The sequence below is a fragment of the Lacerta agilis genome, chromosome 3 (assembly GCF_009819535.1).
Source record: "Lacerta agilis isolate rLacAgi1 chromosome 3, rLacAgi1.pri, whole genome shotgun sequence".
NCBI lineage: Eukaryota > Metazoa > Chordata > Lepidosauria > Squamata > Lacertidae > Lacerta > Lacerta agilis.
This window is the reverse complement of record NC_046314.1, coordinates 7941224-8169622: the sequence shown is the minus strand read 5'-3', so window position 1 is coordinate 8169622 and position 228399 is coordinate 7941224. Positions and strand designations below refer to the sequence as shown.

General features: G+C 43.8%; 11 protein-coding genes across 19 annotated transcripts; 7 read left to right on the top strand and 4 right to left on the bottom strand.

Moving 5' to 3' along the window:
- Positions 1–11911: 11911 nt before the first annotated feature.
- On the bottom strand, positions 11912–15990 carry LOC117044539 (RISC-loading complex subunit tarbp2-like). The gene is made up of 5 exons (XM_033145358.1): positions 15932–15990; positions 15395–15467; positions 14525–14640; positions 13133–13275; positions 11912–12126 (listed from the first exon to the last, which is right to left on the bottom strand). Exons 1-5 carry the CDS (start codon positions 15988–15990, stop codon positions 11948–11950), a joined length of 570 nt encoding a protein of 189 aa, XP_033001249.1. The 3' UTR covers positions 11912–11947.
- Positions 15991–22875: 6885 nt separating this feature from the next.
- LOC117044538 (RISC-loading complex subunit tarbp2-like) lies at positions 22876–27759 on the top strand. Its single transcript, XM_033145357.1, has 5 exons — positions 22876–23047; positions 23803–23920; positions 24521–24661; positions 25206–25376; positions 27560–27759. Exons 1-5 carry the CDS (start codon positions 22985–22987, stop codon positions 27757–27759), a joined length of 693 nt encoding a protein of 230 aa, XP_033001248.1. The 5' UTR covers positions 22876–22984.
- A 2476-nt stretch (positions 27760–30235) lies between these two features.
- Positions 30236–42659, top strand: LOC117043262 (fibrinogen-like protein 1). Of its 3 annotated transcripts, XM_033142764.1 has the most exons (10): positions 30236–30355; positions 30691–30818; positions 33667–33886; positions 34339–34425; positions 35646–35856; positions 36564–36723; positions 38616–38713; positions 39779–39867; positions 41043–41233; positions 42344–42659. In XM_033142764.1, the coding sequence occupies exons 4-10, from the start codon at positions 34348–34350 to the stop codon at positions 42522–42524; spliced, it is 1008 nt and encodes a 335-aa protein (XP_032998655.1). In that variant the 5' UTR covers positions 30236–30355; positions 30691–30818; positions 33667–33886; positions 34339–34347; the 3' UTR covers positions 42525–42659. The 3 variants fall into 3 exon arrangements, with proteins under 3 accessions (XP_032998655.1, XP_032998654.1, XP_032998652.1); XM_033142763.1 differs by lacking the exon at positions 33667–33886; XM_033142761.1 differs by lacking the exons at positions 30691–30818; positions 33667–33886 and having other exon boundaries at positions 30280–30355.
- A 2632-nt stretch (positions 42660–45291) lies between these two features.
- Positions 45292–69202, bottom strand: THSD1 (thrombospondin type 1 domain containing 1). The gene is made up of 5 exons (XM_033142760.1): positions 69128–69202; positions 60915–61048; positions 56074–57012; positions 48425–48592; positions 45292–46929 (listed from the first exon to the last, which is right to left on the bottom strand). Exons 2-5 carry the CDS (start codon positions 60970–60972, stop codon positions 45536–45538), a joined length of 2559 nt encoding a protein of 852 aa, XP_032998651.1. The 5' UTR covers positions 60973–61048; positions 69128–69202; the 3' UTR covers positions 45292–45535.
- Positions 69203–73516: 4314 nt separating this feature from the next.
- Positions 73517–99090, bottom strand: VPS36 (vacuolar protein sorting 36 homolog). Of its 2 annotated transcripts, XM_033142758.1 has the most exons (14): positions 98965–99090; positions 97142–97210; positions 95900–95970; positions 92348–92462; positions 91696–91785; positions 90459–90545; positions 87274–87306; positions 86511–86588; positions 83061–83195; positions 80176–80241; positions 78609–78673; positions 76563–76647; positions 74402–74478; positions 73517–74310 (listed from the first exon to the last, which is right to left on the bottom strand). In XM_033142758.1, the coding sequence occupies exons 1-14, from the start codon at positions 99058–99060 to the stop codon at positions 74217–74219; spliced, it is 1161 nt and encodes a 386-aa protein (XP_032998649.1). In that variant the 5' UTR covers positions 99061–99090; the 3' UTR covers positions 73517–74216. The 2 variants fall into 2 exon arrangements, with proteins under 2 accessions (XP_032998649.1, XP_032998650.1); XM_033142759.1 differs by lacking the exon at positions 80176–80241.
- A 2864-nt stretch (positions 99091–101954) lies between these two features.
- Positions 101955–109667, top strand: CKAP2 (cytoskeleton associated protein 2). Its single transcript, XM_033142757.1, is given in 9 exon segments — positions 101955–102029; positions 102751–102808; positions 104370–105008; positions 105010–105197; positions 105931–106144; positions 107104–107271; positions 107601–107667; positions 108227–108575; positions 109339–109667. Coding segments are annotated over 8 exon segments (1884 nt in total). The 5' UTR covers positions 101955–102029; positions 102751–102796; the 3' UTR covers positions 109586–109667.
- Positions 109668–116113: 6446 nt separating this feature from the next.
- On the top strand, positions 116114–129826 carry NEK3 (NIMA related kinase 3). Of its 3 annotated transcripts, XM_033142754.1 has the most exons (14): positions 116114–116190; positions 118496–118697; positions 119710–119803; positions 119951–120048; positions 120575–120658; positions 121474–121541; positions 122013–122099; positions 122237–122291; positions 123269–123469; positions 123907–123997; positions 124464–124604; positions 126359–126493; positions 127639–127759; positions 129523–129826. In XM_033142754.1, the coding sequence occupies exons 2-14, from the start codon at positions 118581–118583 to the stop codon at positions 129593–129595; spliced, it is 1365 nt and encodes a 454-aa protein (XP_032998645.1). In that variant the 5' UTR covers positions 116114–116190; positions 118496–118580; the 3' UTR covers positions 129596–129826. The 3 variants fall into 3 exon arrangements, with proteins under 3 accessions (XP_032998645.1, XP_032998646.1, XP_032998647.1); XM_033142755.1 differs by lacking the exon at positions 116114–116190 and having other exon boundaries at positions 118582–118697; positions 119696–119803; XM_033142756.1 differs by lacking the exons at positions 116114–116190; positions 119710–119803 and having other exon boundaries at positions 118592–118697.
- A 4263-nt stretch (positions 129827–134089) lies between these two features.
- NEK5 (NIMA related kinase 5) lies at positions 134090–152343 on the top strand. Its single transcript, XM_033142752.1, is given in 25 exon segments — positions 134090–134227; positions 134879–134975; positions 135977–136074; positions 136776–136859; positions 138011–138081; positions 138750–138836; positions 139575–139629; positions 139920–140120; positions 140844–140919; positions 142109–142173; positions 142175–142246; positions 144224–144255; positions 144257–144418; positions 145225–145291; positions 145480–145509; positions 145511–145588; positions 146898–146981; positions 147299–147406; positions 147596–147676; positions 148039–148101; positions 148386–148511; positions 148891–149014; positions 149654–149791; positions 150904–151033; positions 151733–152343. Coding segments are annotated over 25 exon segments (2469 nt in total). The 5' UTR covers positions 134090–134110; the 3' UTR covers positions 151956–152343.
- Positions 152344–154059: 1716 nt separating this feature from the next.
- On the bottom strand, positions 154060–159723 carry ALG11 (ALG11 alpha-1,2-mannosyltransferase). Its single transcript, XM_033142751.1, has 4 exons — positions 159622–159723; positions 157856–158089; positions 155550–156478; positions 154060–154336 (listed from the first exon to the last, which is right to left on the bottom strand). The coding sequence occupies exons 1-4, from the start codon at positions 159651–159653 to the stop codon at positions 154065–154067; spliced, it is 1467 nt and encodes a 488-aa protein (XP_032998642.1). The 5' UTR covers positions 159654–159723; the 3' UTR covers positions 154060–154064.
- Positions 159724–160419: 696 nt separating this feature from the next.
- Positions 160420–200504, top strand: ATP7B (ATPase copper transporting beta). Of its 3 annotated transcripts, none has more exons than XM_033142750.1 (21): positions 160420–160438; positions 173144–174356; positions 175645–175893; positions 176422–176585; positions 176921–177082; positions 178578–178654; positions 178919–179093; positions 179220–179453; positions 182013–182104; positions 182746–182873; positions 184308–184462; positions 187774–187908; positions 189125–189319; positions 189613–189798; positions 190715–190913; positions 193723–193869; positions 194083–194225; positions 195429–195632; positions 195757–195874; positions 196681–196783; positions 199593–200504. In XM_033142750.1, exons 2-21 carry the CDS (start codon positions 173189–173191, stop codon positions 199858–199860), a joined length of 4302 nt encoding a protein of 1433 aa, XP_032998641.1. In that variant the 5' UTR covers positions 160420–160438; positions 173144–173188; the 3' UTR covers positions 199861–200504. The 3 variants fall into 3 exon arrangements, with proteins under 3 accessions (XP_032998641.1, XP_032998640.1, XP_032998639.1); XM_033142749.1 differs by lacking the exon at positions 160420–160438 and adding an exon at positions 164840–165066; XM_033142748.1 differs by lacking the exon at positions 160420–160438 and adding an exon at positions 168224–169050.
- Positions 200505–216250: 15746 nt separating this feature from the next.
- TMEM272 (transmembrane protein 272) lies at positions 216251–223961 on the top strand. Of its 2 annotated transcripts, none has more exons than XM_033142746.1 (5): positions 216251–216298; positions 220535–220616; positions 221270–221329; positions 222169–222251; positions 222829–223961. In XM_033142746.1, exons 2-5 carry the CDS (start codon positions 220559–220561, stop codon positions 223189–223191), a joined length of 564 nt encoding a protein of 187 aa, XP_032998637.1. In that variant the 5' UTR covers positions 216251–216298; positions 220535–220558; the 3' UTR covers positions 223192–223961. The 2 variants fall into 2 exon arrangements, with proteins under 2 accessions (XP_032998637.1, XP_032998638.1); XM_033142747.1 differs by lacking the exon at positions 216251–216298 and adding an exon at positions 219964–220156.
- The last annotated feature ends 4438 nt before the right edge of the window (positions 223962–228399 follow it).

The following is a 228399-nucleotide window of genomic DNA, read 5'->3' as shown; positions in this document are numbered from 1 at the left end:
GGGCGCTCATCTCGCTTTACTGGCCGAGGGAGCCGACGTACAGCTTCCGGGTCATGTGGCCAGCATGACTAAGCCGCTTCTGGCGAACCAGAGCAGCACACGGAAATGCTGTTTACCTTCCCGCCAGAGCGGTACCTATTTATCTACTTGAACTTTGACGTGCTTTCGAACTGCTAGGTGGGCAGGAGCTGGGACCGAGCAATGGGAGCTCACCCCGTCACGGGGATTCAAACCGCCGACCTTCCGATCCGCAAGCCCAAGTGGCACAGTGGTTTAACCCACAGTGCCTGGGGGTCAAGTCCCAGTGAATTCAGTAAAGCTTCTGAGAAGACATGCTGAGGACTGCACTACCATCAAACTAGCCTCCACATACAGTACTCCCAAGCCTGTATCCAGTCCAAGGCATTCCAAATCGCATTTCCACACCACTGCAGACATGAACACAGTTGGGTGCATTTCCAAACCTGTTCACTCCAGTGGGTGAAGAGGGGGCAGAGATGTCTCCATATACCTTTTATTTTCAAATCAGATCAAAGCTGGTTTGGGGGGGGGGAGTGGAATTCATAAAAATGCACTATTTCTCAAGAAACTACAGAACAGATGTGGATTGCAGCTAATGTTGTCCAGTGTACAAGGTTTCACAAACCAGCGGTGGGAGCATAGTGGGTGCAGAGTAAACGTATATATTTGCTCACCAACATGCACATCATCCCTGCAAAGCAGGTCAAACTCATGACCACCACAATGCAAGCAGCGAGGCTGAGACCCAGGAAGTATAGAAAAATAGAACGTCAGAGTTCCAGCCTAGATTCCTCCTCGATATGTATGTAAGGGAGAAGGGTTCAAATTTAGATTATGCATTAGAAGGGTTCAAGCACTAGATTTCTGGGAGGAGTGGGGTTCATGCAGAAAGGTACTGTATTCATGTTTCAATTCGAGTGATTCTCATCCTATGGCATAAAGAGTACACGAACACTTCTGTCAACAAATGTTGGAAAGAGTAAGAGAGTTCCTTGCAGCTAAATCCTGCTCAGGTTTACCCAGAATTAGGGTTGGGACTGGGAGAGAAACACAGCAGCCCTTTGAAATTCACACTTCTCCCTATTTTGTGTTGCAGTTCTCCAACCAACAAACCAGTACAAAAATGTGTGCCTAGAAGGCATTTGCACATTTCACTCCATAACTTTCTTTCTAGGAGGGCTAGAGACTTGCTCCCTGCCCCCTTGGTTTAAATGAAAGGTTTGGGGCACCTGTGAAAGCCTTTGTGGGCACTATGACACCAGGTTGGGAACCCTGGCCTAAACCACTGGGTAGCTCTGAAGCACGAGTAACATTGTGCAATTGTATTCAAAAGCCAGCAGTGGGAGCACACTGGAAGCAGAGTAAATGGTAAATGTGTACTCAGCTGAGGTATGCGCAGGACCTGCAACCTTAAGTTTTGTCCAAACCAATAAAAGGAGACTGTACTGTTACAGCAAGACACCTGATCTGCATTAAGTAGTCTTGAGAACATCTCCCAGTGTGTAAAGATTGCCGTGCAACAATTTCTGTCTTCTTGTGCTTGCAGAACCAGAGCCACAGCCACAGGAGGAGATGTATGGAGCCATGCATAAAAGAGTGAACTTCAAAGTTCGCAGATGCACAAAATATATTTCGGGGGAAAGAAAACCCCAAACGTAACAACTCAACGGCACAGAATGTGATCTGGCTGAGTTGGGAGGAGTAACAGACAACTGGCTGAGAGAGGCATATAGAGTGGAATGGCTGAAACAGGAAGGCAGAAACACATGCAAATATGTATATATGGTTTTTTTAAATTTAAAATAATAATAACCACCTCATTCCGGGCAGGTCACTTCCTGGATCTCACCCAGAGATGGAAGACAGGAGAAAGCCAAATGAAAGTAACAAGTTGTAGTTGGGAGCAAGTGAGTCCATATACCCCACCCCCAAAAAATATAAGGGCAAATTTGGGGTTGTTGAGGAGGGGGAGAGAAACTCGGTAGTCTGAATTGGAAGAGGACCCGCTGATGCAACAGAAAATCCCAATACACCATTTTTAAAAAACCAACCTGCTAAAGCAAATTACAATGCAAAAGCAGCAACCTACTATCCCCTAATTGCTGGATGGGGCTGTTGCTGGAAGACAGCAACTTACAGCAGCCCTGCAATGTAGTGGACACTGAATACTGCAGGTCAGGCTCCAAGTGTTTTACAGCAACCTTTGGAAAGTATTGCAGCCTGAAAGCTGAAAGAGTAGCTTACAACAACCACTGCTTCTATCCCCACACTGCAGGTGGCTGATATTTTCAAGAATCCCTGCAGTATGGAGAACTGTCTTATCCCTATAGCAGGCAGGCAGGCATGATGTGCTGAGAGAACTGGGTCTTCAACTTGAACTGGTGGTTGTGGGACCACTACCAGGTCACAGCCTGATCCAAGGTGGGTTGCAACAGCATACAAATATTTGATTTGTTGTTGTTGATTTAAAAAAAAAAAGAGTCCTCAACTGCACACTTGTGTTAAATGTTTGTCCCATGTCTAATTGAAGACTGCTGGCTTTTACAACAATCTTAGTGTCTTTTACCCTTAATATTCCAGACCAGAGGCTATGCTCACCTCTTCCAACCTCCTCTCTTGCTAAATAAAGCACAGAATTGCACCAGAGAAGCCTGTGATGTTTGCGCTGACTTGCATTCGGTGTCTGTAGTAGTTCATAGTGTTCAAACCTTTTTAGGGGAGTTCCCTGCCCCCCTTAATGACAATGGCGATAGATTTTGGACATGAACACAGATCCAAGTTAGGACTCCTCTCTTCCACGCCAACGGCTGCTTTGTCAAGGCTCCCCTAACACACACACACAGGACAGAGGAAAAACTGAAACCTTTTGGGGCGTCATTCTCCTACCCATGTCTCTGTGAGAATCAGCCCTTTATTCTGCCTCCCGCAGTACATCCTCCCCCTTCAAGAAATCATTTCATTTGGACTTTCAGCCCATCTCCACCCCTATTACTCCTTGCCCTCGCGAAGGGATCATTTTCACAAGTTTTCTTTTTGGTAGGCTGTCCGTGCTTTCAAACGCCTGAAAGTCACGAGAGGGGCTTCTCCCCCACCTAGTAAATTCTGCCTCTGCATAAGTTACGCAGGTTTGGTTTCCTTTACCAGCCCACCCACCCCCCACCCCCCGGGTCGAAGCAGAGAAATAAGTCATTTACCTCAGCAGGGGACAAGCTCGGCTCCAATAATGAAACCCTTCCAAGGAGTGGGGGGGGGGGTTGAAACTCGTGACAAGCAGGTAGGTGGTTGGAGAGCAGCATCGGAGAGGGAGGGAGAAGGAAATGGGACGGGAGGGGGGAAGGAAGCGAGAGAAAGCTTTCCCAGTTTTTACGCAAGCCGGAGCCTGAAAAGTTGCCAGAGCGCGTGCGGCAAGGAGACTAAAGAAGTGTTTTTGTGGGTTGAGTGACCTAGAACTGGGGGAAAAGAAAGCGCGGGAGAACAAGCCCCTCTTTCAGCCGCCGAGGAGGAATCCCCCGGATCTCCTCCAGCCACAGGCTGCCCAACCAAACCGGCGCAAAGCCAAGGCGCCACTCTTTGCGCCGCGCGTTTGGAGAGGCCACTTTGGCACGTCGCCGCCTTCGCCAGCCTCACCTCTGGCCTCCCGCGAGTTTCTCCGGCGCGGCGCTAAAGGCTCCCTGTCCGTCGCCTCAGGGCAAAATGAAACTCGCCGAGTGACCGGCGCCGGGGAGAGCCGGGCGTTGCCAAGCACAGCTTCATGCCGGCGTTGCGGAGACTCCACCTGATCCAGATTCGCGCCTGATTTATTGGGCCGGGGTGGCGGCGGCGGCGCGGCCGTGACCAGCGGGGGGCGCAGTCAACCACGCCTGGTTCCAGCCTTCCTGGCCCTGGAACGCCGTTGCCAGGGCCACCGAGCGAGGCTAGGTCATAGAATCATAGAATCATAGAATCCTAGAGTTGGAAGAGACCACAAGGGCCATCCAGTCCAACCCCCTGCCAAGCAGGAAACACCATCAAAGCATTCCTGACAGATGGCTGTCAAGCCTCCGCTTAAAGACCTCCAAAGAAGGAGACTCCACCACACTCCTTGGTAGCAAATACCACTGCCGAACAGCTCTCACTGTCAGGAAGTTCTTCCTAATGTTTAGGTGGAATCTTCTTTCTTGTAGTTTGAATCCATTGCCCCGTGTCCGCTTCTCTGGAGCAGCAGAAAACAACCTTTCACCCTCCTCTATATGACATCCTTTTATATATTTGAACATGGCTATCATATCACCCCTTAACCTTCTCTTCTCCAGGCTAAACATACCCAGCTCCCTAAGCCGTTCCTCATAAGGCATCGTTTCCAGGCCTTTGACCATTTTGGTTGCCCTCTTCTGGACACGTTCCAGCTTGTCAGTATCCTTCTTGAACTTTGGTGCCCAGAACTGGACACAGTATTCCAGGTGAGGTCTGACCAGAGCAGAATATAGTGGTACTATTACCTCCCTTGATCTAGACGCTATACTCCTATTGATGCATCCCAAAATTGCATTGGCTTTTTTAGCTGCTGCATCACACTGTTGACTCATGTTAAGTTTGTTGTCTACCAAGACTCCTAGATCCTTTTCACATGTACTGCTCTCAAGCCAGGTGTCACCCATCCTGTATTTGTGCCTTTCTTTTTTTTTGCCCAAGTGTAGTACTTTGCATTTCTCCCTGTTAAAATTCATCTTGTTTGCTCTGGCCCAGTTCTCTAATCTGTTAAGGTCATTTTGAAGTGTGATCCTGTCCCCTGGGTATTAGCCACCCCTCCTAATTTGGTGTCATCTGCAAACTTGATCAGGATGCCCTCAAGCCCATCATCCAAGTCATTGATGAAGATGTTGAATAAGACTGGGCCCAAGACAGAACCCTGTGGCACCCCACTAGTCACATCTCTCCAGGATGAAGAGGAGCCATTGATGAGCACCCTTTGGGTTCGGTCAGTCAGCCAGTTACAAATCCACTGAATGGTAGCATTGTCTAGCCCACATTTTACCAGCTTCTTTACAAGAATATCATGGGGCACCTTGTCAAAGGCATTGCTGAAATCAAGATAGGCTATATCCACAGCATTCCCTTCATCTACCAGGCTTGTAATTCTGTCAAAAAATGAGATCAGGTTAGTCTGACATGACTTATTTTTCAGAAACCCATGCTGACTTTTAGTTATCACAGCGTTCCTTTCTAGGTGCTCACAGACCGTTTGCTTAATGATCTGCTCTAGAATCTTTCCTGGTATTGATGTCAGGCTGACTGGGCGGTAATTGTTTGGGTCCTCTCTTTCCCCCTTTTTGAAAATAGGGACAACATTTGCCCTCCTCCAGTTTGCTGGCACTTCGCCTGTTCTCCAGGAATTCTCAAAGATTAGTGCCAGTGGTTCTGAAATCACCTCTGCCAGAAATCACCTCTGTCCAATCCAAGGAAGCAAAAGTCATTAAAATACTAAGAGGACACAATCCAGGTCAAGGTTAGGGTTAGGGTCACAGGCCAAGGCGGCACCCGGCAGTGCCAGCCCATTCCGGTAGCCTGGAAGGAGAAGGAACCAGGCGCCCTGAGCAAGCTACAGTTCCAAGCATTCAGGGCACCAAGTGCTGTTAGGAGATCCCTGTTCCCCCCAGGAGCTACATTTCCCAGAGTTCCCTAGGAAGAAAAATGGGCTTGGGAACTGTAGTTCTGTCAAGGGAATCGCAACCCTCAACGCCCAGAGCAATCAATAGTTTCCAGGGTGCTTTGGGGGGCATTGTGGGAACTGTAGCTTGTTCAGTTTCCCAAGGAGACCCTCTCAGAGCTATAACTCCAAGAGTTCCCTTGGAAAGGCTGTGCGGAATATTCTCTTCCTGTAGGAAACTACAGTTCCCAGGTTGTTTTGAGGGATGTCAAGATGGGTTAAATCGCTCTCTGGGAGGGGAATCAAGGCACATCTCCCCATTCCTTTGGCGACGCCCCAACTTAACATAATGGCTCTCGTCAGAGCAATCCCAGCAGTCGCAGGTGAAGTTGCAGGTGCTGGCGCTTGAGTTCCCATAGGCGACCCAGCTAGGAAATGGAGCTAGGGGGGAAAGGGGGGGTTGCCATTAAAAGGAGAGGAAGAGTGAGAGGCAGGGAGCAGATGGGAGAGATGGAAGGGGCTCAAGGGTAATCTAGTCCAACCCATGGGAGGGAAGATGGCGACGGAACAAGCCGCAAGATTCGGAGCTCACAGATAACAGAGCTGGAAACAGTGCTGGCTACACTCAGGGAAGTAAATTCTCTTTCGTTCAAATATCTGTATTTTGAACACATGGACTTACTGAGATTCTATCGGCATTGATAGGCTGCGAGGAGTGTTCTGGGCAGAACGCCAGCTGCTGATTACCGACACCTCCCTCTGTGTCCTGCTCCTGGAAGCTGCTTTCAGCAGTATCCACAGAGAAATTTAAATTTAAAGCAAACCTCTAATTGCAGACTGAATAAAGTCAAGTACTCAAGTACTCTCTACCTCCCCTCTGGTTAAGAAACCAATATTGATGAGTCATCTACTTCCACTTGCACTATTATGCCAGTTAGAAAACGTAACAGGGACCCAGAGGACCCAGAGGAAGCAGCTCCAACACCAGCTTCCAAGCAATCTAAGCTGGAGGAATTTTTTAATAATAAATCTGTTTTTACAGTTTTAACAAAAAAATCGGTTCTCTCCTCTCGAGGAGAATGAGGATGATGAAGAGGAGAATAACAGAGATGGGAGTGCAAAAACAGATCCAATAAAGGGGCAAGTTGACCTTGGACATTTAAGAGAGTAAGGAATAACAAGTGGAGGCGGTTGGAGGATGGATGGTGGCTAACAGATTGAGGTTGAATCCTGACAAGACAGAAGTACTGTTTTTGGGGGATAGGGGGCGGGTGGGTGTGGGGGACTCCCTGGTCCTGAATGGGGTAACTGTGCCCCTGAAGGACCAGGTGCGCAGCCTGGGAGTCATTTTGGAGGCGCAGGTTAATTCTGTGTCCAGGGCGGCTGTCTACCAGCTCTATCTGGTACGCAGGCTGAGACCTTACCTGCCCGCAGACTGTCTCGCCAGAGTGGTACATGCTCTGGTTATCTCCCGCTTGGACTACTGCAATGCGTTCTACGTGGGGCTACCTTTGAAGGTGACCCGGAAGCTGCAATTAATCCAGAATGCGGCAGCTAGACTGGTGACTGGGAGTGGCCGCTGGGACCACATAACACCAGTCCTGAGAGATCTACATTGGCTCCCAGTACGTTTCCGAGCACAATTCAAAGTGTTGGTGCTGACCTTTAAAGCCCTAGTTACAGGTGGGTAGCCGTGTTGGTCTGCCATAGTCAAAACAAAATCGAAAATTCTTTCTAGTAGCACCTTAGAGACCAACTGAGTTTGTTCCTGGTATGAGCTTTCGTGTGCATGCACACTTCTTCAGATAACGGCCTCGGTCCTGTATACCTGAAGGAGCGTCTCCACCCCCATCAATCAGCCCGGACACTGAGATCCAGTGCCGAGGGCCTTCTGTCGGTTCCCTCACTGCGAGAAGCAAAACTACAGGGAACCAGGCAGAGGGCCTTCTCGGTAGTGGCGCCCGCCCTGTGGAACGCCCTCCCATCAGAAGTCAAGGGAATAAACAACTACCTGACATTCAGAAAATACCTGAAGGCAGCCCTGTTTAGGGAAGTTTTTAAACTGTGATATTTTAAATGTATTTTAATGTTTGGTGGAAGCCGCCCAGAGTGGCTGGGGAGACCCAGCCAGATGGGCGGGGTACAAATAATAAATTATTATTATTATTATTATAAGTGGGGAGAATACCCAGCTAACTTTAATTGCTAGAACAATGGAGTCCAACCCACTGCAAGGAAGCTCAGAGCTATAATTCCCAGGACTTTGGGAACTGAGAGAGGGAAGAGAGAAAGAGAAAAAGCATAGAGAGAGGGACGGGATTCGCAGCCCCGTCTCCCTTTGCTCACCCAAGCCCAGTACGGCACCCCACAGCACCCACAGGCATGCCATCCTCACAGCGGCGCCCAGCAGGACTTTGCCCCCACCTTATCTGCGTGCCGCATGGGCGTACCGGGGGCAAAAAAAAAAAAATTGTCACACACCCCCCCCCCCCAGGAATGGGAAGGTCAGGTGGTACCTGGTGCGGAAAATTTCTTGTCAACCCCCCAATTGATCCCCCCCCGCAAAAAATGGTTTTACATTATTTCATATTTTCTTACAAAGGAATAATAACAAGTAATAATAATAAAAAACTTTTATTTATATCCCACCCTCCCCGGCCAAAGTCGGGCTCAGGGTGGCTAACGTCAGATACATAACATTGGTATAAAATCAAACAATAATTAAATTACCTCCTAAAAACATCCCAAAATCAAATTAAAGTCTAATTAGATGGCTTTCCACAGGGTTAGGGTTGGGAACAGTAAAGTGTTCTCTGAACTGAAATTTCAGCCTTTATGACATAGGAAAACAGCCAAGTGAACAGCTATTTTGGTGGAGGAGGGTCAAGACATTAACCGATATGCATGAAATTTCATATATAGCTATATAATCCCTAGTATAGTAAGATAAGACCTTCGGAGCAGGCATTTTCAAAAAAAAAAAATAATTCAAAAAAAAATTCCTTCATAATTTGTCACCCCCTCCATTATGGAACTTGGGGCAGCCCGCCCCCCCTCGCCCCCCTTGCTACGCCCCTGATCGGCAGCCTAAATGGAAAAAAAAGCTCAAGACTGGTCTTTCTCCCCCTCCCAAAATCTCAATAACAATTGAACTCTTCCACTCTTGCTGAGGCAGTTGGCCACTCTGTGTGTGTGTGTGTTGCGCCGGCTGTTTCCCCTTCCCTCATGCCGACAAAGAGCTGGCGTGCCTATCAGAGACCGGATCCTAGCCTGCACCCTGCTTGGTCAAATGGGGATGCAGGCTGAGACTTGGGCAGTATCAGAGGGCGAATTCATCGTTGCCGGGATTCATCGTTGCAAGGGAGCTTGGCAAACTGAGTTCCCTTGCATGGTGAGTAGTTCCTTTGCGAGGACTGAGGATCCTGGGAAACTGAGTTTTTCAGCCATTTGGGGCTTTCTGTTTCTTTTTGGGGGGGTTCTGTTTTTTGAAGCTGTTTTTGTTTTTTGAAGCTGAACGACCATGGCTTGCCCCCCCCCCTGGCGTGCTGGCAGGTGAGGCGGGCCAAAGCCCGGCTGGGCGGAGGCAGAAACTGGGACTTTGGCCCCTGCACCCAAAAAGAAGCCTGGGGGGCTACCCTGGCCTCCCAGGCACCTCTTATGCTCTGGCGGAGCCTCCTGTGCCAGAGGCAGTCTACCTGGGCTGCTCCTGAAGGAGCTTGGAAGCAGCGCTCAGTGAAACGCTGCAAGGAGGAGAATGCTAATACTGTAATGCTAATGCTAATGCTAATAATAATTTATTATTTATACCCCGCCCATCTGGCTGGGTTTCTCCAGCCACGCTGGGCGGTTTCCAACAGAATATTAAAATACAGTAGCCTATTAAACGTTAAAAGCTTCCCTAAATGAGGATAATCATTAATAATAATAATAATGAGAATGAGAAACCAGAGGAAGGCAAGCCCCTCAGCCATTGTTGCGACTCCTCCCTGAGGGGATTTTTTTTGGGGGGGGCCCCTCCGGCCTTCCTTCTCCGCAGGGACCCCCTACTTCTTCTGGGACCCCGCGAGAGAGACGAGGGAGACCAGCGCCACCCAACGGCCACGTTAGTCCCGACTGCCCTCAACCAACATGGCGGCGGTGGCACGTCTTCTGCCCTTGGCACTCTTTCCAGTCACGCTGCCCTCGTCCAAAATGGCCCCCTAGGAACCCAACACCCTCGCTCAAAGCACGCGTACAGCAGCAACGTCAACAATAAAAACAACAGGAGGGAAGGTGTTGCCTCGGGCGCCATTTTTGGAGAGGGAAATATTTGCGAAGTGCCTCCATGTTAAAAGTGGGGGGGGGGGTTTCTCGGCAGCAATAGGTCGGCCTTTTCGTTGCTTTTGGCCAATCACAGGTCGGGTTGTGGGCGGGGCCAGTCGTTTGGCGCTTTTTCTCCTCAGAGTTTCCCGCACCTTTTAGAAGACACCTGAGGGAAGCTTGTAAGTTTTGTCGTGTTTTTAATATACCACCCAACAGTGGGTGGGAAATGATAAAAAATATTAATATCATTAATTTTTAAATTATCATTATCATACTTATTATTAATATTATAATGAAAGGTTTAGTTAAGTTTGCAATATATTATGTTTTATTATGTTTAACATTCTGTTGGTAGCTGCCCACAGTGGCTTGGAAATAACATATTATTATTATTATTATTATTATTATTATTATTATTATTATTATTATTTTATTAATTTTTAAATTATTATTGTAAAAGGCTTAGGGTAGTTTGTAGTATATTATGTTTTATCGTTTTTTAATACAGTGGTACCTCGGGTTAAGTACGCTTCAGAACAGAAATCGTGCTCTTAGCTAAAGTGGTGCTTCAGGTTAAGAACGGACCTCTGGAACGAATTAAGTACTTAACTCGAGGTACCACTGTATTCTGTTGGTGACTGGGAAACAATAAATTATTATTATCATTAAATTTTAAATTGTTATTATTAATCATCCCCCCCCCCCCAGTGGGACATGGCCTCTTCCCCCCTAGTATTTTTATTTATTCGAATTGGTGTGGGGAAGCTCCCCTTGGCCACAGCAACTCCAGAGTAACTGGCTGCGAGTTCAGATCTCCATTGCTTTCTCCCTCAGACCGCCTTTGTGCGTCGGGTTACAGACGCTTCAGGTTACAGGCTCCGCTAACCCAGAAATAGTACCTCGGGTTAAGAACATTGCTTCAGGATGAGAACAGATAGAGGCCCCATTAGCTAAAGTGGTACCTCAGGTTAAGAACAGTTTCAGGTTAAGAACGGACCTCCAGAACGAATTAAGTTCCTATCCAGAGGTACCACTGTACTTTGCCTACAGCGTAGTTATACACATTGTATTTTGAATCATTACTAGCCATTTTTACGCGTGAGTATCTTCCATCCGTTTCTTACAGATAAATTTGGTGTGGCGGAAAATAGCCCCACTACACTGTCTGGTGACACATGTAGCTTGACAGGCAGATAAACCCCTCTGACCTTTATAAAAAAAGAGTGTTTCAGCAATCTAACTTTATTTAAAAGACAAAGGACATAAATCCCTCAGGCTCCCTCACCAAATCCAACCTCCCTCCCCTCATACACCTCTGCCAGCAACTGCCATCCGTTGCAACATTCTTTCTGGCCAGTAGGTGGAGCTGCATCAATAAACGTACAATAGCAATAATACACAACTTAATATGTGCCGAAGGCACAACAGAAATATCCAGCAAAGAAGTAAGAACAATTTAGTAGCTTAGTTCATAATAATGAAAAACAGTTGTGGAAAGTGATGATTGATTTTTATAGGAGCTCAGATTGCTTAGGCTACTTTCTCCATGGTGTGTGAGAGGTATTTTGTATAGAGCATCTATTTAGAAATGATTTTGATTAAATTTTTGGAATTCCCAGGATGTGTAGTGCAGCTTTAATAAGCCAGATAACTCACAACAATGAACCAGATAATAAATAACCATAATAACAATAATAACTTGGTTTTATATTCTGGTATTTCGAAAACATGAGGAATTATCTTATATTCAGCATATAAATTCTGTATTTTTTCAGTTCTTTCATTTTTATGAGATCCAGCTATCGGTTTCTGTTTTTTATGTTTCAGAGGCAATTTTCTTCTTACAATTTTTTATTAAAATTGTTTGTGTCCATTAAGCATCTCAACTGTGACTTTTAATTTTGTGGAGGATGATAATTTCCGTGTGCCATTTATGTGCTGCTTACTGTATACTGCTTCTCTCAAGGAAAGCAATTCCTCCCCCTCCCCTGTGCCTCATTATTTACCAATGTCAAGGTATCTAATATCAAAGCTCTGTTCTTCAGACAGCTCTTGCAAGAGGCTACAGAACCCAGGATTCGGCACTCCCAGGGGATGGCTTTTGAGGTGCAGAATCTTCTCCCCCACTGAGTTGCGCAGAGAGTCCCAGGTGCAGCCCGACACCCGACCCTTGGTTCCTGAAACCTGAAGAGTGGAAGAGAGAGATCGAACATGGGATGGATGTCTCTTCTGGCTGCCCACCTTCCATTGTTCTCAGCAAGGCGCTGCTCCCTCCCTGCCTTCCCAGGTGGTGCTGACCAAGAAGCGAGAGTCCACAGCCACAGCCTCTGCAAGTTTCCTCAAGCAACTCTCGTGACCACGGCTTCGTCCTAACCCAGGGATGGGGGAACTGTGGCTCTCAAGAAGCTTTGGGGGTTCCCAAGGTGGGACTCCCAAGGGATTCGGTGGAGATCATCACATCGACCAGCCATTGGTGGAGCCTTATCCTCCATGAATTTATCTAATTTTCTTACAAAGCCATCCAAGTTGGTGGCCATTGCTACTTCTTGCCATAAGATGTCTTTAACAGGACGCTTTGGAAGGTACGTTTTCTTAATTTGCCAAAGAGGCTGCTCCCCTCTTTGGAGCAAGTTCCCAGTTTCTGCAAAGCCTGTCACGCCCCATCAGCAAGCTGCATAGAATCATCGAATCATAGAGTTGGAAGAGACCACAAAGGCCATCCAGTCCAACCCCCTGCCAAGCAGGAAACACCACCAAAGCATTCCTGACAGATGGCTGTCAAGCCTCCGCTTAAAGACCTCCAAAGAAGGAGACTCCACCACACTCCTTGGCAGCAAATTCCACTGTCGAACAGCTCTTACTGTCAGGAAGTTCTTCCTAATGTTTAGGTAGAATCTTCTTTCTTGTAGTTTGAATCCATTGCCCCGTGTCCGCTTCTCTGGAGCAGCAGAAAACAACCTTTCTCCCTCCTCTATATTACATCCTTTTATATATTTGAACATGGCTATCATATCACCCCTTAACCTTCTCTTCTCCAGGCTAATCATACTCAGCTCCCTAAGCCGTTCCTCATAAGGCATCGTTTCCATGCCTTTGACCATTTTGGTTGCCCTCCTCTGGAAACGTTAATAATAAGCATAATAAGCTCATCTATGGTTGCCCTACTCTGGCTTCTCTCCCCACCGCTCAGACTCAAGATAGAGAGCTGGTCTTCCTCTGTTTTGGCCTCACTGCCCTCTCGCAGGTCCAGAGGCACGTTACGAATCCGCACCAGCATCTTGGCTGCAGCGTTGCGCTTGGCCAGTTTTTTGGAGGTGCCGCTTCCTGGAGAGAGAAGAAATAGCGAAATGGTGATCTGGAAAGGGACTGCAATATATGGAAAGAGGAGAGGGCAGAGAAGGGTGGGGCAGCCTGGGGTGCAAGGGGACTGCAAGAGCCTACACCTCTTCCCGATTCCCTCAGGCTTCTCCCAACAAGCCTGGCTGCTGTTTTTTTAGCTCCTGTGCATTGATCCTGCCTTGCAGCCCATCCAGCCTGCCTGACGCAGAAAGCACAACAGCAGGTGTTAAAGAGCATGTTTTTACATAACTGGCACAGCTTGTCCACTTGCAAATGGTGTGGGGTTTTGTTTTTCCTTGGCCCAGAAGCTTTGCAGCCAACCGGGGAGCCTAACTTGAGTGCCTGCAGAGCTGCCACACTTGGCCTATGGGATGGCAGTTGTGCACTCCTGGTCCTTACAGCCTAGGTCAGAGTCTCCCGAGCAGGAGCGGAGGAAGCCTCCTCGGTACCCGGGGCGGCGACCGGAGGCATCCCTGGGGGCGGGAAGTCGTGACTTCGGGGAGAAAAGCCGTTTTTAAAAAAAGAAAAGCAAAGGCAAACAGGCTGCCTTGGCTTTTCTTTTCTTTTTAAGGGCTTTTCTCCCCGCGGCTGGGCAGAGCCGCCCGCAGGGGCGAGGAGGGCCAGCGAGGATGGGGGGATGTCACCCTTGTGACATCCCTCCTCCTTGCTGGCCGCCCCGGCCATGGGGAGAAAAGCCGTTTAAAAAAAAAAAGAAAAGCCAAGGCAAGCAGCCTGCTTGTCTTGACTTTTTTTTTTTAAGGGCTTCTCTCCCCAGGGCCAGGCGGAGCCGCCCACAGGGGCGAGGAGGGCCAATGAGGATGGGGGGTGTCACCCTTGTGACACCCCTCCTCCTCGCTGGCCACCCCAGCAGCGGGGAGAAAAGCCCTTTATTTTTATTTTTTTAAAGGAAAGGCGCCGGCGGCTGGCTAAGCCAGCAAGCAAGCCAGCCACCGCGTACCCCCGCCGATCGCGGGGGGTGGTGCCCCCCACCCCAAGTGTCACCCCACCCTGGGCGCTGTTCGGGGCAGCCCGCCCCCCCCCCCCACTACGCCCCTGCTCCCGAGTCCTCTCTGTCTGCAGCTCAATGCTTTACCTCTGATTTCCTGTGTTCCTCTTGTCAGATGCACTGGCTCTATGAGAAAACTTCCAATCACGCCCAGGGCACTGCAAATCACAAACAGTTTAAAAGCATGAGCAAACTGGGGCTCTTGCCTCAAGTTCGCTGATGTCGTATCTATTTCAATGAACCTTTCAACCCGGCAGGCCATGGTGAATTCCTTGCTGTGCGCTGGCCCTGACTCCTGAGTGACAGTATATGCAGGGAGCCGCCAACCCTTCTGCACCATCAGCTCCTGGAGAGGGAGAGAGGCAGCTTTAGAAAGGCACTCACCTCTTCCTTTCTGTGCCTGGATTCCTAGAGGGAACGGCAGCTCAGGACACTACCATTGCAGCAGAGGCATCTAAAGCTGCAGTTTGTTGTAAGACCAATTCCATAAGTAGGCAGTACTTATTTCTGGAGAAAGCACATATGTAGGTTTGGGATGTAAAGTGTATCTGGGAGGAAAATCAAGACAGGGTACTGAAGCCTTGCTATACAGTCATGTTGGGATCCGAGAGTGGTTTGCCAAAAGGTGGATGGATACAAACCTGCAGACTATTAGTAGTTCTGGATGATGCAGCAAATGGGAGCAGCATTCTGCTTACAGCGTCAAAGCTTCTGCTCAAAATCCTGTTTGTCACTTCTGTTTGGAATCCACTTGGAGGTGGGTGTGCCCAATTTCATTCCAGAGCTACAGCAAATACATGTTGTTCCTATCCGAAATTCCACGAGCAAAAAAGACTCGTGCACACATCCAAGCTTGCTTAACTAATATGGCTTCAAAAGCTGCTCCCATACCAAAGAGACTTTTGAAAAAGTGCTGGATGGTGACACCAAATTTTCCCTTTGGGATGCCAGCTTGCATTCCAAAACCAGGACTTTAGGTACTCCTTCTCCTGTAGGGCAAAGTGTGGCTCCACCAACTTCTGACTAAGCTCAATCCCTGATACCTGTCCTCCTGTAAGCGCTTGGGGCTGAAGGAAGCCACAGCCGAGAGAGCGACCTACCTGCAGGGCACCAACCGGGTTGGACTCCAACTGGTGTGGTGATACTGGCGACTTCATGTCCATTGTGGAACTTCTAGGTAAAAAGAGGACACAAGGTGGAGGGTTCTCCCTGGCGGTTCTGCTGACCCAAATCCAAACACCCTGCCCATGCTACGAAGTAGCCAGAGGTAGGGGAACAGAGGAGCCCTTCTGGGGAGCCAGCTGAGATGGGGCCTCGTCAAAGAGAGCCTGGCCTACAGCTAGGCGATATCAGCTTTTCGACATCGCGATGTATCGCCACCTAAACCTCATGATATAGCGATACGTCGCGATGTCGAAAAGCTGACATTGCCTAGCTGTAGGCCAGGCTCTCTTTGACGAGGCCCCTTCTCAGCTGGCTCCCCGGAAGGGGAGCATGTTGCTCACCTGATGCCAGTCACCTGGGTTTTTTCCTTGTTGTGGAGGGACAAACACTGACCATTTCTGCCATAACTGGGAGTTGCAATAAACCAGATTTTTTGAAATAAGAAAGTGTCTTCTTTTACCCACTGAGCCCACCCTAAGATGAGGGAGCCTGCGGCCCCCCAGATCTTGCAACTCCCATGATCCTTGGTCATTGGCCATGCTAGCTGGGGCTGATGAGAGTTGGAGACCACCAACAACAGGGGAAGGGGGGGTGCTACAGGTTCCTCACAGTTGCTGTCCACAGACACATCTAGAATTGTACACCTGCTGACCACGGCTGCATCAGGCCGAGGTCCTGAGGCAGAATTTTTTATTTTTTAAAATATTTTTATTAAAGATTTTCAAAGGTAGTACAATGTCTCTCTCGTATTTTTCCATATAACATTTTTACAATCAGTGTTGTCGAGACATTAGAAAAAAAGGGGGGAGAGAGGTGGGGTGGGGTGACGATGTCTCTTTTTTACTTTATATGAGTAGGGTTTGGTGTCAGCGTTGTTTATGTAGGTTTTCTGTTGTTTGCTTGTGCTCCTTAGGCGGTGAGAGAGGTCGGGGTTGGCGTGGGATGTGATTGTTCGTTTGTGGTTGGCTGTGGTGATCTTTGGTTTCCTGTGTGAGTGGGGTTGGTGGGTGTTTTGGGTCAGGTTAGCCATATTGATTAGTATGCTGTCGGTAGATTTTTTGTCATTGTGTTGTTGGGCTGTGTGTGTGATGAAGGGAAACCATACCGGGGTGAAGGTGTCTTCTTCTGTTTGTCCCCGTGTCAGTTTCAGCTTACTGGTTAGTTTTTCTAGTAGGGCGGTTTCCCATATTACTTGGTACCATTGGTCCATGTCCTGAGGCAGAATTGAATGGTCCTATTATCCATTCCACTCCTCCCTCCTTGAGTTGAAGTGGTTAAACATATAGAATTGTGGAGTTGCTAGGGACCCTGATGATCATCTCATCCAACTGCCTGCAGTGCAGGGAATTGAACCTGCAAACTTGGCGTTATCTGCACCACGCTCTAACCAATGGAGCTATCCTGGCCAGAAGGCAGTTACTTCTGAATACAGGGGATGTTCCCACCGCTGGCATCACCATATGGTTTCCAGAGGCATTTGGGTGGCCGCTCTTATAAACAAGATACTGGGTGAGATGGAGGCAAGTAATTTGCTGGAGACCAAGGCAAAGGAGAGATGACAGCCCCAATAATTTTCCCTCCCCCAAAGCATCATTAATTTAACCTGACATTTGCTGAGACACGCTTCAAATCGCTTCTTCCTCTCCAATGGTAGCCAAGCGGCCCTGGAGCTCTTGGGGAAGCCAAAGGTGGGGGTCACTATTGTTGTCGTTCAGTCGTGTCAGACTCTTCGGGACCCCATTGACCAGAGCACGCCTATCTTCCACTGCCTCCCGCAGTTTGGCCAAACTCATGCTAGTCGCTTCGAGAACACTGCCCAACCATCTCGTCCTCTGTCGTCCCCTTCTCCTTGTGCCCTCTTTCCCAACATCAGGGTCTTTTCTCTTCTCATGAGGTGGCCAAAGTACTGGAGCCTCAACTTCAGGATTTGTACTTCCAGTGAGCACTCAGGGCTGATTTCTTTAAGGATGGATAGGTTTGATCTTTTTGCAGTCCACGGGACTCTCCAGAGTCTCCTCCAGCACCATAATTCAAAAGCATCAATTCTTCGGCGATCAGTCTTCTTTATAGTCCAGCTCTCACTTCCATACATTACTACTGGGAAAACCATAGCTTTAACTATACGGACCTTTGTCGGCAAGGTGATGTCTCTGCTTTTTAAGATGCTGTCTAGGTTTGTCATTGCTTTCCTCCCAAGAAGCAGGTGTCTTTTAATTTTGTGACTGCGGTCACCATCTGCAGTGATCACGGAGCCCAAGAAAGTAAAATCTCTCACTGCCTGCATTTCTTCCCCTTCTATTTGCCAGGAGGTGATGGGACCAGTGGCCATGATCTTAGTTTTTTTTTATGTTGAGCTTCAGACCAAATCGGAATGATCTTCACATTTGCCCAGGAGCTGCAGGTTGGGTCAGAGCAGATTATGCCAGTTCATATGGGAAATTGCAAAAGGACAACTTCTTCATCCGTCCTGAACTGAAAAGAGGAAGAACTGGGGGGGTGTTATGCAGATGAAGGGTCACATTCCCTTCTGAGGGCCAAACGCCAGTGGTGGTTGAGGCCAGCAGCAAAAGTAGGAGAACAATGACTACACATTTTATACAGAAAATTAGTTTCTACACAAACTCACAAAAACCTTTCTATGTCCAATCCAAGGAAGCAAAAGTCAATAAAATACTAAGAGGACACAATCCAGGTCAAGGTTAGGGTTAGGGTCACAGGCCAAGGCGGCACCCGGCAGCGCCAGCCCATTCCGGTAGCCAGGTTAGTCCTGACTGCCCTCAACCAACATGGCGGCGTTCAGGGGCGTTCTTAGCCCCTTGGCTGCCGGGGGCGGGAAGCCAAGAGGCACCCCTGGGGGCGGGGCATTGAGGTGCGTGCGTGCGTCATGACGTCATGACGCACGCGACGCCCCGCCCCCGGGGGTGCCAGGTGGCGGATTCGGGAGACTCCCGAAGCCTCCGCCTGGCAGCGGCACCCCCTCGTGCCGCGGCTGCTCGTGCCTGCGTGAGCAGCCGCTGCACAAAGGGGTGCTGGGAGGCGGATTCGGGAGTCTTTGCGGGCTGCAAAGACTCCCGAATCCGCCGCCCGGGCTCCCTTGGCGGAGCGCAAGTCGGGGCAGGGAGAGGGACGGCCCCTCTCCATGCCCCGGCTCCGCAAGCCAGCCAGCAGCGGAGCTCGGCAAAGAGGCAAGGGGCGGGCCAGCCAGGAGGGGGTGGCACCCCACCTTGCTGGCCCGCCCCTTGCCTCCATGCCGAGCTGCGCCGCTGGAAGGGGGGGCTATTTACGGCGCTGCTGGGGTGGAGCCACAGGGGCGGCCAGCGAGGGGGGGTGACACCCCCCCTCGCTGGCCGACCCTGCGGCTCCACCCCGGCAGTGCTGAAAATAGCCTAAAAAGAATTTTTTAAAAAGTAATTTTTTAAAAAAAGAAGCCCAGTGGGCGGGGCCGCCCCCGGTGTGTCACCCCTAGCAGGGGCGTTGCCCGGGGGCCCCCGACCCCACCGCCCTTCCCCTGCGACGCCCCTGGAGGCGGTAGCACGTCTTCTGCCCTTGGCCTCTTTGCAGTCACGCTGCCACGTCCAATATGGCCCCCCTAGGACGCCAACCACCCCTCACCATTTTTGGAGAGGGAAATATTTGCGAAGTGCCTCCATGTTAAAAGTGGGGGGGGGATCTCAGCAGCAATAGGTCGGCCTTTTCGTTGCTTTTGGCCAATCACAGGTCGGGTTGTGGGCGGGGCTGGCCGTTTGGCGCCTTTTCTCCTCCGAGTTTCCCGCTCCTTTTAGAAGACACCTGAGGGAAGCTTGTAAGTTTTGTCATGTTTTTAATATACCACCCACAGTGGGTGGGAAATAATAAAAAATTAATATCATTAATTTAAATTGTTATCATTATCATACTTATTATTAATATTATAATGAAAGGTTTAGTGAAGTTTGCAATATATTATGTTTTATTGTGTTTTAAATATTCTGTTGGTAGCTGCCCACAGTGGCTTGGAAATAACAACATATTATTATTATTATTATTATTATTATTATTATTATTAATTTTTAAATTATTATTGTAAAAAGCTTAGGGTAGTTTGTAGTATATTATGTTTTATCGTTTTTTAATACAGTGGTATCTCGGGTTAAGTACGCTTCAGGTTAGAACAGAAATCGCGGCAGCAGCAGGAGGTCCCATTAGCTAAAGTGGTGCTTCAGGTTAAGAACAGTTTCAGGTTAAGAACGGACCTCCAGAACGAATTAAGTTCCTATCCAGAGGTACCACTGTACTTTGCCTACAGCGTAGTTATACACGTTGTATTCTGAATCTTTACTAGCCATTTTTACGCGTGAGTATCTTCCATCCGTTTCTTACAGATAAATTTGGTGTGGTGGAAAATAGTCCCACTACACTGTCTGGTGACACATGTAGCTTGACAGGCAGATAAACCCCTCTAACCTTTATAAAAAAGAGTGTTTCAGCAATCTAACTTTATTTAAAAGACAAAGGACAGAAATCCCTCAGGCTCCCTCACCAAATGGAACCTCCCTCCCCTCATGCACCTCTGCCAGCAACTGCCATCCGTTGCAACATTCTTTCTGGCCAGTAGGTGGAGCTGCATCAATAAACCTACAATAGCAATAATACACAACTTAATATGTGCCGAAGGCACAACAGAAATATCCAGCAAAGAAGTAAGAACAATTTAGTAGCTTAGTTCATAATAATGAAAAACAGTTGTGGAAAGTGGTGATTGATTTTATAGGAGCTCAGATTGCTTAGGCTACTTTCTCCGTGGTGTGTGAGAGCGAATTTGTATAGAGCAGGCATGTCCAACAGGTAGATCGTGATCTACCGGTAGATCACTGGACGTCTGTGGTAGATCACCGGAAGATCAGTGGCACCCCCCAAAGAAGGTTTTTCGGCTCCCCTAAAAAAAGCTCAACAGCCTTGTCTTGCACCCCTAAAATGACCTGAACCACCAAAAATAGGGCTTTCTTTCCTTAAAAAAAAAAGTTCAATATCGCTTTCCTCTTCCCTAAAGAAGCTCAACAACTTTGACCTGAACCCCCCCCAAAGGGGTACTGCCAGTTTTTAACTCTGTGAGTACGTAGATCACAGTCTCTTGGAAGTTGGCTACCCCTTGTATAGAACATATATTTAGAAATGATTTTGATTAAATTTTTGGAATTACCACGATGTGTAGTGCAGCTTTAATAAGCCAGATAACTCACAACAATGAACCAGATAATAAATAACCATAATAACAATAACTTGGTTTTGTATTCTGGTATTTTGAAAACATGAGGAATTATCTTATATTCAGCATATAAATTCTGTATTTTTTTCAGTTCTTTCATTTTTATGAGATCCAGCTATCGGTTTCTGTTTTTTATGTTTCAGAGGCAATTTTCTTCTTACAAACTTTTTATTAAAATTGTTTGTGCCCATTAAGCATCTCAACTGTGACTTTTAATTTTGTGGAGGATGATAATTTTACTGATTTTAGGATTACTTAACCTAGAAAGATTGTATGTTCTGGCCTGTGGTTCATAATATTCATGCAAACTATATTGTTCATATAGACAGTGCTTTCCTGTATGAGATTTAATTGTATATGGCTGGCGGTTTTGTGTTTCCTCTCCCTTTCATATTCAGGGTAGCAGCTCTTCTGAAAGCAGCTCTTCGTTAGGTTCACCACGTGCCAAAAGGTTAGTTTGATATTCTGTTTACCAGTTTGCATTGCTTACTACAGTGAGTCTGAAGGTGCAACTCACTGTCTGTTAGAATCCATGGTGGTCATTTTAAGAAATAGTACATGTTACTATGTTACGTATTTTTCTTGTTTTTATACTTTAACCTGCCCTGCGATCCTTGGAAGAAGGGTGGTATATAACCCCTCCTTAAATTCTTACTTATTTTTTAAAACTTAAATACAAAACATAAAAAGTGAGTTTAATATAAAAAATGAAGAAAGAGAAAGAAGTGTTGTATATTACTAAAACAAATGTTAACAGTTAACAAACACAATTTTAAACCTTTTGTATAAATGAGTTCCAAATTTCATTATACAGTGGATGCTTGGGTTGCAAAGGCGATCTGTGTGGGAGGCACGTTCTCAACTCGTGATGCTGCGTCTGCGCACAGCGCAATTCGGCACTTAGGCGCTTGGGCGATTGCTGAAACCCGGAAGTAACCCGTTCCGTTACTTCTGGGTTCGGCGCGGTGCGCAACCCAAAACCACGCAACCTGAAGCGGCCGTAACCCGAGGTATGACTGTACATATCCATGCAAAGCCTACATCTGTAAGCCATCTGCTCATAGGTGGCAACAGTAAAGGTAAAGAGACCAACTAAGTATGTTCTGGGTATAAGCTCTCATCTGCATGCACACTTCTTCAGACAGGTATCTGAAGAAGTATGCAGGCACACAAAAGCTTATACTGTACCCAGAACATACTTAGCTGGTCTCTAAGGTGCTACTGGACAATTTTATTTATTTATTTCAACTGCGTCAGACCAACACAGCTACCTAGCTGATTCTGAAAAGCTGGTATCACTGGTTCATGTTTATCAATTTTGTTATCAATAATTGGATTTTGAATAAATGTGCAATTGTTAATGTTTGGAATTGTGTTATTTTCATTAGTGGGTTGTGCAAACCGCTATTTCAAATACACTGGTACCTTGGTTCTCAAACTTAATCCGTTCCAGAAGTCCGTTTCAAAACCACAGTGTTCCAAAACCAAGGCACACTTTCCCATTGAAAGTTATGCAAAATGGATTAATCCGCTCCAGATTTTAAAACAACAACCACTAAATCATCATTTTAATGAATTTTACTATCTAACAAGACCACTGATCCATAAAATGAAAGCAATAATCGATGTACTGTACTATAAAATATATAAGACAGTATTGTAGATGATAGTCATTGTTTGGATGGGGGGCTTTTATATATTTCCGCAGTCACACAATTAATCAGTAGCTGAACTGAGTTCCACACAGTCACAAAAACAAATTAACTGAAAAAGCTTCTGATATAGAGACTTTTTATTTTTATTATTAGATTTGCAAGCAGGATAAGTACTAAGGGACATCGTCCAGGACTGGTTTGAGGGCCAGAGTACAATGGCACCTTCACCCTACAGTATATCATGGGTGGGGCTTACCTGTGCCTTACCTTCTCAGGCTGCTGCCTCCTTCCTCCCTGTGCCAGGCGTTGGTGGTGGAGGGAGCTGTGGTGGTTTCACCTCGGCACCTCGTGGGGCCGATCTTCCTTTCTTTTCAACACTCGCAATGTATCGCTATATCATGAGGTTTAGGTGGCGATACATCGCAATGTTGAAAAGCTGATATTGCCTAGCTGTAGGCCAGGCTCTCTTTGACGAGGCCCCTTCTCAGCTGGCTCCCTAGAAGGGCTCCTCTGTTCCCCTACCTCTGGCTACTTCATAGCATGGGCAGGGTGTTTGGATTTGGGTCAGCAGAACCACCAGGGAGAACCCTCCACCTTGTGTCCTCTTTTTACCTAGAAGTTCCACAATGGACATGAAGTCGCCAGTATCACCACAGCAGTCGGAGTCCAACCCGGTTGGTGCCCTGCAGGTAGGTCGGTCTCTCGGCTGTGGCTTCCTTCAGCCCCAAGAGCTTACAGGAGGACAGGTATCAGGGATTGAGCTTAGTCAGAAGTTGGTGGATCCACACTTTGCCCTACAGGAGAAGGAGTACCTAAAGTCCTGGTTTTGGAATGCAAGCTGGCATCCCAAAGGGAAAATTTGGTGTCACCATCCAGCACTTTTTCAAAAGTCTCTTTGGTATGGGAGCAGCTTTTGAAGCCATATTAGTTAAGCAAGCTTGGATGTGTGCACGAGTCTTTTTTGCTCATGGAATTTCGGATAGGAACAACATGTATTTGCTGTAGCTCTGGAATGAAATTGGGCACACCCACCTCCAAGTGGATTCCAAACAGAGGTGACAAACAGGATTTTGAGCAGAAGCTTTGACGCTGTAAGCAGAATGCTGCTCCCATTAGCTGCATCATCCAGAACTACTAATATTCTGCAGGTTTGTATCCATCCACCTTTTGGCAAACCACTCTCGGATCCCAACATGACTATATAGCAAGGCTTCAGTACCCTGTCTTGATTTTCCTCCCAGTTACACTTTACAGCCCAAACCTACATATGTGCTTTCTCCAGAAATAAGTACTGCCTACTTATGGAATTGGGCTTACACCCAAACTGCAGTTTTAGATGCCTCTGCTGCAATGGTGGTGTCCTGAACTGCCGTTCCCTCTAGGAATCCAGGCACAGAAAGGAAGAGGTGAGTGCCTTTCTAAAGCTGTCTCTCTCCCTCTCCAGGAGCTGGTGGTGCAGAAGGGTTGGCAGCTCCCTGCATATACTGTCACTCAGGAGTCAGGGCCAGTGCACAGCAAGGAATTCACCATGGCCTGCTGGGTTGAAAGGTTCATTGAAATAGGTATGGCATCAGCGAACTTGAGGCGAGAGTCCCAGTCTGCTCATGCTTTTAAACTGTTTGTGATTTGCAGTGCCCTAGGCGTGATTGGAAGTTTTCTCATAAAGCCAGTGCATCTGACAAGAGGAACACAGGAAATCAGAGGGAAAGCATTGAGCTGCAGACAGAGAGGACTCGGGAGACTCTGATCTTGGCTGTAAGGACCAGGAGTGCACAGCTGAGGTCCCATAGGCCAAGTGTGGCACTCAAGTTAGGCTCCCCGGTTGGCTGCAAAGCTTCTGGGCCAAGGAAAAACAGAACCCCACACCATTTGCAAGTGGACAAGCTGTGCCAGTTATGTAAAAACATGCTCTTTAACAGCTGCTGTTGTGCTTTCTGCGTCAGGCAGGCTGGATGGGCAGCTGCAAGGCAGGATCAATGCACAGGAGCTAAAAAAAACAGCAGCCAGGCTTGATGGGAGAAGCCTGAGGGAATTGGGAAGAGGTGTAGGCTCTTGCAGTCCCCTTGCACCCCAGGCTGCCCCCACCCTTCTCTGCCCTCTCCTCTTTCCATATATTGCAGTCCCCTTCCAGATCACCATTTCACTATTTCTTCTCTCTCCAGGAAGCGGCACCTCCAAAAAAGTGGCCAAGCGCAACGCTGCAGCCAAGATGCTGGTGCGGATTCGTAACGTGCCTCTGGACCTGCGAGAGGGCAGTGAGGCCAAAACGGAGGAAGACCAGCTCTCTATTGTGAGTCTGAGCGGTGGGGAGAGAAGCCAGAGTCGGGCAGCCATAGATGAGCTTATTATGCAGCTTGCTGATGGGGCGTGACAGGCTTTGCAGAAACTGGGAACTTGCTCCAAAGAGGGGAGCAGCCTCTTTGGCAAATTAAGAAAACGGACCTTCTAAAGCGTCCTGTTAAAGACGTCTTAAGGCACGAAGTAGCGATGGCCACCAACTTGGATGGCTTTGTAAGAAAATTAGATAAATTCATGGAGGATAAGGCTCCACCAATGGTTGGTCAATGTGATGATCTCCACCAAATCCCTTGGGAGTCCCACCTTGGGAACCCCAAAAGCTTCTTGAGAGCCACAGTTCCCCCATCCCTGGGTTAGGACGAAGCCGTGGTCACGAGAGTTGCTTGAGGAAACTTGCAGAGGCTGTGGCTGTGGACTCTCGCTTCTTGGTCAGCACCACCTGGGAAGGCAGGGAGGGAGCAGCGTCTTGCTGAGAACAATGGAAGGTGGGCAGCCAGAAGAGACATCCATCCCATGTTCGATCTCTCTCTTCCACTCTTCAGGTTTCAGGAACCAAGGGTCGGGTGTCTGGCTGCACCTGGGACTCTCTGCGCAACTCAGTGGGGGAGAAAATTCTGCACCTCAAAAGCCATCCCCTGGGAGTGCCGAATCCTGGGTTCTGTCGCCTCTTGCAAGAGCTGTCTGAAGAACAGAGCTTTGATATTAGATACCTTGACATTGGTAAATAATGAGGCACAGGGGAGGGGGAGGAAATGCTTTCCTTGAGTGAACCAGTATACAGTAAGCAGCACATAAACGGCACACAGAAATCTACCAAACCATTCCACGTTCCCAATCCTATATTAGTAATCCAAGAATAGAGAGGACAGTGTGAAAAATCTATTAAAGAAGCCACAAACAGAAAACTCATTCAATTTCAGTCTTTAATGTTCCTTTAGGCAGGCTCCTGTAGATATAGACGAAGGTAAGTCCAGTCAGATGAAATATTGAAGATGTTACACACAAATGTTAGACAGGGTGCCGGCGTTTGTCCCCTGTTTCGCCCATGGACAGTTTCTTTCTTGGCTTAAGATGACAGCCCCAATAATTTTCCCTCCCCCAAAGCATCATTCATTTAACCTGACATTTGCTGAGACAATTTTAAATAATCATTGTGCATTTTATGTTATCAAAGAGGGTAATTGAGCCATTGGTGCTTCAGCTTGTCCCAGGTTCCTTTTGTGGGGCAGGTTCCAGCCTCCATTGGGGGTGGCATTGTTTTGCAGGAAGGTTTGATTTCTAGGTGGTTTTACCTGTGCAGTTGCAGGCGATTACAGCTTTTGTTTTAAGTTCAGTTCTGAGGTTTGCTACTGCATTTGCTTTTAGCTTTTTGGTTTACTTTGGAGGTAGTGTGGTGTGGGTACAGTTGTTTGGGCGCCATATGTGAAATCGAAGGCCTAGCAACTGGCTCCTCAGATCTGTGTAAACTAGTTAGCTGAGCCTGAGTTGGTTTTCCTTGTCTGGGTGTTTTGTACCTCAAAGGTTGTCACACTTTACAAAGCAGGCAGAACGACCATGGCTTGCCCCCTAGTTTTGATCCTGGGTACGCCCCTGGTTTGATGTTGTTAACCATGTTGTGCTTCTGTGGCAGGGTGGCAAAGCCCACAGCCCATGGGCCACATAAGCCCACATTGCAAGGTATTTTGTGGCTCCCAGGGACCCCCACCCCCATTTCTTATTTTCTAAAATAACTAAAAATAAGCTGTTATTGTGCCTCTGCCCTTTTGTCTTCCTCGTGGTTATGTGCTGAGAATCCTGCCAAGTCCCTCTCCCCACATTAAAGGGAACCGACAGGTGACTTACATTAATATCTGCTGTAGCATCCTTGCTTGCCCAGCACTGGGTCATTGGGGCCTGACTCCAGCCATATAAGGCCAGTTGCCCTGTGGGAATGAAAAGGGAAATGGGCTGCCACATCCCAATTTATGCCAGCCTGTGAATCAATAGGTCCTTATGTCTCCGTATACCTGCTGTCCCCAGACTTGAGTGTTAGGAAATGTGCACATTTTGCTTTCCTCTTGCTCTGCTGTGCTTCAATCCGAAGATGCCGAATTTGAATTAAATTGAATTCTTCCATTTGAAGAACCAACCTGTTTTAATTTCCATAGAATTGCAGAGTTGGTTGGACCCTAGTCCAACCCTCTGCAGTGCAGAAAACACAGCTAAAGCATCCCTAACAGTTGGCCATCCAACCTCTGATTAGAAACCTTTATGGAAGGAGAGTCCACAACCTCCCGAGCGAGACCGTTCCACCGTCAAATAGCTCTTACTGTCAGAATCCCCCCCCGCCATGTTTAGTTGGAATCTCCTTTCTTGTGCCTTGAATCCATCGGTTTGAGCCCTACCTCAAGAGCAGGAGAAGACAAGCTTGCTCCATCTTCCATGTAACAGCCCTTAAGATATTTGAAGATGGCTATCATATTTCTTCTCAGTCTTTCAGGCTAAACATATCCAGCTCCTTCAACTGTTCTTCATAAGGCTTGGTTTCCAGGCCCTTGACCATATTGGCTGCCCTCCTCTGCTCATGTTCCAGCTTGTCAATATTCTTCTTAAATCATGGCACCCAGAATTGGATACAGTATTCCAGCTGTGGTTAGTCTGACCAAGGCAGAATAGAGTGGGACTATTACTTCCCTTGATCTGGATGCTATACTTCTGTGGATGCAGCCAGGAATAGCACTAGCTTTTTTTGCTGCTGCATCACACTGTTGACTCATGTTAAGCTTGTGGTCCACCAAAACCCCTAGATCCTTTTCACATGTATAAAGTTAGTACCCACCCTGAGCTTTCCAGACAGAGCAGGCTGTACGCAGAGATGTTGTTTTGCTGGCCTGGATGATGGGGTACCTTTTCCCTTCCTGCAGATGAGATGAGTTCAAGCGGCCTGTACCAGTGCCTGGTGGAGCTCTCGACACAGCCAATCGTGGTGTGCCATGGCTCGGCCATGTCCCGCTATGCCACGTATGCAGATGCTGCCTGCAATGCCCTTCAGTGCCTGAAGATCCTGGTAGGGGGCAAGCGTGGCCACACGGAAGACTTGGGCACCTGGGAAGCCCCAAAATAGCTTTCAAGACTCGGAGAGGGGTTTGCTGTACTTTCAGCAGAGACTAGTAGCTCTGAGCACTAAGTGCTGGGGGAGGGAGCTGCTGGGAGGTCCGGGTAGCCACACTTCTGTGGCTCACCTGATGCCAGTCACCTTGTTTTTTTCCTTGTTGTGGAGGGACAAACACTGACCATTTCTGCCATAACTGGGAGTTGCAATAAACCAGATTTTTTGAAATAAGAAAGTGTCTTCTTTTACCCACTGAGCCCACCCTGAGATGAGGGAGCCTGCGGCCCTCCAAATCTTGCAACTCCCATGATCCTTGGTCATTGGCCATGCTAGCTGGGGCTGATGGGAGTTGGAGACCACCAACAACAGGGGAAGGGGGGGTGCTACAGGTTCCCCACAGTTGCTGTCCACAGACACATCTAGAATTGTACACCTGCTGACCACTGCTGCATCAGGCCGAGGTCCTGAGGCAGAATTGAATGGTCCCATTATCCATTCCACTCCTCCCTCCTTGAGTTGAAGTGGTTAAAGATATAGAATTGAGGAGTTGCTAGGGACCCTGATGATCTTCTCATCCAACCGCCTGCAGTGCAGGGAATTGAACCTGCAAACTTGGCGTTATCAGCACCACCCTCTAACCAATGGAGCTATCCTGGCCAGAAGGCAGTTATTTCTGAATACAGGGGATGCTCCCACCGCTGGCATCACCATATGGTTTCCAGAGGCATTTGGGTGGCCGCTCTTAGAAACAAGATACTGGGTGAGATGGAGGCAAGTAATTTGCTAGAGACCAAGGCAAAGGAGAGATGACAGCCCCAATAATGTTCCCTCCCCAAAGCATCATTCATTTAACCTGACATTTGCTGAGACACGCTTCAAATTGCTGCAGGACCATAAGGCGCACCTCATTTTTAGAGGAGGAAACAAGAAAAAAATATTTTTCTGGTTTTCCTCCTCTAAAAGCCCTTTTTTTGTTTTTTGAGGATCAGCTAAAAGTTTTGCAGCATTTTTGCAAAGGGGAAAGCCCTGGCTTTTTTTGAGGATTAGCTAAAAGTTTTGCAGCTGTTTTTGCAAAGGCAAAAGGCCTTTTTTTGAGTATCAGCTAAAGGTTTTGCAGCTTTTTTTGCAAAGGGAAAAGCCCTGGGTTTTTTTTGGTTTTTGAGGGTCAGCTAAAGGTTTTGCAGCTTTTTTACAAAGGGAAAAGCCCTGGTTGTTTTTTTTGGGGGGGGGGAGGATCAGCTAAAGGTTTTGCAGCTTTTTTTGCAAAGGGGGAAAAGCAAAGAGGAAAAGTCCCATTTTTATGGGGTTTAACTCACATTTCTGAAAAAATCTTAAGGAAGGGGAGCCATTTCTACTGTTTCCAGACAGATAATCTAATCAGCCAGTCACATGTCGCTGGGGAAACAAACAACCTCCCTCTGCAGCACATTCAACAAAGGAGGGCGGGGCTGAAAGGGAGCGGGGACTCTTATCTCTCTTCCTATCTCTTGCTGATCAGCTGCTGAGTGGGGTCCTTTCAACACTCCCTTTTCTCTTTGTAAAATAAAAAGCACAATCTGCTTTTGGCCCCTGGGCAATTCAGCTCCAGGGACCACCATTCGCTCCATAAGACGCACAGGTATTTCCCCTTACTTTTTAGGAGGAAAAAAGTGCCTCTTATGGAGCGAAAAATACTATGTACTTACTGCCTGACAGCTTCCTCCTATTTAGCCTCAGTGTTGCCCCTTTTTTAAAACTCAGCAGGCATGACAAAACCAGAATTGGTGGAACCAGGGGCGAAATTAGGCTTTATTTTACCTGGGCCAAAGACCCAGTTTGGCACACACACCCCATGCATATTTGCATAAACACACACACAGGCTGGGAGCCTCAATGGCGCCCCCTTGGAGGCTTCACCTGGGGCAAAAAACCTGGCTAACCCCCCCCCCCCAGCTCCCATAGCTATGGCTCTGCTTGGATCTGTCTGTCATTCTCTCTGAATCCATTTTCCAGGGACAGTCTTGGATTTACAGAAGCTGTCCTGGTTTCTGATTTGATCCCGGAATGTCCCACTTTTCCTTGGGATGTCCCTACTTTCATCGGAGAAAGGCTGGAGGGTATGGAAATATGCTCTTAAGTACTCAATCATTTGTGTTTGTTCCTCCCGCCACACACACAATTTCTCCGATCAGATTTTGGGTGTGCATTATCAGCAATTTTGTGTATTAGCCACGATAAGTCAAATGATATTAGCATTTCCCTATTTGCTTTGAAGCAGTTCTCTCTGTCATTTTCACAGTGAGGGTTCTCTCAAGAAATCTGTTCCTCTGTGCCATATCAGTATTTTAAATTACTTTCCTGTTGACATCATCAAAGAAATAACCTTCCTAATATTTTAACTCAAGGACTCAGAAAATAAGAGTAGTTTGGATTTTTTAAAATACTTTACAGTCAGCAGAGGGAGCTCCAAGTGTTGCTTTGTAGGTCTTTCAAGACATTGGGGGGGGGTAGATTTTTGTGCAGTTACATTTTTAAAGTTGGCTTCTCTACTAAGGCTTAGAAAGCAAAATTGTTGTCATGCAGATCCAGACTCTCGGGTGCTTTGATGCATCCGACTATAACAAATGAGGTAAGTTTATATTTTTCACTTAAAGCCTTCTGCTGCATTTTATATACACAGACACCCCTGCAACAATTCAGTGTTTTAGCTCTTTAATGATTGCATTCTTTTTTTTCCTTGCCAGCTTAAATGTCGTTGTCACTATTAGGAAATCGGGGTGCGAGTTGTCCTAAAACTGCTAGCTCGTTTGCAAAGCTAAGCAGGGTCTGGTCCGGTTTCAGGTTGGATGGGGGACGGTGTGTTGAAGTTCCAGCATTGTAAGGGGTTTGGCTAGATGACCCTCGGGGTCCCTTCCAACTCTACAATTCTCTGATTCCATGATTCAACATGTATCCCTCTTGTAGCTATCCCTGAGGGCTAAACTATACAGTCGACAACAGACCCAGTTCTGGCAGCCTTGATTTCTACTGACCAGAACTAAAGCACTGACAGGTGAGAAGGACGTAATCTGTAGCAGAGAAGCAGAAGACAGGTATTTTACCTTTCCATCATCTGTTAATTCTCCCATTGCGACCCCCTCCCTCCCACAACTTTCTTCCCAGCCAAGGTTTATTGCCTTAAATCTTGTTAAGCTTGTTAAATGTGGCTCCCTCTATTTATTTATTTTAGATGCAAAAACTTTATTGATTAAAACACAATACAACCAATACATTCTCACATTAACATACAATATCATTTTTATCATACATTTCCCATTTTTCCATCCTCACACCCACCACCAAACACCCCTCTGACTTCCCTCCGTCACTCTTTCGACTTCCATTATAAGCTATTTGTTCACTATTTGTACAATCTTAATTTCTATATATTTCTATAATCATCTTTAATTCTTTATATTAATTATTATTTAGAAATTCCTTCATACCTCTTACTCCAAGCATATTAGCACTTCTCTCTTTGAGCAATGTTTCTCCATATACTCCTCATAACATTTCCATTGTTCCTTCAAATTTTGATTTGTTTGGTTTCTTATTGCTGCTGTCAGTTTTGCCATTAACAAATACTCGTTTAACGTGATGTGGCTCCCTCTATTATGGTGCTGCTATTATGAGCCCCTTCAGATGAGTGGGTTCCCCCCCCCCCCGACATATTTTTGGAACATGTCATTGACACTATATTAGTGCTTTAGTGGTTGATTTATACAGAACCAACCATGCACCGTTCTGCTTTATTTGTTGTTCTGTGATGCTTCCCCTGTGTTATCACATTCTTGCTATATAGTGCAACAAAAGCATGTGGGGGGGGGAATATCTATGGTACGAAAAGTTACAGGATTTCTGCAGGAAGCTATGGGAAATGTACCAATGAGGAATGGAGCTGTGTGGCCACCCCAATGGTTTGCAAGCACAAGCAGTATTAAAAGCAGACCATCACAACAAGTCCTCATGAATGCACAACAAAAAGGACATCTGGAGGGGCCAGTGCTTTATTTATTTAGGGCAGGCATAGGCAAACTCAGCCCTCCAGATGTTTTTGGACTACAACTCCCATCATCCCTAGCTAACAGGACCCGTGGTCAGGGATGATGGGAGTTGTAGATAGATAGGTGTACAGGTGAAACTCGAAAAATTAGAATATCGTGGAAAGGTTAATTTATTTCAGTAATTCAACTTAGAAGGTGAAACTAATATATGAGATAGACTCAATATATGAGATAGAACCCCAAATTAACAATTTCAACTTTGGGGTTTTCATCAGCTGTACGCCATAACCATCACAATTATTACAAACAAAGGCTTGACATACCTCGCTTTGCATGTCTTGAGTCTATCTCATATATTAAACTCCAGTAGCTAATGAAAACAATCGCTTACATAAATGGACTTTTCCACAATATTCTAATTTTTCGAGTTCCACCTGTACATGCTTTTTGCCATTGATGTATCTAATTGTGGCCGAAAAACAGCCACGTTGAATACCAAACCTGCTTCGTGTCAAGAGGAGTATTTTTTCCACACTGAACTCGACCTTGATCCTGTAATATTTATTAAAAAAACATTTGTCAGGTGATAAAAGGGGGAAAAACCAGGAATTACTGTCAGGCCTCACCAAAGTCAGGTGCCTGGCAGTCAGATTCCAGGACCTGGAGGAACTGGCTATCAGTCTAAGAGGACCAGAAATGAGTGTGTGGTCCAAAATACCCAAGGCTCAAGATCCAAGGCATAGGAGGTTAACAGTCTCCCCTTTCCAGAGATATGTGGTTCAGAAAGAAGAGCAAGCTCTGAGCCTAAGGCTTTTTAGGCTTTGGTTCCCAGGCATTGACCCTTGAAGTCAGTTGACTGTTGAGATAGGCTGGTACTGCAATATTCTGGTGGTACCCTGGGAACATAAGACCAAGCCTGTGAGACTTCCCAGTGGAACCAGAGTTCAGGTGCCGTTGGCATTAAGGTGTTGGAGTAAGAATACTGGGATCTCTGGTTTGAGATCCTCTGCATGCATCCATCAGAATTACTTAGTCTAGGACTCTGGTTTAAGTCAATCAGGATGCTCCATATCTAAAACATGTGTGATAATTGTCTACAAAGGAAGATTACATGGACACCTTGCGTTATTGCCAAACTCCTCTAATCTCTAAATTACCGGTAAGATATTTTGCCTCAATCCAAATTGGTATGATTTATATCTTGCTTGATTTCCTTTTTATTTTATTTTAATTCGTTGAAAACTACCATCTGACATTTTGTTCTTAAACTCATACCAGATAGCAGGCTGCTCCTTCCATAATTTACTATTCCCAACCTTTTAGACCATTTTTTTTTAGCAGAATGCAGAGAGGAGTGCCCTTTTAACTTCACACTCAGTTCTGAGGTCAGTGAAATTGCTGTTTTTCTGAAGCCTTCCCAATTTTTAACCCCCCAAGCTGATGAGGCATGGGTGTAGCTAGGATTTTTGTTATTTTGCCATAGTTGTTGAGCTGGGGGGGCAGACTTCTGGGTGGGGTGGGGAGAATCTCAGTTAATGTAGTACTTCCAATGCTTTTCACTAATTTTTGTGGATCTTGGGGCAACTGCCAGCCCCCCCCCATGTGACTAGGACTTTTGATTAAAACTTTTTAATGGGGGGGGGGGCGTATTTATTAACCCACGTTCCAGCCAGAAGAATGAGTGTGAATGCTAGAAGTTTTGTCCTAAACTAATAAAAATTAGCCTTTATTATAAAATAGTTGGGAAGGAACTAACAATAGACTGAGGCCTATTCCTAGGAGAGGGAGTGTATTTGGCAGATGCTCAGTCTGGGGCTTCCAGAATCTCAGAGGCCATTTCAAAAAGAACAAAATGTTCTTAGTTTGTTGTGACAACTGTGTTTTTTCTTTACAACAGAAAGAACTTCCTTCACTCTCTCCTTGTTGCCTTCGCTTTCACCTCCGTCCTTGTAGGACCACTTCCCGCTCTACTTTTGCTGTACACCTAAAAATGTAGTGTGCAAAGGACACACACATTTGCAGTCAAGTGTTGAACGGATACTTAGAATTTGCAGCCTAAGTGAAGCAAGTCTAAACAGAAGCAAGTCGTATTGAATTCTATTGGGCTTACGTCCCAGGTAGGGATGCAATGATTTGTCAATTTTGGTTTCTCGGATTTTTTGTTTGTTTGTTTTTTAAATTCTTTTGGCAGTCTTAAATTCAACTCTCCACATTTTGCAGCAGTTTACTTTTTTAAACAAAGAAAAACCCTAATGAAAACCATCTGAATATGTGTCAGTTTTGAACAATATACACTTTTGGCTTAACATACTCATTTTTGCAAGCAATTCCCCATAATATCATGTATTTCTTAAATGTCATTTCCACCAATACTGTACCTCTAATATACCTCTTTTTGTAAACATTGCTTTGAGAATTCCAACACAAAATTTGGGTAAGTGTGCATTTTGAAGGATAGCTGTTTTTCAGTTCGCATGTTGCTTCAGAAAAAAAGTATAATGGCAACAGGGATGGGAGAGACGACACATGATCGTCATAGCATAAAACAAGGTACCATTTATCCCTCCAGCTCTATAAAATGAATGTGATGATGATTCGGTGGCTGCTGCTACTACTACTCCTGAAACCCTTTTGTTCTCCTGCACCTCGGCTTCTGGTATGTATCAGCTGGTTTTTTTTTTTTTTTACTTATTAGAATATTGATATTGCGCCTTCCAGAACAAAACCCCATCGCAAGGCGGCATCCAGAAAAGGACGTACAAAACTTGTCGGATCAACACTTTTTAAAAATCTACAAAGGAGCGGTAAAACATCGTTAAAACACAGCAGCAAACGAAGATAAGATCAAAAGCAAAGCAAATCCTAAATAAACTCTGTGAACTTGCCAATCTTCATGGCAACATTTTACAGCTGCTGGGTTCATATCTTTTTTTCTGGCTAGTTCACCAGCTACAGCCACTCCTGGAGGTGAATAGCCTGGCCACAGTTATCCACACCTCTGTTAACCTCATGACTGCAGTACTGCGATGCTATCTATGCAGGGATACCCTTGAAAACAGTGCAGAAGCTGCAGGTGTGCAAAATACAGCTGCCAGGCTTTTAATTTTGGCAGTAAGGCAGGATTGTATATGGCAGATCCTTAGAGAGCTGCGCTGGCTGCCTGTTTGTCACCAGGCCCAATTCAAGGTGTTGCTACTGGTATAAACCCAGCACCCTGGACCCTATGTTGTGCAGTGAAATTTGGACTGCAAACTTTCTCCCTTTAAGGAGGACAATCCTGAGAAATTCCCCCCACACAGACACACACCCCTGAGAAATATACAGGGAAAACTATAGAACACAACAACCAGGGGCGGATTTAGGTTTGATGAGGCCCTAAGCTACTGAAGGTAATGGGGCCCTTTATATGTCCAGCTGTCCTTTGTCAACAACAAATTGTCGCTGTTTTTTGTGTTGAATATATGCTATATGGTAATTTTTGGACCTAATAGGTATCTAAAGCCGTTTGCGCATGTTGCCGTGCAACCAGTCCATGCAGAATGTAGGCACCCCATATACAGAAATGAGCAAACCAGTGATATTTTAGGGAGCAGGCTAGCAGGCGGGGCCCATTACTTACATCACAGGAGCCTACACAACACAAAACACTGTTGCTCTATGTTGGTTTTATTTGTTTTGTTTTTTATCTTATATTTTGGAAATATACATCGCTTTTTTCCCTTTAATTTTTTTTGGGGGGGGCCCAAGAGAGTGGGACCCTAAGCTATAACTTGTTTAGCTTATACGTAAATCTGGCACTGACAACAACCAGTACCTTCCAACTCACTCTGACTGCAGTTGCGTAAAAGGGAATGGCAATTTCCTTCTCACTTTCAGGAAAGGGATGACTGCCTGGTAGAAAACAGCAAACTACAGCAGAAGCTAAAAACACTCCAAGATTTATCCCAGCTATATGCACTGCAGCTGAAAGACCTTCAGGGGAACAACTACCACAGACAAAAGAGCAAGGTTTTCTCTGCCATGAGGACCACACAGCTGGACATGCTTTTGCCCTCAAGGAGTGGAAGTCTCTTAGTCTATAACCAAGGTAGATTAAATTTGTGGCGAGGTCTTGAAAGGTTTGAGTGTTGTTTTTTTAATCTTTGAGATAAGCATGCTCTTTACGGCCAGTCCCCAGGGCCGTCTCACCCATTTACTCTGGTGGCGCGGTGCACCAGGGCGCAATGGCCTGGAGGGCACCTCTGCCCTCCAGCCCCACTGGCAGTGCCCGCCAGCAGCGCCCGCCGGATGCCCGGCGGAGCGCGAGCTGGCCAGCTACGCCGTACCCTCCGACTGCCTGGCGGAGCGCGAGCTGCCCAGCTGCGCCGCACCCTCCGGTTACCCGGTGGAGCGCGGGAGCACGAGCCGCCCGTGCCGCGCCCTTTGGCTGCCCGGCGGATCGCGGGAGTGCGAGCTGCCTCGCTGCGCCGCGCCATCCGGCTGCCCGGCTGAGCGCGGGAGCGCAAGCCGCCTGTCCTCGCCTCCCATCCCGGAAGCACTGGAAGGGCGCGCAGAGCCCCGCTCCGCTCCAGCGCCACGCCCCTCATCCCCCGCTCGCCCACCCCCCTCCTGAGGGGCGGCAAGCGCGGGAGGGAGGCAGCGGAGAGGCGGCACGTCGGGGGCGCCGGAGGGATCACTGCACCACGGCGGCCGATCTCCTTAAGACGGCCCTGCCAGTCCCCTTCTTGTGTTTGCGTGTTTTCAATCCTAAATTTGTTGTCATCCTACCTCTCCATCTTGCATTGTTTTGCTTAGATTGCGCAATGGTATTTAACAGCGGAAAGACGGAGAGTGGATACTACCGAATTAGGCCTAGAGCAGACAGAGAACCTTTCCTTGCCTTCTGTGACATGTCAGACGGAGGAGGGTGGACTGTGATCCAACGGCGCAGAAACGGAAAAGAGAATTTCTACAGGTACATTGCTGAGTGCAGTTATCAGCACTCATAATGGTTTCCTTTTTTAATAATTTTTATTAAATTTTCTGTTTTACAATTTAAAATACTCATTTAAACATCCTTAAAATAGCAATGGCTTCCCTTCTTCTCTTTCCATGGTACATTTTGCATATCATAAATCCCTGCATATTTTACAAAAACTAAACCATTCAGTATTCCGTTATTGCATCCATCAAAACTTATTTACACGGTTGAATTTATCTTAAAGCTGCCAATGTTTTCAGGTGCACACAGTTTCCCCCCATATATTCCAATCTATGTTCTTCTTGTTCTCTTATTTTATGTTAAGTCTGCAAGCTGGGCGTATTCTGTCAACTTAAGTTGCCATTATTCTTCGGTTGGGACCTCGCTCCTTTTCCATTTTGGGGCTAACAAAACATGGGCATAAACAAATAACATTTTTTTACACCTGGGAATTTCAGTCTGAATTATCCCCAACAAAAAGGACCCCCCTTTTTAAAGTACTTTTAAACATTTTTTTCAATTCATTATGGATTACAGTATATTCTGGCGTATAAGACTACTTTTTAATCCAGGAAAATCTTCTCAAAAGTCGGGGATCGTCTTATACGCCGGGTGGAAAAATCTGTGGTCGAGTATATCTCAAACTCTATACAGTGGTGCCCCGCTAGACGAATGCCTCGCTAGACGAAGGCATTCGTCTAGCGGAAGGCTGCCCCGCTAGACGAAAAAGTCTATGGGGCTGCCTCGCAAGACAAAAAATTTTCGTCTTTTTTTTCGTTTTGCGGAGCGTGGCTGTCATTGCCGCTCTGCAAGACAAAAAACCTGCTAGACGAAAATTTTCGCAGAACGAATCATTTCCGTCTAGCGCGGCACCACTGTATTTTAACTGGAAAAGTTGGGGGTCGTCTTATACGCCCAGTCGTCTTATACGCCGGAATATACAGTATTTCCCAGTACTCTTTTACCCTTTTACAAGTCCACCACATGTGAAAGAATGTTCCCTCCACCTCTTTGCATCTCCAGGACTTATCTGTCACGTAACGGTTTCCTTATTGCTGAGAACAGGGGAGACCATGACCTACCAATTAGGATGGTGCGCCTTGTTATGTCATACAGGCAGTGCTTTTTTTCAGGTGGTACTCAAGGGGATATACAATATCGGCACCTGTCAGGGAACTGTCCCCGGCACAGCGCAAGGTGGTGGAAGGGCTCTCGGGATGTTACAGAGAGCCCCGACCCCACCTGACCAGCAGCACCTCTTCTGGCAGCGAAGGGAGCAGCAAGGCTTCCAGCTGGGAGGGGTATGCGTCTCAGGGAATGGAGGGTAGAGGCTCTGAGGATGCTGGAGAGACCCTGCACTCCCCTAGCCCAAGGGGCGAGGAAGGAGACACGCAGCTTCCGTCGCCCCAAAGGCGTAGAGGGGTGAAACGAAAGGATGGGAGGCGTGGTTTTCGTATACCGAAGCTCTTTTGTTGGGGTCAGAACCGGAAGGGGCCATTCCTGGATTCTGCCGACGTTTGATACAGACATGGACTTGTTAGCTCTGCACTGTACATAGTATGCACAATAAAACTACTAAAGGAAAGGTCGGAGTTTTGCCTGGTTACTCATGAGCAACTAACTGAGGACCTTACAGCACCTCTCTTTTTGTTGTTAAAAAGTGTGGCACTCACTGTAACAACTTCATGCTGAGTACCAGCACCTATTTTTCTAGAAAAAAAGCACTGCGTACAGGTATGTGCAAATGTTTTGAGTTCAACCATAGTCCATTTGTTGCCTCTTAATGCCTTGTAACGCTTTGGAAAAGCACATTAGATAGCCAACCTGGCACCCTCCAGATACAGTCGAATGGCCAACCTTGACATGTGTGTTTCTCCTCCTTGCAGAAATTGGGATGATTACAAAGAAGGGTTTGGACAGTTCCAGAGCAAGGGTGATGAGTATTGGCTGGGTAATGATAAAATACATGATCTACTACTTGAAGGTAAGGATCCTCGCTCTGTCTAGATGCATCTTTATGAAGTAATTTTAACCCTAATAAGCTAACTTCCTCTGTCAGCCAATGAAGAGAGGAAGGTCTTCCAATCTCTTCACTGCTTTCTTCCATCTCGATAGAGCCCAAAAGATTGCATTTGAGCTAAATTACATGTGATGCTAGAGGTACATTTAGTGTCTCTTGTTGGCTTTAAACAAAGCAAACAAAAGTTTTAGTGCAGCCATGTGGGCTCCAATTGTATTTTGAACCATGGGATGGGGCAAGAGGGGTTCTTAATGCCTTCTTTATTGCTAGACAAGAGGACACAGCCCTTGTGAAACCAGGGATGTTCCTGGAGGAGCAGATCTATCAGGTTACACCAGCTCCTTATCTCGTGGAAATTCACTATGTGGAATACCGTAGTCTCCTCACAGCGGCTAGATTAAATGTCCTCGAATCTGCGGTATTGTGGGGAAGGTATAGGGGAGTCCCATACACCCAGAGAACTTGTCATTGTGCCCTGGGAGATGTAGAGCCCACTGAACACATTCTCTTGAGCTGCCCTTTCTATACAGATTCCAGGCAAAATCTTATAGCCCCACTCTTATCTCAACTGAGCTCTCTATCCAGAGAAAGACAGGTTTTATATTTGTTGAATAATGTTACGGGAAAAACAGCTTCCTTGGTGGCCAAATTTCTTTTTCTAGCTCTTAAGCGTCGTAAGACTAAAATTGATTGCATTGACATGGGTTTATCTGTATAGCTTCATGTTAGTGTTGGCTATGTTTTATTCTAAAGTTCCTCTAGATGTTTTGGATGTTTTAATTTTGTATTTTTTTCTGATTGCCAGTCGAATAAAGGATGATGATGATGATGATGAATGCCTTCTCCTTGGACTGTTTTCCTGATTACGGTGCACCCAACACACATACACTGTTTTTCTCTCTGCATATAATTTGGTTACAGTGATGTGACATGCACATAGTCTGAAGGCACCAATAAATCCTTGCATTTCATTCGCAATACTGTGTTTTGGACCCAAGGGAGTTCATCATGACACTGTTTATGTTGCAGGAGAAAACTCATTGAAAATTGACCTGATGGACTGGAATGGGGAGAGACGATATGCAATTTATGATAATTTCCAGATCAAGAATGAGAGTGTGAGTCATAAAATACGTTTATCATGTGGACAGTAAGCCCGCAACTTATGTGGGGTTTACAATCTAGGGATCAAACCTAAAGCCAAAATTGCATATAGTCAAAACACATTGGGTTCAATGGCTGGTGGGATTGCCAGTCTTTTTCCCCAGTATGCCTGGCCCCTTTCCGCCCCATTTTAAAATTTATTTTATTTGTGAAGTGTGTAGAGCTAAATGCTCACAAGTTAAATGCACGTAAGTTGCAGGCGAGCAGGATAGAAGCTGGGGGAGAATATTCATATTTAAGTTAAAGATCTCATGTATTTAAGTACCAGGAGATTTTAAGACAGCATCACTAAATTTTGGCTGCAAATTAGGGAGCTTGTACATATATGAAAACTAAAAACAAGTGTCTTATTTATTAAGTCAACATCTATCATGTTCCCCCACCCCCCGCCATCCATCTATTGCATGTATTTACAAGTCTCCTGTTACCAGTCAACAAACATGATATCCAGCAACCACAGATCAACACAATCTGTGCACAACTGGGAAAAAGGAAATGCTGTGTGTGCAGACCACGTAACACAAGAAAATTAATCCAGCCACATGTGATATGCATTATATCATGAAGGCATTAACTGTGTAAAAGCTGTGCAGAACACATTTGCCCATTTTAGAGATGGGAACATTAAAAGTTTTATCGTTCCTGGCTGCTACTTGGATCTCTTCCCCACCCACCCCCAAAATCCCACAACAAACCATGTAACCTTTTGATCTTTCATTTTGCACCCTTACCAAATTGCCTTTTCTAGCCAGAAATTCTTTTTTTCCCCATTTGCCTCCCGTTTTTATTATATATATTTTATTTTAATCTTGTTCTGCAGAATGGAAAGCATACAGTAAAAAATTGAAAATATAAGACTGCAGTTAATTTGACCTATATGTAACTGGTACAACACTTAAGAAATTAGAGGTGTAAAAAGGATTGTTATTTTTTTAAGAAAAGTTGGAGAGATTATAACGCAGCCTCCTGTTTTTCTCTGACTCCCAGATGGAGGGGCCAAACAACAGATAGGTTCTTTGAGACTTTCATGATGAAAAAAAGATGAACAATTCTGCTGACTCGCAATTTGGGTTAACTGGCTACCTATACCTGACACCTAGTAACATTTGTTTCTGCGGCTTTCCTACAGAACAATTACCAGATGGGCTTCGGCACCTTTTCTGGGACTGCTGGGGATGCTTTGTCTGGAGGGAGCAACTTTGAGACCCAGTGGTCTGCGTCGCTCAATGGGATGCCATTCTCTGCTCCTGACAGGGACAATGACCGGTTCTTAACAGGGAGCTGTGCAGAAGAGAACAAATGTGGCTGGTGGTTTAACAGGTGAGCTGAGGGATGACTTAACCAGCCCTCTGAAAACCAAACAAAGACCTGCCACATCTAAGGAGTTCTTCCTCCCTTTGGAAGGACTTGTGAATCTGCTCTGGATCTCCTCGGTCTGTCAGAGTCAGAGATAAATATGTGTATTACTAATTCTGGCAAGCCAGTACCGAGTTATACCAGGGGAGACATCTCAGGTTCAAATCCCTAACTCAGCTATGAAATCAGCTAACCTACCTCACAGGGTTGTTTGTGAGGGTGTAATAGGTGGGGAACAGGGACCCAGGTGGCGCTGTGGGTTAAACCACAGAGTCTAGGGCTTGCTGATCAGAAGGTTGGCGGTTGGAATCCCTGCCACGGGGTGAGCTCCCGTTGCTCGGTCCCAGCTCCTGCCCACCTAGCAGTTTGAAAGCACGTCAAAGTGCAAGTGGATAAATAGGGACTGCTCCAGCGGGAAGGTAAATGGTGTTTCCGTGCGCTGCTCTGGTTTCGGTGTTCTGTTGCACCAGAAGCGGCTTTGTCATGCTGGCCACATGACCCAGAAGCTGTCTGCGTACAAACGCCGGCTCCCTCGGCCTATAGAGCGAGATGAGCGCCGCAACCCCAGAGTCAGACACGACTGGACCTGATGGTCAGGGGTACCTTTACCTTTAATAGGTGGGGAAGACCCATGTATGCCAACTTGAGCTTCTAGGATAAAAGGCAGGAGGCCAAAATAATGAATAAATCCACACAAACCTTTATGGATGTCAACATCTTAAGAAAAAAACGACTGCTACACGTAATGATCAAAATAAATGGGAAGAGCATTTGGTCAAGAAAATGCAAGCAGAGCCAGCACAAATATAAGACCAAAGCACATTTTATATAGTTCTTACAACGGGAGGAAATGGTGGGTTTTACATAAGAGGACAAGTTGAGTGGGGACTTCTAACATGTCAACAAACTATTTAAAGTACATCATAAATTTAATTGGGTCTTAGCTTAGAAAAGCAGAAGGTATTGTCTCAATTGCAGATTTCCATAATAAAGTTATTAGCTTTATGCATTAGGGCTGTTTTCTTGCACTTGATTAACAACCTCTCCTCCCCCCCCCCCTTCCACTTCCACAAGATGCCATGCAGCAAATCTCAACGGGCAATATCACAAAAATGGGAAATACTCTGGCCCCTTGGACAACGGAGTGGTTTGGTCAACATGGCGTGGGCTGTGGTATTCCCTGAAACACACAGCCATGAAAATCAGGCCTACGTCCTTTGTGGATGGAGAGAGTGGAGATGGAGAAGCCAACTAACACGCCCCAACTATGCATCTGAGGAAAAGAAAAATATGACGGATTTGAGGGGTTTATATATACTGTCTTCAGCCTAAGTCATCTTATTCACAACAATGGGGCAGGGGGCCTTCTTGGTAGTGACACCTTCCCTGTCGAACACCTTCCCTTCAGATGTCAATGAAATAAACAACTATCTGACTTTTAGAAGACATCTGAAGGCAGCCCTGTTTAGGGAAGCTTTTAATGTTTGATGTTTTATCATGTTTTTACTATTTTGCTGGGAGCTTGCCCAGAGTGGCTGGGGAAACCCGGCTAGATGGGTGGGATATAAATAATAAAATTATTGTTGCTCTTGTTGTTGTTATAACAAGTGACAAGAGCTGGAACTGGGCCACTTCTGCTGTTCTTCCAGCAAATAAGCCATGCTCAAAAGATGTGGTTTTCATGTTACAGTTCCCCACATTTAGAACTAAATACAGACTGAGGTGGATTGCCGAGAGATGGGAGGTATGGGTCAATCTGGCCTAGGAAGGAAGGAAGGCTTCACTCCAGGAAAAAGGAGCCTCCTCACCTTGTTTTGAAAAGACTGGCAAGCAGGTGAGATGTCTAGGTATGGAGCCTGTTAGGGAAAACAACTGGATTCTGCAAGCTCTTTCTTTTACTTTCCGTATTCATGTTTTTTTTACTCTGTAACCCAAAACTTTTGCAATATTCTGATTTACTGCAAAGAATGAATCATTTTGTGATACAAAACAGAAAAGGGGGTGGGGGAGGGGTAAAAGTTCAAGCAGTTAAGGGAGAGTGTCTCTGTAAATCAAACTTGCAAGAATGTGATTAAGTCGATTTTTTGTTCGCTGTATGAAGCCCACCAGAACATTTCCAGTGAATGGGAGAAGCTGCAGTTTTGTTATAATGGTAGAACCTTGTTCTTGTGTTGGCAGTAACGAGGCATAGCCTAGCCTGCTATCCTTCTCTGATTATAGGATGCACATCCTGTTCATCTATATTGTATCTGAGCCCACCTCTTAATTTGCCTTTTGTCTCAGATTTATTTCTCAAGGCGAAAGGGGGGGGGAGTGGTGTGCCTTGACTGACGCCTAATAAAGCAGAAGACTTCCTATACTATACATTTTCACATATCCTTTTTTCTTAATTGAGTAAATGAAAACGTGCTTTTACAATTCTAATAAAAGCCTATGAGGCCACTGAGGGCTGAGTAGTCTTGGGGCTAGCTGTCTCGGGCTTCTGCTAAAATGCAGTGAGAACAATTCCCAGTAAATGTGGAAGTGATTAACTGCTTTGCAGAATTTTTTGGGATGAAATGAAGGTGGAAAGATGTCACTACAACAAAAGACAGCCTATCGCATACGATGCAACAAAAATAAAACGCTGCTTTATTTTCATCCTTCTCTAAAATTTGCATTAAAACCTTTTTGTTTCCATGTGTATTGTTAGGGCTCTCAGAAGGGAGAAACTTATAAGACAGTCTTACAACACAATGTGCAAAAGAAAGCCCAAATTGTAAACCAGGTAGAACTGATTGAGCGGTAGCTTCTTTGGGTATGGAAACAATTCACCTCCTTCTGAGTTCCATGTTTTTAAAGGCCATTATTCCCTGAAGCAAAATATCACTTTGTTATACAACGTGCACCTGCAAGATCTGAAAGGCCATCAGACAGGTATAGCTGCCATGACACCGTGGTTTGTGTGGACCAGCTCTCGCTGACCTTGTGCTCTCCAGAAGTTTTGTAGTAACAGGAACTTAGGTAGGATGAGGGATGATATTTGTTGTTGTTTAGTCATGTCCAACTCTTCATGTCCCCATGGACCAGAGCACACCAGGCACTCCTGTCTTCCACTGCCTCCCGCAGTTTGGTCAGACTCATGTTGGTAGCTTTGAGAACACTCCAACCATCACGTCCTCTGTCGTCTCCTTCTCCTTGTGCCCTCAATCTTTCCCAACATCAGGGTATTTTCCAGGGAGTCTTCTCTTCTCATGAGATGGCCAAGGTATTGGAGCCTCAGCTTCAGGATCTGTCCTTCCAGTGAGCACTCAGGGCTGATTTGCTTCAGAATGGATAGGTTTGATCTTCTTGCAGTCCATGGGACTCTCAAGAGTCTCCTCAAGCACCATAATTCAAAAGCATGAATTCTTCGGTGATCAGCCTTCTTTATGGTCCAGCTCTCACTTCCATACATCACTACGGGGAAAACCACAGCTTTAACTATACGGACCTTTGTCGGCAAGGTGATGTCTCTGCTTTTTAAGATGGGATGATATAGGCAATGCTAAACTAGATGAATCTATGGTCTGACTGGCAGCTTCCTGAAGAGATTCAAGTCTCATCTGATGGGCTTCAGAATACTATGATACAGGCATGTCACCTTGCCAATGTCATGCATAGACCTTTCCCAGTCAATTTACAAGAAGGTTTGTGGACAAATGAGAGGATGGATTCACAAGGCGGTAGCTGCTACAATCATGAAGGAGGGGCTGGGTCAACTACTATTGGCAGCACAATTTTTCTAGAAAAAGAGGTGCCGGAACTCGTCATGAACACTTCCCTCGTTCACCTGGAATAGCAACGGCACCCACCAGAACTGAGTTCCGGCAAGTTCCGGCTGAAAAAAAGCCCTGACCATTGGTATTCTCACAACTCAGTCATGTGAACAGCTGTGTCAGGGAAAAGCAGCATGGAGAATCAGGTCCCAAGTTTTGTTTTCGAGAAAGCTCTGAGGTTCTTTGAACGTTGAAGTCGAACTATGACTGAGGGACAGAGGTTTTCAGTGCAGAATAATTTAGTGGAAGCTTATTTATACATGTGAAGGCATCATTTCCCGCTTGCTGCTCTGAAGTGGCTGAGGAAGCGGGGAGAAGTGCGGAGCGAAACAACAGCTGGGCCTCATTCCCCCACCATGAGATGGAATTTGACTGGTGGTGCTTTTAGAAAGCCCATTTATTATATTTTTGGCCACCATTCATATCAGCCCACGGGTTCTGTCTCGCTACAAGATTGGTGGCAAGGCAGTCAGAGCACCAAATGGTCAATACTTAAGGTATTTATTTCACCTGCTTCATCGGACGCAAAATACCCAGGCAGGTCCGTCATTTGCTGTTCCAATTCAGCCAGGCCAAAAGAAGTGTTGTCATAGAAGCAGTATTCGGGGTCAGATGGGAAGCTCTGGCACTTGTTCTTTCTGTACTGTGTAGGGCTCAGAGTACCTTCTCTTTGGTGCACATCTTTGAGAGCCACCACAGCAGATTCGTTCTTCCAAGCATCCACGCGGCCCAGGGGAGGCCCTCTTACGTTTCTCTTCTGCTCTGATCTATCAACGCACAGTGCCTGGGCCACTGGTTGGCGTCTGGTGACCGAGTCTAGTTTCTTCCCCGGGGGTTCCCATTTATGGGGATTGTGTGCTCCATAGGCCATTGATTCAGTGGTACTATAATACAGCTCAAACTCTTCAATGCTCTCATTGGTGCTTTTAGATTTAGGCCGGTGCTCTCCTTCCGGGGCACGACTCCACGTTCTGGCTCTGCCACGGTAGAGGTTGGTCTGGCACGGTGTCATGGTGGACATGCTTCTTTTCCGGAACGGCTTGGCTTTTCTGGTTTCGTGAAAGCTGGCTGTTCTTCTGAACTGCGAACTTCTTGGGCAGACCCTCTCCAATGGCTCTCCTTTGTTCTCGAGGTATCTAGGGTGAGCTCTTCTAATAAGGGACTGACAAGGGCTCAAGGCAGGATTGGCCTGAGGCAGCGTAAAATCCGCCCTAGAACAGGGCCTGTCTCCTAAGGATTTGGGGTGGCCAGGGGGCTGCTCCAGAAAAGGAGACTTGATTCTAAACTTGCTTCCAGCTGCTGCCTCCTGGTTCTCTGTGCTCACAGAGCTGTTGAGCACCGTGTCTGTCAAAGGGTTCTGAGAAACGCGATACACCTTGGTTGTTTCGGTGAGGCCTCTCTTCTTCATTTCCTTCAGCTGCTGTTGTGCAAGGCGGTAGCTGAAAATGGGGGGGATTATTTTCTGAGCTGCGGACTCAAAGCTTTCGCTAGCAGAAGCCCCTTCCCCTCCTCCTTCCGGAGCAAAATAAAGACTTCTCCTGGAGCTCAAGGGCATATCTGGAGGTTCTCCAGAAAGCGAGCAAGCGGCTTCTCCCTCAGAAAAGCTCTCTCGCTGCTGCCTCTCATCTTGGCAGATGTTCTCCTCGTCTGAGTTCTTCCGGAAGCTGGGCGAGTGGGTGGAGTCGCAGCGCACAGGGGTGCTGCACTTCTGGGTCCTCCAAAGCTTCCTCCATAGGGCGATCAGGACAGTGGCAAAGATGATGGATAAACACAAAGATATGCCAGTGACGGTTACTAGATTATTACTGGCTTTCTGGCCGTCTTCAGAAGGGTAGTGAGGTGTGATGGGTACAGGTTTAGCGGCTGAAATGAAAAAGGTAACTTGCTGAACAGATGTCAATTTACAAGGTATTTTCCCAAATACAAAACCCATGAAACAAAGGGCAAGAAATTGTTCTCCATCACTGCCAAGAGTCAGTCGGGGCCTCTAATTGAAAAGACTGCCACTTCTAGAGCAGCAAATTGTAGGAGGGCAAGACAGGGCTCCTGTAAATGCTACATATAGATCCAATATTCTTATCACAAATACTTTGATATTGCATCTATATGATCCAATACTCATACTTTCATTGGCTGAGATGTTGCCTATCATCTTGGTTGCTGCAGCTTGAGTTCACACATCACGTCTAGCCTTCATACCTTCCTTCCTTCCTTCTGCTTGGATTCAGCTCTGCCCAAACCCAACATCTCCCAACCTACTTTATTCATTTATTTGTTCACTCAGTTTGTTAACTGCCCTTGTTAACTGGTTAGCATCCAGGGCAGTGTACAAAAACGAATTTCAATGCAGAAGTTCAACAAAAGCATTTCAGACCTTAATCAATACCTGGCCATCACCTTAATGCAACTCTAAAAACAGAACTACACACATGAAGCAGTCCCAGAAGATATAGATTTACTAGTACATTGCTGAATAGATAGCAATGCTCATCACATTCCTAGGAAAAAAGTTCCTTGCACCTTCATTTTCGGTCTTTTGAAGCTGCTGGACACAGTCCTTAGCAGTTTGTGGCAGAGGTGGTTTTAGGGTGGTGTAACCAGGGCAGTCATGCTGGGCGCCCCACTAAAGAAGTCACCAAAACAATGCTTCAGAATAGCATGCAAGAGGTGTGGGGAGTGGATTTTAGTGTCACACAAGGCGCCTCTGAAATTTGAGAGCCAGGAGTCTGCCAGGGTTTGGGGGCAAGGCACAATCAGGATACTGATGGCACTCAGCTCTATTTCTCCATAACATCTGAATCAAGGGTATTTGTGCAGTCCTTAGCCCGATTCCTGGATACAGTGGTGGGGTGGAGCCTGAATCCTGGCATGACAGAAGTGCTGTGGGTGAGTGGTTCCTGTCTTCAGGAAATGGGTCAACTGTCTGCTCTGGATGGGGTTACCTTTTGCCCGAATCATTGGAGGCCCAGCTAGCCTCAATGGGTACAGACACCTTTTACTAACTGCACCCAATATGACAGGTACAGCCCTTTCTGGACAGGGAAAACTTAACCACAGTAGTTCAGGCACCGGCATTCTGCAGGTGTGTATGTCATTCTTAAATGACACCTTCACGTTGCGTGTCTGCCTATGGAACATTTTAGCTCTACCCCTGGGGTCTTCTGCCTATCCTGAAGTTTCACAAAGACAATCGTCCCCACACAAAACACACTGGGATGGACAAAGCTTGTATGCACTGAAACGAAGAGGTGAGGAGAATAATAATATTATTATTATTGCCTTTTTATTTATTTCTATCCTGCCCTTTCCCCAGACTCACTGTGAGTGAGAATGCAATCTCAAGATAAAGACTACGTACTGGAGCATTCCTCCAAGGAGCAGAGAGACGTTTCTTGCTGTCTCCCAGCAGCACAGCCTTGCTTTACAGGGAACGGGAAAGACGCGAGACATTCTCGATAGCGCTCTCGGGTGCCGTCCCCACAAGTCACACTACATGGGCTCCAGGCCTGCCAAAGTCCCCAGGATCCTGTGAATACACAAACTCTGCATTACTGAAGGGATACCTTCCATTAAAGAGACAGAAAATTTCTAGTCTTGAAAACAGGTGCATTCAAATCTGACCCTCAGCCTTCTATTAGCAGACTGATCCAGTTACGAGATATTAGTAGGCAGATCCAGTCTTTCAATCTCTTACAGGGAGGAAGTTCTCCCACATGCAAACAGGGCTGTAAAATGGGTGCTGGGTACAGCAGGAAGTGGAGAATGCAAAGGACCTGGGTGATTCGCCAACATGCGATGGAGGGGATGGAGAACCTGCGGCTTTTCAGATGTTGTTGGACTACAACACCCATCATGCCTGGCCAGTTTGACATGCTGGCAGGTGCTGGTGTAAGTTGTAGTTTTAACAACATCTGAAAGGCCCACAGGTCCTCCATTGGTACTGGACCCAAACTAACTACGGGTGGTCACCTGAAGGGCAACACTCTCCAGGCTGAGAGGTCTTTCCAGAAAGTGTGCCTTTGCGGTGAGCTGACCATTCCACCTATCAGATAACCCAGAGCTGGTTGCCAGGGGTAACAGCCAGGGCCGTCTTAAGCATATCAGGCGCCCTGGTGCGGCCAGCGAACTCGCGCTTCTCCAGGCAGCCGGAGGACGCGGCGTGGCTGGGCAGCTCGCACTCCGCCGGGCAGCCAGAGGGCGCGGTGCAGCCGGCCAGCTCGCGTTCCCATGCTCTGCCAGGCAGCCAGAGGGCGCAGCACAGCGCGGCCGGCCAGCTCCCGCTCCCGCGCTCCGCCGGGCAGCCGGAGGGCGCTGCCAGCGGGGCTGGAGGGCAGAGGTGCCCTCCAGGCCATTGCGCCAGTAGGCTCAATGGTTAAGACGGCCCTCGTAACAGCAATGCCTCTTCCGTCATCTACCCTACACACTGCATGGAAGACAGATGCGGTCAGAGCCATGTTATTGGCAATTTCCTAACTTTCGTAAGCAAATGAGACCAAAACACCACAGGCAGAACTATTATTGAACACAATACCTCACCAGGCACTCTGAGCAACAAACATATTGTGGCCCAACCCTCTGGAGAAGTAAGTTTTTGCCTTTGACCCCAGCTGCAGACAATTTTCAGTATCCAGTGTGTGTCGCAATAGTCCTGGCTTGAAGATGTGAGGGTGTGACTAACACTGGGAACGTCTAAATTGGATACAAGTCTCCACCTTGTGGGAAAATGAAGCATTCAGATTGCAATTTGCCTTTCCGTCCAAGGACGAGTTCAGTTGTTCACTTACTAATTACAGCATCAAGTGACAACATTTAAGTAGCAACAGAGCAGTGACCTGGAATCTGGCCACTGTTCTGTCTGTATTATGGGATGCCCTTTCCTCTGCCATACATAAAGCTGCAAACATCACTTGCATCAGTTGGGCATCTTGTAAAAACACATCTCACTTTTTGCTTTCAGCCACTTATTGTTGACTTTTTATGCCCATAGGCCTATGCAGTTGTCTAAAATGTCCCTGAATTAGCCAGTCATTTTAATTATTGATATGCATTGCTTTTAAATGTTTTTTATGCTGTTGTACACTGCCCTGATGTTTTGCAAGAGGATAAGACTATAAACACTTGTAATTTTTTTTTGTAAATAAATTCCATTAATCCATTCACATTGTCATTTATGCTCTTCCAGAGGTTTTTGTAAAATTATTGGGCAGTTTCTCTGCCTACAAGGTATTATCACAGGTGCTTGGTTTACTTTTGCAGTTCTCAAAACTGAATTTGACTCAGCAGAGATCACATGCCTCTTCTTCACAGCAAAAATGTTATATAACATGAACAGAGTTGAGAAAAAGACCTGAATCCTATTGTTCTACAAACCTATGAATACAGAATCAACCCCTTCAGTGTTAAGTTTCAAGAAGTTCAGTGAATAGAATAGAAACAATATTTTTCTGATTGTTTGGAGTGGAATGGATCTAATCAATCTATTTCAATTGTTATTATTAAGGTAATGATTATTTTTCTCCTTCCTAAGTACAACAGAAAAGTTGTCCAAATATGAATGATTAACCTATTAAACTGGGGATAAAAAAACTAATATGAAAAGTTGTTATTCTAAAAAATCTTCATCTACTTGCATATTAAAGTTATACCAGCAAAAATTAGTCTTTATGTAGAAAACTATGATTTAAATCAAGCCTTACGGACTAGTGATCAGTTTGATTTAAATCAAATCCACCCTGGCAGGGTACAAATAATTTATTTATTTATTTATTTATTTATTTATTGGTTCCTAAATCACATAAGCAAATGAGACCACAACACCCCAGGTAGAAACTATTATCACTCAATGTCAACTCAAAAACAATACTTCTCAGGTAGGGTAATTCACTCATTAAGCTTGCACACATCAAGTGTTAAGAAATTTCGAGTATGTACGTGTGGGAACCAGCCCCAAAGTCAGATGCTATCTCAACATTAGGTCAAAAGAGCTGCAGGCCAACACTGCTTCAGCCTCATCTGGACTGGGTTTCATTTGGCCCATGTGCCATGTTAGCACCATGCGGAGATGCTACATAATAAAGATGCAGAGGAGAAAAAGCTGGAGGTCACAGCTGCGTTGAGGTCACCTGCACATCTGCAAATGACTCCACCCAGACAAGATGGAACCTCTGAATCAGGGATGGGGAAGCTGTGGTGCTCCAGTTGTTGTTGTCCTCCAACATCCCAGGCAGCATGGTCAATTGTCAGGTATGGTGGGCATTGTGGTCCAACAACATCTGGAGGGCCACTGGTAACCCCCCTCAGCCCAAATAAAAGAACCACAGCCACCAGGCTCCATTTTCTGGGACTGATGGGTGCAAGCAGAACACGTTAGTGTAGACTCATCAACACACCTGTTGTGTTCCTCAGTAACACAGAGTCCTTCTTAGTTATCCAACTCAAAGGTCCGAGATGCTGGCCAGTGAAAAGCCATCTCTACCCCCACCCCACCCCCCGCTCAAGAAAGCTGTACCTATAGCTTCTTCTTCTTCCTGCTCATCTCATGGCCCTATCGTCCACCAGAACATTCATTTTGCTAAGCCGCAAATGAGAGCAGAAGGCAGGTGGCTGATGGGACCAGAGAGAAAACAGGTATGGAAAAGGTGACCTTACTTTAACAGGAGAAAATAAACAGGTGGGTCTTTTTCTGACATGGAGATTAAAAATGGGGGGGGGGAGTTGTCAATTGAGGAACCCGTGAACCCGTGAAGCTCCGGATGTTTTTGGATTCCAACTCTCACCAGCCTCAGACAGCATGGCCGGGGGGCGGTGGTGAATGGGAACTGTATTCCAACATCTGGGAGGACCACACATTCCTCATCCCTGTTTTAACATGGAATCATAGAATTGGAAGGGACCACGAGGGTCATCTGGTCCAACTCCCTGCAGTGCAAGGAATCTGCATGCCACGCTGCTAAGAAGCACAGGGAAAAGGTGAATATGAAAAGATGACACTCCTAGGCTGCACCCACTGCTAATGAATTAGGTGGATTCTCCCAGTGGTGACGTGTCCTGTCTTCCTAACTGTGCCTGAAGCTTCAAGGTATCTTGCCATGCCCTTTTCAAAAGAAAGAGAAGCTAGAGATTAGGTAACAGGCAAGCTACATAATCAGCGTCAGTAATGGTTTCTGGAGCAATTGCCAGCTAATGGCAGGGGTGAGACTGCCCTGCCCTTCTGAAAGGAGGCTTTAACGAGATCAGCCGGCAGCAATCCACACCTTTCCCAGCTAACACTCATTCAGCTGATTGGAACTGACATTTTCCCCAAAGTTCCAGTTACAGGTGGGTAGCCGTGCTGGTCTGCCATAGTCGAAACAAAATAGAAAATTCTTTCCAGTAGCACCTTAGAGACCAACTGAGTTTGTTCTTGGTATGAGCTTTCGTGTGCATGCACACTTCTTCAGATACACTGAAACCCTATGCCAAAGGATAAATGGACATCAATCTGATATCAGGAATCACAAGACAGAGAAACCAGTAGGAGAACACTTCAATCTCCCAGGACATTCTATAAAAGATCTCAAAGTAGCTGTCTTAATACAAAGAAATTTCAGAAATAGACTGGAAAGAGAAGTGGCTGAATTGCAACTAATCACCAAACTTAGAACCATGGAGAAACCTGGTCTGAACAAAGACATTGGATTCTTATCTCATTATACTTAACAAAGCTATCTTTAGCCATCTCACCCCTTGCCTTTCCCTGCAAGACTAATTGCAGCCGTTAAGAGTCGTCAACAGGTTTTCCACACCTATCAGCTGATCACCCATTCCCACCACCCTCTGAGTAATACCCCTCCCCACTCCCTCACTATATTTAAGGATCTGGTGACTTCTGTCTCAGTGTATCTGAAGAAGTGTGCATGCACACGAAAGCTCATACCAAGAACAAACTCAGTTGGTCTCTAAGGTGCTACTGGAAAGAATTTTCTATTTTATTTCCCCCAAAGTGCAGACTCTGCATTGATAGCAACTGAAGCATAGAAACATGGTAAAACAGTGCTCCTCACAGCCTGCGTTTGGGCTCTGCAGTCAATCTTATAGTGCCCAGTACATGTGGAAGGGACGTGGGTGATGTTGTGGTCTAAACCACAGAGCCTAGGGCTTGCCAATCAGAAGGCTGGCGGTTCAAATCCCCGTGATGGGGTGAGCTCCCGTTGCTCAGTCCCTGCTCCTGCCAACATAGCAGTTCAAAAGCACGTCAAGGTGCAGGTAGATAAATAGGTACTGCTCCGGCGGGAAGGTAAATGGCGTTTCTGTGTGCTGCTCTGGTTTCGCCAGAAGCGGCTTAGTCATGCTGGCCACATGACCCGGAAGCTGTACGCCGGCTCTCTCAGCCAGTAAAGTGAGATGAGAGCTGCAACCCTAGAGTCGTCCGCGACTGGACCTAACTTCCTTTTACATGTGGAATAAGAGCACAGGCGATGTGGTTCCCCATTCCCTTAGGCCAGGGGTGGCCAACTTCCAAGAGACTGTGATCTACTCACAGAGTTAAAAACTGGCAGTGATCTACCCCCTTTTTGGGGGGTTCATGTAAAAGTTGTTGAGCTTCTTTGGGGAAGAGGAAAGCGACATTGAGCTTTTCTTTTTAGGAGGGAAAGCCCTATTTTTGGTGATTCAGGTCATTTTAGGGGTGCAGGGCAAAGATGTTGAGCATTTTTAGGGGAGCCAAAGTTTTTTAGGGGAGCCAAAGTGAGAGATTTCACTTTCTTGGGTTCCATGATCACTGCAGATGGTGACAGCAGTCACGAAATTAGAAGACGCCTGCTTCTTGGGAGAAAAGCAATGACAAACCTAGACAGCATCTTAAAAAGCAGAGACATCACCTTGCCGACAATGGTCTGTATAGTTAAAGCTATGGTTTTCCCAGTAGTAATGTATGGAAGTGAGAGCTGGACCATCAAGAAGGCTGATCGCCGAAGAATTGATGCTTTTGAATTATGGTGCTGGAGGAGACTCTTGAGAGTCCCATGGACTGCAAGAAGATCAAACCTATCCATTCTCAAGGAAATTGGCCCTGAGTGCTCACTAGAAGGACAGATCCTGAAGTTGAGGCTCCAGTACTTTGGCCACCTCATGAGAAGAGAAGACTCCCGAGAAAAGACCATGATGTTGGGAAAGATGGAGGGCACAAGGAGAAGGGGACGACAGAGGATGAGATGGTTGGACAGTGTTCTCGAAGCTACTAACATGAGTTTGGCCAAACTGCGGGAGGCAGTGAAGGATAGGCGTGCCTGGCGTGCTCTGGTCCATGGGGTCACGAAGAGTCGGACACGACTGAACGACTGAACAACAACAAAAGTTTTTTTAGCTTCTTTGGGGGCAGCCACTGATCTACCGGTGATCTACCACAGACGTCCAGTGATCTACTGGTAGATCACCATCTACCTGTTAGACATGCCTGCCTTAGGCAAATGTGATCAAACATCTTCACAGCTGCCTCCTTATTAGCTATCACCTGGGTTACACGTGAGTAGATGCAAAGAGCCTTGTAGTTCATTTCCTCCCAAGAACTCTGCAGGGCGAGCTAAGCTGAGAAACAGACGTGCTTTAGACTTCACACTGCAAGTGCCCTACTTGCGGTTTGCTGCTGTAAATTGTAAAGGGGGGGTTGCATGTCTCCACACCATGAGCACGCACCAGGGAGTTTTCTGACATAGGAACAGAGGAAGCTGCTGTACATAGAGTCAGACCACTGGTCCGTAGAACTTAGAATTGTTCACACCATCCGGCAGCAGCTCTAAGAAGGTAATCATAGAAATGGAAGGGACCCTGTGGATCATCTAGTCCAACCCCCTGCAGTGCAAGAATATCCAGCTGTCTCTTAACGGGAATCGAACCTGCAACCTTGGTGTTATCAGTGCCTGAGCTATGGAGTCTTTCGCAGCCCTACCCTGGAGATGCCAGATATTGAACCTGGGACTTTCTGCATGTGACCAGCGTTGCTCTACCACAAAGTTACACCTTTCCCCCAAGTCCTTTTCTCTAAAGCAGGGGTCAGCAAACTTTTTCAGCAGGGGGCCAGTCCACTGTCCCTCAGACCTTGTGGGGGGCCAGATTATATTTGGGGGGGGGAGAGAACGAATTTCTATGCCCCACAAATAACCCAGAGATGCATTTTAAATAAAAGGACACATTCTACTCATGTAAAAACACGCTGATTCCCAAACCGTCCGCGGGCCGGATTTAGAAGGCGATGGGGCCGCATCTGGCCCCCGGGCCTTAGTTTGCCTACCCATGCTCTAAGGGTTTGGGGACTCCCTTTCTGAGTTGATGCTTACAGTGGCTTGCCCAAGGCTATCTAGAATCCCTTTTGGTTGGCAAAGCAGGGAGATGGATCAGAGGGCCTTCTTGGTAGTGGCGCCCTCCCTGTGGAACACCCCACCCCCTTCAGATGTCAAGGAAATAAACAACTGTCTGGCTTTTAGAAGACATCTGAAGGCAGCCCTGTTTAGGGAAGTTTTAAAGGATTTATGTTTTTATTATGTTTTTAGATATGTTGTAAGCCGCTCAGAGTGGCTGGGGAAACCCAGCCAGATGGGCAGGGTATAAATAATAATAATAATAATAATAATAATAATAATAATAATAATAATATCATCATCATCAGAATGAGACAAGGCATTTTAGAAAATGAGCAAAAATCTGAGAGTAAACCAATCGCCCAACCTCTCTCTGTTACAAGAAGGGTTTCCCATAAGGTATTACAGAGCTCTTCCCATCCTTGTCACCTGCCAGCCTTTGTCTGGTCTCCCTGCTGCTTGCCTAGTTAAGGGCCAGTGAAAGGGTTTATCATCATATTTTATGGGGGTGTCCTATCCTGTGCTCACAGCTCTGCACTGGGAGTGGGTCATACTGCAAATGCAATCATATTCCAGGCTCTACGATGCACAGATGCACGGCATGCAATCACAAAGACATCTCATAATCCTTTTGTGTTTTCAAATGAAGCCTTTCTCAAAAGGTAATACAGACCAACATTCCTCTGGATTAGTGCACATTCTTTCGCTCTTGGTGGGGCATTGTCTCTGTGCAAAAGGCTAAATTCAAAGCAGTATTTGCTTGTGCCCTCGTCGAACAATGTGCAGTTGAATTCTATCTGGCCGTCCTTTGGATTCATGACACTTTCCTGCAGCCTTAACGCCCTCTGACCAGTAGGCCCAAGGTCTTTGAACACAGCAATGTTCCCACCAGGAGAAGTGCAGGGAGGAGGAATGACAGAAACCACAACCGAAGACTCACATGTCACTTCTGCTGCCACGACCAGCTTGTACCCAAATCTGTGCGCGAGATCAATAGGCCCTTCCGAAGCAATGACTGATTTGGTCTCTGCTGATTTCAGGAATACAGTCATGTAGGCTTCTTGGCCAACCGAGCGACAGTCAAGCGTCACCCACTGGGACCTGGCGAGAGAAAGCTCTTTCCTAGTTCTCAGTCCCACAGTCTCGTTCGAGATCTGTTCCCCTAGTTCATAGAAGCGGCTGGTCAGTACAACATCCAGAGAAACCACCGTATAATTCACCGGACACAAATACTCATCGGTAAACAGCCTGAGCTGAAGGGAAGACTCAACTGCTTCAGAAGACCTCCTCAAATCGAAGTGGAATACAGGCCAGACCACACTCAGTGGGGTCTTCTCTCCGTTCCACTGGTTCTCAGGAGCCATTTTGAACCAGTAGTTCCCGGCACTCTTAAAATGGAAGCACTCAAAGACAACAGTATCTTGGAACTGGTTTTGCAGAAGCTGTTTTCTGGTGACAGTTTGATTGGTGCTGGCATCTATGAGCAGGATGGAACCATTTTTCAATGTCACGTTGCTGTCATAATAATTCTGGAAGCTAACTGACACAGTGCCGTTGCTCAAGGCTACGTGAGTTGCTTGCTCCAAGAGGAGATATTCCACTGCTCCCAGAACTGAAAAGAAGATATTTGACAAGGTCAATAGTTGAACAGAAAGAATCAAGGCAAGGGGAAGGGGAGAATATAGGGAGATTTAAGAGGTGGGTTGTTTTTTCCAGGGAATCCAATGTAACCTTCACACTCTGCACTAACAAGCAGCTCTCAAAAACATTCTTTCAACCTGCTGGTGGTCAGTTACTCAGCAACAGGCAGATGCAGCTGGTTATAAGAGGCTCTAGAAGCCTAAATTTGCCCAATTCATTACATGCATGGCTCCAGGTTACTACCGAATCCACAGCAGAAATGACTCTGCACCCCATAATGTTTTTTGGTCACAATGCCTATTTCAGAAGACTTCCACGTAAGATATGCAAACTTTTAAAACAATATCAAACTTCAAGACAACGCATCAAAATTTGCTTACATGCAATTTTGTGAAGTATTACTAAAGGGAAATGTGTGAGAGAGCAGGGAGAAAAGGAGATTTTATTCAATCATTTGTTTAGAAATGCAGTAACACTTTCTGAACTCCTTAGTATCTTATGGTCAACTGTAAAGTTCAGCCTATCATGTTGGCCATGAATGGGAGGGTGTTCATTTATCCCTATCAGCACAATTTAACCCTTTCCAGCATTTCCCCTATCAACTCACCCCAGTATTTTTTAGTGGAGAAAATATACTCAGTTAACAATTTTTAAGTATTTTGCTCCTCCCACAAACCTTTTGAATTATCCCACATCTCCACCCCCACAATATTTCCCTTTAATATTCCCTAACACTGATTGTTAGGGAAGAAATGGAGGCAGTGAGAGATTTCACTTTCTTCGGTTCCATGATCACTGCAGATGGTGACAGCAGTCACGAAATTAGAAGACGCCTGCTTCTTGGGAGAAAAGCAATGACAAACCTAGACAGCATCTTAAAAAGCAAAGACATCACCTTGCCGACAAAGGTCCGTATAGTTAAAGCTATGGTTTTCCCAGTAGTAATGTACGGAAGTGAGAGCTGGACCATAAAGAAGGCTGATCGCCGAAGAATTGATGCTTTTGAATTATGGTGCTGGAGGAGACTCTTGAGAGTCCCATGGTCTGCAAGAAGATCAAACCTATCCATTCTTAAAGAAATCAGCCCTGAGTGCTCACTAGAAGGACAGATCCTGAAGTTGAGGCTCCAGTACTTTGGCCACCTCATGAGAAGAGAAGACTCCCTGGAAAAGACCCTAATGTTGGGAAAGATGGAGGGCACAAGGAGAAGGGGACGACAGAGGATGAGATGGTTGGACAGTGTTCTCGAAGCTACTAACATGAGTTTGGCCAAACTGCGAGAGGCAGAGAAGGATAGGCGTGCCTGGTGTGCTCTGGTCCATGGGGTCACAAAGAGTCGGACACGACTGAACGACTGAAGAACAACAGTGATTTGAAAGAAAGTTACAAGAGAACAGAGTTGACCTCCGACACAAAAATAGTCCTTAGTATTCAAAAGTCTTAAGACATAATACTGTACCATTCGGAAAGCTGGAAAGCCCTGAGGAACCTGGAGCATCTTCACTGTACTAAAGGACTCTGAAGTCTGTGGGTGATGAGCTCACCTGTCTATTTCCTTCCGAACTATTTAACCAACGGGGGCAGGAAGAGAAGAATGCTTGGTGAGCTATTTCCCCGCCCGCCAGCCTTTGAGCTCTGCAAGCCATTGCCATTCCCGCCTTCACCGTGACCCACTAATGCTTCATTTACATTGCATAGTAGTTAAGATAAAAATGAAAAGAGAGGTGGCATCTGAAGCAGAATTCTAGAAAATACCACCCAAGTTGAAAAAACGGAATAATATGCTGCAGCGCTCTTTTTGAAGGCTTCTTTTGTGACAGAGCTTATGAATATTTCATTTAGCCTCTGCATCACAGAGAGAAAGAGAAGGAATTTAGACGCGAAAATTAAAACTGACAAAAGCCAGAAGAGAAGGATTCGGCCTCCCACAAGGCAGGACCCTCTATTATCTATTCCCTGTGGTGTCTCACAGAGATCTATCCTGTCCTCTAGTCTGTTCAGCATGTATAGGAGTCCAATAGGTGAAATCTGAGCTTTTGCAGCTGGCTTGATTCCGGCGGGGTGTGTGTGTCCAAATACATATATTCCTTTGCTGGGGGAGCAGAGCAGGGAATTGATGCTGATTTACACATTATCTGGCTATTTGCCTGCTCTCACATGCTCATATAGCAAATGTGAAATCAGGAACTGGGATCTGCAACAAACTTTTGATTGATTGTTGAGGGTTGAGTTGCTTCGAATACCTGTTTCGTTAATTTGCAGCATGGACTAAAGCTGCTTCTGGGGACCTTCCAGGCTTAGGGGCCCTGAAACTTAAGCTGCATTAGTTTCATAGTAGTTCCACCCCTGCTGGTGGATGTCACCAGGGTCACCTCCGAGACTTTCCTGCTGTGGCAGATGTGAGGAGATGCCAGCGAAATCCAATAAGCTTCCTGAATGAAGCCTGGGGACCTCACCTGTCCATCACGGCAAATTCTAGGAAGACTGGGGCAGAGGGCTAATTCTTGAACGATAACCCTCCTTCTGCAGCAGATCCATCAACTCTAGGGACTGTGGTGTTACCTGAACACCCAATAGCTTCTTTTCTTGCAGGCCCTGATGAGATAATGGCTGGGCCCCAGAAGGACAAAGCCCCACCCCAAAAAGCCAGCATCCAGCTGCACGGCAGCCATTTCTGAGAAGGTATTTCAATTGCTGGGAGCTAAACAAATGTGCGGGACCCAGGTGGTGCTGTGGGTTAAACCAAAGAGTCTAAGGCTTGCTGATCAGAAGGTCAGCGGTTCGAATCCCTGCCACAGGGTGAGCTCCCGTTGCTCGGTCCCAGCTCCTGCCCACCTAGCAGTTCAAAAGCACGTCAAAGTGCAAGTAGATAAATAGGGACCGCTCCAGCAGGAAGGTAAACGGCGTTTCCGTGCGCTGCTCTGGTTCGCCAGAAGCGGCTTTGTCATGCTGGCCACATGACCCGGAAGCTGTCTGTGGACAAACGCCGGCTCCCTCGGCCTATAGAGCGAGATGAGCGCCGCAACCCCAGAGTCGGACACAACTGGACCTGATGGTCAGGGGTCCCTTTACCGTTGCCTTTTTAAACAAATGTGCAACTAATAACGAGTACCAGAGTTCGGGTCCCGCCCCCCAATCCTTTCTTCCCTTTGGTGTCATGCCTTTCAGAATGTAATCCTGAGGAGTGGGGCAGTTATTAGTGATATCCACAAGCTGCTCTGGGAGCCTCTTCCAGCTGAAGAGTGCAGCAGAAATGCTATAAATAAGTATCGGTACATTATTTCCAGCCACGTAACATGTATTTCTCAGCAATACCTCTTAATGCTGTCTCTGGTGTACTCTATTTCGGGTACATTTTTTTAAAAACTGCGCAAAACAAAATTAGAGGGGGAAAGGTTGAAGGAGCTATGGTCTGGAAACACTTAGCTTGGAGAAAAGGAGGTCGGGCGAGAATCTTCAGTGACTGAAAAGAAAAGGAACAGCTTCTACTATGAAGGTGGGGGAAAGAAGGGAAGGTGTGTTAAAACTTGGAAGAAAAGAAGGTGACTGATGTCAGCTGTTGGACGAGGTTTGGGGGAAATGGTCCTTAGACTAGAAGTTTTCTACCCGTGAAATAAAGGGTTGGTTGGAGCAAGATTTGACTTTTCAGCAATACTGCTAGAGGAAAACACAGATATAGTCCTTTCCATCTTTTTCTAAGAAACTTTAGAAGGCTGTGCATAGTATTATTTAAAGGTGCAAACAGATACGTAATTATAACACTTTATTTCCATTTCTTTCTTTCTTCTTCTGTTCACATCAAGCCACCCATTTACAAGAGATTCCAAAATAACCATAGTGAATTGTCTCCAACGGCTTACACCAAGTACTCACCATAATCACAGAGCACAACTAGCAGTAGATTTGAAAAATCTTTCAGCATCTGTTTCATTCTGATCAGAAGGGTTCCCTGTTCCTTTTATTCTTCATGTCCTGTTCCAGGTCCAATGTCTGTTCTGTCTTTGCAACTACAGTAAAAAAAAAGGAAAACAACCAGAGGATTTTGCCTCTGAAATTTATTTTGACAAATGTTTTTTCTTCTGCTTGTTGGATACACGCAGCAGCCATTTCACCATGCTATTGACTCCACCAAGTTACAATAATAGATGGTATCTCAAGTTTAAGCACTTGGATTATAAATGTGCACTAACATGCACATTGCCGCTTTCAGCAGCCTAGAATGACTTCACACAAACAGGCAATCAGGAAGAGAGACTCTTGTCACACAGAAGCTGGACTTCTTCAAAGGAACTAATATTGGGGAAAGGCTGTAGCTCAGTAATAGGCAAGCAGAAGGCCTCAGATTCAATTCTCAGCACGGATGGGTAGGGAGAGACCCCTGCCTGAGACCTTGCAGAGCTGCTGCAAGTCAGTGTAGACAATACTGAGCAAGATGGACCAATGACTTGAATTGGCACTTTTCTATGCTCCTGTCTGTGGAAACACAAAGAATAAAGCACTTTTCTATGCTCCTGTCTGTGGAAACACAAAGAAGTAACTCTAATGTTTTAGCAGCTGGGAAACCAATTTAAATTGGTTGTGTGAGGCAACTGACACATCGTAAAGACACACCATCCTACGCATGAACACTGCACCGATAACCTGCTACTTCCATTGGTGCAAGAGCAAATAGGCAGACTTGAACTGATTGTTTTTAAAGAGGGCGCAAGATTGCATGGATGTCCAGGTGGTTGAAACAGCTCTGTATTTCTGGACCTCAGGCTGCAATCCTACACATGGAAACCAGTCTCACGGAACACGGCAGGGCTTCCTTTCAAGTCAACATGCATAGGCTTGCCACATGCAACTCATGGGTGTCTCACAATAAGACTGCCAACATAGTCTTAACGCTTTTATTGGTGACAGGAGTGTAAAGCGTTAGAAACTCAGATATGTAAGCTGATTGCCAAATGGATGGCACCTAGGTTATGGTCGTAACAACAGAATGCCTATGTGCTCCCCCACCCCATGAGATTTATTATTGTCTCCACCCCCATCAATCAGCCCGGACACTGAGATCCAGCGCCGAGGGCCTTCTGTCGGTTCCCTCACTGCGAGAAGCAAAACTACAGGGAACCAGGCAGAGGGCCTTCTCGGTAGTGGCGCCCGCCCTGTGGAACGCCCTCCCATCAGAAGTCAAGGGAATAAACAACTACCTGACATTCAGAAAATATCTGAAGGCAGCCCTGTTTAGGGAAGTTTTTAAACTGTGATATTTTAAATGTATTTTAATGTTTGGTGGAAGCCGCCCAGAGTGGCTGGGGAGACCCAGCCAGATCGGCGGGGTACAAATAATAAATTATTATTATTATTATTCATTTTATTTCTACACTGCTTTATATTTTAAAGGGGGGGGGATCTCAAAGCAGCTTAGAACACATCAAAACATCAAATATAACAATCCAGAACAAAACAAATCCAAGCTTCAAAGAAAATATTTCAGATCTTTCTCTAAGTGACATTTTGCTTTCCGCATATTTATTTACCTACTTCTTTGCTGCCCCGTAGCAGAAGAACTCTAGGGAGCCAAGGTGGTATAGTGGTTGGAGTGCTGGACCAGGACCTGGGAGATCAGGGTTCAAATCCCCACTCAGTCATGAAGCTCACTGGGTGAAAAGTTGGGATATATGCAATAAATGAGCTGTTCTGCTAAAGAAAGCTGGAAGGGGCCATCTAGAGATGAAGACATCAGCCGCCAGCCTGGCGCCCAGAGATCTCCACTTGGGTCACAACTGAACCCGTGCCAGTCCTAAAACATACCTGGTGCCTAGCTACTTTTGAACACTGGGAGTGTAATGTTGCTGCAGCTTCAATCGAACACCACATTGACCAGGCTTCCATATTAATTCTAAGCCAAGTGATGGCTAAATTTGTGTCCAAATGCATAGTGTCATGGGTCCCTTGTTTCTGTGAGGTCCTGCCATAGTTTGGCAGACCCAGATGTTAGAGGAAGGAGGAGGAGAAGTGGGCTAAGGGGGCGGGGCTTGAAGGCTGGTATCCTGGGAGAGAAGTCTCCCCCTTGTGACTCAAGGTGTTGGAGATAGGGAAGCAGATCTGATGTTGCTCTCCAACGCCCCTCCTTCAGAGCACAAGGTGTCACTGGGGAAGGGGGAGGACTTCAATAATCCAGCAGGAGGGGCAAAGTGGGAAAAGAGGAGGCAGAGACGCTGGAATCAGTAAAGCAGGACACAGTCTTGTTGCCAAGAACCAAGCACCACCTGCGTAGGAGGGAGCAGATGCATCTGCCCAGGTGGAACACACATTTGAACCTGCGGCAGTCTCGTGAGTGAGCTCGCTCCTGCCTCATCTTCGAAAACTTGACAGGAGGGGTGTGACAACCATTGGGACATCTTGGTTGCTTCAGTTTGGTCCTGCATCTCTTGCCTTGCTTGTGTGCCTTGGAATCCTGACTCCTGGGCCTTGTGCTTGGTGCTGAGCCTGTTACTGTTATGACCTGAATAAAGTTCTCTTCCTTACTCTCGAGTAAGAGCCACTGTCATTGTGTTTTGGAATGGGACCACGACACATAGAATGAAGATCGCGACAACCTCATTCCTCCCCAGGTCCTGCTGCTGCCTCGCTACCCAGAGCTAAGCCAAGGTTTGGTTTGGTTTCTTTCTTTTTTTTTTTTTTAAATATAACTTTATTGATTAAAAGAGAACACACATTACATCTTATACATTTCCATAGTACCATACAATATCGTTGATCTCATCCCATTCCCGTTATTCCCACCCTCCCCACCCCCCCATATCCCTCTGACTTCCCTCCAGCACTCTATCGACTTCCTTAAAGCTATATACATCTTATTTGTACGTTCCTAATTACTTATTTATACCTTATTTGTACCTTCATAATTACTAAATTGTTCTATCCTCCTTTTATTAAATCTTTCGATTAATTTGTTAATCCTAGAATTCCTTCATACCTATTTATTCCAAGCATATTAGCACTTCTTTCTTTGAGCAGTACTTTTCCATATACTCTTCATAGCATTTCCATTGTTCTTTCAACTTTTGGTGTGTTTGGTTTCTTATTGCTGCTGTTAACTTTGCCATTAGTAAATACTCATTTAGTTTACTTAACCACTCATTCTTTGTTGGTACCTGTTCTGTCTTCCATTTTGCTGCTATCACCATCCTGGCGGCGGTGCTAGCATACAGGAAAACACTTTCCTTTCCTTTTGGTATTTGGTCGTCTAATAAACCTAGCAGATAAACCTCTGGTTTCTTTACCATTGTTTTTTGCATCATTTTTGACATTTCCATATGTACCATCACCCAAAAGGTTTTTATATTCTCACATTGCCACCACATATGTAGTAGCGTCCCCACCTCTTTCCCACATCTCCAGCACAGGTTGGACTTCAATTTGTAAATACTTGCGAGTTTCACGGGGGTCAAATACCATCTGTAGTGCATCTTAAAAAAATTTTCTTTAATATTGTATGAAGCCGTAAATCTAATATCCTTTCCCCACAGTTTCTCCCATTGTTCCAAATTTATTGCATATCCCAGATCTTTGGACCATCTTAGCATTGCCTCTTTAACCTCTTCTCCCATTAAATCCCACTCCAGTAACAAATTATATGCGCCCGAAAGTACTTTTTTGTTATTTTTGATCACCACACTTTCAAATTTGGAAGTTTCCTTTGAAAAACCTTTCTTTATGTCTACCGTAAGCATACTGTTCAATTGTATATACTGCCATCTGTCAATTCCGTACTCTCTTAGTTCCTCATATGATTTTAATTTGTATTTACCTTCCTGATTTTCTATTAACTGTCTATATGTCGGCCAAATTTTATTTATATTTAATCTTTTCCTAGCGATGGCTTCTATCGGGGATACCCACCATGGTGTTTGCATTTCCGCATATCTTTCATATTTTTTCCACACTTTATACAGTGCTCCTCTCAGAATATGATTAGTAAATTCCTTATTTATCTTGGCTTTATCATAATTGAGATACGCGTGCCAGCCAAAGCTGCAATTAAATCCTTCCAGATCCAATAGTCTGTTCCTTTCCAATCTAATCCAGTCGCTGACCCATATTAGACATTCAGCTTCATAATATAGTTGTAAATTCGGGAGCGCCATACCTCCTTTTTCTTTCCGTTCTGTTAGCAGCTTGTATTTTACCCGGGGTTTCTTCCCCTGCCAAACAAATTTTGTGATGTCCTTCCTCCATTCGTCAAAACAGTTTTCTTTGATGATAATTGGGATAGTTTGGAATAAGTAAAGCATCTTCGGCAGTACATTCATTTTTATAATTGATACTCTTCCCCATAAAGATAGGTTTAGTCTGTTCCATCTTTCAAATTCCTTCTTTATCTCTTTCCATATTTTATCATAGTTATTTTTGAACAAATTTATATTTTTCATGGTTATGTCTATTCCTAGGTATTTAGCTTTTTTAACAATTTGTAAACCCAATTGCTTTTCTAACGCATTTTGCTCATTCAATTGCATATTTTTTGTCAGGAGTTTTGTTTTACCTCTATTTAATTTAAATCCAGATACTCCTCCGAAATCCTCAATTAATTCAATCACTTTAGCAATGCTTATCTCCGGGTCTTCCGTTGTAACTAGGATATCGTCTGCGAATGCCTTGACTTTAAATTTTTCTTTGCCTAATGTTATTCCTGTTACTTCTTCTTCCTCTTTAATATTTGTTAACAATATTTCCAATGGCAAAATAAACAGCAGTGGTGAGAGGGGACACCCTTGTCTGGTGCCCCTCTCTACCAAAAAGCTTCCCGTTCTGTCACCATTTATTACCAGACTAGCCGATTGTTTCTCATAAATCGATTTTATTCCTCTATAAAAGTCTTCTCCTACTGATGACATTTCCATCACTTTCAATAAAAAACTTCTTGACAGATTATCGAATGCTTTCTCAGCATCAATCATTATAAAGCCCGCTCTCTTACTTGGTCTTAATTCTAAATATTCTATTAAATCTATCACAACCCTCAAATTTGATTTTATATGTCTGTTTGGCAGGAACCCCGCTTGGTCTTCGTGTATCACCTCCTTTAATACCCTCTTCAACCTGTTGGCCAGAATACCCGCAAATAGTTTGTAGTCGTTATTTAAAAGAGAAATGGGCCTATAATTGTCCACAGACTCTCCATCTGTTCCCTGTTTGTGTATTAACACAATATTTGCTTCCTGCCAAGAAGTTGGTATTTGCCCTTCCTTCATGCTCTTATTCATTATTTGTTTTAATGGTGCTATTATAGAGTCCTCTAATTTTTTGTAATGTACTGCAGCTAGTCCATCAGGACCTGGTGACTTTCCTAATTTAAGTTTAGTAATTGCTTGGTGTATTTCAGTCTCTGTTATCGGCTCGTTCAAAATTTTCATATTTTCTTCACTTATTTTTGGTATCTTCTTTTTTTTTAAGTAATCCTGTATCTCTTCCACTGATTCCTGACCTCTGCTATATAGTTTTGAATAAAAATCCAAAAAACCTTTTTTTATTTTTTCCTCTGTATCCAATATACTCCCCTTGGTTTGGTTTCATGTGTGAACCTGTTTTGCTTGGCTACACTTCATGGTTTGTCGGAAACATGACAAACCATGCTTGCAGTGGTTTGCACCTAACGCTAAAGGCAAACTATGGCTTTGTTCCGAGTAGTACAGCAGCAATAGGACTGCAGGAGGAGTGAAGGGACTACTATTTTCATTTCTTGCACTCTCACTCACTTGTGATTAGCATTGCATGCAAACTGTGCCAGAGTGTGACACAGCACTGTTGTCAGCTTTTGGCACACCCTGGCCTAGAATAGGAAGTGTTAGGGTCAAGAAATGAAAAACCCATAGTAAGACATTTCCCTGTGAGCCATTATCTTTCCTCTTGCACAGAAGCATGGGTAGCAGGATACTTCTTCATAGATTATTCTCTGTGAGGATTAGAGAAAAGTGCTAGAGAAGTGTAAAGCTACTGTTGTATTTTTAGCACGCCACAAAACCACACCAAGATCATGTTAACCCTCTTAAGGGAACATGCTCCTTTTAGGATTACAGAGTCGAATTATTTCAATATGGAAAATTAATGCACATAAACGCACAAACAGCTGTCAATCCCAACAACAAGGCTAAAGCTGGGATTCTGCTAGCCGTGGTAACAGCATAAACTCCCAAAGACCAACAAGATTTGCACTGGTGGTACTCAGGAAAAGTGAGGCCCACCCATTGTTTAAAAAGGGAAGTATGAGCGACACAGAAGGAAGGAAAACAATTCACAAACGGCTCATGCCTCTCTGACTGCACTGGGGAAAAATCGGATACTGCTGCTATTGTAGTGAGTATCTGTCCACAGGATGAAATTCTACTGAAAACCGCAAGCCATCCGTAAATGAAATTTACAGGCGCACAGCCAAGATCTTACTGCATGATCCACACAAACAATTAAAAACGATACTGGCACATTAAGAAATACAATAAATAGGTGCCTCCACCTTTGTGGTAATGTGTGCAAGGATATTTGCCCACAAGACTGGCCACAAATACTTGTAAGTGACTGTGCATTGGTCAAGGCAGTGAGCCCAATTCACCTTTGGAAAGACCAAAGTTGTTCCTCATATACAAATTCAAACACACGCAGGTGTGGACAGCTGTGTTCACATTCCAGCCTTACAGTGCAGCACAGGGGTCAACTCCTAGGGGCAGTGGGGGCTCCAGCCCCCCCAATAAAAATATGAGGGGCATTCCCATTCAAATGGTGTGTGTTCACTGCGTCATTTGATCGATTATGTGGGGCAGGACTTACCTGGGCCCCCACAATATTTTATTCAAGTTGGCAACCCTGGAGTGCAGTGAAGATTTTTCCCTCAGTGCATTTCACAGCACATACATCAGGCGAATGGGATGCCTTTACCTTATGCAAAAGGTGTGCACACCTTGGCCAGAGATGAATTAGGAATTGCTTAAAGACTCCTATCGGTTTGAGGAACAACACTTTTGAAAAAGCAGTATCTTCTAACAGGATGCATATGCTTTTTGGATAACTTTGTGTGAATGCGGACTGAAAATTCGACACCGGAAGCACAGTGAGTGTGTAGTAAACAGAAGTGTGAATTGGAATGGAGAAAACAAGGGCTAACAGCTAAAAATAATGGTGAAATGTGAACAAGCCCAAAGTGTGGGCACACAGCTCTGCAAATAAGGAGCTAATCTCTGCACTCCACAAAGTGGTTTGGACGATCCCAGATCACACCTATGTGACTGGAAGATACAACCATTTGCTCTCAGGTACACAGATGAGAGCTAATATCACAACTCGTTCCAGATCAGATCATTTAAAATAGAGTTATGATGGAATAGAGGTGGCAGCTAACTGCAGTGCAAGGAGGTGCATTATTTTTTAAAAAACGAGTAGACAAGGAAAAAAAACACCAGTCATGTTAAATGGCAAATTAAAATACTTCGAAACAAACTTAAGCGCAGGCTAGCTGCTCCATACTGCAAAAGCAGGTACAATAAAAAAACAGGTGCATTTCAACTGAACCTATAAAACACAGTCACAAAGCCACAAAGCAGTCAACAGCAATAAAAATAACATTAACAGTGCAATCCTGCACATGTTTCTTCAGCCCCACTGTTTTACTGGGAACAAGCTCTCTGTATTTGGCACTGCAGAAGTTGATTACTTCTCATAGCCCTTTTAAGGAGCAACAGCTAAGAGCACATTTTAAGATAAAATCGAGGGTATTTTGAAAATGCTTGTTTCTCCCAGTTCCTAGAGCAGGAGACTCTTAATCTCAGGGTTGTGGGTTCAAGCCCCAGGTTGGGCAAACAGATTCCCTCATTGTAGGGGGTTGGACTAGATGACCCTAAGGACCCTTCCAACTCTACAATTCTATGATTCTACTTTAACCAACCATTCTTTGTCCTTTTTGTGGTTTGTTTTGTTCTTGTTTTCATTATGCATTCTGTGTTTTTATTTTGTCTTTTTTATGCTGTGAACCGACCTGAGATCTTCGGATGCAAATCTGATATATATACAAATAATTTAATTTTAAAAAAAATGTAAATACTTACCCAGTTCCAAATATTTCTTCCTCTACATTACGGCTGAGAGAATCGTGCCAAAGAAGAGGGCGCTGGAGAGGGCATGAGGGAGATAGCACGGCAACGCCAAAGGGACCCTCTTCCTTCTTCAGCCAAACTTGGCCGGCGACTCGACTCTCCTCGCGGCGCAAAGCGTCCCGACTCCAAACTTTCCTCTCCGGGGCCGTTCCCACGTGCAAGAGGCGCGAACAAACTTCGGCGTCAGGTGAAGGGCTTTGGCGGCGGCGGCGGAGCTGGCCGACCAACTCTGGCCGGGCTCTCCTCACGGTGGGCGCGCATTTGTCCGGAGCCAGAGCCGCCAGGCAGGGACTCTCCACGTCTCCGTCCCCCCGCCAGTGTCTCTCCCTTCAAACGGGCGGAGATGCGCCTCCCGGGCCGGGCGTGGCGCAAACGAACCGACGGGAAGCTCAGCCGCCTGGCCCGCCCTAGCGGAGAGCACTGGCGCAGCCCAAGCTCTGCGTCGGGGAGGGAAGGAGGGCGCGCAGCCAGGCCGCCCCCAGGAAAGAGGCTGCCTTCGACGGGCTTAGGACGGACGGGTGGCCGCCGCCGGCCAGAGAAGCGCAGCAGTCTCTACCTCTCCACCTCAAGGGCGCTCAGTGCCAAGTACCCAGCGGGGGGGAACTGGGTGTGCCACCTCTCTGGAGAGCCAATGTCTTGCTCCGTCAGTGAGGGGAAAGGGAGACGACAGGGAAATGCTCACCGTTGCCTCATCTGCAGAATTAATGGACGCATTAGGGCTGTGGTGGTTGAGGTCATAGGAGCCAATTCCTAGGGGCAAGAAGTCCCTTCGCCCCTACCCCCCCCCCCAAATTAGGGGTCCGTCCGTCCCCTCCAAAGTTAATGGGCACTGCCATTCAAATGATGTGTGTGCCATCTTCATCTTCTTTGGCGATAACCTCGTTCATTGTCTTCCATGAACATGGTCTTAACAAAAAATTTTAAAAAATTCCTTCCAGTAGCACCTTTGTTGCTGTTGTTCAGTCGTTCAGTCTTGTCTGACTCTCCGTGACCCCATGGACCAGAGCACGCCAGGCACGCCTATCCTTCACTGCCTCCCGCAGTTTGGCCAAACTCATGTTAGTAGCTTCGAGAACACTGTCCAACCATCTCATCCTCTGTCATCCCCTTCTCCTTGTGCCCTCCATCTTTCCCAACATCAGGGTCTTTTCCAGGGAGTCTTCTCTTCTCATGAGGTGGCCAAAGTACTGGAGCCTCAGCTTCAGGATCTGTCCTTCTAGTGAGCACTCAGGGCCGATTTCCTTGAGAATGGATAGGTTTGATCTTCTTGCAGTCCATGGGACTCTCAAGAGTCTCCTCCAGCACCATAATTCAAAAGCATCAATTCTTCGGCGATCAGCCTTCTTGATGGTCCAGCTCTCACTTTAGAGACCAACTAAGTTTGTTCTTGGTATGAGCTTTTGTGTGCATGCACACTTCTTCAGATACACATGCACACAAAAGTTCATACCAAGAACAAACTTAGTTGGTCTCTAAGGTGCTACTGGAAGTAATTTTTATTATTATTGTTTTGTTTTGACTACGGCAGACCAACACGGCTACCTACCTGTAAATGGTCTTAACAGTGAGTCCGTAAATGACTGTGGAGGCCAATTCTGGACCCACATGTCCTTCCACAGTGAGGACATAGGTTTCCGAGCATGCCTTCTTCTTAGCATGTTTTGTCCTGAGTTCAAGCATCTTCAAAGTCAACGACAACTTTGGTAAAGGCTGTTCTCCAATTGGGAGTTCTTGCAGGCCAGTGTTTCCCACTTGCTGGTGTTTATACTGCATATTTTTAGATTTACCTTGAGAGTCTTTGACCCTCTTTTGTTGACCACCAGCATTACGCCTTCCATTTTGAAGTTCGGAATACAGGTAGAGTAGTTGCTGTAGAAATGATAATCAGACATCCAAACATGACTAGTCCAACAGTTGATGTTGAAGAATCATTGCTTCAACACTGGTGATATTTGCTTTTTCCAGTACACTGGCATTAGTCTGTCTGTCTTCCCAAGTGATATGTACTGTAATTTTTTTCGGAGACACCGTTGCTGGAATCTTTTGAAGAGTTGGAGATGACGTTTATAAAGTGGCCCATGTTTCACAAGCATACAGTAAGGTTCGTAGTAAAATAGCTTTGTAAACAAGCATTTTGGTTTCTCTGCACTTAAAACACTCTGCACTTCAGTCAGGAGAAAGCTGCACTCTCAGAGCTCAGGTGATGCTGGATTTCGGCATCAATGTTGGTCCTTGTGGAAAGATAACTGCTCAGGTAGGAAAAGTGATCAACTTTTTTCCAATGTTACACCATTGAGTTGGATTTGGGGCGCTGCAGAGGGGTTTTGCGCTTCTTGGTGCAGCACTTTGATTTTTGGATGTTGAGCGATAGGCCAAGCTTTTCGTAAGCTTCTGCGAAGATATTTAAGATGGTTTGGAGGTCATCCTCTGTGTGTGTACACACTATGTTGTCATCAGCATACTGAAGCTCTATGATGGAAAGTTTTGGTAACCTTACTCTTATGTGATCAGTTATGCAGGGCAGGGCTTACCTGGGCCACCCAATATTGTATTCAAGTTGGCACTTCTGGTTGGAGTTGGTTGGTTGGAGTCCAACACATATGGAGGGCACCAATTTGTGCAATAATGCACATGTCAAATTTGTGTGAAGTACTGTTCCACTCACAGCTTGGTCATGTGAAGTGCGCTCCATGTCTTGCCTCGCATAACAAAGACTTCCATTTTCCTACTACTGAACTGGAGAGAGATTATCTGTCATAACACACACACACAAACATGTATGCTAAAAGCTGTTGATTTATGTAGTTTTTTTCATAACCCCACAAAACCCCAATCAGCAGTTTCTTGAAGGAAACTGACAAAACACCCTATTTAAAAAGATCAGTAAGATCAGTGGTCTGTCTGTGGATTTATGGCTGAAGACAGGAGACGGCACATCCATCACATTAAAATATTAATATTGTTTGAACTGCATTTTTATGAGGTATAACCTTATTATATGAGGTTATTATATGCATGCTGATCTAATAATGAGGTTCACTGTATTCAACGAACCTTGCTCAGAGGCAATTGTGTGTACATTAACAGCCGAAGACTGTTATCCAATTAATTTTTTTAAATTAGTTGAACAAGTATGCCTGGTAAGTGTGCATGTGATTAAAATAGTTTTGAAGAGGAAGAAGCATGGAACCTGTGTTTGTAAGTTGGTGCATGTCCTGATTCCTATTCTCGGGACACGGTACTCTAACTCTTAGTTCCAGGAAAACCAAGTGTTTTATTGAAGATGTCAGCACACGGTCTAGGCATTAGCTCAAGGTATAGGGGACATGGAAAGCTGTCTGTGGACAAATGCTGGCTCCCTTGGCCTGAAAAGTTAGATGAGCACTGCACCCCCGTTGCCTTTGGCTGGACTTAACTGCCCAGGGGTCCTTTACATTTTACCTTTACAGGGGACATGGTTCATAAGCCTACAACAGAGCTCTAAGGTACATGGCGAAAGAGTAACTAAGATGTTGTCCCAACACTTGACACACCCCTCCTGCTTAACTTTTAAAGAGGGGTGGGATCAATCATTTGCATGGTTCTTGTCCCGGATGAGAAGATGAAAGTGTGCAGCATGTCCTTAGTGATTGGGGCCAGAGTTCAACCCCCTGACTATTATTCCGCCTCTGGTTCAGTTCAGCTGGCTCCTTGTCTACTACGGGAATTTCCCTTTCAGAGATTCTTGTCTACTACGGGAATTTCCCTCTCAGAGATTCTGCCACAAATCCTGCCATCCCTGCCCCATCCCAGTTGGTGCCACAGGCCAATGACAGCACATGTTATAAGTCTCCTGCTAGGAGAGTGGAGGAAGAAATTCCCCGCGACTTGAAACCACAGTTTTTTCTGGAGACTCTTTCTTACGTTGATAAATTAATATGAGACAACTTTTTAGTTGATCAGAAGGGTTTTAATCAGCTAATCTAGCCAATTAATAAACTAAATATTGCAGCTGTACTTAAAATATCTATTCATATCAGACATTATAATGACACATCTTCCATAACACAAAGCAAGCACACAACTCCAATAGGATTACTGTTATTTGGTAAAACATAATAATGGTGTAAGAACACATCACATATGATGCTAAGGAATTCTCCCTATTAAAATGGGTTTGTCTTTCACAGAAACTGACACAGTGATAACTTCCACCCAGGTAAGAGAATTGGTGCTCAAATGAATGACTGTTTTTTTAAAGAAAGTGTATTTAGCTGGCAGAATTCCTCATAGCTAGGCAAAAGAAGACAAAAATAGCAACACCATGGAGCTGAGAATCAAAGAATGAAAGGAAGGAAATCGGAGTTCACAATGCTTATTGTCTTAACGTTCAGCACAAAGCAACACGCTGGTGTCTACATTTTTTATAATACAGATTAATCCTTCCTCTGAAGAAAGTTTATAGGCAAACATACCCAGGAAGATTTCCCCGAAATGTAGGCACTTTCAAATTGAATTATTCAGTAGTAACTGGAAAAAAGGGCAAACACGCTCTGTATCGTGTTACGTTCACACCAGTGATCTTCTTCTAACACTACTGAAAACATGATTGCTTTGGAGTTGCAGATACAAAGTCCATAGTAAAAATGGAATAGGGGAAAATGTACTAAGCAAACAGCACGCTTTGTGCTGTCTACTCTTGCAAGTAGGTCACAATAACATCCCCACCTTTCCTGAATCACTTAACTGCCTTCCTCTGTAATTTAACAGCACAAGGTTTCTAGTGTATCAAATCTGTCCTCTTAAGAAAGAAGTTTCAAATTAGTCCTCTGCATTAATTATCCCACACGACCTGCACACAGTTGCAACATAACATAATTTATGCACTCTTTTATGTTCCTCTTTCTTCATCTTTCCACATAGGGCCCACCGCCACCTCAGGAAATGTTTGTGCACCATCACAAGGTCAACTGGGCAAAAGGTAGATCATTTGGCTTCTTTTCGTCCAGCCTACATGTGGCAAGCATATTTGAACGGAGGGGAAGACAGAGCTAACGTATCATTAACTCTGCGTGAGAAATAAATTTGGGTAGAATCTCAAGCCTTCTACAGAATCATCTCTGCAAAGTTGGCCCATCTTTTCAGCTAGAAGCAGCCTAGAAAAAGAAAAAGAAGTACTTGTGTTATTTTTAATAGAAGTCTTGAGCTATTAAAAATGGAAGGAAAATTTGTTGTTTATTTGTTTACCTTTCTTTAGCTAAAAGTACAGACATTCCCACAAGCTTTGCAAACTCTTCTGCTGTAAGAGATCCCTTTTCAGAGACCTAATGGACAAAAATTATAAAATAAAAGCTTTGCATGGGTAATTCCAGTGACCAACATACATTTGTAAACTTATTTACATAACATTTTGTGTTAATTTAATGTTCATTGAAGTTCAAATAATATTAGCTATTTATGTGTTAACTGGATTGATCTTCCCTACAAAAATAACCAAGAAGTAGATATAGCTTAAATGCTTTCTTTTCATCGTGTTTCAAAAGATGTGACTGACACAACAGTTTTGCAACATCACAAATTTATCCTTAAGACAATTATACATACACGTGCACACACACTTCAACAGGTAGTGAGGTCTGTACATAACATGTAATCTGTAATATGTAAGAGTCATGATGGTCCCTCTCTCTCTCTCTCTCTCTCTCTCTCTCTCTCTCTCTCTCGCTCCCTTTTAAACTAAGTGTAAACTGTGCATCCATGGTATGGTGATCCAGTACAACTGTGGTTCCAATTATACACTGTCCCAAAGACAGATACGGATCTCACACGTTATAAGGAACACTGCTTGTGCCTGGTTTCGCACATTTAGTATCTGCTAAATGACAAAGTGTTGAAGTGCTGGATTTTGATTATGGAGCCCTGGATTCAAATCCTTGTTTGGCTACGATGATCTCTTTGTGGCCCTGAGAAAGTCACCATCTCTCACCTTAACCCACTTCTCGGGTTTGTAGCAAGACAAAAGGTAGGATAACCTCATATACAACGAGCCATAGCTCCTTACAGAAAATGCGATGGAACAATTCCGTCTTCACAACATGTGAAGCAGCGGTCATTTTTTTTCAGTCCCGCCCCTCCACTCCAGTAACAGGAAGTCCTTTGAAGTAGGCAATGTGTCCCTAACCTGCAGGTCAAATACCAGGCCTTTCCTGCTTAGCAAACGTTTAGTTAGGATTTAAGAAACTTCGGGTTAAAAACCTGTACTGGAAATCTGCTGCTGAAAGTTCGTAGAATTCAGCAGAAGCCCTACGACACTGGAGGAAGGCAAGATAGCCTGCTCCTGCGAGATATCCCAGCAGAACTTTCTCAGTATGCTTGCAAAGCCATGCAGGGCGAGAACACATGTACCGTATCCTATACTCTTTATATGCACAGGAACACTCATTTTGACACCAGAATCACAGAACTGGCAAGGGTATCGGGAGGCCACCCTGTCCAACCCTTGCTCAACGTAAAGAGTTGATCTGAAAGGGAGGTGCTGGGGCTTTTCAGCCTCTTGCCCCTTTTGGCAGCTGTCTGGCTGGGAAAGGGAGCAGAGATGGAGGTTGGAGGGGCAGGATCAACACAGTTTAGTAGGGTAGGAGGGCTAGAAAAAAAATTCACATCTGGCAAACAGTGTGCCTCTTTGGTTTCATATAGTACATGGGGAGATGTGTCTAAAAGCCCAGGACAGAAATTTTCACAGCCCTCTAGCAGCTATGGTGGCTCATTAACCAGCAGTAATGTATCTAGCATTCACTCTGGAAGTGTTGACCAAACAAAGTGTTGACACTTGATTCTGACCAAACAAAGCCTCCTGCAAAATATACATCAGGGACAAGGGACTAATACTGCAGAAAATTACACCATCTTTTGCATAAAGGCAGGCAATGGGAATACAGAGACAAGAGATCTGTCTTAACCAGGAGTCAGCAAACTTTTTCAGCAGGGGGCCGGTCCACTCCCTCAGACCTTGTGGGGGGCCGGACTATATTTTGAAAAAAATAATAATGAATGAATTCCTATGCCCCACAAATAACCCTGAGATGCATTTTAAATAAAAGCACACATTCTACTCAGGTAAAAACACGCTGATTCCCACCCAGACCATCCACAGGCCGCATTTAGAAGGCGATTGGGCCGCATCCAGCCTCTGGGCCTTAGTTTGGGGACCCCTGGTCTTGACTGTATCCAGCTATGCTGAGGTTGAAGCAGGTGTGTGTCTATTCTTCTGGCATGTAAAAATGTGTGGGTCTCGGTGCATGTGTATTTACAAAAGGAAACAGTACATAGATTTGAAGCTTGGTGACAATAACAGAAAGCACCAATCTTTCTTTAACAGATTGCTTAAGAAAATAAAACGTTTACATACTGTCTCTAAGGCAGAAGCCACCATCTCCTCTTCATTGTGGGACTGCAGCTCAATCACCATAACACCACTGTCAAATATACGCAGCCTAAACTCGAGACGAGGAAAAATACAAACCTTAACTAGAAGCCTGTAGCCAAAGAATTGGTTGATTAGCTCAAATTGATAAGTAAAATTTATTCCCATTTACGACTCTCCCCAGTGCTTTATGGGCCCTTGTTGTCCCTTAGCACTTCCAGGTCACAAGGAGGTAAAGAAAGAAGAATTCTCAACTGGCAGGTTTCTCCACAATCTGGCCAACTTCCTTTCTTTCAAAAGGCGCACAGCCTCAATTCTGATTTTTTTCCCTTTTCTTCTTCATACCTCCATCCTGCTTTTCATTGTCCTACTTCCTTTCACCATCCTGTGGCTTAAGGAGCCCTCCTAAGACTCCTTGCCCCATCTGTCCCCATAGCACAAACAGCCGTGGGGTAATTTCATTCCAGATCCCCCACACCTGAAACTAGCTCCTCCAGTCACATCAACACAATACATTTAAAGCATTTGGGTTGTTTTGGAATTGTATTTTTATGTGTTGGGCCAATGGCCGTAAATAAAACTTACTTACTTACATTTAAAGCACACTGCTCCCCCCAAAGAATGCTGGGAGCTGTAAACTGTGATCTTCAGATGAAGGGCAGTAAAGAAATTTAATAAACAACAACAACAACAACAACAGTTTACCGCTCACATTCCTCCAATTCCCATTACCCTTAAAAATTACAGATTCTGTGGGGGAAGTAATGTGCTTTAAATGTACAATGTGGATGAGACCCACTCCCTTCCTCAGGATATTGTTTAAAAGATATAAGAGCAAGGTAGTAAAGAACTGATTCTGGAGCCTGGTGTGGTTTCTGCAACCCTGAATACGCAAGGAAGCAGCACTATCAACTATTTCCTTTGAATAAGGTCCCCATTCACTGCTGAATAGAGCCTTCTCGGTAGCGGCACCTGCCCTGTGGAACGCCCTCCCATCAGATGTCAAGGAAATAAACAACTATGTGACCTTTAGAAGACACCTGAAGGCAGCCCTGTTTAGGTAAGCGTTTAATGTTTGATGTTTCATTGTGTTTCTACTACAGTGGTACCTTGGTTTACAACCATAATCCGTTCCGGAGGTCCGTTTGTAAACCAAAACAGGTTGTAGCCCAAGGTGCCATTTCGCCAATGGGGCCTCAAATTTTTTTTTTTCCACAATCCAAAAAAAATGGGTTGTAATTCAAAAAAAGGTTGCAAACCGGGACACACACTTCCGGGTTTGACCTGTTTGTAATCCAAAATGTATGCAAGCCAAGACGTACGCAAACCAAGGTACCACTGCATTTTGTTGGGAGCCGCCCAGAGTGGTTGGGGAAACCCAGCCAGATGGGCGGGGCATAAATAATAAATTACTATTATTACTGTATCATCATCATCATCACCACCACCATCATCATCATCATCATCATCATAAAGTGGCAAGAAGAAAGACTTAACACCATGACCTTCAGAAACATAGATATGCACCCATACTACCTGACAACTACAGCTCACATATACCTGCTGGGTTTTTCAAAAAATCAGTTGGTAAGGATGAGGCAAACACCAAACCTTAAGTGGGCATTTGACAAAAAATAGCATAACTGCAGCCATGTGCCTGGTTGCTTCGTGCTACTTTTTGGTTCCAAAGTCAGCATATTGGAGTTTTGGAAGTTATGAAAAAGGTATTCACAAGGGACGCAGAAGGAGGAGACAGGAGGAAGTCCCATTAAGATGTGAAGAAAAATTGAATTAATTTTAAGAGAAGTAATAAGTTGTTATTTTTGTTGTGTTTTGTTTGTTAATGTTTGTTGTTAATGTAGTTGTTAAGTTATTGTTTGTTTTTTGTTATGTTAAAAAACCTAATAAATATAATTTTAAAAAAAGTCAGCATATTGGAAGGAGGATGGGGGACCAAGCCCCATCATACCATTTCTGGGGGACAGGGGAAGGGAAAATATGAGTTAGAATTAAATTCTAAAGGATTCTCACCTGAGAGGTAATTTTAGTGCTTCCAACATCTTACACGCATTTACTAGATCTTCAGGCGAGAGCAGCTAATGGGGTGAGAACAGTTACATTAATCACATTGCAAGCATGTATTATTCTCTAAGTTGCCTCCTAGATTTTTTATTTTTATTTTTTTGCATTGTGGTGTGAATACAGAAGCAGTAAAATACATCAGTGTCAATTCAAATATGAATAGTGCTTACATGTATTAACAATCCCTACTCCTCCTCCAAACAAGAATATGTAAATCCTAAGAAATAATGGAGGTAACCACACATGAAGGAGTGGTTCATACATGTTAATCATGTGGATATTTACACCTGAAAATACATGTGTAGTATCAGTCATAGGAATTGTCTCCGAGTCAAACTACACATTAGGAAGGGAGCATAGCAGTCCAAAGGCCCCTAATAATCTGAAACACACATTTATTTGGTTTCAATGTTTTGCTGGCATTCTGTAACATGACAAATACCAGTGACCTCATAGCACACACCAAGCAAGGGAAACCCGTGACCCTCCAAATGCTGCTAAACTACAACTCCCATTGCTCCTAGTAAACAGATGGGGATGATGGGAATTGTAGTCCAACAGCACCTGAAGGGCCACATGTTCCTCACTACCGGCGTAAACAGTGACCACCAGTCTGTTGAGCTGGAATCAAAGAAACCCACACACATATTTTGCTAATGAAAGTAAAGTTTTACTGCAGCGATGGCAGAACACACCGAATGCTATTTAGCTTATGTTTCAAGCCAAGTTGCGTATTACGTGCTAGTCTTGTAGGTCTCGTAATCTGAAATGCGTAGTAGCTCGAATAGACTGCTCTCGCTCTCTGTGGACTTGATCTGGCTGGTCTGCAATGCAAGACATCTGTGCAATTCAGAAAGTATTCCTTTTGGCACTTGCTTGCTAGTCAGTCTGCAAGAAATGCAGATGACAGTACTTCTGGCTCTCATGCAACAGGCTTCAGCTATTCGAATAGCAAAATTTTTAAATCTTCTCTTCCCAATCTGTTTTGCTCACTCACTCCACATATTTTTTTTCTAATTTACTGACATCCATCTCCATGCCCACAGAACGTAACTGTGCTTAAGGTATTCTACAAGCCTTCATTTTATTTCAAAAAAATCTAAAACCTGTCCAATGCTTTACCATGGAATCTTGCGAACTCAATGCAAGGTCCAGTCGACCTCCAGATGTTGCTGGAACTCCCATAATCCCTGATCATTAGCCATCCTGGCCAGAGCTGATGGGAGCTGGAGTCCAAGAACATCTGGAAGGTCAAAGGTACGCCCGCCCCCGTCTTAATGCCTTCAAGACATTCTGTAGCACATTATTGGATGGAATTTACTCTGGAAAATTATCCTATCTTGTTAGCACTATTTTTATAATGTTCTTTTAAAGAAAATAGGAACAGCTAGACACCAAAGGGAAGAAACATTTCCCCATCCCTACAGAAACATTATTTCAGTTTTGGCTACTTGGAGAAGCATTAAGTTGGTCAAGACAGCTTTTGAGGAAATGGAACCAGGTAACTGTTCCTCACCTCCAAGCCCCGAGCACGATTCACCAAGCAATAAACCTCTGTGAGTGACATTATTCCTCCCCGCTCCTGTGGGACACAATGTCAGTTGGTAAGAGAGAACCAATTTAGAACATCCAGCCTGCTATCTCTAAGAAAATATGATTAGCTGGTTGACAACATCAACATGCCCAAGCAGAAGACATATCTGGAAATGCAAATGGCACAGAAGCTGCAGTAAACACAGTCCTAGAAATTTGGCAGTAGTTTCTAAAAGGTCGTATTCTTTTTCTATTTGACACTGCTCCAATGATTCAAGGGCCTGCTTCACATCTTACTTTCAAACAATAGTTAAGCCAATGTGCATGGAGTGAAAAATCACAGGTGTTTTGCTCCTTCTTGCTGCTGCTGCTGCGCTGCTAAGCCACCACATCACATCCAAACCCAGATTTGTGGTTGTTGTTGTTGTTCAGTCGTTCAGTCGTGTCCGACTCTTCATGACCCCATGGACCAGAGCACACCAGGCACGCCTATCCTTCACTGCCTCTCGCAGTTTGGCCAAACTCATGTTAGTAGCTTCGAGAACACTGTCCAACCATCTCATCCTCTGTCGTCCCCTTCTCCTTGTGCCCTCCATCTTTCCCAACATCAGGGTCTTTTCTAGGGAGTCTTCTGTTCTCATGGTGGCCAAAGTACTGGAGCCTCAACTTCAGGATCTGTAGATTTGTGGTTAGCTTTCCCCAAACAAATGATAGATGTTAAGTCAAGAATCTTGGTTACAACTTGTGGTTTGTTTGGAGAAAGCCAAGCTAGGAGCCTGGGTTTGGACAAAAGCAAATCATGCCTTAGTTCCCAGCAGCATGGTAGAAGCAGGGGAGGAGAGAAGTTCCTGTGATTTTTGACCTTGTGCAACAGCACGCTGCATGTTCCCCTTTCAACCATAGTTAAGCTTACCATGATTTAAGGTGATATACAAACACTGCCAGTGTGGATCTCCTGTGTACTCGGCAGTGGTAACAGAAGCAAATAATGTAGCTTCTGAGCAATTTCCCAGTTCTCCTTCAATATCCATTATACATCTTTATCATTGGATTGAAAAATTATACTGCGGCACCTATTCTTTAAATCTGCTCACAAAGGAGTATCACCACTGAAGAAAGTCCACATTTTAAAGAAGCATATTAGCAATAGTCTTAAAGAAATGGGAGTGCCGGATCACCTCATTTGTCTCCTGAGAAATCTCTATGTGGGACAAGAAGCTACAGTTAGAACTGGATATGGAACAACTGATTGGTTCAAAATTGGGAAAGGAGTACGACAAGGCTGTATATTGTCTCCCTGCTTATTTAACTTATATGCAGAATTCATCATGCGAAAGGCTGGACTGGATGAATCCCAAACCGGAATTAAGATTGCCGGAAAAAATATCAACAACCTCAGATATGCTGATGACACTACCTTGATGGCAGAAAGTGAGGAGGAATTAAAGAACCTTTTAATGAGGGTGAAAGAGGAGAGCGCAAAATATGGTCTGAAGCTCAACATCAAAAAAACTAAGATCATGGCCACTGGTCCCATCACCTCCTGGCAAATAGAAGGGGAAGAAATGGAGGCAGTGAGAGATTTCACTTTTTTGGGTTCCACGATCACTGCAGATGGTGACAGCAGTCACGAAATTAGAAGACGCCTGCTTCTTGGGAGAAAAGCAATGACAAACCTAGACAGCATCTTAAAAAGCAAAGACATCACCTTGCTGACAAAGGTCCGTATAGTTAAAGCTATGGTTTTCCCAGTAGTAATGTACGGAAGTGAGAGCTGGACCATAAAGAAGGCTGGTCGCCGAAGAATTGATGCTTTTGAATTATGGTGCTGGAGGAGACTCTTGAGAGTCCCATGGACTGCAAGAAGATCAAACCTATCCATTCTCAAAGAAATCAGCCCTGAGTGCTCACTAGAAGGACAGATCCTGAAGTTGAGGCTCCAGTACTTTGGCCACCTCATGAGAAGAGAAGACTCCCTGGAAAAGACCCTGATGTTGGGAAAGATGGAGGGCACAAGGAGAAGGGGACGACAGAGGATGAGATGGTTGGACAGTGTTCTCGAAGCTACTAACATGAGTTTGGCCAAACTGCGAGAGGCAGTGAAGGATAGGCGTGCCTGGCGTGCTCTGGTCCATGGGGTCACGAAGAGTCGGACACGACTGAACGACTGAACAACAACATTAGCAATAGTTCTGATCCAACAGAGCATGTACAGAAACGTCAGGGCTACATGTGCTCAGCCCCTACTTTTAAAAACCTAAACTCCTGTTGATCACCTTATGGTGAGGAAATGGGACTGTTTCCATCCCTCATTCCTCCTCTCAAAACAGCTGATAAGGTGGATTTTTATTTTTAAAAATAAGGCTGTGCATGCACAATCATGTTAGATGAGGCTGAGAAATTGCACGCACAGCACTGATTTATGCCTGCTTCTATGCATGCATAGCTTCGAGTTTGGCTGGGCAAATAATTTCAACTGAACACTGTCAGCCTCTGTTACCTGAGGCTGTTACTGCTAAAAAAAAGTTGTGGAAATTTCATTGTGAAATGCAAGATCTGCTAGTTTGGAATGCTAACTAAAAGAAATGCCAAGTTTGTTTTGTGTCGTTTTTAAAACTGGATGTGCATGCGAATTGCCTGCTAGAGTGCCCTTCTAACTCAGTTCTATTATTTAATTCTCCAAAGATTTAAAATGTGCCCCTGATTAATCTACTAACTGGACAGAATAAGGCCTTCGGTCATAATTTTGATCAAGTTGTATTATGGCTACAATCCTATGCATACATACTTAGTCCAAAGTAAATATGCACAAGAATATGAAATATGCATAGTAAATATGAAAGAAATTAAGATTCTTGAGTGCCTTACCTCTAAAGGTGCCTGTAAAATGCCAGCTAGTTGCTTTGCCAGTTGCATATGGAAATGTGTTCCAGATCCATGGGTTTCCCTGGTGACTGGATTAGCTATGCCCATGCTCAACAGGTATGATTTAAACCTGATTGTCTGTGGAAATAGGAGAGGGTGGGTGGAATAACAATACGTGTTAAGATGCCATATTCTTAACAAACAAATGCATCCAAGACAGATGAACGAACGTACAAAAAGCCTGCTGGATCAGGCCAGTGCCCCATCTAGCCCAGTGTACTGTTCTTGTAGGGTCAAATTCAACATAGCGTTAAGGCAAACATTCCAACAAAGCAAGGTGCGACGAACCTCCACTTCAGACTCTCCCCTCGTTACTAAGTGAATTTTTAATCAGGTGTTCTGGGTCAAATTACAATGCACCCCATCTGTCCCTCTGAGGTCCGTCTGTTATTGCCCTTCCCTTTGATTAATAATCTGGGAATTTCTTAGTAACGGGAGTTTTCCTGTCCAGTGGCTGTGGCCGGTTATATCCTCTGCTCTGGGCTTCAGGGGTTAACCTCTCCTTTGCCTACAGTTTGGGGTCTCTCCTTATTAGATCCCCTCACTATATCAGTTAGCTAAGCCCTCTTAGCAACTCTGTGGCAATACCAGGGTTTCCGCCCGCTAGCCCCTCCTGAGTGAAACTCCAAGACACAAACTATCACCCTTCAGTTTAGTTTTGTCCTTTCCCTGAGTTCACCTCCTCAAGAGCCTATATAACTCGCTGGACCAAATGAACGACGATATTTTCTTAGCTCAACAATAAGAGGTCTTTATTTTTTACAGAACATAACGGTTTCAGTGATGGTTCATAAGCTTAGTTTCATAACAGTGTAAACTCTTTCTTTCAGCAACATATACATATCTTCAACGATCCTAACCTAACCTAAACCTAACCCTAACCTGGCCCCACACCCTCCTTCTTCCAGTCACCACTCTCTCCACACTAACGACTCCTCCCTCCTTTTAAAGAGTGGAATGTCCCGCCTCCCAAGGGGTATCTGCCACTCAAACTGGGGTGCCCATTAACTCCTAAAGCACCGTGGGTTTCTGAACATCCCCTAACTTAGATCTGATTCATTACACAAGGGTTTCTCCTTCCACAGTGGAAGTTTAACTGCCTCTCTCCTGTCCCGCATGCTTCCTAAACCTGTTCTATGGGTTCTCTCAAACCTTTGGAGCCGATTTGGGGTGTGCAGGACGCACACAAGGGGAAGGAAGGAGTCCTGTTGCTCAAGCAGAGATGCCTATGGGAAGCATGCAAGCAGGACCCGAGTTCAGCAGCAACCCTCCTCTCCTGTGGTTTCCAGCAACTGGTATTCAGAAGCACACTGCTTCTGGCAGTGGACACGGAACACAGCCAACACCCTCATCCTCCACACTAGTCTAATCCTCTTTTAAATCCATCCAAGTTGGTGGCCAGCACTTCCTCCTGTGGGCACAGTTGGCCCATCCTGAATCTTCCAACGTTCAACTTCACCAGATGTTCGTAAGTTCTTGTGTTATGAGGGGGGCAGGGGAACTTATCTTTATCCCCTTTCTCTGTATCATGCATCATGTTATGCAGTTCAGCCCTGTTGCTTCTTACCTGCCTTTTCTCTAAACTAAAACAACAACACCACCACCACCAAATGTTGTAACCTTTCCTCGTAGGGGGGGGGGGAAGAAGAAGAAGAAGAAGAAGAAGAAGAAGTAGAAGAAGAAGAAGAAGAGGAGGAGTTTGGATTTGATATCCCGCTTTATCACTACCCTAGGGAGTCTCAAAATGGCTCACATTCTCCTTCCCCTTCCTCTGTGAGGTGAGTGGGGCTGAGAGACTTCAAAGAAGTGTGACTAGCCCAAGGTCACCCAGCAGCTGCATGTGGAGGAGCGGGGAATCAAACCAGGTTCCCCAGATTACGAGTCTACCGCTCTTAACCACTACACCACACTGGTTGTTTCATTCCTTGGACGGAAGTTCTAGAAGTACTAAGAAGTTCCTAACAGGGGCGTAGCAACGTGGGGGCGGAGCGCCCCTGGTGCCACAGCTCCAGGGGTGACAAGGCATGCGGTTTGCCGGCGCTCCAGCGCTATATGGACGGTGCCGGGATCCTCTGCTCACAGCTGCAGACGCATGTAGAGGATCCTCTGTTTGTGGCTACAGCCATGAGCAGAGGATCCCGGCACCGTCCGTACGGTGCTGGAGCGGTAGCACCGGCAACCCGCTACATAGCGCACATGCACAGTCACTATGTACGGTGCATGCGCCGTACGTAGCGACGCTGCGCATGTGCGCTACGTAGCAACGCCCTGCCCCCAGGTGCACGTCATGTTTGCTGCTCTGGGTGCCCGAGCGGCTTCCTACACCTCTGGTTCCTAATATTCTAAAACAGGGAGATAACTGAGGAGTCAATGAGGTCTGCCAAAATTATGACCTGTGCTACATTCCCCATCTCCACTCAAGTTCACTCTTAAAATTCCCCAAAGAAAGAATTTGATGAAATTCTTTCTTTTTTCTTTCTCATTGATATTATGGATATTAATAGGTTAATTGAGATAAGATAGGATATGAATGGATCTGAATTACGAATATTGGTGAATGTAGATAAATTAGTTACAAAGTTACTAAAGTAAATTACTAAAGTAAATTAGAACTGAACGCAGATGAGAGAACGGGGGAAGTCCCCAATTAAGATTGGAAATAAGATTTAAATAATAATTAGCTGGTGTGTTCCTGTGTGTGTCGGGTTAGGTACGTATAAGTTTTTTGTTTTTGTTATTTGTAATTGTAGTGTTTCTGTATGTGTATGTTTTTATTTGTTGTTTAATGTGGAAATACCAATAAATTCTTTTTTTAAAAAAATTCCCCAAAGAAAACGAAATGCACCTGTCATACCCCTTGCCCAGCAAAGAACAGGTGCTATTCTTAGGAGGCCAAGCAAAGAAAGGCTTGGGAGTAGGAAATGGCCAGGACTCAGCATGTAGAGGAAGTGGATGCTGACAGCATTCTCCAAGTAGGAAAGACGCTGCCGTGGATTGCCAAGTCACCTTTTCCTCACCTACAAAAGACTGCTCTCCTGGAAATCAATCTGCTTGCAAGGAAGACCCTCAGCCAGCTTATCCCCATGGCAGCTGGGACAGATTTCTCATGAGACTATTCCATGTTCGGGAAACAGCCAATAAATTAAGCACCAATACCAGCATTATTGTGAATGAGCAAGAGAAGACTGTAGGTGCAAGTGCATGCTTATTTTCAACTATAGGCGAGGTTGTGGGTTGAGGCAAAGCACTGCAGTGAAGTTTCATAGATCACCAGCATTTGTTATGCCATATTACCAATTCAGAGTTTGGCAGCATTATATGTATTATCATGGCAGCTTAAGTCCATGTTTCTCAGAGTGTGTTGGCATCTAGTGCATTAAAATATTAACTGACCTCATCTTCTGTGATGTCACCTTGCTTTTCTTTGATCTTGTTAGCAATCGATTTGGACAATTCCACCATTTCCTTAGCCTATTAAAACACAGCATAGAGACAAGACGCAGCTGTTGAAGACAGAACACTTCACCATGAGCCTCTGATGCAGAATCATGCTTTGAGGGGCTTCCAAGCAGGACATCTTGCAGATTTAATCAAGGCCACTTCCAGACTGTGGCTAATTTCAGGTAGGATTCAGTCACAACCTAACCAATTCAGGCTGCACAATTAGATTTGACTGGGTAGTCTTCCACAACAAACCCACTTCTCCAAAATGTTGGATATTTTTGCCATAAGGAAATGCACTGGAACACGTGAAGTAACACTTACTTTGACATAACATCCAATCTCTCTGCAAACAAATCAGGATGAATGCTCAATAAACAGACTGCCTAGAAGTACCCCAACTGTTAGCACAAGGAGATAGCTAGGGAAAGGGAGCTTCTGGACACAATCTGAGCGTTCCTTCTCTCACAAATGTAATGCTAATCATTAGTGTAGGAAGATTCAATCATGACCTCAATGATGATTTGCTATGGGATTGGGGTGCAGTCTGAGCCACATCCCCCTGCTTCTTGCCCACTTAGAAGCGGATCCTTCAGACACCATCACATGTTATCTGCAACATTCAGCAGGGCATGCCCAACATTCTGCTTAACAATGGTTCTCTGGATGGGGCCTAGCCAATTTAAATTCAGAGAGGTAAAAAGTGATACTTTACCTTTTCCATCAGCTTGCTGAGGTCTTCAAAAGCCTGCAATAATCAGACACAGGTAACGTTTTCCTCACTTACAGAAAGACAGACTAATTGCATCATTACAATACTGTATTTCTTCCACCGCTGCCAAAACCAAAGCCCTTAAAATAATTATGGTTTCTAACATTTTAAGACCATGTGCTTTAAAACTGTAATTAGGAAGATTCTAGCCCTGTGCTTTGTAATCTGAGCAGACTGTTTCTGTATGGCTAGCATGCTGTGTGTTAAGAGGTCCTCATCTTCCAGATAAGAGAGTGGGGTCATTTTAAGTCAATGGTTGGCAGTAAATGACCTTTAATACTCAGATTTCAAGGTGGACTTCCGGCGGCGACGCCATCGCCGGGTGGTCGAAGGCTGCTTCGGGTCCGAAGCGCCTTGTCCATCCCGGGGGTTAGGAGCCGCGATTTCAAAAGCTTGTACTTATATTTAAATATTCATAGGCAAGGCTAATTAATAAAGGAAAGTACCATGTATGCCATATATGAGTTCCCTGAAGAAAAGCAGGGTAGAAATGTAATAAATAATTATAGTTGTATACCACCCATATAACTTGAGTTCTCTGGGCAGTTTGCAGACCATTAAAATACAATATGAAACAACATGATATATGAACAACACTAAAACTAATTTGGGGGAAATCAAAATAGCTAAAACCAACACAAATATTGCAAACAATTAAAAACCATGAACTGCAAACATAAACCTGACATCTCATCAAAATCTGGAAGCACTTAACAAGACATTATTGCATACAACATTGCCTCCCCAATTATTTACCAAATTCACTATTCTAACCTAACTGAAATGATCAAACCTTTAGCATCTTATACATGTTGTCAGTAACTTGCAGAAAAACAAGCCAGCAGAAAGAGAAAAACAGATCTAGATAAATAAAGGGCATGCTGTAAATAATTCTTCCCCTGTCTAATTTATTCACGCCCAAGTACAAAGGAGAATGTGCACACACCTAACAGGAATTTCCTCAGAAAAACAAAGAACTAAGGGAATGAATTTTTATCAGCAGCAAACAGCAGGTGCAGGAAACCCATTCTGTAATGCAGGGCACAAGTTCTGAAATAAACTGATTGATAACTGCAAAGCAGATTTCCCTATGTTTTCAACACAGTTTGATTTCTTTTATCCTCTGATAAACAAGAGTGGAAGAGAACAACACAGGGGCACAGAAAATTGCCTCATACCAAGTCAGAACATTGGTCTATCTAGCTTAGTATTGTCTACCTTGGCAGGCAAACTCTTCTGGATTTCAAACAGGGCTGTCTCCCAGCCCTACCGAGAATCTTCAGCATACAAGGCAGATTCTCTACTGGTGGCACAAGAAAACTGGCTGCTTCGGCTGCAAACAGTAGCCTCATAGCTCTTCCCCCACCAGGCCTCCCTGATACCACAAAGTTAAAGAGAACATGCCACATGTCTGCTTGGAGACCTTTGAAAAATTAAGCAATATAGAAATGCTTGGAAATGAATGAATGAATGAAATAGTCATTGTGCTGTAAGATGACCCTTTCCCAATCTATTTCATGGGATGAAGTGTAGTGGGAAGGAGGTGGAAAATGAATAGCAACACACCATGGGGTGGGGGGAAGACCAGCAGGAAACAAGGGGCTACTATATTGTTCAGCTCCACCCTAATTTTTTATGTGCCTGTTGTAAAAAGAGGAGAGTAAAGTAAATCCTTATAAAAACGATAGAGATCAATTTGTTGCAGTAAACAATAAGGAGTGACAATGATGTGGGTATAATATTCTTGTTCTGAAAACAAGGAAATTCTACCACAAATTCTACAAAAATCACAATAGCCAGAATAAACAAAAACAAGCTGTTACAAATACTAGGAAGCAAATCATTAGGAAAAAGAAACCCTCATGTTTATAGAATTCCCAACCCCCTTCTTCCTTCTGCCCCTTGCCACTAGCTAGGCTGCATTCATATGGCCTTAAACGGCTCTTTGTTTTTCTAACCCTTAGAAAATGCTTTTGGGTTTCTTCGGACTATTGGAAAAACCTGCATTTTTTCTCTGTGTACAACGTTTTGAGTCAGCCAGGCCTGATCCAGTGATACCATGGCAATACCTTTGTCCAAAGCAACGGAGGAGGAAAGGATTGCTATACAGCAGGCGTAGGCAAACTTGGCCCTCCAGGTGTATTGGGACTACAACTCCCATCATCCCTAGCTAACAGGACCAGTGGTCAGGGATGATGGGAATTATAGTCCCAAAACATCTGGACGGCTGAGTTTGCCTATGCCTGCTATATAGGTTTGACTCTTTATAAAAATTATCACTGGAAATGTGCCCTGCGATGCTGAGCCTCGAATGCGCAAAACTCAAGGAACAATGCAGCAAGACAGTGCAGCTTCTAAAACAGAGCTTTGCACACTGTGATTTGTGACACGTTAGTGTGCCGGCTGCAGTGTACAGCTGTGTTGCACGAACGCTGCCTGCATTCTTTCTGGGGCTGGAAAGGGATTAGTAAAACTAAATTACTGTGTTGTGAAATGATTGTTTAAAAAGTGTGTCAACCAACATGAAAAGTTTGGAAAGCTATGCTCTAAAACATAGAACATTTTAAAGTGGTGTGGAAAAACACAGTTACACCACGGGCATTTATATGTGATGCTTATACGGGCATGTTGCACACAGCTCTCACTATTGCAACTGATGCACCGGCTAAAGGAAGAATGGCATTTTTGATTACTTGACTATATAATTTCTATATCGCTTAATTTATTAAAACTATCTCTAAGCAGCACACAGAAAACTGAAGCAATATCAGACAACTTAAACTAACGTTAACTTAACTTTCTCAAATAACAAATTATGCTATGCAAGCACTGGAAGAAAATAATTTTTCCACAAATGAAGCATTCACTTCATAAGACACCTATATCTTGTGCAACAGCTGCGTAAAAAGTGCAATAACTGCATATGTAGAGAGAGATACATCCTTTGCAAAAGCCCGTAAGCACCGGTCCTATTTAAAAATTATATATTCTTAAATATATTACACATCTAGCTCCCAAACACAACAACTGTGATCCAAATATATTGACAGACTTTGCCTATCAGCAGCTTCCAACGACTCAAGAGAGTTACCAAAAAATTCTGCACATGAAATTCCAATATTATTCACCTCGGAAATGTTTTTATCCATCTCTTTTCTTCTTTCTTCTAATTTTCTCTCAATACCTACAATTCCTGCAGCTCTTATTCTCCCTGTCTGGAAAAAAAATACATCAAAAAAGGGGTTACGAAGGAAGTGCTTAGAGTTCCTTCCTTTTGGACACAAGTAAAGTCTGTGCCTGCCTTGTAACATCTGCGAGATCAGGGACATGGGGTGTATTTAGAAACAACCAGGGGCACCACCCAGGGGGCTGCAAGCCCCCCCCCCAAAAAAATTCAAGGAGGGATCGGGCCCCCTAAATATTCCGTGGCCTGAGACGGGCCCCGTTAGGTCTTCTCACGACTGCGAAGGTGTCGGGAGAGGCTGTGCAGGTCAGTGCACATTTAGTGCACCTCATTTAGTGTTACAGTGGAACCCCGGGTTACGCACACCCCCGGGTTGCGGACGTTTTGAGTTAAGAACGGCCGTAACCTGGAAGCGTTTCCGGAGCGCGTGCGACCCCTGGATGCACACAAATCGCCCTACTTCCGGTTTTTTGGTGCTTTTTTGTGCGTTCGGGATACGCCCACCCGCGTTATGCACCCAGAACGGATCACGTGCATAACCCGGGGTTCCACTGTTGTTGGTTTTTTTTTGCAAAGTGAGATATGTCAAGCCTTTATTTTTTTTGTTTTTTTTGTTTTTTTAATATGAACTTTATTTAGATTTAACAATTTCACAACAAATTTAAAAACCTTTCGTAGGTACAAATACAAAGGAATAACAACAACCACAAAAGATAAAAAACAAAAACAACAAAAATAGAAACCACAAAAAGTTGAAAAGGAGAAAGGAAAAAGAAATAAAGGAAAAAGAGAAGGAAAAAAAAGGGTAAGACTAAGTGTATAGTCACGTAAGTAGCTTCTACCAATGCAAGAGAGACACAAGCAGAGGAAACAAAAAACAATAGTTAATTCTAATTACACATTATTCAACTTTTTTCCTTTCCTATATTCCTCCCTGCATTGCTACAATTCTACACAAATAATCTATTACCCGGGGTTCCACTGTATTTCTAAATGCAACTATATAATCAGCTTCATGTTTTCAAATTACATTACCTGTCAAAAACAGCCAATTTTAATTAACATTGTGGGGTGTGGGGGGGGAGTGTTACATAATAAAACAGTTGCATAAAGTAAAAAGAATACTTATTGAAATGCTTATTTGAAAGCAAAGGTCCAATAATCAGAAACTGCATAAACACCTGCGAGCCTCTGGTAACATCTATGGTCTGAGAAGCAGGCATGTTCTCCCACCTCCGCTGAGTCATTTCTTCCGATAGCCTTCTGTAGAACTGTGAAGAGGTTTAAAAAAAGAAAGGAGGAAAGGAGGGACGGTAATTCCAAGGATACTATGAAATTGATTTAAATATACAGTGATGCCTCGCAAGACGAAATTAATTCGTTCTGCGAGTAATGTCGTCTAGCGAAAATTTCGTCTTGCAAAGCACGGACGGGGGAAGCGCAGTTTGACGAAGGAAAAAAAACGCGAAAATTTTTCGTCTTGCGAGTCGCGCCCATAGGGAAATTCGTCTTGCGAGTCACCCATTCGTTAGCAAATGCCTTTCGTCTAGCGAGTTTTTCGTCTAGCGAGGCATTCGTCTTGCGAGGTACCACTGTATTTAGTATTTTCTAAACAAAAGCAATTTCATAAAAGTAATTTCTCAAAGCTACAAATACGTATCGGACTGAGTTTTACTGCATCACTTATCTTTACAGATCTCAAACGTTTAGCAGTCCATACCAGCATGTTACAAGCAAGACACAATAGTAATAAACAGTATCTATACACAAATGCAATTTATAAAACCCAGACCAATATCACCTCACCCATCAGACTAAAAATACATACAATACCTCAATCTGTCCATGTTCTTTGAAAGAAAGTTTGATGTATGAGTATTTACTACTCTGGAAAGGGCCAGGCTCCTTGTTGGAAGGTACTGGATGAAGATGAACCACTATTTTCGCACTGAAGAGATGGGAAGAGGAAGAGAGAGAAAATATCTATGTGCCCTGTACTTATAAAAAAGCAAGGTCGGTTCCTAAATATTAACAAATGTAGATTTTTAAAGTTTTATGTAGTCTTTTATCACAGGCTAAAAATATAGCTGCTGGAATGTAATATAACATGTTTCTTATAAATTTTCAAGAATTCATTCAGTTGTTAAGAATTTTAAACATCAAATAGTTTTCAGAATATTTCATCTCTCTCTTTATATGTAACAGGAGATTCAAGGCAGACAAAAAGGAACTTAGTTAGAAAGGACCCTGAGGGTCACCTAATCCAACCTCTACAATGCAGGAATCCCAAATTTAAGGATACACCCTTGTGCAAATTAATTGAAACAATGTAGTTCGTTGTACAAAACTCACATATACTACACTATTTTTAAGCAGAATTTGAACACGGTTTGGCATGGAGTGTACTAGTTTTGAACAGTTACAGGTGCGTAGCTGTGTTGGTCTGCCATAGTCAAAACTTAGTTGGTCTCTAAGGTGCTACTGGAAAGAATTTTTTATTTTATTTTGTTTTAGTTTTGAACAGTCACTGTTGATTTTCGGATCCCTGTACCACACCTGAATCAGTGTCTGAATGAGCTTCTCCATAGTCGTACAGTCTACAGCACGGAGGCAACTTTTGCATATAGCCCACAAATTCTCAATGGGATTTACATCTGGGGAATTCCCTGGCCAATCAAGTACCTGTATTTGCTGCTCTGTCATGAATTTCTTCACCACTTTCAATGTGTGACAGGGGGCTAGGTCCTGCTGCAATATCCCAGTACCTTCAGGATACCTCTCTTCCAGCTCTGGAATAACTATTTTTCGTAGAACCTCAATATATATAAGAGAGCCTCAATATATATAAGAGAGCCAGTTTGGTGTAGTGGTTAAGAGTGGCAGACTCGTAATCTGGGGAACCGGGTTCGTGTCTGCACTCCTCCACATGCAGCTGCTGGGTGACCTTGGGCTAGTCACACTTCTCTGAAGTCTCTCAGCCCCACTCACCTCACAGAGTGTTTGTTGTGGGGGAGGAAGGGAAAGGAGAATGTTAGCCGCTTTGAGACTCCTTCGGGTAGTGAAAAGCGGGATATCAAATCCAAACTCTTCTTCTTCTTCTTATATTGTGGCGAGCGCATCATTCATTCTATTGGCTGCAGGCTTCCAACACCATAATGATCAACTGACTTTTCGTGTTTGTTTTGAGTACAGGATTACGGGCAAGACAGAAAACATGCTTTGTTTCAATTAATTTGCACAAGGGTGTACATGACAGATAGCCAACGAAGTCCATCGTCTCTCATGGGAGTCCATTCCACTATCAAACGGCTCTGATGTTTAGTCAGAATCTCCTTTCTTATAACTTGAATCCATTGGTTTGGGACCTAGCCTCTGAAGCAGGAGAAAACAAGACAGAAGTACTGTTTTGGGGGGACAGGAGGCGGGCAGGTGTGGAGGACTCCCTGGTCCTGAATGGGGTAACTGTGCCCCTGAAGGATCAGGTGCGCAGCCTGGGAGTCATTTTGGACTCACAGCTGTCCATGGAGGCACAGGTCAATTCTGTGTCCAGGGCAGCTGTTTATCAGCTCCATCTGGTACGCAGGCTGAGACCCTACCTGCCCGCGGACTGTCTCGCCAGAGTGGTGCATTCTCTAGTTATCTCCCGCTTGGACTACTGCAATGCACGCTATGTGGGGCTACCTTTGAAGGTGACCCAGAAACTACAACTAATCCAGAATGCGGCAGCTAGACTGGTGACTGGGAGCGGCCGCCAAGACCACATAACACCGGTCTTGAAAGACCTACATTGGGCTCCCAGTATGTTTCCGAGCACAATTCAAAGTGTTGGTGCTGACCTTTAAAGCCCTAAATGGCCTCGGTTCAGTATACCTGAAGGAGCGTCTCCACTCCCATTGTTCTGCCCGGACACTGAGGTCCAGCGCCGAGGGCCTTCTGGAAGTTCCCTCGTTGCAAGAAGCCAAGTTACAGGGAACCTGGCAGAGGGGGGGCCTTCTCGGTAGTGGCACCCGCCCTGTGGAACACCCTCCCAGTAGATGTCAAAGAGAAAAACAACTACCAGACTTTTAGAATACATCTGAAGGCAGCCCTGTTTAGGGAAGCTTTTAATGTTTAATTGACTATTGTATTGTATTTTAATATTTTGTTGGAAGCTTGCTCCCATCCTCCATGTGGCAGCCCTTTAGGTATTTGAACATTGCTATCATATCGTCTCTCAGTCTCCTCTTTATCAGGCTAAACATACCCATGAGGTTAGGCGCAGCGGCTTCTGCTAGTGGCAGCACTCCTATCTTCTGGGACAGGAATGGAGTGGGGTACGGCGCTGATGACAGAAGTGCTGGGATGGCAGCGGGGCAAAGGTGTACATGTAGCTGTACCCGCTGCTGCCACCGAGCGAGTGCTTCCTCTGCCCTGCCCTACCTGGTTCCAGCAAGCAGCAGTACCTTCTCAACTTGGAGGCAGTGCAGCAGTTGCAGAGGGCCTTCTCGGTAGTGGCGCCCGCCCTGTGGAACGCCCTCCCATCAGAAGTCAAGGGAATAAACAACTACCTGACATTCAGAAAATACCTGAAGGCAGCCCTGTTTAGGGAAGTTTTAAAACTGTGATATTTTAAATGTATTTTAATGTTTGGTGGAAGCCGCCCAGAGTGGCTGGGGAGACCCAGTCAGATGGGCGGGGTACAAATAAATTATTATTATTATTATTATATTATTATTATTATTATTATTATTATTATTATTATTATTATTATTACTGTCGCTGCTTTTCACACTGTGCATAGGTAAATGATAATATTTTTTACAAGATGCTTTGATAGCCACTAATAGAAAAGCTGCAATGCTCATGGAAGACAAACATGCCAAGCTCCCTGGACTAAGTAGCCAGCACTACCAGAGGCTACTGCAACAGGCTGATCAATTCAACTTTTATGTCCGCCCTTCACAAGCAGACCCAAGGTGGGTTACATGTATCGTAGAACAAATTAGGACAGGAGCGTCTCCACCCGCATCGTTTGGCCCAGACACTGAGGTCCAGCTCCGAGGTCCTTCTGGTGGTTCCCTAATTGAGAGAAGTGAAGTTAAAGGGAACCAGGCCGAGGGCCTTCTCGGTAGTAGCGCCTGCCATGTGGAATGCTCTCCCGTCGGATGTAAAGGAGATAAACAATTATATGACTTTCCATAGACAACTGAAGGCAGCCCTGTATTCCACAGGGAGGGCACCACTGCCAAGAACCCCACTCATCCTTGAATAAGGTTCTAAGAAAGGAAAATAAGGATGCATTGTGGATTGCATGATTGTGAAATAATGAATATTCCAAAAAATCCAGGGAAGCAACTGTCCCCAACGTAACAGATTTTGCTACAAACACACAGTACTGTATACTACCTTTTTCCTATCCCGGCTGCTTGTTCTTCAATGAAGATAATTTGGGAAAGTGGAATAGCCATACAACATTCCTAAAAGTAGCAATAGAGAGAACAAAAACAAAGACATTTTGATTGAATCCTGCTCTTATTTTAAGACTGTAGAATCACAGCATTGTTTTTGCACCGAGTTCTGCACCGAAACATTTCATGTGTAGAATTCTTGCCATTCTAGACCATTTTTGTTACTCTTGTACACAGGTGTGTGGAGAAAAAACCTCCCATGAATATGAAATAACAGCAACACATTGCTCAAAATAACATACATATTTTTTGCCTAAGTTATCCTGCAAGTATAAACTGTTTTTCACTGTTTTGGGTGCTGAAACTGCAAACATTTTGGGCTTATTAACATCTCCAGTTTAAATCTCTGTAGCTCAGATTACATAGATCCAATTTATTTCATTTCCACAGTTGTAATCCTTGCTGATTTTTATTCTTGAAACTAATTGTTTAATTATCCAAGAATAAAATCAATTAATCTACAGCCTTTTAAACTGGGGGGGAGGGTTTTTAGTTTTTGTTTGTTATTATGGTGTGTATTTTTGTGTTTTTATATTATAAACCGCCCTGTGATCTTCATATAGAAATTGAATTAATAATAGTTGTAGTGGTAGTAGTAGTAGATTAGCCAAAGACAGTAAAACCCTGTGAAGAGGCAAGGCTGTTGACTCACAATTCTCTAAATAACGTCCCCTCACAGCTAACCAGCCAGCTGAAAACAGTAATAAGCCTCCCCTTGCGCTTGCACAAATGCCAAACCCTCCCTTCTCCTTTAGAGAGGATGCAGGAAGATCAGAAATTTTCACTTTCATTTTTGAATCAGAATGCAGCATGTTGTCTAAACCCTAAATTGGGCTGCTTTACAGGTAATGCTAAGTCAAATTATGGTTTAGCATGGATACGCATGTGTCTTGGTTCACACTTAGTAATGCTCATCACTTTGCTCATCCCCAGGTTCTGCTGTAGGGACAGTAAAAGGAGTAAAGCCAATGTTTGGGCTTAGCGCTATGTCTGAGCCCAGATTTGTGGTATGTCTTGCTCCAAAACATACCACAGGCCATAACCAAGGTGTGTTCCAAGGCGTGTTCTTACGGCACATGGTGTGTTTGGGGGAGACAGTTTGCTCACACAACCATCACAGGCAAATTAACTTTTGCATATTGTATGGAAATTGTAGACGTACAAGAGTACTGAAACTTACATGGTTTTTCTGATCTCTCCAGATCAATCTGTGCGTACTCAGAAGCAATATGCCCGTATCAAACTTTACCTGGGTAAGGAAGATATATTTCAGTTCATCTAAGCCTTATCCAGTTTTTGCCCAATACGTAATTTAAAAATCATGCAGAGTACCTTACTAGATACTACTAAACACCCTGAGTGAGCAGGGCATCTGTTCTTACAGCGGGGCTTCTCCCTCTATTCCCCCCCCCCTTAAATCTGGAAGGCTGGATGAACTTCTAAAGCAGTTTTGGTGGGCACATAGGGAGAGATAAACTTTCCAAGTGTTCTTATGCTAAACCAAAGCTTAGGAATACTGTACAAGAAAATGTCATGTCAGCACTGACCGGCAGCTCTTCAGGGGCTACCAGCAGATATCAGGGATCAGGCTTAGAGCCTTCTGTATGCAATGCAGATTGCTCTACCGCTAAACCATGGCCCTTCTCCATTTGAAATTTCAATTATCAACTTTTGCTTCAGCTCCTTCTAGATTGTGCAGGTAGGCAGAACTGGTTGAAGCAAGCATGAGCAACAGGTTCATGGGTGCTTCCGCCTTTGAAATCTTTAAATCCAGGTCAGTCATCCTCCCCACCTATACAGTAATCTGTCACTTCCTGTAGCAAAATGGGAGGTGCTTCTTTTGACGCTCAAGTGGGAATTCAAGTACTATTTCCCAGGAATACCAGACAGTAAAGACTAGTATGAATTAGAATGAAGAAGCTTCAATACACATGAACCACAGATACTGTGAAAGCCGTAATAAAATGAGGCAAACTTTTGTAGAATAGAGCAGGCTTCTTGGTGCAGTTGTTACACTTGCAGTGTGTGGTGATGAGATCTTGTGCACTTGCATTGCTCCTTCATTGCCTGACTATGGATTTAAGTCAATTGACTAAGTGTTCTCTAAACCAGAGGTGCAAACTGCCCTGTGGAAAGGAACAGGAGTGTGAGGCAGGCAGGGACCACCTCACAGCCTGCTCCAAACAGGGCTATCTACCACCAACTGCACTATACAAAAAGACCTCAATGACTTGCTCTGCTCTGACACTGTTTCAGTGTGATTTTGTTCATTCATTCTGATTTCAAAGGTGAGATGCTATTACAGCGTAATAATAAAGAAAACAAAAAAAAAAAGCCACATGTGATCTGTGTATGAACGCTCCAGAAAAAATCCAGATAATTTAGCAATCCTAACCTACTTAAGATGCAGGCAAGAAAACTTTTAAAAAGATGTTGTATTGATAACCTCTGATTCAAAAACAAAGCTGGAATGTAGAGGAAGACACTGAAATGAGTACTGTAATGGGAGAGAGAACCACAATCCGCACCCTTCTGCAACAAATTCACTACCTTGCTTGATGCTTCCCGATACTACAAAGCTCCATTAAATCCAAAATTATACTTCTGGACACCTTGCCTAGGGATGATCTACCGTTCCAATACCTGCGACAGGTAAGAGAAATCAGCAAAGCCCCACCCATGGGAGGTGGCGGGGTTCGAACGACCGAGCAAAATTCTCCCTGCAAGTAGAAAACGGAGCGGAGAGGGGCAGCAGCAGCAGCCTATCTCCCCCTTGACACCCTAACTTTCTAGATGCAGAGCGCCTTCCCTCAATTTTCTGCGGGATATTTTTTTCTTTTTAAAAATCCTCCTTAGGGCGATAAGGACCTCTTAAAAGAGGAAACCTCTGCATGCAGCTCGCTGGCAGCTTCCTCCAGCCTACGCCACTGCCTTGCCTGCCTAGCCCAGGCCGGTGTCGGCTCCCAGGCCTGCCTGCCCCGCGCCACGGCCATCTCCTCCGACCTTCTCCTCGCCGTCGTAGAGGCGGACGCCGCGCTGCTGCGTGACCAGGTTCTCGTGGATATCCAGGAGGCCGTTGGTCCAGCCGAAGCGGTCCATGGCGCTTAGGCCAAGCCCTGCCTCCCTCCCTCCCTCCCTCCCTCGGCAGGCAGAGGGGATGGCGGACCCGCCCCTCCAGCACCGCCCCGTTTCGGAAGGGAAGCGGGAGACGGGGAAATGGGCCAGCCAGCGACGAGAAGGACGCCTTGGGGCGGGCTGAGGAGGAGAGGGAACGGCGTCGGCGTGCGTGCGCGCGCACCCCGCCTCCACATCCATTCCTATTTATTGTCTTTACTTATCAACTAATTTATTGGTTTATTTATTAATTGATATACCGGCGCCCTTCACCCGCAGATCTCAAAATGTGCCCGTTCGCAAATCGCAAAACGCGCCCAAGCACGAAGTGAATTGGTTCAGCTTTCGCCTCAATGTTGTTGCGCCACTTCCTCCCAACCCAACGCCCGTTTCCCCTGTTTAGAAATACCGGTAGATACAGTATATGGAATATAACGAAGAAATTCCCACGAGAGGTGGCAGACTCTGCTTCCTTCGAGGTTTTTAAGCAGAGGCTGGATGGCCATCTGCCACAGGTGATCTAGTTGAGTTTCCAGCATGATGGCAGCAAGGGGTTGGACTAGAGGACCTTCAGGGTCCCTTCCTACTCTGTTCTGTACCTATTGTGTGAAGGCTCCTTAAACTCTGTGGGCCTTGGACTGAGTTTTGTGAGGCACTTGATTGCACCTCCTGGACTCTGTTACAGGAATTCAAAGGTTTCAAATACTGTAGAGAATAAATGTTCGCAAATGCACAAGGTTGTTGTTCAGTCGTTCAGTCGTGTCTTCGTGACCCCATGGACCAGAGCAGGCCAGGCACGCCTATCCTTCACTGCCTCTCGCAGTTTGGCCAAACTCATGCTAGTCGCATTGAGAACACTGCCCAACCATCTCATCCTCTGTTGTCCCCTTCTCCTTGTGCCCTCCATCCTTCCCAACATCAGGGTCTTTTCTAGGGAGTCTTCCACTGGCCTTGTTGTTAGCAAGGCTTTCTAAGGCCCATTTGACTTCACTCTCCAGGATGTCTGGCTCAAGGTCAGCGACCACATTAGCTGGGGTGTATGAGACCTCCATATCTTTCTGGTATAATTCCTCTGTGTAATGCACAAGGTACACACTGTTGGCGTATTTAAACTGAGTAACTGCGCAACAAAAGGCATACTGAGGAGACTGAAAAGTATAATTAGGAGTTGAATTAAGAAATAAAAATAACAGAAGTTACATTAACTACAAGAACACTACAGTAACATAACCCATTCAGTAAACCACCACCCAGGGTACTGAGAGAGGTACGCAGACCTCCTTATATACTGTATCCTATTGCTGATACGCCTTAAATCAATACAAACTTAACATCACCTGCTGTACTGCCCCACAGCTGCAAAACTAGGTCAGTTCATTTCCTTCTTTCTTTTAAAGAGATACACATTTCTGTGGAACAGTAATGAACCTTAAACTGTAACCACTCAACACACACACCCAAGTACAGAAATCCTGTGGATGCTACCGGCCTCTCTGTGTGTCTGAGTGGTTCTGAGTGGGTCTCCAGGAATCCTGTGGATGCTACCGGCCTCTCTGTGTGTTTGTGTGGTTCTGAGTGGGTCTCCAGGAATCCTGTGGATGCTACCGGCCTCTCTGCGTGTTTGTGTGGTTCTGAGTGAGTTCTAGGAATCCTGTGGATGCTACCGGCCTCTCTGTGTGTCTGAGTGTTTCTGAGTGGGTCTCCAGTGTTATGGGAAAAATCCAGGTATGAGGCTACTCAGCTACCTGGCCATCAGGCAAAAAGCCTGCGGGTTCCTGAGGAGAAATAAAAAGGAGTCCAGCTACCAACAGGAGCAAAAGCAAAGATCAAAGTTTATTGCGCAACAGGTTCAAGTCAGGACTGAACACCTGGGAATAGGTTGCAAGAACTTTTCAAAACTTTTCTGGTTCCCACAATGCATCTTGTTACATGTCATAATTATGTCCCTACTACATAGGTGAAACGTCAGAAAGGGGCAGAAAGGGGAGGGTTATACATGATTAACATACTGGTAAACAAGATAAACAAGGAGGAAATGAAATGCAAATCAGTAATAAGCCCTGATGTATTCATCTTGAGTGCTCCTGGGAATAGAACAATGGGATTGCCTGGCCAGGTCTATCACCCTTCAATGGGTCCAGAGGAAGGAGATATGGCCTGTGTTTAACTGTCAGTTGCCCTCTGGAATGTCTGCTGTTTTCCTGTGTCCCTGCATTCCCACTCAAGGGATCATGGCAGAGGCTGAGCAGTCTTGAAGCCCTTGACCAAAGTGGCAAGATGGCGGTGGAACCAAGACTCTGGGAGTTTGTGTACTGCCCATGTAACAATGTGTCAGGGGCAAGGGGACATTGTCTAGAGGGGCTCCCTTGAGGGCATACATTCGTTCCTTACTGCTCAGCTTGGGAGACTTCGCTTAGGTGATTCCCCCCCCCCCGAATTCCATAACACCACCAACATTTAAATTACACACAAATGCATATGTCCGCTCTTAGACAAAACAATAAAAATAAATATTTCCCTCCATGCATCCAACCCTCCTTTCTTAGGAAGTATTTGCATGCATGCTCCTCTTCCCATGCTAGGCTACTGGAAGGAATTTTCTGTTTTTTATTTTGTTTGGACCGTTGAAAATTATTTGCCCTTCCCGCTCATGCGCACTTGCCTCGTTTGAAGCAAAAACGGGCCTGGAGCAACATCTCTCGCCACCACGCCAACTTTCCATATATGGAAATGAGGGGCGGTGCTGTGGGCGGACTCGGCCGTCCCCCAGCAGCCAATAAGCACCGCCTCTCCCCGCGCGTTCCTTCTAATTGGACGATTTCAAGCTCTCAGGCCAATCTCGTTCCGGCAGACCGTTTCTCCTCGTGATTTAAACCTGATTTGCGAGCCGCCGTGAAGGAGAGTGGCGGTTGCGGCGAGGGCGGCGGCGAAGTCCGGTCGAGCTCCTCACGCAGGTGAGCGCGATAACGCAAGCTTATTGAATGATGGTGATAATGATGATTATTAATTAATAATGATAATTTCCCCCAGCTACTCAGGGGAAGAGTGGTGATGATGAGTCGTCTGTGGTTCCTCCACAAGCTAGTAAAACAGAATTTTACCCCTTGGCCCGGGGTGCTTCGTTGAGGCAGACCGTTGTCGCTTGGGCGGGTGTTCCCCGTATTATCATCCTCATCATCACCATTACTTATTAAATCTATTTACCGCCCTTAATCCGTAGATCTCAGGGCTGTTCACAACATAAGGCTCCTCTTAATTCTTTCTTCGAAAATGCGTCGGTCTCCGGTGCTGTAAAAGCCAGGATGTGGGGCTCAGACTTGCAAGCTTAAGAATCTCCTTCGCTTGCCGTGTCCCCATAGCCTCGACCAGCCTCTAACGGCTGCCCTCCTCTGTGCGAAGGATCCTGCTTTCCCTCTTAATATCAGTTGGCAGAGGCTCAGCTCCCCTTCTCCTCCTGCGGGTTGCGCCCAGTGCTACTACTCAGAAGTAGGTTCATAGAAATGGAGGAACGCGGTGCTTATGACAGGATAGTGCCCATAGTTCACAGCTATGTCTAAAGTGTGGGTGTGCACGATAAGGCCTTTTTTTTCAGTTGTGGTGTCAAAGCTTTGGGAATGCCCTCTTGTCAAGCTATTCTGGTGCTCAGCTGTTGTTGTTTTTTTGTTTTCCCAGCAGCTTCTCAAGCAAAAGCCGCCTGGCAATTTTATTGGTGAAGCAAAAAATGGAAAGTCCTGTAAGTATATGTCTCTTGTATTCATTCACTTGAATTTGGGGCTCAATTGAATTATACTAGTTTGCCGTTAAAGGGCAGAATGAGGACTCTGTTTCCAAAAGACAGACAGCTAAATTTATTTATAAGGCCAGGAATTTCCAGATCTTAACTCTAATAATGCGCTAGTAGCTGTTTTAAAAATGTTAACTATAAATTAACTAATAAAAAGTCTTAACTGGCTTTTCTTGCCCATTACATTTATATTACACACAAATCTACATACCCATACACACTGTTTCACGGTTCTTGATTTATTGCTTTACATACAATGACTATGGGGTGGGGAGCAGTGTTCGAAACTCTCATTGTTCTAGGCACATTTTGTGACAGGGAATTTCATTAGTGCGAGCAATTTCCGAGCTCTGGGCGCAGTACTGTGCCTAAGATTTCAGATTAAAACAGCAGAATGGAAGGAAAGGTGGACCTTTTTCTACCTCCCCACTTCCAGCTACTCTCAAGACTAGAGAAGACTTAAGACTATTAGGGGAGTGGGCAGGGGAAGGACAGGACCAGAGATTACTGTGATTGACAGGTTGACCACAATTGACAGGTAGATCCCTTGCTAATCGTGGTCGATCACGGGACCCTTATCTGGAATGAATGTCTCCGCCCTCTCGCTCTGTCACTTTGGTTCATCCTCCCTCCAATGACAATGGAAGATCTCTGCCAGTATTTTTATACTGGGAGTAGATCGCAGTCTCTTGGGAGTTGGACGTGCCTGGACTAGACCATGTGAAAAATGAACATAATATTTTAGTTGCAGTTCATTCGTTTTCAGCTTTGTATTCTTGTTGTAAAAAAAACAACACATGCCTAGACATTCCATTGTTGTGCCCATAACCTAGGTTTAAGGCAGGGGTCAGCAAACCTTTTCAGCAGGGGGCCGGTCCACTGTCCCTCAGACCTTGTGGGGGGCCGGACTGTATTTTTTTTTGGGGGGGGGGAGAAATCCTATGCCCCACAAATAACCCAGAGATGCATTTTAAATAAAAGCATACATTCTACTCATGTAAAAACACGCTGATTCCTGGACCGTCTGCAGGACAGATTTAGAAGGCGATTGGGCCGGATCAAGCCCCCGGGCCTTAGTTTGCCTACCCATGGTTTAAAGCAGGCACCCCCAAACTTCGGCCTTCCAGATGTTTTGGACTACAATTCCCATCATCCCTGACCACTGGTCCTGTTAGCTAGGGATCATGGGAGTTGTAGGCCAAAACATCTGGAGGGCTGCAGTTTGGGGATGCCTGGTTTAAGGTGTCATTCAGCTCCTAGCTTTCATATCTGTTTCTAACGCTGGTGGGGACAATAGACAGAATTAGATCTAGAGATTGTTGTCTGGCATTTCTAATTACCTGCTAGTATTATTCTCTGGAGTATATTACACTATGATAATATAGGGAATAATGGTGTTGAAATAAAGGATATACGCTTATAACCATTTTGTTTTTCAAGTGGCTATGTGCCATCTTTATGTTGGAAAACAAGTGGAGAAAAAGGTCTATAATGTAATTTAATATTTCAGGAAAACAAAGAAAATGCAGTTGGATCTCCATGGACCCAAGTGGATGACATGTTGAAGGAAAACTTGGCTTCTCCAAAAGCTTTAAAGTCTCCTATCATACTGAAGCAGATTTCTATGGCTGAAAACTGTAGCCCTCTGGCTAGTACAAAAACAAACTGTAGCCCCCTGGCAGTTGTTTTTGAACCAGCTAAAACGAAAAGCCAGCACATGTCCTTTAACCAGACCTCTTTACTCAAAAGAAATGGAAAAGAGAAAATGCTGAAAACAGCTGCATTTTCCATTCCACCCCTTTCAGAAAAGCGTGCGCTTGGCTCATATTGTGGTAGGATAGTAGAATCTAAAATAAACTCCTTCAGAAGGAAACCAGAACATGAGAATAGGAGGAACACTATCGCTGCTCCTCCTAAATCAGCGGTGAGGACTCAATCCACAAGCAGCATTACAGGCAAAAAGGATGATAGAGTCACCAGCACAGTTAATACTTCTAAGTCTGTTGCTATTGCCAAACCTGCAGCTATTCTCTCACTTCAAGCCAGGCCTCCTGTGAAGGTGCCTGTTGGCCAGCCGAAGCCCATTCTGAACCATGAGACAAAAACTATCAGTAGAACACCAGTGAATAATGGTGCATCCCAAAAAAAATCCGGATAGGAATGGGAAGCTCGTCGGTGCTAACAGATCTGTGCACAGAACAAAGAAAAATGCTCCAACGAAAACTGGACTTGGACCACATTTAACAGGACCTGTTTCTGAAGCTCGTACTGTCTCAGCTTTGAAATCAGCTGATGGCGTCAGAAAACATAATCTAGCGAAACCTGGAAAAGGAATAAGGTAATATAAAGGTGTGGGGATAACATTGGCTTACATCTCTGTAAATTTAAGGTGTGCACAAGTTATTTCGCTCAAAAATAAAACAGGCAAAATTATTTTGAGGTTATCTTTTTAGGTGTAGGATACTGATACTATACACAGGTGGGGAACCTCTGGCCTGCAGGCCCAACTTGGCCCCCAGTGGTGTCCAATTTGGCATACCAGTCCATTTTCCTCAAATCAAACCTACCTGTTATTTACTACCAGTTATTTACCCATGGTTAGGCATTTGGGCATCATTAGGTTACGCGGGTGGTGCTGTGGGTTAAACCACAGAGCCTAGGGCTTGCCGATCAGAAGTTGGCGGTTTGAATCCCCCCGACGGGGTGAGCTCCTGTTGCTCGGTCCCAGCTCCTGCCCAATTAGCAGTTCGAAAGCACGTCAAAGTGCAAGTAGATAAATAGGTACCGCTCCGGCGGGAAGGTGAACGGCGTTTCCGTGCACTGCTCTGGTTCGCCAGGAGCAGCTTTGTCATGCTGGCCACATGACCCGGAAGCTGTACGCCGGCTCCCTCGACCAGTAACGCGAGGTGAGTGCCGCAACCCCAGAGTCTGACACGACTGGACCTAATGGTCAGGGGTCCCTTTACCTTTAGGTTACATCTGTATTGAGTCTGTTGCATGGCCTATTCCTAATTACATTACGGGGCAGTGCAGAATGTTGATAACTTACTGATATACTGACTCGTTTGTAGAACTCGACTAGCTGAACGGCCGCCATTGACCGGGCTAAAGAAGCTGCCACCTCCCGTATCTGTAGATACTCTGCCTGAAAGAGAATCCTTTCATCAAGCTATGAAAGAACCAGTTGAATGCTTCTGGTCTGCCCTTGCAGAAGAAGATGAGCAAGGACTACTGAGTGACAGCGTCAATAAGACCCTTGTGGAATGTCTGCACTTAATTGAGGAGGTGAGTCCTCTGTTAAGCCAGTCATGAGGAAATAAGCTTTTGTATATGTAAACGTTCAATACTTTCAGCTCTATAAGACCATAAAAGGTAAGACCATGTTGGAATTTTGTGGAAGACATTTTTAACGGATGATTTGTTATAGCTTGGTGGTAGAGTATCTGCTTTGCATACGGAAGGTCCTCCTAGGTTCTGTCATTCTCATATCCAGGTAGTGCCGAGAGAGACTGCCACTCTGAAATCCTAGAGTGCTGCTGTCACTCACTGTGGAGACAATACTGAGCTACATGGGCCAAAGGTTTGATTTAGTACAAGGCAAGCTTCCTGTTTTCCTAGGTTCCTTAATGATAAAATCCTGCTGTTTGCAAGAACCTCTCCATTATACATGGGACCAGATGAATTCATGCTGTGCAAAATAATTGCATTTTTTCCCATGAGCTGCTTTTGTTTTGAGGTGATCACAAGTAGGAGGCAGAATATAACCCAAACAGATGGCTCCCGAGGGAAAAATTCTGCTGTTAGATATTTGCTTTGGAGATAAACCCTTCGCAGAACATGGGGAACATTTCATTAGCAGGTGTCCTAGGGGATAAAGATGCTATTGACTCCCCCTTGCAGGCCTAACTCACTTTCAATTTAAGATGAACAATAAGAGGAGTAACTGGTGGTCCACAGATTTGTTAGTCACAGAAAGATCCAGAGTGCTTATTTAGGGTGGGTTGCAACAGAAGAGATCTTCCCCAAGTTCTGTGCTGAATACAGAGAGGCATTGGGTCTCTGCTGTACCTTAGGCTTTGAAGACATGGTCCGTAGTCCCTGAAAACTTACACCACATTAAATCTGCTAGTCTAAAAAGTGCTGCAAGAGTTCAGTGTTCACTGCAACAGATTAACCAGCAACCTCGGGAATTCATATTACGTAACAACTTTTAAAAAGTAATCCTACATAAAATCTATCTATAGGGCTATCCAGGTGATGCAATACAATCCACTTTGGAAAAGCTGTCCTTGTCTGCGCCAGATGCAAAGAAATTTGCCAAATACTGGGTATGCCAGATGCGTCTCGAACAGTTTCGCTCCATTGAAAAGGTCCTTGCCATCTATGAAAAGGCAATTCTGGCAGGAGCACAGGTAAGAATTCTTAAATGTCATTACTGTGTTAGCATTTATATTTAATTAGAGTAATTTTTATGCATTCTGCAGATGAGGGAAAGCCTATTTTTATTACCGGTAACTTGTCATCCAAGGAACTCAAGGTGGTGTACATACTGTAGTAGTTTATCCTCACTACAACTCTGTGAAGTAGATAGCTCCAAAGTCACCTAGTGAGCTTCATGGCCAAGTGGGAATTTAGTCTTGAGTCTTCCCAGTCTTAGTCCAACGCTAACCGCTACAGCACACTGGCTAATTACAATTGACTTGGGCATGATCTGGTACTAACAAAATCACATTTCTTTTAGCCCAAGGATGAGTTACGCCGTACATTAGCAGATGTTATGAAGAAAACAAAAATCATACCTAAATCTGGTAAGATTTGCTATTTTTAATTTAAGATGGTCACACTCCCCAACTCCCAACCTGTTGCCCTTAAATTAATAGTTTAACAATAAAGCAGAAACTTTAACTGGAGATTATCGGCACCCACTAATTTGAGTGCAATTATTGAACATATTAACTTCTTTTTCTCTTTTGCCTTTGTTTCTTCAAGCATCTGTCTCCTAACTTGCTTAGCCGTAACTCTGTTGCTATTGTTCCACATTCTAAAAGCTGAAATATGTAGTTGGTGAAGATATTTCTGTCCTTGGTTTACTATACTGTGACTCTGCTTGTTGCCTACATTTTAAAATTACCTTTCTGGAAAGATGGACCCTTCTTCATGAGGTTTTATCAAGATACTTATTTTGAACATGTAGTCTCAAACTTGTTTGGAAATACAACCATTCATCCTATTTTTGCAACAAAAATGTGCTACAAATTCTACTTCATCGTGAATGTGATTTAACTATCAAAAGATATGGTACTAGTCTACATTGAGTAAGTTAACTCTGGGTCACCTTGACTTACGACGGTGTATTTCTGTTTTCAGAGGAATGTGTGGAAAAAGAAATCACTCTAAATCATGAGGCAGAAGTTAATTTAGATGAAGAGAAGATAGAAAATGCTTTCAAGGAATTAAACGTCAATAACAAGATGGAGTCTGGTAATGAAGTGACTTCTCAAAAAGCAGGGGCTTGTTTGAACTCTGAACCAGAGAGCATTGCAGTTGAAGAAAGGCCCCAAAATAAAGAAGAGAAGCCTGCAGTTCTCAAAAAGGAAGAGCAGGATAATGGCAATGCAAAGGAAGAGAGAATACTAGAGTTCTCAACTCCTGAAATTGACAAAGAGGGCTCTTACTTAATTAAGTATAACTTGTCAACTACTCCCTCCTTGATAAGGTAAGCTGCCTCTTCAGGTTTACATTCTCTATGTGGTGTCTCATACGGGTGGGTCACTATATTTGAAGTGATTCTGTCCAGGAATGGCTTATTTATTCATTTATTTTGCAAGCCTTTCAAAGGATATCAAAGTCAAATTTAGTTACAGGTAGGTAGCCGTGATGGTCTGCCATAGTCGAAACAAAATAAAATAAAAAATTCCTTCCTGTAGCACCTTAGAGACCAACTAAGTTTGTTCTTGGTATGAGCTTTCGTGTGCATGCACACTTCAGATACACTGAAACAGAAGTCACCAGACCCTTATATATAGTGAGAGTGGGGAGGGGTATTACTCAGAAGGGTGGTGGGAATGGGTGATTGGCTGATAGGTGTGGAAAACCTGCTGACGACTGTTTGGTCTTACAGGAAAAGGCAAGGGGTGTGATGTCTAAAGATAGCTTTGTCATGTATAATGAGATAAGAATCCATTGTCTTTGTTCAGACCAGTAAAATTTGCATCTGAGAAGAAAGTTCATTCCAATGAACCACAAGTCCTAATCTTCTCACCCAGCTCTCCAGTTCAGTTTGTATGTTGCCACTCTGTCACAGCAGACCTAGAGCATCTAACATTGTTAGGCTGCCGATTTGAGATCAGTGCTATAGAGAGAATAACTTAAGTAATATTCAGTGTCAAACTTAACGTCTGCTTGCATTAGAACAAGTTGTAATCTTGCAAATATTTTGTATTTATGGCCTACCTCTTTTTCCCTCCCTCATCTCCAAGCACAAATAAAAAAATGCAGGGTGACAGTAACCATCCTGCAATCAAGGATCTGAAATTTTTAACTCCTGTGAGACGTTCTTGCCGCATACAAAAGAAGATGTGTAAGTTGCCAGATATGTTGAAAGACCACAACCCTTGTGTTTCTTCACTTGAACAACTTGAAGAATTCGGAGCTGAAGGCATTGGTTTCATCTACAGACACAACAGCGCACTGCACAAAGTCTGTACCCAACAAGGGCAAGAGTGATATGGCATAATTTTAAGGTTTCTCTGAAATGATCAGAAACAACACAAGCGACATTGCTTTTGATGCAACTAATAATTGAATAGAAAAGGGTCTGCCTAGTCAGCAGTTATGGGTGTATGAGGTGTGATGTATTTTAACAATGAGTAATGCTTGGTCATCTATTTGGTTTATGGATGTGACCATCAAAGTGGTTTTCTTTGGTTATGTTTATTAATATGCCTTTAATCTGCTAGTGTAAGTTCTAAGAATAAGGTGGTCTTTTATTGTGTGCATATTTTGCATTTTCAAATAAAATAAACATTTCTGAATCGTGCTACAGTAGAGACATCATGCTCCTGTTCTTAACCATGGTTAAGAAATGTGAAGCCGGCCAATTAACCCAACATTTAAGTGTTATTCTACTCTGGCCTTAACACTAATTCAATTCTAACAGTAACTGCTAACCCTACTATTCAATATATACAATTTTTGACATTATATACTATAATTCTTAAATGTTACCTAGGTTCTCTGTTTCAATCTCTTGTAAAAATTGTCTCTAAAATTAGGGCTATCCCTTTAAAAACCTGTTTGTATAACTTTTCCACTGGAAGTTTAAAAACACTTTAAATGAATGTTTAAATCTTGGTTTATAGTAACACATGTTTAATAAAATAATTTATATCCACTTTTTGTGATGTGTTTCTTCCAGGAAAAATTAAGTTGAGCACTTTATAAGAGAGGAAAACAGCAGATTCAAATATCTTGTCCTAAAGCCAACTTAGACTGCAAATATATTTTATACTTGAATATCTACCGCTACCTAAACAATCAGATTCCTCTCCTAATCCAAAGACAGTATGGAGACCTTCTGCCTAAAAAGCCTCTTAACTGTGCTGGGCTTGATTTAATGGGCCTTGGGATTTCCCCAGAAAATAGTGTACCGGTATTTTAAATCTTCACATATGCAACATGTAAAAAGGCACCAGGAGATCTTGACAAATTCAAACAATTTTTACTTTTTTAAAGTTACAGGTGGGTAGCCGTGCTGGTCTGCCATAGTCGAAACAAAATAGAAAATTCTTTCCAGTAGCACCTTAGAGACCAACTGAGTTTGTTCTTGGTATGAGCTTTCGTGTGCATGCACACGAAAGCTCATACCAAGAACAAACTCAGTTGGTCTCTAAGGTGCTACTGGAAAGAATTTTCTACTTTTTTAAAGTTTCCTTATATCCTTTTGTAGTTCTTACAATTGTGTTTTCAAAACTTAATTCTTAAACTTTCAAAGCTTATTTACACACTGCCATCCATATTTCGGCTGCTTACAGCCAATAAGATGGTAATTCCTTGCCCCAAGGGGCTTAATCTAGAAAAAGGATGGAAACAAGGAAAGAAAACTGCTGAGGATGATGTGGATGAATTGTGAATTTAACAGAAACAAAATTGGTTCCTTTTTAGAGAGGGTGGACTGGAATTGAAATTCCTTTTTAAATGAACTTTCCAAGCATGTCACGTTTTATCTGTATCAGGTTAGCGGTGCAGAGTGGAATTTAACAATAACATTGCCTCCTGCACAAAAAATAATAGGTGACATCTTACCTCCTAAACTTAAGTTTATCATGTCATTCCCTAAAGGACTCTTCTAAATACAATTGTGCTCTATTTCTGCCTATGCTAGACAACCCTTACACTGAAGCACACCCATATCTTCAATCACTCCTATACAATGAAGATCGCTCTTCAACCTGGGGTCAACCTAACACTACCTCAGGGTTGTGAGGATGAGGATAAAGGCAGGCAGCGAGCCACAAATGCCACTTTGACCTTGCAGAAGAGGCAGGATAAAAACGTAAATGATAAGAGAGCTCCAGTTGACCAGCAAAGGCATAAAAAGTGAAACCCTGTCTCGCCCTTTGAGCAAATGGGCACCTATCACCAACCTTGTGGCTTCCAGATGTTTTAAGCTACAACTCCCATCAGCCCCAGTCAACTTTTTGCAAGACCACTTCTGGTCCGTTTAACATTCTTGGGTTTGTTAAACCTCCAGTGGTGCGATAGGTCAGCGCATCTGACCAGAAGGTTGGTGGTTTGAACTCACCCAGGGAGGGATAGCTTTGGGCAGGATTCCTGCATTGCAACGGGTTAAACTAGATGACTCTTGGAGTTCCTTTACAACTGATTTTTAAATATTTCGTTGGTTTTTTGAACTGTGTTTGATACGAGGACTGGAACTCGGTGGGAGAGCAACCGCTTGGCATGCAGGTTCAATCCCTGGGCATCTGCAGGTAGGACAGGGAGAAAACCCTGCACAGCCACTGCCAGTCATGCAGCAAACATTGAGCTAGACAGAGCAATGGTCTGACTTGGTCTAAGGCAGCTTCCTATGTTCCGTCCTGGGAGCTGGGGGAGAAAGGCCAGGTAAGAAATCCCTTCTGCAATGAAAGTGGTGTCAGTTTGCATTTCTTAGTGCAGAAAGTATTGATCCCATTCTAATTCAGGAGGGTTCTGGATGCTTCTCTGTGAAAAAAACAAGCAGAAGGTTCATGATGTCTGGGTTATTCCTTCAGAGAAACAGAGCAGCTGGTTTAAACTGCTTCTGTTATCTATTTCTGTCAAGGTCATGCTGACTATAAAGTAGGGCCAGAAGGAGCCTGGGTTTCACCCCTTCCCTTTCTATCTCCTCCTTCTGCTGTGCTGGTTTGTACTGTTATGGAAATTAGGGTGGGGGGGCACATCTTTAAAGTTGTTAAATGTTACAAATATGCATAAATGTATCCTTTTGACTTGACAGCTCAAGGAAGTTGCCCATCTTTAAAAATCATATAAAATCAACTCCTTTGCCAGTTTCCTCCATTCCAACACTATTTTGCCCTTTTTGTCCAGGAAGTGCCCATAGGTGACAATTGCTGAGCTGATTGTTGGCCAAGGAAAACCTAATCCCATCACCAGACTTGCCTAGGGGTCCAGACATGCAAAGGAAGTTCTGTGGTACCAGGCATCCCCAAACTCGGTCCGCCAGCTGTTTTGGGACTACAATTCCCATCATCTCTGACCATTTGTCCTGTTAGCTAAGGATGATGGGAGTTGTAGTCCCAAAACAGCTGGAGGACCGAATTTGGGGATGCCTGTTGGGTAGGTCTGACTTCAGAGGTGTTTGCCTATGCTAATCTTATGCTGTACCTGGGTCTTGCCCTGACATGTCTGCTTAATGCTAATCTTGAACCCAAGGACTTGTCTGGACATGTTTGCCAAGGTTAAACTAGTGTAACCCCTGTCTACCCCTCCCCTTTTGTGACATATCAGTGATGTAAAGATGATGTATCAATGATGCTGTGCAAACTGTATCCTGGGATGCTCTGGGTTCTCTCGCTGCTGTTGAACCTGTTGCACAACAATAAAGGATCTAAGTCAGGGGTCTGCAACCTTTAAGACACAAAGAGCCACTTGGACCCGTTTCCAAAGGGGAAAAAAACAATTGGGAGCCGCAAAACCATTGCAACATTTAAAACAAATATAACGCTGCATATATTGTTTCTTACCTTAATGCAATAATAATAAATAACGTATAGGAGCCAATGCAAAGTATAATTAGTAAAAACAACAAGAATAAGTTCTTACTTTTTTGCATTGACTCAGGGGCGTACCCAGGATCAAAACTGGGGGGGGGGGGCAAGCCATGGTCGTTCAGGTTGTGACATTTCAACAAGGAAAGGCGAATGAAACCAAAATTTTAGGGAAATTATATATAATTATAGCAGTGCTTTATTACAGTAGTTATTACAATTATTTGCTTGGTTTTTAAATTTTTTTATTCTAGTTACATGTCTTATGCCAGGGGTGGCCAACTCCTAAGAAACTGTGATCTACTTTCAGCAGTGATCTACCCCCGTTTTTGGGGGTTCAGCTCAAAGTTGTTTGGGGGGGTGGTGGGTGGGAGAGAGGGCTTCCCCCTCTAAGATAGGTTGGCAAGCGAACTAATAAAGAAAGAAAAAGGGGGGTGGGAATGGAAAAGTGGGGTGGAAAAATATAAATTGGGGGTGGGGTGGGGTGAGGAGGATATCTATTAAAAATATGTAGTAGTTTAAAAAATAAAAATAAAGGGGGGAAATCTTTTTCTTCTTTTTCCTTTTTTTGAAAACAAAAACAAAAGGGGAAGAGAAAAGAAAAAGGGGGGATAGAGGCAGAAAAGGGTAATAATAAAAATTCAAATAGAGTGGCTGCAGCAGCTGTGGGGGGTGTTTGTTTGTTTTTCGTTTGTTTGTTTGTTTTAAAAATGGGATTTCTCCCCTTGGATTAAAAAAGGAGGGGAGGAAGAAAAAGAGAGGGGGGTGGGAGAGCAAGGCAAAAAGCAAAAAACAGGTTTGGGGGGGGAATAGCGCCAGGCACTGCAGCGCGCCGGCCTTGCGGCTCCGGGCCCCCGAGCCGCCCTTGGGGCCGTCGTTGAGCATGTACACCGCCCGCAGCGAGCGCTGGCAAAGCACTGGTTGGCGGAGGTTTCAGAAGCAGCCTGGACGTTTTTGCCGCCGCCGCCCCAAAGCAGCTCTACTTCATCCTGTCGGCGACCATCACCGCCCTCCCGTCACGGCGACGCCTGGCCCGCCTGCTCCGCCCTCCGCGCGGCCGCTTTGAAAAGGATTCCGCCCGACAGGGGCCGCTCCAATCGCCGCCGCCACCTCCCGCCGCCTTTATTATCCCGACTCTTCTCTCTCTCTCTCTCTCTCTCTCTCGATAACTCGCAAAGCGCAGCTCCTTCTTCTCCCCGCCCTAACGCCACCCTCATTGGCACGTTCCCCTCAAACAGGAACAGGCATCCCGGCGGCTCATTGGCCGGACGAAGCGTCGCTCTCCCGTGCCCGCCTCCCGCCTTCATCCTCAGTGGCTACCTCGGCGGTAAGGCCCCGGCTCCGAGCCTATGCGCCAAGGCGGGCAATCTGTCCTGCCAATCGGCACGCCGAGGTGGTAAAAGCTCAGCCCTCCCCACACGCTTATTGGTGTGAAGAAGTCGCTTCCTCTCTCTGGAAGTGGTCAAGGTGGACATCAATCTTGGGTCTGTCCTCAGGAACCCCGAGAGGGCTGAGAAAGACCGCCCAGCTGTTCAACGTTGATGCGGATTATTCATGGTTTTTTGGCCCTTTTTTGCCGATAACCATTTAATTATTATTGAAAGGGCATTGAAAGGGGGCATGCCGGAGCCGCGGGAGACCTGTCAGAGAGCCGCATGCGGCTCCGGAGCCGCAGGTTGCTGACCCCCGATCTAAGTCTACTGACTGCTGTTTTGCTCAAAATTGCTTGGCTGGAATTTCCTTCTTTTACTGACCGCATGGACTCGCAGGGGACTGGTACCCCGACAAACTGGGCTGTTGAGTAGTCTCTCAACCCAGAATTTTCCTTGACAGTACATAATATGCTTACTGTTAAGGTTTAGACTTATTGTAAGTTTAAGTTAAGTCTGCTGCAACTGGATTTCTTATGGACAGTGCCAAATCCTGAATGTATTGGATTTGTGACCATTATGCTCATTCGCCGTCAGTAGCAGTAACGCACTGCTGGATGAAATACAATTGCCTCTGGGCTATTTTGGGGGGAATTTCAACGTGCTTTTAAGTTTTTACTCCGCTTACTGTACATTGGAATCTGCTTCGGATCAATATTGAGTAGGATTTCAATGACATGGCGGGGCAAAAGGCAGGAGGAAGGCAAGGACTAGGTACAGGGCCGGATTTAGGTTTGATGAGGCCCTAAGCTACTGAAGGTAATGGGGCCCTTTATATGTCCATCTGTCCTTTGTCAACAACCAATTGTCGATGTTTTTTGTGTTGAATATATGCTATATGGTAATTTATGGACCTAATAGGTATCTAAAGCCATTTGCACATAACATATGTATCAAAGCAATTGTTGAAAAGTCCAGGCAGAATGTAGGCACTCTATACTGTATATAAAAGGTAAAGGGACCCCTGACCGTTAGGTCCAGTCGCAGACGATTCTGGGGTTGCGGCGCTCATCTCTCTTTACTGGCCCAGGGACCCAGCGTACAGCTTCCGGGTCATATGGCCAGTGTTGTAAGAAATTAAGGTTATATATATATATATATATATATATATATATAATATAAATGTTCATAAGTGTTCCAAGCAAACAAGGCCACATGTCTGAAGCACAGCATGACTAAGCCACTTCTGGCGAACCAGAGCAGCGCACGGAAACGCCGTTTACCTTCCCGCCGGAGCAGTACCTATTTATCTACTTGCACTTTGACGTGCTTTCAAACTGCTAGGTTGGCAGGAGCAGGGACGGAGCAACCACACTGTTGCTGTTATGTAGGTTTTATTTTATTTGTTTTTTATCTTTTATTTTGGAAATGTACATTCAGGTTTTGTTTTTTCCTTTAAATGTTTTTTGGGGGCCCCCAAGAGAGTGGGGCCCTAAACTATAGCTTGTTTAGCTTATATGTAAAACCTGCACTTCCTAGTGATGCTGCGCTTGGGGAAAAAGGGGGGAAAGCTCCGCCCTCCCTGCCCTTTGGCCAAGCGGAGCCGCGCCCTGCAGGAGGAGGGTTGGTGCGAGGGGGACCTTCCTCCTTTTCGCAGCCCAAGCCGGGCGGGCAAAGGGCTTGCAGAGTCCCGGTAGGTGAAGGCGCTCGCGGGATCGTAGGCTTGAGGAGCCTTGTTGCAACGCCGCCGCTTGCAAAAACCCACATTTGCCCCGGGGAACGAGCGCGGGGAGCGCGGCGTTGTTTTCCCCCGCCCCTCTCCCTTTTGCAAAGGGGATGTTGAAGAGGCGCGCTCTGCGTTTCTCCTCCTTTGTCCGCGCTACTTCTTGCCTTTCTCCCTCCCCAAACCCAGCACAGCACAGCAACAAAGCCGTTGCGTGAGATCCGGAGGCCTGTGAGAGTATTTTTTTAAAAAAGGAATCGTGTCTTGTGCGCAACGTCCGAACAGACAGACACGCGGAACATTGTTTCTACACGGGAGGCGCCAAAGGGCGGCGACAAGTCCTTCCACCCAAATAGTCCCCTTTCCCCAATCCCCACATATACATTCTTTTCTTTCGGAAATCTAATATATGGAACAAGACTTGTGATCTTTTAGATTTTTTTTTTTTAGTTTAAAACATTCGTACATATTTGCAGGGCCGAAACTAGGCTTTCTGTCACCCGGGTCAAAGACCCAGTTTGGCACACACACACACACAATGCATGTGTGTTAGCATACGTGCACATACATACAAGCACAAATACACACACAGCTCAACACATTTATTCGTAAAAGGCATAAAAAGTAGGCGATATATTATTTGAACACAAAGGAATCCTAAGAAGTATGATGCCTGTATGACCAAAGGGGAAATGAGCATCCCTTACAGTAAAAGCAAATTGTCAAAAGTAGAGCTTCCATGTGCAGCAGTTGTCTATCTGAGGTCAGGTTTTGAATTGGATTTATTTGTTCACAGGGTCATTAAAAGACTGCATTTCCATAAGATCGGTCAAGACCCTCCGGTTTCCTTAAAAAAAATATTAATTATTTTTGTCTCTGAGGCTTTTTGCCACCCACCCCTCTTCTTGGTTCTGTGAAAACCCTTTCAAATACTCAGGTAATGCAAAACCTTTCATTAGGCAGAGTGAAAAAGTAGCTAAATCTCAGCTTCCTATAGCCAAGATCGGTTAGAAGTACAGCCAACTCCCCATTTACACGGTGGTTACGTTCTGAGGCATTGCACGTTTAAGTGAAATCATGGATATTTGGGACACCATTGAAAAAGCCTGCAAGCACCACAATCGCTGCCTGCAGACTTCCTTGCTCAAACTCCCGCTCTCCACTGGCCTCAAAGGTTTGTGCAAGGGCTCCTGGGATTGCACTTGCAAAGCCTCCTGGGATTGCTAGACACTATTTTCACTCCATTTTTGCTGTTTCCTTACTCTTTTATTGCCCTTTTTGCCCCTTTTCATGCCACTTTTGGGTTCAAGGCAATGCAGGTGTGCATGAATGCACGGAAATGGGGAGTTGCTTGTATACATATTTTAATGTATTTAATATTCACAAAGGTATTATTAATAATATTAATATTAAACATGGTATCAATATTCAACATGGAAGTTGGCGAGAGAATGAGCAGGGTTTCAACATCAGGAGCGATTGACTAGTTTCATAACGGAATCAAGTCTTAATTGTTGTTCAGTCATTCAGTCGTGTCCGACTCTTCGTGACCCAATGGACCAGTGCACGCCAGGCACCCAGATCCTCCACTGCTTCCCGCAGTTCGGTCAGACTCGAGAACACCGTCCAACCATCTCGTCTTCTGTCATCCCCTTCTCCTTGTGCCCTCCATCTTTCCCAGCGTCAGGGTCTTTTCCAGGGAGTCTTCTCTTCTCATGAGGTGGCCAAAGTATTGGAGCCTCAGCTTCAGGATCTGTCCTTCCAGTGAGCACTCAGGGCTGATTTCCTTCAGAATGGATAGGTTTGATCTTCTTGCAGTCCATGGGACTCTCCAGAGTCTCCTTCAGCACCATAATCCAAAAGCATCAATTCTTCGGCGATCAGCCTTCTTGATGGTCCAGCTCTCACTTCCATACATCACTACTGGGAAAACCATGGCTTTAACTATACAGACCTTTGACGGCAAGGTGATGTCTCTGATTTTTAAGATGCTGTCTAGGTTTGTCATTGCTTTCCTCCCAAGAAGCAGGCGTCTTTTAATTTCGTGACTGCGGTCACCATCTGCAGTGATCATGGAGCCCAAGAAAGTGAAATCTCTCACTGCCTCCATTTCTTCCCCTTCTATTTGCCAGGAGGTGATGGGACCAGTGGCCATGATTTTAGTTTTTTTGATGTTGAGTTTCAGATCATATTCTGCGCTCTCCTCTTTCACCCGCATTAAAAGGTTATTTAATTCCTCAAGTCTTAATATGTTTACTATTTTACTGCTTTCAAGGAGACCGTTCTGAAGAGGAAGGGGAAAGTGCAACCTGTCAAAGATCTGTAGAGACGCCTGCAAACAGTAAAGCAATTTGGTAACCATGGAGAAATACAGTGTCCTGGCGATACTTGGAGAAGGATCATTTGGGAGAGTTCTTTTGGTCTGTCATAAAAACAAAAATCAGAAATATGCAATGAAGGAAATAAGACTTCCTAAGGTAACTTTTATCCAAATATTATCAGAACCTGTTTGTTTGTTTGTTTGTTTGTTTTTTAACTATTCTTAGCTTGTGCTAAAGAGGTCAAAACAAGGGAAATCTAACTGGATTTCCCACATGCAAGATAGGTAACATTCTGTCTCTGGAAGTGAGGAAAACCCCAATATCATATCACTACAGGCCTAGAAAGATCTTAGAAAATACAAAATTGTATTTAACTTAAACCGTCTGCACTATATTTAACATATACTGATCCAGCTATAACAAAATAAAAAATAATAATTTCCCCCCTTCCAGTAGCACCTTAAAGACCAACTAAGTTTGTTGTTTTGACTGCAATTCGGTAAATGCTAACAGCACAATCTCAGCCATATCTATTCAGAAGTCAGTCCTGTTGAATTCAGTGGGGCTAACTCACAGGTGTCAAGGTTAGGATTGCAGCCTTCTTAGTCTTATCTCATTAATGTGCCATTTGTTTCAGGTTACTGTAGTTGTGCTGTTGTTTCAGTTATGGCTAACTTTAGCTGGATTGGGGGCCACAATTCAAAGATCAGCAAGACCTTTATTTTGTGAAAGGTTTTTGGGTTATTGGACTATATTGTAGAAATTACAGATTTTGCCTTTAAGTTGCTTGCCCATTTAATTAGTGTGTATTGTAACTACATTTCTACACTTTTAAAACCATTTTAATATAAATTATTAAATTATTTCAATTGTACCCATTTCCACCGAGCAGGAATATATATGGTACACAATTGTTCTTAGGTCTCTTACCCCAGTCATAAAACAGCAGACTGCTACATCTTCTACAATAACCACTTGGGTTGAGGCTGTCACAGATCTCTAATTGGAAATATTTCCATGGTCAGAGAGCTATACTAGCAGTGCTGGCCTATGATTAAAGATTAAAACAAATTGAAGCCTGATAAATGTTTTCTAGATATCTTAATTTGTTCCTTCATTACTGCAATAACTATATATTTTTATTTACTAACTGGCAATATATTTGTAGTCTGTCCTTGGTACAGAGAAGTCCTGGAATGAATCCATTTTATTAGCTAAAATGAAGCATCCAAATATTGTCGCCTATTTGGAATCGTTTGAAGGTAAATATGGATGTTTAAAAACAGTTTTTAGTATTATTAATTTTGCAGAACCTGTCCTATTGGCGCTGCCTTAAAAAATAGCATAATAGTAATATATTTTGCATAATAGTATCTCTACTAATAAATCTTAAAATCTCTGTACATTAGCTGATGGACATCTTTACATAGTGATGGAATATTGTGACGACGGAGATCTAATGCAAAAGATTAAGCTTCGGAAAGGAAAGTTGTTTCCTGAAGATACGGTAAGAATACAATACATCAGGTTATAACTGAGCACCTTTTGGATATATTCATTTTCTGGGCCTGGTTTAGGCTTCTAATGAGCTTCTGCCCCCTGGCTTAGAATTGGAATTAGATCTACAGTTCCGCCTGGATCAAAAAAACACATAAAGAGAATGCATATTAACTGTTAAATGCATTGGAGAGGCATTCTCTCATACTTGCAGCAGGCTTGCCAAACAGGTTCTCCATCACTGATCTACCGGTAGTTAGTTGGTTAGTTAAACTTAATATGTTGCTTTTCCATGGTAGACGTTATTCCATATGCCAAAAGAGAAGTGAATGTTTTTAAAAGTATAAATGGAGATAATAATCGTAGAATGAGATGCATAGTTTTAGAACAGAGAAATAAAATTAGCAAGAATTTTTCTTGCCCAGCTTCTATAGTCCTTGTTACAATATTTGTCCTCTAGTTTCCTTTGTCTTCTTCACGATTGTATAAGTAGAATACAAGCCCATGTGCCATATCTTTTTCTCCTCTCCCCACAGATACTTAATTGGTTTGCACAGATGTGCCTGGGTGTGAAATACATTCATGACAAACGTGTCTTGCACAGAGACATCAAATCAAAGGTAAGTGGACCCCACTTAATGACGGTTTTTATACATATTTTTATTATTAATAACATGAAACAACACAAACAACAAATAATGGGTATTGGTCACCAGATACCAAGCAAAATACAGTCATGACGTATATAAGGCAGAAAATAATAGCATGTTAAATGAAATAGCCAAGCCAAACAGATGCACGAGTTACTGGGGGAATAACTGTTACTATAAAATTACCACCAGTCCTTTCATACTTAGCAATACAAAAATCCTAAGGCTAGGTCTTTCGTAAAATTCGGTGGTTTTGTATTTCTTTACTTGTCGGCTTATAAATACTTATACTGTATCTTGCCTTTCTTCTTTAAGAAGGGATTATCCCATGACATTTGATGCCAAGAGAGTCCACAGCCAAATAGGTGCCATGTTGTGGATTCCATTTTATTGGGAATATAATTCTGTGAAGTAGGGTGCTCCTGCAGATGTGTACCTGATTTAATTACAGAGATAGCTTAACCCCACGTTCATCCTCCTCCAAGCTCTTGTTAGCCCTGGGAGAGAAGCTTCCATTGCAATCCTACATGGGGTCTACAAAATGGATGAAAACATTTAATATGCGTGGTATTTATTCCATAACAGCTAATTCTGTGTCAGCTTTTTTCTAATGCTGTTGGTGTTTGTTTGGCTTTTGCTCCTCAGGGAGCATAGAATCCCAAGTAATCTTACAGCAAAGTCTTCTGGTTTAATACATAGAGAGTGATAAGTTTCTCTCTCTCTCTCTCTCTCTCTGTGTGTGTGTGTGTGTGTAAATGAACTCTTTTTCCTATTTCGTAATGCAGAACATATTCCTCACACAAAATGGGAAAGTAAAACTGGGAGATTTTGGGTCTGCACTTCTTCTTTCCAGGCAAGTCCATATCATACTGAAGCTGGGAATTTTTAAAAATTATTTTCTATCTGTTGTAGAAATGTTAGTAAAGGTGAAGGTACCCCTGACCATTAGGTCCAGTCGTGGACGACTCTGGGGTTGCGGTGCTCATCACGCTTTACTGGCCGAGGGAGCCGGCATACAGCTTCCGGGTCATGTGGCCAGCATAACTAAGCCGCTTCTGGCGAACCAGAGCAGCACACAGAAACGCCGTTTACCTTCCCGCAGGAGCGGTACCTATTTATCTACTTGCACTTTGTGCTTTCGAACTGCTAGGTTGGCAGGAGCAGGGACCGAGCAACCGTCGGGGGGGGGGGGGATTCAAACCGCCAACCTTCTGATCAGCAAGCCCTAGTCTCTGTGGTTTAACCCACAGCGCCACCTGCATCCCTTCGTAGAAATGTTAGTCTCTTCCTAATATTACTTGTGTTTGTATCTTTTTTGGAGCAGCCCAGAGGCATATGCTTGTTCCTATGTGGGAACCCCTTATTATGTGCCTCCAGAAATTTGGGAAAACACACCCTACAACAATAAAAGGTAAGAATTAATCAGAATCTCTATGAGCACTTACTTTAATATTGGGTGGGGGAACCTCAAGATCCAGCCTGACAGGCTGAAGAGGTTCCCCCACTCCTGCCTTAAGCTAATAACACTCTTCAAACCTGTCTTTCCAGTGATATATGGTCGCTGGGATGCATTCTATATGAGCTGTGCACTCTTAAACATCCAGTAAGTACCCTTCCTTATGTTTATTACTTCCAGGAACTGATCCAAGGTCAGTTTCTAAAAATGCAATGTGAGAATTGACCCTTCCCTTAAATCTTCACAAATACTTTTGTTGCTTGCACGCCATTAATATTGTAGGGACTATTTATGATATGCTGCAAATAGAGTTTTCCGGGGGGGAATAGAGTTTTCATTTGGAAAGTGCAATCCTATCCGTATGTACTCAGACTGTGATCAATAGAGCATACCCACAATATGTGCTTTTAGGATTGCTGTCATGGTGTAAGTCATAGCCTTGTACTCAGGTCTGCTGAGTGCTTTCACCACTGTGGTGGTTTCTCTGTCACTGGCTGCTCTCCTAAAAAAGGTTGGGGGTGCGGGAATGCCAATCTTAGGGCTGGTATTAATGCCAAAAAATCAAAAAGAAATATTTATTGCTGTTCCAAAATACAATGCACAGCTCCCCTAACAGCAAAGAATGCTATTTCTGAAGATTTGTAGACCGGTCAGTTTATGTAGAATGTAGCGCTAGGTCTTTTGCATGCATTTGTATGAAGATAATGATTAATTTGTATAAAGTCAGCAACCTTTTTCAGCCGTGGGCCGGTCCAACGTCCCTCAGACCTTGTGGTGGGCCGGACTATCTTTTTTTTTTGGGGGGGGGAATGAAGGAATTCCTATGCCCCACAAATAACCCAGAGATGCATTTTAAATAAAAGCACACGTTCTACTCATGTAAATATGCAAGGCAGGCCCCACAAATAACCCAGAGATGCATTTTAAATAAAAGGACACATTCTACTCATGTAAAAACACGCTGAATCACGGACCGTCCGCAGGCCGAATTGAGAAGGTGATTGGGCCGCATCCAGCCCACGGGCCTTAGGTTGCCTACCCCTGAGCTAGATCTATGAGGCATTTTAGTAAATATTTAACGCGAGTAAAATCATCTGCTTTTTTTCCATATCTGTTCAATTTAGTTTCAGGCCAATAGTTGGAAACATCTTATCCTTAAGATATGTAAAGGATACTACAATCCACTTCCACCTTATTATACTTATGAACTTCAGTATTTGATAAAACAAATGTTTAAAAAGAATCCCAAGAACCGTCCATCAGCTACCACGATTCTTGCAAGAAGCTGTCTGGAAAAGTGTATTAGAAATCTTGCTTCAGCAGAGGTACTATTTTGACTTTAGAAAACTGAGCATGCATTTTTATAGACAGAAAATTATCTTTTCATATTATGGTTTCAATGTGATTATTATTTAATTGTGTGTGTGTGTGTGTGTGTAAATATGGAAATTTTTTTTATTTTAATGCATTCACCAGATATGTGGAGGATTGACCTTGTTCCCATGTGATTATCTTTGGGCTCTGCTTTTCGAATGATCACTGTGACATACGGCATATTTTCCATTATTTTTAAGTTAATTACACCAAGGAGTTTGGATTTCTTGTCAGAAACTAGGATTCTCTTTCATAGCATGAAATATAATTGTGGAGCAGTTGTTCACAAGTATGCTAAGATATTTGTTCACTTAAGATAGCAAAATAAAGATACGTACCTAGTGTGCATTTTGTTCAATTGTGAATACTTTTCTTCAACCCTTTAAAGGAGCAAGTGAAACATGCAAGGAGCAAGAGTTACGATTCAGAATCAGAGGCCGTTGCCAAGGGTTTCTGTGAAATGGGATTGGAGAAAGCAGGTGAGGATAAATAAACAACCATGAAATTCAAAAGCCATCTATTAACTGACATTTGAGCCAAGTTCTGACATGGTTATCATGGGGCTTACTTACATTAGTGGTCATGAATTACTTCTCTGAGACTACAATCCTATACATACTTCCCTAGGAGTAAGTTCCATTGAACTGATTGGGTCTTACTTTTGAGTAGACATGCAAAGAATTGTGCCGAGATTTTTGTAAATGGCATTGCAAACAGTGCCAAATACAAGAAATATGCTGGAGGGAAGACTGAATTTAAAGTATTTTGATGTGTTTTATTTATTTTAAAAAATCCAAATTAAAAAAATATACACTATAATGTGGGTCAGATGATACAATATCTATAATCTTGTGTTAAGGAAATACAGGTATATTGGTGGTGGGAGTTGAAACATGGGAACAACTGTAAACCCTCCTAATGGATTTTAATAAAACATTTCATTAGGGAAGGATGTAGCCTCCCTGGAAGCTGTTTTACCAAACCCTCACAGACAACAGTGGGAAAAGGGAAGATCCAGTACTGTCATCAAAATTCTGGGAAATGCATCTTTGCTTACTTCCAGTATTACAACAAAGGAGGATACAAGTAAGATAAGATTCAGTATAATTGTTTGCATTATTTGTTGTTAGAAATAACGGCTGCTATGAAATATGGTATTCCTATCAAATTATTTCAGATTCTACCCCAAATAATCCCAGTCCAAATTAAGAGTCTAGCATGGAAACCTATCTGGGAAGAGAATCTACTGGAAGGGCCATCAGGATTACAAGTAAAGAACTAACAGGCTGGAAAAGTTCACCAGACACTGACAGCACAGTAATGGGCATCTTCAGACCAGCACTTCTGTGGTTACAAGAAGTTGCCTCTGGCCTCACTGAGCATGAGCTGGCTTGCACGGGTCTCTGTAAAATCATTATTTATTATTATATTTTAATTTTGTATGCAGCCTTTGTATCCCGGGGCGGTTTATAACAGAAAATGCTTAGCAGCATTGGGAAAAGAGGTTGGAGACCTTCAAGACAGTAGGATGAGGACATTTGAGCCCTGCCCCTCTGTATCATGGGTCTGGTTACAAACGGAGAATATGTAAGACTTGGGTGAAGCCAGCTGAAATGTACGAAGGGAAAAGAAGGGTCTGTGTTTGACCAATTAGGCAATCCTGTTGAAACAACCTGGAATGTGTTTTTTTTTAAAAAAAAATAATAATCTGGAAATGTTTTTGCTATAATTCCACATGTGTCTGTGTTTTATCTGTGTCTGTTTTAATTTTTGTGAGCCTCCTTGAGTCCCACTTCAGGAGGGTGGGACTGGAGTCAGGATATAAATAAATAAATAAAATTAACAACAACAACAACTACTACTATGACTAATTATTATTATTTCTGGGGATGAGACCAAATTTTTAAAGTGGGTCTTCGGAGGGAGCTACTTCCCTTAGGAGGCAGCCATGCCTATTATAAACTGAGGCAAACCCCTCCTCCACGATGAAGCTCAGTTTATCATTAGCTTGCTTTCGTACCACGTATCTCCAATCTTCCCTACTACTGGTTCCTTCCTCTCTCCCTCCCTCCAAGGTAAGTTGGGGAAAGGTGTGCAGAGGAGGGAAATGGGACTGGTACTTGAATGACTGGTCCCCCCCCCCCAAGCTTTCATAGAAGAGGAAAAAGTGTTGATAGGCTGTGCCCATTCTGAACTGAGATGGGTTAGTAATGCCCATTTCTAGTAAGTTCACATTATACATGAAGAAGGATGAAATGGCATACTTATGTGGAAACTGAGGGCCATATTCAACTAAATAGTTGCTCTGGCAGGAGCCAGCACAATGGGACTTTCCTCTCCTGACTTTCCTCAGTTGGCTTGGTGGTGGTGACAACTCACAGAGCGGCGCATGGCAGGAGGAGAGGGAAGATTGTTCCAGCAATGCAAGCATTTCTGATTGCCCCATGGAACCATCTAATTAGTGCAGTGTTTAATTCCTCCTTGAGATTCTGTACAGCTCAGTAGCAGCAGTTTTAATTTTTCAATCGCTAGGAGTTGACGAGTGGATCCAGGCACATCCAGCCTTCGCAGGCTAGCACTCCATTTGCATGACACCACTTGTGAGATACTGTTTGCTGCAAGTCAACCAACCTGAATCGCCATTAAGGCCTGATGAAACTCTGACAACCAGTCAGTGAATTCCAGTTCAGTAATCTCACACTCTTCCTGCCCTTTAAACAAGGGGTGGGGAGCCTGTGAGCTGCTTGTTGGTCTTTTCTCTAAATGGTTATTTTTATTTTTGGCGACTTGGTGTCGTTTACTCTCCCAACATTGTAATGTCTTATTATCTGTTTGAAAAGGTGGTGATGTAAGAAGATACGATGAAAATGTCACACGAAAGCAGTGGACCAAGGAGCCTCCTGAAACCTTGATGAATATTCTTCGCAATGCTGATGTTAGCTTGGCTTTTAAAACGTACACAATCTGCAAAGGAGGTAAATCATAATGGTAGCAGTGGTGTGACACCCAGTATGGGTTAAATTGCTGGTCAGGGCCCCAATCCATATATCAAGGATGAGGAACCTTTTCGGCCTGGTGGACCGGATTGCTGTCTGTTCTCCCACTCCCACAGTTCTACTTCGACAGGTGGGCTGGACAAGCCACTTGTCAATTCACCTGGCATTATATGTCCTGCCTACCTGTCATATTCACTTGTGCAGCCTCTTCCCAAGTACCTGACAGCCAGTTGATGGTTAGGCCCTTCAGAACCGCCTTAAGCTTAAAAATAAATACAAGGCAAAATTAGACAAGATCAGCCTAGTGCCGGTGGTGAATAGGTCTATGGATGTAATGGTGAATATTTAAAAATAAAGGGTTGTATCCAACAAAGTTATCCATTTCACACAAAGACTTATTGTGTAAGGAACTTTCCCTCCCTCTACCCCCCTGGTAAAGGTGAAGGTAAAGGGACCCCTGACCGTTAAGTCCAGTCGCGGACGACTCTGGGGTTGTGGCGCTCATCTCGCTTTACTGGCCAAGGCAGCCGACGTTTGTCCACAGACAATTTTTCTGGGTCATGTGGTTAGCATGACTAAGCCGTTTCTGGCGAAACCAGAGCAGCACACGGAAGCGCTGTTTACCTTCCCGCCGGAGCAGTACTTATTTATCTACTTGCACTTTGACGTGCTTTCGAACTGCTAGGTCGGCAGGAGCTGGAACCGAGCAATGGGAGCTCACCCCATCGTGGGGATTCGAACTGCCGACCTTCTGATCGGCAAGCCCTAGGCTCTGAGCATGTATGCAAGGGGTGTGCAAGAAGAGATGAGGGAGGGAAAGTTTCATTGCAAAAAACCTTGCACATATGGGACGACCTTTTGGATACAACCCAAAAGAAGAAATCTCGGATAATGGTTATAAAGAGGGGGAAAGCGACAGAGGTTTCTTTGTCATTGACACAAAAGCTTTCACCTCTTAATGAGATAGACTTTTACATGAACAAAACATGAAATGAAATGAAACAGGAAGTAATGATGGAGTAAAATACATTGTTCTTATATTGAACTTAATACTGAAGCTGTTTAATTATTGGGGGGGGGGGACAGGTCTGATAATTCCTGTTTTCATTTTGCTAATGTTAAAGGCTCGGATGACCTTCTGAGAGGACCACTTACTGAAGATATCAAAACCTCCGATGAACCAGATGGTGAAACTATTATGGAGGATGCAGAGAGACTTGAACCTAGATCAGATGACGAGGACACGTATGTTCAAATACAATTTGAAAGCTTTATTCTTGGAGTTTTTTTATATCCTGAAACAACAACTCCAAAAAAAAACATTCCTTATCTAAAACAGCTATCTATAGTTTTGTATCATTTTCTAACATCACTCGCTTTTGAAGTTGCAGCAGTGTTAAGAAGCAACATCTTGAGGAGTTTCTGCATGTGAAACTTTAGATCCTGCCTTCTAATTGCAGTCTCCCTCTCCCATTTGTTAAGCTACTTCTGGAACTTGGGGGACATTTTAGAATGAATTGTCAGTATTGGAAGCCTAAGGGTCATGTAAATCTATGTTTGTTACATGGCCACCGGTTCATGTGGCCTCTAGAATCCAAATATGCCAATGGTGGAGAGAAGTGTCAGCCATTTGCAAGTTATGTTCTGTGTCTATAAACATATTGAAGAATATTCAGAACATAATAATAAGGCTGATGTGAGATACATGAGTGTTTTGTGAAGGAGGAACTAGGAATATTTAAGTGGAGGACATCACAGTAATTTCAAAAATCTAAAACACTGCATTGAGGAAGAAAAAAACCCCACCCAAGCCTCACAAGTCCTTATTAAAGAAGTGCTGTGTACACCAAGTATACATACTTCCTCTTAATGTTAATACAACTTCCATCATGGCCGATCCTTGTCCATGTTGGCTGGGACTGGCAGGATTTGGGAGTCGTATCTACATCAAGAGGGTCCTGGTATTTATACTGAATTGCAACAGCTTAAGTTTGGGTATCTAGAAAAATAACTCGGATTGGACAGCAGAACAAATTGTTCTGGAAAAATGGTAGAATCTACAGGACTGTTTTTATGGGTTGAATATCTTACATGGACACTTTAAGCCTTTGGAGTTCATTGCAAGAAAGTAGAGGCCCTTCCATTTCTTTAGTCCAATTATTTTTTTAAATGTAGCAGCAGCAAGACACGTACACATTAACTCGGTGAAGTTGAGTTTATTTAAAGAAAACAGAAAACAACCAAGCCTTTAGACTGGAGCTCCCTGCTCTCATGACCTCTGGCTACTCTGTTGATGACTTATCTGAAACTTCAGGGTGGTTCCTCTTCCCTTTAAAACCTCGCGAGAACACCTTCCTCTTCCGCCTCCTCTGCGATGACAATTTCCCTTTCTCTTGCACCCCACCCCTCCTGCGTTCCTCTGAGGTAAGAGGAGCCGGTAAAGGCTCTGACAAACTGCTTTCAGAGAGATTTGGACTAGCCCTGGACTGAGCGCTTCCCTCAGTCTTATCTCCTGCTGTTTCCCTGACAACCTGCCCTCCCAGCTCTTGGCTGCCATCCCAGTCAGACAGCTGCAGCTGCTGGCTACTCAGCTGTAAGGTAAAGGTAAAGGGACCCCTCACCATTAGGTCCAGTCGTGTCCGACTCTGGGGTTGCAGCGCTCATCTTGTTTTACTGGCCGAGGGAGCCTGCGTACAGCTTCCAGGTCATGTGGCCAGCATGACTAAGCCGCTTCTGGCGAACCAGAGCAGCGCACGGAAACACCGTTTACCTTCCCGCTGGAGCGGTACCTATTTATCTACTTGCACTTTGACATGCTTTCAAACTGCTAGGTTGGCAGGAGCTGGGACCGAGCAATGGGAGCTAACCCCGTCGCGGGGATTCGAACCGCCAACCTTCTGATTGACAAGCCCTAAGCTTTAACCCACAGCGCCACCCACGTCCCGTACTTGGCTGTAACTTGACATTAAACCAAGTTAAAATTTGGCTCTTTTGCTTTCATTTTGTAGGGATTTCGAAGCAGATGATGATCCCGACTGGCTTTTTGAATTAAAAAGGATGACCAAAATGGAGAGTGAATAAATAATTGAATAATGGAGGAAGTGAAGAAATTGGTGCCATCAGATAACCAAATGTCTTGATGCAAAAAATGTTGCTCAACAGTTCGAAAGTTTTGCATAAGCATACTACTGTTAGTTACAGTGATTCTGGATTAAACTCTTTGGACACCAGTGTACTGGCTAAGCTTTTGTATTTTGGGGTGGTAGAGAAGTATAGCATTTTCAGAATAAATGTGAACATTCATCTTCCTAACGTGTTGTTTTGTGTACTTCCTATATAAGGTGGGGTTTTTTGTTGTTGTTGTTACTGTGTTATATATTTTGTGTTTTTATACTGTAAACCGCCCTGTGATTTTTGGATGAAGGGCCCTGTATAAATGTAATAAATAATCCAAATAGTATTCCAAATGCACAAGCTGGTAATTTTTAGCTGAGTTAACCCTGTACATTTATATTTTATTTCTCAAGGTGCCAAAAACACTGGGTGGTATTCAACCAAGTTTTACTCAGAGCGGACCCAGTAAAATTAAGGAACATGACCTAAGTTAGGTCCATTACTTTCAATGAAACAACTCTGCATAAAATTTAGTTGAACACCATCCACTCTACAACCTTTTTTTTACTAAGTTCTTGGGAAAGGCCCCATTGGAACTGAAATTTATTTGAGAACTAGACTGATGGAAGGATAAACACTACTTTCAAACTCCCGTTCTGTTCACATGTACCTGTGCCTAAACTAACCTCAGTGAGGCTTCCTTCATAGCACACATGCATCTGCTTGCCCTGTTCGTTGGTTCAAGAAAGTTATTCTGCCTATTCATCTGAAAAGCCATGTTCCTGTATGTCCAAAACTTTGCTGGAATGCTAAGCAAGGACAGAATTTGCACAGCACCCTAAATATTTCGTATTTTCACAATAATTCCTTTTGGTACAGTTGCTTTTTTAATGGATCTTAGTTGATTCGTATAGATGCTGTTGGTGTTTTTGTTGTTATTCACCCCCCTGGCTTGGCGCCCTGCGCGGGGAAGCTGCTCTTATCACCCTAAATCCGATGCTGAGGAGACTGAGCCCTCAAAAATTGGGGAATGTCAAGCATGCTAGGTTCTCAGGAGCTGGGCCCTGTGTGCTTTTTTACTTGCCCTGGTGTGCCTTGAATTGTCTCAAAGGGCTAGTTAACATGTCAGAAGTGTCACAGTTTAAAGGGACGTCAATTCCCCCCCCCCCATGAAGTTGATAGAAGCGGCCAATATTGTCTCAACAGGTGTATTAGGGGTGTGCGTCAATATTTATACTTGCCATGAGAGATTTTATTTTCTTGGGCTCCATGATCAATGCAGATGGTGACAGCAGTCACAAAATTAAAATACGCCTGCTTCTTGGGAGAAAAGCAATGGCAAACCTAGACAGCATCTTAAAAAGCAGAGACGTCACCTTGCCGACAAAGGTCCGTATACTTAAAGCTATGGTTTTCCCAGTAGTGATGTATGGAAGTGAGAGCTGGACCATCAAGAAGGCTGATCGCCGAAGAATTGATGCTTTTGGGTTACGGTGCTGGAGGAGACTCTTGAGAGTCCCATGGACTGCAAGAAGATCAAACCTATCCATTCTTAAGGAAATCGGCCCTGAGTGCTCACTGGAAGGACAGATCCTGAAGCTGAGGCTCCAATACTTTGGCCAACTCATGAGAAGAGAAGACTCCCTGGAAAAGACCCTGATGTTGGGAAAGATGGAGGGCACAAGGAGAAGGGGACGACAGAGGATGAGATGGTTGGACAGTGTTCTCGAAGTGACTAGCATGAGTTTGGCCAAACTGCGGGAGGCAGTGAAGGATAGGCGTGCCTGGGGTGCTCTGGTCCATGGGGTCACGAAGAGTCGGACACGACTGAACGACTGAACAACAACAACCTAAGCTACTAGCATGAGTCTGACCAAACTGCGGGAGGCAGTGGAAGATAGGCATGTTCCATGGGGTCATGAAGAGTCGGACATTACTAAACAACAACAACAACAACGGGGGGGGGGTAGGTGGCAGCGACCCGTTCCCCGCCCTCCCTGCTGCGCGGGGGAACTTCCCTCGCGGGACGTCATAGAGCGGCAGAGTGCGGAACCAGCTCGCGCGTCTTTATTCTCTCCGTCGCCTTGGCGACGCGGAGGGCGGGGCGGAGGAGAGGGCCTGCTCCCTTCACGAGTGAGGAGGAGGAGGAGGAGGAGGAACAACACGGAGGGACGCGCTTACCCCCACCGCCCACCCCATGGCGTCTGGGTTCACCGCTTTGGAGACGACCCCCTACGTGCGGACTCGGGAACCGGCTCCTCGGGTAACCCGCGCGTAAAAACCGGAGGGTCGCCTTCCCGAGGCTGCCGCCGCCGCCGCCTCAACCGCCACCCTCTTTCCCCGCTTGTGGGTTCGCCTCCGTTGAAGCAGCAACTTTTGGGGGGTGGGGGGTGCACTGCCTACTTGGTTACATGAAGCCCATCCGTCCCCAGTGCCCGCTACCCTATCCTATATGCTTGGTTTCAAGGAAGAGAAAGGAGCGCAGTAAAAATTTTTGAAGCGGTCACAAAACTGATTGCACAGTTATTCAGAATCCTGTTGCAACTACAGTAGTTTCATTATTTCAACTATCCAGCGAGATCAGCTTTACAAAGTCTGATAACCAGTGCTTTTCTCCCCCTAATAAAAATGTTTAGGGGTACTCTCATTTTCCTACTCGTATTGAAATACTTAGATTCATAAAATGTTTAGGGGTAATGTGTCCCCCAAGAAAAAAAGCACTGCTGATAACCATTAACACACCCAGAGGTGCAAATTCCTACTTTGAGAACTGCTGCATGGAAAAGTGTGCTCATGCTACCAAGTGGCCTATTATTTGAGAAGAATGCTTTAATTTTGAGGGGTGGAGGGGCTGCATTTCTACTAACAAGAAGTGGGATCTTGAATGACTCGGGTGGCAAATGGATCTTTGTTCTCCCTGGGGTGGTCCTCAAACTATTTTTTTTTTACTCAGGAGTAGTTCTGTTGAAATGAATGAACACGACTAACTTAGGCCTATTCATATCAGCAGGTCTACTCTGAATAAAACTTAATGGTTTCCGCACATTTTTATTATATGTGTTATTTAGTACATTTTTATATCCAGCCTTTTCCACTTTGTGGCATTGAAGGCAGCGCCTTCCATCCAAGCAAGTACCAGACAGACCTGCTTAGATTTCAGCAAGGTGACTGCAAACCTGTGCTGTGGATTATAGAGTGTCCACTTACACAGTGACCCAAAGAAAAATGAATGCGTCATCAAAGAAAGAGGATGCCGGTTTGCATATCATTTGTCGGCATACCATAATTTGTATGGTGGAAATAATTGCTGTAATTGAAACAGAAATAAAATACATCTCATCATTGTTTGGAAGTATCCGACCAATCTGCTGTTCAGGTGCAACTTCAGGACTCTAGCTGTCTGTTCTTAAAGATGTTTATCTCTAAACAAGACTGTCCTTCGAATTAGACGCAGTGTTTCTCAAACTTGGGTCTTCAGCTGGTTTTGGACTACAGTTCCCATCATCCCTGCCCACTTAGCTAGGGATGATGGGGCTTGTAGTGCAAAAACAGCTGATGTCCCAAGTTTGGGAAACACTGAATTAGAGGAAGCCTTTAAATAGAAGAGTGTTCTATCTAAAAACAGAACATCTCAGTACTCTACCCCGGGACCACAAGCAGCATCATGCTCTTTTCATTTTACTCCCGTTTAATTAAGCATTGTATGGAATAGAGCAACATTTTGCCAACTTGGTGCCCTCCAGATGTTTTGGACTACCCTCAGTCCCCAGCTAGAGTTTTAGTCTCAAACACTAGTTTGGCAAAGGCTAGAATACAGGATTTGTGTGTTTCACAACAGACAGGATGAGGAGGGTTCTTCTGCATCCCATTTGTGAATCAGAAGTATATTTCTTTCACATGTGCAATGGGTGTGGCTCCCACAGTCAATGTGATGATAATCAATCTTTAATAAAGGCAATTCTCCCCCAATCTGTAAGTTTCATCGTTTCACTTCCAATGGAGTAGGTGTGTGAATATCCTCTTAATGTCTCGGATTGTACCTAATCAACATTTTTTCATCTTTGTGGAACAAACTTCTGAAACAATTGGTAGAGTCCGGTTTCCTAAATGTTTTTGTATGTATGATGAAATAATGTTTACAGATTAATAAAACGATATCTTATGAGTTTGTAGATACAGTGGTACCTCGGTTTAAGAACGGCCCTGCTTAAGAACTATTCGGGTTACGAGCGTTGCAAAACCGGAAGTAGTGTCCCGGTTTGCGAGCTTTACCTTGGTCTAAGAATGGAATCCGAATGGTGGAAGGGCACTGGCAGCGGGAGGCCTCATTCGGGAAAGTGTGCCTCAGTTTAAGAACTGTTTTGGTTTAAGAATGGACTTCTGGAATGGATTAAGTTTGTAAACCGAGGTACCACTGTATTACCGGTAAGTATCTATCACTTAAATATTTTTGTTTTACAGACATTTCTCTAAATCCACAACATGGATGAGTATGAAGTGATTAAAATGATTGGAGAAGGATCCTTTGGCAAAGTATTCTTGGCTAAAGGAAAGGATAACAATCAACCATGTGTTATCAAGGAGATCAATTTAACAAAGGTAAATAATCTCTCCTCCCACCTGTCCCAAATGCGCTTACCTTTTAGAGTGATGTTATGTATATCATCTACACTCATGATTCAAGACATAGGGAACTGGATATAGTTAGTTTTGGAATGGTTTTATATTTATCCATCTTTATGTACAGGTGAAACTCGAAAAATTAGAATATTGTGGAAAGGTTTATTTCTTTCAGTAATTCAACATAAAATGTGAAACTAATAAATGAGATAGACTCATGACATGCAAAGCGAGATATGTCAAGCCTTTATTTGTTATAATTGTGATGATTATGGCATACAGCTGATGAGAACCCCAAATTAACCATTTCAACTTGGGGGTTTTCATCAGCTGTACACCATAATCATCACCATTATAACAAATAAAGGCTTGACATATCTCACTTTGCATATCATGAATCTATCTCATATATTAAACTCCAGTAGCTAATGAAAACATTTGCTTACATAAATGAACTTTCCCACGATATTCTAATTTTTCGAGTTTCACCTGCATATGTGTGATCAAAACAAAATAAAAAAGTAGATATTTAAATATTCAATACTGTATAAATAAAGTCTATAAACTTCATCTGGGAAAGGGACAGTAATAATCACATGCTTCTCCTTTCTTGTTTCTCAACCAATTTAGATGCCAAGAAAAGAAAAAGAATGCTCTCTGAAAGAAGTCGCTGTTCTGTCCAAAATGAAGCACCCTAATATAGTAGCTTTCTACACTGCCTTTCAAGGTCTCATTTTCTATGGCTTTGTTTGTTTGTTAAAAAAACAACTCTCAGGGTGAGCCGATGCAAAAGAGGACAGGGATTGTGTACCTTTAATAGTTGTGTAGAAGAGGGGTTTTCAGAAGGTATTTAAATAAATTATTTCCATCCCAGTGGTGGAAAATTTACAATCTCACCAGTGGACCATTTGTGCCTTTAATTTTGGGTGGTTTAGCTTCTCATGCAGAACCATGAGAAGTTGCTCCTTGCACATGTTTGAAAGACACAGGATCACTACATATTTCCTTTGCTTCTAGTTACCCTAATGCTGTGTATACCTAGTGTAGGGTGGGGGTCAAGAGGTGGGAAATCTGTAATAGTATTTTGGAGATGGCCAGATCTTAATCTGTTTGGCATGGAATATGTGTCTTGGTGTTGTGAGCCTGAGAATTTGGGTCTTTAGTTGAAATCAGAGAGAATTGTAGCAGATCCTTTACATCCCGGTCATCATCTGCTTGATTTACTTCCATCTGGACGTCGCTACAGGACTTCATATACAAAATTGGCCAGGCACAAGAATAGTTTTTTCCCTTGTGCCATTAAATTGTTAAATTCGTAGTTGTATAGCTGAAGGGGAGGTAAAATATGGGTGGGGTTTCTTTGCTTCTTTGTATTGTGAGAGGAACAGTGTCTGTATGTTTATATTGCAATGTAGCCGAAGCAAATTCCAAGTACGGTATGTTGGAAAATGTACTTGGCCAATGATAAATTATTCCTATTCCTATTCCTATTCCTATCACTATTCCAAGACAGATTACACTGACTGCACTGCTCATAGAAGGAACCATGTACAAACATTAAACTTTAAATGACTTTAAGCATTTTTTGAAATAGTGATGGTGGCAAGAATTAAAAAAATAAACAACCCACTGATTTATTGCTTTGGTTAAGTTTGCTATATCAGTTGCTGTGAAAGCAGTTAATTGCTGTATTTGTAAATACAAAGTTTGTTCATACTTTTATTATAGAGAAAAATAAGTTATATATTATTATGGAATATTGTGATGGAGGTGACCTTATGAAGAGGATAATTTTGCAGTGTGGAGTTTTATTTGATGAAGACAAGGTAAGTTTGCATTTTGAAGAACTGCCTTTCTTTACATTCTCCCATTCAATTATTTATCACAGAAAAAAGGACAAGGAGGAGATTAGCATCCTGCCTTTCATTTTCTTTTATTTACCAAGTCATTAGTGCCATAATAATTTGTGTCTCAGGATGTTGTTGGGGTACCTTTGTATGGCCAATGATCAGGGATGATAGAGAGATCCAACAACATCCAGAGAACCACAGGTTCCCTGCTCTGCTTTAAAAAGCTGCCCTCAAACTGAGGTCCTGGGTGCAAATTTTGGATTGAAGTTGAGGGTGCTGGAACAGGTGGACCTATCCTGGACTGGGCTTACTGAGAACTACAGAAAACGTGAAGTGTGTCTGCTACTCAGGGTGAGTGGTTAGGAAGTTGTTTGACTCTAATCCCAGAGAATGGCTTCTTCTATTAGCTAGATGTCTAAATGTATGTTCTGACCTTGTAGAATAGATATTTGTGTCCAGGTTATATGTCAAGAGTGAGGTTGGAATCCCTATTTCCTGCTTTTTTATGAAGAGATGTATATCTTATTTTTTTCTGATCTCTACTGTATACAATATTAAATTCATCATTTTTTCCCCTGGCATTTGTACCTTTTAAAGGAAGTCCCCCCACCACCACCCTGGTAGAAATTACAGTGGTGGTGGTTTATGGGGTATTGACATTTTATCTTTGCCTATAGATCTTGAGTTGGTTTGTGCAAATCTCCTTAGGACTGAAGCATATACATGACAGGAAGATTCTGCACAGAGATGTAAAAGCACAGGTAAGTCAAAGGGGGAGTGCCTTTTCCCAGTTGTGGTTGGTATGTCAGCTACAACTGTTCTTGGGCAGGGATCCATTGCTGTCGCTTGCACACCTTCCATCAGCTTCAACTGGTGGCCTAGCTGTGCCCCTATCTGGATAGGGATAGCCTAACGCCTGTTGTCTATGCTCGAGTAAACTCTAGGCAGTGCTGTCAAGTATCCCGTTTTCCCCGGGATTCTCCCTTATTTCAAGCAGTTTCCCGCTGCTCTCCCTTATTTTTTATTTCCCTTAAATTTCCCATTTTTAATGGAAGCAGCTCCTCCCCTGCTGGCCAGGGACTGGGTGGGAAAACCTCGCCTACTTGGAGAGAAAAGCCTCAGCCCTCAAAGCAAGTGGGAGCCGTTTCCCGTGCTTACAGGGGGGTGTATTCCTCCCCCTGCATCAGCCCCTATCCATGGCCGCCGAGCTCCTCAGCCGGCCAATAGGGTTAGCTGGCGGGCGGAGCCTGGCTGCCTTTGAGCAGCTGCTGCTTCCTGCCCTGTTTTGATGGGATCAGACAAGAAGGCGATGGGGCTCCATCGCACGGAGCACATGGCTGCCCTCCTCTTTGCTGGCTGCCCTCCTCTTTGCTCCGCTCCGAGCCCGAGCCCGCTTGGAGTTTACATTGCTGCTCCGCCCACTTTTGCTTCTGGCTCCGCCCACCACTGACATGTGACTGTCCCCGGGATAGGTGAGACTGCTGATCCCTTATTTTCAAATCCGAAACTTGACAGCTATGACTCTAGGTTAGATTACTGCAGCACATTACACATGAGGTGCCTCTGAAGATAGTTCAGAAACTTCAGCTGGTGCAGAATTCAGCAGCCAGATTGCTCACCGGTGCAAAACAGTTTGAGCATATAACACCACTCCAGGCTGACTGCACTGGCTGCAGAGTTTTGACTTATAAAGTATTGTGGATTCCATTTTTATGGAACTCCCTTCCAGCTGAGGTCTGACAGACACCCTCCTTATTGAACTTCCAGCGCCTACTGAAGCCTTTATTTCAGCAGCATTTTAACCGAATTCTGATCTTACAGTTTTAAACAATCTACTATACATTCCTTGTACGCTGCTTAGAGACAATTGTGATGAAGCGGTATATAAATCATCACTTTTATGGATTTGCAGAACATTTTCCTCAGCAATAACGGAGTGATAGCAAAACTTGGAGACTTTGGGATTGCGAGAATGCTGAGCAAGTAAGCATTATTTTACGGACTCTCAATATTGTTCTTTCCGTGCTATGTCTGTAAAGGATTACTTTGTTTTAGATAGTGAAATGTTTAGAGAGGGGGATGTAGACTGGCCTTATTCTGACGCTAACTCTAAACAATGATTTATCCTTACTGTATTTTATTCATAAAATGAATACACTGCTTGATTGTAAAAAACCTCAAAGTGGTTTACAATAAATGAAGAGAAGAGGTTGCATCAAGCACCATTTATTTGAGGACGATAACGTGTTCACCATGCTTCCTTGGAAGACAAAGGTGGTATATAAATGTAAAAAATAAATAAATGAGGGAAGCAAAGTAAAAGGTTCCAAATTCACGTTTCGAATAAACTGCAGTTTTCTCTTATATCTGAACTAGGGATACAATGGTTTAGTCTAACAGATTATTAAGCAAACTGATCTTAAATCACATTTTTTTGATCCTGGTTTATTTGAGGGTTCCTGTGTCACTGTTGGTTGGAATACAGATTTTCTGTTACATATTGAAATATATAAGTAGTGTTCTAATTGTTCCTGGAGTCTCCAAATGATGAATTGATGTAGGTATGTATAGTTGCTTCCCCCACCCCAATTTCCCTCTATATAACAAACTTACTGGTCAAACCCATTATTTTTCATCGTTGTTTTCCTTAGTACTATGGAATTTGCTCGGACCTGTGTAGGAACACCATATTACTTGTCACCTGAAATCTGTGAGAACAAGCCATATAACAACAAAACGTGAGTCTGAATATTTCTGATGCACATATTTCAACCACATCATGGGAGGAATTCAGTGTTGTCATGGGTCTGAGCCTCATGTTGGGCAAAAGGATTCCTGCCTTGCATGGGTTGGACTAGGTGACACTTGTGGTCCCTTCCAGCTCTGTGATAGCACCATACCTTTTCCATCCTCCTGCTAGACAACTGGAATTGCCCCATAAGGAGGCCTTTTTTTCAGGAGTGGATAGTAAATCTCTTAATTGTAGGTTTTGCCTCTGCCTTCCAATGGCCTGTCTCCCCAGGCACTCCTTGCTTACATGTTGTGGGTAATTTTTTTACATGTTGACATGTGAGAAACCTTTGCTCTTAGAGGTTTGCCAAGCTCATATGACTGAGGATGCTCTCACCACCCAGGCATTAATCTTCATGAAAACATGACATCTGCTGAACATCGTGGGTGATTCTTACTTATTGCAATACTGAGACTTCTCTCTCTCTCTCTCAGGTTGACTATGTATTTAGAAGCTTAACTGTTCTATTTCTCTTTTATGCAACTTCTCTGTTGTCTTTTATATCTCCATCCTTATTATTAAGAAAGCTTCTTAATTTGGAACCTAGGATGTGTCTATATATTTTGTGAATTGTATTTGTTTTTCAACGAACAGGATGAATTAGTTTGTTGACTGCAGAGCTGAGATGTATATTCTTGTTTTACAATGTTTCCCCACCCCATACTATGATTTATTTCTTTTACAGAGATATATGGTCCCTTGGCTGTGTATTATATGAACTCTGTACTTTAAAGCACCCTGTAAGTACATTAGCAGACTATTTGTAAATCGTTTAATATAATATTTACTAAGAATGAAAAATTTTCAAGTGGACCTTTTGAAAAGCAGCAGTTAGAATTGTAACTTTCAATGCTTCTAAATCTTGGACAGCCTAGGAAGGAGATGCCAGTTTGTATAGATCTGAGGGTGTTTTTTTCCCCTGGGCCACATGGTGATATTTCCTCCAGAAAAGATGCTGAGTCAACATTTTTATTTAAACGTCACATTTCACTTGGCAGTCACTATTTATGGCTGTATTTTAATATTTCAGTTTGAAGGCAAGAGTTTGCCTCAACTTGTGCTGAAGATCTGCAGAGGCTATTTCACACCAGTATCTATGAAGTATTCATGTGAATTAAGAACTTTAGTATCGCAGCTGTTTAAAACATCTCCAAGAGATCGCCCTTCTATCAACTCCATTTTGAAAAAGCCCTTTTTGGAGAAGCAAATAAAGAATTTTCTGCCCCCTGAGGTGAGTGTCTGCTAGACAATCCAAAGAAATGAGAAAACCCCTTCCCTGGTAACCTTCACACTCCTTTCCCCCTTCTGCCTCTTTTCACTTTGCACATGGTAGTCACATTGAAGGTGAATGTGTAGAATTTACACTCGAGGAGTGGAATTGTCTGACGTCAATTGCTGCTAATGCTTGCTTTCCGCAGGGAAATGTATTTATTAATTGAATTTATTAAAGGAGCCCAGCGTGGCAAACACCAAAGTGGTAAAACAGGGTGATTAAAAATAAATATATATTTCCAAACAATGAAGAACGTTTTTAATAGTTGCTGGGAACGGTATCTCTGAGCCATCAAATGACCGGGTGAACAGAAATGTTTCTGAATGCTTTCTGAAAGTTAGTAACGAGGGAGGAAAAAACACCTCACCAAGGAGGAAATTAAACAAGTGGGGAACCACCACTGGGAACTGGGCAGCACCCAGCAGCTCCAACAACAACAACAACAACAACAACAACAACAGGTCATTCCCTACTGATTGTAGGGCCCCAAAATAGTTGATATTGAGGAAGACACTCTTTAGATAAAGGCAAGATGTTTGTTCCCTCTTGTCTTGAATTATCAGAATGAGCAAGCAGCTTTGGGTGCATTGGGACACTAGTGACTCACCAACTGAGCGAAGATGTAGCATAGATAGATAGATAGATATGCATGTGTGTGTAATCTGTTATATTTGCTTCCAGATCATGGAGGAAGAATTCAGCCACACCGTCATTCACAGAAAAAAGGTCTCTAGATTCACTGCCATCAGGCAAGCTGGTTGCTCACTAAGGTTTATGTATACATATATATAAATGAAAGCATAATGCTTAAGAGAGAGAGAAGTTTGTTTTAAATTGGTACTGAGATAATTAGTCAAATTTCAATGAAGATGCTGTATAATAAATTTGCATGCTCCTTCCCCTTTGGCGCCACCGGTGGCATCAAAAACTATTGAGCAGATGCATGTACTGAATACGGCTCGAGTTTAAGAGTTGTGCTTTAAGGTAGTAGCCCCATTCTGCTGGTATTGTAAGTAAGAAGTAGGATCAACAGATATTTTAATTAATAAACAACATATCAAAGTGGTTCACAACAACTACATAAAACCATTAAATAAAAACCATATAAAAAAGATAAAATCAGATATCAGTTAACTACTGTGGTAGGATGTATTCTTAATTGCCTGCATAAGCCTGAAGGAATCGGAAAGTTTTCAGCAGGCATTTAAAAACTGAAACAGAAGAGGCCTGCTGAATCTCTGTTGGCAGAGTATTCCACAGAACTGGGCTGGTGACATTAAAAGCTTGGTTTCTTGTCGTTGTCAAATTAGCCTTGCCAGCTTGGGGGAATGACCAGCAATGCTCCTGCAATGATTGAGCTGGGATATAACGGTGTAGCTCTTAAGATCACAGAACTGCTTTAGTCAGGTGTAGTTTTCTCTCCAAGAAAGTGAAATCTTAGTTTATATATTGTTTACAAGTGTTGCACTCGAATAAATTCAGGCCTCCGATTCTGTCATCTAAAGTGTAAACATGGGTAGAATTATTACTTTGCCGTTACAAGGTAGCATTAATTTTATGCAACTTCTAGTGAAAGGTGGGCCTATATATTGCCAGTGCATTGTGTGCAGACCACAGAGGCAAACACTGCGCCCTTTCCTTGATGAGGTAGACTGAGTCAGGTAATGGCAGTTCCCTTCCCACTGGAACTAGAAGAATGTTTTAGATCAATAGAAATAGATGGTGGTAGGTACTTCAGTAAGCATTGCTCAGGAGTAATTCTCATTACCTGAGTGCTCACATTTTGGAGCATATTTAATTGGAGCAGAACTGCACATTTGGTGCCAAACAGGATTCCCAACTCAGTGTATGCTGCTGGTCATTCTGGGGTTTTGAAGGGGAGGGGCATAGGAGTATGATATTGGAAATAATTATCAAAACCTTATTTAATTGAATTATCAAAGGAGCTCCTGAAGTTCAGAAATCAAGAATCCATGATCATCATTCACCCAAAATCAAGCTGGAGATGCTGTCCAGAAAAACAAGACATAATGTATGAAAATGAATGGAAAGCTCCTTCAAGGCCCCAGGATCCTATTAATCAGGTAATAATAATAATAATAATAGTAATAGTAATTAAAGTTATTTTGGCCTTTACCATATTTTTCTGTGTATAAGACTAGGTTTTCCCCCTAAAAAATAATGTCAAAATTAGGGGACATCTTATACACGGATACACCCCCCCCATTTGAGTCCCCCAAAATACGGGAGGGGTACGTATACATGGGGCGTCTTTAGACGGAAAAACATGGTAACTGTTTAATGGAGTTCTTTATTTGTCATGTACTTTCACTTTGCAGCAGTAAAGGGCACTTATTCAGGGATGGGTGACCCTCCAGGTGTCGCTGAACTCCAGTACCCATTATCCCTAAATATTGGTCATGCTGGGCTGGGGCTGATGGGAGCTGGAGTCCGACACCATCTAGAGGGCCACAGGTTTATTATTCCTGTACCGACTAATTTAACAGTGTTTGACAAATAAGCAAATTTAGGGTCAAACAAGATGTGAGGTATAATGTGTCTTTGAACCTGATTCTGGAATTCTTTTCCTCAATCTGCTCTTGTATTTTTTAAAAATCGAAAAAGCAATTCCGAGGCCCCTAATCTGTATAATGGTCCCTCTTAGCAGCTGTTAGGATTCTCACCTTTTTATTTTTTTTAAAAAAAGCTAAGTAGCAGATTCAAAGCTATGTTCTGTATCTAGTTTGACCTTAAGTTTGTACCTCTTTAAAGGGATGCGCAAGCCACACTTTGCTGTTACGCATCACTCTTGATCCAGATCACACAACCACATAAAAAGTCCGTAGGTAAAGGTACCCTGACCGTAAGGTCCCGTCGCGGATGACTCTGGGGTTGTGGCGCTCATCTCGCTTTACTGGCCAAGGGAGCCGGCGTAACAGCTTCCGGGTCATGTGGTGAGCATGACTAAGCCGCTTCTGGCGAACCAGAGCAGCGCACGGAAACACCGTTTACCTTCCCACAGGAGCGGTACCTATTTATCTACTTGCACTTTGTGCTTTCGAACTGCTAGGTTGGCAGGAGCTGGGACCGAGCAACGGGAGCTCACCCCATTGCGGGGATTCAAACCGCCAACCTCCGATCGGCAAGCCCTAGTCTCAGTGGTTTAGACCACAGCGCCACCCATGTCCCATAAGCATAAGTCCATAAGCACTTCCAATTTCTCACTTTTTCTTCTTAAAGTTAGGTCAAGGGGAAGGCGTGGGTGCCTAATGAGATTGCCCCACAGGGGTAGGGAGAATGCCTAGGCACTTGTGGTGTTAAGTTGTTTAGGCCATCGGCAGGCCAAAGGAGTTAATGGGTTCACATGAGATGATTGATAGGAGTCATAAATATTGTTTAGCGGAATGCTTTGTCCACAGAGAAAGCATAAGCTGCAGCACAAGCAGAAGAATGGAAAATGGAATATGCTTGCTATTTTATGTTTATACCCCGATTCTCATCAGAAAGGTTGGATCTTGAATGAAGTTCTCAGTGGTCTTGTGTCCAGACACTGTTCAGGACCAAACTTCTTCAATTCAAGAATGGCTGACCCTCCACGTGCCCTTATGTTCCAGGGACAGTCCTGGATTTATAGAAGTTGTCCTAGTTCTGATTTGATCCTGGAATGCCCCATTTTTCCTTAGGACATACCCTATTTTTGTCAGAGAAACGTTGAAGGGTATGGAGTTATCTGACCCCTGAGCCATCTGAAGACAGCCCTGTATGCGGAAGTTTTTAAAATGTTCAATGTTTATTATGTTTTTATATATGTTGGAAGCCGCCCAGAGTGACTGGGGCAACCCAGTCAGATGGGTGGGGTATAAATAGTGAAATTATGTTATGGAATAGGACGTCCTATTTTCTTCAGAGAAATGTTGGAGAGTATGGGAAAGTATACCATTGGGTGCTAATCACTAGGCCCAGGAAGTGATGTGCTTTAACAATATGATTTAGCAAATGGATAACTTCAGAGACAGTGGCTTTCTTGCCTTCATAATTTTAATATGTATGATGTTTCCCAGCCCTGGGGTCCTCGGTTGAAGATGTGTGGAAATCAGAAGCTGCCAGAATGAGGGGCACTATGCCCATTATTATATGAAACTTGAAAACTTACAGAAAAGGCCCTTTGAGCAGGGTGATGATCCTCGTATCAGTGAAAGATTGGAAGAGTATTATAAGCAAAAAGGACAAAAACCACCACCTCCACCACCTCACTGGTAGGATTCCCCCCCCCATTGAATATTGATACATCTCATGATTTTGACATGGGTATTCTTGACTGTGCAAGAATTAGCAAGGTTTTGTTTGCTTGCTTGCTTTCAGTTTGATACCACACCGAATTAGTTAAGCTAAAGCCCATTGATTTCAAGTTCGTGTTCAAATTTGAAATTCTGAAGTGATACTGAATATGAGCAGGTTTGTCTGCAACGTATGTTGTGGCAGCAACATTTGTTTATTTATTGCATAACATTATATACCATTCAGTCATAATAATACCTCAAAGAAGTTGGCAAAAAGAATAAGAACAACATGATCAGTTTTAAAAAGTTGCAAAAATATTTAAAACATTAAAAAAAAAAAATCAGCAACAAGCCAAAACCAGATTAAAACTCATAACAGCATCCACTAGTCTAGATAGACTTGCCTAAACAAAAATGTTTTTAGCAGGTGCCGGAAAAGTACAGTGCCTATCTGGTATCAGTAGACATGGAGTTTCAAAATGTGGGTGCTAAGATGGTAAAAGATAAATTTGTGCAGAACAAAATGTGTTACCTGTAACAGTGCCCGTACCTCAGATGGAGTTGATCCTGTGGGCATATATGGGTTGATGATGATTCAGCTTCAGGTGGGGAGAGTATGGGGATTGCTAGACCATTTATGACTGAAAAACAGAGAAGCAGTGTGAAAAGGTAGACATCCAACTTAACCTTTTAATCTATAGTTTTTTATATTCAGTACAGTTTACTAATGAAACTTGGAATCCAGCTTCAAATTTTCACTGATGTTCCTGTTTTCTTCACAGGCCTGCAGAATATCTTCAGAGACGACACAATGCGCAGCAGTACAAGATAAAAGTAGAGAAGCAACTTGTAAGCATTTTTTCTAATAAGTTAGAATAACAGACTGAAAACCGATAAGCAATGGAAGGGCAAATAGAGTGGTATTTAAAAATGCACTAGCATGAAAAAAAACACCTCCAACTACATTTTACTTTTCCATTCAGTGGGGTGGTTCGGAAATGTTTACATTTTGTACGTTTCCATTATTTTGCATTTAGGGATTGCGCCCATCTTCTGCTGACCGGCAGTAATTTTCAAATGCAGAATCAGGAGATGAAGGAAGAGCAGTTGAGAGCTCTTGCTCAAAAAAATAAAATGAAAGAACAGGTAAGAAAGAGCAATGTTAGTGCTCCCTTGGGCTATGGGTCAAGGGAACTATAACATGAATCATAGAGTCTTATTATGCAAATGCCGGGGGGCAGGATCCCCACACAGATCCATGTAAATCTGCTACTGCAAAACCATAGTACAGGCATTCTTTTTTAGTATGTGAAAACAGGTGCACTATTTGTTAGGGCAGAAGTACTGGGCAATTAATGGTGGATTACTTAGAATTAGTGCTATATCTTCTAGTCTTCGCTTTTGGGGTCTTGGGTGGGGTAGAGCAATCCATATCTGTGATCCACCATGCTGGGGGAGGGGGGTTAGATGAGGTGCCCCCTCTACTCAGCTTGCCCAGGTGTTGCCAAGCTGCCATCACAGAGCTCCTAACCACACCTGCTTAAACTACTGGTGGTCTGAAGCTACTAATGACAGCATTCTCACTGGCAGAAGCTGGCCTAAAGCCCCCAATATGGGACATTTTGGGAACAGGGAGAGGGTGGGGAAGGGAAGGGGCAGAGGCTGGGCTGGCCAAGGATCTGCTCCATCCTAAACCAGCCAGCTACCAGTAAGTTGTTGCAGTAGGCCTGATCTAGGCCTCTCCACTGAAGCTTTCTCCCCCCACACCTCCCTGCAAACTGGCATGAGTTGCTCCAGCAGTGTGACTCATAGAATCATAGAGTTGGAAGAGACCACAAGGGCCATCCAGTCCAACCCCCTGCCAAGCAGGAAACACCATCAAAGCATTCCTGACAGATGGCTGTCAAGCCTCTGCTTAAAGACCTCCAAAGAAGGAGACTCCACCACACTCCTTGGCAGCAAATTCCACTGTCGAACAGCTGTTACTGTCAGGAAGTTCTTCCTAATGACTCCACTATTCTATTAAGCCCCTTTGCTGCCAGGAGTTTGGATTGCTCTTTTACTTATTTTAGGTGTTCTCAAAGGCTTTGGCATTTGTTTATTTAATATGCCACCTATCAGTTTGACCGCTACTTAGATAAAATTATTATTATTATTATTATTGAGCAGACCACTTCAAGAAGTGTGCTGTCATGCTTGGGAAGCTGCTGTTTAAGAAAGGCTTAAAATCTTCATAGCAGAGACTGTGTGTGTGTGTGTGTGTGTACATACTTAAATACTGTACTGATATTTGCTACAGTCCTTTACAAATCATATTAGCTCTCCTGAACACAATAGAATTCCTGAATGAACATGCATAGAATTTTGATGTTAATGTACATATTGCTGATAAAACGTGTCGCTTCTCAAGTTTCCTGTGGGTACACATTTTTAAAAATCTGATCATGTTTAACAGGAATACCTGAAACAGCTGCAGAAGATTCGCCAGCAGTACCACAGTGAAGTAAATGAAATTAGACGTAAAGCAGAATCTCTAGAGGTAAATTTCACTGCACCAAACTTTTACTAGAGCTTTCCCATACCTCCCTTTCCAAGATGTGGCAGACTGATAGTAATTATGCTGATGTTGCTTATCCTTCTGTTTAGATTATTGTAATGGGAGGATTTTAGCAGTTGAAATCCATTCTGCCCCTTTAGTGGTCAGTACTAGGACTGACAAGAGTTTTGGGTGTGAGAGCAAATAGTGGCTAGGATTCAGAGTTCTCACTTTGTGTGTATGCACAAGCAATTCTACACATGTATCACCGTTTCTTTCAAATCAGCAACATTTTTAATTTAATATATTCTGTTTTAAAGGAGAATAAAAATATAAAGGACAAAACATATATTGTGAAACAGAGAAAGACTGAGAACCAACCTACTTATAATTATATTATTCCTGGAAGACAAGATGAACCAGTTCAGGTATTAGCGCCTCTGTATGGTACAATGTGATAGTTGAAATGTTTACATTAATGGGGAAAGGTCACAGTTTTTAACATGGTTGACTATGCTTTATCAAAATATAATAAGAGCATACTTCATTTTTTACTGGAAGTACCGGTAACTGTGCCTGTTAATTTTTAAAAAAATTTTTTTTTTTTGTCTTACAAGGATCTTGAGCAAAACCTGAAACAAATTGGAGTACATAACTGGCAGGAGGAAAATTTCCTTGAAAGACAACACAAAGCAAAGGTTAAAGATAAACTTCTCTTCATTTTGTTTGGCCTTTGTATACTGATAGTTCTGAAAATGGGGTTTCAGGTGACTATGTCAGCCAGTGATGATCATGCATGTGATGGCCATTTCAGGTACGTGGGAGATATATGCTGTCTTTTCCTATCTTGTTTCCTAATCTACTCTGCCACAAAATCCCATACTGGGGAACGGAGAGGAAAAAATTTGAAGCACATGAGTGGATTGCTGCCTTCCCTTGGACCGGAGGAATGATAATCAGCGTCATCATGCTCTCCTCTGCCTGTATTTCAGATGATGGCATGAGGATTCTTTAAAATGTGTATCTGTGATAGTTGGTAACTCTTTTTTATTTTCTTCAGGGAGGTGTAAAGTTTCAGATTGATCTGAAAGATGGTGTTTCAGATTTCCAGAAAGAGAAAGAGGTATGGGCTATTGTTATATGTTACACCAGTTATATGTTATATGTTATATATTATATGTTACACCAGGTTAGCCTAGAAAACGGTTTGGCTGGAGAAAAACAAGCTAAGCCTCATAGTTTGTTATGCTCAAAGAGAGGCAGAGATGAGTGATTGAATACTGTGCACAAGCACACTCCTCATTCATAAAGCCGTAATTTATTTTTGACCGTGCCTTCCTGCTGCATGTGGGCCTATGTACACGAATTGAGTAAGTTCTCAATGTGCATTGTTTCTTTTGATTTTAGGAATGTGATAAACTGAATGAAGCCTTAACTTTTGAAGATGGAGAAAACCTTAAGAAAAAACTGACAAACTTCTGTGATGATTATATAGACAAAGCACTGCTAGAACTACAGTGTTGGGAAACAGGTGTGCTTCTCTAAACTGCTAGACTTTTTGGTGTGCTGTTCCTTTATTCACTTGCAGTTATAGTCCTTTATGTTCTTTCTGTTGCTCATATCATGTAGGCCTGTATTTCTTAGAGCTTATTTGTATAACTTTTGCTTTTTGTTTTGGGCATACAATGATACTGTCTTGTCACCATGTACCTGATCAGCTCAGTTTTTTGTTTTAGCTTGTTAGGCCAGTGATAATATGTAATCAATATATACAAGAATGGGTTCCATGCATAACTTCATTACAATATATGTGCTGAAAAATAAACCAGTGGACCTTTGTGTCTCATAATTAACACCAGATTTTTATCCATTCAGATTTAAAAGCAATTGAAGGTAATCTCCTTTCCCTTAGGTGGTGACAATGAGATGATGCCACAGTAAACAGAAACACTGGCAAACATCAGTCCCACAGACTCTTCTGAATCTTCTAGAAAATGCAGATATTTCCTCTACATCGACTACCATGGATGAAGCAGGTAATCTCTTGGGAAGCATTTTCTGAGTGTTACACTTGGTTCTTTTAAATGTGAAATACAGTGGGCATTTCAGAAGGGTGCTCTACTGTGACCTGAAATATCACTTCCATACTTCCCAAAGTGCAAGAGAGGCATCCCTAAAAAATTACTTGTGGGTGCTAAGCTAGACTGTGAGCAGGCTGTTTCCTGACCATTCCTAGCCTAGTGTGCTTGCTCAGAGCTATTTTAATTCTACCTTTTGTCCAAAAAGGTCGGCAACCCCTGCTCTATTCCCCCCACATCTCTATAGTCATCATCCATTCAGCTGTATTCAGCTGTTTTCTGAAATGGTTCGTGAACCTCCTAGCCCACTAGAGGCCCCTAAGACTTGTTTTGTCTTAGTTTAGAAATACTTTAAACTGTCACCTTCCTGTCCTTCAAATATTTTGTCATTGGAAAAAATGTTCCATAGTGCTGTTGCCTGAGCAAAAGTGTCGGCAAATGAATGCACCTTCGTAGAAGGATGAATTATGATTGCATGAGCAAGAGAGGAGGCAGAAGGCAGAAATTTTTTTACATTTGAAGGTGAAATGCAGCGGGGCTAGTTTTACGTGAAAGCCTTGCTAATGCAGAGTGAGTGAACTAATTATTATTTCTCAGTGGGCCAGGTTACCTTGATGCCTCCAGAATTCCATGAAAACAGGAGAAAATGGAGCCAAGAACCACCCGGGACACTAATGAACATGCTAGCTGAAGCAGAATGCTCCAGTGACACTTTGTGCCAAGCCGAAGAACACAGTAAGTTGCTTCTTACATATTTTGCTACTTGATAGTCACATCTGAGATTTATTTGACATTGCCTGCAGCTACTGAATATATCAGTGCACTTAACCTACACACAACAAGCACATAGATTGAGGGGGAAAGCTTGAATTGCCCTAAAACAGACAGTATCTGTGTAATGTTCATACCTCAGTACACAATAGTGAGGATAAATAAAACAACAGGAGGATGGTTTTAAAACAATCAGTCATTATATTTTAACATACCATGATATAAAGACAACACGTATGCTTGAAGTAAATGGGGAAAGTTGCATACAGTAAAATTGTGCCCAAACATCTTATACAACCAATTATTGATTGCAGGATAAATTGGAAAGTTAAGAAGCTTCACGGTAATGAAACGATGTGAAAGATCGTCTAGTAATTCCAAACTTAATAATGCCTATCCAGGACCTTATGAGAAAGCTGTAGAGTCTTACATACTGTATATTCTGGCATATAAGACTACTTTTTAATCCAGGAAAATCTTCTCAAAAGTCGGGGGTTGTCTTATACGCTGGGTGGAGAATCAATGGTCGAGTATATCTCAAACTCTATATTTTAACAGGAAAAGTTAGGGGTCGTGTTATACGCCCAGTCGTCTTATATGCCGAAAAATACGGTATTTTTCAATTCCAGCAGAAGGCTCAGCTCACAGTGTTTCAAGCAGAATTATTCCTCACTGAGCTTGTATGAGGTTTGGTGTCCTGCATATTAAAACGGTGGTCTCATCAAATCCTTGGCCTGAGCAAGTAGCTACCTCTATCAGGCTAGCAATAGTGATCACGTGTCCACTCACCCACCTGGAGGTACCACTTCACACAAACAGATTGGCCTAGTCCCATTGTGAATTTGGAAGCAGCCCCACATTTGGAAGGCAGTCCTCTGTGGGCTACCTCATGTGAACTGGCCAAATATATTTAATTAGATTAGCATCAGGTATAAACCAAATGGCGACACATTGGCCAACCCTGCTCTATAAGTTTACACACACACACACACACACACACACTCCTTGCTGTAAATTCAAAGTGGCTTACAATCTTTAAAACACAATAAAACCAAATAAAACATTTTCCACTTCAGAGGAGACAGTAACCCCATGCACTCCAAAAAACGATAAAGCTGATTCAGAAGCGAGTTCTGATTCAGAAGTGGATGCTGCTGTTGAAGTGGATGAAGAAAGGCTTGATCCAAGATCTGATGACGACGATACGTAAGTTGGCCTTTGCTTTTTTGACAGTATCAGCGTAGCATAAAAGACTCTTGTTAAGCAACAGTATTTTTGAGCTGTTCAGACCTTAAGATTTGTGACAAATGTATAGAATGGGGAGAATCGGCAACCTCACCAATTTAATAGCATAGTTCTCTCTAGATAAATTAGTATAATTGCTTAAAACTAGGGTGCTGTTTGCTTTGAAAGGTGTCTAACTTTCACTTTAGCTCATGTTTAATATAAAGTACTGACAGTGGGCAAACTGATAATTTCGTAAAAATAGGTTGACCAGCAAGCCTGGTGAAGCTAAAACTCCAGAACTGAGTACTTGGCTCTCAATCTCAACATTGTGTGAACCGGCATTGAAGGAAGAAAAACAGGAAGAGCAGCAAATACTTTCATACTGCTCTTTGCTGACTCATACTATGAGGTCTCCCTTGAGCCAAAGTTTTAGGCACCCCTGGCTTTAACAAATAGCACTTTCAGACAGTCCTGCTTATGCCTTAAAGTTGGTGAGATGGGAACTCTGTACCCTCACAAGGCAACTGTGTAGGGCCCCATTAACACGTAAACCAGCTCTCACACTTTCAATTTTTTTTAAATAAATATTGCCGTTTAGAAATTCAACATTATGATAACTTGATCAAGAATCGTAAGTTAATAGCTGTTTTATCCTATTAATTTAATCTGTTAACACAGTAACTTTGAAGAATCTGAGGATGAATTGAGGGATGAACTGGTAGAATCCCTGGAAAAAGTAGTAACATCTCTTCAAGAGGAGATTATAAAAGCCCCAGCTAAAACAGAAGACACAGATCAACTGAAAAAAGAAGCAGCATCCAATGGTAACCTTAAATCCATTGAAAGTTTGGAAGAGGATAGTAACCTGACTGAAGACAAACAGGAAGGAACTATCAGTTAACACTCTCTTGGGGAATAGTTCCTTAAGAATGACTGGTAGCTAGTGGAATGTGTTTTAAGAAATGGTTATCTCTTTGTAGGCTTATCAACAACTATTTGGGACCATAATTACAGAGGTGGGAGGTACGGTCCAGGTAGTGCAAGGCAGTTCAGTTTAACAAACTTTACATGACTGGTCCCCTGCCTTCCTGCATTTTGACATTATCCCCACAGCCTTTACAACATTTAGTTCCTCATTCTCCAGTTGCACATTATAATGTTACTTAGATATAAAAACATCATTAGGGATTTGCAGCCTAGAACAAGTCGACATCTTGATATGGAAGCACTTTATTAATCTTTTCCCCACAAGTCTTACTCAGCTAGAGACCTTGCAGCATAGCCTATAGCAGCGGTGGGGAACCTATGGCACGCGTGCCAGACTTGTCACGCAGAGCCCTCACTGCTGGCACGTGCGCCATCGGCCCATCGGTTGTTGTTGTTTTTTCCCCAGACTACAGCTTGTGTCCGCTCTTGAAACCCGGAATTGTTTTTTTGGTAGTTGTTGTTGTTTTGCTGGTGATTGTATTCAGCGATTGGTCTGTTTTTCAATTTGTTGCGTCAGTAGCTGTTTCTGATTGGGCATAACAGAGTTCGTTTTTTAACCCTCATTGTGCTGTTGTTGTTGTTTTGGCGCTTTGGCAGACGATGTCGTCGGTGCTGCATGTTAGTTCCTGCGAAGGTGTTATTCGTCATTTATTTCTGTTCTCTCCCCCCCCCCCCCAAAAAAGCAAAACAACTTTTGTGCGACCCCCCCCCCAAAAATCTCCAAAACCTTGGTCAGCAGCTCCCCCAAAAAAGCTCAACAACTTTGGGGAGCCCTCTCCCCCTCAAAAAAAAAAAAACCCCTCAACGAAAAGCTCAGCAACTCTGGGCACTTTGTGATAACCACTGTAAGTGGATTTTGGTTTGCAGTTTGGGCACTAGGTCTCTAAAAGGTTCGCCACCACTGGCCTATAGAAAGAGTGTTTTTTTTTAAGGGAATGTCACCATGGCTATTTCCTTTGCATGCCTCTAAGGGTTGTCTGATAGTGGAGCAGTCAGTGTGGAGGAACTTTTTTCCTCTTTTGAGGAACTACTGCCACTCCCAGGTACCATGGCTTGCAGTTCAGGATTATAGGATGTGTGGTCTAGCAACATATGGAGGACCCAGTTAAGGAAGACTGGTTTATAGCTGTTTGTTTAGGGCTGCTATACGTCAGTCATCATGACACACACCTTGTGTGATTTCTTATGCTGATAGCCTTACCAGATTTAACCCAGCAGGATAAGAAATCTATATTGAGGCTGTTCTACTGTAGACTGCCTTGGGGGTTAGGCGATCATTCGTGATTAAATGCCCCTCCCCAAAAAAGTAATTGACACTAAACTCCATGTTAAGGCAGCTGTGGGGAACTCTAGCCCTTACAATTCCTATCATCCCTGGCCATGGCCAAAGGTTACCCATCTAGCTTCTATCTAATGTGAGGGTTTTCTGTATAGAGAATTCAGTTTCGTGAGCTTCTGTCCCTATACTGAAGTAGAGCCTAGACTATATATATATAATTTGACTTTCCAGGATCATTTTCATTGTACGCTACTTCACAACTTCAGATAGCATACAATTCTGGTTGACTTTCAGAAACCATCAAGACCTCCAAGGATAGCCTTTTCATGACTCCGTATTCATTATGCCAAGTAAATCACTGAAACGGGAAGAAACTTTTTAAGAAATTCACTCTTCAATTTCATATGTAGTTTTATGTTGATAAGTTATGGGGGAAATAATCTGGGACAAACGTAGATTCAACACTTGATGCCACAAATTCATTTTAAGATTAAACAGCTTGCTCTTTTAAGAAGCTAGGACTGAGTTGTCACCACTGGAAGCTGCTGTGTATATTTTGTAATATGATTATTCAGCCCAACTACTAAATCCTTAAGCATATTATGTATCATTTCATATCTATTTGTCTATATATAAGTTTGGGAGCATACTCTGTCAGACTCTCATACAGGAATAAGATACCCTTTATTGTACAATAGAAGTACAGCAACTGTATATACATAATGACTTCTGTCCAGGTAAATTTTATTTAAATAATTGTTCCACAGATAATAGGAATGTTTCCTCAAATTCTTGTTCTGCAAATCTCTTCACTGACTGACGAGCAGTTTGTCTGATTTCTAGCCTTTTCGTAGGAGGCAATGAAAATATATAGGCCATGGTATCTGCATAGTCGTCTTCATTTTCTGCTAGAAATCCAGTAATATTTCCTTCATAGGGCACCACAATATCCAGCTTGGGGCCTCCAGAATTGTGAGCAAGGATAATTGTGCCAGCTGCCATACATTCAACAATTCCTATATGAGACAAAACAAGCTATTGTTAACTACAGTTCTCACCTTAACTAAGGATTTCAGTGTCATTTTAAAAGCATGAGGGAAAACAAAATAGGCTGGATCCTGAGATCCCACTCACAGAAAAAGGTACTCCTCACACTGTTATAGAACAGAGGGGGAGCAGATTTTGGGAACTACAAAGGGAGGGTCCCTGAAAATCTTTTCCAGGAGTATGAGATAGTATAGGAAGTGGAATCACCAACCCCTTCTGTTAAGAGCACAATTTCTTGGTAGAAAAAGTGCTATGACATTGGTTCAAAACCATAAATAATGTGTACAAAATGGAAATGGTGACCTTTTTGCATTCTACAGCAAAATAGATCCCAAAGAATGATTCAGCAAAAGTGGCTGTCAGAATGATTGTCACAGGGATATGCAAAACCGTATCATGATGTGCACACACAGTTTTGTGGAAAAGAGGCTACTTGTGACCTTTCCCTCTGCTGGCTCATTGAGGAGATTAGACATGTAAGTAGGATTTCTCTCAGCATCTGCATTCAGTGATGATAGTGAATTCCTCTTGAGCTTAGATGCGTGAATGCCAAAACCAGTTTACTGATACGCTCACAAACACTGTTCTTAGGAAAAGGGAGAGTTATCTTTTTAGAGATCTAAAGGCAGTCCACTCCAAAGCCTACAGTCTCAGTGGTAAGTCTTATCACTGTCAAAGTTCCAATAGATTAAAGTGAAATATGCTGACAGTTTTCAATTTTTGAAAGGGATACAGGGAGGGGGAAGAGAGCAATTGTTTCCCCTTTCAATGAAGGACAAAAATAGGTGAAAAAGCAATGTTTGTAACCTGGGAAAAGATAAAAGTCGTTCCCAAGTAATCTAAACTGTGAGAGCTCAGCACTGGAACAAACAGCCAAATGAGTTTGTAGAATCTTTCTCCATTAAGATTAGCATTCAATATGCTGGTCAGGCATTATGTTGGGATATTTTTTAGGGTGTGATGTGCAATAAGGAAAAGATAATACTGGATTGCATCCCTTCCCAAGAATGCACAATATGGAAGTAGCTGAACATAGTATCATTTTGATGGAAGAGTAGATGAAAACAGCAATAAAGCACGTTATAAACTTGTAATGAGCCACGTGTTTCAACACCAGGAGCTAAAGAAATGATTCGGCTGACTATATATAGCTCCGCAAGGGACCACGTGCCAAAAACTTACCAATCCCAAAGTGTTCATTCCACATGGTGTGAAGTCCAATGGTCGCATCTGCCAGATGTTGCTTTAGCTCTTCAAATGGAATGTTAACTTTGAATTCTACCCTTTCTTCAATGCCCAACTCTTGGCAGAGCTTTTTAAGTCCATTTACACGCTGCTCATCTTCTTGGTTACGACAGCCACCAATCAGAATGAGTTTGGGCAGCAGCTCCTGCCCTGCAGTCTTTTCCAGCAATTTAGCAAAGGCTCTGATCTGCAGACGATGGTCTTTTTCTGGCCTAAACTGGCTTACAGAAACAATAGTTTGCTCTACAGTACTCTTTTCCTCACATAGAGGAATATCCAAGAATGTCTGAACGTCACAAGGTGGATACACAACACTGGTGCGGTCACTGCACCTCCAAAGGGAAAGGATGTGATTGAAAGTCCATGAAGAATTAACCATGACTATGTCACTGCAAGAACCAACTAAGCCATATATAGAAGCAAAAATATAATAATATGCGAGTTTCAATTTACTCAATAGGGGATTTCTTGTGATGATTGCTGCATTATTAAATCGAGCATTCTGATTCCTAACCACAGAAAGCATGTCAGTGCTGATTGTAGGATAATGGACATAACAGCCTATCCGACAACCTCCTAAATATTTAAAAAGAGGAAGTGTGAAAGCATAACCCATGGAGTCAATGTAGACATCGGGAACACAGTTCATAAGAGCTTCCCAGCCAAGAAATACAGATCCTAAGCTCTGACCCAGCAGTGTAAAATGTGGGTAAAGGGAAGCTTCTACTAGATAGCGCCTACTCAAAAACACAAACTTCACAGGTTGATTTAATCTGATGTTGAATCGTCTGTAAGCACCTTCAAGGATATTTTCAGCTGTGACGCCAGCATCACCAGTGTAGACAACATAGGACACATCTTTGTACCTGAAAAATGAAATGTAATTTATAATCTGCAAATCATCTTAATTTTACATTCAGTAAAAGAGCCCATTTATGGGAAGACACTTCAATTTGATTGCCTTTCTTGGAATGTGTAAAACCACAACCATCAGCCACTATTTATCTTTCTTTTCTGTACAACTACCAAGCTCTGTTTTCCTTGGATGCATATGTTTTGTTACCTGAAATTAAAAATCAATTAAAAAAAAGAGACTGTGTCAAAAATAAAATGACGCACTCAAGTTTAAAAGATTTGTATAAATATGCTGTAGAAGAATTGAGGCTTTTGAATTATGGTGCTGGAGGAGACTCTTGAGAGTCCCATGGACTGCAAGAAGATCAAACCTATCCACTCTGAAGGAAATCAGCCCTGAGTGCTCACTGGAAGGACAGATCCTGAAGCTGAGGCTCCAGTACTTTGGCCACCTCATGAGAAGAGAAGACTCCCTGGAAAAGACCCTGATGTTGGGAAAGATTGAGGGCACAAGGAGAAGGGGACGACAGAGGATGAGGTGGTTGGACAGTGTTCTCGAAGCTACTAACATGAGTCGGACCAAACTGCGGGAACAAAACAAAATAAAAAAATAACAAAAATCCTTCCAGTAGCACCTTAGAGACCAACTAAGCTTGTTCTTGGGAGAGTTTCACTTGCGGGAGGCAGTGAAAGACAGGCGTGCCTGGCATGCTCTGGTCCATGGGGTCACGAAGAGTGGGACACGACTAAACAACTGAACAACAACAACAGCAGCATATATATATACACACACACACACACACACACATATTTAAGGACAACAGACCAAAGATGCAATACAGGTATAAGAAAATAAAAAATGAAAAGCAAACAGTAACCGCAAGGGAAAACAGATTTTAACTGAGGAGTTTCATCTTATCAACCCCCAGCTTGTCATTTTCATTGACCACAAGCACATTTAACACTAAACCATGGTTTATCAGTATGGATGAACTTGAATAAGCCCCAATTATGTGAGGCTCGTGCACTCTGTTTTTCCCTGGACTTCTGATGACTTCACTTTTAAAGAATCCTAACTTAGTATTGTGTTCAAATCTGGGATATTTGTTTTAAACAAACAATTGTAGTTTAACATGCCAGCTTCATAAGCTATGATTTGAAGTTTGCTTGTTATAACTTGTTCACATAGTGTTAAACCAGCCCTTGCCAACCTGGTGTCCTCCAAATGTTTTGGGCTACAACTCTCATCAGCCCTAATCAGCGAACTGGTAAAGGCAGTGCTAACTATGGTTTTAGCATAATGTGTGAATGCAACCATTGCTTTAAGTAAATGAGGAATTAATGCAATAAACAAACATCACTGTACGAAAAGTGAAATGCATACTTACTTTTTCTGTAGTGCTTTTATAGCACACCACAATACTCTTTCGCCTCCTCCCCCTGCATTGCAGTATGGATGAAAAAATGCAACCACAAGTGGCCTTTTCCCATCTCGCCCTGATGGAATTTGTTGTTTTTTCCTTTGCTGGAGCCATAGTCGTAAACCAAACAGGAGCAGGAGCAGACAGACACATAAAAATCCACTTAGTAACATGGCAGGGAAAGCCAATGAGTACAGCAATCTGAAATGAGAGGGGGAGGGAAGTGGAATTATAGTGACAATTCTGAAAACTATAAAGAAGTTCAGCAAAGAGAGCCAATGTTTGTTTCCATATGAAAACAGGTAATTGTTTTTGTTATGGCAACCCTATCTACATGGATGAAGCCCAAACTGAAGGGGAAACGGAAGAGCCTGTCAACTGTACGAAGTATTTTGCTTCCCATTCATGCTTTGGATACATTCGGCTCAGAAGTCTCTCGCACCTGCCATCAACTTTTTATGGACCGGCCAGAACAGGCAAATAAGGGCTGCACTAGACATAAATGAAGAGAGGATGAGTCTACAGCAGTGATGGCCAAGGCTGAGAGTCATAATACTGCAGAGTTGGAAGGAACCCCAAGGACTTTTTAGTCCAACCTCCTGCAGGAATAACATTCTATGGCTTTTTAAATGTGTGTGGGGGTGGTGGTTATTGGTTTGTTTCTGTTTCTGCTTTATTATGTATTTTGTATTCTCATTTTGCATTTTTTCTGCTGTGAACCACAGGTGAAGGGCACTACATAACTTTAATAATTATTATGTAAACTTTTTGGCAGAACAACTCTGCGTTGTAAAAACACGAAAGCTGGCAAATTTAACCCTGCTGTGTGGGAAATCCCTTGCAGACGACCACAGTGCCAAGTGACAGGTCGTGTATCTACAGAAGTGACCGGAGAAGGAATGACTGCTTGGAGGAGCGCAGAGAGAAGAAACGCCATGGTGCATCTGCATCAGCTCCATTGGCCGCCTTCCTCTGCCCCAGCTGCAACAAAACATGTACCTCCCGTATCAGTTTCTACAGCCACAGCAGGCACTGTAACTCTCCAAAGGTTAAACTTCACCCCCCCAAAAAAGTGTGTTCCTCCACAGATTGTCAGTCAGACAGATGCCAACAACAACAACAAAAACTAAAGAACTCCTTCCTTGGTACCATTTCCATTAACCCTTTTTGTTTTCTCCTGGTACGTCATAGACCAAGATGGATCAAGGGGTCTGGAAACCAAGCCTTATGAGGAACGGTTGAGGGAGCTGGGTTATGTTTCGCCTGGGAAAGAGGAGACTGACAGGAGATAGGATAGACATCTTCAAACATCTCAAGGGCTGTCACATGTAAAAACACGAACAAGCTTGTTTTCTCCTGCTCTGCCGGAGGACCAATGGCTTCCGGTTAGAAGAAAGGAGATGTTCCGACTCAACATCAGGAATAATTTTCTGGCAGCAAGAGCCGCTGGGCGGTGGGACAGACCCCCTTCGCAAATTGTTTCATCTCCTCCCTTGGAAGGGTTTTAAGCAGAAGTTAGATGACTGCCTGCCTGCCATGGATGCTTTAGCTGACCTTCCTGCATTGCAGGGGGCTGGACTAGATGACCCTCAGGGTCCCTTCCAACTCGATACGTCAGGCGTTGCAATGGCGTCTTTCCCGCAGGGTAAATGTCTCAGACATTCGTCCCTCGGGAAGCGGCAGCAGAGACGCGCCGAGGCTGAGGGAAGAGAAAAAGAGAGAGCAGCTCGCACCTGAGAAGCGGCCCAACCGGGTAAGGCGCCATCGCGGAAGCCGGCGGCAGGTTCCGGAACCGGAAGTCGTGTTCCTTCTCCCCGCGACTCCCAATCCCGTCGTCCTTTGCCTTCTCCACTTTCCCGTTTTACCTCAGGGAGCAACGGCCGTTTAAAACTGAGCGCCTCTCGCTAATGCCCGACGGCAAATGGGGTTCCCGCCGCAGAGAGGCGGAGTTAGGGATGGTGAAGTGTCTTGTCTCCGCTCGTCAGTGCTCACATTCAGATGAAATGGGGGTTCGGTTTTATTTTATGGCTCTATTGGACACTATATATCTCTGCTGGTTGCGCACGCTCTGCGCGCACCTGCAATTTTCATAGCTCTACGGGCTCCGCCCCCCCCCCCAGCGTGAGGCGGAAGCACGCGGGGTTTGATTGCCCCCATTAGACTACAATTCCCATCAGCCCCGGCGAAAGCGGCCGGCGGGCAGGTGTGACGGCATAAGGCTGGAGAGGAGGCCAATCGGAGCTCCCTACTAGAATGCCAATGAGCCAATGAGAGCTCGGAAGGAAATGCAGCCAATGGATGGCCAGAGGGGAGCCCCCGCGTGGCCAATCTGCGATGGATGCTAAAATTTAAAGGGAAATGTTAGGAGGGCGGGGAGCTGAGTCTCTGCCATTGGAGGCGATGGAACGAGCTCTGTATAATATGCATGTTTACATCGGATTAATTTTTTTACGTCTAAATTTTTCCCCCCATACCAGGTGCATTTGAAACGAAGTCTAGATTGAAATGCGAACCTGTTAAAGCTTCCACTTAATCTTAAAACTCAACTGGGTAGGTTGAAAGCCGGGAAAGTAATCAGCGGCGAAATATGTTGTCTTTATATTTGGAAACAGACTTTTATCAATGTGACACAAAGAAATTGGGTATTATGGGGTTCCTACAGGAGCCAGGGATTGCTATACTGACTCAGGGGCTAGGGCCAAGGAGATGCTGCGTTACTTCTCTATAGGCTTTGCCACTGAACCCACATGAGGAATCTTGTTACCTTACTGTTCTCTATTGTTTGTTTCCCCAGGGCTTTGTGATTTGTTGGGTCATAGTTTTCCTTTTGGGGATGGGGAGCGGAAGTGGAGCTTAGAAGAGTAAGGGGGGAAATTATTAATGACACTGCTAAGATTTTAAAATTTTGTTTTGTAAAGCAATCTTAGTGAGAACGTCTTTTTCTGGGGGTACTCAAGGCTATGCAGTATCAGCACATATTTTTTTTTGTAGAAGAAAAGCATGGCTGCTGACTTTTTGCAGTACTGTACAGTTTAAGGATTACTTTTGAAGTTCACATTGTAGCTTAGCTTAACATTAATGTTTTTATGCAATCTGTCAAAGTTTAGGCAGTGTAGTAGAGTGGTTCTCAAAGGGTGTGTGGCACACTACACTGGTGTAGCAGGAAAGGGTGGCAAGTGTGGCTGGAAGATTCAAGGACAAGTAAAGAAACATTTAACCAGGCAGAGGTCTTTCTGTGTAGTGGCACCCGCCCTGTGGAACTCCCTCCCATCAGATGTCGAGGAAATAAACAAACTATCTGACTTTTAGAAGACATCTGAAGGCAACCCTGTTTAGGGGAGTTTTTAATGTTTGATGTTTTATTGTGTTTTTAATATTCCGTTGGGAGCCACCCAGAGTAGCTGGGAAAACCCAGCCGGATGCGCAGGATATAAATAATAAATTATTATTATTATATATTTAAAGATTTCAGTGTAGCATCGTATAGTATCAAAACTACCTTTTGGATACAGGCAGTGACCATTTTGCATACGTGCAATTGACCTGCAGATCTTTTGGGACCCGGAAGAGGGTAGAATGGGGGTGGGGCGGATAAGTAAAGGTAGCAATGTGAAAAAATTCCTTTTCAGGATATACACAAAAGATGCCTGTGGTTGGCTACCGTTCTTTGAACTTTGGAGAAGAAGAGATAACACAGGAATCCTTAAATTTATCCCTTGTACATGAATTAAAGGGGAAATGGCACAAATGATTTTAAGCTTCGTTGGACCTAATTTCCATATTTTGACTAATATTTAGAATTTTGGGAAAGAGGACAAGTCCCCCCCATTTTATTTTTTGAATTACAGTATATACCATTTTAACTATTTAAATAGCACTGTTGAAGTACATAGTCCCCTCTCCCAAGTGGCTCACAGTAGATTTGGGAAACGAAGGAAAGGTGGTTGTTGGGAATGAAATGAGGAATGAACAGGGGAGAAATATGCAATTGTGTCGATAACACATTTTGACTTAATTACAATAATGTGTTGCTTTTCCCAAAGGTTACGTGGAAACTTGAAACTTTTCAGGAGGAACTTAGTCATATGGGGATGTTTTGGGGGTAGTTTTAGACAGAAGGAGCAATGAGAGGGAAGGGTGGAACCTTTTGTGGCAGTTGGAGACCTACAGACAGTTTTGAGTGGTGCAGCTTGACAATAAAAGCTTACAGGAAGGGATGTATTTCAATATAAGAGAGATAAGAATAGGGCAAGGTTGAGAAGGATTTTGAAGGTAAGAACATCTCTTGCAGATTTCCTTTGGGCTTTTGATAATGGTAAAATTCTCTTTTCAAAAATTCTTTGATTTATTATTGCTAAATTGAAAATGATGTATTTGAATCAGATTGACATGAGAAAAGGGGCCAACTTTCATTTAGGATAACTTTTGTAGCCCAGCTGGATTGCAAAAATCAGCACTCTACTCGGGGTCCATTAGGAAGGAAGTTCAGGGGATGGTTTCTGAGGTGTTGAGGGACTCCTGTGGTCCTAAGTGGAGAGGGAAGATAAGCGGCAGAGAGGTTTAGCTGGAGGTTCCTCATCTGACCTCTTGTGGTGTCACTTGGAAAGTGCAAGAAGGAATAACAACAATGCTGTTTTTTGTAACTTGAGATGTATACAGTAGCCTTCTGTAGAACTGGGTGTGTACATACTGTGCCACCACAACAGAATATAGTATAGTAATAAAAATAGAGCTTGCTCTCAGAAATTGTACTTTTTCTTAGTATAAAGGTAAAGGTAAAGGGACCTCTGACCATTAGGACCAGTCGTGTCCGACTCTGGAGTTGCGGCGCTCTTCTCGCTTTACAGGCCGAGGGAGCCGGCGTTTGTCCGCAAACAGTTTTTCTGGTTCATGTGGCCAGTATGACTAAGCTGCTTCTGGTGAACCAGAGCAGTGCATGGAAACGCCGTTTACCTTCCTGCCGGAGCGGTACCTATTTATCTACTTGCACTTTGATGTGCTTTCGAACTGCTAGGTGGGCAGGAGCTGGGATCGAGCAACAGGAGCTCACCCCGTCGCGGGGATTCAAACCACCGACCTTCTGAATGGCAAGCCCTAGGCTCTGTGGTTTCTATATAAATGTGTCATTTTTTTAGTTTTGCATTGTTGTGAGATGTAAATGAACTGCCTGTTCATGGTACAGTATAGTGTTTTTTTACAACAACTGTATTTACAACTTACATTTGCTGAGTGTTATTTTTACTTATTATTTTTTAAAGAACAGTTCAGTTGAACAACAAAAGAATAGAAAAGGGAGGGAGAAAGAAAATATATACTTATATACATATGCATATGTACAATTGTACTTAACTAATACATAGGTATTGTTATGTACATATATACTTAAATACTTATCTAATACATAGGCATTGTTATTATCCAAATGCAGTTTATTTTAAACTTATATTTTGTATTAATGCATTCCAAATATCATTATACTTCTCCATGCAAATTCTACGTTTGTAAGGCATCCATTCATAAGTTGCAAGTATAGTCATATATTCAAGCCATTGATTCAATGGAGCTGTACACTTAATCATTCCAGCGCATTAATATCAGTCTTTTGGACATAATAAGGGCACAAGGAATGCATTTACGTTGTCCGGTTGTCAAATTCCGTATTGCTTTAGGTATGTAGTTGAAAAGAGTATTTTCCTCTGAAATTTTTAACTTTTTCTGCACAGTCATAGTTATATAACCCACTAATTTCTCCCAGAACTTAATAAAGAAATAAGGATAATAAAAAGTCAGAAGAAAGAGAAATGAGAAAGCAATAAAGAAGACTTCTGATTCTCCACCTGTTAATTATGTATAAAAAGATTATTCAAACTATTTAAAGTGTTCACTCCAGAATCGTATCGGAATCCTGACTTAGTGTTGTGCTCAAATTAGGGGTCCTGTTTTTTGTTTTGTTTGTAAAGGTCTGATTCACATGTAACACTAAGCCATGGTTTTGTGCTATGTGGGTGAGTCTCAGTGAGTCTGAATGAAGAATCTTGCTCACAGCCTTCTCTTTTCCCACTTGTAGCTGCGCAGGCTCACATCTTTGCTTGGGTTTGCTGAGGCTCTTCTACATATCATATCACTAAAGCACATCCTTCACCACCCAACTGTTGCTATCAGTCCCAGCTAGTTCCCACTCCCCCTCTGCCTTACAGATAATATAAGGCAGCTGCTGTCTTTCTGTTTATATAAGAAGGCTTTACTTTCAGAAAAAAACATCTAGTCTGATCCTTGCAATGTAGGAATCCTGCCCACAGCCATCCGCGCGTGGACTTGAACCACCAACCTTCAAAGGGGCAGCTGTAGGCACAAAGGAAACCTAGGAAAAGCTGTCTCTGTGGAACTAAGTGCTGGCACGTGAAATCTTTTATTCAGTCATGAGAAATGTATGCAGTCAATTTCATGCACTAAACCTATTGGTAAGTAATAGATTAACTGGGCACAAGTACATTCATATGACCATCATGTGGTTTTTAATTACTGGTTGTAGAGTTGTGGGTTTTTGTTTCCCCCTCTTTCATATGCATGATGAAGTAGTGGAACTATAGAAGGGTGAGTGGCCCACTTCTGGAATGCATAGAAATATGTCAGACAAAAGAAGCTTTAGATTGCTGACATTCACGGTAAGTTTTCATATTTATAGACTACATTTGTAAGATGTTCTGCGTAGCACATTGATTGTATATTGTATCGTGAATAAGCTGTGGCATCTAAGAGGCTATTTACTTTGCAATTCTGAGTAGTTATTTGGCAGTAAGTCTTCTTACGCTCAGTGGGACTTCTTTATGAGTAAACATGCATAGGATTGGGCTCAAAAGTAGTTACTTAGAGTATTTCCTCTACAGTGATTGTGCTGGTCAAGAACAGACTGGCACAAGGGAATATATGTTAATGACTTAATATTACAAAAATGTCAATCAATATATGATTGGGCCAAGACAATACTGCGAGGAAGTGACTTTAATAACAAAATGTATATAAATATATTATGTCATCCTGTTTAGATTGGACCCGAAAGAATATAGTGAGGAAAGAATTGTAATTTATTCTGTTGAATCACAGTGTTCTGCTTTTCCTTCAAGAATCTCGGGCAACATTAGTGGGATTATTGCACTTTTCTCCTCATTTGAGGGAAGGTAAGTTGTGTGTGGCAGTGATTGACCCAAAGTTGCTTAGTGGGAATTAAAAACTCAGGGCTCCCTCATGCAATACTCTTGCATATTGTCTCTCTAGCGGGTTGCATGGTGTTGAGTTTGTAATACTGGGTGAGTTATGAGGAAAGGGGTCAAGTGAGCAATGTATTATGCCTCATCTACAAATGCATATACAAACATTATTGAGTGCTAGAATTGTAAGAGCCAGAATTGTGACACACGTATTAATTAGAGATGGATACTAAATTATTTGTTTTTCTCTCTACGGTCCTTGGTGAGCAAGGAATAAATATATTTCCAGTCTCTGTCACTTTTGCATATGTGTGCATCAGAACACCCAGGAAGTGTGAGAACTGTTCCAATCTTCACACGAGTCTGGGAAGTTTGGCTCAAATCAGTTTCATATCAGAATAAGCAAAAATCAAATTCCTTTTGCATGTCTAGTTTTAATGCAGCTGTAGCACAGTGGTGCTAGAATGTTTCCTGAACATTATTCTAAATTATAATTTATTTGGGGCTGGATCTTTGGTCAGGATTGATAGGAAAGGGGATTTAACGCTAATCTAGTCTGATTCTGGTTTCATTTTCTAAATGTATTGTAACTTTTGAGAGCCTCTGCGATAGGGCAGCATGAAAACAGAAAAAGGATGAAGCAGCTTCTTACAAAAAGAGCCGCTTGGGGGGCAATCTGAACCTTGGCTAGTGGCTACTCACCAGCAGAGCTTTATGGAACAGCAGTGCCACCAGCACATCCACAGACCTGCCATGCATGGCGAAAGATTTAGAGGGGCATGATAGTTGCTGTGCCAGCCCGCAACTGGTAGCGCTTTTGAGCCAGGATCAGGAACAGTGCAGTCACATGAGGCCAGTTTAACTGGGCTGACAGAATCCAATGAATTCAGGTCATCTCAGCCTGAACCTGAACATCCTGCCAAGGGACCTTCCGCTGGCAGCACTTCCATGCCCACATGTGGTGGGCGGAAAGGGAAGTTCCACACTCCCTCCCGGTGGCAGGAGCCTGGCAGAACGCCTGGTAGAACTGGGCGGAGGAACAGCTCTGCAAATCCAAGCCTTCCTTTGGCATAATTTAACAGGGTGGTGGATTGCTCCACCTCTCTGTTTTCAATCTTGATTCTATCTTGATTGGAAAGAGAAAACTAAATACTGTAATGTTTGCTACTTTTGTAATTAAAAAAAGGACACACCTACCAAACTCTAAACCATGGTTTATTTGATCCTCTGAACCTGGCTCAGTGACCAGACTTGGTCTGAAACTGGTTTATAAGCTTTGCTTTACATAAACCATGGCTTAGTTTTGCATGCAGACCCCCGCAAACTTCAAACAGTCAAGGGACCTGTAGGGAACTCGGGGAACTGGAACTCTGTGAGGGGAATAGGGGGACCCTAACAACTCTCATCAGCCTTAACAAACTCTTTGACTGTTTGAAGTGGTATCATAGTGCTTTTAATGTATAGTATGAACGTTCCCTTTGAGGTGTCCCAAGATCTTGTTGTTTTTGCTGCAACAGACTCTTCACTCAGCCGTTCCTCTGGATTAAAACATGGTGAACTAGCTGACCATGTTTCTGGGCTGGCAACCCAAATTGCCAAGAGGTGCATTGATTTTTATTGATTTTATAACTACCATCTTCTGAACCAGAGGTGGGAATCTTTTTTGATCCAGGGGGCCACATTCCCTTCCTGCTGATCTTCCAAGCACAGCATGCCAGCTCTGGGAAGGCCAAAATGGTGGATGAGGCCAAAGATGGCAGTGTGTGCTGGGCACCCCCAAAGCGTAGCCCCTTTCCACTCATTTGTGTTCCCTAAGCAGCATTTCTCTATGCAAAAGCAGGAATTGAGGCACTGAAAAATGCCTGCTAGACCTGTGACTCAGCCTAGTGAGGTTTTCCAGCAGGGGGGAGGATTAAATGTGCTCTTAGAGGAGAAGCTTCTCACCTTCCCTCAATTGTCTCCTGCAACATAGGAACACACCTGATCCTGTTCCCTTTGTGTGTGCCGTGTTAAGCAATTCTCCCTCCTCCACTTTTATTATTAAGCCTCGGGTTCAGATTGCAGTTCTATTGTTTAGGGCATTTTAAGATGTTTTCGCGTTGAGAGGAACCGAGAGGTTAGAAATGGGCAGGAGCCCTCAAGTTCAGCCAACTTCATTTGTGGTATAATAGGCATTAGTGTTGGGATGCGGGCTTGCTGATCAGAAGTTCGAATCCCCACGATGGGGTGAGCTCCCGTTGCTCAGTCCCTGCTCCTGACAACCAAGAAGTTCGAAAGCACATCATAGTGCAAGTAGATAAATAGGTACCACTCCGGCGGGAAGGTAAACGGTGTTTCCGTGCGCTGCTCTGGTTCACCAGAATTGGCTTAGTCATGCTGGCCACATGACCTGGAAGCTGCACGCCGGCTCCCTCGGCCAGTAAAGCAAGATGAGCACCGCAAGAGGCATTAGTGTTGCTTACAGTTATGTCTGGAAATACTTTAGGCTGTAGAAGGGAGCGGGGGGGGGGGGTTGTTACTACACTCAGTATGGTTTGTCTCTGCTACTGGCATCCTGCCTTGCAGGTTAGCCTGAGAGCCAGCGTGGAAAGTTGGGTTCAAATCGCTGCTCAGCCACAAATCTTAATGGGCAACCTTGCTCTAGTCACTTTTCCCCTCTCCCAATCTAGCCTACCTCGCAGGGGTATTGTGATGGCAGAGGGAAAGGAGTTCTAAAGACCCTTGACGCCATGCCTAGCCCCAAAAGAAAGTCGTAGAGGGCACTAAGAAGCGATTGTATGCCCGAGGGAGGGGGAAATAATACTGTAGTGGGGTGTACACAACTTCTGCTTCCCCCGCCTACTGAAAGGAATTTTGCTACCGCAGGGCAAGGCTAGCAAGACTTGTCAGGTCAGAATTTGGAAGTCAGGGTAGTAGAGTTCAGATGCTGCTGAGGCAGGAACTGCTTTTGAGAAGGAAAAGAGCCAAATGTGTTCTGTAATGTGGTTTTACTTGATGATCTTAACACGTTAGATCGGGATGTATCGCCTTCAAGGTCAGCAGTGACTGCTGAATCTAGCTGTAACAAGGTACATATTTATTATTCCAGCCAGCCACAGAGTTGTTGGCTTCAGCAGAATACATGTAGAAGAGTCCTTGTTTTCAGCGAAACATTTTCTATTCTTCTGGGTTTGGCAGCAGGCCTAGGAGCTGCTGTTTTCAGTGTGTTCTCCTTAGCGCTGCTCTTGAATAACAAAGCCCACAGGTCACCCTCCTTCCCACGTTTAAAAAACGTGTTGTCTGTAAATGGATTCTCAGTGTTTTGAGCAAGCGGTTGATTGAAGAAGGATGAAAGCTTGGATGGCAGAGTTAATTATACACTGGGTTGCCTCACACAGGCCATATTTGACAAGCTTGTGAAAGGCAGCCTTGACTGAGGACACCGGAGAGCCGTGTGCAAACAATTATAACAGCACCCAGCGCCGTTTGTCATTGCATGCCAAGGCTGACAATGGGTGGGGAATATTTAAACCTGTTTGCAAATGTATAAAGCCAAGCACAGCCCACTGCTACAGGTTACTGAAAAGACGAGGAGGAGGTAAAACAACTCTCTAGCAATACAGATTTTGCTATCCTGGTATAGAGATGGTAGGAGGGGGGTTGTCGCAGCAGCAAACCAGATAGCACTTCTTTCCCGTTTGGCTTTTCCAGCGTACAAAACCTCCTATGGTAATGGAAAATAAAATAAAAGAGATGTCTTTGAGAGAGGGCCAATCTTCCCTTGCAACTTTAAGTCACAAAAACATTACTCTGGTGCGCTTCTGCAAACAGCAGTCTCCCAGAAAGCTTTCCGCGCTGGAAGATGACGAGCATTGCAGGCCAGGAGGCCTTGTGAAAACTAGAAGTCTGGCTCAGGAAGCGGAGGATATTCCCTACAGTGTCTTGACAGAAGTGGTAGACAGCACTGACAGACAGGTCAGTTTAATAAGATAGAGGGGATGCAAACTAAAACTTTTGGATGGGTGGGGTGTCTTTGTTTGTGAGAAATTAAAGCTCTAGTCCTATGCCCACTTACCTGGAAGTAAATTGGAGACTACATCATTAGTTACCATAATCCTTTTTCTTTGTCCGCCAGGAAGTAAAATGTACCCCCTTTTGAAAGCAAATTACCTAAAGAGGTAAATAATCTCCATCAATCAATGGTTTATAAATTGTTTGCTTTAGTAGCTACCATTGGGCATCAATTTGTGGGCAGCATAGTAGTTGAAAATAATAGTAATTTGGAAAGGTAAACTATCATAATTATAGATAAGCTGCTTATTGAAAACTGATTCTAGCAATAGTGCTTAACAAACAGGCTGCAGACATTTCAGCAATTCCTGCTTTTCAATAGATTTATAGATGTGACTTCAGTACTTTGGGTTATACTTTAAATAGAGGTCCTTTTTTAGCTTTGTATATCTTAAGTGTAGATACTCTATGATTTGTCACAGAGAAACTCAACTTGAAATAATCTTAAATTTAAATGATACCACTGAGTTTGTAAAAAGATCATTTGCCAAAGCAAGTTAGTTTCCTGCGTATTTATAATACACATGTGCCATTGAGATAGGGCATAAAAGCTTTTGTCGTGACACAGATAGCTATTTCACATTCTGTAGGGCTTACTACCAGGTAAGTGAGGTTAGGATTGTAGCCTTAGTTCAGAGTAAACATCCATATGACTGTGCTTTGTTCACACTTAATTAGTACAGTATCTGGATTATGTTGTTAAAACCTAGCTTTTTGGATGTGCTGTTTTCAAAATTGTATGGTGAACAAGAACCATGCTACATATGTTGAAGGCTGACATGCATCATCAAGTCAGATTTACCAACATGTGACATGCAAAATTCTTGCTGTGCTGTATTTCTTAAGTCTGCAGTCCTAGCCCCACTGACCTTGGAATAAGCCCCACTGAATCCAGTAGAACTTACTTCTGAGCAGATATGGTTAGGATTGTGTTAGAAGCTGTTTAATATACCCTGTAAACCTTTTGAGCTTTTGGAGAGCCCTGTGCATACAATTCGTGTTAACAGGCTATAGAAAAATAGTTAGCAAACTTCAGAGACAGAGGCTGCATTCACATCTCATTTTGTACACTATAAACCATACACTTTACTACTCCTTGTTTGCGCTGGGAATAAACAAACCACCACCCCTAGCTTAGTGCTTCGTCTGCATCAGTGGTCTGTTTCGCTCACGCCATATTTAGTAAGCCAGAAACAAAACCATTTCACTTTGGAGTGCAAAAACCCTGGTTTGGGCTTAATGCTAATAATTGTGGTTTGTTTGGTCAGCCATCTTACATCGTTGTGTGGATGCAGCCAGACAATGAAAACAGACAAAGTTGATAGTAGGGTGGTGGCAGGATGAACAGAAACTGCTTTCTGACAAGACACAACACAGTGCATTTTTGTTCAACTAGGCAGAATCCAGTGGCATATGCTGTTCACCTTTGTTTGCAATGGCAGACAGAGGCTGCAAATAGAGGCAATGTATGGGGTGGTGTCTACGAGTTGCTGACATTTTCTCCAAGGCATGAGGAAAGCATCTATGCTTAGGAGCAAAAGAGCATTTGTGGGTAAAGGGGTTACTACCCAACTTCTCTCAGGCAAGGTCTGGATATGAGAGTTTTCAAATACAACTTGTTAAGCGGTGACTGTGTTTCTCTTAAAACTGTGTTTGTAATGTGTCTTGTTTAGTATGCTCTGAGAACAAGAAGACTTGTAAAGATACTAAGAGCAGAGACTAATTTGAATAATATAATAAAAATTGGGAGACATACAGCCCACGCCTAAGCATGTTTACTCAGTGAGTTCAGTGGAACTTCCTAGTTAGCTTGCTTAGGACTGTAACTTTAGAAAAATTAAATATTTAAATATTTAACTTTGTGGGTATACATTTAAATCTTGGGAAACTCAGGATCCAGCAGTGAATGCTGAGTTACTGCTGCAGGATGTCACTATCAAAATTCAAGAAAGGCTATCAGGTTGGCATGGAATGACGTAGGAATTCAGAATGTTTAGAACGGATAAAAGAATTTAACGTAACTAAAGATAGTAAAATGTTTACCTAGCTGTAAACACACCTGTAGAGGTGTGTATGCTGTTGATTTTAAATGGTGTAGTACCTTGGTAGGTCACTTGTTGCAATTGGACAGCAACTACAAGGGTGTTTACTTGTTCATTTTTAAAATTATTTTTTAAATGAAAGGAAGGTTTGGAAAGAAAAAGACGTTATGGGTTGTATCCACCTAAGTCTTAGAGTAGACCCATTGAAATAAATGGATTTGGGTTACTGCATTTACTCGGATGTCGTGCACACCTTTTTTTGGCCAAATTATGTCACAAAAATTAGGATGGCGCATTTACATTCACCAGCAAATACTTTTTTGGATTGAAGGTTTTGAAAATTGAGGTGTGCATTAGATTCGATGGCTCATTAAATTCACTTAAATAAGGTAGTTATGATTAACTTTAATCCATTGATTTCCATGTGTTTACTCGGAGTATGACTTAAGCCAGATTCCCTACAGTTGAAATCCAGAAGACAGTGGCAAGAACGGTTAACAAACTGATGAGGACTTAAGCCTTGCCTGTGTTAGTTTGTTAGGCTAAGGACTAAAAGTCTCCCTGGAAGAGAATTGCTGGTAGCTCCCAATATGAAACATCTCTGGGTTCGTATACTACTCTTGTTTAATGCTCTGTTTAAAATGCAAGGTAAAGGGACCCCTGACCGTTAGGTCCAGTCGCGGACGACTCTGGGGTTGCGGTGCTCATCTTGCTTTACTGACCAAGGAAGCCAGCGTACAGCTTCTGGGTCATGTGGCCAGCATGACTAAGCCACTTCTGGTGAACCAGAGCAGCGCACGGAAACACCGTTTACCTTCCCACTGGAGCGGTACCTATTTATCTACTTGCACTTTGACATGCTTTCGAACTGCTAGGTTGGCAGGAGCTGGGACTGAGCAACGGGAGCTCACCCTGTTGCGGGGATTCGAACCGCTGACCTTCTGATCGGCAAGCCCTAGGCTCTGTGGTTTAGACCACAGCGCCACCCGCGTCCCTATTTAAAATGCAAACAAACAGCTAAATTCACAGCTGTCAGCCTTAAGGCTTATAGGTTATCTAGAGATGACAAATCTAAGGGGGGAATAGCAAATGTAAAAAAAAAAAAGATGAAAACTATTATTATGGCCCTGTTTTATCTGTTAATATGTCACATACAATATGTCGGAAGAGGTAAGATTTCCTGGTGAGGTCATTTATGTCATTGTGCAGAGATGGGGTGCGTGCAGATTGCTCAAGGCCACGTAGCAAATCCATGGCTGTATTAGGGCTTTAATCTGGGTTCCGTAACTGAACATTCACCCCTTCCTTACCAGCGCTAATGGGTTTAACTAAGAGTTTCCAATTAACTAAGTGTAATTCCTCAGCCCCCTAAAGTGTCCATCAATGCCCTAGCACAGATGGGCATCATGTGTGGAATGAGAGAGCAAAATAATAGACACGATCCCAATTTGGAGGACTCCATATCCCTCTGTTTGGTATATTTATGTTTACAGTGTCAAAATTGTTAGGAACTAATTCTGCCTATATAGAATAGTACAGTCAAACATCGGATCCCAAACACCTCAATTCTGGAACGTTTCAGCTCCCGAACGCTGAAAACCCAGAAGCAGTGCTTTTTTCCTGGGGATAGGCAGAGGTACGCATGCCCCTAAACATTTTGTGAATCTAAATTTGGCCTCATTGAGGGGCAGTATTTCAATCTAAGTAGGAAAATGAGGGGGGAAAGCACTGCCCGGAAGTAAATGCTCTGGTTTTCAAATGTTTTTCAGAAGCCGAATGTCTGACGCGGCTTCTGCTTGAGTGCAGGAAGCTCCTACAACCAATCAGAAGCTGTGCCTTGGTTGTCGAACATTTTGGAAGCTGAATGGGCTTCCGGAACTGAGGTTTGACTGTATACATCAAAGTAAACACCACAGTACATTATTTTTGCTTTTGTTTTCCTCTGTAAACTTCAGGCTGTACCTGGGTACACTTCACCTGCCCATATATCGGCATCAGCAATGAAGCACAAGTTTGCATTTGACAACACTAGCTTTGTGGAGGACTTGGACCATTTACCCCCTCCTCATTCTCAAGTGAATGCTATTACCGTCAGTATTTTGGGTATGACTTGCCAAGCCTGTGTACATTCCATAGAAGGCAGAATATCCAAGGTAAAAGGAATTGTAAACATCAAGGTGTCTCTTAAGGAAAGTAATGCTGTGGTCAAATATTTGGAACTGGAAATAAGTCCCCATCAGATCTGCCAAGAAATCAAGGACATGGGATTTGAATGCAGCATTGCAGATACAACGCAGTCTTCGGGGCAATGGACCGATGAAGATTTAGTTAAGATCAAAATAGAAGGCATGACCTGTCAGTCTTGTGTTAGCACCATTGAAGAAAAGATTGGGAAACTACATGGGGTGAAGAAGATCAAAGTGACCCTCAGCAGCCAGGAAGCCACCATTGCTTATCATCCATTTATCATTAAGCCTGATGAACTAAAAAATAACATAGACAGCCTGGGATATGAAAGCACAATTAAGCATAAACAAGCCCCGTTGAAACTTGGCATGATTGATGCAGAACGTTTACAGCAGATAAATACAAGAATGCCTGCTGATAGAGAGACAATAGAAAACAATGGGACCAGTGCATCTGTTGTAGAGTTCGGTGTGGAGGGGATGCACTGCAAATCCTGCACCAACATCATTGAAAGTTCAGTCTCGGACTTGCCTGGTGTCCAGCGTATTAAAGTGTCATTGGAACAGAAAAATGCTCTTGTGTGGTTTGACCAGAATCTGATCACTCCATCCTCACTGCAGCAAGCTATCGAAGCCCTTCCCCCTGGTAACTTTAAAGTCTCCTTTTCCAGTGAAGTTGAGGACCACAACGGACCGCTTACCTTAAGGACGCCATCATCTTTGCCTTGTATCTCTAGCAACCCTCCTCACGTAGAGCTGCAAAGTGAATCTTGTACAACTGTGATTAGGATTGATGGAATGACTTGCAATTCCTGTGTAAAATCCATTGAGAATGCCATATCGCAAAGAAAAGGGGTCGGACATATATCTGTGTCTTTAACTGAAGGCACTGCAATTATACACTACAGTTTGATGATAACAAACTCTGAAGAACTCAGATGTGCTATAGAAGACATGGGATTTGATGCTTCTGTCTTAACAGGTACAAACCAGTTTTTCCTGTAATGGAGACTTCCTCATTGCAAAGGATCTTGTCACCTCCATAACAGTACTAGCATCTAGGGATGGGCAAAAGTGTCAGTTTTGGTTTCTCTCAGTTTCGCATTTTTCAAAATCCGAAATTGACTTATCCACATATCCACACCAGTTTGCAATTAAAAACCACAACTCATTTATTAGCAACTTGGTGTGAATGTCTCTTAGTATATACAGGTGAAACTCAAAAAAATTAGAATATCGTGGAAAGGTTCATTTCTTTCAGTAATTCAACTTAAAAGGTGAAACTAATATATGAGATAGACTCATGACATGCAAAGTGAGATATGTCAAGCCTTTATTTGTTATAATTGTGATGATTATGGCGTACAGCTGATGAGAACCCCAAATTAACAATTTCAACTTTGGGGTTTTCATCAGCTGTATGCCATAATCAACACAATTATAACAAACAAAGGCTTGACATATCTCGCTTTGCATGTCATGAGTCTATCTCATATATTAAACTCCAGTAGCTAATGAAAACAGTTGCTTACATAGATGGACTTTTCCACGATATTCTAATTTTTCGAGTTTCACCTGTACTTTTGAATGGAATTTGGCCTAATAAGGACATTTTTCAAAGCTTGTTTTTCTAATATTTATTTTTAGAAATAAAATGCATTTTTATATGTTATTGTTACTGAAGTGTCATATTATGCACACTTTCCCTTAATATATGCATTTTATTTACTACTACTACTAATAATAATAATAATAATAATTGTATACTGCCCTATACCCGCATGTCTCATTTCATGACTAGAGAACTGTACTGCAAAATTTGGAGAAGCTCAAATTTCTGGGATGGGTGTGTTTAGGTTCACTTAGTGTTCTGGGAAGTGCAAATTATGTAGATTCACCTTTAAATGTGAACTGAATTGAATTTCTACCCCATCCCTACTAACGACTGATCAACAAACTGTGTACAAGCTGTGTACTGTCTTGCTTAAACATATTGCAGTTTAGTTTATAAGTTATAAGCAGCATTTCTCTGGAGTTCTGCCTAGTCCTCAGTAGCTGTTTGACTGCTTGGCTTTGGAATCACGAAACACCCTGATGTGCTTGGTCTTGATCCTTTTAAGATTTGGGATACAATACATAGGCGCAGCCTAGGAGAAAATACCAAACCTGTAAATGAAGTGTAGCATGTTGGGTCAACATTGTATATCAGTAAAATAGTTCCATGGGTGCTGTTGCTGTGATGAATGCAATTTCTGATGTTCTTATTCAAGATACCACCAACGGGAGACCTGCTGCTGTTGGAAGTATGGAGACCAGCACGCTGGCCTCTGCTTCTTTGAGAAGTGAAGCTCTTTCAGAGTTGCCATGTGGAGACGTTTTGCCACAGAAAAGCAACTTGTATAATGACCCTCCAAAGCCATCCACAACAGGAAAAACCGATAAATGTTTCATGCAGGTCACAGGCATGACTTGTGCATCATGTGTATCAAGCATCGAGAAGAATCTGCAAAAAGAAGATGGTAAAATAGCTAATACGTAATATGTTTGTTCTTTTAGTATCGTCTTCAGGTGTGTTGAGCCTGTGGCTTTCAACTGCTGCTGGCTATCTGGATTGTTTGCTGCAGATCTGGGATCATAGGAGGTGGATTAGCATCCTGCTCCTGAATGGGACTATCTCATTCTATTGGAGTAAATATAGTCTCATTTTTACATTGCTTAGCCTCGCTCATAAATATATATTCTTTGAAGTGAGGACCATTTATTTCAGATGGGCACGCTTCCAAGTAAAGGGATCTAAAATAGTAGTTAAAACATCTGTTTAACAGTAAGAACTGCGTACTGCTCTCATTGGTTGTGGGTGACTCATAAATTCTTCTTCTTATTTAGTCCATTTATAGATGGCTTACTATTCACAGATCTCAGAAGTGGTTAACAATCTGGAAAATCAAAACTCCTAATCAAAATACATAACTAATACAGTAAGCACAAATTCAGATGATTTTCATGAAGAGAAATCCACATGCATGAATGCAGTTCTCTCACTACAGGAATAGTTTCTGTGCTTGTTGCCTTGATGGCAGGAAAAGTTGAAGTAAAATATAAGCCGGACAGAATTCAGCCCCTTGAAATAGCCCAGCTGATTGAGAACCTCGGTTTTGGAGCTTCAATCATGGAAGACTATCCTGGTGCAGATGGCAATATAGATCTTAAGGTGAGATTCACAAAAGTATATGCTTGTTTGACCAAACATTTTCTCTGCCTCTAACACATCTCAATCTTGTTCTTATTGGGTGTTCGGTTGCTAGAGGCCTTTTCTGTGGTCAGAAAGTTGGCATCTTGATAGATATTTGCCTCCACTGCAGCAGCTTTACATTTTGAGCAGTTTCTGCTTCCTGATCGTTGGGATATTCTGGCTGGGTTTTATGGGAGTTGGAATCCACAACATCTGGAGGGCGCCATTTAGCTGTCCCTGGACTAGGTGGACCAATGGTCTGGTGGTTTATAAGGTAAATTCCCATGTTAACACTAACTGCAGTTCTCTTTCAGGTCCTAGGGATGACCTGTGCTTCATGTGTTCATAACATTGAATCCAAACTTACCAAAACGCCTGGCATTCTTTATGCATCTGTAGTACTGGCTACTTCCAAAGCTCACATCCGCTTTGACCCGGAAGTTGTTGGTCCTCGAGATGTTATAAAGATTATTGAGGTAAGCTGTTAAAACATGTTGTTGTTGTTGTTGTTGTTGTTGTTGTTGTTGTTGTTAAAAAAAGCCCAACTGCATTTGCCATTGCTTTAGGAGCTAGGGGTCATTATCAGTAAGGTGGGTGTTGCAAGTTTTGTGCCAGCCAGGCTGCTAGTTGTGTTTACTGATTAGTAAACTTTCACACTAGACACATGGCTGCAGGCTATCATCCTTTTTCAGGGAAATAGCAGGCTGCAAAACAAATGTGAAAACGATCACAGGGATGATGTTGAACATTCCTCAAACTCCTGTAAAGCAAAGCATCAATTTATGAAAGTGCTTCTTGAGATCTTGTCTTATTAGCACATTGAAGTTTACTGTAATGGTTGTTGAGAGTAGAGCTTTATAGGAAGCCTAACGCAACTTGCCAATCGGTAGCTTAGCAAAAAGTCTGATTTTTTAAAAATTTAAGGATGATCAACCCCAGTTCTACAGCTACTGTAGGAAAAATGAGGATAACAAAAAAGTCTGTACAGTGAAGCACTGTCGGGAGAATCATTCTGGATCATGGGAGAACAATAATGTTCTTCAAGGAGAGAATTTCTTTTTTTAAAGGTAGACTTTTCTAGCATGTTGGTTTCCTTGTTTACTGTGGAATTCCAAAAACAATAAAGGAATAACACTTTTAATTTTGAATCAGTCTATAGATAGAAGCTGTGTGAAGCCACTTTATAAGGAAAATTTAAGCTATGAGATTAAAATGAAGACAGGAGAAGAAATACAAAAATGAGGGACAGTAGTACTAAATTCCTTTATAGTGTTATTTGAAATAATTAAGGTGGTAACATACTGGTGGTATTTGATAGTTTTTAGTGTATTTTTATTTTTGACGTGCACGTATCAACAAAATAGAAAATTTACTAGAATAACAAGAAAAATTAAGAGGATCAGTCATGTTGCATTTTAAAAGTACAGCACATTTCCTGTCAACTGTTATTTTTTAATATCTATCTTCTTTTCAACTCTTCTTCTTCTTCATTCATGTAAACATTTAAATTATACCCCTGAGTTTTCCTGTGGAAGTCTGGGGTTTTCTTGCAACAGTGTTGTATAGATTTTTGGCTAAGGTTCCCTTGTCTGTGAAGGATCTTTGAGTAAATATTCAAAAACCATTAAAGGTCTGGTTGTTTCAGTTATATTTTCAGGAATGGTGATAAAATGCATAATGGGATGTAATTGGATCCAATTAGTGTTTGTTTTCTCCAATTTTCCTTTTATTTGGGTTCCAGTTAGTATTTGATACTAGTGAAAAAATAGCAAAACCAGCTGTTTTCAGATTTTGGAAAGTATACGAATCAGAGCTACATATCAGGAAGTGGTTCTAAAATCTGAAAACCCAGAGTTTGGGTGCTTGAAAAATAATAGAGCAGTGTTTTAGTGTTATGTAACCAGCAGTATTTCATTTGAGCTATTTTTATTTCATATTTATTTTTATACTATTTCTTTCTTTTTTGTAAAGGGGATCGGTTTTCATGCATCTTTGGCTAAAAGGGATCCAAAGGATCATAACTTGGATCACAAAGAAGAGATCCGACAGTAAGTATAGCTACATATATGAAAGGGTGTGGTTGATAGATATGGATGGCAACACAAGAATTCCCAATGTAGGTAACTGAGTATCTGTGGTAGGTGAAAATTGTGAGTGTTCATATTTTTGTGGACTCAGAAATCTATATTTGGGGTTCAGTGGTTCCTCAGCTGGCACTGCTATCAGCAGAACCAGGCCTTGTACAATATTTGCCTATTTAGTTACCAGGGAAATTTGACGACTCTAATACTGTGGATTCCCTGCCTTTTCAGATGGAGGAAATCGTTCTTGTGCAGCCTGGTATTTGGTATCCCTGTCTTGATCTTAATGATTTACATGCTAATACCTGATGGCCAGCAGCATGGATCAATGGCTCTGGAGCAAAATGTGATCCCTGGATTATCTATTCTCAACCTCCTTTTCTTTCTCCTTTGCACTTTGGTTCAGGTACATTTCAAGAATATTTCCTTTCTTTTTAATCTCCCATTACACAGTTGGATATTTACACAGAGGACGAAAGGCTTGATCAAGCCAGCAAAAGTGTTACAAAAACAGGTGGTTTTCTTTTGACAGTTCTTCGGCGGATGGTACTTCTATGTCCAAGCCTACAAGTCCCTTAAGCACAGGATGGCCAATATGGACGTCCTGATAGTGCTGGCTACGTCTATCGCTTACATCTACTCGTGCGTCATTCTGATGGTTGCCATAGGTGAAAAGGCAGAGCAAAGCCCCATCACCTTTTTCGACACCCCTCCAATGCTGTTTGTGTTCATATCTCTTGGACGGTGGCTGGAGCACATAGCAAAGGTAACGTATATTAAGGCTCAGTCCTAGAGGGGACCCGACCAGAAGCAACGTGCTGAGTGAGGTGGCACCACCATGCTAGCTTCCGAGCAGATTCGTCGCTGTTGCTTGCTGGGAGGGAGGGAGGGAGGGAGAGGCAGTGCTGTCAAGTATCCCGTTTTCCCCGGGATTCTCCCTTATTTTAAGCACTTTCCCGCTGCTCTCCCTTATTTTTTATTTCCCTTAAATTTCCCGTTTTTAATGGAAGCAGCTCCTCCCCTGCTGGCCAGGGACTGGGTGGGAAGACCTCGCCTACTTGGAGAGAAAAGCCTCAGCCCTCAAAGCAAGTGGGAGCCGTTTCCCGTGCTTACAGGGGGGTGTATTCCTCCCCCTGCATCAGCCCCTATCTGTTGCCGCCGAGCCCCTCAGCCGGGCAATAGGGTTAGCTGGCGGGCGGAGCCTGGCTGCCTTTGAGCAGCTGCTGCTTCCTGTCCTGTTTTGATGGGATCAGACAAGAAGGCGATGGGGCTCCATCGCGTGGAGCACATGGCTGCCCTCCTCTTTGCTGGCTGCCCTCCTCTTTGCTCCGCTCCGAGCCCGAGCCCGCTTGGAGTTTACATTGCTGCTCCACCCACTTTTGCTTCTGGCTCTGCCCACCACTGCCATGTGACTGTCCCTGGGATAGGTGAGACTGCTGATCCCTTATTTTCAAATCCGAAACTTGACAGCTATGGGGAGATGGTGAGGCACAGAAAGGTCAGCATGGTGCAGATGTACTAGTGCAGACATGGTCAACCATCGACAGGTAGATCCCCGGGGTGCTCCCGGTGAATTGCGGGATTCAGAAAGGTGATCGCCTATGTGGTCCTGATTGATCGTGCAGCGCCATTGTCGCTGACGCTGCCACAAATCCCTGCGTCGGTAGCATAGTACTGTGTACAACAACTCTGGGGCACTCCACCCCAAAAAAGCTCACCAACTTTGGGAATCCCTCCCCCCCGGCAAAAAAAAGATCACTGCCAGTTTTATTATACTGGGAGTAGATCATAGTCTCTAGAAAGCTGGACATGCCTGCACAGAGGCCAACCAGAGAATAATTAGAAGCAAAGCAGCTAGTAAGCTTGATCTTTATTGTTCCGTTGCAACAGGGTTGACCTCCCCACACACAGGAGAGCGGGGGAGGGACCCAGAGCCATGCGTGCAAGCACTTATAAAGACATTTCAAAAATCCCCCCTTGGAGTCCAGCCCCACCCCCAGAAACCTCACACATACATCACAGAAGGGGTGTAGCCCAAGACCACCACCACCACCCCCATGCCTCATGCCTACATCACCAAAAAGGTGGTCTCCAACAAATTTCAACAGAAATCTGAGAAGTTTGTTTTTCTCCTGCTTGTCAATTTATATGATAATGTCTTATCTAATTGCCTTTCCTGGGTAGCCAGGCCAATCCTTTGAGATGGTAATCACTCACCCCCCCCCTTCCTTGCAGAGACCCATTTGGTAAACATTTGGTCAGTTTTGAGAGTCAAAATGGTGTCAAGCCTGTCTTCCTGTTCTGCTTCAGACATGGCCTATTCGTGCACATGTTTACTTGGTACACTAATGAACAATTAAATATATATATATATAAAACCTTAATATTCTTACAACAAAACATAACCCTGAAAGATCCCCCTCTAGCCTTTCTTTGGAAACCAAGTTGAGTAGGATTTCATGACTTCCCCAGGTTAAGTATGCCTGCATTCAGTGGCGGAGTTTCATGCTCCGGCACCAAGGGGCGGAGAGCGGGTGGGGGCGGGGTTGGCGTGCGTCCCAGGAGCGTGGCACGGCGTCCTGGGGGTGTGGCACGCCACCTGCGGGGGTGGGGCAGGATCGCACTGCCGGGGGCGTGCGCTCCCCCCGCACTCCTCTTCCTCCGCTAGTGCCTGCATCAGTAATTTACAAGAGTGAACATTAAGTTTAAGCAACTACCTTGGTAACATGTGAGAGTTAGTACAGAAGGAACGATTGGTCTTACCTGAATGGTAGATGTGATAGGTTGCTGGTGACCTGGATGGGTTCGGTACCATCTCTCATCACGTGACGGGGGCAGAGGAGCAAAGAACTCTGGGAGGCAGGCGCAGTCCCCTCAGATCCTGCTTGCAGATTTCCCACAGTCATCTGGTTGGTCACTGAGAGAACAGGATTTTGGACTACACTGCCCACTGACCTGATCCATCAGGATGTTCTTATGTTTTTGTTTGGATTCTAGAGCAGGGAACAAAAGGCCAAAACGTTACAGCAATAAAACTCAAGAAGCGCACCAGTACCCGTAGATAACTGGGCATTTCTATCTTTCAAAAGCAAGCATACACTTGGCTCCCAGCCCATACAGCGCTAAGCTGTCTGCATAGTACTATACTTCAGGTGCTGAATGGGTTTCCCATGTACCTTGAGTGATAGGTGCTGTGGCATGTAATATTTAATGGAAAAGATGGGCAGTGGAGCATATTTTGAGTTTTAGCGTATGTGAAATTCAGTGGGGAACTGAGTAAATGTATCATGCCTTCCAATCACTGTTGTCTATCTCTGCTTCATAGAGTAAAACATCAGCAGCACTTGCCAAATTAATCTCTCTTCAAGCTACAGAAGCTGTTGTAGTGACACTTGGAGCTGACAGCTGTATCATAAGGTATGCCAGTAGTAATTCTTTCCCTTTTTTCCTTACGATATGATGTAGTCTTCTGAGATTTCACAAATCCAGTTCAGAGGTAAATAAGCTGTTGTGGATGTAACTGGCTTTTAGGGGACAGTGCTGCATTTGCTGTAACGCTTTTATTGTGCTTTTTCATTGATTTGCATTCAGTTGGTTTTATATATTGGAGTGGGTTTATAAATGCATAAATAAAAGCTCTATGTGGTAGTCAGGAGGTTTATTTGTATTGGAAGAAGACGGAACATGGTCAGGGTTGAGTTCTAGATGTGTAGTGTCCAGAAATTAGCTGGTCCTGGTATTAGTTGGACTTGAGTGGGGGCGGGGGAGAGAGAGAGAGAGGTAGGGTGTGTGTGTGTGTGTGTGTGTGTGTGTGTGTGTGTGTTTGCAATGAGACAAAGGCAGTTGTAGCAGATTTTAGACCGCAATATACATTTGTCTTTGCATTCCAGTGCAAAGTCCATTTGCATCTCCTTACTACACTGAGTTTGTTTTATTTCTCCATGTGTGTTTTTGTAGCGCTGTGTGCCTGCTGCTTTTCAGATAGTAGAGTTTCTCTCATTTCAGTGGCATGGCGAAAATGGAGCCCCTTTTTCTTAACTATGAGATCTCACTTGCAGGGAGGAACAAGTGCCTGTTGAACTGGTTCAGCGAGGAGACGTCGTAAAGGTGGTACCCGGTGGGAAATTTCCGGTTGATGGGAAAGTGATTGAAGGCAGCTCTATGGCAGACGAATCCCTCATCACTGGTAACTTTTGCATTCTTAAATCATTGAACAATAGTAGGTTTCCAGGGACGGGGCTTGGTCTGTGGTACAAAGAATTAATGCTGTACAGGTGCATCGGGAGAGAGACAAAATAGATCATATATCTGTTCATGAGTTGATGGTGTGAAGCTGCAAGGTGCATAACATTTCTTTGTTATCAGGAATAACAAAGGAACTAATTGTTTTCCCACATAAATGTTTGCAAATGCTTGCAATTAGTTTTAGAGCTGCAGACTTAAATATTTCCACTGGTGTAATGTGCTGGCATTGCATCCCTTGAGGGCTGGAGTCGCTTTATGGTCCATGATTAGCCCAATAATCAGTGCAGAGAACCAATAACAGCTTCTCTGTTCCAAACACCGATATATGAAGCCTTCTTAATTACAGTAATCCCAGTGAAATTAATTGCTTACGACAATTCTTCTTTTACTTGTCCTGGCTAGTAGGATATAGTTGCATCCTAACAGGCAGATACTAGTGTCCAGTGCTTCTCTGGTTGGTAGCATGAATTTTAAATCTTGTTTCGCTTCTGGTAGATCTTGATCTATATGTTCAGGCACAGCAGGTTTTTCATGGAACAAAGAAGTGTCGCCTCTTAGGAGAAATAGAGTCACAGGTGTAAGGCAGGCATTTTCCAGATACATCAGTTATTGGTGCAACCACCCACATGCTTGTCAAAATTGGATGGTTCTCTGCATATCATGAGAACAAAAATAGATCCATGCTGGATTAGGCCAGTGACCGATCCAGCCCAGTATCTTGTTCTCACAGTGGCCAACCAGATGGCTGTGGGAAGATAATAATAATAATAATAATAATAATAATAATAATAATAATAATAATAATAATAATACCACACCCATCTGGCCAGGCCTTCCCCAGCCACTCTGGGTGGCTCCCAACAGATGTCTTCTAAAAGTCAGATAGTTGTTTATTTCCTTGACATCTGATGGGAGGGCATTTCACAGGGCGGGTGCCACTACCAAGAAGGCCCTCTGCCTGGTTCCCTGTAACCTCACTTCGTGCAGGGAGGGAACCACCAGAAGGCCCTCAGCGCTGGACCTCAGTGTCTGGGCTGAATGATGGGGGTGGAGATGCTCCTTCAGGTATACATGAGCTGGACCTGAGTGTAGCAGGACTCTCCCTACTCACGATTCCTTGCACGTGGTATTCAGGGGGATGCTGCTTTCAACAGTGGAGGTATAACACAGCCATTGTGACTCGTCCCCATTGATAGCCTTATCCCGTCTGGATTTGTCTGAACCTCTTTTGAAGCCGTTAGAGGTAATGGCTATCACTACTTCTTGCGGGAGAGAATTCCAGAGTTGAACTATGTGCCGTGTGACATTGTACTGCTTTCTGCGTGAGGGAGGAGTTATTCAGAAGGTGTTGGTTGATTTTGCTTCATTCTTGTAGGAGAAGCCATGCCTGTCATCAAGAAACCTGGGAGCACGGTAATTGCAGGATCCCTCAACGCACATGGCTCTGTGCTTGTGAAGGCAACTCACGTTGGCTCTGATACCACCCTGGCACAAATTGTAAAACTGGTAGAAGAAGCTCAGATGTCCAAGGTAAAGCTTGCTGATTTGAAGGTTTGGTGGAGGGGCTTGAATCAGTGTGTTTGTTGTGGCATTCAACATCTGTATTGAATATTCTTGGGGCAGGGGGAATCTAACAAGGGTTTAAATCAAAAGTAGACTCCAGAAGTGCTATCATGGCTGTTTGCTCCAAAAACTTCCCATATACTGCCAGCCAAAGCTTTTTGTAGATCCTCAGCCCATACTCCCAAAATCTCTCCCGGAGGACACAGGCCCATCTCTCTTCCAATCTCCCTGCTTACCTGGTTCCTGAACCTCTCTCATCTTACCAAGCCATCACTTGAAGCCATCTTCAAGTAAGCCAGCTGCATTGCACTACAAGGTCCCCTCCAAATCTGTAGTTCTATGAAATAGCATCTGGTGCAATTGCTGAGGTCATGAGTACCTGCCTCTGAGGTAAGAATGTGAAAAAGCCAAAAACGAAACCCTGGGAAATCAGGGAAGCAGGAGATTGCAGCCGAGCCTTATGAACGTACAATGGAAGATTCATGTGCAATTGCTGCTTTTGAATTGGGGACCTCTCACTGGCTTCATCCCAAACTGGAATTAAGATTGCTAGAAGAAATATCAACAACCCCAGATATGCTGAAGACACAACCTTGATGGCAGAAAGTGAGGAGGAATTAAAGAACCTTTTAATGAGGGTGAAAGAGGAGAGTGCAAAATATGGTCTGAAGCTCAACATCAAAAAAACTAAGATCATGGCCACTGGTCCCATCACCTCCTGGCAAATAGAAGGGGAAGAAATGGAGGCAGTGAGAGATTTTACTTTCTTGGGTTCCATGATCACTGCAGATGGTGACAGCAGTCACGGAATTAAAAGACACCTGCTTCTTGGGAGGAAAGCAATGACAAACCTAGACAGCATCTTAAAAAGCAGAGACACCACCTTGCCGACAAAGGTCCATATAGTTCAAGCTATGGTTTTCCCAGTAGTAATGTATGGAAGTGAGAGCTGGACCATAAAGAAGACTGATCACCAAAGAATTGATGCTTTTGAATTATGGTGCTGGAGGAGACTCTTGAGAGTCCCATGGACTGCAAGAAGATCTCCATTCTCAAGGAAATCAGCCCTGAGTGCTCACTGGAAGGGCAGATCCTGAAGTTGAGGCTCCAGTACTTTGTCCATCTCATGAGAAGAGAAGACTCCCTAGAAAAGACCCTGATGTTGGAAAAGATGGAGGGCACAAGGAGAAGGGGACGACAGAGGATGAGATGGGTGGACAGTGTTCTCGAAGCTACTAACATGAGTTTGGCCAAACTGCGGGAGGCAGTGAAAGATAGGCGTGCCTGGCGTGCTCTGGTCCATGGGGTCACGAAGAGTCGGACACGACTGAACGACTGAACAGCAACAACAACAACACTGGCTTCTAGTCCTCCCTCTCTTCTAACCCTTCTCTCGCCTGCTACTCTCTGAAATACTACCCCATGCAAGTTTTTTCTCCTCCACACCCAGGTGACCTTTGGACTCTCCTTTATTTGGTTTTGCTGCTGCACTCTTGTCACGCTCCCAACTGGGATGTATCCGCTTGGATGTAAATGCTATTGGTTTCAAGGCCTTTCTCCATCCTAGTTATTTTCTTTTGTACAAAAAATTATGTACCTGGGGAGATATATGAGACCTTTTCCTAGGCCTGCGCTTCTGGGATGAGAAGCTACATTTATCTAAGCAGCTGGGGAAATGGATGTCTTCCTTCTCTCCTACCCTACCTCCCCCAATAGCTGTACCAGTGAATACTATGGTTCTCCCCTCTCTAGCACTGACTCATCTCCCATCGATATTAAAATGTGGGAAACATGGAATGGCCACCCCTGTGCAGTGTGATTCCTGCTTCCACTGCTATTCAGTACAGGTGGGCTGGGTGTGGTACTACTGGGCCTCATGAGGAAATACTTTGTCTGGGGAAACTCCTGGAATTTTTGTTTTTGTTTGTTTGTTTGTTTTGCCGCTATCATCATTATTATTAACAATAATAATATTTATTTATTTTATATACCGCCCTTCATCCAAAGATCCCAGGGCAATTCACAGGAGAAAAGTACAAAACGAGAATACAAAATACGTAATAAAAACAAACCGATTACACCTCCCCCAACACACAAACACATTTAACAGCCCTAAAATGTTAACTCAACCAAACTCAGCCTGGTTGAAGAGGAATGTTTTTGCTTGGCACCTGAAGATACTGCCTTGGAGCCAAACTTCTTAGGCAGCTGGCCCATTTATTTAAACCCAGGTTTGCCTCAATAACAGATGAAGTAATGGTGGTGGGTTCAAATTTTTAGGGCAAGAGGGGCACATAGGTAGAGGTTGCTGAGTCCTCCTCATGTCTGCTGTGAACCTCCTGATAGGCTTTCCCCTCCCTTCTTATGCATCCCCACCTCAAATAAATAACAGCAGATTGTGGGGTGGGGGGGGTTTCACTTCCTTTTACGTCCACGAGTTTACCATCTCTCTTTTATTTCTGCAAGGCCTGTTTTATATAATGGGGCAGTCTCACGAGTTAAGCCAGGCACGCCTACTTTCTTCCGTACAGTATTAAATACAGTATTGAAATACAAGAATTTAAAAAAATCAAATAATGGGGAAAGAATTGCAATAAAAAATATATAAAAAATCACGCAATACCAAGCAGCAAAAACAAAGCTATGGTACCAGTCCCAATTAAAACCCTAACCCAAACCAGCATAATACTACTTAAAACTAGCTAGACTTTAAAATGTGTTAGAAGATGTCGCAGGTAAAACCACAGCATCTTTTAGGGGGGAAAGCCTGAACTGATCACCATTCAGGGCCTGCATAAAGGCAGCAGAGAAAGAGAGATCGTCCCTGAGGCTCTTTCAGGGATCATCTGAAAACACAGCAAGGGTAGTCTTTGATTAGCTAGTGACTGCTCTTGTTATTAATCTGAGGACTAGGTGGTGGGAGATTTTGTCAGAGGAATGTGTCCCTATAAAGCAGGTATACAGTCGTACCTTGGTTGTTGAACGGAATACGTTCCGGAAGTCCGTTCGACTTCCGGAAATGTTTGACAACCAAGGCGCAGCTTCTGACTGGCTGCAGGAGCTTCCTGCACTCAATCGGACATTCGGCTTCCAAAAAAAATGTTTGCAAACCAGAACACACACTTCCAGGTTTGCAGCATTCGGGAGTCAAACAGGATGAGTACCAAGGCGTTTGACAACCAAGGTACGACAGTACAGTATTTGTAAAAGGCTTAATAGTGGAGTTCATGCAGCTGTTCTGTCCTGCATAAATATAAATGTATCTTCTCAATTTACAGGCACCCATCCAGCAACTGGCGGACAAATTTAGTGGATATTTTGTTCCTTTTATAGTCATCATTTCCGTTACAACTCTCGTGGCCTGGATTGTAATCGGATTTATACACTTTGATATTGTGCTGAAATACTTTACTGTAAGTACTATATACTGATTATTATTATAATGTATTGTTGTTTAGAAGCTTTGCTTATATTCACAAATCACAGCAGACGGGATTTTTTTCTTCTTAATCTAAAGTTAAGTCACTCTGGAGTGTGTTGAATGTATGCTTCTCTGCCCCATTGGGGACAGGGCCGGCAAAGAACTGATTATTTTCGCAGTGTGGATCATTTGAAAATGATTAGCCATGGCCAAAGAGTTCGTGCGGAAGCACTGTGTGTTAAGGCCCAGGAGTCAGCAATATCAAAAGCAACACGATGGCCAGAAACAAAGACAATATGAAAAACTTTATGGAATGATTTAAAACATCGAAACTAACAAACTGAAATCTCTGAAAGTCCTTAAATGAATCACGGTGCCAGACTTTACCCGGCGGAGAACAAGCTGTGAAGCTTTGTATTATCAGCAGATGTCCAATTCTGATCTAACTTGGGCTGCCAAGGACAGCAGCAAACATACCAGATAAGATATACCTGTAATGTGGAAAAGCATTGTGATGATTAGGCGTGTTTAGATTAGACATGCATAACTTGGAGGAAGCATGGTCTTCAAATACCTGAAAGGCCAACATAAAACAGAAGAGCAGCTGTTTCCCAGAGCAACTGAAATTGAAGCAAAGAGGAAACAAGGAGATCTAAATATCAATAATAAAGAATACTTTCTAACTATAAACTGAGCATTTCAACTCATTCCAAAGAGAGAAGGGGTGGCGAAAGCTGTTGTGTTATGTAGGGAGATGCCTAGACTTGGTTCCCCTATGTGTAGTAATCGATAAAGGGATTAAATTTTCAAGCATGAATATAGCGATTTGTCAGTAGTGGTAGAGCCAGTGTGGTGTAGTGGTTAAGAGCGGTAGGCTTGTAATCTGGGGAACCAGGTTCGCGTCTCCGCTCCTCCACATGCAGCTGCTGGGTGACCTTGGGCTAGTCACACTTCTATGAAGTCTCTCAGCCCCACTCACCTCACAGTGTGTTTATTGTGGGGGAGGAAGGGAAAGGAGAATGTTATCCGCTTTGAGACTCCTTCGGGTAGTGAAAAGTGGGATATCAAATCCAAACTCTTCTTCTTCTTCTTCTTCTTCAGTACAGACGACAGTAAGTGTGCCACGGCTGTATATTGTTAATGCATAATCTCTTTTTAACATCCCTAGATTTCCCCTTGTGAGCAAACTCTTCTTGCTTCCCTCCTAGCATCACAGTAAACACGTCTCGAAAACTGAAGTCATCCTGCGCTTCGCCTTTCAGACCTCCATCACAGTCCTGTGCATTGCGTGCCCTTGTTCCCTGGGTCTGGCCACCCCAACCGCAGTGATGGTGGGCACTGGAGTTGCCGCCCAGAACGGTATTCTCATCAAAGGTGGGAAACCCCTGGAAATGGCACACAAGGTTAATATTGTCATTGCTAACTCACACCCGCCGCCATAACTTTCTTTTGCTGCATTTTGAAAGAAATATTGATAGATTTACAGTGCAATCCTATAGATGTCGACACAGAAGTAAGCCCCTATGTTTTAGGGCTATACTGTGCTGTGTTCTTGTTGTATTTATTTAATTTTGATTGTATGTTTCTAGATTAAATTTTATATTTTTATAAAAAAAAAAAAATTGCAAACTACCCAGGGAACTTTGTGTTATGGTCAGCATACAAATAAAATGTCCTGTGTCTTTATTTCTTGCAGGTACAGACTGTAATGTTTGATAAAACAGGGACCATCACTTATGGAGTTCCAAGAGTCATGAGGGTCCTCTTACTAGGAGACGCAGGAGCTACCTTGTCTCTGAAGAAGGTGCTTGCTGTTGTTGGCACTGCAGAAGCCAGCAGCGAACATCCTTTAGGAATGGCTGTCACTAAATACTGCAAAGAGGTATGGCGCTGTGGTCTAAACCACTGAGCCTCTTGGGCTTGCCGATCGTAAGGTCAGCAGTTCAAATTCGCTCGACGGGGTGAGCTCCCATTGCTTTGTCCCAGCTCCTACCAACCTAGCACTTCAAAAGTACACCAGCGCAAGTAGATAAATAGGTACCACTGTGGTGGGAAGGTAAATGGCGTTTCTGTGTGCTCTGGCACTCATCACAGCACTCTGTTGTGTCAAAAGCAGTTTAGTCATGCTGGCCACATGACCCGGAAAGCTGTCTGTGGAAAAACACTGGCTCTCTTGGCCTGAAAAGCGAGATGAGTGCTGCACCCCACAGTCAATTTTGACTGGACTTAACCATCCAGGGGTCCTTTACCTTTTTACCTCTAGTTGACACTTATTCATCTCTGCTTTGAGGGGAAGTTCTGCATTTGCATGCAACAGACTTTTGTCATTGTTAGATCCTGTAGCTGGCAATGTAAATGATGAGTTCGTTCGTTCGTTCGTTCGTTATACCCTGCCCTTCTGAGTTGCCCAGCCACTCTGGGCAGCTCCCAACATATCTAAAAACATATTAAAACATTAAACATTAAAGAACTTCCCTACACGGGGCTGCCTTCAGATGTATTCTAAAGGTTACATAGTTACTCATCTCCTTGACATCTGATGGGAGGGCCTTCCACAGGGCCGGCGCCACTACCAAGAAGGCCCTCAGCCTAGTTCATATCTCATACTTTGGGGACATTTTTGGATTGTTTAAGTTTGATGGTACTGAGAATCTTAAGTTACGTCACCAATCTTCAGATATTGGGGTGAGTTGTGGTAGCCCTTGGCCTCAGGACACTGGCACAGAGAATTGAATGTGTTCCCGCTTGTGCAATGTTCCGCTTCCTCCCGGTATCATTTAAAACTACTTATTTTGCAGGAGCTTGGCACAGAGATCCTAGGGTACTGCAAAGATTTCCAGGCAGTCCCTGGGTGTGGAATAAGCTGTAATGTTGGCAGTATTGAAGTCGTGCTGGGTGAGACGGAGCAGCATTTGAGCAATCCAAATCTTCACCATGGGGACATAGGCAGAGGTGCTACAGATCCAGACCCACAGGCCCTGATCCCCAAACTGGAAGGTAAGTAAGATTGCAGCTATCAGTACAGCAGCAGGTTGCTAAATGAATGGTTCCTCAACCAATACGGTCTGATAATTGGATATTTATCTTGACCACATTCCTAGTTGCACATAATAAACACAATCATTAACCTGCTTTGTCTGCAAAATTTTAAGACTAGGCAAAACATCTGTTTCTTCTGATTGATGCAGGAGGGAGGCTACCAGCCTCTGGGAAATGTTGAATTGCAGAGGAGATGAGGAAAAGTTGGGATTTTGAGTGACCACCTTGTCTTAATTATAAGTACTGGTGTTTAGGAAACTTCAGCAAAAATGTAGACTTTGTTGCATTCTTAATCAAGCTTGTTAGGGTAGCATCCTACTACTAGGAAATACATAAGAATCAATTATTAGTAGGTAGGTGGGGTAGCCCTAATCTGAATTATAGACCACGCAAACACAGCCGACTTTTCTAAATACAATACAGTGGTACCTCTAGTTACGAACTTAATTCGTTCCGGAGGTCCGTTCTTAACCCAAAATTGTTCTTAGCTAGAGGCGTGCTTTCGCTAATGGGGCCTCTTGCTGCCTCTGCGCTGCCGGCACACGATTTCCGTTCTCATCCTGGGGCAAAGTTCTCAACTCGAGGCAACTCTTAGCGGAGTTTGTAACCCGAAGCGTTTGTGTCAGGTCCGCGAAGAGGTTGCTCACGAGTAAAGACGAAGTCCGTCTTGTCTTTAAAATATTTTATTGTGCCAAAGCTATTTACAGTGCGGAGCTACTGAAAAACATGACTGCCTAGTTGCTAGAAGAATCCGGAAGTGCCTGTCTGCGGCTGCGATCCCAGCATAAGAAATTCGGCATCCTGAAATGCCGCCTTCTCGGTCTTTTGACACCTCTGTGCAATTCAGGCGACGGAAGTGGCATCTCCCCCTCAGAGCGGGTCTGCCGGAGGGTGCTAGGTCTCTGAACAACATCCTGGAGCCCGCGCTCCACCTGGCTGCCCGAGGATAACTTCTTCTCCTCAGGGGAGGTGCTGGAAGACATATCACTAGCTAGGAGTGGCTGGGGCTGCCTGTACCCACCCGGACTTTGCCTGGCAGCGGAGTGCAGCTCCCTGACAGTTTGTAACAAGGTGTTTGTAACTCGAGGTACCACTGTATTTAGGAACGTCGGAAACTGTCTTGTACCAAATCAGATTGTTGCTCCATCTAGCACTGACTGGCAGCAGCTCCCCAGGGTTTCCCCCCAGCCCTATCTGAAGGTGCCAGAGATTGAACCTGGGAGCTTCGACATGCAAAACAGGTGCTCTGCTACCGAGCCACAGACCTTCAGTTTCCAGCTTGCATATGCCCCATGCCTGAGCAATGTGGTTTGTCCCAGAAATTGCTTCCTTATTCTGCCTCCTCCGTGGTGCAGAAATGCTCCAGCTTGAGCTGTCTAGGGGCAGGGGAGGAGAGACTGGAGGAAGAAAATATCTCTCAATCCCCTTTTGACTTCAGCAGTCCCTGACCATTATCCATGCTGATGGAAGCTGGTGTCCAAAAACACCTGAAGGACCACAGGTTCTCCATCACTGGCTGATTTTATAGTTTTAACATTTCCATCTTGTCAAGTTCCTTGTACTTCTTCCTGGAAGGCCTGCACCCTGCCTTGCAGGCCTTTTCTACCTGGCCTGGGTCCTGACTGACTCCAGCTACAGAAACAGACATTTCTGAACAGACATTTAGGCTGGGGTGTTGTTGGGGGGGGCCCTGTTTTTGCTGGGGGTTTTTGTATCTTTATTTTAGATTTTGTTGTGATTTCTGGGGAAATTGTTCTGTTTAGTATTGTATTTTGTAGTGTTTTATTTATTGCACATGACTACTTTTGTTATGTCGTAGTTATGTATTTTTTAATCATGTTGTAAGCTGCCTTGAGCATGGTTTGAACCAGGCTTCCTCAACCTCAGTGCTCCAGATGTTTTTGGCCTACAACTCCCATGATCCCTAAGCTAGCAGGACCAGTGGTCAGGGATGATGGGAATTGTAGTCTCCAAACATCTGGAGGGCTGAGGTTGAGGAAGTCTGGTTTGAACTGTAGAGAGGCTGCATACAAATAAAATTATGTATGTATGTATGTATGTATGTATGTGTGTGTGTATGTATAGAAGCTATTGACTGATATTTCTAAACTGTTTCGGAGATCCCAAGAAATCCAAGATAAAAACTGACATTTGAATCAGTTTTGGTCAAACAATCTGATTTATGCTGATAGGGTTTTTGTGTTGACATTTAAAGCCTAGTTCGGATAGCAGATGATGTCTTCCCCACCCTTTCACTCTGCGGGGCCTGTTTTTTATACCTTCTCCACATTTGCTGGCATCAAAATTGGATAAGAGAGCAGACATGTGGTGAAAACAAGCCTCTTTGTAGGGATTTGGTGACTTGCATGCCTCATCAAAGAAGTTTGGGGAATGGTGTGTGTGTGTGTGTGTGTGTGTGTGTGTGTTTGTGTGTTCCCCCACTGCCTAAAAAACATGGCATCTGTGTGTTTTTGATTCTGTCAGTCTGTGAAAAGATGCTCTACAAATCTATCTTCCGCATGTTATAATTTTCCAAATGCCTTAAGTGTATGCTAGCAAAGTTTGATAGGCACAAGGTAACTGCTGTATTGTCAAGTCAGTCAGTCCTGGCTCTCGCCGCTCCTACAGCGGGGGAGAGTTGTGTCTGGTGCCTATTACAACAGATAGCATGGGACAACATGCTGTTCTCAAATGAGTCCTTCCCTGTAATTTTGGAACCCTTTTGCACTATTAAGTTTTCATGCCATCAAATTTCTGTGCCTGGCAGATGCAGCAGCCCCTGTGACTTACTCTGTGTTGATCGGGAACCGGGAGTGGATGAGACGGAATGGCTTGCATATCTCCAGGGATGTTCACGAGGCAATGTCCGGCCACGAAATGAAAGGACATACAGCTATACTGGTGGCCATAGATGGTACTCTATGCATTTAGACACACTTTCACCGCATGGCCAAGTGGCAACCAGCTCTGTCGCATGTTGTGGGGAGAAGAGGGTGGAGGGGCTATAGGACCAGGATGGCCAAAGCAGCACCAGCGGGATGTCACTCAGTTCCAGAGCTAGAGATGAAAATTGAGAGGAATAAGTGGTTTTGGCTGGCTGAATATACAAGAGTCTTTTCTTCTGCAGGCTCACTTTGTGGCATGATTGCAATAGCAGACACAGTCAAGCCAGAGGCAGCTCTAGCTGTGCACATACTGCAAAATATGGGAGTGGATGTGGTGCTTATTACAGGAGATAACAGGAAAACTGCCAAAGCAATTGCAACTCAGGTATGCTTTCTGGGTCACTTCCAGACGTCTGTTGAACATTTATGTTGTTGATGATAATGATTTTGCATGAAGCTTGCAGGGAGGTTGGATACCGGCTATTTTAGTCAGCATTCATTCTGATTGGTTTGTGAGAAGCTTAGACCACGTTGCACCAAGCAGTTGTTATCCCACACTTTTTTTGTCCCTTTTCTTATTGCAAAGAAAGTCTGAGTGGGTTTGCTGTGCAACGCAGCCCCAACTCAACTTGAATCGTGCAACCCAAATTTGCTGGTACGAGATTGAATCCTACCTGCAAATAGCAACAATCTGGGAACATTGGTGGTCTAAAAGGGACGTTTTTCCTGTGCATTCACAAGAGCGAAACAGACAAGGACCTTTGTGCTGAACAAGTTGTTCTTGGGTGGCTACCGGTCCTGGCTATATGCAGCTTCAACGTTCAGAGGCAGTGTGTCCTGAATCTCTGCTGCTGGGAGAGGACAAGTGGGGACGATTACTGTTGGGTCCTCATGTCCTGCTTGCCAGCTTCCTAGAACCATCTGGCTGGCCACTTGGGGAACCAGGATGCTATGCCAGATAGGCCTTTAATCTGATCCTGCAAGGCTCTGTTGCTATGTTTTCCATCTCCCTGGTTTCCAGGATTCTTTTCCTAATGTAACTGTCAGGGAACTGTCCCCGGCTCAGCGCAGGGTGGTGGAAGGGCTCTCGGGATGCTACAGACAGCCCCGGCCCCACTTGACCAGCAGCACCTCCTCTTCCAGCGGAGGAAGCAGCGATGTCTCTAGTGGGGAGGGGCATGCAGCTCAGAGGCTTGAGAGCAGAGGCTCTGGGGATGTTGGAGAGACCCTGCACCCCCCTTGCTCAGCGGCCGAGGAGGGAGACACGCCATTTCTGTCGCCCCAAGTGCGCAGAGGGGTGAAACACAAGGAGGGGAGGCGGAGATTTCGGATACCAAAACTCTTAGGTTGGGGTCCCAGCCGGAAGGGGCCACTCCCGGATTCTGCTAGCGACTGATACGGTCATGTTTTTCAGCACTCTGCACTGTAAATAGTTTGCACAATAAAAGTGTTAAAAGACAGTTCAGACTCATGCCTGCTTACTCATGAGCAACCCAACGCAGACCTGACAGTAACCTTTAATTTTTATTTTAAAGCCCAAAAACTTCTATCTAATTCATACTAACAGATAGCATCTTTCTGCATATAGGTTGGGATCAGAAAAGTCTTTGCTGAGGTTCTCCCATCTCACAAAGTAGCCAAGGTCCAGGAACTCCAAACAGCCGGGAAGAGAGTTGCCATGGTTGGAGATGGAGTCAACGACTCTCCGGCTTTGGCAAGGGCTGATGTTGGCATTGCGATTGGAACGGGCACAGATGTTGCCATTGAAGCCGCAGATGTGGTTCTTATTCGCGTGAGCTGACTTTCCGTAAAACAGCATGGTGGTGCGGGGAGGTTTCCTGGGACATGTTCAGAGGTTTGGGGTTGCGTTTGCTCTTTAGGGGGGGGAAATATGTCTCTGATTCTTTTTGGTGCAGAACGACTTAATGGATGTTGTCACAAGTATCCGCCTATCCAAGAGAACGGTGAAAAGGATACGAATAAATCTCATCCTGGCCTTAATATACAATCTCCTTGGCATACCTATAGCTGCAGGTAAGCTACTGTTACGATGGTTTTCTTTTTTAATATATATATTTCGTTTTTCAGATTTTAACAATGATCAAACAATCAACATAAAAAGAGATTCCAAAGAATCTCCTGAACTTCCCTCCTCCCCTTTGTGGGACCTTTTCCTCTTGCATCTTGTCTATTAATCCAAATCTTTCAAATCTCCCATTACACTCCAAATTCAACATTGAACTACAAGTGTTATTCCAATCCTACTAATAATCTTAATTAGTTACTATGGTTTTCAAATATCTGGGGTGGTGGAGGGCGAGTAGGAGATGAAGCTGTTTGGTTGATAGCTTAAAAGTAGCGAAACTGGGATTCTATAGCCTGCTCGCGGAAGGTAACATAATCAATCTCATGGTGACTTTATGTCCATAATCACTTATAAATGGGAAGCAGGACTGTCCGAAAATGGCGGCAGGGGTAGTAGGGAGATAAGTGGAAGCGAGGGAATTTACATCTCAGCATCTCCCTCTTGTTGCTGTGTAATTTGGGAAGAAAGACAGGCCTCTTTGCCCACCTGCATCTTTTGAGACCCTCTTTTTAGCCCTTTCTGCTCTAAGCTGAGTTTCCTGGAGCATGTCAAGCAGAAGTGAGGCAACTAACTAGTTTGTGTGGAGAGGAGGGGAAGCAGTACGTCTCCTTTCAAACTGGAGTTTAGTTTTGAGAAGGCAGAGAGCTCGGGAGGGGTTCCATTTAACTTTTAAATTGGCTTGGCTTACAATTATTTACAGTTATATATATGTGAACAAAGAAGTTCTATGTGATCATACGTGTGTTTGTATTAGGAGTATTTATGCCTCTTGGGATTGTGCTACAACCATGGATGGGATCGGCAGCAATGGCGGCATCTTCTGTGTCTGTGCTGCTCTCTTCCCTGCAGCTAAAATGGTAGGTCTTCCCATTGATTTCCTCATGGCGTTGAGAGCTACAGCCAACTTGTGTGTTCTAAGTGCACCTAAACAGAACTTGGTACGTAGCTTCTCTAAAGGTGAAGAGTTCTAAGCCATTGGTGATGGGTGGGGCTAGCACCAGGTTTGAGGAGGTCCTGAACAAAATGCTGCAAAGCACCCTGCCGGACTCTACAAAATTAGTTTACCAGGAAGCAGAGGGGCAGGCAAGAGGGACAGATGGGGTTGGGGACAGGCAACAGCATTCATTCCCGTGCTGAGAAGAGCACTGCAGTTGCTACCATCTTCATCTCTCCAGAGCATCTCTGGATCCTGGCCTAGCATACCACTTTGGGCAGGTTGAGAGGCACTGTAAATAATGTACAGGTGAAACTCGAAAAATTAGAATATCGTGGAAAAGTCCATTTATGTAAGCAATTGTTTTCATTAGCTACTGGAGTTTAATATATGAGATAGACTCATGGCATGCAAAGCGAGATATGTCAAGGCTTTGCTTGTTATAATTGTGATGATTATGGCGTACAGCTGATGAAAACCCCAAAGTTGAAATTGTTAATTTGGGGTTCTCATCAGCTGTAAGCCATAATCATCACAATTATAACAAATAAAGGCTTGACATAGCTCGCTTTGCATGTCATGAGTCTGTCTCATATATTAGTTTCACCTTTTATGTTGAATTACTGAAAGAAATGAACCTTTCCACCGTATTCTAATTTTTTGAGTTTCACCTGTATATGGCAGGAACTGCAATCCACCTGGCCAGGCACTTCATCACTGCAAAAATAATACATACTAATGCTTTAGTTTACATTTCTATTGACTATATTGATTATTATACAGCCCTCTATATAAAAAAATACTGTCCCTTTTTATATAAGATAATTTTTATTAACAATAACATGAAACAATGCAAACAACACACAATGAGTATTGATCACTGGGTACAAAGCAAAATAACAGTCTTGACGTGTATAAAGCAGAAAATAATAGCATGTTAAGCTAAATAACCAGGCCAAAAAGATGTATCGGTTGTGTGGCAAGGTCCCAAACCCTCCCGGTAAGTGGAATAAAGACACATGAAACAGTATTTTAGGTTAATGGGCCTAAAAGGGCACAACTTTATTGGTTACAGAATGTGAGTGGTATTGGCTTAGGCACTGGAAACCACACGACTATATCTGACTCCTGCCCATCCACAGGAAGTCTTGGAAGTGTTAACCACCAGTAGGGGGAGCCCTGCTGATGCACATCAACTAGGGACTCCCCCAGGGTCACCGCTAGGGGTTGTGCCATGGCCCTAGCGCCCCCCCCCCCGGGGCTTCGGACAGAGACCACACACCCCAGATTCCTTTAACGGAATACCCTTGAAATAGGAGGGGTAGGTGATGGCCACTACCTCCCCTCACCTTCAACCTAATACTCCAGTGCCTAACTGCCTAGCCTTACAAAGTTGTGATGATTTGCTACGAGGTAGGCAAAAAAAACCACAAATGGCCGGTGCCAGTTTGCCAAGTGGGAAAATCCCTACCATGCCCCTTGAACAACCAAGGCGACAAACCGAGGTCCATAGCAAAGTCAAGAAATTAAAGAGCCTAAGCAAAGGGAGGGAGGGCGGGAGAACTGTCCGAGCAGGGAGAAAAAACAGGGGCGAGTCCTCAGCCGTGGGCAGTTTAAATAGCCTGCAGTACGCCCCCGGACCGTCCAAATTGGACGGCCTAAGGGTGATGCGGCCGAGGAGCACCCAGTGGCGCAGGGGCGATCCTGCCCTGCACGCATGGGGAGGGCCTGCTCCCAGCCCGCAACGACATCTCCCCAGGAACGGGAAATGGCTTTGCAGGGTGTTTAGGTTCCTCTGGGTGACAAATAATAAAAGAAATAAATATAAACCAATAGCATTAAAAGTCCCCCCCCTCCACTCATCATGTACCATATTTTTTGCTCCATAAGATGCACTTTTTTCTTCCTAAAAAGTAAGGGGAAATATCTGTGCGTCTTATGGAGCGAATGGTGGTCCCAGGGGCGAAAAGAGGATGTTGAAAGGACCCCACTCAGCAGCTGATCAGCAAGAGATCGGGAGAGAGATAAGAGTCCCTGGCTCCCTTTCAGCCCCACCCCCTTGCCCAGGCCTCCATTGTTGAATGTGCTGCAGAGGGAGGTTGTTTGTTTCCCCAGTGACGTGACTGGCTGATTAGATAATCTGTCTGGAAACAGTAGAAACGGCTCCCTTTCCTTAAGAAGCTGTTGAAATGTGAGTTGAACCCCATGAAAACAGGGCTTTTCCTCTTTGCTTTGCAAAAGCTTTGCTTTTCCCCCTTTGCAAAAAAGCTGCACAAATCTGAGCTGATCAAAACAACAGGGCTTTTCCTTTTGCAAAAAAAGCTGCATAAATTTGAGCTGATCCTCAAAAAAACAGGGCTTTTAGAGGAGGAAAAAGATTTTTTTTCTTGTTTCCTCTAAAAATGAGGTGCACCCTATGGAGCGAAAAATACGGTAAGTTTTTATCAGTCAAAGTCAAGCACCATATCCTAGCACACCACTTGGTGATTCAGTCTGCATCCTTGCAATGTAACCCCAGCTCTATGCAGGTTGCCACAAGGAAGTGGTTTATCATATTCTTACAAGGGAGAGCTTTGTTGCACTCTGTAAATAAATAAAGCAAAGCTAATCCTGGTTCCATTTCAATATAGATGTCCCTTAAAAAAAGGCATAGCCATTCATTGACCAGCACAACTGCCATTTCTCTGCTTGAGCCTCTGACATTTGGAAGTCTGTGTTTTGTCTTTCCTTAGCTACAAAAAAACCGACATGGAAAAATACGAAGCAGAGGCTCAAGGCTGCATGAAGCCCCTGACTCCTTCCCAAGTCAGTGTCCACATTGGCATGGACGATAGGAGACGGGACCTTCCCCGACCAGGTGCTCGGGATGATATCAGTCAAGTATCTCTTTGTTCCCTGACGTCAGACAGACGGCCAAGACACTTGGGGAATTTCCTAGAGAATGAAGCAGACAAGTGGTCCTTGCTCACGAACCATCAAGATGAAGACCACTACATTTAAGAGTGCCGCATTCTGCAGCTCAGCCACAACGTTCGGGGGCAGGACTACTTTACCAGGAAGACTTGGGATCTTTCCAGTCTGCTTCCAGAACGCCTGCGGTTTGTGCTGGGCACGGAGGAGGAGACTGCCTTGATCAGATCCTGGTGGCTGAGTTACCTCTTGGCTCTCTCAATTATGGCATGGCGTAACCAAAGTGTGAACAGAAAGATTTAGGGCAGAACATCCAGACTTTCTACACACTGTATCTAAGTCCTAAATGTGACGCAAGAATATTTTACGTAGACCAATTTTAGACATGAAAAGTGACCAAAACAGAAACGGGGGGCAGGCTAACTGTGATCAGAATATTGATTGTTTCACTTGAGATAACTGACCAGGATGATTCTGAATCCATGGCAGGGGATGTGTTGCTCCTATCAGCCCCAGCTAGCATATAGACAATGATCAGAGATGATGGCAGATAGAGTCCAGCAACCTGTGGGGGGACCATAGCCTCCCTAAGCCTGCTCCACATCTTCATAGTAGAAAGCAGGATTTGGTGAAATGGGAAAGATTGGTGTCTGCAAGAACAAGGGCCCTCACTTAATTTGCAGGTTACGTGTGTGTTATAAACAAAACAGAATTAAATCGATTTTGTTTAATTTCCATTTCAACTGCTTTCACTTGTTACTTAGTCTTACACAAGAGCAAGCAAGTAGGGCAAATGCAAACCCTACTGTCTACTCCCATTGTAATGCGGAATGGATTTTTTCCAGTGTACCAGAAGTTGCTGTCACAGCAGTTTTGACTCCATTTATTAGTGTTGAATCCCAAGCTCCACATTTAGCCTGCACCCTACAGGGATAAAAGGCCTGTGTGCTTTACAGAACAGATCCTGAGCATTCACAACATGAACAGTGAAATGCAATTGGATGCTGTGATCTCTTAAACTGCTGAGCCTTGCCCTCGCTACCGTACTAGAGAAATTTCTAGACGTTGCTTTTAGAATGAGAGCAATCTCCCACATGTTGAAAGCAAGGCCCGTATTTTAATTTGAACAATATTTCAAAGTGCACACAAGGGAGCAGAGAGTATCAAACTGAAAGACAAATGCACTGTAGAGACCAATAAATAAATGGATTCTTTCTTAATTTAATTTGGTTCTTATATCATTATTTGCAGGTCTCCATATCACTGAACTGGATGGATGGCTATTTTTGCAAACTTCAAGCTATTCTGTCCAGTAATCCAAGATGCTGACTCTGTTTTTACATATGGTAGATTTAAACAACAGTTGGTTTTTTTTTTCCAGAATCAAGTGTCTCCCAAATCTTAGAAAGGCATGATTTGGTTAAAGTTTTTAAGCCAATGTATTGCCATTAGGATCTTCATTATAATGAGTGTAGTTCAGGGGTCAGCAAACTTTTTCAGCAGGGCGCCGGTCCACACTCCCTCAGACCTTGTGGGGGGCTGGACTATATTTTGAAAAAAAATATGAACGAATTCCTATGCCCCACAAATAACCCAGAGATGCATTTTAAATAAAAGGACACATTCTACTCAAGTAAAAACATGCTGATTCCCAGACTGCCCGTGGGCCACATTTAGAAGGTGATTGGGCCACATCCGGCCTGCGGGCCTTAGTTTGGGGATCCCTGGTATAGTTGGTATAACTGTGATGGTGAGAGATAATTCCCCCCCCCTCTCTGAAACTCCCAGTCAGGATCACTACAGAATTTAGTGATATTCATATTCTCCCTGTCACATGGGGCAGGGGAGGAAGAGGCCAGAACTTCCCATCCCCCCTGTCCTTTCGCTGTCATGCTTCTCATGTTGTGGGGCTGAACATCTACAGCAAGTGGCTGGCCCTGCTCATGGAGGCTCCTCGCACAATTTAGGACCTTGATCGCACAGCATTGTAAACCATGTTGGGTGCCTCCACAAATCAAGAATGCTCCCCAATGCGGACCATTCAGTCCCGTCACATGAAGGGCAATCGGACTGGGTCCCATCGGAAACATGCCAGTGAGCATGTCCCACGTCATGCAGTAGGAAAAGTGTAAGAGGGGGCGAAGTAGAAGTACAGTGGTACCCCGGGTTACATACGCTTCAGGTTACAGACTCCGCTAACCCAGAAGTAATGCTTCAGGTTAAGAGCTTTGCCTCAGGATAAGAACAGAAATTGTGCTCTGGCGGTGCAGTGGCAGCGGGAGGCCCCATTAGCTAAAGTGGTGCTTCAGGTTAAGAACAGTTTCAGGTTAAGAACGGACCTCCGTAACGAATTAAGTACGTAACCAGAGGTACCACTTGTAGAATGAATTCAGCATATCTCAAGAAATCCTGTATAATTTTCCCCCCCACTTCCCCCCTGCTGCTCATATGTATAAGTCAAAATAGCAAACACCTCCCAACACTTCTCTCGTCAATACAATTGCTTGGATTTCTAGGGGGTGGTATGCCTTGTACCCAAGCGGCAGAGGAAGCCGTTCGGGTGCCTGGGCCGGCACGCGCAGGTGCGGGGAGAACCTCCCATAGGGGCGGGGCACACTGCGGGGTCTCCGAGGAGTCTGCCTGCCTCCTCCCACTCAGCCACCCTACAGCTGGGGGGAGGCAGCAGGCGGACCGTTTGGGCGGTGCAGAGTCTGCGCGCACCCAAGCCACTGCGTCTCTCCCAGGAGAGACGTGTGACTCAGGTGCGCTGCAGGCCCCGCGTTGAGTGCCGCCCGGCATTTTGTCACCCCCCTCAGTGGTGACACCTGGGGTGGACCACACCCACTGCATCCCCCTTCTTCGGCACCTGCTTGTACCTTGTAATAGGCTCTCAGATTTGCTTTCAGTTTCTGTTTTCTAGTGTTGAATACATCCCAACTGATCCGCCTTCCTAACTGTGTCCCACTCCTCCGTGCAGCTTGCATCTTGCTGGAAACCTTTCAGACCTTCTCTTTGCAGGTTACCGCTTAAACTAACTCAAAGGTGGAAACAATTCTGGGCAGTTCAGTCTAGAGATTTATCTGGGAATGCAGAGAAGAACAGTGCGAAGAAAATTCTCTAAACCTTGAAAGTGAGTGTTCTTTTTGGTTTTTGAGCAATGTTTGACTAAGTACCTTCTTGTGAGAAAGGGAGTGATTCTTGGAATTGTATGATCATTATCAGAACCGATTCCACTGAACCTTTCCTCTAGCTTACTGGAAGAAAAAATTTATTCCATCTCAACACAGGTGGAGCTGATGTTCTTGTCTTTTCCAAGAGAGCATTGCCAAATGGATAAATGCTTGATGATTGAAAAAGCCCACATTTGAGCATTGTTTCTTAAAGCAATTTGTTGGTGATTGACAGAATTCAGGGCTGGCTAAATTGTACCTAGATTTGTTAAACATTTTAGTGTTGTGTGGTTTTTTGTTTTTTGTTTAAATAAATGTTTGCATTAAGCAAGTACTGTGTCTAGAATTGCGAAATTACACTCTGACCAATTCACAGCCCTACAAAATTCTGTCAGTACCTACCAATTGTTTGAAAAAAGAAAGTAACAATATAATATGTTGTTTTCAAGTGCTCCTACACTGCACTGATCTCCACGCACATCATCCACACATACCCAAATCAAAATTGGATTGTAGTGTTCAAGCCTTTCCCAAGGCCACAATTTCAAGCAGTCTGGTCAATGACCCTCAAAATGTTCCTTTCCACTTGCCGTAACATGAGCTTCCAGGATCTCAGAAGAGGGAGTCCCCTCATCACAATGTGAAATGCTGCAGGTTCCTCCCCCAGATAGTGACCCTTCCTTCTCTTAATGCCCTCCTATCTGGTGCGTTCCCTACACCATTGGACAGGAGAGGCACTTGGTTCCCTAGAAGCCATGGCGAAGGCACCTGTGATGGTTTGGACTCTGATTCAATAGTCTCCGCTGCTACTGCCGCCACACCTTTATTGTGGGCTTCTGTTTGTCAGGTTCAGTGGTCCTCTGGTACAGTCAGATGCCAATTTAGGAGGGGTTTGTTTTGGGGGTTTTTTTTGTTTTGTTTTTAAATGGCTCTAGTGCATAGACCATGCAAAAAATGGTTGTGCACCAGTACTGATTGGTGTGGTGCTGCTTGATAAGAGGCTGGGGATGCCAAATCATGCAATGCTGAAACACTGATGAGGATCATGGTGTGAACTCGGCATGCAACACTGACAAGCTTGGGCAGATGCAACCTGGCCTGGGGGCATCCATGCTAGAAGCCTGTGGATCCCTCTTGCCGGGGTGGGATTCTGGTTCCTGGCACAAATTGTTCCTTCCAAATAAATGTATGCTATTTTAAGCTCTCTGCAATGCAGCTGGGATTTTGAAAAAAAAGAGGCTTTTTGATGGAAACTGGCTTATTAAATACCTACTGTCATACCGTTATAACAGAGAACAGAGACAACTTAATTATAGTGATTATACAATGATACATCTTGTTTGGGGGGGAGGGGGTGCCAGCAGCCTGCCTCTACCTTCTCTCTCCTCCACCTGTCTTTTGTATAGTAGTAAAATTATGGGGGTGGAAGGAGAAGACTTGCACAACTGAGTGTGCAATTACATGACATCAAGACTGACAGCGTTCCTAGGCTTTTGCTTCAAGGCTGTCATAAAATCAGAGCAGGAAGGAACTTGAAAGGTCATCAGTCTGCACCAATCAGCTGTTGCAGTCCATGCTGCAGGATACTGGCATTGGAGAGGGTGCACAGTGCTGCATTTGACAAAACAAATTTCTCCAGGTTGTGTCTTTATTTAAAATATTTGCACACCCTCCCAACATTTCTCCAATGAAAATAGGGACGTCCTATGCAACTGTTGCTGTACTTGTTAGCCCACCCATCTAACTGGGTTGCCCCAGCCACTCTGGGCAGATTCCAGCATATACAAAAACATTTAAAAAAAAAAAAAACCTTCCCTATACAAGGCTGCCTTCAGATGTCTTCTAAAGGTTTTATAGTTACTTACCTCCTTGGCTCAGGAGTCGTATAACTCCGTACCCTCCAACATTTCTCTGATGAAAATAGGGATGTCCTAAGGATAAGTGGGACATTCTGGGATCAAATCAGGAACTGGGATGGCTTCTGTAAATCCGGGACTGTCCCTGAAGGATAGGGATACTTGGAGGGTCTGCAAGACACGCTTGAAGGGTGTAGTTTTGAAGAGGCCTTTCGTAATTCCTGAGGAAGGATGTTCCACAACTGCTGGGCTGACCAGTGAGAAGGCCCTATCCTTACTCAAGGGAGTGGGCCATGGGAAGGCAAAAACGGCTAGCTTGCCCTGTTATCATGCCCTATAAGCATGATTCATAGACAGTCAGGATATTGGTATTTATAATGTGAGTACACAAATGATTTGAAGAACCTGAACAGCACCGTGACCAGATGTCGGGGTATGGTTGCTGGAGCTCCTCGTGCACGGCCTTGGATTGGTTATGCACGAGGTACCAGTTGCGGGGAAAGTGGCCAGCGTTCCGCGTGCTTTTGAGCACGGTCGCCGGCCAAGCCTCACAGTCTGAAGGATGATGAGTAAGCCAATTGAAGACTCTGATGGTGTGTGAGTTCCTAGTTGCCTTCTTTAAAGAAACGTTGCCTCGTGAAATAAAATTTGTACCCTGACTCTGAATAGGCGGACCGATTTACAGAAAATTAAAATTTTACTTTACTCCCCCGTTAACCCCAAAGGAAGACAGACACCGGTAGTATCTTTAGTGGCTTCGGCAGAACCCGCGTAGGCTCGTCCCCTAAGCTAAGTTCTCCTAAACTTAAAGACCCTGCGCGCCCAATCTTCCGCGAGGCTAACTAAATAAACTAAAACCGAAATATCTTCCGCGGGCCTAACCCTAGGCTAACCTAAAGAAAACCTAACTAAGGCTAAACCGAATGATCTTCCGCGATCTAACTCTAACTAAAGAAAAACCCATCCAACCCGTCCAGCCCGCTCCTAGCCCCTTAAACTAAACTTGACTTCAACTAAAACCCAACTAAAAAGAACATAAGAAGAACGTGCGATCTCGTGCTACTCTCCTTACCTAAGCGGGGTGCCTCTGCCTTTTATTAGGGAACAAACGTGACATCATCATAAGTACTTTAACCAATAAAATCACTGTTGCTGCCCTCCAAAAAGGCGGGAAGCAAGTTTAACGCTCATTAACAACTTTGAACATGACCGGATCTACAAAATAAAGGCGGATTAATCTTATAAGTGAATCACACTATTCATTCATGCTTTCACTTTCACTTTTGCGCGCAATTATACCAAAAGTAGACCTTAAAAAACCCATAAAATAACCAATAAATTATGAATCCATGGCGGATCCGTGAAACGTATTCCGACATATCATCTTTCTTTTTTTGTTTTAAATTAAATTATTTTTGATTTAGTTATATATAAAAAAAGAAGGTTAGAGATATCATAAGCATTTATCTAACACAAACATTACCATTTATTTTGATATAAACCTCGACATGAAAAGGCAGAGCGTCAACAGTGCCAACAGTGTCCACATCAAAACTGTGATATAAACACTGGCAACACTATCAACATCCATCCCCCTCATAAGAGGAAATACTTGTACAATAATGTAACAATAAAGTCGTGAAAATAACAAACCACTAGCCAAACATAAAAAGTGATCGATCCGATACACTGTAAACCTTTTTAGGTATATATAAATACTTCAATATATAGTGTAACACAACAAATCATCTTATAAGCATATATACTTTCGCATGCAGCGTAAAACAACAAATTACTCCCCAAACACAAGAGAGGACCTGATGCAGGTCCAAAATTAAAAATAACGGATAACGACTGCCCAAACATAAGAGAGGTCCCGATCCGGGACCCAAAATTAAAGTATAACTAGAGCTGGGGCTACATGGCCTACCCAGACCCCTCCCCCATTTTTTTTTAATTTTTTATTTGGAAAACTTAAGTAAAATGGATAAGGCAACATAAAGGGTGTGTGGCACTGAGGCTACAGAATCGAGGGAACTTTCAGGAAGACAGATTCTGGACTTACCACAGCGACCACAGGTAACTGGGAACTAGGGTCCGATTCCAGAAAGGGGATTTAAGGCACCTACGTACAAGTGGTTTGCGCCACAAGAGGGGATTTAAGCTACCTACATAAAGGTGTCCCAGCCAGGATGAGGATTTAAACCATCTACACAAGGGTTTCCAGCGAAACGATATTAGATTTAAACCAGCTACATAAGGGTCTCCCATTAACAGCAGGAAACAGAATGAAGGGAAAAGCTGGGAACCTGGTTTACTGCCAAAGGTAGCATATAGAGGGGGAATCTTTAAAATAAATAGGGGTACCAAAAGGGTAGGACGCCACCAGACTTGACATATATATCTTGAACAAATCCGAGAATGACCAATTCTTTGACCAAAGGAAATATAAATGTTACCATATTTTGAACTACAACTTTTGCAAGCACAACGTGGAGATTTAGGATTATTGAAATAAAACATATATATATAAATATATCTATGACTAGAACTGCACAAAGATGATGCTTTGACCTTACATAAACATTTCCATATCATCAAAATTGTGACGCTCTAAATGGAAACCATTTCAAAAAAGCTTTGCATATATAAACATCCATATCATTAATTATCAAGCTATAAGGAAAACACATGTAACATGCGAGGCGGATATTTCAAGAAGCATACAAAGGCAAATATGCAATTTTTACAAGTACAATATAAAGTACAAGACAGGTTTAGAACTGCAAAATGGTATTGGAGAGGAGGATGAAGACGATGAATGAGTTGCCGGTCGTCTTCTTCTCTGACTACACATGACCATGTAGAAGAAATAGTCCTGGAACTCAGGAAAAGTTCATGGAGCTCAGGAAAGTACTGAAACATCGAGCTCTGAAGAAACAACGATACCTGTAGAAGAAAGGAGGTTAAGCAAGCAAATCAAGGTGATCTGCTAGTGAGTGCAGGTATGGGAATAACTGGAACAAATCTAGGCAGCCAGGAACCAAGGGGCTGCCCAGAGGCAAACAAAAGGCCTAGGCAGTAGGAGGGTAAGGCAAACTGCCCAGAACTCAACTGGTGCTGTTAGTTGAGCACTTTTGAAGAATTGCTGCATTTGACACTGGAAACTAGTGCAGCCAAACAACGAGGTGGATATTCTCAACTTGGTTCCTTTGCTCTCCAAGGGCGCACACATCTGGCAGGCACCCAGACAGCCTTTTCTTCAAGGGCAACGGCAGCATACCCACGACCCCAAGTGATGAGTGGAACTGGTCCTCGCCATTCAATGTCAGGCAAGAGGCGATAAGAGACCAAAGGTCGAGGAAGCTGTTCTTCTTTCTTGAAGTGGAGATCCACTGGGGAATGAGGCTTGTTATGTGGAAAGAGAAGAAAGTTTAAGGTGAACAGCACCTTTGCAACTGCCAAAGGGATCTCCGAGGCTGGAAGGTGACGTCCTGCAGTCTGTTTGTGGAGCATATTTGCAACCAGGTAGAGAGCAACAGAAAGCAGGTGAAAAGGGTTTGCGGTTTTGGTTGGAAACAGGTATGCTGCAAGAAGTGATGGCAGCAGATTATAGGCACGGTGAGTACCATTCAAAACCGGCCAACAGAATGCCCATGCAAAAGACAGCACGGAACATAGCAAGGAACATCCCATGGTTGGCGATTGGATCATTAGAGCAGGGGAAAACTTGAACGACATGAGAGTGCTTGAAGAATCTGCTGAATAGAACTTGTAGACAGGAGAATTCACCTTACCAAGCAGTGAAATTTTCCAGGAGAACTTTGCAATAGGTTTTCTGCAAGGGACAGTTTGAAGACTATCAAGGGAACGCTCTAAGATCAATGACTGTGGAGCTTTATCCATGAGGTACTGATGGAGAGTAAGGGGTTGCATGCGATCCTGGTGTAGTAGCTCTTTGATTAGGGCCTCTGCTGCAGCGAGCTTTTCTGACGTCAGCGCCCATTGGTCGACCCATACAGGGGGTCCTTCCTTCCAGGTGAGTGGAAGAGCATGTACTGGCGCTGATGCAAAGGCCCACATCAAAAATGTGTATGGACAACAGTTCTTGCCTTAGACAATAAGTCTCTACCCCAGAGGGTGATAGGCACATCCATGACAAGTGGACGGAGCTGCACCATGGAGCCTGAGTCTGACTGGAAGGTAATCGGATGCACGCTCTGGTGGGCGGGTTCGAAACCTCCGACTCCAAAGACTTCCTGGGTGACAGTCGTTGCCCACTGGTCAGGCCAATCCTTTCTGGCGATCACTGTGACATCTGCGCCTGTATCAAGAAGACCCTTGATCTTTCGTCCACCCATTTCTAAGACGAGATGAGGGCGTTCTTCTGTAATCTTGATTAGCGCCATTGCTGCCTGAGGAGGCAAAGAGTCTACAGGAGCTGTAGGTGTAGAAGTAAGCAAATAGAGTCTGGCAATTTCCAAACCTTTTGTTAGGACACAAGGAACAGTTGAAAATCCTGGAATCAGCAACTGCGATGAATCTGTGATTCGAACTAGGCCTGCAGTCAGTGTGACTGTGGCAGGGAGGCGATCCATCCTAGGCAGAATAAGGCAAATTGAGGTGTCTGGGAATGGACCACGAATGGATGTTGGCAATTGCTGAGCAAACCATGGATTTGAAAAATAACAGTCCTCTGTTAAGAAGAGTGGTATACCTGGGACAGAAGATTCTTCTTGTTCTTCATTGGCAGTGTCTGAAGACATCTTTTTGGCTTCGGGTTTTTTGCACTGCTGAAGTTGGCAACTCTGAAGCTGCTTGGCGTTGAGTTGGCAAACTTGAGGTTCTTCCGTTGGTAAGAGTTGCTGATGCTGTTGAACCTGTTGACATTCAGGCAGTTGTGCATCAAACTGGCAGGATGGAACTTCCTCTTTGACGCGAGGCAGTGATTGTGGCGGGCTGAGCTTAAAAGCTGGAGGTGACACAAAGGTGTGGACATTGTTAACTGGAGTGATGTTTAAGCTTCCACAAGAGGGAGCTGGCTCACTCACTTGTATTCTTTGGCCACATGGAAAGTGATCATCAGCTGGGTTGCAACTTGAACACTGCTGTTTCATCAAGGGCAAATGTCCTTCAATGACAGATTGACCTTGACTCAAAGGTGAGTAAAGCTCAGGTGCTGCGAGGTTGACCTCAGTAGGATGTTTTCTCAATGTAGAGGGCAATTCTGCGATCAGAGACTTGACTGTGATTGCTTGCTGTGAAGCAAGGTTGACATCAGCTGGAACTGAAGGGCAGTCAGCAGAAGGTGAACTGAATGCTGTGTTCTCTACTGGAACCCTTTGAATAGGTAAGGCAGATGATGAAACCTCTGGAACCTGAATGCTTGATGAGGTCACATCTTTTCTCTGGACATCTGAAGAGTAGATATCTCTCTGGATCACTCTTTTTTCCTGATGACCTGGATAAGGAGTAGCATTGTTCACCTTTCTGGGATGGTTGACCTTCATGATGTTCTTGAACTTGCACCCTATTGTTTTACCGGGGCCGGGGCGCGGCCCGCAGAACCGTTTCCCTGAACTGGAGATGAGGTAGGTGATGTGTTTTGTGGATTCAAGCGACAATCATTTGCCCAATGAAATCCTTTCTGACAGATGGGACATCTCTCTGGCGGCTTGGCAGAAGGCCTTGGCATTGTTGTGCACTGCGACCGGAAATGCCCATCGCCTCCACACCCATAGCACTTCTTGACTGGCGTAGAGCTGTCTTGACGTGGCATCTGTACCGCAGCTGCCAAGAGCTGTGCTTTGTAGGAGTGGGTACCGACATTCTGGCAGACGCGTAGCATCTCAGTCAATGTGGCATCTGGACGAGCTGCAACTGCTGTTAGGGCATTCTTGCAGTCATCATTGGCATTCTCAAAGGCAAGTTGTTTCGTCAGCATGTTTCTGGCATGACGATCTTCTATCTGGCGTTCCACTGCAACAATCAGGCGATCCACGAAGTCCCCATAAGGTTCTTTTGGACCTTGCCTAACTGCAGCGAATCCTGATACTGAGCTAGCATCTGTGCGATTGGGTAGTCTGCGCCAAGCTTTGACTACAATGTCTGCTATGGTGACGAGTGCAGCATCAGGTATGGCTAGCTGTTGATTGAGATTGGAGTAATGTCCTGATCCTGTGAGCATATCTTCTGTGGCAAGTGGCGTTGCACGTCTGGCTGCTACTTCTTTCCACTCTTGCAGGCACAGAAGAGCATCTGTAGGCGACAGGAAGGTGCGAAGAATCAACTTCCAATCAGATGGCAGAAGTCTACTAGTGGACAGTCCTTCAAGTAAACTTCTAGTATAAGGAGCTTGAAGTCCATTTTCGCGTATGGCTTTTCGCAGTTCACGTAGTGTTTCAAAAGGAATGGCTTGATATCTTGCAGGTTGTCCTCCATTGGCACGAATCACTGGAAAGATGTGCATTGGATCAGCACTAAAATCTATTTGTCCCAAAGCTGCTTCTAAAGCTTGAGTTCTGCAGATGGGTTGCATTGCTGTTGGATCTGTAGGTGGCATCAGTGAGTTTAAATCTTCTTGATGCTTTCCAAATGATGGGCCACTAGATGGCGCTAAAGAGTCTTTGACATCTGGATGCCTTGAAGATGGCTGACTATGAAGACAAGATGGCTGACTTGAAGTTGGACGAAGACAAGATGGCTGACTTGAAGTTGGATGAAGACAAGATGGCTGACTTGAAGTTGGAGCATAAGGTTGTTGGCTCTGTACTGCAAGTCCTGGCATCTGGATCATCATTGTTTGGCTTTGCTCTTGTCTTGGAATCTGCATTGGCATTGGAGGTGTTGAAGGGTTGGTAAATTGCTGTTGTGCTGCTTGCATTGAAGCTTGGATTGCTGTTGATTGGAAATCAGCTTGCTGCAAAACTGGAGCTGCTGGCTTGAGCGCGGCCTGCAGGGCAGCAGGGTTTGCTGGCAAAAAGGCTGCTTGCTGCTGCTGCTGCTGGATCGCTGGCAAAAGCGCGGCTTGCGATGGAGGAAGCGGGACCGTTGCTTGGAGCGAGGTCCGCGGCTGCTGCTGACTTGAAATCGCTGGCTGGTAAAAGGCCTGCGATGACTGCTGAGCGACTGGCGGTGGGGCAGTTCGCGGCGGGGCTTGAAAGGCCGACGGCGTCTGCTGCACCGGCACAGGCGGCAATGAATCTGGCAATGACAAATTGGACAAGGGCGAGTGCGTGTACGACAACGGGGCCTGAACTGGCTGCTGCGAGGGGGCCGAAAATGGCACAACCGCAAGCGGCAGCACAGGGGCACTATTAAAAGCAGTATTTCCTAAATTCACTGTTCCATTAAGCAAAACATTTCTTGGAGCGATTTGTTGAAAGCAGTTTCTTACTTTGCTCCATACTAATTGTACAGGAATTCCGATTTTCGGGTTGGCCATAAATTCTAACCCGATCCTTTCCCATGAGGCTAAATCTTTCGTTCCTTCCTTAGGGACCCAGGGACAAATTTCCCCAATGGTTTTAACTAAAAGCTCTACTTCTGATTCAGAGACAGGGTGACCATTTCTTTTCAAAAGGTACAATAAATCTTCACAAAATTTTACTTGAGCAGTTGAGAGTGAGGAGCCCATCTTTTAAATACTTTTCCAAAATTTTTCCTCCCCCACCCGTAGGCTTCTACTAGGGGACACCGGTTCTACCCGTAGGCTTTAACCGAAAAACCTGGCACCCGTAGGCTTTAGCCAGAAAACCTCCGCCCCCACCCGTGGGCTTCTACTAGGGGCTACCGGTTCTACCCGTAGGCTTTAACCGAAAAACCTGGCACCCGTAGGCTTTAGCCAGAAAACCTCCGCCCCCACCCGTGGGCTTCTACTAGGGGCTACCGGCCCTACCCGTAGGCTTTGACCGAAAAACCTGGCACCCGTAGGCTTTAGCCAGAAAACCTTTCCCTCCCACCCGTAGGCTTTTTCGGGAGACACCGGCCCTACCCGTAGGCTTTGACCGAAAACCCTGGCACCCGTAGGCTTTAGCCAGAAAAACTTTCCCTCCCACCCGTAGGCTTTTTCGGGAGACACCGGCCCTACCCGTAGGCTTTGACCGAAAACCCTGGCACCCGTAGGCTTTAGCCAGACCCTTCCCACCCGTAGGCTTTAGGGAAGACCTTACTCTGCCCGTAGGCTTACACTAAGCTCCTTGCCGCTCTACCCGGGGACCCCTTGGGGCAAAAATACACGCGCGCGACTTCTATTTACACTACTTTGGGCAAGCGGTGGATTCGCGCTACTGCAGCGAAATCCTAGATAAACCGGGCCGTTATACCTCACCTCTCAATGTCTGTTTCCGAGCCACTTCCGATATGTTGCCTTTAACCGGAGTCTTCGTGGAAGCGATTTTTGACTACGCTTTGCCTCAGAGAGGGCACCACTTGTCGGGGTATGGTTGCTGGAGCTCCTCGTGCACGGCCTTGGATTGGTTATGCACGAGGTACCAGTTGCGGGGAAAGTGGCCAGCGTTCCGCGTGCTTTTGAGCACGGTCGCCGGCCAAGCCTCACAGTCTGAAGGATGATGAGTAAGCCAATTGAAGACTCTGATGGTGTGTGAGTTCCTAGTTGCCTTCTTTAAAGAAACGTTGCCTCGTGAAATAAAATTTGTACCCTGACTCTGAATAGGCGGACCGATTTACAGAAAATTAAAATTTTACTTTACTCCCCCGTTAACCCCAAAGGAAGACAGACACCGGTAGTATCTTTAGTGGCTTCGGCAGAACCCGCGTAGGCTCGTCCCCTAAGCTAAGTTCTCCTAAACTTAAAGACCCTGCGCGCCCAATCTTCCGCGAGGCTAACTAAATAAACTAAAACCGAAATATCTTCCGCGGGCCTAACCCTAGGCTAACCTAAAGAAAACCTAACTAAGGCTAAACCGAATGATCTTCCGCGATCTAACTCTAACTAAAGAAAAACCCATCCAACCCGTCCAGCCCGCTCCTAGCCCCTTAAACTAAACTTGACTTCAACTAAAACCCAACTAAAAAGAACATAAGAAGAACGTGCGATCTCGTGCTACTCTCCTTACCTAAGCGGGGTGCCTCTGCCTTTTATTAGGGAACAAACGTGACATCATCATAAGTACTTTAACCAATAAAATCACTGTTGCTGCCCTCCAAAAAGGCGGGAAGCAAGTTTAACGCTCATTAACAACTTTGAACATGACCGGATCTACAAAATAAAGGCGGATTAATCTTATAAGTGAATCACACTATTCATTCATGCTTTCACTTTCACTTTTGCGCGCAATTATACCAAAAGTAGACCTTAAAAAACCCATAAAATAACCAATAAATTATGAATCCATGGCGGATCCGTGAAACGTATTCCGACAACCAGAGGAACCAGAACAAATATGGTATTGGGCTCAACTCAACCCCACCTTCCTTCTTGTCTCAAACAATGGCAGTCTCTGAAGTTGCCAGTAGTATTGTGTGAATGTGTTTGTGTAAGTCAGAAGTTACCTTCCATAAAATTGACCAGACAATGTTATGCTTTTGCATGAGAATTCTGCAAAAGCTGAAAATATAATTGGAGCATGCTTTGAATGTGCAGGAACAGTCCTCATAATGACAATGATTGCTGCTCTGGCCTAGGCTTGTCAGTATCCTTCTTGAACCACAGTTCAAGAAGGATACTGACAAGCTGGAACGTGTCCAGAAGAGGGCAACCAAAATGGTCAAAGGCCTGGAAACGATCCCTTATGAGGAATGGCTTAGGGAGCTGGGTGTGTTTAGCCTGGAAAAGATAAGGTTAAGGGGTGATATGATAGCCATGTTCAAATATGTAAAAGGATGTCATATAGAGGAGGGTGAAAGGTTGTTTTCTGCTGCTCCAGAGAAGCGGACACGGGGCAATGGATTCAAACTACAAGAAAGAAGATTCCACCTAAACATTAGGAAGAACTTCCTGACAGTGAGAGCTGTTGGGTAGTGGAATTTGCTACCAAGGAGTGTGGTGGAGTCTCCTTCTTTGGAGGTCTTTAAGCAGAGGCTTGACACCCATCTGTCAGGAATGCTTTGATGGTGTTTCCTACTTGGCAGAGGGTTGGACTGGATGGCCCTTGTGGTCTCTTCCAACTCTATGATTCTATGATCCTATTCATTTCTTCTTTCTTAAAACCATGCCATGTATTCATGGTTCTTTGTAAGCCATGGTGTGTCTAAATTGCTATTAATTTGGCATGTTGATTTGAGTAATAAGGGGGAAGTCAGACCTTTAACTCCTCTTTTTGAGCATTGACATTTACATTATCAGCATTAGTCATAAAGGTTGGGTGCTTGTTCACGCTTCTCCCATCTGGGTGGAGGGTGTCACAGGAAGGTAGAATGGTAAAATCAGGAGTTCAAAGCCTAACCCCTGCCCAAATGCTTGACCATTGGCTCAACAATCCAGTCATTCAAACCCCAATGTGCCACATGGAAGAGAGTGAGTGCCATGTGAAGCCTAGATGTAGAAATAGCTGCGGGTCATACATGGCAATGATCATGCTATAGATGAGAGAACCACAGGTTTCTTTGACTGGGTGATGAAATCCCCTTGTCCCAATGATCTGGGTCTAGATTTACCCAGTGAACATTACCATACCTCTAAAGTACATTCAAAGAAGATTTCCCCCCCTCAACAATTTGTTTGCTTAAGGCTTGCTTAACTCTGTGAGGGGTAAACTACAGTGTTCAGGCTTATTTGGGGAGGGGGGTGTGCTTTAAAGGTATCTTGTGTACGCAGCCAGAGCCGGTGCGTCCATTTAGGCAAACGAGGCAGTTGCCTAGGGCGCCAAAATGGAGGGGGCGCTGGCCAGCCTGCCCCCCGCCCGGTGCCGCTCCGCCAGCAGCAGAGTGACGGGGAGGGGGGAGCAGCCCGAAATCGGGCTTCTCCGCAAGGGTGGTGCTAGGGATTGGCAGGGGGGGCACCAGAAGGTGATCTCACCTAGGGCGCAAAAAACCCTAGCACCGGCCCTGTACGCAGCCTTAGTCTAAAAGATCCTGATCTCCTTAGACCCACCTTTCATCTTAAAATCCCAGGGTGGGAAGAGAAGCTGGCTGTTAAACCACTCTGAAAATTGCAGTGAAACAACCCAGAGCACCTACCTACTTTTTGACTACCTGCTTTCATAAAAGTTCCAGGACTCCTTTACTGTCCTCTGGTGGCAAGTTGAATGCGTGCAGTTGCTTGGCTGTGGAGCGAACCGAAACGTGGGAGTGCAGGGAATAAAAGATAAGAGCTTTCATCACAACAACAGGAGCAGAGATGTCTCTGCTGAAGCAGAAGCTCGCAAACAGCCAGTGACCCCCAAAGGGAGGGCTCCAGAACGAAGGAATGAAACGCCTCCGCTGCTTCAAAGACCTGGATGCAAAGATAAACTTTATCCAGTGTGTCACTTAACACTTTTTCTTGAGGAATATTGGCTCCAGTTTTTTTTTTCTTTCCAGATCTCTGCTTGGAATAGTAAGGTGAGTAGAGAATGGCGCCGGGAAGCATTTGCACCTAACAGTAATAAGTGGGGTTGCCAGCAACTTTAGGAACAGTGTGGCATTAGCTGTTGGAGGAAAAAGTGAGTGTGTGGCTGCCGTGTCAACCTTGGATGATAAAAAAAAAGGGTTGGGGGAATAGGTTGATGAATAATCCTGGATATCTTGAGGATCAGGTTTTGTTGGTGTAAAAGATATGCAAGCTTTTGAGTTGCACAAATCTCTTCATCAGGTGGAATGGAATTGCTCATTTTCTGCCAGCAAGGCTTTAAAATGGTCACTGATCACTGATTTTGCCCCTTGCAAGTTGGGCCAATTGCACCATCTTCAAAAGCTCTATCAGGGTTTACTTTCCCCTGGTAAAATCAGTTCAGCTGGCATTGTTCACTATGTCATGCTCACAGCAACTAATGTCTATAACAGCTAGAAGCAGAGCCTACATTTTTATCTGGTCCTGGAAAGGTTGCAAAACTTCCTTTCTCAGCAGGCACTGGGCTGATCTAGCTTGGGTGGCTAATTCTGTAAGTTTGATAAGTGGATTCCTTGCTTTGTGCTGTACAGTGGTACTTTGGTTCTCGAACTTAATCTGTTCTGGGAGTCCGTTAGACTCCCAAAACCATTCGAAAAGCAAGGCATAGCTTCTGATTAGCTGCAGGAGTTTCCTGCAGTCAAATGGAAGCCGCGTTGGACATTCGGCTTCCAAAAAACGTTTGCAAACCGGAACACTCACTTCCAGGTTTGCGGCATTCGGGAGCCGATTTGTTCGGAAGCCAAGCCTTTCGAGAACCAAGGGTACCACTGTATTATTGTTTGGCTTCATCAAAGGTGGCCAGCATGGTATCACTGGACTACAACTCCCATCATCCCTCACCATTGGCCATGCTGGCTGGAGCTGATGGAAGTTGGAGTCCAAGGACATCTGGAGGACATCACATAGACTACCCCTGGTTTTAGATTGATTTTATGGACTGCAAACCTGAAGTGGGTGCACTCTGGGCCTCACCACCTGCTAAGAGGAAAAGGATCACTGGGACGTTGCACCCTGTGGCTCCCAAGAAGAACAGCATAGCAAGGGGAACACCAGTCTAGCCCAACACATCAGCCAGAGAAGGACCAGCAGCAGGGAGTTTGTTTCCCTGCCAAAAAGACTTTACTCCAGGTTGTGGTGCTTGTTCAGAAGGAGAAGAACTCACTCTTTAATCTGGCCCCATCCTGCAGAGGTCGAGGGGCTGCTGGGATAGCTCAGTGGATAAAAGCATGAGGCTCTTAACCTCAGGGTTGTGGGTTTGAGCCCCACGTTGGGGGAAAATTCAGGGGGTTGGACTACACAGCCTTCGTGGTCCCTGCCAACTCTACACTTCTGTAATCAACCATCCCAACCTGGCATCCTCCAGGTGCTTTGGTGTGTGTGCATCATGTATGTATGTATGTATGTATGTATGTGTGTGTGTGTATGTTATCGTTGCTTTAAGCCGAAATGATTGAGAAAGACAGGTGCAAAGCTTCAAAATAAGTAAGTAAACGATAAAAACAATTACAGGTAGGTAGCCATGTTGGTCTGCCATAGTCAAAACAAAATAAAAAATAAAAAAAATTCCTTCCAGTAGCACCTTAGAGACCAACTAAGTTTTTCTTGGTATGAGCTTTCATGTGCATGCACACTTCTTCAGATACCTGTTATTTTCATTTTTGTGTCTGTCTTGCAGCAAGTTCTCTCTGGGTATCAGTCTGGCTCTGTTGATCTGTTGTTTAACTTCATCAGGCAGATATTTTAGTTCTAAAAAGGTTTGCTATAGATCTCTTAGGTGAGAGTCTCTGTCTGTAGAGTTGGAACAAATGCGGCTGTAACATAGGGCCTGGCTATATACAATGGATTTTTTGGTATGTTTGGGGTGGTAGGTAGAAGCATGTAGATATGTTTGTCGGTCAGTTGGTTTACGGTATAAGGTGGTGTCTATGTGTCCATCCTGTATTTTTATAGTAGTGTCCAAAAATGTATTTCTTGCATAGATTGGTTCCTTGTTAGGTATCTGAAGAAGTGTGCATGCACACGAAAGCTCATACCAAGAACAAACTTAGTTGGTCTCTAAGGTGCTACTGGAATATTTATTATTATTATTATTAATAATAATAATCTAACTATCCTTTCAGCTAGGAAGGTAAATATTGCCCCCTTACACACACACACACACACACACGTCATGCTATTTAAAATTGTGGAACAGCTGCAACGGCCTGAGCTTCTGTGAAGAAGGGTCAGCATCATAGGCCACCCACAAGGCCCACTCCACAGCAAGGTTCTGCTGCCCAACCTGCAAAGTGCTCTCCCTGTTGCAGCTTGTGTCCTGCTTGTGTGCTTCCCATAGGTATCTGACCAGCAGCAACCTGGGGAACACAATGCTGGACTAGGTACAGTAGGACTCTTCCGATCTGGGCATCCTGATCAAGTTTGCAGATGACACCAAATTGGGAGGGGTGGCTAATACCCCAGAGGACAGGATCACACTTCAAAATGACCTTAACAGATTAGACAACTGGGCCAAAGCAAACAAGATGAATTTTAACAAGGAGAAATGTAAAGTACTACACTTGGGCAAAAAAAATGAAAGGCACAAATACAGGATGGGTGACACCTGGCTTGAGAGCAGTACATGTGAAAAGGATCTAGGAGTCTTGGTAGACCATAAACTTGACATGAGTCAACAGTGTGATGCAGCAGCTAAAAAAGCCAATGCAATTCTGGGCTGCATCAATAGGAGTATAGTGTCTACATCAAGGGAAGTAATAGTACCACTATATTCTGCTCTGGTCAGACCTCACCTGGAATATTGTGTCCAGATTCCACCTAAACATTAGGAAGAACTTCCTGACAGTGAGAGCTGTTCGGCAGTGGAATTTGCTACCAAGGAGTGTGGTGGAGTCTCCTTCTTTGGAGGTCTTTAAGCAGAGGCTTGACAGCCATCTGTCAGGAATGCTTTGATGGTGTTTCCTGCTTGGCAGGGGGTTGGACTGGATGGCCCTTGTGGTCTCTTCCAACTCTATGATTCTATGACTCTATGTTCTTGCTTTGTCACTCCTTCTCCCTGGCTCCCCATATCTGCTGCCTGAGGTGGCTGCCTCACACTGCCAAATGGTAGAACCGGTCCTGCTCTAGCATCAAGAGTAAATCATAGCTGACTAGGTGGACAAATAGCCTGATCTTGTATAAAGCAGCTTTCTGTATTCCATGAAGGTATGCCTTGGGATCCAGCTGTTGAAACAAGCACACACTCCTCCATCAGCTTGGAACAAGCTAATGGATGTTTGTTGCCTTGTGTGACAGATCTATAAATAGTGTGCATTTTAGAATATCTTTCTAGATTTTCTCTCCTTTTGCATTTGAGCTGCTGTTAAGATGCTACATCTGTTCTGAAACTTATTGGGGAAGAATGTGAATTGACTGAAGGGAAGAAAGTACAGTATCCTATTTCACCTACAAATGCCAGTTAATTCTCTGGGCCTTCCTGTGACATCTGTGGGATTTTGTAAGATGATCCCAATGCTGGCAGTAGGTGAAAGGCCAGATTTAACTTTTAATCATGGAAAACTGGCCTTTTTATTTATTTTTTAAAAATGACTGGAGCACATTTATCTATATGTCAGTCTCCCTAGGCTGGAGTTTAGCTGTAAAGCGAGAATATTATTTTTTTATGCATTCCTGACTTGTCTTTGTCATAATGACTACATAAATTTCAGAACAGTTTTGCCTTAAAAGTGGAAACGTCTAGACAGCGGTGTGATTCTGCCTCTGCTACTTTTCATCCCCTGCTCTTTTTCTAAGCATTTGGATGACGCAACAGTGTAAGTTCAGCAACTGTTTTGGTGTTTTCTGCTTCAGTTTTGCATGTGTTTACTGATGTCAATTGCCTGAGGTTTCAAACGCCATGCATTAAATAGCATTTAAAGCATCAAAACTCATACCCTAAGCCCCCTGCCTTAGACTTCCTCTTGAGCTCAGTTTTGTTTTGTTTTGCAATGAACTTACAGCCCCTAGGTGGCTGAATGTGTCTGACTTGCGAAAGGACGAAGGCTTCTCCCAAAGGCTCGTGGAAGCCCTAACCAAGGAAAGAAAACAAAAAAGTGGCCTTTATAGTGAGACTCTTCTTAGTTGATTTTTGCAATTTGTGGGTGTGAGTGTTTTAAGTAAAAATCAAACACGTGGTTTCTTGTTTTTCCAAGGTCTGCAGAAGACTGTAATTCGCAATGGTTGCAGGCTTCGAGAAAGCATGCCATCGATGCATCTCCAAAATTGCCAGCAATGGTAGGTTGCCTGAGAAAGGGAGATAGTGGCAAGAGATCTGCACCACTACAGGGATTCAACAAAGGATGCTGATTGCAAGCTGTGAGGCTGCAACCAAGCAATACCTGTCCCAAATCAGTTTGCATCACTGTCTGATAGCAATGGATGAATCCACCCATCTCGGTTCTCAAAGTTTCCCATTGTTCCAATTTTAAATTCAGTTCTCCACATGGTTGCAGCAATTTGCATTAAAAATAATCCTTATGAAACTGTCAGCATTTTAGTGCAAATTTCTAATATGCATTTCCTTTGTATGCAATTTCCGCAAATAAACACATTTTTGCAAAACAATTCCCCCAAATGTAATGTATCTTTGTATGTTATTTTACCTAATATATGCATTTTTAGGCACACTTTACCCCAGTATATGTGTGCTTTTTACACATTGCTATTGCAACATTTAGAGTGGTAAGAATTTTGAAGAATGGCTGTGTTTCAGTTCCTATATTGTTTTGGAAAGTATGAATTGGATAGGTTTGCCTTTAAATGAGAAGAGAATCTAATTGCTCCTTCATTCCTACTGTCTACCTACATGTGTATGTGAGTGACAAAAATGGAGGGCAATTGGAGGATGTTTTATCACAATCTATAACTTGTCATTTATTTCCTTACAGCTTGCTTCATTTTTGGACTCCTTGCTTTCCTAGCATTACCGCTGTCTATGGCTTTTACAGGTAAGTTGACTGCAAAATAGTAATAATAATAATAATAATAATAATAATAATAATAATAATAATATAGCAACCAGAAGATAATGAGTTAAATGATATGGATAAAATCCAACAATGTGCAGGCAGATTTTTGCTTACCACCTTCCAGAGGTTTTTGGGTCTGGCTGGGGTGGGGGAGAAAGGGGTGGGGGGAGTTCTGTTGCATGAAGAGAAGTCTGATTTGCTTGTGCAAAAAACAGTATAGGATTCCAGCTTTGTGTAGGAAATTAGCAGGCTTTTCTTTGTTTCCCTATGTCAGGAGAGCCATCACCTCCTAAAATACTTGCATGTCAGACAGTTGTTGAAATTGCAGGAATCTGCTGGAAGGACACCGGTAATCCTACCTTTGGCAGGAATTATAATGATAATGATATGATTATGATTCTTTCTTAGTCACTTAATCTTCCCCAAGGCAGCCCAAAGCGACTTACAACCAGCCAACCAACCAGACAATAAACTCCAGATAGATTACAACCTAGAGGAAAGAGAAATACATTATAAACATCCCACCCACTTCTAAAAGGCCACAGATATCCAAAGAGGGATATTATAGAGGGAGGTTTTGCCTGATGCTTAAAGATATGTAGTGAATGCACCAGGGGAACAGCATTCCACAAACGGGGAGCCAAAGCAGAAAAGGCCCGTTCTCGTGTTGCCACTCTCTGAAACTCTCCTGTTATGTTACATGTTGTGCAAAATGTCAGGGCTGTAGCACCACTGCAGTTGTGAATCAGTGCACTTGCCCTTTTGCTTCTGCACATGAGACTTGATCGAAATAATTTTTTTTTGTTGTTGTTCCTCAGGAATGAAGTTTTTAGACGACTGTCCAGTCCAGCCGCAAATCCCCTTATATCTGCTTGTGGGTGGTGTGGTTGGCAGTTTGAAGGTATTACTGTTCACTGAACAATATTTTCCTCTGAGGAGATTTGTGGTGAAGTTTGTATGGAATTATTTTCATTCATAGAAGATACAAAAAAAACATGGTTATATCTTAGTGAATTAACTTCAAGGAAATAAGGATTTGACTCAGGAGGAGACTTCTGGATTGAGAAAGGATCACACATGGTGTAGCCTTTTAAAAAACGTTGCTATTTAAACTATTTTATTCAGTACAACTAGTTTTGTGTGTGAATCTTTTAATGTCAGTTTCCTTTCAGTTTCTCATTTTTTCCTCACTCTTAAGTTCAGCTTTCCACATTTTTCACATCAGTCTGTGATTTTTTAAAAAGAAGTCCACATGAAAATCCATCAGCATTTTGATGCAAATTTCTTTGCACTGCTTTGTATGCAATTTTGCCTAACATTTACTGTAAACCACTTACAGATGTTGCTACGAAGCAGCAGCATATAAATGTTGTTAAATGAAAACAAATGTTTGATACCAAGGAGCCAAATCTGGAATTTAATGATCCCACTGGGTCTTCTCCCTCTCTCTCTTTTTTAAACCTTTGTGCAATGTCTAGGTCGGTCTTCTGCTCTTTGACTCCACCCGGATGAGGCAGCTGCTTACCAAATCGGTTATGATTGATGATGACGATGACGACGAATATCCCTGGAGACAGAATGCTCACAAATATTACATACACCTCACCCTCAGCCTCTTCCTCTTCCTCTGGTTCATCCTGGGGAACTACTGGGTGTTTTCCGTCTACCTGCCTAATTTCATCCCACCTTTCCATCACCCTCAGGATTACTGTGATAAAATCCTGTACATTTTTGCAGTTGGGGTGCTTGTCGTGAGCCACACAGTTCTGGCTTTGCTGATCTTCTGCAGCTGCTGTGTTTATTGCTGCTCCAGGCAACGATATGCTACAGAGGAGGACTGAAAAGTGGGGGGGGGGACCACAGAAAATGAGCCATGGGGCTATTGGAAAAGCAATAGGGAATAGAAAGAGGCAATTCTGGTATTCGTTGGTCATGCTCACCCTCCCTGCACACATAGTGCATATGACTTGCAAACTCCATGGAGTGAGGTCTGTTTTACATGGTTACTTTTTTCTCTCCTATGGAAATAAATGTGGACGATAGATAAAGTCTGTCTATTTGAAAGGTACTAAAAAGGGTATTTTTTGCTCTGGCACATACCAAGGAAAGCATCAACTTCCCAGTGCATGTCCTGGAAGTGAGATGTTTGCACTGCCACAACATGCCTTTTTTAAAAAAAATGCTTTCTCAAACATATTTACTGATTTCAGTAGTAGAAATGATGGGACGTGGGGCAGAGGTGAGAATGAGGGTAGTGATGGCACACAAGTAAATTACTATTCTCCCCAGCCCCCATAGAAAATGCAGGTATGATGTAGTTACCGGTAAATTGTGACAGGAAGTCTGAAAGCTGCTCCAGATTGTCTGCCTATTGAGTATTCACGTTGATTTGCTTGTACAAAGGTTAGGTGGTGTTTGGTCTTTATTGAGCGTTTGTTCCTATTTGTTTGTGGAGAGGATATATGACAATGAGTATACAGCTTTCCATTAATTATTTATATCACACTTTTTAGAGCATTTCCACATCATTTTCTTTTTTCCAAGTGGGTTTGTAGCAGCAGAACACTGCACAAACCTGCATTTTGGCTATGTGATTAAATTCCAGTTCTTTTCTTTCAAAGAAAGTGGCAGCTTGCGTTTCCTTTGGTTTGTACAAAAATATTTTTTTTGAAGGACTACAATAATGAACAATTTTTGATCACCTACTCAAAGGTCCCTGGTTTAATCTCGAAACCACCGCAAGAGGCGTGAATTTACATATTACACGTACATTTTACATTACATATTACATTTGCTTTGATACTGCATTGTTTGTATTTTCAGAATTTCAGCTTGTTTCCTAGAATGATGCGTATATGTTGTGTATATCTTTTTTGTGGATTGATGTGATGAAACAGCTACTTCTTCATGACAGCTGTAATGTGGCAATAAGGCAGCAGCATTGAGATTGCTTTGTTCCAGACCCTGGTGCATCCAAATCTATGGTAGCCGAAAATGGTATGAAATGTGTTCTATTTGCTACTTTTCCTCCATGTAACATCACTTAGCAGTCATCTGTACAGGATTATATACACACACACACACACACACACACACATAATAGATAGGAGTTTTAAAAACCTAAATACGTACCGATCTTTATCTCTTTTGCCTTCACAACAATTTATGAACATGATACAGATACTCTTACTACCATAATTGTGGTAACCATGACCCCCACTCAGTGTTGACAAAGACCAAATGCCAAGCTTAAAAGCAGAGATGTGTTATAGCGCTACATGTGTTAATTAAAAGACCTTTTGAGAGTGGAACATGCATTTTATTTAAATTGTTAGGGAGAAAAGAAAAGTTCTGGATATGGATGCTGCATCTGAGGCAGGCAGCCACATGAGCTTCTGCCTTAGCTAGATATTGATACCAGGAACAATGGAATGCAATAGAAGAGAATTAAACATTTTGTAATCAGGGAGGCCATTATACATAATTGAGGAATAGTCTTAAAAATGCTTTTTAGGAGTTGTCCAATATCCAGATGCCTCCCCATTTGTGTAATACAATCCTTCTTATTTTGAAAATAATTTAAGCCCTCCCATTCCATTTATAGTTCTACTTCTTCAAAATATATAGAGAAACACTAGAACACGTGGAAGGAAATGTTGTGAAGTAGAGATGGATTAAGTTCATTTCAAATTCCCTATTTCTTAGACATATCCCTGCTTTAATTTTGTGATTATACATTTGTGTGTGTGTGTGTGTTTTTTAAATGTAGTGGGTTATATTGCAATTTATTTACAATACGTACATATGAACTGCTTTGTGTTTCAGAATGCTAGCAATGGCTTTGTATAATAAAGTGATTCTTGAGAATTTTCATAAAGTGTTATTTTCATATTGAAAAGTTTCCTAATGTAAAGCTTGTGGCATATACGTAAACATACTTTAAAAACAATTTTTAAGTTTCTCGTTTTCCCCCAAAGTGGGGTTATTTGTTTTAATGCTCTAGCTTCAGCAAGAGTCAAGTATGGCAAAATAAAAGCACTTTCACAGGGAAATCCTGTAGCCTGGACACCAGGTGAAAGCTATGCTAAATGGTGCACCAGTGCAGCAGGGAGAAATAGAACATGTTATGGGTGGGCTCTGGCTCAGAGACCAAATTTGGCCCACCAAAAGTGGCCATTTCACTGTTTTCCACCATGCAGAGTGTTTTGCAAGCCTTGCATTGGACTTCAAAGTTCCAACAATGAAAGATTTATATTTGCTTGCTTCAGTGCACGGCTAGAGGCAGCTGCATGCACATCAGCTAATGCAACATGGAGCTTGATAATAATAACAAAACAAAACAAAACAAAAACAAAAACAATTTTATTTATACAACAACAACAACAACAACAACAACAACAACAACAACATTTATACCCCACCCATCTGGCTGGCAACAACAACAACAATTTTATTTATACCCAACCCATCTGGCTGGGTTTCCCAAGCCACTCTGGGTGGCTCCCAACAAAATACTGAAAACACTATAAAACATCAAAACACGATAAAACATCAAGTGGTGGAAGCAAACCCCAGAAAGTTGCTTTGTGTCTACTTCCCTCTAACATCCCATCCCTGAGCACCAGTGTCAACAAAGCAGAAGAAACAGATCTTAACCTTACAACCAAAATACAAGCCAAGAATATTCCTCTTGTGAAGATCCAAAAATCCAAGAATCTCCAAATTTTAAGAACTACAACACAATCTGTTAAAAGGCAGCAAGAAAAATGTTTTTTTCCCCCTCTTGAGCCTGATTTTACAGTACTCTGCAAGACTAGAGTGATTTTAGCAGCAGCGCCAGTGATGACAGGCTCATGTGATAGGGAGACAATTTGAGTGAGGGTTTCCTCGATTAAATACTGATGTCTACATTTGTCCCATTTGAATTGTACCTGTAGTCCCGTATATCTGTTTCCTTAGAGATGTCGGGTGTATGGATCACTCTTTCTTCAGATTTTTGGTGTGGAAGATTGGAAAGAAACATTTTTCCTGTTGGCAAAGTGTTTGAACATTAAAATTCCAGAAAGAACTGCTGGAAGACTGGAAATTTCTATAGATTGCCATTCTTCCCAGCCGGGCACCTTGGCACTCTGTCCTGGTCTGTACCAGACAGCATTGATAGACAGGCAACGGATAACAGCTGGCCAGGGCAAGTCACTAACAATGGCACCTCTGATCATGTGGAAAGAGACCTCATGCGGCAGGTAAGCAAGAGGCTGAGATGTTGTAGATAGTAGGCATCTGCTGAGGAAGGACCTCCATGGTTACTCCTTGACCTCAAGATCTTCAACCAATGTCATTTGAATGGAAGAGAAGAGAAGGCTGCCTCGTACCACTTCGGAAATGGTTTGGAGAAAGATGTTATGTATATAGTTGTTCTTTCTATCCTACCCTTCTCCAATGAGCTCAGTGTGGTAAATGTTTTTTTTCTTTCCAGTTTTCTCTGCCCAACAAGAAGTATGCTTGTTTCTGGGCTTGTTCTCTTTTACTGACACTGACAGCAGCCTGTCTGCTGGTAGAAATGCAGCTGGAGTGGGGGGTTCAGAAGGAAGAGGTCCCCCAAGCATCCATGGTTGCCAAAGATATTTTTATATTGCTGAATCTCAAAATAGGCCTCAGACAGTTGCAGAGATACCTTTCCCAAGTAACCTAAGGACTAGTATGACTATGGAAGCAACACCTGCAGAGTTACTCTTCTGTACTTAGTGGGCAAATATATTTTGACTCCCCCAGAGGCGGAGGGGGAGGTCTCTGGGAGAGGTGAGAACTTGTTCCTTCTACCCAAGCGGGACAAAACCTTCCTAAGTCTTGAGAACCTAGAAAAGAATGAGAAAAATATGCATGCTGAAGAGTTCTGTACTTAGTGGGCAAAGATATTTTGAATCCCTCAGATGCGGAAGGCGAGGGGGAAGTCTCTGGGAGAGGTGAGAACTTGTTCCTTCTACCCAAGCGGGACAAAACCTTCCTAAGTCTTGAGAGCCTAGAAAAGAATGAGAAAAATATGCATGCTGAAGAGTTCTGTACTTAGTGGGCAAAGATATTTTGAATCCCTCAGATGCGGAAGGCGAGGGGGAAGTCTCTGGGAGAGGTGAGATCTTGTTCCTTCTCCCCAAGCGGGACGAAACTTTCTTAAGTCTCGAAAGCCTAGAAAAGAAAGAGAAAAATATGAGAAATGGGGCTCACAGGCAGTACTCTCCTGATCTACCTCACTAGATTGGTTTGGGGCCATTCACTGCTCAAAGCTCAAGATGAATTCACTATTCCGGGTACAACATAATGTGTATCTTGTTAAGAGAGTGCCTGAATATTGTAGCCAGAGTGGCACCCTCTGGATTTTAACAGACATCTCTCATCATCTCATTGAAAGGTGTGAGTTTGCTTGGAGAGTAATCAAATACCTGAAGGTCTGTTATTCTAGAAGGTGGGACTTAAACCCACTGTTGCTTGGTTGGCTATTGACCAAGCCTCCTAAGAGTTTCATAGTGAAAGAGCTTCCCTTGGGAGGTGGTGGGTTCTCCTTTGCAGTGGGTATTTAATCGGAGGGTAGGTGGCTCTCTGCTAGGGATCCCCAAGATGCATCCTGCATTACACATCCTGCACTGAACAGAGAGTATGACTAGATGACTTCTAACGTCCCTTCCAACATGGTGACCTCTTCAGCTACTGCCCAAAGTCCCACTCTTCCCAATTTCAGAATAATGGCCGCACGACCAAGAGAGGGTAATGTGATATATTACCTTCTCCTATGGCGACTTTCAAGTGACTCTTCTGCCACTAGCCCAAAAGCCCATTTGCAAGCTATTCTATCTTATCTGTTTTCCTTTTCCTAAAGCTTAAGCAGAATCCAGTCACTTCTCTATTATAAATCAGCGGTTGGAGTCATGAAGGTGCCCAGGAGGACTGGCTGAAGCATGTAATTTATTTATTTTATATATATATATATATATATATATATATATATATATATATATATATATATATATATATACACACACATACATACATATACA

What these genes read in the sequence shown, in the direction of transcription:
- LOC117044539 (XM_033145358.1), bottom strand. Translation starts at nt 15,990, where the DNA reads ATGACCAAGGATCATGGGAGTTGCAAGATCTGGGGGGCCGCAGGCTCC. An exon ending in GCAGGCTCCCTCATCTTAGG is followed by an intron (nt 15,468 to 15,931) that starts GTGGGCTCAGTG and finishes CTTTTTACCTAG; the next exon opens with AAGTTCCACAATGGACATGA. An exon ending in ACCCGGTTGGTGCCCTGCAG is followed by an intron (nt 14,641 to 15,394) that starts GTAGGTCGCTCT and finishes CTCCCTCTCCAG; the next exon opens with GAGCTGATGGTGCAGAAGGG.
- LOC117044538 (XM_033145357.1), top strand. Translation starts at nt 22,985, where the DNA reads ATGGACATGAAGTCGCCAGTATCACCACAGCAGTCGGAGTCCAACCCG. An exon ending in TGAAAGGTTCATTGAAATAG is followed by an intron (nt 23,921 to 24,520) that starts GTATGGCATCAG and finishes TTCTCTCTCCAG; the next exon opens with GAAGCGGCACCTCCAAAAAA. An exon ending in TATTAGATACCTTGACATTG is followed by an intron (nt 25,377 to 27,559) that starts GTAAATAATGAG and finishes CCCTTCCTGCAG; the next exon opens with ATGAGATGAGTTCAAGCGGC.
- LOC117043262 (XM_033142761.1), top strand. Translation starts at nt 30,332, where the DNA reads ATGCATCCGACTATAACAAATGAG. An exon ending in TCTCTTAGTCTATAACCAAG is followed by an intron (nt 35,857 to 36,563) that starts GTAGATTAAATT and finishes TGTTTTGCTTAG; the next exon opens with ATTGCGCAATGGTATTTAAC. An exon ending in GGAAAAGAGAATTTCTACAG is followed by an intron (nt 36,724 to 38,615) that starts GTACATTGCTGA and finishes TCCTCCTTGCAG; the next exon opens with AAATTGGGATGATTACAAAG.
- THSD1 (XM_033142760.1), bottom strand. Translation starts at nt 60,972, where the DNA reads ATGAAACAGATGCTGAAAGATTTTTCAAATCTACTGCTAGTTGTGCTC. An exon ending in AGTTGTGCTCTGTGATTATG is followed by an intron (nt 57,013 to 60,914) that starts GTGAGTACTTGG and finishes TCTTCTTTTCAG; the next exon opens with TTCTGGGAGCAGTGGAATAT. An exon ending in CTCCTTGGAGGAATGCTCCA is followed by an intron (nt 46,930 to 48,424) that starts GTACGTAGTCTT and finishes TTTTCATTTCAG; the next exon opens with CCGCTAAACCTGTACCCATC.
- VPS36 (XM_033142758.1), bottom strand. Translation starts at nt 99,060, where the DNA reads ATGGACCGCTTCGGCTGGACCAACGGCCTCCTGGATATCCACGAGAAC. An exon ending in GGAGAGATCAGAAAAACCAT is followed by an intron (nt 95,971 to 97,141) that starts GTAAGTTTCAGT and finishes TGCTACTTTTAG; the next exon opens with GAATGTTGTATGGCTATTCC. An exon ending in ATGTTACCAGAGGCTCGCAG is followed by an intron (nt 90,546 to 91,695) that starts GTGTTTATGCAG and finishes TTTTTTTTCCAG; the next exon opens with ACAGGGAGAATAAGAGCTGC.
- NEK3 (XM_033142754.1), top strand. Translation starts at nt 118,581, where the DNA reads ATGGAGAAATACAGTGTCCTGGCGATACTTGGAGAAGGATCATTTGGG. An exon ending in ACACCCTACAACAATAAAAG is followed by an intron (nt 122,100 to 122,236) that starts GTAAGAATTAAT and finishes CTGTCTTTCCAG; the next exon opens with TGATATATGGTCGCTGGGAT. An exon ending in AGATCAGATGACGAGGACAC is followed by an intron (nt 127,760 to 129,522) that starts GTATGTTCAAAT and finishes TTCATTTTGTAG; the next exon opens with GGATTTCGAAGCAGATGATG.
- ALG11 (XM_033142751.1), bottom strand. Translation starts at nt 159,653, where the DNA reads ATGGCGCCTTACCCGGTTGGGCCGCTTCTCAG. An exon ending in ATAAAAGCACTACAGAAAAA is followed by an intron (nt 156,479 to 157,855) that starts GTAAGTATGCAT and finishes TTCATTTTTCAG; the next exon opens with GTACAAAGATGTGTCCTATG. An exon ending in GAATGAACACTTTGGGATTG is followed by an intron (nt 154,337 to 155,549) that starts GTAAGTTTTTGG and finishes TGTCTCATATAG; the next exon opens with GAATTGTTGAATGTATGGCA.
- ATP7B (XM_033142748.1), top strand. Translation starts at nt 168,802, where the DNA reads ATGGTAATGGAAAATAAAATAAAAGAGATGTCTTTGAGAGAGGGCCAA. An exon ending in ATGTTATAAAGATTATTGAG is followed by an intron (nt 177,083 to 178,577) that starts GTAAGCTGTTAA and finishes TTTTTTGTAAAG; the next exon opens with GGGATCGGTTTTCATGCATC. An exon ending in TCACTAAATACTGCAAAGAG is followed by an intron (nt 189,799 to 190,714) that starts GTATGGCGCTGT and finishes CTTATTTTGCAG; the next exon opens with GAGCTTGGCACAGAGATCCT.
- TMEM272 (XM_033142746.1), top strand. Translation starts at nt 220,559, where the DNA reads ATGGTTGCAGGCTTCGAGAAAGCATGCCATCGATGCATCTCCAAAATT. An exon ending in GCTGTCTATGGCTTTTACAG is followed by an intron (nt 221,330 to 222,168) that starts GTAAGTTGACTG and finishes GTTGTTCCTCAG; the next exon opens with GAATGAAGTTTTTAGACGAC. An exon ending in GTGTGGTTGGCAGTTTGAAG is followed by an intron (nt 222,252 to 222,828) that starts GTATTACTGTTC and finishes TGCAATGTCTAG; the next exon opens with GTCGGTCTTCTGCTCTTTGA.